This window comes from Python bivittatus, unplaced genomic scaffold (genome assembly GCF_059951505.1).
Source record: "Python bivittatus isolate LINGU-HERP-01145 unplaced genomic scaffold, Pbiv_v1 ctg000850_np1212, whole genome shotgun sequence".
Taxonomy (NCBI): domain Eukaryota; kingdom Metazoa; phylum Chordata; class Lepidosauria; order Squamata; family Pythonidae; genus Python; species Python bivittatus.
The window spans coordinates 17,263,718-17,552,075 of record NW_028277112.1 but is presented as its reverse complement, the minus strand read 5'-3'; the positions used below and the strand labels follow the sequence as shown (position 1 = coordinate 17,552,075).

At 37.8% G+C, this 288,358-nt stretch overlaps 3 protein-coding genes across 29 annotated transcripts; 2 read left to right on the top strand and 1 right to left on the bottom strand.

The window, feature by feature from the left end:
* The first annotated feature begins 140,385 nt into the window (after positions 1–140,385).
* NUDT12 (nudix hydrolase 12) lies at positions 140,386–166,638 on the top strand. 8 transcript variants are annotated; one of them, XM_088130208.1, is made up of 9 exons: positions 140,393–140,601; positions 151,902–152,024; positions 153,028–153,081; positions 153,581–153,815; positions 154,691–155,271; positions 156,285–156,452; positions 160,494–160,607; positions 164,799–164,998; positions 165,901–166,638. In XM_088130208.1, exons 4-9 carry the CDS (start codon positions 153,610–153,612, stop codon positions 166,006–166,008), a joined length of 1,377 nt encoding a protein of 458 aa, XP_087986334.1. In that variant the 5' UTR covers positions 140,393–140,601; positions 151,902–152,024; positions 153,028–153,081; positions 153,581–153,609; the 3' UTR covers positions 166,009–166,638. The 8 variants fall into 8 exon arrangements, with proteins under 8 accessions (XP_087986338.1, XP_087986336.1, XP_087986334.1 ...); XM_088130212.1 differs by lacking the exon at positions 160,494–160,607 and having other exon boundaries at positions 140,386–140,601; XM_088130210.1 differs by lacking the exon at positions 153,028–153,081 and having other exon boundaries at positions 140,391–140,601.
* On the bottom strand, positions 141,224–287,921 carry MACIR (macrophage immunometabolism regulator). Of its 20 annotated transcripts, XR_015793845.1 has the most exons (9): positions 287,813–287,893; positions 284,613–284,738; positions 279,782–279,841; positions 239,744–239,836; positions 199,757–200,507; positions 198,701–198,797; positions 188,021–188,226; positions 182,759–182,861; positions 177,261–177,398 (listed from the first exon to the last, which is right to left on the bottom strand). XR_015793845.1 is itself a non-coding variant. In XM_088130206.1 (4 exons), exons 3-4 carry the CDS (start codon positions 220,683–220,685, stop codon positions 218,076–218,078), a joined length of 2,493 nt encoding a protein of 830 aa, XP_087986332.1. In that variant the 5' UTR covers positions 220,686–223,358; positions 239,744–239,836; positions 287,813–287,895; the 3' UTR covers positions 216,469–218,075. The 20 variants fall into 20 exon arrangements, 5 of the variants coding, with proteins under 5 accessions (XP_087986332.1, XP_087986333.1, XP_025027597.1 ...); XR_015793833.1 differs by having other exon boundaries at positions 198,701–200,507; XR_015793846.1 differs by lacking the exon at positions 188,021–188,226 and having other exon boundaries at positions 198,701–198,809.
* LOC112540842 (uncharacterized) lies at positions 174,367–232,849 on the top strand. Its single transcript, XM_088130205.1, has 11 exons — positions 174,367–177,488; positions 184,434–184,622; positions 188,062–188,229; positions 189,560–189,661; positions 194,162–194,272; positions 200,353–200,531; positions 214,718–214,875; positions 216,351–216,393; positions 224,772–224,958; positions 230,078–230,213; positions 232,393–232,849. Exons 1-11 carry the CDS (start codon positions 175,985–175,987, stop codon positions 232,466–232,468), a joined length of 2,853 nt encoding a protein of 950 aa, XP_087986331.1. The 5' UTR covers positions 174,367–175,984; the 3' UTR covers positions 232,469–232,849.
* Positions 287,922–288,358: the final 437 nt, after the last annotated feature.

Below are 288,358 nucleotides of genomic sequence, written 5' to 3'. Positions count from 1 at the left end.
AACTAGCATTGTACATGCTTGCAGAGATACTCTATGCTTCCTAACAGGAGGTGCAGAATATTCCCTCTGCAGAAGAACAGCTAATTCAGTTGAAGTAGTATACCTTGGTGTGCAATATAACTTTGTACCTTAAAACTAAACCTGACACAGAATTTTTGGATTATAATCCTATGTATGGGCTTCTACCATATCTTAAACTTCAGTTTCTCTTTACATAAAGTCTTAATATTCTAGCTCTAAAGGATCTTTTAAATCAGAATAAATCTTCAGTAGATTGGAAAAAATCTACTGCAACTTTTAATTTAATTATATTATCAACACTGTGCTGACTTCTGCTGTTGCTATTTATCTATTGTTTGAATTCTAACAACCTGTGTTTTCAAAACAATGTAATATATTCAGTCACCTAAAACCAATTAATGAAATATTGCAAATCTAACCTAGTTCTACGATGTTTTGTAAATTCCCTGTTTGTTTCATGTTTAATCTTCCTGTGTTCTTCCTTTTTTCTTTTGTTTGTCTACTTTTTCTTTTTTAAAATTCTTAATAAATTTTTTTTTTTTAAATAAAGAAGTATGCATGCTTGGCTGTTTATTCTTTGACTACATTAAAAAAAATAAGAAAAGAGACTACAATAAGTATCTGATGGTCCCTGGACATCTGTGAGAACCTGACTTGAGTCCTTCTCCCTCCATGACTATAATCATTTGTCTATTGTAGTGATAAGTAAAGTGATCGGGGAAATTCAGAGGTAAAATTTACCATTCAAGGGCACAGTTCCTCATCCTTGGACTACCATATGCTGAAATATTGGGCTCCCACTGTCTATGGACAGTGACATCCATGAACATTTCTACTCCAAGACAATAGGAAATTCAATGAGATTCCTTTCGAGGTCCAGGGAAAAGGAAAAAGAAATTTCCTAGGAAAACAGTGCAGGAGACAAGTCCAGCTCTGGAGACGATCCTGCAAATAATAGCATTAAAGAAAGCTAGGTGGGAATAGAAAGAAAATAGGAATGGGCATTAAAGAGGATTTGATGTGATCTGTTAGATATCAGAGGTAGAAATGCTGCCTACCTTAATTATGTAAGTTACTTCAAGGAAGTTTTTATATGGAAATACTTCTTTATTGCTACTTACTAGTGTTTATGTTTATACATGTTTATAATATGCTGTATATTGTTTACAGGAAGAGAAAGAGAATATTAATAACTTTGATCTCATTTGACCACTGGCATTACATTCAAAAGTCTAGAAAGAGCTTGCAGATCTACTTCTTAGAACCACTTTCTGTGACCTTTGAGACATTTATTTATTTATTTATTTATTTAGAAAATGTATATGGTCACAGGGGATGAGCATGCCAGAAGGTTGAAGAAGACAAAAAGGAGAAAATAGAAGACCTAGAGTAGATAGCTACAGACCAACCAGCTTGATGCTGATACTGGGCAAAACTTATTAAACAATTGATTTCTAAGCACTTAGCAAAAAATGTATTGCTTGGCAGGAGTCAACATGGGTATATCAAGAACAAATCATGCCAAACTAACCTCATCTTCTATTTTGATAGAGTGACAATTTCAGTTAATAATGGGAATGCAGAAGACATACAGTTCCTTCACTTCAGCATAGCATTTAATAAAGTCTCCCAGGAGACTGTAGTACTGATGGCAAAATACAGGCTGGACTATGGCACCATTAATTGGATACAGAGCTGTTATAAAATCATACCCTATAACTATACATCAATGGAGCCACATCAAGGAAGGGAGTATCAAGTAACGTACCATAGGGCTCTGGGCCCTGTGCTATTAATTTATAGCTGTGTTTTATATAATTCTGATATCTACTCTTTAGTCCATAGGTAGCTAATTTTATGAAAAATTGAGGCATTACCAACCATTTATCTTTCCAAGAAGTGTTTCTTTCCAAGAAATTCCAACATTTAGCACAAAAGCAATGATATCTCCATTTCAAATAAATCAGTTATTGCAAATATCATGACAGGAGATCATTGTCAATGACTAAGATTCCTACATGGGCCCTTACAAGCACAAAGGCCCTACAGACATTCTTAGAAAATTTTTAAAAATGTAGAGTGCCTAAACTCTGATAGAATTTTACTAATCCTCTAGAGAAGAAGAAAGGTTTGTTGGGGCTGGCAGGGAAGCTAGAAGGTGTGTTAGGAAGCAATATCTTTTTAGAATTTCAGATGTGCCCATCAGCCTAAACAGGGTGTCTGCTGCTCTGTGATATCTTTTGCCTTACTCCACCAAGGGCTATCTTCAAAACATAGATTTTATCTAAAAACCCTATTACACTTCTTGAATCACTCTTGTTGGAAGTTGGAATTATATATTTAGAATAATATAGAGAATAGGGGTAACAGCCATTCCTTCTCAGCAGTTGCACAACTTGAGATAGCTCAGTCTTTTCTTTAGCAATTTTATTTTTCTGGAAACTATATGTTGCAGCTTTGATCTTGCATGCTGATGAATAGCTGTTCTGCATATATTTATCTTGAAAGAAGCATGTCATTCAATTCCCTGGGCCTTCATAAAAGAACACTATTATCTCTGCTGACTATAAAACATTGGCCTCCCTGGAAGTAACTGTTGGATTCCTCTCAAAAGATTATTTTTGCATGGCCCATAGATAAGATATGAAGAGTTGTGCAACTATAGTCTTCCATTTCCTTTTTGTTATTTTATCTAACACCCTGAAGCTGAGTTCTGCATTTTGAAGATAATCATCTTAACAATGAGATGCAATGTGTCTCCTTGAGTAAAATGAAAAAAGGAAGAGCTAAGATGATGGCTTTTGAAATGTTTACTTGATAAAACTTATTTTGTGTCTTATGAAGAAGGAAAAAGGGCAAGAGGGAAGACCCAGCAGAGAATGATTCAGAAGCCTATAGCACACTCAAAAAAAAAACAACTCTCTTGAATTCTGGAATAGTTAGTCCTCTGATGAACCAGGAGGAAAGTGTATGTGAATCATTCTGATAGTGAACTCCCTGTTGAAAATAATATAGTCAGGAAAAATATCAACAAATTGCAGAATAGAGTGGAAGAGGAGGTTTGCATTCCTCTTTCTGACAGCAGCTGCAAAAGATATTCAGCTGAGTTAGATCTAAACAGAAGGAAGAGTCCCAGATACTAAAGAAATGAGTGGGATTAGTTTGCTTAGCTATATTGAAAACAGAAATGTACCCTTAGAAAAGGTCACTTCTCCTCTGAATTTCTTTGCAGTTTGTAGTTACAAATTCTCTGAAGGGATGCGTGGGTGGAATGAGTTACACAAGTGGAAACACAGTGATACTGGCCTTTTGTAGGCCTTGAAAATGGTTTTTTACATTTTTACTTGATCCTAGCCAATGCTATAATAATAATTAAATATATATATATTTATGGATATATATATATATATCCCCAGGCCAGGTTATTGCATGTACCTGCTTAGGTAAGTGCTTGGAGTTAATTGTCCTCAGAATTTAAGTTTTTAATAGATTTGTTGTTTTGTGCTGTGATGTTTTTAATCCTCTTTTTTCCCTGCTTAGTCATCTGGTATTTTGCCAATTCTCCAGGATTTCTTAAAGATAATATATTCATCTACAGCCAGTATTTCTTTCGCTACCCTAGGATGCAATTCATCGTCCTAGAGATTTAAACTCATTCAAAATAAATCAATAGTTCCTGACCACATTTTTATCATTTTCAAGTTTCACTGCTGTCCCATTATCCTACTCTTCACCTTTGCCTTGTGAAACACATACCCTCTTGTTAGAGAAGACAGAGGCAAAATAGCAGTTGAGTAGATCTGTCTTTTCTTTGCGTATGCCAACTTTATTAAGCAGTCAGTATATTAATGTTTTTATCTTCCTTTTATTCTGGCATATCTAAAAAGCCATTTTTGTTGTTTTTAGCATCTTTCTAAAGCTCATTATAAACTTTCCTGAAATGCTATGTAGAATTTCAGACTTCCTGTTTGTATCCTTCCTTGGTAATCTATCTCTCTTTTCACCTTCTATATGTATCTTTTCTTTTCCTCCCAGATTTTTTCTAGTAGCTACGTTGGCTTCTGCTGTCCTCAATTGTCCCCTCATTGGAACTGTTTGCAACTGCGCTCTTTTTAATGCATCCTTCTTAAAGAATTCCTACGTATCTTGATTTCCTTTCCCCATTAGCTTCTTCTCCAGTAGAATCCTGCTTATTATTGCTCTGATCCCAATAATATTTCTGAACAGCAAAATATGTTTCATGTCATTTCCCATAAAAACAAAAAAACAACAACTCCAGTGTAGTAGAGTCACTTTCTCCCAATGTTCCTGCTGATCCAGTCTTTTCTAATGCTTAGTATCAAGTCAAGGATAGCTGGTCCTCTAATGTGTTTCTCTACATTCTATAAGTTATAAGCAAATTATAAACAAGAAAGTTATAAGCAAGACAAATCAGACATTTCCTGAAAGGACCATCCATAATATTTCCTTGCTCTAAACAGATTAAGGGAAAACCATGACTTTAAAGTGAACAAATATATAAACTAATATATTCTCTATATTTACTGCATATAGATGTCTGGGTGCACTGGATTTTCTTCCCATCCTAGAGTGCGCTCTATCCTTCTTTCAACAGCCACACTGCTTCTGGAAAAAATAAAAAATGAAAGCTAGTCAGCTAGTCAGCTCCTCCCAGGCTATTTAACCTCAAGGGGAAAGTTTGTGCATAAACTTAGCAAAATCTTCCTCCTAGACTTCCTTACTAGCAGTGAAATATGCTAGGTTACAGCCTTTTGTGTGTGCATTCTGATCCAACAGAGATTTCTGGAGGCTTGTCTGGCTAGAATAGTCCGTTTCAGTATCAAAGAAACAGTAGAACACAAAAAAAAAAAAAAAAAGTAGACAATTTTGGCACTAATAAAAAGAAATCCAGCCCAGAATTACTAAGTTATTTCCAACTAAAAAAACACAGCAATTTAAAACAATTTGATGGCTAAAAAAAAAAAAAAAAAAACCAAAACAGAAGTCCTTTTCTCCTTTTTTAAAGAAGGTATATACATAAAGTAAACCTCAGAATTATTTTTTTAAACAATTTCTCCAACGTAAATGTAAAATAAGGATGACACAGAAATAGCAAAATGGGAACAAGATGTCCACTGATCCTTAATATTGTACTATAAATATTTTATGCTATTTTGTAAAGACCCTTTGAATGTGTCTAGTTTTTTTAAAGGAACAAATAAATTAAAGCAACATTATGAAACATTTATCTTTCCTAAGGCCTCCTTAATAAAAGATAGTAGGAAAAGAGTTCTGCCAGGCATTCACCACAGAGAGCTTTCTTTCTGTGAATTGAAGAAGGAATTTAGTTTTAAATATATGGAATAATTATCTTCCCACACACACATATATATATACACTTATGCTCTCATTTTTCTCTGCTTGCTTCATCCCAGTCTTGATTCAGTTTCTCAGTGAAGGTGACTGAAGCATGAAGGCTTGCACTGTGACTACATCAGTCAGTACTGATTCTGTTTCATGGATTCTACCTCTCCATCAGTTTGTAACAGTTAATTAACAGAAAGTTAATAAAATATCACCAAGTCTAATTAGTGAATGTTGTAGTAACTCTTCACACAAGAATAATACTATATCTTAAGAAAAATCCAGTACTGAACAGTTGGCATATTTTATAAACTAAAAACATTTGAATGCAATGAATATCAGTTAGAGGCACGAAATAGCCTTACCTATCTGAACAACCTGAGGATATCCAAAAACATTTTACAGGAACAAAAGTTTCTTTTCAACAAAATTTAAATCTTAAATAGGATGTTTAAACGCATAAAACTGATTTATATTAGGTATAGTGATTTGGAGTACCAGGAATTGAAAGTAGTGAGGGAAAACTCTAACAGGAAGTGTGCATAAGTGTTGAAGATTTTAAATACACCTACAAGCCATGTCTTACAGTTTTCTAGGTATTTGATAACCCTTATGTTTTCAGTCCAGTATAAGCAGCAAAGTCAGTATCCATAACAGGTGGATTTCATTAGTTTGAGCCTAATGGTCAAAGGGGAATAATGTTCAGTAAGTATTTTTGCAAAGGTAAATAATGCTAGGTAACAATGTCCAAACAAAAGAATAAGTTTATTTTACAGACATACAAAAAGCAGGCACATAAACTAGCACACTGTTTGCAATATCCTAATCCAACGTTGCACAGATAAAAGGAAGGACATGGCATTTATGAAATATGGCAAGGAAAAAGGCTATAGGAATATATTATGGCTGCACAGTTTTTGGGGTTAAAAGTAGCTCAGCTGCTGATGAAAATGGGGAACGAGACAAATTTGATAGATTAGGGAAAATATAGAGCAAAAGTAATTTATGACTTCTTTTTGAAAACAATAAAACTGGTGTCTTGAAAAAGCTAAGAAAAGACACTTCTATATCTATAGCTTCCATGCAGCGGACTAAAGATATATTAGCATCACCTTATATTAGTTTCCTTTTAAAAAAATACTAAATGCAAAAAAGAAAAGAAAAAGACGTAAAAGAGATTTTTTTAAAAAGAATATTTAAAGAAGCGATTCCCGATCTTATTTGCAACAAGTACAGGCAAATTAACACTCACTGTGAAATTACATACATGGTTCACTTCTTCCCACAGGCCCGCTTCCTATCCATTCACAAATCCAAAAATCATTGTCATTTCTGACCAAATATTGCCAGAAAGTCCATAAAGGGTTTCCGGAATTTTATAAAAATAAAATTCAAATAAGTCAATTTCACATTCCTTTCTTTCACTTCTGAAAATCTTAATCTTTAATTCATCAAGTTGCTGTCATAGGATTGGATCTCCATTCAAACTTTCTATCTCATATCTCAAAGATTTCTTCAAGATTTTTGAAACCCACTTTTGTAAATCCAAAAATAAATCCTTGTCCAGGACTTATTTTTCATTTTTTGGTTTATCATTTGTATTTCCACTTTGACATCTCTGTTTTATAATCCTCAATTTCTTTATTTTCCAGTATTTCTCCTTCAGATAGGATTTGTATCCCCTCTTCATCCAGTCTATCTATAAATTCTTCCATATTGTTGTCTGTCACATCTTTCACTTCTTCTTTACAATCTTCTTCAAAAAAATACATTTACAGGTACAGAGATTATTGCTGTCAGATTAGTTATAAATTTCTCTTCCAATTCTTCAAAAATCCTTTGAAATGAGCTGATCCAGAAGGATACCATGATCGATGGTATTGAAAGCCACAGAGAGGTTAAGTAGGGCAAGGATGGATGCACAACCCCCATCACCCTGGCCAGAGATCATCTAAAAGAGTTACCAATGCTATTTCCATCCCATACCCAGGCCTGAATCCTGGCTGAAAGGGATCCAGATAATCCGCTTCATCCAAGGTCCTCTGAAGCTGCTGTGAAACTACCTTCTCAATCACCTTCTGCAGAAAGGGGAGGTTAGATACTGGATGGAAGTTGTCCAGTATAGCGGGGTCCAGCAATGGCTTCTTGAGGAGGGGGCAAACCAAAGCCTCCTTAACAGGCAAAGGAACAATCCCCTCATTCAAGGAAGCATTAACCATCGCTAGAACTCACATGACACCCCTGGGCCGCTTTAACCAGCCAGAAGGGGCATGGATCTAAACAGCAGGTGACTGTGCTCACAGCCGTAAGGACCCTGTCCACTTCCTTAGATCCAACAGGTTCAAAACATTCCCAGATAACAGGCAAGACTCCTCTCTAGGTGTCTCCACTGGACCTGCAACAAAGCCAGCATCCAACTGAAAATGAATCTGAGCAACTTTGCCTGACAGATGCTGAGAAAATTCCTCTGTATGCCCATGCAAGAAGTTCTCCAAGCCCTCCTTACCCAGGAGGGCTCATGTCACCTGAAACAGGGCTGTGGGGTGGCTATCTGTGGACTCAATAAGAGCGAAGAAAGAATGATGTTTCACCACCCTTATCACTAGGTAGGCCTTAATAGCAGGTCTAACCTGTGTTCGGTCAAGTTCATCAAGTACCAGTGGCACTCTAGACATCTCTTCTCTCACTTCATCTCCCTCAACTCTTCCATAAACCTCCCTCAACTCTTCCATAAAGGCAAAAAAGGAAAGAATAATACTCAGTTCACAGTGAGAAACCCACAGTAGGAAACCCACAGTCCAACTTCACCATTGAATGGGAGCGGTGGTGTTTCTTCCTCCTCAGGGCTACAGGAGGGAAGGCAGAAGGCCTCTGCAGGGGAGGGGAGTCCACAGTAGTCTGCCACTCTACTGCAGCCCTTCCACCCCACCCAGCCACTGCCTGCACCTCCAAAGCTCTGCAGAATAGGGCCTTTATTAAGGCCAATTCAACTATTGTCTTAGCTGGCAGCAGTACTAGTTAGCTTGTTTGTGTTCTGAAGCTAAGCAGGATAGGGTCTGAATAGTATTTCACTCAAAGATCTTAGGGAAATTCTGGAGCAGTACATTAGATAGGGGAGTTGAAAAACATCCCAGAAAGCCATGGTAAATAAATTCCCTGAATGTGTCCATAAAGTCATGAAGAGACAAGCTCAACATGAAGGACAGTTGGCTTACTTCTAAAATATTACAGAATAATTAGAAGTTATTTTTTTCAGGCTGGATGTTAAGCAATACAAGGGGAAGCAATGAAGAAGCTGAAACTAAAAGCCTGTGTTTTGTCTCACTAGCAAGCAGGAGCACACCAGTGTTTAATGACTGAGAATTCAGTATGTTCTTGCTGAGTACAAAACTAATTTCAGGTTTTATCAAAGATTGGTGGATGGAGAAAAACAAGCATAGCCATGTCTCTTCAGGAAAATAAAGTATGTCATAGTGATTCAGAACTATCTCTAGCACTGTGAAATATTTTTTAAATTATTACATTTTAAGTAACTTGGCAGCCCTTTTTGGTTTGAAAGACACTTCAGAAATCATTTTATAAATAAATAACACCAATAGAGGAGAATATGTGTAGCTCAGGGTTGAACTGTGGAGTCCTTGGGGTTCTCTGAGCTTGGTTTTTTTCTTGCAAATGTTTCATTACCCAGCTAGGTAATATCTTCAGTGCTAAAATGGGATGGGGTTTGCTCTCTATTTATGTGCTGTGGCCTGCCTTGCCAGTGTTGGTGGAGGTGGGGGTGGGGATTTTGTTTTGCTCCTCTGGTAGTTCTTTGATTGGCATGTGTTTGCTGCTTGATTGTGGGCCTGGTGGTAACCTTTGCTTATCTGGGTGATGACTGCTGGTGAGGCAATCTTCTGGTCTTTTGTCTCTTTTGAATAGTATGTAGATGTTGTTAGCCTCTATGTGTCTGTTAATTGCTGCCTTGTCTGAATACCAGGCTTCCAAGAATTCTCTTAAATAATACCATTCTTTATTCTTTAATATGGAGAATTGCCTATCCTTATGCTATAGTGTTACAGTAGCTTCTAAATGCTTGGTTTTCTGATCTATATCATATATGGCTTCTATTTTAATAAAGAATCTGAACTGGTTTTATAATTATTTAATATGAAGTTTTTTTCATATTAATATCATGATTATAATATCAGATTAGGGCTTTAGTATAAAAAATAACTATCAGAAAACACCCATGGACCAAGAGTTCTGTTATCATTTTATTAACACTTCATACATAAGCTGTTTGAATAAGGAGTAACCTTACTTGGATTACATTCATTGAAATCAGAGGGTTCTTAGTTACTATAATTAACTTGTCCCATTTATTTCCCTAGGTCTACCCTAACCATGTCTAAACTGGAATCTACCCCAATGTTTTCAATGAAGATGAGTCAAACATTCAGTCACCACAACATGGTAAGTCTTAATTGATAAATCTGTCCTAATTTGATTTTGCCAAATCTTTATGAAATGAAATAATAGTTTATTAAATTTGATCAGAGTGATATTTGTAATATATCACTGTTAAAAGTAGATGTTTCTTTAATTCTTGGTTTGCAAATACTTTGTGAAAGCTGGAGCTAAATATTTCTTCCCTTTTTTTTTGTGATCTTATCAAAGATTTTGATAAGACTGGTTTGACATCAGTGGTGCAGTGTGGGATATTCCATTCAAATGGTAGCTGCTCTGCGTAAGTCTTTTGAATTGTAACTTTGTACAATACCATAATCCATGAAAGCTGATCCCAAAACCTTAGCATCTGATGGTATATACTACACCAGTAGTTAATCCCATTGTAAACAGTGTCTCACTCTTGTACAGAAAACAGGATTAACATTTCATGTTTCCAAGGTAAGCCTATTTCACTTTGCCTGGCAAAGAGAAGGCTTATGGATATGGGAGGTCACTTCCCTTATGAATTCCAATAGCTAAAAATCTCAGAAAGAATTGAGTTGCTCTGTTGAGTTGCTATGCAGGATGATGGGCAATTTAATATCAGAAGCTCAAAATAGTTTTTAAACAGCCTTTTTCTATTAGGAGATTTGTTTATCTAGCCAGGTGATGCTATTGTTCCAAACTGAGGACCTCAGTACACATTTACATTTGGGATATTTATTTAATTAATATTACCATTTTTGTAACATATCTCCATCTATAGACTTGGGGCAGCATCCGGAAGGGTCAAAAATAACTATTCAAAAGAAATCAACTAAAAACAATAAGCAAAAAACCCCCACACACACACACATACACAAGATGAGCACCATAAAGCTATTCACTTAGATCAAACCTCAGCAGAACAGATTTGCTTTTGTGGCCTTATAGTGTGGGACAGGGGTTCCTAACCTGGCTGCCCATACCCCAGAGGGTACAAGACAGAATTTCAGTGGGTGCAACAAAGAGTGGCTTGTGTCCCTTAGTGATGAGTCATGAGTCATCACTCAGCCAGCTGCCAGTGTGCCTTCAGCACCACATCTTCAAATATGATATTACTTTTGTAGGGGGTGCTAACATTAATCAAATATTTCCTAGAGGTGTGGGGCATAGAAAAGGTTGGGAACCTCCTGGTGTAGGAGGAGAGAGGGTACCTCACAAGCTTCCACAAGTAAAGAACTTCACAGCATGAGTGCTGCAAACAAAAAGGCCCATGTCTCCCTGATCTCATGAGAGGAGAAAAATTCAAGCGGGTCACAGAAATTGCTCTTACTAGGGGGGCACACATTCAACTCTGACAAGGCAGTGCCAGATGTAATCCAGTGCTCTACTATATATGGTTTTAATCAGCCCTCTGAATTGGGCCTATAAACCTATTGGTAACCAGTGCACTGTTTTTAGCAATAGTGGTACTCTGTACTGACAGGGTTGTTCCTCCAACTCTCATACTGCTACATTTCTAACCAGCTGTAGTTTCTGAGTCATCTTGAAAGGCAGGCCCACGTAGAACACATTACAGTAATCCAACCATATGATCAAAGCATGTATTACCATCCCAATGCATCCTGGCCCATTTAGGGTCATAACTGGTAGATCTGCTGGGCAAAGGCTTCCCTAGCCACAGCCTCCATCTACGGTTTAACCAGTAACTGTATTATGTGCTGTACTGGACAGTTTTCTTTTAGAGGTTCACCAAAATGTGTTCTAGTGACTGCCTTATTTCACAGAAACCACTTATTGTAATAATTTCCTCCTTTAGCAGCTGCTTGACCTTCAACAGAAAGTTCTCAGTGCAAAGCATACCTTTGGCTTTGGTGACCTGAGAGAAAGAAAGAAACCACAATTTTGGATTAAAATTCAGTTTGATTTATTCCACAAAGCAAATAATCAAATAATAGATTAATACAGAGCTGAGTATGCTTTTAAATTGAATCATTCACACAAGGTCTTTACCTGATTATGTTGGTTCCGTCAGTTAGATGACCAGTTTAATTAGGGAGCAGGGAGAGCAAGAGGGCAAGAGAAGGCAAGAAAACTGTGATGAAAACACCATTGCCTTGGTCAGCAGTGAAGTTCCTATGGAATGTAGGTCCCCAGGGCTGCCAATGTTGTTCCTTTCTTCAGGTTTATGGTCCTGCTGCTTGCTAATTCCAGTTGGTTCAGAGTTTCAGATACGCTGGATAGGACAAGACCCTCAAGCTACACTTTCTGTTATACTAGCTCTGGATATAATTGGTTGGTCTTGCTCAGGTCATTCAGGATTGGGAGCTATTCCATCCCTATAAGGCTCTTAGGTTTGACTTTTCATCTAGACTCTTGCTGATAGTGGGTTCCAGATCCTCCTCTGCTCCCATCAGCACATCCATCACATTTCTTCTCCCAAGGTCCTGAAAGGCTTTTTACATTATCATTTTATACTTCTCACTGTTTTAAGTAAGCAAATTATATAACCTATAAGCTCATATGCATCTACTGAGGCCTGAACCAATGTTCAAGTGTCTACTTTATCCCATTTATATATTCTTACCCTATAAAGCAATGCCAAACAATAATCAATAAACAGTGCTCAATAGTGCCTTTAAGCAATGTGGTATAAATATGTCCTATTGCATAATGGCTGCAAGTTCAAGGGGATTCCCAAATTACAAACTAACTACTTTTGGAAGAGTGCAAGCCTACCCAGGATGTTTAGTAACTTACAGCAATTTAGTCTTGGGGGATTTAATCTGAGCTTATTTTGTCCCTTCCGGACCCTGGTAGACACCAGTTTAAGCTTTTGAGTGTGTCCCCAGTTGGCCTGGTGAGCAGTAGTACAGCTGACCATCATCAGCACACTCAAACCAGTGATGATCTCTCCCAGCAGGATCTTAAAGATGTTAGCATGGGGAGGAACACTGAACCCTCTGCCATCCCACACTGGAGTTGCCATGGCCTCAAATCCAACCATCCCATGACCAGAACCACCCATTTAAGTAGGAACACTGAAGGGGCCTACTTGGGAGTCAGTAGGGGCCCTGACTCCCAAACCTTGAGGCAATCCAGCAAGATACTGCAGCTGATGGTAACAAAGGCTGCTGAGTGGTCTGGTAAGGCCAAAAGAGACATACTCCCCGCATCAAGGTCCTGGCAAAAACTTCTAACCAAGAGACAAATGCCATTTTCATCCCATGGCCAGGTCTGAATCCTGACTAGAAGAGATCCAAATAACCAATTTCTTCTTTCTATAGCTGAGGTACCATAACCTTCTCAACAATCTTCCCCAAGAAGGGGAGGTTGTAAACTGGGCAAAAGTTGTCAAGAATAATTGGATCCAGGGAGGATGTCCTTAAGAATAGGCTCACAAGTGCCTTCTTTAAGAATGGCAGCACTACACCCTTCCTCAGAGAAGTAGCAATAATTTCCATGATCCAGGTCTTCACACCTAGAGGTATCTGCTCTAGTTAGAAGTAGTATACTTTTAAAAGATATAATAGAAAAATCAGGAATGTTTAAATCATTCCACTGAGTCCTATAGAAAAGTTACATTAAAATCAAGGGAATTTAAAAAGTGCACGTTACGACAAAAATGGCATATTCTCCTTCCTATTTTACAACCATCATGAGAATAGGCTATGAATTTTACTGATAAACTTTGCTGAATTGGATTCACACTAAGACTGCATTCTGTATATACTAACTTAATTAATTTAAATCATTGCAATAAGTTCGTCATGACTTAAGTCATAATGATTTCGTTGGGAACTGTAATTTAGGGCAAATCTGAATCCAATCCATTTTGTATGAACAGGACACAATTACTACCACCATGGCATTAGGTTTGGAATCTGAAGGCTTTAAATCTTGTAACTCTGCAGCATGTCTTAAACTGCTTTAACAACAACAACAATGTGCTAAATAACTTTAGTGCAGAAGAAAAAAGGGATATGTTGTACAAAAACCAAGCAGAATAAACCTTGCAGTTAACTAATACAAGAAAAAGGATTTATCCCTATGTCAAAATAGAGGATTCTATATTTAACTCAATCCTGTTCTAACCTCTGCTTAGCCAGACTGTTAAAAAATAATTAAAATTCCGTGATGCCCAGTGTGTGTCTTCAGGTTATAATGATGTTGTCTGAAAAATTTCATGCTGGAAAGAGCAAGTTCCATAAAAGCCGATGCTAAGATAATTGTTGAAGCTAATGGATTGCATTCTGAAGCAAAAAAGCATCATCAAAAAAGCACTATAGCACATACTCTGAATTTTTTGTTTTGTTCTATTTTCCAAAATGGATGTGTTAGCATCGTAAATCAAACAAGATGGAATAATCAAAGAAAAGACGAGTGGACTAATGGTATGTGAGGATAAGCAATAATATTTTTCCATGGTACTTACTTCCAAAAATGAATTTCTCTTCCTAGTAATGAACTCAGCCCTTCATTACTGCCAATCATTTGGGTGTCCAGTTATTAATTTGAGGTTTCATTATTTATACAGAAAATTGAAATCAAAGGAAATAATTATCCTTTCAAATTAAGAAGGACTTCATGCAAAGTGCACCATATGCGTGAGCTCAAATCAGAAAGCATAATCAGCAGAATATCTTTCAGCATCACTTTTCTGGAAAAAAAAAAAAAAAAGATTTGGATAGTAGTCTCTAATGTACCCTGACAGTTCTTGCATAAGAATTACAAAAATGTGACAAGCTGCAAAAATATTTTTCTTCAGTGCTTTAAATTTAGATAAAATAAATGGGAGACAGCATTTTTAGTACTTTACCATGATTTCTCACAACATTGTGAGACTAAAAAGATAAGATACAGTATAAGGATTGCTAAAGTATAAAAATGGGATTATTCATTGATGGTATAATACTGGTGTTACAACAGACAAAACAGTCCTGTGTATATTTAATCAGAAGTGAGTACCATTGTGTTCCTAGATTTTTAGACTTTGCTCTGATGCCCATAGGATATCAAATTTCCCTCCCATTCCCCTTCTGGATTCCAAAACATTTATTTCTGACTTTTGAAAACACCAACAGATGGTACAATGAGCATGAAGTGTTGTGAAACATTTTTCAGTCTGAAGCATTGGAAAATTCTTCCAACTCTTTCTTCATAATTTACAAACTAATGCAACATTAAACTGGGATGGTTTAAATATCTTGTCTCCCATTTCTGTCTTCTTCCTTATTTCTGCTCTGCCAGCTGTTTCCAATGCTTGTGTATGGCTTGTTAAAATAGGTCATTCCAGGTTGACTTATTCCAAAGTCTTTTGCCCAGCTTTTAGCAATGGCTAAAACAGAGTTAACTGCAAGCCCAAAGGGTGGGCTAAGATGTTCCAAGGTATTTTCATGATGCCATAATTTGCCAAATAGAAGTCCAATCTCAGTCTGCTTATTTTGTTTCAGGTCTATCAAATGCTAAGCATGTTAAACATGCAACAAAAGAGAGCTCAACTGATACATTTCACCCTGTGATGTAATCATCATACAGTAGCATCCATGATTCATTCTTGATAATATGACGAGACAAGCCAGTCTGGGAATATCTGAAATAATATAGTAGAAACAAAGGGAGGGAGTGCACCTCTTTCTTCTTCCCATGTAACGTAATGGGATAAATGCCTAATGCTTTTGGGCAGGAGAAGAACTGGAAGAGTGGCAGCCACCTGTGATTTCTTATAGTAATGTATCTGGCTAGTCTAAACCTGTTTTCCTCTGACCTTGACACATCTAGCCCTCATATGATCCTTTTAATAAAACAATATAGTTTTTTGGAATGTCATGCTCCAAAATTCTTATTTTCTTCATAGAATCATAGCATGTAAGGGTTGGACATGAGTGATGAGATCATCTAGTCCAACTCCCTGCCCAGTGAAGTAATGTACTAGTACACTTCTTGGTTTCTATTACGACCATCCTTGTTTGTGTGTGTACATCTTTGAGCCAGTCTTGACTCTTGGTGACTACTGTGCATGGACAAGCCCCTGCAGTTTTCTTGGCCACATTTTTTAGAAGTGACTTGCTATTTCCTTCTTCCTAGGGCTTAGAGAGAATGACTGGTCCAAAGTTACCCAACTGGCTTTGTCCCTAAGGCAGGACTAGAACTCACAGTCTTCCAGTTTCTAGCCTGGTGCCTTTAACCACTACATCAAGTTGGCTTTCATGTAACCATCCTTACATCAAGCTATACAAGCTACCATTCTGCTAAGCCTGTAGGTGATTAGTTATTGGACATACCAGTACACCATCTAACTTTCCTGGGACATGTGTACCCTTGGGATGTACAATATGTATAAAATTGATTATAAAATCATAATCTTATAAAATTACAAGTCTGTTGCATGTTAGAACAGGCTAAAATAGTATCAAAATATTAGAAAAGTAGTTAGCATAACATAGTATGTACTTAATCAAATCACTAACACATTAAGGCTGTGTTAATATACATATATACACACAAACATACAATTGTAGAGAAAGAGCTTGATATAACACTATCTTCTCAAGAAAGATCTATATAGTCATACTGAGATCTCCGTGCAATGTTTTTGCATTCCTTTTTCATGACTTTTTGTCACTTTTTAAAAAACTGTTATCCAAGAAACACAATGCATTAATGACGCTGACATCTTAGTTTTGATGGTCCTCCCTGTTTCTGAGATCACTGAAACAATACCACACAAAAGATTATATGTTGCTTTCTCTCAAGTTCATTGTCACTCTCTTGCCAGAAACCTTTCCTGCACTTCATTCAGCCTATAAAACTGAATGCTATTTCCCTGGAGAATATATGACTTTGATTCTCCAGTATCCTCTTCCAAATCAGATGATCCTTCCTCTCTCTTGTGTAGATTAGAAAAGTAGCAAAATGCCACTCTAATGATAAAAAGGGTTTTCTGACACTGGATCCTATCATATTTCTTTATGAAAGCTACATGAAACAATTACCATTTTGTGGATGAGTCTAGAGCTAATGTGGTTTATATATACATAAGTGGTAAAATTTCAGATTTAAGTATAAAAGAGAATTATATGCTAGAATATAAATGACAAGTATTACATTTTCTGCATTGGTATAAAAGCCACATCTGTTTGCATCTATACTTCAAGTCATAATATTTTAGAGATTTCACTGATTTTCTATGAAAATTTCTGTCTCATAGAAAAAGAACAGGGAGGGAGCACCCCATTATTGACAGTCAGTTATAGGATAGTACTTTGAACCATTTTAAGGCATACTTTAATATAATATAATATAATATAATATAATATAATATAATATAATATAATATAATATAATATATACACACACACATACTGTACATACATATATAGACACACACACACACACACACACCAGTCACAAATCCAAGCAGTGTGGATTTCAACAGTTACACAGGATTACAAACACAAAACAAGCCTGCATCCATGGTTCATGCAGTACAGTCTGACTTTACTTCAGAAGCGGTGAACATTATTCAGCCAATTTGATGGAACCCACACATGAAAAGAAGGTTGGGAGGACTCCAAAGTTTGGAGAAGTATAAAAATATGTAGAAGTGCATTTAGGCAGGAACACTAAAAATAATACATTCAATAGCCATGTCTGAGTGTGCAAAACAGAAATTGATTAAGGATGAAAAATGGAAGGTATATGGAATAAGCCCTGGCATGATGACCAGAAGAAACACAAGGGTTCCATAATGGAATAGTCTGTTAGGTGGGAAGATGTTTTATTGAAAAGCCTGAACCAAATAAAGGATAAATACCTTAAATTAGCTGATTTGAATGTCTCTGAATGTCTTTGACATTCTAAGAGATTATGCTCTGACTATGACTTACCCATAGTTTTTGCTGAACTGAAACATGTACTGGCTAAATAGTATGGCTCAGATGCTTTAGCCATTTCAGAGGTACCTGCAATTCTAGGTTCCATAAGAGACACAGTACTTGATGTGAAACCAACAATTCATTTATATAGAGAATTAAAAAATAGGATGAAGGTTAGCATTAATTACATACCTGAAATATGAAATGAAGAATTGGAAAATCCAGTCTTGGAAAATCAACAGATCCACACCTTAATAAATGTAAACTATACATTTTATGAGATAATAATGCAGTTATTTCATCATAAAATGTTATTTTGTATTTATTAGATCCCTCAAGGAATGTTTTTAAAAGATTAAATAGCAGATTTTTTTGTGGCACATTGTAAGAAATATGACAATTCTTTAATTCATATGATTTGGTTCTGTCCAGGCATAGTTCCATTTGGGGTTCACATTATAGTATATGTATTTACAGTTCTGAAAACAAATGTAACAGTTAAAGATCTAAATGTGATGTTAAATTATATTCCCAAAATACTGTCATTTGATTAAGATCTTTGACCTTATTGAGCCTGGAGTTGGCAAAGTGGATAATCTTATATAAATGGGAAGAAACTTTTCTGATATTAAGAAATGGATTCAAGGTGAGTGTTTGTTATCTATTTTTGAAATGTCTTCATATTCCATTTTTTAAAAATGGGACAATATGTTTCTGGATTTATAGTCTGGATTTACTGATAAATTTAAGGATTGAGTTAATCATTATAGCAAAAGTAGTGTTTAAAAAAAACTGTATGACACTAATGTTTTAGTTATTGTTGTTAACTGTTATGGCTAATAAATAAATAAACAAACAAACAACCATTTGTTTCAGATCCCACTACTGAATCTAAGATGCATTTATATAAGATAAATGCTCAATTAGCAATAAATCTGGAACTTAATATTTGCAAGGAAAAATCAAATCACACACACACACATATATACATACATATATATATGAGAACATACATAACTTACATATATTACAAAAATATGTAACATCTATTTTCATGCAATTTTTCCAAGCTCACTTCCCACCTACCCGCAAAAATTATGCAGAAATATAACAAAACCAAAATATGATAGAAAATATGCAAAACTGTCATATTTAATCCAGAGCTTTATCCATTCCTGTCTAATATATTTTTTGTTTGTTTTCTTTGTTTACACTATCTCATGTCTTTTTAAAGGCCAAAGTAAAACCTTTTCTAAGATATAAAATTCAGTGAAACACCAAGGATAACTTAGCATTTTTTTTTAAAGGTCTTACCCAAACACTGCAAAAACAATGTAACTACTGGACTGCAAAGAAAGAAAGAAAGATTATTGTAGAGGCAGAGATTATAGGAAGAAGCACTAATGAATTTTCTTACATAAAGCTTTCCATTTGATTTTTTTTCAAAAGTTTTTTTTTGAAACTTTTAATAGGGCAAGGGCAGTTCTATTCTATTTAGAGTTCAAGCAGGAGATAAATCAAATGTTGTTTTCAGCATTGCTCATACAGTTAAACAAGCCATCATTCATTGCTTTAGCTTGTCCAATATATGATGTTGGAAAAGGACATAATTACTGTATCAAACATTTACAGAAGCAGATCTCTGGAAAATTTTGATAGTATCATCAGAACAAGCACATAAAATCTGAAATCTGCACACAACATTTCAGGAAATTACTATGCTGAACTTTTTCACAGCTCTTATAAAATAGAGAAAATGCATTACACTCATTCAAACTACTCCTGGCTCATAGTATTTTGTTCTATATGGACAGTTTTGTTCCATGTGGACAATAACACTACATACTTGCTAACATTTGGGTGTTCAACTGAACTCATATTGGGGAAAGGATATAAAAAGGGGCTGTGCATGCAGTTCTAACCTCTACTTGCATTAATATCCACACATTCAAGAAGAGACTAGAATAGAAGTTGCTATTCTCACATTGCTGGGGATGTGATTTAGAACTCTAATAAAGCAGGGTCCCAGACTGCATAGAGAGCTGTACTTGCATTCAAGCAAATGGACCACCAGGTGAATTCATGAAAGCTGGAGAAAGGAAGAGATGGAGCAAGCATCCATGCACATTCTCTAACTAAATTGATCCCTGTGTTTTTTCCCTCTGAGTGCCTAAAGACACATCAACTCTGGCCTCCAATGCCTAGAAGATAACCTGAGAATGAAGGACGTGGAAACCAACATTCCATTGGCTTTAAAAGGCCATTTGTCTTTGCAGAGAGGTATGAATGAGAAGAGGTTGACTGATCTCAGTTTTTCGTGATATTGGGCCTCTGTTCATACATAAGTGTGAGCCAGATATCTTCTCTGCTCCCATGAGATTCACACACTCTTTTTTTAAAAAAATGCATTTATTATGCTAACTAATAAAACTCTCAACACAAGCTCAAAATTGATAAGCATTGAGAAAAGAAAAGAAAAGAAAAGAAAAGAAAAGAAAAGAAAAGAAAAGAAAAGAAAAGAAAAGAAAAGAAAAGAAAAGAAAAGAAAAGTTGGAGTGGAAAGAAAGCCCTGGAAATTATGTTATAAACAAAACAACTCTGAAAACCATCACTCCAAAGTCGTCGTCTTAGTCCCTTTCTGGGGTGGGAGGGGAAACACTTATCAACAATTGATTGCTAGATATCATGCAGAATTGGTACTTAAAGTAGGACCCAAGAAAAAGATTCAAGCTGGCAGAACAAATTTAGATAGAGATGCCTTCCAGATGTTGGACTTTTTAATCAACAATGGGGCTGGTGAGATGCAATGATTTTATCAAAAATTCACAGAATCTAGTCTATAATTCAAGCAGAAATATTTCATAGATTTTGAATGAATTCCTGTCTGTTACCTTCTATTCACTCCCCCCACCCACTGCACATTCACACCCAAATATCTGATTTAAAAAAAAAAAATGCCTAAGAGCCTGATCAACACATTGATGCCAGAGGGTTTATTATCAGCTTAACAAGTAATATTTGAAAAGCAGCATCTGCTTTGCCTGGTTACCTAGGCAGTACAAACAGGATAAGATGGTTGTCTCTTTGATCTGCCTTTATAACTTTACTAGCACCACCAGCTATTGTTATGGTAAAAAACAACTGTCTTCTTCACTGGATGCTTAAACTATTTATTTATTTATTTATTTATTTATTTATTTATTTATTTATTTATTTAATGCAATTCCTATAGCCGCCCATCTCAATCTAAGTCACTTAAACTATAATCAACAGCTTAAACAACTTATGCCATAATAATTGCATTAACATTGCATTCTATTTCTGCTGCAAGAGACTGACAGGGCTACACCTTTGGAAAATGCTTGTGTTTATTTTTCATACATTCTAGCTATAGTTGGGTTATCACAGGGTTTATTTCATTGTCATCTCTAATCCCCTGTTTTACCTATTAACCCTCTCCCACATTTATTCCACTGTGCCCTTTGAGAATCATATTTCATACATCAAATAAAGTTGTGACTAGAGAATAATTATGTTCCAGGTATCATTTAAGGCTATAAGACCTTTTAGATAATGGAAGAAATTGTTGCAACCAGAAATGGACTATTCTCTTTATGATAATTTTTATTATGTTTACAATTTATCAATTTATATTTGCAATAATCTTACACAGTTGTTACATTTTTAGCCCTTGAATTCTAAAAAGATACTATAGGTATTTTACAAGGACTTTTATTTCCACTGAGCCCCAAAATAGCATGAAATTAGAGAACTGAAACAAGAAGTCCCCAAAATGTTTATTCTGTTTGAAGCACTGAAGCGATAACAGCCCCTCCAATCCAAGAAAACAAAATAAGTGTCACAAGATAAATGAAAGCAGTCTCAGCTGGTATTCTGTATACAAGATTACCCATCCTAAAATTGCTCTAAATTGGCACTAATTTGGAAATCTCAGCTTTGATATGCTCCTAGCTCAAGTGTCTGGAGATTAGAAATGGGAGGGGGGAATACTCACCCTGGGGTTGAACAAAATAGATTTACAACTCAGCAGGAGAAATGTTTTATATTATTCTCTCCCTTGCCAAATGACTAACACCAAGCGGAAAGACCCAGAAGCAAAGATTATTATGCTTTAGCACCTTTGCTTTACGTGATCAACTGTAAAATAGCAATTCCACATTAATGAAAATAACAGCGTCAAAACTTGTACCTGTCTATTTTACACATTATTTTAAAAGAAAGTTATTGGTGGAGATGAAATGATATGCATGTCAGGCTTCCCCATTTTTTTAAAGAAATGTCAGAGTTCATAAATAATAACTATTGCTGTGTTAGGACTAGAGACAATTTGCTTTAGATTCCCCTGAGTTCCCAACACACCCTGACTCTTTTGTTGTATTTAAGTGGATAGAGTATTTTCATCCTGGATAAAACAATGGATTGTGAATTGACATTCTGTAGTCAAAGAGAGATAGTTTGGTGAAATGCTTAAGATGTTGAAATAGAACTGTTGAAATAGAACTGGGGAGGTCCAAATTCAAGTCCACCTTCAGCCATGGAAACTCACTGGGTATCTTTGGGTAGTCACTCCCGCTTGAAGAAGCCACAGGGTTGTTGTTGTGAGGGAAAAAAAAATAGGAAGGAGTGCAATTGTATGTTGCCTTGAGTTCCTGGAGGAAAGGCAGTATATAAATCTAGAAAATAAATAAGCTCTCCCAAAATAATACTTTTTTTTAATACAGAGCAGATCATAAAACTGCTAGAGTACAAGATATCACTGCCTATTTTTATTGATCTGTTTACTAAATTAAAGAGGGTTTTTTTTATGCCACTCTGTATTCAGCTCACAACTGTCATGTCATCATATATAATGGAAGAACAATAAAAGCTAACCAGCAATAATAGTAAAAAGCAAGGCATATAAGAAAGCTTAAATGGCACAAGGATAAACATGAAGTTCTTTGTCTAGTACTGATAGTACATGCAGTACTTGGCATTGAAATGATGCATTGTGACATCATCAGTTGCACTAGTTGCATCATGACATTATGAAACAAATGACATACAATACATAATTTGTGTCATTTTTGCAATGACATGTCACTTGCCTCCCATTGTCTCTCCAGTGCAAGAATAAGTTCTCACAGTGATAAAAGGAGCAGCTATTGTCAAAACAAGGAGCAGATGGAAACTGTTGTGACCTTTGAGTTCTTTGCATGGAAACAGGAGAAGAAAATGGCACAAGAATGGTGTCTTAAATATAAGCATCTCTCATTTGAAGGGAATAGTTGCTGGATTTCTTTTTTTTTTTTTTTTTGAATTGTGGTTACAAAATACTATTGTTCAGATTTGTTCAATTCATGGTTATCAATTTAACTGGTTCCAATCCTGACTTCTTAGGTGGGAGCCTGGCACCTGCAGATGCCATGACTGGTATCCTCTAAGTGAAAAGTAATTGACCAGTCATTAACCATGTCATTTCAAAAATAGGAAGGCTCCGTAAAAGACAATATTTTATGTTTGTCATGAACTCAGATATTCACTTAAGCCTGAAACCACATCTTTTTCCCCTTCCCCTTGAATTCAACAGAACTAGGAAAAAATTATTTATCAGTTTAGGAAAAGATTTATCCTAACAAAAATATCTTGATTGGCTCATTCAGTGTATACCATCATTTGACTTTGCAGTTGGGGCTAGATACACATGTATTGCCCTTAGATCTCACTGACCCTAATGATGCAAGCAAACGTCACTGTGTGAGATGGGCGGCTATACAAATGTGATTACATACATACATACATACATACATACATACATACATACATACATACACACACACACACACAAACAGATCACTGCCTTCAGGCTCACCAGATTTAGAACCAGAATCAGGATTGGAATGGAATGGAAGTATCCTTCTCCTTTGTGGCAGGGCTTGGTCAACCTACTAGACGTGAAAGCCACAATACAGGACAGGCCACAATGATAATATAGATATATACACTAAACAATGAAGCAATATATAAAACACCACAAATAAAATGAGCAGCAAAATTACATTTCCTAAAACATGTCATTTCCTGAAGCTGTTATCCTCAGACTACTCAGTTCCCATGAATTCCCTTAACATTCATGAGAATATGGTTGGGAAGATGTAAATTTAACCACCATTAGGAATGCAATATCTAGAGAGGATTGGGGTAGAGGGTGGGGGAGTGCAGTATGTGGAAAGTGATCCTGTATTACTTTATGGAGTTGTCATTTATTCTGTGTTACGGCAGCTGAAAATAACCTTCAGTCTCATGTGGAAATACCCTGAAGCTAGAAAAATGTATTATTTTAATCATATCATTGGCACTTACTATTTGTTCAGTAGTGTTTATGCAAAACATAGGAACTTATTGGTAGGCTACTGTTTACCTGAAGGACTTCTCTCCTCCAACACCAGTGATCAGATAGACAAACACAGAAGCCTGCCGTGTAATGCAGTCATTTCACATGTTCTTCTTTTACCATTGCTATTGGCATCAGATCAACTCAGAAGCTGCTGAGTTGAGAATAATGCCATTTGAATTTCAAGTCTTATAAAGTAGCAAAACAATATCTATAATAAGGTAACTCTTGAATAATAAATTGCAAGTTGGTTATTTTGAGGGGCGAAGTCACGTTTGAAAATGCAGTCTTTTAATCCCAGCACTGAATATAGAGCATTGCATGGGAAAAGAGATTCATGTTAAAGATTCCTGCAGGTTTTCTGCTTGATGATTTTTGAGGATTGTGTATATTCATCCAAAATCTCATCCCAGTTTTAATTATATGAATTAATTTGATTTTTGGTGTCACTCGTTTTCTGAAGGCAATTGTCCACTTGTAAAAAATGAAAGACCACCATATGTTTGAGGGACTCCTGGAAAAGGCAGTTTTTATGCAATCACCCTACCTCAAATATATCAAGAAATGCAAAGAACCTACCATGCACAGCGAACCTACCAAGTCGTCCAACCTTTATTTTGTCCTCAATTCATCAGCAACAAGTACATACTATATCACATTCATTAATGGTGCAGCAACTTTAAAACTGCTTTATTTAGAGCAGTGTTGTCCAAACTTGGCCACTTTAAGATGAGTGGACTTCAACTCCCAGAATGCTGGCTGGGGAATTCTGGGAGTTGAAGTCCACTCATCTTAAAGTGGCCAAGTTTGGGCAACACTGATTTAGAGTGACCAGTGGAAGAGAGGTTAAGGTTTCTACCCCTGATTGCATAAAAACTTGGCAATTCCACTTTTCCTGAGAAGATAGAAGCAACAGATGGAAAATATTCCATTATTAAAAATAGAAGAGTTCGGTTTTCCTGTGCATCTGCTTGTCATGGATGCCTTACAATGCTTCTTTGTTCCATGTGGGTTTGATAAATCAGACAGTTATCTTAATCTATTTCACATGCCTCTAGGGCATGGTTTAGAAATGGTGAGCTAGAAGCATTTTAGGGCAACTGAACACATGCTATTACAGAAAGAGGGTTATCTGGTATGAGGCTAAATACCAATTAGATTTTTATGCACATAGAAAGTGTGAAATCAAGAAATGGGTATTTTGAAACAAATCATTTAGATTTACTGTTCAGAGACCTGTAATGGCAGCTTATCATAAAACCTCATTTGCTACTTATAGTAATGGCAAAATCCCACTAAGGAAATCTCCTAATGAAGAAAAACAAAACATTCAGAATCTTTAATTTTAAGGCATATCTCTCTTCTCAATTATCATGCTTCATTCAGACTTTTTGCTTGAATGGATTGCAGTTATTTATTTATTTGGGGGGGAGGGTTCTGTATCACTTCCCATGCAGTCACTGGTTTGCAATAAGAACAAAAAAAAAATGTTTAAAATATAAAATAACATACAATAAACTAGCATGATATTTATATTATATTCATTTAAAAGGAAGGAAAAAGGGGGAATAACCATTCTTCCATAACATTACTTATGTACTTTAGAAGGCCAGAGCAAAGAGATTTTCCATAGGCACCTAAGAGATTTAATAGTAAGTCCTTCTCAGATTTCATGAGGAAGACCACACTGAGGGTAGGCAAATCCTCAGAAAATGCACCCCAACAAGTGATCACAAGCTGACATGTCACCCATATCACAGAACACCTTAGTGATCAACCAGATTTGTAATAGCAAAGAGAGCCTTTCAGGTACTCAGGTTGTGCGACAGGCACAATGGCCAGCTGGTGCAGTTGCTTCAACAAGAGTCTAATATACACTCAGCCAGTGGCCCCATTCAGTCAACTGCAGAATTCTGCTTTAGCTGTAGATGCTGAACTATGTGCAAGGATAGCCCCACATAGAGCACATTGCAGTAATGTGTGAGATTAATAATTCACAAACAATATTGTTAAGGAAAGCAGGTAGTGGGCTAAATGTGGATAACAGATAGAAACTGAAACTTGTGATAGACACTCCTGGCCTCCAGCAACAATGATGATTTTATAAACAACTCCAAACTACATACTTATTTTTTCTGAGCATGTGCAACTCTGTTTATAACAGGCAAAGTCCCCAATTCCTGCACCTTGGAGACCACCCACATGAACCTCCATCTTGTCAGTATTCAGACTGTGTATAATTACCTCCATCCTCCTCATCATTATATCCTGGCACTGTTTCAGAACATTCAGAATGTTAAAAATTGGATCTTTGCTTATAGTCACAGACTCATATTGAGGCATATGTGCTTTCTACCTTCCTTGCTTTTTACAGAATCCAAAGATTGGATAGGGTTAGGGTTAGGTGTGGCTGAGGTTCCTTGGTGTACAGATCTGGTCAACAGGTAGAAAATCTGATGAGGAGTACACACATGCTCTTTCAACAGAACTATCATGATCAAAGGGTTAGTTTAGTCTCAGGTACTGTAACAAAGAAACAGCACAATAAATATTGCATTTTTTTTCCCTTCAACAATACATTCCGCAAGCATGCACACTCATATTCATTAACCCTTCTCTATGCCGATCAGGCACTATTAAAAGTAATGGAGAAGACAGAATTCTTATCATGATGAAATTCTTCTAACTAGTCAACACAGATTTCTTTTATTTTACTTGGGCTACCAATGTCTTTTTATAATTTGAAGGGTAAAGATAAAAATGGCCAATTAATTTGAATTGGCCATTTTTTTTCCAGACAGTTGTTTTCTTACAACTTCTGTTTTCCACCAACATGGCTTCCTATGGTTTGACCATTTACCTACTTGCCTAGAGGCTTACCGCTTAGCAGATATTTTCAACCTTATCAACTTCCCATTACGAAATCACAGCCCCATTCTCCTCATACTCTTAGTTCATGCCTGGATCATGATGGGTCCCCTTTTCCCCATAACAAGAATCTCCCCTGAATTCTATGATATGGAGAAATAGTCCAAAGACAAATGGGAAAAAAACTGCATTAAAAGCTGGCATTATGAGCAATTATATAGTCAGCTGGTTAACATACTTGCTTTAATAAGTATAATTATGATGGCCTTAACTTTACTTTTAAGCTTGGAAAAATAAAGACTGGGTGCTTCACTTGAATAAACAGTCTTTTATCTCTATAATATATCCTAGAAACCTATTGCTACTCTTATTTGTGTAAGTTCTATATTAGTCTTTAATTATATACTATATTGCTTTTAATTATACATTGCAGATTGAAAGGAGATGAAAATCTGTAAAAGTGAAATCAATAATTATTATTTTCCAACAATATTTATTTGCTAGTATCACAAATATGACATTGGTCTCCATAAGTGCATCCATTTAATTAATGAGCTACATTTTCAGATAGAGGTATATTAATTACTACATTAATAAAAATTACTGGAATACAAAACAGGAAAAATCTTTTCACCCTTAGAAATCTGGTCTGCATAATGATCCAGTATTTGGAGAAGCATGAAAATAAACAAAGGATTTTTTAGAATGAAATATAATTTTTTTAAAAAAATCACTTATATTAAGAACCGAACACAAGGCAACTGAATCATTTTTACCTAATTTGTCTTAGAGTGCTACGAATCACTGAAGGTCTTCTATTATTTGGCCATGTTGTGCACATCCAGGTTTGCACATGATATCCCTAAGTTGTACAAAGATACCACTGTTGAGTTCTGTTTTTTTTTTTTTTTTTTATGAACCAGCTGGTCCCCTGCAAAGATCTTTGTAATAGAGACTGACCAGATACATCTTAGGGCATAAATCATGCCTACCCCATGGTAATGAAGGCCACAAAAAAGGATTACTTTGCAACCTCCACTGTATCCTTGAGTAGTCATCCAACAGAAAAGTTTAAGGTCATCTTCCCTAGAAAACCCTGTGTTGCAATCTTTGTCCAGCCAAATTGGCTTCTCAGTATGAAAATGCTCTAGAATAACAAGCATGTCAATTTCTTTAGTTGCTTTTCCAAGATACTGAATACTAGCTGCTAAGGAATGATGGAGTATCTACCACCATATTGGACATATTGGAAGACAAGAAGTTAATTATGTGCAAAAGCAGAATTAAACTGGCAGTTTATACAAAATCAGGATACAAACTCTGCTGTGGTCTGCCCTTCACCAAATGCCTGCATAGCATTATTTTCTTTATTCTTTTCCCCCAGTCACATCTTCTAATAAAAAGGTTCAAACTTATCATATCTTGAAAAAGTTTTTGAAGTCATATTATTTCAGGACTTATACATTTGTGAAAGAAAGAAAGAAAGAAAGAAAGAAAGAAAGAAAGAAAGAAAGAAAGAAAGAAAGAAAGAAAGAAAGAAAGAAAGAAAGAAAGAAAGAAAGAAAGAGAAAGAAAATTTATTTCAACATCACAATACATTAAAGTAGTCTCACTTCAGGTAATGTTATATTCATTCAGGTAAATCATGCCTTAAACTGCACCATGTTTACCCATTTTATTACAAGTATCCTCTATTTCCAGTTGTTACGCTAAATAAGGCAATCAAAAAGATTCAAGCCCTTGAAATGCAGAAGGAATATTAGTTTTAGGGATAATATTTTCTGATGTCTGCAAACTAACAAAATATAAATATGATTTATCATTGCCCATGCTGCTCTATGTGCCTCTTGTTTAGGGAAATACTAATATTCTTCCAAGCAACAGTGGTGACAAATCATTATTTTTAAATGGCTTTCCAATACTTTTATTATCCACTGAATCAAAAATACTTCAATTGATTGCATGGAATTACTTGTGAAACATATACAGTGTGTTAAGTAGACACAAATAGATGTACTGCCTGTTATATCAAAAGTGTTGAATAGAACTCACTGAATGTCTTAATAAATGATTCTATCCCAACCTGGTGCTCTTCAGATGTGTTCAAATTCACAATCACATAGAGAGTCGCAGATTAGGAGAGGCTGTGACAAACATTTTGAATGAGAAAAAAAAGTCCTCGGTGTACATTTTATACTAACTGCTTGAATCAACAATTCTAAAATACATAAGTAATGTTTTACCTTGAACCCATATAAATTAAGTAACACATTTGCACAGGTTTTATTTTATAAATTACAAACTGTTGAGCAACTGTGGTATGAATATATAGAACAAAAACTTTTTTTATTATTGCTATTTTGATCAATGTTTTCTCTCACTCTGTCGTCCATGTTACCATGGCAAATCAAGATCAGTTATTGGGTGTTTTCCATCAGCTATTTATTTATTTATTTGTTTGTTTGTTTGTTTGTTTGTTTGTTTATTTATTTATTTATTTATTTGATCTGTACATTAGTTAAGATACAGTATTTTTTTTATTCACTTCCTTTAAATGACACTGAACTGGTTTAAATCCCATTATTTCTATTAAAGTACTAGTGAAGGAACCTTATGCTACTTATTTAAAAAGCAGTGTGCAATGAGCAAGGACACCAAATGTTAGTCAGTGTAATTATCTTCATTAATGGTTAGGTACCTTTGCTTAAAGTGCTGCATCTGTATTCTGTTTTTGAAATGCTACTTGAAATATCTTTTCAAGGATCTCAATAATTATTCCATGAATGTTGAGAAGTTAGAAATTAGCATAGGCTAAGAACCTGATCCCACAAACACAATTGTCTAAGCTAACCCTAACCCTGAGAATATGGGTTGTAGTCAAAAACATCTGCCCATAATTTAACATTGCTGGTGCAATGAAATCCCATCCCATATGCAACCCTCCTAGCCCATTCTGAACCTCTGAGTTATCCCCTTGGAGCACATTAGATTAACATAATGACATACTGTAGGCGCAAAAAAAGATGAAGGGAAAGTCCCATTGCACAAGATGTTAAATATACTCCATAATGTTAACTGATATATTGATATGCTGATTAAAGTTGTTAGGATTATAAAATGTTTACTTCACACTGTAGGTGGAACAACTCCTATTTTAAAATGTTCTCACCTATCCTTCTTTTAAGGATGATCTAGAACATCAGGCAATAAATGTTGGTATAATATTTTTCTTACTGTGCCAAATAATTGTTATTATTGTATATATGGTATAATTGAGTTCCATCACTTCATTCACATACTTAATATTAGCACTCCTTCTATAATCATAAATGTATCACCACTAATGTTCTCAGCTGATACAGGAAGTTCTGGAAGTAGCCCAGTCTGGCTCAGTGTGTACCACGTTAAATGTATATTCTTTCAAAATGTATATGCCTATTCACATTTTGGCATATTTAGACTGGCATATTACAGCACATATCTGATCTGAATCTGATGGATAAGTAAATTCCCCTTCAGGTCATTCACATTTTCAGGCATCTTTCTTTATAATAATCTAATAATCTTCTAATAAAAACGAATATATCAGCAAACAAAATCTTCAAAAGCAGTTCTTAAGCAGTTTTAATCTTTTATTTTGGACAATAATTATAGAAAAATAATAATCTATCCTGATACATCCACACATATTTATTTATTTAAAATCCAGAAAGAATATGTTAACTAGCTTATCATTTGAAAACTTTAAGCAAGCAAAGTCTTTATTGTTCTTTGAAAGTTTAATTGGTTTGCCCTAGAACTAACATGGGGGATTGTTCGAAAGCCCTTTGGGTCTCATATAGTAAGTGAATCTGCATTGCTGTTTTCATTCAGATTTGAAGTTTGTCAAGATTATACACTAATCCTAATATTTTTTTAAAAAAAATTGTCAAAAAGGGGGTGCAAAAATTGTTTTAAGTAAGTAGTTGATCAATGGCTTAAAGTTATATAAATTCAAATATATAGCAGCATTTCCTATCATTACAGTAGTTTTGTTCTGTGAAAAACAAACGTGACAGGCTATTAGTCCTAACTGCATTGCCTATTTTGGCAAAACCACACTGAGGTTTACTTTTGTTCTGAAGCATTATTCAATCCTCAGGCAAAATATATATTTTAACAAAGTAATGAAAACCACCATCTTCTGAAGAAGAACTTTAAAGTATGACCCACAAACCAAAGTAACCAGTCAGAAATCATTCTATATAAATGAGGAATTAGTTTTTGCCTCTACAATTTAGATATTATAATGAATTTACTGCTGGCACTAGCTTAAGGCAGTATACTGAAGATCCTTTAAGAGCAACAGATTATGTTAGAGTGAGGACATTAAAAATTATGACCCTTCATCTGTAATCTGAATTAGCCCCGTCCATCTTTTTAAACTGTATGTAAATTACATACATTACATACAATTACATACATTACATACATTACAATTACATACATTAACCTGTATTGCCATGAAAGCACTGGATGGATGGATCAGGGGATGGGCAGATATAGAGTTAGATTTCCACAAACACAATGTAACATTTAAAACAGTCACTGAATAAAGCCAAGGTAAAGAAAACAGCAATGCTGAAATGAAAAATCATAGCCACATATTAAGTACTAAAAGACTTGAAAGGTGGGGAAGAACAACAAATTCTTCATGTAGCATTGGAAAGGCTTCTTTGGAGCAGCATTTTCTAACAAAGGCACCACTATCGAACATGGAAATTTCCTCTAGTTCTTCCCCTCACCTCTTCTTGTAGCGCTGTAGCCTTCCTCTTACATAATATCTTTCCAGCCCTTTATTGAAATGAATTCTGTCCTGGGGACACAAATACCAATATGAAAAACCTAGCATTCTATAAAGATTTGATTGAAGAAATCTTGAGAGAGAACCTATTAATAACTCTTAAAAAGCAATAGTAATTGCATTGGCCGTGAGAAAGAAAACCCAAATCTACAGAAACAATAACTTCAGTAGGAAAAGTCAAGTTTTTAATAGTTGCAAGATTTTGAATTACAAATATTGATTTTGGTTCTTCCCCCTCCCCCCTTATATACACATAATAAGAAAATGCATGTATTTTTGTAAAAAAAAAAAAAAAAGTGCCATTTTCATGATAAATAATAAACACTTCAGACTAAAACAGTTGCTAAGGTAGCTTAAGGGCAACTGAAATGGTCCATATTTTGTTAAGTGAATTCTTCAGATAACATCTCTTGCTGCATATAAAGATATCACTCATTATTTGTCTCATTGGAAAAACATTAACAGATGAAGCAAGATATCCAGGATCTGATTACAGAATAGTCTGCTTCTTATGTTTAAATACTATCCAGGAAATTCAGGAAAACATTTGTGATCCTTCCTTTCCACCATTATTCTGTTTGAAATACACCACAACCCAAAGATGCATGTTGGGCTGAGGGATAGTGGTTTGGTCCATAGTAAGCTATGCCCATCACATCCTATATAAATTGTACCCATTTTCCTATGGTATGACACTGTAACCCATAATGGAAATTTAATTCAGTCCAAGGATTGCACACAAATAGTCACACTTAGAAGGGTGAGTCATATCAGTGATGGTGCTTTGAGAAAACTTCTTCCAGGAAGCCATACTTACTGAGCTAACCCTGCATCCAAGATTGATTTTCTCCATGCAGGAAGAGACGGGCAACAAGTAGGTAACAAACTCAGGCAGGAGAGGCACGTTAAGGGTCTCATCCATTATGGAATATCATCTGACCAGACCCAGGAGGGAAGCCTTTTCTGCCCTGGCACCTGCCCTTTGGAATATCATTCCCTTGGGGTTAGATTAGACCTGACCCTGCTGGCCTTCCAGAAGGCTCTTAAGACAAGCTTTTGTCATCATGCCTGGGGGTCCAGTGGTGATCTCGAGCCTGCTGGTTGGTTGCATTATTGTACTCGCCTGCAAATTAGTTTTATTGTTTTAATTAACTGTCTTAATCGGTTTTAATGGCTTTTGTTTTATTTCTAATTGTTCTTGTTTTATATTTATGTAAGCCACCCAGTCACTTAGGTGAGATGGGCAGCAATATAAATTGAATAAATAAGTGAAGTACTCCCTATTTATCTATGCAAGAAGAAAGAGAATTCTTTCTTTATGCAGGAAAAAAAACGTGGGGCAGTTGTTTTCTACATCACTCTATAAATGAACGTAGGGATTTCTTCTTTCTTCGTAAAATAAGTGATTCATACTGCTGTAGCTCACTGACTGTCACTCACTGATCTAGGAGCAACTTGTTTGTTGTACATCAGGTTTTGCTTTGTTTTAATTTCCTGTCTGTAATGAAGAAAATAGGAGATGAATACTGCCTTATATGTCTTATGTTTTGCAAAAAAAAAAAATATGTGCAAGGAAAAAAACGTTTAGAACACAAGTTATTATAAATAATACAGGAAATAAGGGAGAGAGGGAAGAAATATGCAACTAAATGTATGCAAGAATAAAAGTCATGTCATGCAAAATTACAAGTTGGATAAATTATTGCTACAATAACTTTTAACCTTTTCCATGCCTTCTACATGTTCTGCTTCAGCAAAGAAAAAGAAAAAGAAAAAGAAAAATGCAGTTATGATGAAGGGAAAACACCAGGCTCCATGCAAATAAGTTTCATTCAGGCCCTATTTATGCCACAGACCCAGAACTGTCAATCTTCCTGAATGTCTAATTCATGGCCAGAATAACAGTAACAGTTAGTGGCACAAATGTTGGATCCTTATCATCTACTTTTCTCCAGCGAGTCCAGGAGAGTGCATCTAGTTTCCCACTGGATCAAAGTCAAGGATCCTTTGCCCTATAATATTGGCTCCCAGTGAGCATCTGGCAGCAGGTAGAAGAGGAAATCCCATACTTGTTCCAGGAAGATATAATTGAGACTTCAAATAATGTGTGATTAAGCCCCTTCTTACTTTTAAACAAAAAAGATGGGGGAGTCTGATTTTGCATAGCTTACAATCCACTTGAATGATGTTGTGGAATTCAATAAATACCTACCCAACTCCCCAAACTAATAATTGTGTTAAAAAATTCAGAGGGACTCAATATATCAACATCGTTGATCTAACTAAGGCAGTGTTGTCCAAACTTGGCCACTTTAAGATGAGTGGACTTCAGCTCCCAGAATTCCCCAGCCAGCCATGCTGGCTGGGGAATTCTGGAGTTGAAGTCCACTCATCTTAAAGTGGCCAAGTTTGGACAACACTGAACTAAGGTACCTTTGGTGGCAGGTACCTTTGGAAAAAATGAGAAATACATTGTGTTCTATATGTGCCATGTCCTCTACAAATTCATAGCGATACCATTAAGACTATATAGAACCTTTGAGAGTTCCCAGAGGCACATGGACCTAATGCTAAAGGGATATTTACTTAAATGATACAGCCATCCTTGGTGATTTGTGGCAGAATTACTACCATATCTGCAACAAATGTTCAAGCAAGATTTAACCTGTTCAAATATCTCTGGGCCCAGCTGGAAGTCAAATACTTAGGTTATATAATAGACCATGGAATCCTCAAATCTTAAGTTAGTAAAGTCTAAGTCATTGTCTCAACCATAGACCAAAAAGGGTGTTTGAAAGCTTTGAGGGATGATAGGATGATATTAGCAGTAGTTGCTCTTCTACCCGATATCATTTAGAAGGGAAAGCCAAGAAATATTATATGGATTGAGAGGGCATTCCAGAGACTGAAGCAAGAATCTGCCAGTCCCAAATCCTTAAGAGTCCAAACATTTCTGTCAACATCAGAGTGAAGTTAGACACATTAGAAGTAGGCATTGGAACATTCCTTGAACAAGAACCTGCAGGCAACAGAAGTCCCGTCACTTTCATTAGTAGGAAGTTATTACCTCAAGAAACATGCTACTCTGTAATAGATTGAGAGTATTCAGCTATTAGATGGACCCTTGATAATCTACATCAGTGTTTCTCAACCTTGGCTGGTTGGGGAATTCTGGGAGTTGAGTCCACACATCTTAAAGTTCCCAATGTTGAGGTACACTGATATACATTATTACCTTTCAAGCTTTTTACCAATCATCCAGTTTTAACATGGTTTAAGAAAAAAGAATGTGAGAGCTGACTACCAAATCTTAACCACCAAATTATTAGCAGCCTATGACACTGGAGAAGGCTTATTCCCCATCAAGACCTGCCAAGAACCCGATTCCAGATGCTCAGGAACCTCTCCCGCAAACCTACAACTTATTATAGTCAAGTGAAGAGGTGATCAAGTTGTTCAAAGAACAAGTACAACTGCTGCCTTCCTGGTTAAGATGAAAACACAGAAGCCCCTTTTAAAAGGCTGTCTGAAATCTAGGGAATAATGGGAAAACTTCAGTTTCCTTGACAGTAAGCTTTATTATCAGGGAACAAGTATTTGACTCATAACCTAAAACTTAAAAGACCACGGGAAGAGAACGAGGAAGGAGGAGTGAGGGAAAGAAAGCAAAAAGTCAGAAGAAATTCTGCTGCAAGGCTTCTGTAAAACACCATAACTCTTCAGAGTCCCTGTGCCATTGAGTGTGCATTTTTTGAACCCTGATCACACAAATTCCTAATGCGGCAGGAGTCTATGTGTTCATTTAGCTTAATGTTTGAAGATTTCTTAATTGGGGGTAACTTCTTTAGGAAACAGTTTATCCAGGGGGCCACTAGCCAATCCCTTATTCAGTACTTAGACAGCTTCTTTTTCAGTTTGGTTCTGACAAATTGTCTTTCAAAATGATGGAAATTAAGTGTGCGTCAGTTTCTTCCCTAGATATGTTTATGGCACTTTAAGACTTAACAGTCTGTCTATTTCTTTTTCATCAGTTGCTCTGGGCTCCTTCAAATGGTCAGACAGTAAAGTGATTGTGGTTATTCATAAAGCATCCATCTATGCTGAAGACAGCTGTCTCCCCTTTCTGCCTGGGAATATTTGTGCTGCTCTTCAGATTTTTCTTGCCATAGATGCACTGTCTTGCCTGTGAGCCCAAAAGAAGGTATTCTGTCAGTATTTACTCCTACTTCTCTCCTCCTCTTTTGAAATGATCTTGTGAGACTTGTACCATAGCCATTGTCCACAAATCCAAAACTAGTGAACAACATCTGGGGCTGTTCCTGCAGCACCTCACCAAATAAATAAATTGCCATTGGTTGCTCTGTCAAGGGATGGGAAATAGTTTATTTAGTCCTCAGTTTTAATTAAATTATTTAACTAAACCTTTAAACTAATTCTCACTTCCCAGAGAAGCCTGCAAATTAGAATAAGTTATTCTACAGAATGTTCATTTGTCTGAATGTTGCAGTTTTCTGCTCAAGAAATATGGGGTAAAATTGTATATATTAGAGAAAGTTGACTATAAAAAGTAAAGGAAGTTGGGTATGAAAATAAATGTAATTCCAAATGCTGTTGGAAACTGAATAAAAGAGATGTATGACTGAATTCATGCAAAATATAAGATATAGTCTAATTGATATATCCATCTCTGAGACTATAAGATACCATGAAGTTTCCGTCTCTTCATAGGTACTTCTTCTACATACATTCACTATCTGATGACATATCTGTAGTAATCCATACATTTTTACTGCTACCTTTCCAATGTAAATTTCTAGATTTCTAATTTATGCCACTAATCATATGTACCAGCATGATACCTTACTTTTATCTTAAGAAAAGTAAAATGAAGTATACAATTGGATTATCTGAGATATGCAAGCCTGGAAAACTGAAACTGACCATTAAAATGGGTCATAAAAATTATCTTTGGAAGAAAAAGAAGTGAAGTGCTTGTTCCTTTTCTCTTACTCTTTTTACATTCGTTTACATCTAAAACCTAACATTAATCATGTGAGCTAAGTATATTTCATCTCTAAAACCGAAATTGCGTTATAAAATTCCAAATTACTGCTTTGCACAGAAAAGGTAATTCTTACTAAAAAAAATTAGGAGACAGAAAGACACAGGGGGCAGTACATTAAAAGCCAGTTTTCAGAAGAAAAATAAAATCTAAAAAGCAGCCACAAGCACAGAAACCTAAGCCACTATTAAGTTAAGGACTATTCATTTAAACAAAACTTTTAAGGTAACACAATGAAATCAGCTTTTAAAAATAAATCAATCCCATATCGCAGATTTGGTAATTGCAGTATCAATATAGCAGCCTCAGAGACAGCAAAGACTCTCTTAGTGCATGAAAAATTCAGTTCTGGTATCAATAGTATCATTTTACTTTGTTCTCTTCCATCAGATTACAGTTACTCCATGAAGGGTTTAACTTAAATCATTTTGGCTTGGGTATAAAATAGTAGGATTTAAAGATGTGTGGATCAATAAAAATCTAGTCCATTCTACTTTCCACAGTAGTATAGCAGTATTTCAGTCCAGCAAATTTTCTTATCCATTCTTTATTCATGGCAGCTGAGTGAAGAGGTCAGATTTGAGGAAGAGAACTTCATCATCCTTAAATTCAAGGATGCCACATTCTCTATCCATATAGAGGAGTAAATATATATCAAAAGTCTTTGCCCAGCATCAAAAATATGAGATGTGATAATATTCTTCAGATATATGAAAAGTTGTCATACAGTAGAGAGATTTCAGCTCAGGGTTGACATGTAGTGGTGATTAGGGAGTTGGGGCCATATGCACTAAGTGATTTAGTCTAGATTTCAAAATAATTTAAAATGGTAGTCAAGTCTTTGAAGTCTTGATGTGAGTGTGAATTTTTTAGGTTTACTTGACTGACTTCAAAGAACTGAAGCATTCTACTATGTATGTTCCTCAGGTCTATTTACGCTGAAACGTAACTAGTAAAATTCTTATAGCAGTGATATAAGCTATTATGAACAAAAATATTTTTTGTATTGTTTTGTTGACCACCGCTCCAGGTCATTGTAATTTAATGAGTAGTATAGTAATCTTATTTAAAATAGGTTACAGGCAGCTGGGAGAAAGCCACTACCCATGAACAGATCAATATGCATTGTGTGCATTCGACTGTTCAATAATCAATTTGGTCTTGTTATGAGAAAATAAATGCTAAAAGTCCTAAAAGTTAATTTCTATAGAAAGCTTTTACAAGGCTATCAAATTATTAAAAGTTTTGTGCTTTCTGCTCCTCTTTTCAAAAATGTGTAGGCTATGTATCTTTTTAGAGAAAATCACACATCTTCATTTTCATTTTAGATCCTGAAGAAATGAAGAACTTTTAATTTAATATTAGTTTGCTATTACCTCCTGTGTAACCAAGCTAGAACTTACAGGTAGACAAGGTCACTTCACCTCCTATACCATTAGGCAGTAACATGTGTCCAGATTTTAAAACTGAAGAATTCACCTGACATAGATTTCAAGCTGAACTCCATAAAAGCCTCTCTAAACTTCTATGAAAAAGATTCTAGATAATGAAAGATCCGCCTTATATGACAAGGGAGAACACAAAAAGAATAAAAGCAGGAGTCATCTAGGAGGTGAAGTTTCCTCTCACCTATAAAAAATACATTAAAGACTATGAGCAATTTATATTTTAATCATTGCAAATAAAGTAAATTACTGTTGTTTAATTTACAATCTTGGGTCATTTTATAAAAAATAAACATGCTATCAGAAATATGAACCACCTTGAGACTTTGCATATCCCTGAGTATAAATAGAAGCCTAGTCCTGCAGTTTTCAAGGCCTAGCGGAGAAGGAGTAGGAGGAGAATTAGCCCGCGGAAGTACTTGGATTTTAGCAGAATTGCTAGATGGTTTGACTGAAATCAGAGGTTCTCCTGCTACAGAACTGTTATGAATCTAAATGCATGATAAAGGAGAAGTCTAAGCATTTCCTTCCCTTTATGCTGTAGATTTCCTATATAACTTGGTATTTATGTGTCCATTGTGAAGTTAATCAGAACATCAAGGAAGTGGCTATAGAGAATGAATCATATCATTCTGCATAGACAATAGCTTTTTCTTTAAGCCATTTTTGTACTGGGTGAATCTTTAAGTTTCCTATGTTGTTTGAGGCTTACTAGGGACTTCTTCAGTAAGTCTACTGTGACAGATGACTTTCAATCCAGAAGATTACTTATCTGATCATGATGCTTGTATACTTTAATATGATATTATCTGACTGTAATTGTTAAAAGATGTGATATGCTGCAGACAAGACAGGCTCCAATAATCTATTATAGTCCTATATCAGTTTAAAGCACATAACATGGCCACTGATTTGCAAAGACACTTCCCGTGTTTTGGCAAAGATATCAGTGCATATAAGTGGTTTCTGTCCCCTGTCCTCAAATGTTGCAATGTTTCCCCCCACTCGAGAGGCAGCTACAAAGTGAAATATGGTCTTAAATTTGTGACATCCACCAGTCTTAGCAGCAAATACTACCTTTTGTGTGTCTTTTCCCACAGGTGATACATCCAGAGCCCTTCAGCTATGTTGATGAAGAATGCCTAGAACATGGACAAAGTTTATCTGGCCTGGTTTTCTGCCAGTCTACAGATTTGGCAGAACCTGTAGAATTTTGCTGGGACCTTTTAATAACCTCTCATAGCTCCATTCAGGGATCTCGTGATCCTTTCAAAGCAGTGCTGTGTGGCTAAATGTTTAAGAATCAGCTCTGCTGGCTTCATCACCACTACCATGCCATTCTGCTAGCCATGGAACAGCTGGTTGGTGCACTACACATTGAGGCTCACCCCTATTGTCCACTGGTTTGCAAAATTCCAAAAAAAATTAACAATTGGCCCTTACAAGCCTGTGCAAGTCAGCTCCAGCACACCATTGGTTCAAAGTTTCTTTTTTGAACAGATCCTTCTAGGTAGCTGCCATTTATAATGTTTGAATAAATCTTTGTCCAAAATGCCACAATCTGTCTCTCATTGTTTCTTCTGTCTCCAAATTCAGAGACAACTGCTTTCTCACACAGACAGACTCTCTCTCTTTTCCCCACAGGTTCCTGAGATGTCTGTTCTTTGGTGAAAGCAAGCCCTCTCCTGGATCAGATAGCTCTTGCACAGAAATTAGTCATCAACTCTTCAAAAAACAAAGGGATAGTCACCCTTATTTGCAGCAGAGGCAAAAGCAAAACATGTTAACAAATTAAAGATTGCAATCTCTCACTCAGTGGTGCTGTTGTTTCTTGTTGCTTGTAAGAATCTGCTATGGATTGGGTGGTTGTGTCAACCAGTGATTGTCACCTACAGCTCACAACTCAAATCACTCCAACATATTATTAATAAGCTACAACCTATACTGGAAAATGACACTGCCCTTTTTCAGGCACTGAGTGGCAGATTCATACTTCCCCACAGAGCTATCCTGAGGCACATTCTCATAAGCAACAGGAAACAACATATCGATGATGCTAACATGGGGACTAGACCCTGCAAGAAAACCAGATGTCTACTTTGCCTCCACATCTGCACCAACAGTATCATCACAGACCCCAACAAATACACACACAAGACTTAGAGGCACCTTCATATGCTCATCCTCTAATGTTATATATACTATTATCTTCCAGCAATTCCCCTTCTGGATTCTACATAGGAGAAGTGTTCTTTGTAACATAAGAATTACAAAAAACACTTCACAAATGTCTCAGTACTAACAGTTTGTGATGTCAAATGCCTTACTGAGGTGTGTGCCACCAGCAACAGATATAGAATAGGTGAAGACTTGCATTGTGATTGTGAAGTACTGAAGAACGTATTTTCCAGAATATTCCCAATTCCAGAATCCAATATGTCCAAAGGGCATGTAAACAAACCTTGAAGTACTTCAATGAACTGTAATCTTTCCACTTATATGCAGGCTAAGCTATTGGTTTCACCTGATAAACTGCAGAGATATGAATTGGATATGAATAAGGTGCCAGAGTCTTCACCTTCAGATGATGAGATCTCTCACACTGAATAGCACCTAAAACACTTTTAACAGCAGATCATTCATCTCAGCGTCTACTAAATCCTCTGAACCAGATGAAATGCAACTTTTAGAAAAAGAGGTGATTGACAAAGTTTTTTTTGTTATTGGTTTCTTCAGTATAAACACCAAATTACTGCTTCTAACCAGAGCTATGTATTGGCACAGATGGCCAGCTAGTAGCTAATAGATATTTTTAGGATTTAGAGACCATAGACTCAGATCAGGGTGAAATGCCAAAAAGGGTTCATTGAATAAATATTGTGAGAATTACAGAGACAAAGATATGTCAAACCATGTCCCTTCAGCTTGTCCCAAACCCCAAAAATAACAGTAGATAGACAACCTGGAGCCAGCCATTGCATACCACCCTCCTAGAACTTTGGGTCTATGCTGAGGTTGAGGATGTCTGGGGGGGGGGGGGGAGTTGCCATCCTTTATACTTTTCTTAAAGGACAGGAAGAATAAACAATATACTGTAACACCAACAACACAACATCTGCATATGTCTTGGTGGCACATTTCATTGGTGATTTGGCCACACCTTCAAACAATTGATCCTCTACCACAGATATTTTAAATAAGGTATCATCTGTGGCAGACATCTGGAAGTAGTCTGTTGACTTATCTTGTCAATGGCTTGGGAACCTAGATATATAATGCTGACCTTGGGGAAGGTATGAGAGAGCTATATAAGAGGGAAAGGAAATAAAGTATTAAGGGTGAACTTGGAGAACAGAAGACACTGTCCAGAGACTGAAGCAGGTATGAGAAAGTAACGCAGAATAATTTTGCCTTCATTTTGCTTAGTATAAGAAGGGACAGAGAAGAACTCTGACAGTTTTTCAGGTTTCTATTATTATTTCCTACCACCCTAACATCATGTTCCTCAAATCCCTGTGGTATCTTTTTATGACATGGCCTACCTTTAAGGGCTGACACCTTTGCTAATGATCTAGCATGCAGCCTCTCAGCCTCCCCCCTTAGCAAGTGTCAGATTAGAGAACTCATGTGGTCCTCTTTATCTTAATTGTTACAAGTAGCAATATAGATAAAAGACTCAAAGGCAAAAGATATTTGCGATATGATGCAATCTACAAACCTTGCTAAGTAAAAGCAGAAAGAGCCTTGATTACTATTCTAATGCAAGACAGACCCTGAAAGAGAATTAAAGCTGATATTTATGAATCTGGATATCATAAGCACTCAGTTGTTATAGACGATTTCCTACACATCTGGAGTCTACAACCATGGTCATTCTTATCAGAGGTACTGTGATAATTGTTTTAAAAATGTATTGGGTAGATGGTTGCTTTTCTGATGATTTCATAACAGTCGATGGCCCATAGTTTTAATTATTTTAATTGTGAGCCGCCCAGAGTCACCCGTTGGGGGAGATGGGTGGTATACAAATTTAATAATAAATAAATAAATAAATAAATAAATAAATAAATAGTTCACAAGAAAAGATGCTGTAACTATTTTCAATGAACTTATTTATGGCCAATGGGGAGGATGTCAAAGCTCTGCTAGTTGTGTTCTTCCCAACTGAAGAGAAGCTGTTTGGGAAGGGGAGAAAGCAGATTGCCAGGCCAGTTGTTTGGACTGAAGAAGTGACATTTCTAAGCAGAAGACAAATTCCAGCTATGGAAATATACCTCTCCCTCTAGCTTTAGGACCTGGAACCAACATTCCAGTGATGTCAACTTGAAAGGGAGTGTGTGTGCAGGGGGAGGAATCCAACTTCCCACATAGTAAGGTCCAACTCAGTGGTGGGAAGAATAGGACATTTGAAAGGCACTGAACAGGGAAGGGGAAGGGGTGGAGGAAAGCTCTAGATACTAGCTTGCAGTGGCAAGGAATCCTAAAGTCAAAAGTAAGCTTTCTCAGGCTGGACTTGGGATAGAAAAAGCCAAAATTTGGTTGCTGCAAGAGAAAGAAAGGGACAAGAAAATCAAGGCCCTGGCAGCTTTTTCTCCTAAGGAATGGTTGGTTCAATTTTCAAAGTAAGTTTTCAAGTGTTTAGCTAGAGAGATAAGCAGGTGCCAGACTGGCACGAAGCCCAGAAGTGCAAAGAGAAGGAGAACGTTATACAGCTATAAAGTAAGACGGAGTATGAAAAACTGAACTATGTATTGAACTGCACCTCTTTATGTTTTTGTATTAAGAAAAACAATTTCACCAGAAAGAATTCTGGGTTTTCCTTCAGCTTTGCACCATCCAAAAAGCTGCCTTGTATAAATGGAAATAACAAGCATTCATTGGAGAATAATAACCTTCAGGTGCCATTAGAGGTGACTGAGTCTTCTCACCACTTCAAGAGTTATGCAATTGAACATTTTAATGTTATTTATTGTGTATTTATAGATTACGCATAGTTTATTATTCAAAGATGGAGAAGTTGTAATGAAATGTGATCCTATTCAGAGCATAGGAAAAGAGAGAGCTTCACAGTGGCTTCCATTAGGAGGTCATAAAAGTCAAGAGGTGGCTGAAACTGTGTGATCAAAGCCCCATCCTCTATTCAGAGTGACAGACATAAAAAGAGGTTAGGGGTTCAGTTACATGGTCACAGCCACCCTCTTGACTTTCATGATACACACATCTCCACAGGGACCACACCTTATTTGGCACGGAGGAATCCAGAAAAAAACACAAATTGGGAGTAGTAACCAGTGAGACTTTTTATTAGGAGAAGCCAATGACTGCAAGCAATTCATATATTTGGCTATCGTAGATAAACGCAATCCATCACTGAAGCTAGAGTCACAAAGATAGCCCACACACATACACACAGTCTAAAATCAAACATATTGTTGCTTCAAAAAACAATATCTGCCTCTTCTTCAGTGAGTACATTTCAGTTCTGAATCCTCAAGCAGGATATGTAAGAAATGCAATATGCCATTTTCAAAGAGCCATATATACATTTGCTTTAGTCCCAGAAAACTGTCCATACAACAAGAATTCTTTTGTATCAAAATTACAATGATAAAGTTGGCCCTGCAATGTACTCTTGCTCAGCTTCTCCACTGTTGCAGTTAATAGTGTTTTTATTGCTGTATTATAAAGACATATTTCATTTGCTGAGCCATAAACACTACTCAAACAGGCTTCCACCAGGGTATCTCATCTTTGCTTCCTGCAATCTGAAAATGAAGCGCTTCCTGTCTCTCATTGCTGGCCTGAGATTTGCTGCTCTCCATTCATCATACAGTTGCAATCTGTTCTGGGAAGCAAAATTAAAGCACTGAAGTGCAAGCAGCAGAATGGTTAGTACTACACAAGAAGTCTGCTGTTCCTTTGATTTAAATTGGAGCATACTGGGGTGCGGGGGAGAAATTCCTCACTTGATAGAAGAAACATAATAGCACCTTGATACTCATATTGATTTCAGGGGACAAAAAAGGGATCTGGGACAGGAAAGTGTGTACCCAAATGCCAGGACTTGGAGAAAGGAGTGTGAACTTACATACAAATGACAAATGATGAAGAAACAAGATGGATCAAATTTAAGACTGGAAAAAAGAAAATGAGAAATTGAATAAAACTGGGAATAACATATTCACCTGGTCTTAATAATCTAATGTTTGATGACCCTTTCTTTATTAGGAATCCCGTTATTCAATCTTTTAGTAAAATTATATACCTGATATGAAGTTCAGATAGTTAATGACTATAACATACACATTTTGTAAATATAATTCCACACACCTTCCAGACAGTTTCATTTCTTTGAAAAGTGAATCTGATTTGGGCTGCCAAGCAGTAGTAAAGAATGTGTTCGATCTCATCAAAGGCAATTTTCCCAGAGATTAGTTGTTTGAAGGACAGCAGTCCCAGTGAGCATGGTGTGAAACTGAGAATAATGGGACCAGTGGAGAGGCCAAGGTTCAGAGACCCAGAAAGGAGAACACATCTGTAGTACTCATGATTCTAAGTGCATTCCGTTTACAAAGCATTTCAGGAAAAAGCAATAAGAAGGAAGCTTGATGGATTATGTTCAGCATTTCTCTTCTATTCATGATAGGAAGATTGAGCATATAGAAGGGGTGCCACAAATGAAAGTGCAGTACTTGATTCACTGACCAAAAATGTTGGATACAGCCCAATGGTCATACCTAAATTTTCTTTTCAGGGATCCTAATAATATTTACTGGAATATCTTTATGGGTGAGAGCTTCACTTTAGTGAAGTGTGCTTTGTTTTGTTTTTGAAGATTAAAAGAAAAATTACAGACATATATCCAAGTGCTGTTCCTCAATTTAATCTCCAAAGATCTTGCAGGCTTTGTGCATTATAAAACTAATTAACCATCAAGGTAGCTCTTCCCTTGAGATTTAAAGGGTAACAAATTCAATCTGCCTGTCTTCCTTTGCATTTCCCTCAAACATCTGTTGCAGAATTCTGGAACAGAACATTTAGCACACTTTAGTATGGAAAATTCCTATGTATTTTAATTTGTGCAGAGAAATGTAGTTGATGATGTTGATTTAAGGACCACATTAAAATTCTCCAGAGGCATTGCTGAATTATTGCTCAGGTTCATGAAATACAATTACTAAATTCTCTTTAGATAAAACCCATGTTGATAGCATGACTTGTAGTTTACACTGTTAAAAAGAAAGAAGGTCAACAAATAGCCAGACCTTCTTTTTTAGTTCTTATTGATGCTCCCAGCTGGAGGACATTATTCCTTGTTTGTCTCCATTCAAGTCAATAGAGCAATAATAGCTAGAATTTAGGTGTTAGACTGTTGGAGTAAGGGGAAAAGGGACAGGGATTTTCCAGACATACCCACACAATTCTTCTCTATTTACAGTGATATTTAACATATATAGTGGCCTCAGCTTAATTAATTATACGTTAACAGTTCTATACAAACAACCTGGCCTTTTATAAAGCCTTAACTGTTTCTCTCTTGCTCTTCCTTCTGCAACTTCTTTATGTGCTTTCATTTCTGAGCTCACTTCTATCCTAGGAAGGAGAACAGGAAGAGGGAAAAATAATTCCTGTTGTGCTTCTTAGCTTTCAGAACCTTTGTCAAGCTGTCCTCATTGACATCTGGTCTGTTTTCCCAAAACTACAATCTTTTCCACCAGCCAGTTCCTTCAGCAGCTCTCAGGGTCTGCTTGCTCCTGCTGGTTTTCCAACTGCAGATTCTTCCTCATTAATATACACATTGTAGATGAGAGCCATGTTAGTCTATGGTAGCCAAAAAGCATAAGGACTCTGCTAACACCTTTTCAGGCTAACACATTTTATTAAAAGTTATGAGCTGTATGCATCTGATGAAGTGAACTGTGGCTCACAAAAGCTTATGTCTTTTAATAAAGTGTGTTAGTCTGAAAAGGTGCTATCAGACTCCTGACTCTTGATTCATACAGTATCACCAGTCCTTGCTGTACAAAAGCAACTCCAGGAATACCCAACAAATTCTTCATCAATACTTCTGCCCTTTTATATGCGAGCTGCGTTGACTGCAAGCCAGCTTCCAAGTGCAATTCAAGGTGCTGGTTATTACCTATAAAGCGTTGTAAGGCATAGGGCCTGGATATCTGAGGGACTGCTTGTTTTTGCCCACCCTGTACCTTCCAGCAGAATGGGTGTGCTCCAGGTCCCCTCCATTAAACGTTGTCATCTTGTGGGACCAAGGCAGCATGCCTTCTCTTTTGCAGCCCCCACCCTCTGGAACAGCATCCCCCCAGAGTTAAGGACTGCACTCTCTCTCCTAGGGTTCCAGAAAGCTTTGAAAACCTGGTTTTGGTCCCAGGCCTGGGACTGATGCATAATTGTTTGTCTAAGGCCCCTGTCATTGGTTTAATGTTTTTATCTGTTTCTTTTTTTAATGTTTTTTTCCCCCTAGTTTTGTATGTTGCCCGGAGTCCATTGGGGCTGGGTGGCTAATAAATTCAAATAAATAAATAAATTTACAGTTACAAGGCAGGCAGGCATGTCTGAATCCTGATGTCTTAATCAGGCACAAAGTTTCTCAGTGCCTACATGATACTGAACGTGAAAAACCTTTTTGGCCTTAGGAAAAAACTTTAACCTTAAGACCGCTTCATCATCCTAAGTCCATTAGGGTAACTCATGCTGTCCCATAAACCAACCAACTCTCCACTAGCTAGTATGATATGGCATTTAAGTGTTTCCAAAATAAATGTTATTCTTACTCAAAACTTTTGTACTCAGAAGTTATCCTATGTCTGACACTTTCATTGTTTTGGAAGCCCTGGTATAAAAGGGTACAAATCCCATTGTGTATGTTCTGCACAAGGTAGAGGAATATTTTTTGTTTCTGAAAATTAAGTATTATACCTTTAATAATAAACCCTCAGATTACACTTTGTGATTTTGTTATATTATTTGCAAATATTAGAAATGTCTTTACTGAACAGATTGACTTAATCAAGGTGCTGATGGTTTCAGATGATTCAGAAAATCTGACTGCTCTATAAAGACTGCAACTTTAAGGTGGTTTTTAGTATAAATCCTTTGTTGAAGATGAAAAAATGCTTGTTGAGTTGTAACATTACATCCTTTCAATTTGAACTTCTTATAGAATGGGAAAAGGTTAAGTATGTGTGCAAAATAGAAACAGATGGCTATCAAGATTTACCTCATTGCTATATGCAAAACTTATTACAATGTCAGATTTTAAAAACCTAATGCCAAATATCACTCTGACATTACCTTTTCAGTATCAACTAAATATATTAATCCTAATTTAATGTTTTCTATATTGGGGTACAAAATGTGCAGCTTTCAGACCCACCATGATCTCTTTAAGTTCCCCAGAATGGGTGGAATATTTTTATTTTTTTTAAAAAGGGGATTAAAGAAATTCTAAAAGGCACCCTGCCTTGTAAAGGATTGAAGCATCATGCCATAGAAACCTTAATCCCTTCCTAATGACGACTAGGTCAGCCCCACCAATTTTTAGGGTGTGACTGTGACTCCAGAAAGCCCAATGTGACCCTTAAGCCAACAGAAGGTTTGCATTCCTACTCTATATTTTAACATTAGGATGCTTGAAAAATCACTTTCAGATCTTCCTATTAAGATCAACAAGAGGGGCATTTTTTAGTATACTTCTATGCAGGTAGTCCTTGTTTAGCAACTGCCTTGAATAGTGACCATTTCCAAATACCACAGTAAAAAACAGTAGTAAAAAAAAAAATTCCGACCAATGCACGCACTTACACACAAATTTCTGCGCCTGACAATGCACACTGGAGCGAGAGTAACATTGCCGTTGCTGTACAAGAGAACTTTATCTGAATGAGATGGCAGCAACCAGTTACCTTAACAATTTTTCTCTCTCTCTCTTTCACTCTGAGTCACATGGTTTGCTTAGTGACTGTGTTTCTTAGCGACCATTTTGCTGGAACCAATTGCAGTTGCTTAATGAGGACCACCTGTACTCAGTTTCATTTGGCCAGGACATGTGACAAAGCCTCCTCTGTAGTTGCCTGGATTCAAGAACAGTATACCCCATGCAGGGATATTTGGGTTGCTTTTTCATCATTGGGATTGTGGGTTTTTTTAAAAAAATTTCAGAAGACCTTTAATCTACTTCATAGTTTCGTTGATCCCATTTTTAGGTTTTTGCATTTGCTGCTTTGCCTTTTATCATGCTGGCTTTTACTGCCCTTTTATTTCCATTTCCATTATTGATTTTATTGTTCTGTCTTATATTTAACAGTGAAATCCTATTCATATCTACTCAAAAGATAGTTCCACTTTTAAGTGAGCATAAGCTACTTCAAGCATTCACTGCTTCATGAAGCACATATTACATATTATTATCAGCCTAACCTATGATCCACGTTTCTCAACTTATTTTAGGCGTATTGTTTGCTACTCTCTCCCTGTCTACATCGATTTTGTTTTAAGTTTGGAACATATTAATCAGATAGAGATTTCAGTGTGTTTTGTAATAATTCCACGGCTTCAGTTTTTTAAAAGCAACTTCTTGAACCAAGGTAGAAGGGGTACTGCTTGACATAACACAACTTATCCATGAAGTTTGGTGCCACATGTTCTGTCCAGGTTAATCATATAACACAACCATTTGAAGCTTATGAATAACTATAGACTCTGCAGTTACACCAGGCAAACGAAAATAAAATTACAAGGACCATCAATCTACATGCTTCAGGGTATCAGATAATCACCAGCTGGTGTGAGAAAGAAATTTACCTCCTTTGTTATGAGGCTCAAACCACAGGAAGCATTATGGACATTATACTGTGTTCTCTAAAAATCCACGTTGGTATCTTGTGGAGAAAGGCTATTAAATTAGATGGACTCTCATGCTTTTTCTAAGAGAAAAATATGTTTCCATTAAATACAAGACATCTCAGGTAGACCATTTTCACTTCAGAAAATGCCAAATCTCTGTGATTACAGATCTTCAGAAGAAGTGGATGATAACACCTTTTCAACGTAAAGCTAGCCAAATAATTATCTTTCTGGGATTAAAAGGGGGGTTGTTTGGTTGTGTGTCTTTTAAAAAATCCTTTAATTCACATCGGGCTACCAAAAGAATTTCTGTTTGTAGCTCATAATAAATAACATTATACTTCACAAACAAATTAAAAGCCTGTATTATCTTCCCCTCTTTTAATCCTTGCACAGTGGTAGCACAAGACACAAGGGGATGGATAGTTCTGTGCACAAGCTTGTTAAAGGAGACCAACAGCCATACCTACACACCAAAAGCAATAAATTTTCAGTTTTAAGTCTGTTGAAGAGCAGAGGTATTTCCCACGCAGCATAACTGCTACTCCAATAATGATACCATAGGACAGTGGCACTGCCCTGGTGCTGCCATCCGATCTCATCATTATGTCTTATCACTATTGCATCTTTAGGGTATTGCAGACCTTCAGAGTCATCTGGATCAGCATAAGTAACGATGCTGTAGCTGACCTGTGTCATACTTACACTTCCTCCTTAGATGGCTCCATTGTGTTGGATCTTTTTACTCTCTCTGTGTGGTTTGCATATTTAAAATTTTTGATAGTACAGTAATACCTCGGTTCACGAATGCTTCTGTTCACGAACAATTCGGTTCGCGAACAGCAGCGTTTGCAAAATTTTGCTTCTGTTTGCGAACTCCGCATTGGGTGACAAACATGACCCACGGCCATCTTTCCTGCTCTGACACGTGGTCGTGGCTTCCCCTAGGCGAGATCATGGTCACAGACAGACACTTGCTGTGAAGCTTTTTGGTGTCACCTCAAGCAAGGTTAGCGTTCTCTCTCTTTGTACTGCACTGTACTGTACTTTGTTTCATATTTTTGTTGTTAAAAAAAAATACATATGGTTCAGAACAGATTAACTGTAATTACATGGAACCTTATGGGAAAATTTGATTCGGTTGGCGACCACTTCGGTTCGCGACCAGAATCATGGAACGAATTAAATTCGTGAACTGAGGTACCACTGTATTTTTATTCTTAATAATGGCTTTTTATATTTTTATAATGTTTTTATGTATTTGCCTTTGCATGTATTTGTTGTTTTAATTGTTATACACTGTCCAGAGTTGTTTTTTGCGAGATGGGTGACCATATAAATGTGATTAATAAATAAGTAAATAAATAAATAAATATTGCATAAATTTACAGTGACTTTTTTCACTTCACAAACTTGCTAACTTATTTCAGTATTCAGAAAAGAAAGAAACTCTTTTCAGGCATTAAAAATGAAGAAGCTTGGAGAGGAGAAAGAGATAGTCCAGACTAGCTATGTCCATGCTGACCCACCCGTGTTGATAAGGAAGTTCTGCAGTGTTACTGTGACTCTCTTTGGCAATCTTTTTTTCTGTTAGGAAATCTGCTCACAGAAATCACTGTACCCATATCCAGCTATTACAATGTCACAATTAACTCCTCCATCAAATTCAGGAGACCAGAAATACAGTACAGCAAGCATGCATTCTCATTTCTCCTCCATATCTGCATTTTTTTTTTAACATCTGAAGGCAGCAAGAAGAGAATTCCCATCTATATACTGTAGTTCCTTGATGCATGAATCTGAGGTTATGTGAATGCCAACAACTGTACTCTTTCATCTGTGCATGTCTAGGTCCAAAATATTTATCTGACTAACCTATCCAACCTACCTTATCTCCAGTCTACTCATCTTAAGTGGACTATGGAGCTTATAATAAATCAAGATCAGTTTAACCCAATTTTGGCTCAGTTAATCAAATCAGATCACTACCAAGAAATGTAACTATTCACACCATAAATTGTATGTCATTAAAGAAAGATTTAGGGTGGTACACAAGAATATTGATTTCTTTCACTGCAGCTGCTTGATAATGTTCTCAGGCACCGCAGAAGCAATAAACTTTGCCTATCTAGATACAGATCTACATATTCTAGCTCGCTGGGGAGGAAAGATGATACCTAGAGCAAAGATTCGGACTCCTAATGAAGAAGTTCTGTTTGCCTGCCAGAAACAACAGATAAATGACAAAGCAATTTTCACACTCCTTAATGAGATCCCAAGATACTTCTGTCAAATTCCACACTGTTGAATAGATGAATTTAAACTCAAGCTGCTTTCTTCCAATCTCAGAAATGACTTTTTTCCCCTAAAGTTAATCAGGGAAGCTGGACAGCAGTGGAATAATGCATGGTTCACACACCTAGGGGCATTAAGATTTGTTAACAGGAATTCTAGCATTGATTAACAAAATCACAGTGAATAAAAAAGGAGCAAAGAATAAAATGCATCTGCAATTGTTTTCCAGAGTATCTTTTTTTTTTTTTTTTAATGCATCATTTTCCATAGGAAAGTCAGGGGGTACCTGATTTAATATAAGCCCGCTGGGCAGCTGAATGGTTAGCAGGACTTAACAGCCATGTCACAAGTGAGCATTGTTCAATTCTCTTCAGACAAAATAGTGCAAATGTGGCCCATGGTCATCACAAACCCACACTTCTCAACAGTAAAAAGAAAACTATTTTATTTTAGAATCCATCTGAAAAGTATTCCGAAGTTTTCATTATTGATTTGACAAGAAGGCTTTAGGTTTTTTGTCATACATATGCTATATGCATGAATATTATATACATCGTTCAGAGCTATATGTACTTCCAGTTTATTTACAGTGATTTGAAATTGGTTACAGTTCAGTTGTCTTATATATCAATTGCTGTGTTAAACATATGCACTGATTCATCCTGGATTTTTAAAATAATTTATTTTAATTCTATTTACATCTCTCTACCTCTTCCATATATATTAAAAAATTCATACTCAGTTGCACTCTGTTTCAGTCATGTACTGAATGCCTGATCTTTGTTTCTGCATACATTGTTTAGTCCATATGAATGCACTGTGTGACTCTTTCTAATAAGAACACCATACAGCTAAAATTCAGCATTCTGGATCAGCTTTTTTGCATAAATAGGAACAAAGCCACCAAAATTCAACATGCATAAATATTATTAAAGAACACATATGAATCCCATTTTCAGACAACAAATTATTTTTTTCAAAAATTAAGTTATGTTACATTTTTTTAAATTCTGTACCTTGCAGTTCATTAAAAGGAAGTGAAAATACTGGTTTGATTACAAGAATTCTTTTACACATTATTTTAATTCTTCAGGTAATAGCATATATAGTTAGTACACTAGTACAAGAATTAATAGATGCATTTTATGCAGGGACATCTGCAGGATGGGGCAAAAAAGTTAAGATGGCAGGCTCAACAGCCCCATTCCTTTTTTTACATGTGGGCAGTGCCTGTTAAAAGGGGATTAGGCTTTGATCATGCAAGCATGTGCACCATCTTGACTTTTTTGACACACAAACACAGAGAAGTTTTTCTACTTTTATGAAACTGAAAAACTTGAAAGGAAATCATAACTTTTCATGCAGAAACATTTTGCATATGCTTATCTTGCATCTCTAGGAGATGCTTAGAGTCATTCATCAATTATAAAGAAAGTTTTACACGCATTCAAAGAAAGATTTACATGGCTTTGGCATAGCTGTGTAACTGCCATTTTAATTTCCCAGGATGCCCTGATAAACAGTATCTCCCATGGTATTGTTTGAAATTAGTGACTGATGCCAATTCTCCCTCCCTTCCTGACTATATCTTCTAAAAGGATAATATCACCATACGAATGATACAAATTATATAATTTACATCAATCTTGCCTTGACTTAACTGATGACAAAATAATAATTTGTGTGATGTATATCATGGCACAATGACAGTACATGATTTGCATGATAGTATCACGATGCCTGGAATGTCACTCTCTCCTCTTTTCCATGAGTAGATGGGCACTTCATGGAAGATCTGCAGCTTCCTTAGTAGATACTGTATTTTAAAAGATGATCTTTTAAGTACACTGTCCATACCTTATTTAAATTTAAATAATTTAAATATTATAGTCAGCACTTTTGATTGGTCTAGAAGTCACAGAATATAAGAAAGACTGGCACAATCCATTCATATCAGCCAATACGTGCTTGGATTAACAGACATTTCCAGGCCATTTCTAAAAGCAGACCTATGTAATAATGCACACAGGATGCTCCCATAGAATGAATAATTGTTGCAAAGCTCTCTCTGTCCATACTGACTATTATGTAATTAGACAGAAAAAAACACACTTAAGCAGAATCTCTGTCATATCCAGGCTGAATCTAAATCTATTGGCAATTAGGGATAATAATTAATTCAGTTTTTATATCTTTGGGACAGCTGAAACTTCTGTTTTTGAATAATTTGATTCTCCAGATCTGTATTGTCTACAAATGCAACGTCCTTTTGCTTCTGCTCTTCTATCTTCTTGATTCCTTCCAGTTCTTCTGTTTTGCAATACTTTTGCCAAAAACTGTCATGGAGATTGGTCTTTATCACAATTTCAATTTTAAAAACCTTATTATAGAAGGTTTCTATATGCTATACATATCTATTTCTGTTCATAGCAACCTCTTTTCCAAATCATCACAGAACAGATGTTGAAAAATACAGAAACTTTGTTTTGAAGATGAAAGGTTGAAACTGAAATCTAAATTATTTCAAGTAAACTGTGTAATTAGAAGATTTGTTTTTTTTAATTATTCCATTCTAATACTTCATTACCACTATTTCCTTGAATAACTATATTTCAGGTAAAGTCAAAGAACATTGCCCCTCCATTCTAAACTTCTTTTCAGTATAACTTTTCTCATTGAAAATTAAATGCTATTGTGCACATACACATATACGCACACACACATTATCTATGATTTCTAAATACCTGCAAAGTGTACCAAGATTTTTTTTAAACTTAAACTTAAACTATCATGATTATGGTTATTGCTTTACTCCAATCAACTGATGTTAAATTATTTTGCATTGTTAACAATAAATGAAGCACTTTCTTGATGATCAGCATAACTGCTTTCTATAACAATAATGCCACTGTCTATTTCTTGTTAAATCGTGTGCTACTGTATTTCTGTTGCTAAGTCCAAAAACTCTGGACCTTCACCTCCATCTTTTTCAAACTACTTTTCTCACGTGTAGGTTGGGTTACAAATGATGAGGCGTGTGGTGAACAAATTGGAATGACATGCTTCATCGACAATAGTTCCTTTGTGAGCCATTATAAACTGAACCAAATTAGAACGACCAGCCAGGTGTCTAAATTTGCTTAGAGAGGTTTGATTCTTCACGAATTAGTTTTCCATTTATTTTAAAGCAAAGGCACCATGTTAATTCTTCATAGATATCCCATTTATATGTACTGGCAATTGCCTCACAAGGGCTAACCTATATTTTAATGTATGATCATCTCTCACCGCATGCTTTTAAGTGGTAATTACAAATAGCCTGGATAACTCTTTCAGGGATAACCGTATTGATAACAAAATGTATACAGTGCCTGTGGCATACAGCTTTGTTCACAGTGACTGTCTCAGAACAAGTTGTGTCAACCATCAGTGCTGAACTGGAAAACAAATATGGGAGACAGCTGCTTATTTACTACAGTGCTCAGATTATTTCACTGCTAGATTCTCTTTGGCCAGTAGCACGTAAGGTAATAATGTGCTTTCAGATGTTGTTTATGACATTTTATGAGACTTTATCTCAGAATGTTGCATCTACAGTATGTGTAGGAGACAATTCCACCTCCCTAGTACATAAATCAAATGAAATTATTTGCTAACTAGGCAATATTTTTTTTTCCTTAAAGCAGAAGTACCACATGTCTATTATTATAGATTAAATAGATCTTTGTACTTTATGAAAAAGTCAAAGCTTGAGGCTTTGTTCACAATCTCAAACAGTATTGATGTAGTAATACAAATTATTATTCTATTACTGATAGCAGAAATTATATCAGTGATGTAACAAATACAAACAGCCTCGTCCAAAGCACCATATATAAGGTAAAGATAGCCTAATACTTTTTCCTAGCAACTTTGTAGTTTTCTAATTGAATACAAAATCAATTAGTGCAATTTTCCATATCAGTAAATTAGATAGTGTTGAATTTTTCACATGTGGTGATCTCAAATGGCCATCATGCAGGTATAACAAATTATTACATATCATTTAGGTTTTATTTAGAATGGATCCTTGGGAATCCAGAGGACTAACATACCACAGTGAATTCAGTAGGTATATTCTAAGCATGGCTAAGCCTATATCCAATCCATGTACTGATTTTATTTATATATAAATAAATAACCGCCCCCCCAAACCCTATCTATCTATCTATCTATCTATCTATCTATCTATCTATCTATCTATCTATCTATCTATCTATCTATCGTTTGGGTTTTTTTTTTTTTTCCGTTTCTATTTTATTCATGGTAAAACAGCTTGTTTTTTTTCAGGACTCCCTTGGTAGATTATGCTAGACCTCACAGAAGGAATTTGTTAAAAGGGGCCTGTCACTGATAAATGGAATGTTGTATAGTGGAAAAGACATGGGAGACTGTTACAGAGGCCAGGCAGTGGGGTTTAAAAATATTTAGATACTGTCATTCAAGATTCCCACAAGCAGGAACGTATGAAAGTTTAATTTGCTTGTGATTTGTAGGAGGAGAATGAAAAAGCTTGGGAGAGTTTTAAGCAGTTCCATTTGCTCTGCATTATATTGGTCAAACACAATACTGTTACTATATAGCCACATGTGATATGATGGGATGTGTGGAACATTTCATGAGTAAAAGCAATGTTTTGACATCAAACTCTCTCAGGCCCTTTTCCTTCAAATGAGATATAATCATCAGTCAGAAAATTGCAAGCAGATATTTCTCCTGAAAAGCAATAGTCTCTCTTACACCAAATTATTACAATGCCATGTTTTAAGTTAATGTCACACGGTACCAGAGAAGAAACTGAAAAATACGTCATGATCAAAATATGAACTCTTTAGAATTGTAGTGTAATTTCCACAATGCTGCAAGGTCATAAGAGGGACATCACAGCCTTTTAATTAACCTACATGATTTTTTTTTCATTTGATTTAAAATGCCCATCACATATTATGTCTGCTGCCTGCTGTAATTTATTTGTAAATCATCCAAAAGTGTGCAACAAGGCTTAAAGCCATCCAGTTGGTAGCTTACAAACTGGGATGGAAATTTTCTACCAGCTTTCTTGTTTAAAAGTCCCCAAGAAGATGCCCTAAATAGGTTGGTACATTCTGGCTCATGCTGCCCAAACTGGAAAAAGTGAAGCAGCTATTATTTTAGTTAGTAGTGTATTAGTGATATGAGATAGACTTTTGTTCATTCGTGATCATTTTTATCTCTTCAAATGGATGTATTTCAGAAGAGAGGGTTAAGTGGATGTCTTGCAAATGGTTTTTAAAAGATTGATTCTGATGTAAAAGTGCAGATTTCATAAAACATCAAAATTTATAAAAAATGAAAGTACAGTCTGATCTGTACAGCATATTAAGAAGAACAGGTGCTGCAGTGCTTGAGGTAATAGCATATCTGGTAGAATATTATAAGCCAGCACAAAGGAGGAGGAAGAGGAGGAGGAAGAAGAGAGGGTAGCTAATTTAATACAATTCCCGCTCATGCTTCAGAAGACAAAGTGGAAAAGATACAAGCACTCACAGTCATAAGCTTTCATAATAATGCTTAATGTACTGGGTGGGTGAGTTAAATTGTAGTTTAAGACATAAGAGAAACAAGAAATGAAATGTGGCTGGTGCATTCAAGAACACAGAAGAGCTACATAACCATAGCATATTTGCTTTTACACAATATATGTATGGAAAATTGCATGTCACAATAAGCACGAGCTAATTTGATTAACAGGATTCCTTCAGATATGCCACAGTTGTTTATTATTCTTATCCAAAGTAAAAATAGTACTACCTATTAATTTCTCAGTTTTAATGATACCCCATTAAAGAAAAAAACCCCACAATCTTTCACTTGTCTTTTAAAGATCTGCACTGGCTTTTAGGTAATACACAGCTGCATCATATGAAGACTATTGCTATTTAGCTGTATAATATTAATGATATGTATTAAGTAGGCATAGATAATCTGTGGTTTAGCATGCTGTGGACATTCAAACATTTTCTGAGTAACTTATATTAACTAGCTGTCATGTTAAGCTATAATATGGGGGAGAAGAAAAACATGTTATGTCACACAGGAATTGTGCTTTGTTAACCCAGTTTAAGGTTTTGTATTTTATTCTTCTAAAATCTTCCTTTCTAAACCTTTTCATTCCAGGCCTTTCTTGCTCTTATTTTGATATCTTAATGAGCACTGTTTCCTCCTACTTTCAGTGCATTGAATTTGTTTGCTCTTCCTTGAGCTTTGGATATTAAAAAGAAAAAGAAAAAAACTAAGCCAAGAGAATTCTATTTGCTTCAGCACTCTGTAACTAGGAAGTCCAGCCAATTACATTGTGTGTGTGCGCGCCTTCAAGTCACTGTCTGGACAAGTCCTTGCAGATTTCTTGGCAAGATTTCAGAAATGGTTTGCCAATGCCTGCTTCCTAGGACTGAGAGAGAGTGACTGGCCCAAGGTCATCCATCTGGATTCATGCCTAAGGCAGGACTACAGCTCACAGACTCCTGGTTTCTAGCCTGGTGCCTTAACCACTACACCAAATATGAGTCTTGAGTACCAGTAAAAATCCACCAGGATGTCTACTATTTATTACTGAAAGATGTGAACATCGTGGTAGATACTATCTAAACTGGACCGTCTCTGTCTCACAGACCTATAATCTACAACAAACAATAAAGCATGATATGTCTGAGGTCAGGTTTTATCAGTGAGGGTGAAGTGAAAGTAGATAGTGACAGATGCAACAAGCTTTCAACACCTTGAATTCTCAGATCCTACTGGGCTACAGGTTTTGTCTTCCCTAGTGGATGTCCTTGGACCATATTTGGGAATGCAAGATGCTGTGTGGACCAAGATGCAGTGTGGACCCCAAGCCAAATAATTGGTCCATAAAAGGTTTCAGAAATGTTTTCATGCTTGTCTGGAGATGTGGAGTCCTTGGGGTTCTCTGAGCTTGGTTGTTTTCTTGCAAAAGTTTCATTACTGACTAGCACTGAAGATGTTATCTAGCCAGGTAACGAAATGTTTGCAAGAAAACAACCAAGCTCAGAGAACCCCAAGTACTCCACAGTTCAACCCTGAGCTACACATATTTGCTTCTATTGTCTGGAGATGCCAGAAATGGAACTAGGCTCTTGTCCATGTGAAACCTATGCTCTGCCATTGAACTAAGCTCTTTGCCTTGAAAAAGGAGACAAAAATATGAAAAAAAAATGTTATTCCAGCAACACAGATATGAATACTGCTGCAAATTCAGATCCAGGAATGAAGACCCAACATGTCCAGACATCCTTTTCTTCTCTTTTTTTAAAAGGACAATGTTTCTTTCATTCTTTGTGCTGTTTGAGCACTGCACACATAAAATCATCTCCCTGTCTCTGGGATAGTTTTAATGATGAAATAATAGGATTGAAATTTTACCAATAAATATAACCTATAAATTAAAATCCTATGCAACCAAATTAATATATTTATTTAATGCATTTTTACCTCATTCTTCAGCCAAAAAAGAGAAACAAGCCAACGAAGTTCTTTACTGACTTTAATTATATAACTTTAAAAAATCATGGGCCATATAAACTTGTGCCTATGAAGAGAGGGTTATGAATGGCAGCAGTCATAGCATGGACTCAGGGCATGATGCAATAGTGGCTCATCCTGATAGCAGACAGGCCCTCTCAAAGCAAAAGCTCATTGTGCTTAGCAAGAAAAGAATGATTGTTTCTCAGAAACTAATTAATGGAAATGAGTGCTTAGAAACCATGATTTATTTTCAACAATGGAAGTGTTTGCTGGAGAGGTGATATCTTGGCAGATCAGTGATGGTTGAGTCATCTATCAGGAAAAGGATAATGCCTGGAAAGGACCTAAGAGGAAGGATTGGACTCAGGGATTTAGATGCTAACCTTATACACACGTAGGATAGATCCCATTTATCATGGTACAATTTACTTCTAGAAGGGCCTGGTTTGCACTGCTTAAAAGTCTGAATTTTGTCTTGTTTTCTGCTTTCTATACTATCAAAACTGTCTACCACACCAGATATGCCAGAAAAAGTTAGTCCCTTTAAACAATACTTTATTCTGACCTCTGAAGGAGAATAGCATTGTGAATGAGCAGGCCTCCTGAGTCCCATTTTCCATCTAATGCATTCACAAATCTATTCAATTTATAACAAAGAGGGAAGAATAAACAATTAGGCCTTACAGTTAGCAGTGCTGTTACACACCTGGCATCAATTAAATGCTTTAATTAAAAGTCATAGTAGAGAGTATGCCTGTATAACCTTTTCAGAAGTCACTCCATAGTATGCATCGCAAAACTTTCTATTAAACTGTTGATCATCAACTTTTACAGCATTTCTTCATAGTCAACAGAACTAATGGTTTGCGAATGAAAGCCAAATAATGCAAAGTTATTTTAACACTCAGCTTTTAATTTTACGCCAAAGAAAAACAAATTAATTACATATTATGAAGTGAGAAGCCAATGTCAGCCAAATTTATAGTAGACTTTATGTGGATTTTGGAGACATTTTGTGCACACTTGTATATTTGGAAGAAAATGCCAATAATCATGTCCTTCTGATATCTGAGGAACAGAACTCATCATTGGAACCATTATTCTGGGATCTTGTTTTCCAAAAGTGTAGGAGCCTTAACATCTCTAAAAAAAGTCTCCTTCAAGTTGAGCTTGATTCCCAGTGACACATGTGTGTAGTTTTCTTAGCAACAACACAGGAATGCCTTGTGAATGTTTCCTTCAGTTAGTTTGTATATCCAATTTTTCATTTTTTCCCCAATTTTTCTTCTTAATATATTATATCGCAATATTATTTTGTTTAAAATCAATGTTTTTCAATGGTATGAATTTTTACTTAATTCTTCACACTTATTCATTTATCTCTTCTGCCAATAAAGGTATTGTCATTTATTTGTTTATTTTATTTTATTTTACTGTGTAAAATTGAAGACAATATACAAGTATATGTCTTCTTGCCTTGTGGCCTTGCAGGCAATATCAGAGTGACTGTATCCCCCTTTGGACCTATAAATAGTCTGTTTGTGTCTGTGTGTCTGTGTGTTTGTGTTAGTGTATTAGTGTTACTGGAGAAATCAAAGATGAGAACAGTTAAGGCTTAGTGAAGTTATTCTGGCAAAAAATTACTGGGAGCTTCAAAATGATTGTTGAAATGATCTGAACAAATGATCTGCAACAGCCACAAAGCTATGTAATTTACAAACCTGTACACTGAGTCTCTGACATTTGAGACATTTCATCTCCACCTAATAATTTATCCCATCTATATGTTTCTTCCCATTCTGGTGCAAAACACACACACATTACACAGGCTTTAATAAATCAAATTTTAAAGGAACTTAATTCAAATAACTCTGAACACATCTTTAAAAAATTTGGCAAGCTGTATTCTATCACAAAGCCTAGCTTTTCTGAAATACTATCTTGTTCCGCTAAAATAAAATGTGTCAGGTACCACACACGACCATTTTTCCTCCACTCTAGGAAATGAGAAGTCAGAGCTCGGGAACAAGTCAGGGTGAGCTCCTTCCTGGATCATCACAAGGCAGCTTTGGCTGTTTTCACAGCTGAAAATCCAACCATGAGCTAAACTGAATGGTCCTTCCGTAGTCTTAGTAATGCAAGGTCCTTAGTAGTCTGGTTTCTGAAAATATTTGTAACCAATCTCATGGATTCTTTGAGAGAACAGATAGAATCAGAAAACACTGATTCTGTACATCCTATTCCCTAAGACTGGGATAGGCAATGGGTTATAATGTATGTGATGGCGTGTGTTTGTGTGTGTGTGTGTGTATGTGTGTGTGTGGAGAGGGAGAGAGATTGTATACGTGGAAGTAGGTATGGGAGGGATACTTAGTTAAATATCATTCATGAATTAGTTGAAATATAAATTTTGAAATTTTATACAAAATGCAGAGGTAGCACATTAATTTATCAATTATATGAATATGTACTTGGGAGAAAGCAATACTGAACAGATTTTATTTCTAGGTAAAAAAGCATAACATTGTACTATAAAACTTTTTTTTTTACTTTAAATATAGATGCTAATTGGGAAAATGTTTACCAATGTGACATTAAGTTGAACTCATCAACATGTACCTAAGAGGCTTATTGAACATATAAGCATTACTTCTGATCAAGCATGGTTGATTAAATCAGGTTGCATAAGTGATTTGGTAATCCCAAATGGGCAATGTGTAAACAATTAAAAGGCTCTCTTTTTTTTTAGACACCATCATGTCTATACATCCATATTGCATTTTATGGATCACTATTTAATAAATGCATTGGAACACTGATTTTGTCAGACAGATCAGCCAAAGCATATCAACAGCTGGCTGTTGTGCTTTGACTTACCATATTTTATCTTCATGTAAGCTCAGCGTTAGTTAGCATGCTTTTGTAGGCCTGACCCCCTTTCTCATTTGTGCGCATATCTTCAATTTCAGTCTGGCTTCCCATGGGAGGACAGGTGTTCCAACACTAAAGCCCTTTGATGTGAACAATAACACAGTGAGATGATTTGATTCATCTGTTTCTTGCCTAGGATGCCTGTACTGTTTCATTTATGAATGAAAATATTTGTTCCAAAGGGAAAGAATAAATGGCTCTATTCTCCCTTTGAAAATACAGTGTTTACCTAAAAGTGAGGAAATATCTACAGCAAAGCTAATGCCATGTAGTTTTTCAATGGCCCCAATTGTTATGATGGCAGTTTGAGCAAGACCTACTCTAGGCTCACTTAACTACAAACTCAGTGAATAGTTGAACAGAAAAGGGGGGAGATGTGCAATACATCAAGCTTCCCTAATATGGGTTCAGCTTCCCCTATTCTGGTGCTATCTACATGAGTTGGACTAAAACTCCCATCATCACCAGCCAGCAGGAAAGCTGCAGTAAGTCCTCTGGAGGACCTTGTTCTGTGGTTTCCCTTTTTGGCTTTTCTCATTGAAACAACTTCTGTGTAAGATTCAGCAGATATCAATTACAATATTATAAATTTATAAATCCTAAGCAAATAGGAGAGTTGCTTTTTGTTCAAAAAGAATGAAAATGTACAACTGCTGCTAAAATGAAGTCTAATTCCAGATTCTGTCTTAACTCCAGCAATGAACAGAATTGAGCTATTAGTAAGCTTTTATCAGGAAAATTAGGTGGGTGCTTAATTCTCTCCCATTCATCTATACAATGATACATTTTTTAAAAAAATGAGATCATCTTAATCAAGGAATTGGAAAATGAGCACAGGTTTATCCTAATTTTATTAGTATTAAGTGACAAAACCTATAACTAGTTCTGTAATTTAAAAGTTTATACTACAGCTTTGCTTTCATTTTCTAATACTGGATTGTACCCATTTGAAGACACACTGCTGACTGAATGCTGCAGTTATGATTTCTATAAATTGTACTGAGAAAAAGTACAGCAGCAGATCTTGCATTTGTCTCCTCTGTTTTGCCCCCCAGCACCTCCAAAGCTGTTAAGAAAGGCACCCAATCTTTCTATTGTCCATGTGAATAAATGCAATTAAATAGTTCTAAAACAGATTCTGTACTTGCTATGGATTTATCACATTTACTTAAAACCAGTGTTGTCCAAACTTGGCCACTTTAAGATGAGTGGACTTCAACTCCCAGAATTCCCATGGCTGGCTGGGGAATTCTGGGAGTTGAAGTCCACTCATCTTAAAGTGGCCAAGTTTGGACAACACTGCTTAAAACCAACCATTCATGCAGAGGATAGGTTTAGGAAATAGTAATTAATATTTCTCTATCTGCCCCATGTGCTATACTTAGAATAATTTTACTAAATAAACTCAAAATCATTGTTTATGACTTGGCTCCAAAAGCTGGAGAGCACCTTGCTAGACAAAGTCATAATCCGAGAAAGATTTATAATTCAATCTGTGAAATGGTGCAATGACACAGAATGAAGAGGAAAAGTCTATTAATAGAACAGTAAATATTACATTACATATATGGCAATTGCACTATTGATGATTCCATGTAAGATAGTTGACTTTTTAAAGGAGCTTTTCATTTGCATGAAGTTTGCAGAAGGGCAGATGCACTGCAGGAGAGGATCAGAATGAGTTTGCTCAGCATTTTTTTTACCTTTTTTAAAAAAGTTGATGTTCAACAGAAAGACATTTTATTTAAAATCATGTTCTTATGGAAGATTAGGAATAGCTATTGGTTACATTGCATTCCTCTGAACAGGTCTCAGCCAGTCTCCATGACAGATAAAGCTGTTAACCTGTGTCTATTCTCCTGTTGATATCACATAGTTTATAACATGAAACAATTTTAATGAAACAGAAGAAACTACTGAAGAAATTATACAAATGAAAAGAGATTTAAAATAGGCTGTTTGCTTTACACAAGGTAGATTTGGCACATCTGTAATTAACATGTTTGTTTGTTTTCTTCCTGTTCAATAAAAGAGTGTAATAATGTGTTGGGAATTAAAATTAATTAAATCCATTACTTATCTGCAAAAACTGATTATATATATATATATATATATATATATATATATATATATATACATACATACATACATACATACACATACACACACACACACACGCACACACACACTGAAACATCTTTTCCTTGAACTGCACATTTGGTTGTCTAGAATCACTCCCTTTTAGTTTTAGAGAAAACTCTTGTCTATCTTCAATGTGGAAAGTGTTGCTCTTTGAATTATGGGGTGATAATTAATAATAGTGATATGTACAGTTTCTGGTTATCTGAATTCATGTTTCCTTAAAGAACAGAGTATAGCAGAGAACTCTTATAAGTCTAAAATTACCTAAGGGAATGGACTTAGGGAATGGGTGGTTTGTGGTAGGAAAACATGTTATGTACAAAACACATAAAAAGTTACAAAAGTTTAAACAAGTAAAATTATCATCTTAAAAAGAAAGTCATTACATTCCTAAGACAGTTGAACAATTTAAAATTGTTAAAGATTGTTGAAGTCAGGTCACTTTCTTGCAAATAAAACTCAATGGATTCCAGCCGCAAAGGAAACGTAAGATTCGCATGGTTGCTATGGCAGATAGCTCTCATTGTTTGCTGAGCTCCAAGGTCTGGTTCACGTGGAACACTTCTTCTCTTTGTTACCTTTTGTTCAGTATGCTTAGGCATGCACAAACCGTCAGGAACACTCTAATATGGATTTTAAAACAGCCTCCAAGCTGACTCTGTATGTCAAACAGAATCTCAAACTGTCTTTCCATCCCTGGCTAATTGGACAACTGCAACAAAAAACTTCATATGGCATCAATAACAGCATGGTCCTCAAATAACTTGTCATACCTCTTTGGAAAATCCACTGTAAGGTACCACTGTCAGCTTTTATTGAAAATTTGCACAACTAAGACATTTTATGGCATGCTTTACATATTTTATAACACAGCAACCATATTAAACCAAAGGCATTAATAAGCACCTGTCACCTATTTTGGGGACCCCATCTTTTATGACCTGATACTACAAAATGTCTACAAGGACAGCATTTTTTCCCAAAGTGCTGTATATTATCAAGAAATAGCTTGAAAACTAGAAGGGGGTTGGGTGGTATCTAAGTTTACCTGGAAGGCATCTTTAAAATATTTCTAGGACATTGTATACGGTCAACTTCAATACTACCTAGGAATTTTATTCAGATGAAAGAAGTATACAGTGCCCAAAATATTGCCACTAAAAATAGCAACTCTATAATGGCATAGTGATACCATGCACACACCTTTAAACATATTTTACTTGCCCTTGCAGTAGTTGGTGAAGTGACCAGTCATCTGGGTTGGGGATAAGTAAATAAGATACAAAAGAGAACTTCACCTGAAAACCTGTGTGCAGCATCAGTCTAATCTATAACGTGTGATATGGTTTTCAGCAGTCAGAAAAGCCTTCTCCAGCTTGATGTCCTTCAGAAGCTTTGGGCCTGCTATTCCAAAATTCTCAGCCAGCTTCTAGGAGGTGCAGTCCACACTATCTGGAGAGTAGAAAGTTGGGAAAATCTGAGATAAAACATAATACATAAGAAGAGCTTTGCTTGATTGAGATTAGCATTCTGTTTTTCACAATGGACAGTTATAGATTGAAGCAACGCTTCTCTGGCACTTCCTGGCAATTCATTGCTTATTCCCCACCTCATCAAGCCCAGTGACCACATCATGAAATATGAGTATGAGAGCAGTAAAGGACTGCATGGCTCCAAGAAATTGAACATCAGCCTAGGCACAAGAAGTCGTAATCCAAACTTACAGTCAGGCATCCTTTGTAGAGCTTGCCTTTGATGAACAAAGTTGCTACAGCAGGTAGCATTATTTATAGTCTAATGTTTTCTAGACATGCATAAACATGGAAAGGCATGCTTAAATAACATTATGCTTAGATGGCCATAGTATAAAGCTGCCTTTAAAGTCTTATCTAGAATCTTTAATTTAGGGTCCTGTCTGAAGACTGTAAAACCAAGTGGGAAGGACAAGAACTGGTATCCATGGTCACAACTCCCACTTTAAATTTAGTCTTCACTCTGAGAAAGGAAGATCTACTATATCCCAAAAACCATAAGACTGCAGCCTTAGTGCCATAGATGTCCATTCCTAACCACAATAATGACAAAATGACAAACTAGCATTGTGACATCAAGTACACAAGGAACAGAGTTTGTGTGGTGATGTTACTGTTAGCAAAATTTGAGAGTTTCTGATTCTCTCCATTTAGGATTCACTCCAGCAGAAGATCAGACACGAAAGTACCAGCTGAGATTTTAAAGTTTTATTGAAAGCTTGCCAATAGAGTCAGCTGGGGTCTCCCCTTAAGACAGAGAAGAGCCCCGGTCACACCCGAAGAAGATTTTATACATGTTCCTTACAAAGAGATACAGCAATTAACAAATGATTGGCTGAAATTGGCATAAGTTTTGGATCCTCCTTATTATTGGGGGAAACTTATCTTCCTGATGACCTATTGGTTGCTAGTCAGAGTTCAGGGGCACCCCCCTCTGATCTTCCGAACTCCACTGCTTCCCAGAATGCAGACCGGGGTCACCTCCTCCCACATCTCCATGGCCTTGACACTGAAGGAGACAGGATGTCTGCCTAAAGCCCTCCAACACAACAGAAATGAGGGAAATGTGTGAAGGTTCATGAACATCAATTTCCTTGTTATCCCTTTGGTTTTCAAATGTAAGGAAATAAAGATGAGAGAAACCCTTTTTCATAAGGTTTCATTACAATGCCCACTTCATCACTTGCCCCTCTACTGTATATTAACATCTATGCTTAATGTATACCCACAGGCAATAAGATTTTTTTTCAAAGATCCTTCATCAACTTTCCCTGACTTTGAAGGCATCAGGTGTGATAATCTGAAAGAAGGAATTTTCAGTGGGTGCATTTCTTTGGAAAACATCCAAAGCACATCCTGGAAGGCCCACCTGATTCTAATATTGTAGGGTTTTTTGTTTTTGTTTTTAAGTTTCAAATGCATATTATCTTATTTATCTATATAAAGAGATTTCAGATGTTGTGAATCCTGATTTTAAATCCCCAAACCATTCTCTTTGGCCTCTTCCTTGCACCCATCATAATTTTGTAATTCTCTGCCATAGCTTATAAACATGAAACAAATACACACACCCCTCATTTTGATCACTTATTGTAACAATTTAATTTTTCTCAACAATTTAGCAAAACTTGTCGGTACCTGATAAACAACTGCATTACAATGTGTATTTATTTTCACTTAGAAAAGTGTCACCTGTCCAAACTGTCAAGACAATATAGGTTTTTTAGAAATCAGTCTTAAAATAAATAAAATTAAATTAGGGAAAACAAATCTAATGTTATTTAGCAAATCTTAGATTCATGTATACATCTCTAATTTTGCCTACAACTTTTAATATGTGTCCAATTGTGTGTTAGCAATTCATGTGACCCTATGGCATGTGTAAAGCTATAAAACAAGATTAATTACATTTTAGGACTTATACAACCATACTTGAAGATATTTCAACCTATGATATTAGAATGTGATCTAATCCACCAAAGAAAGGATTATGCATGAATAATCTATAGCTTACCCCACCCTAGAGCCTACTTCAAATGCCTCAACATTACATGCCAAGGAGTTTACAATGACATTATCACATTATTACTACCTTGGAATTTATGAGAATCACACAAGAGGCCAAACTAAATGCCATGTAAATATCTGCCTGACCTATGAATAATAGTGTCATCTCCACTGAGATGAAATGTTGAAATTCAAATGCCTGGATCAATAATATTAATATATAGTGATAAAAGTAACAAGCCAAGAACTGAAAATTTTAAGGACTTAAGGCTAAAGGTATCATTTCAGCACATTGCTTGCATCAACAACACAGATCCTGAAATCAACATCTTTTAATCTATGGTCCCTGTGGCATTTTTTGCTCTACAAATATGTTTTGTCTTATAGAGGTACAACTATGGCAGTCCTGTGTATGGTTAGCATGGGCTTGATTTTAGGCCTTTTCTTGATTAGCTGAACTAAACTGCCTGCAGACTTTTCAAATTTGTTTTCTTCCCTTATTCACCACCACTTTTTTCTCTTTTCTCTTTTTTATCTCCCTGAATTTTGCTATTCTCACAGCTAATTGGCTCTGGGAATAGCTTTGCATTCTTCTGATAAAGGGAACAACCCCAGATGTGGGACAAATTTCATTGCTGTTCAGAATGGGGGGAAATGGTGATGGTAAGATCATGTGGAATGATCTGTCCTTTAACTTTCATACCAGTTATCACGAATATAGATTCTTATAAGCAAAAAGATCCCAAAGTGGTAGAACAGAAGCTGAGACACTAAAAACTCATAATCTTCTAAATATCCTTTGAACTTATTCTTGGTAGGTATCCATTTACAGTTACATTTGGGCCTCATACTAACTTCCCCAAAGTACTTTCTTTTCCTTTTCTGTTCTAAGGCTGACCAAATAGCTACATACAGAAGGAAATTCTTTGCCTAGAAAAATAGCGGAATTATAATGGTTGCCCATCAGCTTATTAGCACAAGGTTTGGTTATGTCCCATTTAAGAAACTGAATATTAACTAACTATAGCAAACCTAAGAGTGACAGAGGAGCATACTACCTTTACCTTAAGCCAATGCTGTTGGGTTTTTACCTTGGCCAGGTTGAATGCTCTACCCTCTGCACTCCCCTTTTCAGCACTGCTTATGTCCACGTGGAGATGGTTCTGTGGAATCCCTAAGCCATGCGCTCCTTTGTTGCTCTCTCTGTTTTAAAGAACCACCCTGTAGAGAGCACAATGTCACTGCTTTTATCTGACCAGGACCCTGAAATATCTTTCCAGGTTGTCTGATCCTGTGTTGTTTTGTTCCATCCTACCTATGGTTGAAGTTTAGCACAAATTTTGGTCATTGACATTGCTATTTGTACTATAGCTACTATAATAGTAATTGTATTGCATTTTTAAAAGTTTTATTAAAGATTCCAGGTCTATGCACAATCATTGAACCTTATATGATATCTGCTATTCAAAATTATTCATTTTTTTTTTCTGAAAAACTGTTATATAATTTTGTCACAATAAGGGATTTAAACTTTTTTTTTTTTTTTTTTGGTAGAAAAATTTCCTTTAACCTCCACCAGGAGAAGTTATTTCTCTGATTGTTGCTGCATTTCAGTGCCTATTTTTCTTTACTCAAGAGTCTTTTTAACTATCAAACTGAAAAGCAAGTTTGTAACATTTCCTTTACTCTGATATGGCTTATCCCTACAGCCAAATCAGAGGAGAAAGAATTACTTTCTGCCCTTACTCTGAAGGCAATGCTTCATGCCCTTATTCCAGACAACAGTTGGCAATTCATTAATGACTATTGGGATTTTTCCTAGAATGGTGAATTTGGAAGAGCTATTTTCAGCTCAGTAGAATATAGCAAACAGAAAGCATATTTCATTTATACTTTTCATCTAGTAGGGCTGATTGAAGTTGTAACTCTTCCCATCGTAGCTGGTGAAACACTTCTGAATATCAGATTCACAATAGATCTTTAGTTTATTTATTTTGTTAGCTCCTTTTTTTATATGTGTCACAAAGTCACAAGAAGGCAAAGTAGCAACAGAATGAAAACAGTTGCTTTGGACATTCCATTTAAAATTAAAAAGATAAAGGTACTTTCACTCCGTATAGCCCTATTTCTCCAAAATGTCTTGAGACCTTTATTTCTCCCCCCCCCCCCCCGCTTTCAAGTCAATCTTGATTTCTGGCAACAACCTGGACAGGTCCATGCAGTTTTCTTGGCAATGTTTTTGGAAGTTTCTAACCTGATGCCTTTAACTAAACTGGCCCTCTGTTTTAAGTCTAACAATGCCAAAATTAGAAATAAAGAGACTTTTAGAGTATGATTGATCCTTAGCCTATGAATTAAATAAAGAACAAGCCCTCTCCTGGAAATATATTCTAACTATTCACATGAGACATCTTTTAAATGTCTACAGTACTAAAATCAGATACATCTGTATCAAGGAAATGAAAAATGCCTTCACATACCCACACAGCAGATACTGCATCTTCATGTCTGGTCTGTTTCAAAGCCAGCATATTGTTTTACTGCTGCTCCCAAAAAGAGTTTGTTTGCCTCTTCTGTGTTGAATGCTGGATCTTATTGGTGGAAAGTGCTGCTGCTGTTGCTCATTGTTATCATGTTCTTCATTATGTTCAATTAATAAATGAATACAATTAATTAATTATGGGAAAAATGCATAAGCTAACAGAACATCAGCAGCAGCAATCCAATAAGCTACTGTTGGGACTATCATATCTGGGTTACAAAAATACAGATGACCCTAAGATGGTATCCAATAACTCTTTGTTACCATCCAGGATCATCCAGTTACAACAACCCAGAGAACCTCCACTAGTGTCCTCAGAGCAGTGATTCAGCTAGAGGCCTCTGGTGAGAGAAGAGAAGGGCTTCTTAGTTGTTGAATTTGCTCTCTAGGAAAATTGCCCCCAAACCATTGCCATTTTTGAGGCACTAGGCTCGTTTGTATTCCCAAGCATTTTTAACTGATCCTCTTGGATTTATTTTACTTTATCTTGCTGAATTACTATTTCTAAACTTAGGATACTTCTATTGTAACGTTACTGTGCAATTTTCAACTGCCTTGAATATGTAAGAATTGAAAATGTTTAAATACACAGATAATATACAATATAACCAAGCTACACAAATTACAAAAGAGGACAGAAGGAAACTGGCAGACGCGGTTTTAAAAAATGATTCCAATACATGGTCAAACATACACTGAGATAAATGCCTTCTCTTTAAAAAAGTCATATTTGTTTGTTGCATTTTATATCATCCTTTCTACCAGGAACTCATCGTGACTGTTCAAAACCGAGATTTCTTTGGACAAAAGAGGCTTTTCGTCTTCTTGCTTTAATTGGGATAGATGAAAATTCTTTAAGTTCTCACTGCCAACATCCAAAGAGGTCATGTTTCGAGCTTTAATGTTGATGTCAATTTTTTATCTGTTTGTTTTTTCTTGATAGTGTGTTGTAGTGTAGCCTAGGAATATATTCTGTCTCCTGCTTATGTAGAGGATAAGCTGACCATGAAAAATTAAAACTTGAAGATTGTTTGAACAGACAGTATAGATTATAAAAAGTAATTTATCTTCAAAGAAGTACATCAATAGACCTAGTCTTCCATGCTTAATTACAGACTGACTTTCCAGAGTAACTCCTTTCTTTTGTTCTGTATATATTTATTACCTCCTTTCCCTTTCTTTCCAGTCTTTTTGCTCTAATAATCAATTGCTCCTCTTTTCTATTATCTCAGTCTCTAACTTATCTTACTTTCACAGCTTCCTTCTTAACAAGACAGTGGCTAGTTAACCTCTTCCTTGCATTCTAATAGCCCCCACCCCCACCAATACCCATTTATCACAGGGGCATTCATAATATCTTCCCCACCATCACCATCTTCCAACTACACCAAGTGGATTAAATTTAGATGCATGAATCATGATTACTCCCCCCACCCCAAAAATAGGAACTTCATTTAGAAAGTATCCTATCCATTGAGAGTATAATTATACATCCCATTGAAATTAAACAAATCCACAGGAATGAAAAAGGAGGGGCTGAGATGGACATGTAATTATTTTATTGTTCTATTTGTTTGCTCTCTTTTAAGTTCTCTCCTGCCTTTTTTCTTAATTAAAATAGTAAACACTTTAAACTCATTCTAGGATTGGGGCATGCACAGGGTGCCATGATTATTAATTCAATAGTATACTGAAAAGTATACTGTTCTGGTTGCATATGCATATGCAGAGGACTTAAGATTAGAAAGAGATGTATTTAGTTATTTTTCATCAAATAGTGAGAATCAAAGGATAGACCAGGTCTTATAAATCCATGTTTAAATTCGGAGAAAGCACTTGTTTCTCTAGGAATAAATGAGGTTATTTTCTTAAATTTTGGCAATTTAAAAATACTCTATAGAAACATATGGATTTTTTTTTCTGTTTTCTATTTCCTTTTTAGTTGCTTCCAGTCTATGCAATATAAGATATAAGATTCATCATGCAGATTAGGAATGGTACAAATACAACATTGTTTGGGTATATTTGTTTTACACTTAACAGCTCAGTCATCTGGAAGTTCAGAAATAATATGAGTTCAATTTGGCCCCAGAAAAATAATTACATGATTTTAAACAGGTTTTCTTTTCTTTTCTTTTTTTTCCACTCTGAATAATATATCTTATGCATAAGTTCTTGGAGTAAAATCTACCAACTTGAGTGCCATGAATCACAGGATGTTACCTTATAATTTTTGTGTCATTTCTACTAAAAAGCTTTTTATACCTGTTCAAGAACGGTTTTTAAACTTTTTAACTGCAATTATTAGACACAGATTAAATATACTTTTTCAGCTCTTGTTTCCCTTTACATGAATGAAAGAATTTACGTTAAGTCATCTTGGTTGTAACTTTAATCACTCTGGTATTTAAATTATACTTTTGGTAGTTAGGGCAAAATGATTCTCTTGCTGCCTGAAAATGGTGATTGCCGTTTTCCCTTAGATGGCTGAAATTATTCAGCTGTGTAGGTTTTCAAATGGTATTAAAATCCCTCTTTTCATCAGAAATTGGTTTTATAAGAGCCATTTTCTCTGGTTTCAGGAGAACCATATCTCATTCTGATGAACTTATTCTAGAAAGCTGACTTTCAATAATTAGATGAACTGAAAGAGCTTCCATGCTCAAGCAAGGGAAGTGGGACCAGGCCATACAGCTATTTTAGACTGTCTCTAGGAGATTCAATTCCACTGCTGTCCTCTCCACTCTCGAATAGTGCCTTTATACTCACAAAGATTGTTCAAGGACATCAAGGTGAAATAAGTATGACAATGATGGTGCAAAATTCAATGCTGGGTTGTAACTGTTGTGGTTTTTAGTATACACATTTCCAAAGTAAATTCCACACCTTCTTCACTAGTGGGCTCAAACATAGGGGGAGGATGCAGAATGGAGGGTTGGGTTTTTTTGTGTTTTTGTTTTCAGTCTTTGAAAATCTATTATCAATAAAATGGGCAGTATTTATATCTATTCTTCAACAACTGTAAAACCAAAATGGTTTTGGAGACTACTTTGTATCTTATTGTAGGAACTATTAGAAGGCCATGATTCAATTAAAGTAGGTTTAATACATATTCCTGTCATCTCAGGAACTAAAGAGATCTGGATGGTTGCAAAGGGTATTGAAGACCTGGTTCTTCAAGTCAATGGGCCCTTTCAAGTCATCAGGAGTCAGGCAGCATATTAATAAGGAGGAGGAGGAGGAGGAAAAGAAAAAGAAAGAGGAGGAGGAGGAACAGGAGGAAGAGGAGGAGGAAGAAGTTCTGATTTGTACAATTCCTTTGCTATGTAGTTTGCCATGATATTATCCAACTTACTAGAAGCGAGAGCCTTATATATAAGAGATTTGTCCACTTTTCAGCTTTTTTGTACAGCACTATACATACCTCTAATCCAGTATAGCATTTCATATAATTGAATTATTTCAATTTAATAAGAATGAGTGTGTAGATTATTAGTAGCCCTTCCCTGATCTTACAGATTGGGGAAAACTAGTTGCTTACCTAAACTGAAGCTAGGTTATATGTTCTGAATTTCCACCAATATTTTGGACGCTGCAACTGTTAGGTTTCTGCATATGGACCCCGGTACAACCGGGCACAAGGCATTACAGGGAGATATTTTGCATGCACCAACAAATGTAACTGGACTGTCATGGATATTTGTGGCAATTCAGTCACAAACATGATACATTCAAATCTTTTCCAGTTTGCTGTTAGATTGCTTAGCCATAACTCTTGTCATGATGAATCAAAATTGGCTAAAGCTGTTATATAAATGCACCATATATGCTACTTTTCCTATGTATGATTAATGCTCCTAAGTGACACAGATTTGCATGAATGAATGTCAGTGTGTTTTCTGCCCTGAACATTTCCTCCTGGCTTCAACTCAGCCCACTTGACATTTATTACAAATAATAGCTAAATATCCTTGATATAATGGCTGCAGTGGCTCTACATCTGTACGTGATGTTTGTAATAAAAATAGACAAGCCTAGCTTGTTAAAAAACACTAATCAGATTGTATTTATGGTCATAATGGACAGATACACAGCTACAACAGCAAAATGGAATGACATGTTTTAAAATGCAGCTGTTAAAAAGTCCAAGTTCAAGAATACATTGACTACTTTGTTTCCTTTTTATTGTGACGATAGATGATAGATAGATAGATAGATAGATAGATAGATAGATAGATAGATAGATAGATAGATAGATAGATAGATAGTTTGTGTATGATACAATCATGGATGATTTTTTTTACTCTTTTCTTTATTTATCAGTTTATATCCCCTCATATACCAAAGTAACGTGAGAGCTCCCCTAAATGGTTAAAATTAGATCACTGTCATTATCTTCCCTTATGAACAGGGTAACTATCCAAACTCCTGATTTACCATTTCAGAGATGTCCTGAGGACAAAAACTAACTATTGCAAAACAAAAAAACAAGAAAGTTTTTCTGAGTTTCTTTACGTCATTTCCTTCTAAACCGCCTTAGGTTGGGAGAATATGAAGAACAATCCTTCCAAATGCTGAATAAAAGCTTCAGTCTGGATCATGTAATCAAGAGGGAGGGAGGTTTAGAATGAAGCAGCCCGAAGCGCTGCGAGCTGCTGCCAATTGCTTCTCCTCTAGAGCTGCAGTGGGATATTTTTCTCCCCAGCCCTGAGTCAGATCAGGCCCACTTTTGAAATCAGTCTTCATTTTGCTGGCTATTTAGTTAGTTAGTTAGTTAGAACAGTGACTCTGGGTGGTGTATAAAGTGAAAACAACAACCATCTAACCAATGATGCCCAGGGTTAAGGCAATCAATCCAAATCATAAAAACCACATTACCAGCAGAAATCACCTAATCTCCTGGTCCAGGCAGTCAGGTCCTCAGAGCCTTACAAAAGGACCAGGGCCATCTGGATTTCTGGAGGGAAGCTGTTCCAGGGGGCAGTGCTGGCCTAGAGAAGGAATAACGCTTGAGCCCAGCAAGTTGGCACTATTTGATGGAAGGCACGCCTTCCTTGCTAAATCTGGTGGGCCAAACAAACAATTGCAGATGCTCCCCCTATACCACATAGGGCTTTATAGCTGATAACCAGCCCTTTCAATTGCACCCAGAAGCCTACTAGCAGCCAGTGTAGCTCACAGGGCATCAGTGTTATAGGAGTGTAACGGGAAATGCCAAATACTGCCAATGGAGCTTCATTCTGGACCAGCAGCAGCTTCTGGATGCTCTTCAAGGGCAGCCCTATGTACAGCACATTACAGTAATCCAGTGTTTACTATTTTAATTAAGAAAGGAGTATAATCACTGTAAAACTATGCTTCCCATTCCCAATCTCTTGTGCTAGTCCAGAAGGATACCATGATCAATAATATTGAAGGCTGAAGGGCCTGAATGGATGCACTTACTGTCATCAATAAGTGTGATCAATGTCAACTCAGTATTATAACCAGACCTGAAACCTGGCTGAAAGAGTCCAGATAATCTGCTTCTTCCAGGACCCTCTGAAGCTGTAAGCCAACCACTTTTCAAAAAACTTCCTCAAGAAGGGAAATCTGGAAACTGGATGAAAATTATCCAGATCCACTGGGTCCAATGAGGGCCTCTTAAGGAGGGGGCAGACAACTGCCTCTTTCAAGATGGATGGAACTGCCCCTTCCTGCAGAGAGGCATTCTCCACCGCATGAACACAACCACCTGTCCCCTCCTGGAGGACTTTAATCAACTAGAAGGGAGAGGGACCTAAAATATAGGTGGCTAAATATACAGCCCCAAGGACATTGGCCATTTCATTGGGGGTATCAGGCTTCAACTCTTCCAGATAATGGGACAAGACTGCCCCTCAGGCAATTTCACAGGGCAGCCACATTCTAATTCCAAGAGAATCTGAGCAACTTTATCTGACAAATGCCTAGAATAGTCCACACAGTGGCCTGCAAGTATTCCCAGAGCCCCTCCTTATCTGCTTTCCCCTCCCACACCAAATTTATCAGTTCTGGGCCCCTTTATATATAGGCCTTTATGTAATTCCTTTCCAGCACTCCATTAGATTGGAAAGATTACAAAATACAGGGGAAAAAAAAAAGGAACAGAATTGCCATATAATCTGCCAAGCGCTGCAACTCATTATGAATAATGCCATATATAACATCAGAGAAAGGATACTAGAGGTGGACATATGGAGATCTAACAGTATGAACAGTAAAGTATGAACAGTATGAACAGTAAAGGTCAGAGCTCCTCCAAATATGTACTGACATGCCCTGCCCTGCAGATAGTAGTTCTGCAATTCTGAACAGCAGACTTCAGATGTGTGGTACATTGTCCAAATAGCTTTCAACACTATTATGTTTTACTTAGGTTTATACATTTTGCAATATCACTAATAATAGTAAAAATAATTAATATTGTAAAATCAAGCTTCAATATTTATTTATTTGATTTATATCCCACCTTTATTTTTCACTACTCAAAGTAGTATACATAATGCTCCAACCTCATATTTTCCCCACAACAACAACCTTGTGAGATGGGTTAGGCTGAGAAATGGTGAATGGCCCAAAGTCAATCAGGTGGTTTCCATACTTAAGGGAGAACTGGAATTCAAAGTCTCCCAGTTTTTTGTGAACCCAAGTTCATATGTAGTTGAACCCAGCCACATAGTACTCAAAGCCAAGTTACTCTGGCCCTGAGACATAGGATCCAATAAGTGCTGCCTCTCACAACACCCTACATCAGTTGCCCAAGGCAGCAACCTGAATCATCTCAATAGTTTCCAAACTATCCCAAACCAGACATTGATTTAAAACACACAAACATAAAAATGGCTGATGGACATGATAAACACACAACCCAATCCTGTGCGAGTCTATTAAGAAGTCCCATAAAGTTAAATTAAATTTTATCTCAGTGAATGCACATAACATTGCAGCGTTCAAGTCATGCCTGTTTTTACCTATGACAAGAAAAATACATTATGAGTCTTTGTTTTACACAAAGCATGGGAAGTCATTATCCTACATAATAATATTTTTCAGAGTTCATTTATAACCTGATCCGGAGAGTTCATCAGCACCCAGGCTAAACTTGTAAATAATAAGTTCTCTTAGGAGCAGACCTGTTTTATCTATATTTATTGCATGTGTCTGGATACTTATTTATATTTTCCCTAATAGGCACCAGCAAAGAACTATTCACATCAGAGGTTTTAATTACTTGAAATATTTTTTTTATTAATCACAGATAGCAAAGCTGTTTTTCTGTTAACCTTTCAAAATATCAATTTTTAGCTCTCTCCCTATGGATGATTCATACTGTGTTCAACCACTGTTATAAAAAAGCTTTGATTATATAGCAGAAATATGCTTGAAACAGAAAATTGATATCATCCATAAGTTGTGTGAAGCCCAATGGTGGGTATGTCTTTCTCAGAGTTGGAAAAACTGGTTGTTTCAGATTGTTGTTGTTGATGTTTTCTTGAAATGGGATACGCTTAACGGCTGTCAATTTATTATTTTAATTAAATAATAGGGAACAGAGTTCTGAATCCCAGATCTGCCACTGGGTAAATGTCAGGAAGTTTCTAATAGCTCAGCATTTGTTACCCATCTGTGTGCAAATAAAAAGGTCCATTCTCAGAGTATTAATAAAGCTGTAAACAAGAAATAATTCCTATATAAATTTCCTACTCTTGTAATTATCAACAATGATTATATGCAGCTCAGCATAGCCTCTCCTGTTCCTTGCCTCCTCCCAAACAAGCTGTGGTCAGAACCAGCTACACACAGGAGCACTAGAGAGAGGGAGGAAAGGAAGGGATTAAGTATCTGTCTCTCTTCCCTGCCACTTTGTTGCCATTACCCTGCACTGTTTGCTCCTCTTCATCAGAGTGGTGGCCTAGTCTAGCTCAGCCTGGTGTGGTCAATTTGCACTTGATAAGAAAGCAGAAGAGTTGTCCTGAGAGTGCCTCGAACTCTTACTGAGTAACAAACCACTGCCAGTATTTTCTTGCAGGGTGTCAGGCATCTGTGTGTGTAAGTGGCAGCATGAAAGACAGGGATTGCCACAAATAGCTCAGCTGGTAATGTCAATAGGAAGAAAAGTCCTCACAGGTTAGATCAGTCTCATGCCTTCACAGGATAAAGACTTTTCTAAAGTTATACTTGAGGTGTGCCAGTTTCAAAGCTCTTCTATGTGGGCATAAACAAGCATCAAGACAGAATGATCTTAGTAATGCAGTACATTCAGTCAGAGAACACCAGTTTGACAAAACACATACAGTGTGGCTGAGATACCCCACTGTTTCATTCAGGTGCTAAGTCCTCCAGCTCTACACAGAGCACTAAAAAAATTCAGCTGGTGTGTAAAGGTTTTTGGAATACCTTATTCACTGCTGCCTTTCCCTATCCCTATTAGCAGGAAATTGACAAGTGTACATCCAGGATTGGTCTGTCATATTCTACATGATTTCCTGCATGACTGGTAGCATCAACCCAGACTCTTAACAAAAGTGGGGTTTTTTTTCCTTTGCTTCTTGATTCTTTTAATTGATTCTACTAAAAACATAAACTGGACCTGCAACATTGCAAATCACATACTATACAGCTGAATCTGTCTCCTGAAATCCTTCCCACTCTACCATCCTGCTGTTTGCTCACATGCATGTTTTTCAGAACATATAAAGTACATCCTATCCTAATGATTTCACTGAAAATGTGAGGATTTTACCTAGAAAATATTCATGTGTTGCCTAGGCTTAATTTCTGTAGTATGCTAGGGCTGGTTTTTTGAGCCATTCCACTAAGTTGGGACAAAGAGAAAATCGCCTAAGACAAGAGTCTTTAGAATTGCAGAATGGTGAGATGAGAAGTTGGTTTATGACAGTGGCATAATTTGGAAAGTTTTGTTTTCTAAGTGTTCGCCTGTACACACAGAGACATATGGAGTATGTTGGTTTGCAAAATTAGATGTCCCAGCTTGCATAGAATGCCAAAAGAATGATGGGGGTAGACCTGGGTTTTGGTTGTGCTGTACTAATTGGTATTGTCCTTGCTAACAGCACAGGAATGCTGCCTGTACCATGGATTGACTAAAGCTGGTAATGCAGTCTACATGTTCTCTATTTTATTAAAAAGCGTTACAGGTAGTCCCCAGTTTAAGAACGAATGCCACTCCCAAGGTCTGTCCTTAAGTCAAATGTGTATGTAAGCTGGAACAGTATTATTATATAATACTGTATAAGTAGTATTGTGTAATTAACTTGAACCATTGTGTATTTAACTCGAATCATTGTGTATTTAACTCAAATTTTGCTACAATAGGCTCTGTTCTTAACTATGGGTCATCCTTAAACCAGGCATTCTTAACCCAGGGACTACCTGATTATGAAAGTCTTGATTGACCAAAGCCTTGATGGAAGGTAGAGGTCAAATATCTGGACTCAGGGATTACAAACCAGGCAGAACAATAATGAACTCAGGCAAAGAGTTAGAAAGCAAATGATGGTTATAAACAATCTAGTACACACTCTAAGAAAACCTGCTATTCTCAGATAAAGCAGAAGATGCTGCCCCATTACCATTTATGTCTGGCAATGTTTATGTGTTGCATGGAAGATGGTTCTCTTGTAATTTTGACTCTGGCAGCGAAACACTTTGAGTGCCGTATTTTCCCTCTTTGTTGCCCTCATCTCAAAGCCATGGAACAAGCAAAGCCATGCCAGCAGTTGCTTTGCCTCAAGGTCCAATTCTTTATCTATAGAAACAGCTTGCATACCTTTCTTTTCTGACTTGATATCTATCATGTTAGCCCTATACAAAAATCATTAGAAGCCCCAAACTGGGAAGAAGAATTAAGTAAGCAGTCCATCTCTAGATGGGTGGTGTATATGTGCAAGAATGCAGAAAAGTAATGTGCATAAATCTATACAAGGAAGAGGCTATGAAACAAGAAAATGCTTTGTTTTAAAACTTCAGGGTCACAGTGCAAAAGCCACCTCACTATCAGTATGTTTACCTGCACATTTATTTAGTCATGGATTTTTTATTTTTTTTTTTCAGTATAACACATAGCAGCAGCAGTACATTCATTCCCTTGATGGGAGAAAAATGCTTCTATAAAAGTCCTATAATGGGGGTGAGAAGGGGATTGTGCAAATCAAAAAAAGAGGGGGGGGGACCAAATGCTTGCATGAGGCAAAAATGTTTCTTTTAACATTTCAACTCATATTTTAAAAATAAGCATATATGTATATACTGCATGTCTGAGATTGATGTACAGTATCAGGAGCTTAAAATCCCCATTCTTCTTTCTGCAGATTGCCAAAGGAAATCAGTTCTCAAAAAAGGAGACGCTTTCTTAAATAGCTTCCACCATGCCTTATGTTGCATTCGGGCAGGGTGTGTGTGTGCATAATGCCAGTGTGTTCATTCCAAATGTCTACAAGCCAGTTGGAGGAAGTCAGTAGCATTTCTGCAGACTTCCAACTTCGTCCTTAGCATAGCTGGATGTTGTATAGAACACAGAATTAGCAGGGCAGATCTCAAGAGTGAAATACAGCTTTACAGACTATGAAATGGACACTGACAGAATCATTTCTTTTGAAAAAAATGTTTATATATGCTATGTGATAGTGCCTTTAATACGAGAGAAAGAGAAAGAGATATATATATACTATAGTAAATGCCTATAGATGACATATGTGTGACTTCTGTTAACTCAAGAGCCATGTCTGAACTTGGCTGGCATGTTGAACTCTGTCAAAGTGAGCAGGACTGGAGAATTAAGGGTAAGTGTTATAGAATGAGTTAATGACCAGACAATGAAAGGTTAACCAGTTGTGCAGGAGATGAAAGGAATACATGTGCAAAGCTGTATCAAGATACAACATTTTCCAAGGCAAGTTAGGAAGGGTTAAAGAATTTGAGGAAATATTTCTCTGATAAGATTCTCATCATCCTTATGTTCATGCAATGTTCATATAAATTTTGATCAGATGGATGACTATTGACCTTGATCTGAGATGTTGAGGTAGCCCAGCAATCAAGCTGAGTTAATCCAGCATTGCTTACAAAAGATAATTGGAGGGAACAGAAAATCCAAGTCTCCATTAAGGTTCCCCTCCAAAAGCATTCTCCAGGACTTCCAACCCCTTTGTGTTGTTTACCCGACAGCAAGCAGGCTTTCTTGGTATGTATGAATGGTTGAGAAAGTGAATATGAAATGCTTATATTGCTAAAAGAATGCTTTAAAATATGCCAGCAGTCTCCTCGTATTACTGGGTGGTGTTCGTTGACTTTGCTCTGGTGCTACATAAGACATTCCTAGATCAGCCTCTTATTACATAAGCCTTGCAAATCCCCCACACACTCCAAAAGACCCACACCTTTATTCTCATACATTCTGGGAAGGTATCTGAGGGTCCAAAAAAGAGATGCTGGTGGGCACATGAGGGCATAGATGACTGGCAATGTAACTGAACATTACAACATTACAAACTTCTTAATTTGCCTTAAAGAAAGGTGAGGAAGCCATAGTCTGCCAAATGTTGCTGGACTACAGTTCCTCAGATCTATCGCCTTCCTCCATGCTGGCTGGATCCTGGTAATTCTGATCCCAATTCATCTAAAAGGTTTTCCAAAATTTTAAAAAAATAAATAAATGATGCTTTGGACCCACATGTTTCAGTGACTACCCATGGGCTAGCAGCCTAATCCAAGTCATTTTGTCTTCTAGGAAATGCTGAGGCTTTTCAAAATGTTACTGAAACATGAGCCTATGAAACAAGAGCATAGGATCCTTTAAGCAAGCCCCAAAGGAAAGATTGTGTCAAGAAGCTTTTTAGACCTCTCCTGACCCAAAGCACTACTGATAACTAACACTATAGATAGAGCTTTTTATCACACCCTGCAGCTGATGTATGGTTAAAAAAAATCTTTTCCACTTGCTTGGAAGATACAAATGATCAAATCATCCTTACATAAATAGCAAAGTCAAGGCAATTTCACTATCTATATCAGCCTTTCCTTCCTTTCCACATATATCAATGGGAAGATACAGAGCCTTCCCCATCCTGAGTACTCTCCAGCACAAGGAATAACTCCCAGGATTCCCCAGCTAGCTCAGCCATTGTTGAAAATTCTAGTAATTGAAGTCTATATATCTTGATATTGTCCAGGACGGAGGAAGGGATAACTGTTCCCTGATAATGAAGGCAGGAAGTATAAAGCACAGTTAAATATGTATTAATCTTGAATGACTATATCAGAACTGCTCTTTATGTAAATTTTCCCAATGTAAGCTCATATAAACCACTTTTTACCTAACTTTCAAAAGCATACATTCTCTTTTTATACATCTGACTCACAAATAAATGGATTTTTATGCAGATATCTAAACGATAAAAGAGAAATGCGAGCAGATTCTGGTGCAGCCTTCCACTGCAGCAGAATCTATTTTGGTGGATCTTGCAAGTCTGTCTCTCAGCAATGTGGACTGAGATTTCTTTTACATCCCTGTTGGAGCATTCTAGATGTGTTATACTTTAGCTCCTAGAGTGTCTAGCCCATTTAGGAAATGGCCATTTTGATTTGGGCATGGTGTGGCTGGAACTTTAATCCAACACATTTGAAAGGCTCCAGGTTGATCTTAATTATACATTAAAAGATTTTTTTTATAAAATGATGTACTGTTGGTATTTAATACCAGATAAATTGTCAAAGATGTATAAAGGAACTTCAGATGTTTGTTGGAAATGTAATCAGTGTGAAGGTACATTCTATAATCTATGGTGGACTTGAGAAAAAGCTAAGAAATATTGGAATTTGATATGTATTCTGATTCAAAAGATTCTGAAAATGGATTTGCAGTTGAAACCAGAGACCTTCCTTTTAGATATGATGGATAAACAAATGGAAAGACAACATGGAAATTTATCTCTCCATATGATAACTGAAGTGAGACTTTTATATGTGCTAAAATGGAAGGATTTACAAATACCTATAGTCGAAGAATGGATATTGAAATTAATGGAGCCGGCAGAGATGGTGAAACTGACTACTTTGCTTAAAGAGAGAACATTGTCTAGCTTTGTTTCTAATTGGAAACCACTCTTGGACTTTTTGCTTGACAATAAAAAAAATGCAATGTTGATTTTGGGATTTGATGATTGATGTTATACCTATAGAAATATCTTGTACGAATCGTATGTATTATTCAAATAGATTGATTCTATGAATTTTTTTGAATGTTAGACTAAAACATATTTTCTACTATGTAAATGTTTAGATACTAGAGTAAGAGGTGAATATATTTTACATTTATACCTGTACTAAGAAAAGTCGGAAGCTACTTTTCTTATTCTATGCTTTTTTTTTTACTTATCTTTTCTTTCTTTCTTTCTTTCTTTCTTTCTTTCTTTCTTTCTTTCTCTCTCTCTTTCTTTCTTTCTCTCTCTCTCTCTCTCTCTCTCTCTTCCTCTTCCTCCTCCTCCTCCTCCTCCTCCTCCTCCTTCTTCTTCTTCTTGACCTTCTTGTATTTTAACCTTTTGGAATTTAATAAAATTTATAAGAAAGAAAGAAAGAAAGAAAGAAAGAAAGAAAGAAAGAAAGAAAGAAAGAAAGAAAGAAAGAAAGAAAGAAAGAAAGAAAGAAAGAAAGGCTCCAGGCTCCAGAGAAAGACTGTCATTTTGCCAAACAAAAAAAATCTGATTGTGAATTATGTGCAGACATATGCAAAAATAACCACACTTACAAAAAGGAGCTGTAATGTGTGGTGAAAGCATGAGCCAGGTTCCCACAGCATCTTGAACCACTGTTAAGTCTGATTAAATCAATCAATCAATCAATCAATCAATCAATAAAGTGTCAAAACAGCCTGTGCATGAAACAATGACCTCCATATTGTAGATTCCAAAAAAGATAGTTTCCTTGTCTCCTTTCCTTGTCTCTTTCCATGTCTCCACTTGACTGTCATTTTGACTTCTCACTTCAGATGCAAAAATATTTACAGCTGTATTGACAATATCCCTCAGTGTCCCCCAGTGTAAGAAGCCTCTGGTGAAAAGCATGGTGTGAACAAATCCTGTTGTTTTCATTTTCATTTCAAAATAGAAGAGGCTTGGAATGCCCCAAAATCAAAACGCTCTAAAGTGACTGAGATTCTAATGAATTTAAAATAGTGCTGAATTGTCTTTAAAAGATATATGCCAGTAGATCAGGTGTCATACTTTATTATAGATACAAGTATTTTCTTAGTGGATTTCTAGAAGACAAACATTGGAAAAAGCTCTATTCTTCATTTGACATCTGCCTTTCCACAAATCTGAAAATATTATCAAGGAGGTCTGATTAAGTTAAGGATGGAAAGGACAAAAGCAAGTCATAGCAAAAATTTACTCTGTCATTATTTCTACACACAAAAACTGCTGAAGAAGGAAACAGCAAAAAGTACTCTGGCTACAAAAAGCTATTTGGATACATAAAATCTATAGCTTCTGAACCTGCATTTACATTGTAAGGAGATGATGTAAAGCCATTGTGTGTTACATGTTTATATTTTATACTGCATAAAATATGGTGGAAATTCCAAAGGGTATAGTATAGAACTACATTCATCATCCTGAGAGGAGTATGTGTTTTTTCCCAAGAAAGCCTGAAGGGAATATATGGTAAATATAGTGTAATGACTTTTGTAGTACTGGTCTACTAGTGACCCCTACTGGGCAGAAAGAAAAATATTCCATTATATACAATCATCTGGAACCGAACTCAGCTCAAGTGAGACTTTACTTATCAGGGCACACCTGAAATCTTTGTAACGAATTTAAACAAAATGAGTTCACGTGATCCTGAGCTTCAACATGAATCTTTATGGAATGTAGGAAAGTAAAACCCCTTGGTACAGCATCATTTCCATTGTGTAATTCTGTGGCCAAGGTTTACTTAGTTTGACGACTGCAGCTCCACCAGCTCTTGCTGAGAAAGAAAGAAGGAATACACACACAGACATATACACACACATAAAACTCTCTATCTCACTCACTTCACCTTATAAATAATAATATATGCACAACTTACAAATGATCCATATGCATTCTTACTTCAATAGGGGACAAATGACCTTATGAAACTGGTGGAGCAGACTCAGCACTGCCTAAAATGTTTAATCAGGCAGCATAGCTTAGATCTGAACCCTCACAGCTATTCAAATAGCTTAACCCTGGAAAGTAAGCCAGAACAGGGTGAGAGGTGTTGCAACTCATATACGAGATATCCAGACACCAACTGAAAGAATGTCTGTCAGTTATGGGATGGTTATTAACAAAGTCTACATGCCAAATTATTCTACAGAAGTTTCCTACTAAGATTTACGGCAATCTTACAAAACACAAATCTGTGAAGATATTTTTCATGCAATGAATCAGTCTTTATTTTTCTATGTTAAAGTAATATTGTTGGGTGTCAAACTAACGCCTCTATCCCTATATCTCAATACCACTGCCAAGATAATGTGTCTTCTGTTTTGTTTTTGATCTCCTAACAAGTGTTACAGGATACATGAACAAAAGCTACAGAGCAAGATAGGGTTGTGAGTGCTCAACTAAGTGTGAGATCTTGCTTCTGCCAATTCCAGAAGAATACCTCACCGCCCTCTTCCACTTTCTCATTATAAGATCTTTGAGCTAGGAGGACAGGCTTTTCCCTTTCTTTGTTATTGCTGTTCTGAAGCTACTGTCTTATTATTCTGGGGAAAACCAGCTCTTTAAGCCACATTTCATCTTGCTGTCAATAAGAATGAGAAATATATCTTTTCTACCATACGCAGAAACAATGATAGAGTATGAGGAAGGAAGGAAGGAAGGAAGGAAGGAAGGAAGGAAGGAAGGAAGGAAGGAAGGAAGGAAGGAAGGAAGGAAGGAAGGAAGGAAGGAAGGGAGGGAGGGAGGGAGGGAGGGAGGGAGGCAGGCTCCTGAACTTTTGATATCCCGATGATAATTTTCATGCATTATTGTATTTGTGCACCTCTAAACTTAAAAAAAAAACTCCTAAGAGGTGAAGTACATTTAGGATGGGCCTTGGATACTGATGAATCACAATATATTCTGGAATGTTTTCAGGCATCTCGAGCAAATGGTAATTTTTACAGAGTTCTCATTTTACAAATAGACTGGAGAGAAAGTGCCACTTCTCTAATGTATAGAAGACATGAAGGTCATAAAATGGACGGAGAAAGAGAGAGGCAAAGAGCTTAAACAGAGTGGTTGAAGATGCATGACACATGACTAGCGTGACCCAGAACCCATTTCCATGGCTTTATCTAGAGTATGAACAACAGTGAACCTGCATATAATTCGTTATCTGTCAATTCATCTATCATCACAAGTTTATAAACTCAAGTGCAGTGCAGTACTGCAATACATTCTATATGAAGCAGTTCTTAGAAACAATTCAGATACATCAGCTGGCACAGAAGGCTACTCTTGTGGATTGTTGGAAAGAAAAGAGAATCAGCATCTAATTTTGTAGCATATATCTAGCTAACTTTTTAAAAAGTTTATCACATCTTGAGAATTAAATCCATTATGATTTCTCCCAATATAATCCCCTCTGCCAATAAAAAGCTAAGTTCCATCATTATTTTACAGACAGGGACAGGACATTTTTCTGGTACAGGTAGTCCTTGCTTAATGACAGTAATTGAGACTGGAATTTCCATCACTAAGTGATGGGTCATGCAGGGTGACCACACATGAATGCACTGCTTAGCAACAGCAGTTCCAGCAGTCCCTGGTTACAGTCATTAAGTGAATCACCGTGAGTCATTGAGCAAGGACCTCACATGACCACGACTTCTTGCAAGTTTCCCCATTGACTTTGCTAGTGAGAAACCAGCAGGGAAGGCCACAAATCATGATCTGATGACCAAGGGAAACTGCAACGGCTAGAAATCCAGGCCAGTTGCCAAGAACCCAGATTGTGTTCATGTGACCATAGGGGTGCTGTGATGGCCAGAACTTCAAGGACCAGTTGTAAGTACTACTCATTCAGTGCCATAAGTTTGAATGGTAACTGAACAAGTGGTTGTTAAACAAGGACCATCTGTACTCTATTCATGTAAAACAGTCTTCTGAAAGTATGATGACCAGTCTTTGGACTATAACTGTGAAATTATGGTGCAGTCTCTGGAGCCATTTCCTCATTTGCTGATAAAGTTTTAGCAGTTACAAATCGAAACATACTTAACTGCAAATATTAATGCTATCTCTACAATGCCACATGTATTTGATGGGATGTAAAGTTTTAAATGCAATAAGTTCCACTCACACAACACACATGGTATACATTCTTTTACACATCTAGGTAATACATTATTGAAGGAAAGTGGTTATTTACTTATTATTTATTTATTTATCTTTGGCAGTGCAGTGTCTACTCAAAAGTATTTTTTGTTCAGTTTTGAGGGATTTATTCTCAGGTTGAGTATAGGAGACTAAGACATTAATGTGCTTTCAAAAAGTATATACAGTAAAAGTATATCAGTCATTGTACAGATGATTTCTGGCTAAAGCACATACAGGATTATAAATGTTTATATCATCACATTTCGATGGCCCGATGTATGTCTTAAAGCTAATCAGTTGAGATAAAATGGAAGCTGATAATGTAGCAAAGGCTCAGGGTACTGACGATCCCAAAGGGAAGCTTCTTTGTAAATTTGCTTCTCTATTTTAATAGTCAACCCTAGAGATTTTTTTCATCCTGAGAGAAATGCATGTTCATTCACAACAGTTCTCAGTTGATGTTTTGATCATTTCTCTACAAGTAGTTTAGCATACAGTAGAGGGAATTATAACCTAAGCTGCAAGTTTTCTAAGAAATTTCAACAAATATATCAAATATTTATCCAGTTTCAAAATGCAAGCTTTATCAATGTACATGGATAGGTTTTCAAAAAGCTTTTTTATTCTTCAATATCTATAGCTTGATATGATTTAGGGCTATGCAAAGATTTTACTTGAAGCTTCAGTTCAAAAGCCTGTTTTGACTACATCACCCTCTCAAATCAAATCTTTTGAACTGATTTACAGTTCAAAAAAACAGTTAATTGGAACAAATTTAATCAGATATCTTCAAACTAATTTGGCCATTTAATGGGCTTTGGTTCCAAGGGAGTTATAGCAACCTGAAGATGGCTCTATGAAAGCAAAGCCAACAACCGCGGCAAAGACCAAGGAACTAGTGAGTAGACTGGTTCCTCGGAACCTCTCTGGATAAAGAGAAGACAGGATAACACCTACGTGTGCTTCAGACCACTGCTTCTTGTAAGGAGACCACAGGATAGCAGTTTTTCATGGGTTTAAGCATCAGGAGACAAAGGTATCAGCCATCTTGCTCACAACCATGGCAGAGCCTTTTAAAGAACACTAAGTTTCCAAACCTCACTCTCTAATCACTTTCAGAAATTACCTATTAACCATCTTAAAGCTATTAGAAACCTTCAGAATGTCAACTTTCAAAAGTCATTGGGTAATTTTTATCTTCAACTCTGAGCAAAAGAAAAATTAATTATAAGATCAAGAAATTAAATAATTTTAAATAAACAGCAAAATGCTAGATAAGATTTTGATCTAAGAAAGTTATAAACAGATTAAGGGTCCAGATAAATTTGGAATATTGACTTTTACTATAAGATTTTGGAATTAACTATAAAAAATAAATAGCTTCACATGGAAAACACATTTATTTTGGCTATCCTGGCTATTGTAAGCCATAACAAAGATAAATCACTTTATGATTTTAGAAAGTAGACATGAGAGGAGACTAAAGATACAAAATACAAGCATGTTTTTGATGTCAGTTAATACTGGGACTTACAAAATGACATAAAATGTTATAACATCAGAAATATTAAAGGAGATCTTTGAAGAATAGAGCCAGAAGTTAGTAACTACAATATCAACACTGTCAGTAATGATGTCTGTTTCTATGGATAGTCTATGTCCAAAAGATGTTAATGAGGAAATGATAGAGGTAGAACAAATTTTATCTAATAAGATAAACAAAGTACAGAATGTGGAACTACAAATGACAGGCCAAGAGAATGATTTGGAAAAGGACACTTTACTGGCTATACAAAAGAAACTGGCTGAACTTTAAAAATTAAAAGGGAAATACAAATGATAAATCAAGAGAATGACCTGGAAAATGTTTTCTTATTGGATTTAAAAAAGAGGATTGTTAAAGCCTTGAACAAATCTGTGCAATGGGATAAAGAAGAATTGAAGAGAAATCAAATCCCAGGACAATACTTGATTGAATTAAAGATGAAGACTGTTAAAAGTAAAAGGAAGGAATATAAAGTTAGTTTATTTGATCAAAGTTAAAATAAGACTTTTTTTTTTTTTTTGCAATGTTCTGGCAACCCTTTATGGACTTGCTAATACCAGGATTGAAAAGTTGATGGTTTGTGGATTTGCTTATAGAAAAGGGATGGGATATGGGATGAAGAAATATCTATTTGTAACCTTATAGTCGATGAAGAATTGCTAAATTTGTTTATACTTGTGATGAAGGTTGGAAGTCACTTCTTTATATATTTATTTTCTTTTTCTTTATTATATTCATTCTTTCCTTTTTCTTCTTTCTTTTTCTTTTTTCCTGCACTTTTTATTCTTTTTCTATTCTATTCTCTAAGTTTTGTTTGTATTAGTTTTTATTACTGTAATTAAATTCTTAATAAAAATAAGATTAAAAAGAGAAGTTAATGGACTTTTGAACATCAGCTGTGCATATATAGTTTTATTGAACTGAATCTTGAAACCTCAACTTCAGTTTGAAAAATTGATATAACTGTACTCAGTTCAAATTCTCAAACCGAATTACAAATTGAAGCTGAATTATAAATGCAGATTGGATCTCGGATGAGTCAATATCTGTACATTGAAAAAGTTTATAGCTCTCAGATGCCACAACTTTTTTCGACTTGGCATTTTCACCATATTCTGAGTCAGCATGCTTGAAAGTTTGAGAGCTGCATTCCTAATAAACTTGGAAGTTGCTAATTTGGGGAAAACTATGAGCTAGGGTCAAAACAAGTATTTAATATCTACAAAGTGAGGAATTATCTTTGTCTCCATCTGCTAGAATGAGGCAGTGCATAGCTTAAATGAAATGATGCAACTTATTACTATGTAACTTACATAGGGACATACTACTACTACTACTACTACTACAGAAGAAGAAGAAGAAGAAGAAGAAGAAGAAGAAGAAGAAGAAGAAGAAGAAGAAGAAGAAGAAGAAGAAGAAGAAGAAGAAGAAGAAGAGGAGGAGGAGGAGGAGGAGGAGGAGGAGGAGGAGGAGGAGGAGGAGGAGGAGGAGGAGGAGGAGGAGGAGGAGGAGGAGGAGGACACCACTGGTATTGACAAAATCATCATTAATCAACTGCAGAAGGCAGCTTTACTTGGAACAGCTTACATCCTGCGACAATACCTTTAACACCATCAAACAGCAACATCTGCCTATCCCAGGTCCTTGGGAAGGACTCGATAGGTGGATAAAAATGTCAAATCTAGCCTAAACACCTGGCTGACTGTGCAACCAACAATAATAATAATTTATTAACTATTTTAGAATAAGCAATAATTCTATTGCTACCTCAAATATACAAAATCCTTGACTTTGGGACATCTTCTTTTCTCTTTTACAATGCCCCAAGAATTGAGCTGATGGCATCATGAGGCATAATTTCCAGAGACATTTGAGCATCAATTTCAAAGTGTATGGCAGCTTAGCTGTTGCATGTTAAAATAAAACTACTTGTTTGCCTCATTGAATAATAAATGCACTGCTTACAAACCACCTAGATAATTCTTGACCAAAGAATTGTAAATACAAAATATGTATTTATGCACACACACACACACAATTACACTAAATACAGCCCTAGTGCCAATTAAAAAAAAAAAAAGGTGATGGCAGTGAAATGCAAGGCTTTGATGATAAAGACCATAGATTCTGGTGAGTCACTTGATGTCTTACCGTGGATTAGAGCAACTGGAGCTGACTGTTTTGGTGGAATTATGTTTTCTTCCCTTTTACCATCTTCCTTACTTTTGTATACATCTTTCTTTCTTTTTTCCTGGGAACAGTGTGTCACTGTTTCATTGTATGCTGGCTATACGTTAAGCTCATAAGCTATTTTGGTTGTGCAAGATCCTTTATAGAACATCTTAGTACCATTTGTGTGAAAACCTTCTCACGTGTCACAGGACCAAAAAAAAAAAAAAAGATAAAGGACTCCATTAATATTGTCCCTTCATTTTCTATATTTTTACCTGTGTCTTCAGTCCTCACTATCTCCAGCTAGTCAGCCAACTGATGTAGTCAACCAATTTGATGTAGTTATTAAGATGATGGACTAAGATTGGGGTTTATCTCATTCTCTCTACCATTATCTACCTCACAGAATTGCTATTGAGAAGATAAAAGGGAGTTCCCCATGTAAGCCTCATTAAGGTCCTTGAGGAAAGGGAGGACATAAATCTAAATCTAAATCAATCAATAACTTTTTCAATAATCTAGATAGTACAATATATTACTCCACTCCTTCACTGTTTCCACACTTGTTCAGCTATGGATGAACACAATGTTTCACAGATTCAGCATTTCCAATAAGCTTTCAAAGATGTGCCAAGGATTTGCCTGATTGCTGTCTGCCACCCACAACATCGGCTAGTTAGCCTCCCTTCACCATCAAGACACTTTAGGATATCCACTAGTACAGCCTGTGCTTAATGTTTTCCCAACCTACACTGATGCTGGCTAGTGTGGCCAAAATGTACGTAAGCTAAAAATTTGAATCAAAGTGTGCACCTTGAGAGTTCGGCCAGGATGGAGTAGTTGGTAAGAGGATTCCTTTAAAACTACAGCAAAGCTATATATATATATAGCCAAATAACCCTACTCAGCCATAGATTGATCAAGGTTTAATTTTTTAAAGAAAACTTGCTTGGCATCATATTTTTTCCATTGCAGACTACTTTGGGAAATAAGAAAAAAGAAAGTCTGTTTATCTGGTTTACCATGTTACTGCTGCACTAGAATACATGAATATATGGCACTTTGTTAGATGTTGGATATTTCTTCCTTTTCCCTCTCCTTGTTGCCTTCTGTTTCCTTATTAATTAGATGCGTGCATTGTCAGTTAGGCCTGTTGGAAACCAGGGTGGCTTTTGGTGAGCTTTTCTGGGACAACAATTTTGCCATAGCTGTTTGAGGTATAAAATTGTCTGTTAATAAACAACAGTGATGGGGTGCCCCAAGGGAAAAAAAAAATCACAAATTTTGCACTGCGGAAAAGTGAAAGCTGACAATGCTTACTTTAACCAGCTCAAAGGTCTCTGCCTTGAAAAGAAAGGAAATCTGAGGATCCTAGGAATGGGCCGTTGAGTCTTGTTGTCCACTGATTAGTATGCCTTTTTACATTATATTTTTCAACAATGTATGATATCCAAGATAATTGGGACTATATACTTGAGCTGATTGGGAGAGGAAAAAAAAATACAATTTGCTCTAGCTTTCAAACCATTTTTCATGTTAACAAGAAGACACAAAGATTGTGATTACATTACTGATAGGCACAATTCAATAAATATTGATAGTTCTCAGACTTTACCAGTACCATCCAATTACCATGACAAGAGATGTTAATATAATCTTATATTATTGGCAACCCAACCAAAAAGATCTATGTAGTTATATATGATTTTCCAGTTATGACATTAATCCATGTCAGAAAAACTTCAGATTGGAACCTCAAGCAACAGTTCAATCGGCACCTATGCAAGGTTTTAATCCAGCCAAATTGACAAATCCTGTATTCTCAAAGGAAGTGGACTGCAAATTACTTTGTTTTTTGAAAAGCTAAATAGTCTGAAGCATCACCACAGTTCAGCTATTCAGTGTTACAATTTCACTCCCACAGCAGTGATAGATTAAGTTAAGATGTTATTAAAATAAAAATAAATTATTGAAGGTCATACCAATAGAGGAAAACAAATCATCTAAGCAAAATAAGACAGAAGGTTTGGTAGGAACTCATGGATGCATACTTGCATATGTACCCATCACACTATTACCTTGTGAGGTAAATAGTAATGGAGTGCAGAAAGGTAATAAGAAATAGAAAACCAAAGAAATTAAAGATGTGATATAAAGGAAATAAAAATAAATAGAATTAAATTTGGTTTACACCAACACAATTCACTTCACTTCTCCATATCTTTCTATCCCTGCTTCCACCATATCCATATAACTCTTCAAACTTTGCATTTTTCCTTTGACCTTCTCATGCCTCTTCTTCTGAGTAACTTATCGTAGTTTTCTGGGTCTTCCCTTCCAATCGAGAAGCAATAGGTTTTCAATAATTACTCAAGCTCAAGAATCAATTGAGTGCTAATATATCATTCCTTATTAATAGAGTATCCAGCAGTGTCCACAAGAAGGGTAAAAACAAAGTCAATATGGCAGTCACGACCATTCAATTACACAATTGCAACCACCATCTTGACTTAGTAGAATCACGCTAGGAGGAAGTGATTCCTGTTGGTGTCTGTGTGTGTTTTAAGGGGGCCAATGTCTTCCATCTGATAATGCTTCTCACAGATTGACAAGATTTTATTTCTTTAGAGAGGTTCTTGGCCTTTAATACAGCAGTGTGCAATAGTTCAACAACTACAGATCTTTAAATACGGGGACTGGATTTGTTCTTTCTTCCTACATACAAACCCACTGTTAATAAAATAGAGAGGTGTCTGGAGATATAGAAAGGTTATTATACCTCCACACAAAGACTTTGGACTCACTCCCATAGTTATGCCTTTTGCCTTTTTTGTCTGTGCCATTTCTTTATCTCCTCTCCATCACTTGGAAACTTTTGTGATTGCCCAACAAGGGTGATAGCTAAGTGTAACAGAAAGAAAGGTATGTATGTATGTATGTTTGTATGTAGGTGGGTGGGTATACATATGCATATGTATAAAATTGTTTTTATTAGAAAAGCCACTACAGCCATTTTTCAAGCTTAAGACATGACTGAATTAATCCTGGGGAGAAATTCCTACTTTACCCATTGACAAAAATAATGTGCGTTGTAATGGCAGATGGCCTTTTTCTTTGTTATGGTAAAAACCTTCAAAGAGTCTTCCTGCCTGGGGGTGCCATAGATCAATTTTTGCATTTTTGTAATTGTAATGCCTTATTCTTAACATTTGTTCTTCTGTGCACATTCTGCCTGGCTTTTGTTTATGGCAGAGGAGGAAAAAAAAAATCCAGAAGCCGAGTAATGTAATACTGTATATGCTTCCCTGTGTGATATGCTCCTAACTATTACCTTATGTACTCTGTTAGATATTAAAGGTTATGGTAATGAGAGCATGTTGAGATTGTTAAACATTGTTAAGGAGCAAGGGGAACCAATTGGCTCCTGATTCAGAAGCTTCAGGAGTGAACTTTATTCTAATAAGCAGTGGGAAGATACCAGTGAGAAGATTCATCTGACATGCCCAGCAGAAGTGTTCTTTGAATTAATTTCCTATTGAATGACTTCTCTTATACCAACAGTAGCCAACAATTTGTATGTGCATTTTCAAGAATTATTATATTTATTAATTTCCTTAGTAGATTATAAATCAGTTATAGTGCCTTAATTCATAATGTACCAGCCTTCTGAAATGTATTCTTACAAAGAAGAAGGTAAGGGAGAGGAAAAACAAGAGACATTAGCACAGGAACTAAGGTATAAAATACAGCAATCTGACTCTGCAAATATATTCCGAAGGTCTATTAACAGCTTGTTATGATCCTGGATTTTTTTTTTTTTTTCCTTTTCTGAAATTCCCAAGGACTCTTTTAGAAGGCAAAAAATGTCCCTGCGAAGTTTAAAGTGCTTCTTTTGTACATGCAAAATAAGAAGTGGGAACAAGAGAAAGCTCAACAGAAAGACAATATGGATGACACAGTTAGAAGTGCCTCCAGGGGACCAGATCATAAGTTGCAACAGGAAACAAAATGCCTGCAAGGGGCTGACAAGTCATGTTGCAAGGAGGTGGGGTGAAAGGTTCCATACACTGAACAGAAGATATCCATTTTCATGATGGCAGTGAGAAATTCTCTGCATCTGTTGCCTTAGCCTAGAGCAACCCTTTCCCACTGCCATCAATAACCATGCAAACATTAAAAAAGAAAAAAGAAAACCCCAAAGCGAAGATCATTTTGACTCATCTGGCACAAGTCATTCTAAGAAAACTGAACCAGAGAATGAGCTATAAACGGGCTGTTTGTTTCTTCCTAATGTGAGAACACATGCTCTCTGTGAGATCCTGTGAAGAAAATTTGCAACTAAAATCATTGCGCTTACATGCATTTCACATCAGGAATTATTCATCAGTTCATTCAGTTATTCCTTGCTTCTTTTCAGGGATGCTATGTCTAAAGGCACCATCTCCAGTCCATACAGTGCTGTCCAGAAAATATTTTCTTGCATTTTTTTCCTACTAATTCTTGAAGGTAGAGACTTTGCTTTTAAAATTTCTTTCAAAGGAGAAGTTTGATGAAATTCTCATAGGTGAAGTGTGGTGGTTGTATACTTATTTAATTATAAGGTGTGAACAGCCTTTCATTGCACAATCACCTATCCAGCTCTGGCTTCACACTCATTAATTAAATCCCAAGGGTTTTCTCATAAAGGAATTTCTCCTATGGGGCTTTTTTAGAGTGGGAAGTGTGGGCCTATGAAGACTTCAGAGTGATGGAATAAGATATACAAAATACCAACATCAGCATAGTATCTTCACCACATCCGTCAGGAATCTATATTCAGAAACACCATCAAAAGGAATTCAAAAGAAATCCTGAAAATAAGGTATTAAAACTGAAGCCTCTTCCACAAAAGAAGAATTTTTCTAAGAATTGCAAGGCAGATTTTTACTAAAGCATTAAGTAAAGCATTATCCTTATTTTACCTCCACTTCATCTTCTGGGGAGAACTTAAGATTACTTTAGAAATGGAAGCATGCTTCATCTGGAATATTCTTCCTGCTTAATTCTTTGGGGAATCTTCCTACAATGCATTTCAGCTAATGAGCTCAGAATGTGTGGAGAAAACAGGACCTCAAAAAGAAGGAAAAAGCCCTCTGATGGTAAAAGAGTCTCATCTGACTGAATGAAATACATACAATGGTCCAAAGGCTGGCATATGAGTTAAACATACCCATCTAAAGCCAACTGGCAGCCTACAAATTTAAAAGTAGGACCACTGCTGATGTGAGGTGAGGAATAGAACCATACTTGTTGTAGGCAAATGTATATGTTGTACCCACCACTTTAATCCATTATTTTGTATGTACTCTGTGAGAACAAGACATAGGCAGCTCTTTTGACCTTATGCTCTTCATGGAGTAATTCAGGGATTACATACATACATAAGAGCTGTACATCCTTGAAAGTTTATTCAGAAGAAACATGTCAGATCTTGCATGAATATAGGCACAGCAGTTTTCTGCTATGCTTTAAAGCTGCCCATTTTTTCACACAACAAGTGAGACTAAAAAAAAAATCAGTGCCTACTTTAGTAGATGCATTAACTTGATAAATCAACTATTTCAACCACCTGCATTGTTTTTCAGGCTAATAGGGAAGCTTTAATGAGTGACAGAGAGGTGTTATGCTCATATAAGATCCAAAGCACTTCTTCTGATTTTTTTTTTTTTTGAAACATACTACATGTGCAGTCAGAACCATTCACACCCATAAGCAAAAAAGCTCCCTGAGTTTCTCCTTTCACTTCATCAGAAAAGAAAAGGTAAGATCCATTTGGGAATGATATTGGGTTCTCCTGCTGGGGAGAGAAGGGTAGAACCATGTTCTCCTGCTGGGGAGAGAAGGGTAGAACCAGAGAGAGTATGCAATAGTCCTAGCTCACCTAACAGCTATTGGACAAGTAGAAGAATTTGGGTGAAACTGAAGATGGATTGTTAGAAGGTGACATTAAAAACTAAAGACAATGATTGGGGTTTCCTTCTTATTTTTCAGACACCAACACCTGATCTCACCAAACTATCTGGAAGTCCTAGATGGACACAAAAAACTCAGTGTATACCTTAAACTGTACTCAGAAGTCTGAACTAATGGTTTAATGGGAGAAAAAGCTCCTAGTAATTCAACCACCTTGAATTAAAAAAAAAAAAAAAAATTCCCCAAACCCCAAGATGAATATCTGCAAATCTCCAGATGAATATCTGCAAACTGGCTCCAATTTTGAACATCAGAATCAATTAATGATTTCCAGGAACATCAAACACACCAGAAAGCCCACCCAACCATTGTTTCCTCTTTTTCTATCATTCATATAAGACAAAGATCTTAGAAATAAATATGATATTGCAAATAAAGTCCTAGTGCAAGACAGCAAGTATGATATTGTAGGAATTACTGAAACTTGGTGGGATGGATCTCTTGAATACTCAAAGGATATAATTTGTTCAAAAGAAACTGACCCGACAAAAGGGGAGGTGGAATCACATAACATGTAAAGAATTATTATACCTGTACAGAAATTCATCACCCAAGGATGAAAACCCTGCTAAAAGTATGTGGGAGATTATTAAGGGGGAAAGAAACAAATTGACTTTGTGTGGAAGTGTATGACGAGCCACCTAACCAAGCAGGTGATATAGATGAAATATTTGCAGATTAGATTACCAGGTTATCTAGGAAATGTGCCACTGTATTAATGGGGAATTTCAACTATCCTGACATCAACTGGGAATCAAACTGCTGCAAGCAGGAGATCCAACAAATTCTTGATGTGCCTTGCAGACAACTTCTTCATCCAAAAGGTTGAGAAGGAGAACAGAAGATCTGCTATATTGGATTTAATGTTTTTTAACAGGGAAGAAGTGATTTTAAAAAATGGAAGTGGTAGAAACCTTGGGGGACAGTATCTATGTAATACTAGCATTCACTAGCCTGAAGGCAGAAAGAACTGAAGATAGCCAAGTTAGTCTTCTAGATTTCAAGAGAGGTGACTTCAACAAGCTAAAGGAGAAAGTAGTAAGTAATTTTCCACGGATGGAAATCCTGAAGGGAAAAACAGTTAAAGAGAATTTGGAAATCTGAAAAATAAAATAATTAAAACACAAACAATAAAAAACAGGGGGGAAAGATGAGACAAAAGTGGTTGCACCAAGATCTCTCTGATAAACTGAGAAACAAGAACAAGTTTTAAAAAATGGAAAAAGAGGCATATAACAAAGACAGAATACTAGGAAATAGCTTTAATCTGTAAGGATGGAGTCAAGAAGGCTAAGGCTCAACCTAAGTTAAGCCTTGCTATGAATTCCAAAAATAACATAAAGGGAAAAAAAGGTTCTTTAGGTGTGTGTGGAACAAGAGGAAATCAAGGAAACAGTTGGCCCACTGGCTGGAGAAGATGGCAAGATGGTGACAGGCAACAGGGAGAAGGTTGACCTGCTTAATTCTACTTTGGATCTTGGAAATGCAAAAGTAACCCATAATTCAGATAGATAGATAGATAGATAGATAGATAGATAGATAGATAGATAGATAGATAGATAGATAGATAGATAGATAAGACTCAAGTAAACTCAGGTTGGATCTTAGACATAATATTCCAAACATTGCAGAAAGCAAATCCCAAAATTCGCCTTTGTGCACTATTCCTTTTATCTGCTCATGACCCTGCTGCCATCTGTTTGGCAGAGCTGCAGTGTTGCAGTTGCCACTAGCTTCTTGCAACTAAAATTGATTTATCTGAATGTTTCCTTAGGCATTTGAAGTTTAAGATGCATTAAAATGCATTGTACATTTCAGAAATAGGATTATTTTTTCAAGATGCATATAAGCTGCCTTTAGATCCAAAGATTTATCATTGTGGCCTATGATAAAAAGGAGAGAAAAATCTAATGTAGACTGATTTTGTTTTGGTTTTATTGATAGGCGTCTTCATTTCATGCCTGAATAATTTAGGTTCTTAATTCTTAAAATAAGGAGACTTTAAAAGTGACCAAATGTTTTACTTTTTTTTTTTCAGGTTAGCAAATAAAAAAATTGATGCAGGTTAGAGATTAATTAGTATACTACACTGTATAAAAATAGGAGTGCCATGATAAAAGTGAAGAAAGCAGTCACCTGCTTCAGAGAGTTGTTAGGAGGCAGCAGATGATACATATACCAAATCCCTTTGCATATACAAGGAGTAAGCAGTTGATAATACTATGAATTAACTTTCAGCATTTTAAAAGTGAAAAAAGGAACATTCCTAGGATATTAGGTAAGTTTAGCCATCATTCTCTTCTTTCTAGAATTCATATACAATTGCTCCACTCTTCAAAATACTTTTTCAAATGTATATTTTAACAATATAACTATCAAACTTCTGAAAACTGCATTACAAAGTGCAAACACTGGTGTATACATTCCAGTCAGCAGATTTGTTCAAGAAATGTGGATCAGGTGATTTTTTTTTTTTAACATTGGTATTGTTCCACTAAGATCTGACTATCTTGCTCAAATAATATTATATATTGTCAAAGACTCTCCATCCCCTGCTGTGCCCTGTGCTCATTTACAGTAAAACTACCAGTTCTTCTCTGATTATTGAAACAGTGTGATTTTTTTTCTTTGTTAACATTCCTCCTAAATTTAATTCTACAATTTATTTAAGCAGTCTTATCTGTCCTGTATCTTCTACCATTGTGTTTCACTGGATGCTGTTAGGATATAGAATAAAGCTCCTTGGCAGACTTCACCTATCAAGGTTTCAGTAGTTCAGTCAGTAGGGGCTAGTGGGATTTCTTTATCTTATCAACCATTTACCAATGTTCTCTTCTCAAAGGTATTGCAATTCTACAACAGGAATGTGCAACCTGAGTCCCTGTGCCAAATTCCAACAGCATTTTAATACTAATAACAGCCTATGCTAGTGTTTCTCAACCTTGGCAACTTTATGATGTGTGGACTTGCTGGCAGGGGAATTCTGGGAGTTGAAGTCCACATATCTTAAAGTTGCCAAAGTTGAGAAACACTGGTCTATGCCATTATCTGGCAGTCACCCCTATGAGGAGCGGAAAGAAAAAAGATGTCAGAAACATGCAGAGGAAGATGAACAGAAAGAGGGTTCTTGGGAAAAGAAAAATGGAGACAACTCCCACTTTTGCCTCTGACCACTCCTCGTTATTTGCTTTAGCCATGCCAGGGGCATCCACAGAGTTGGGGGGGGAGTCAAAAGAGTCAAGATGGCAGATGTGGTTGTGCAAGAGTGGCTTTTCCCTGATCTCTATAAATCACTTGACTTGCTTTTGTCTAATTTGGCATTTCAGGTGGATTTGATGATTTTTGGTAGAAAAACTCTCTGAAAAATTCAGGATCCAGCCAAGAGAAAACTGTATGTGGCTCCTATGCTACAATGAAGCTCTACAGAGTCAGAGGATTTGCAGTGTTGGAAGAATGTTCTTACTTCTGTGTAGAAGCTAAAGTATATCAAAAGAACTGGTAACCTTTTGCCCACATAAATGTTATCTTTGCCTTTATATATCAGCCAGTGTAATAGTAAGCAATCACTAGAGTAGGGCAACTATAAATCTAAATAAATATGCAGCAGGGGACAGATTATAGCCATTGCCTACCATGGAGTAATGCTGCAAAAATGTAATTAAATTGGAAACACGAAAGGTAGGTGATTTTTGCTTTTGCTTCAACATGCTGGCAGCCATTGACTTGAACGGGGCGGCTAGAAATTTATCTGGGAAGAAAGATTGCTATGTAATAAGGAAAATGATCAGATCTTTTCATGCTGTAAATCTGCATGTATTTCTCTTGAAGGCCTTTCTTGAATCTCTAGTTTTACAAGAAATGCAGATAAAGCTTAGCATAAGAATAAACAAATGTTAACACTAGAACCTGGTTTGCTACATTTACAAATAAGCACTCAGATTTACAACTAACTGGTTGAATTATTACCTGAGGACAAACTTGAATTAATATAAACAGGCTAGGCAATACTTCTGGATCTCTGCCTGGGAAGATTAATACCCCATTCCTGACTGACCCACATTAAAAATGCTACAAAACAAATTCCATCACTCTAATCTCATTCCATGTATTCCAGATTGTATGCCATTATGCTTCGTTAATGAGGTAAACATATCCACTCAGTTGTTGGAAATTATTTACATTCCAAATTTTATTATCATTTATAAACAGTTGTGGTACCTGTGAAGCACAGGCATTGATCATTAAGGGAGTTTAGGCAGATGCTCTTCTTGGGGTATTCATTGCTTTGTTTAAACTGTGGCACTTAACAATGAACTTAAAGATGATTAGTGATCCCTAATCAAGGTTAATTTATTAAACAGAATGGTTTTAATTAGCTTGTCACATAAACTTCAGAAACAAAAATAAGTGCATTGCACATCTAACTTTCAAGGTTACAGGTCTGAAAATCAGGATGAATTATAGTGGAGTTTATCACCTCTAGCATTGAATTCACCATCTGCAACAGTAAATGAAATGTAATACTAAGAAGGCAACACATTCCATCTATTGACTTAAAACTGGCTAAGAATAAATTCTATGCATGCCTTTGAGATGTTATACAGACCATCACTACAGACCATGCTGCTATAAAACTTCTACCTTCATCCCATGTACATATGCCTGCATACACACATCTATTTTTCTGTGGGTACAAATGGGAATTTAACTAATACATGAGTTACATATGTGTAGAATGCAGAGAGAACCCAATTATGTTGATCCTGCTTAATCTCTCAACCACAATATCATGTGATCGTCACCATAAATTAGCAGTCAGAAGCTCTGTGACAGTGTGAGAATAGTCTCCCAGGGACAGACTCGGGAAATAGTACTGGCTAACTATGCCTCTGCACCTTGGTAGTTATGCTGTAGAGTGTCACAAGCATTCCAGTGTTATTTCACGTCCATTGGAAGCTACTGAGAATGGTAATTGGGAGTGATCAATATGCTAATGACATTCATCTCTACTTCTCTGTCTCCTGAATCAGGAGAACTGTGTATCAAATCAAATCTTTATTACTGTCATAGACCAGCATAAGGAAGATGGGGTACAGTCATTAAAAAAGCATAAAGAATACATCAAGAGTAAAAATAAAAATCTAAAAAAATATGAAAATCATATAAAATATGAATTAAAAACTAAAAGTATATATAAAAAGCAAAAATATAAAAGAAGGGTGGGAGATGGGTGTAGGGGAACATAAAATGTTAGTATGTGGAAGACTATATCAAGTCACAAAGCAATACTGTATGTTGTAGCAGAGTTGGTATCTGAAAGCCACAGTGTGGTGTAAAATTGTCCTGTGCACCCCAGGTATTTATGGAGTAATGGTCAGATGAGGCTAGTATAAAAGTCTCTATAGTACAGGCACCGGAGAAGCAGATACTCTGTTGTTTCTGCGTGTCCAGAGTCACAGGCGAGAGAACTGTATATGTTTTGAATCCATGTCAAAACACAGTGATGGGGCTGATCAGTGTCAGTTAAAAAAGCAATGAATCCTAAAAAAGTGGAGACCTTGTGGGTGGTTACAGAGTATAGGAAGTGGAGAGTTTGCCTGTTCTGGATTGGTTTTCACTCCCTTAGAAAGGACAGGTATGCCGTTTGGGAATGTTCCTAGAGAGAGCATTGTTACTGGAGGCTCACACAACCTCTGTGACTATGAGTCCCTATTATCAGCATAAGTAGCTATGTCAATAATATTCATTCCTAGACAGGGACAACCTAGATGAAGTGATTCGTACACTGATATCTCACACTTCAACTACTATAATGCTTGCTTTGTGGGGCTTCCCTTGCACTTGGTCTCAAAGGAGCTGAGCAGGCACTGATTATACATGTGTCACGCTATTGCTTAAGCTTGACATACAAGGCCCGGGGAGGTCCTCCTGTACATGCAGACACTGCAGAGTACCATTTTGAGTTGCTCACCTTCACTGTAGAATACTTTCTCTCCTGAAATGGGATGCACCTCTATTTCCATCTTTTAGGCACTTCTTAAAACACCTAGACCTTTACTATATGAATGCAGTATGTATGACTTTGGTTTTATTTTTGTTCTCCTTCCTCCCCTCATTTTAAATTGAATATATTATTTTATACTTTTTTAAACAGACCTGGCCTGTTTAAAAAAGAATGAGTCCATCAAGTATCCAGACCAAATTATTAAAGTGTGTGTGCTCAAGATCTGGGAGACACAGAACTGCCACAACTGGAACCAGAATTTGTAAATTCACTTACAGCTTTGAATAAAACTCTATTCCCAACAGCATGTAAGCATCATCAGGAGAGTTATGGACCCTCAGACATGCATGGTAGAACACTGCACAGACTCAACATAGACACCCCACTCCCCAATGATTTACTTTATGATTTTGTGATGAAATATTGAGTTCAGAAATCTGTATTTTCTGGTACTCTCCGTAACCTTCTCATTTATTTATGCTAAAAAGTTCATAAGATGACACAGAGCTAAATAGAAATAGGCACAGTTCAGAAGTATTACTGAGGATTCCTCTAATGATATATAAACTCCATGTGTTCATTCAAAATCTTCTTTTTCTGTTGATGGAAAGGAATTATGAATTCATTAAGAAAAATGGTGAGTATATACCTATATAAGCACAGTTCAAGAAAATTGTTCAAATGTCCTGGAAGAAGAATTGCCAAGGGGAGAAGTGGGAGGGTGTACATGAAAACAGTGTTCCATAAAATGTGGAATACTTGCAGAGCATAACTTTGTGTATATTGGTGTTATGATCAAAAAGTTTTAGTAAATATTCATAAGGAAATATGAACTGTTCTGTTGGATCAACAAATATCTGTTAAATCTAGCTTTCTGTTTTGAATAGCAATATTCAAGATGTCTCTTGGAAGCTAACAAGCATATCATAACAATAAACTATAAACAATAAATCTTTATTCCGGAATATGATTTAGAAATGTATTGCCTCTTACTATGAAGGATTCCTTTGCCTGAAACTATCCTTCATAAGTTTATTGAAGCTTTTTAAAGGACATCGAAGCTAAGGACTAAATAATTAACTGTCTTAAGTGTTGCGACCCACAGGAATCTAGCAACACTGATAACTAACCAGGGTTGAAATTAGCTGATGAATTCACTGTTGAGATCTTAAATAAAATCTTAGTCCAATCCAAGTTTGAGATGAACAAAGTTCCTTACTGGCAGCTAAGTTTCAAGGAACAGAGCAAAAAGCATTGTCTGGTGAAGGATCAAGATCTTCAGATAAGCAGAGATGACATGGAGTCAAGACATGAAAGTATACAACATTAGGTTATTTGAGTCTGACTGCTTTCAGATAGAGCATTTTATGCTGGAAGTTTAATAACTGTTCTGTGTTTAAAAGAAAGTCTGTTTCAGGGCAACAGCTTTCTTTCCATAACAAGTCAGCTATAAAAACGAAATTCAAAGCACTTTCAGACATATATTTTCATCATGTTTCTTCCCTCATTGCCATTTATTGTTTTAAAATGGTAATCCCCTACAAATCACTTGCCATTTTGTGATTATGATTACAAGGTCAGGAGAAAAATGTCTACCTGAAAATAGAGGGCAAGATTTATTGTGCTGACTGGCAATAGCTTGTTCAGCATATAAGTTATAGAATGAACATGAAAAATAAACTAGATACATAATCCACTTTTATGTAAAATAACAGCACTTAGCATTTTGAAATGCATCTGTGCAAAGTTTATGATGAATACTCAACACAGTGAAACCAACACATTTATCTTGTGATTTCACTGTTAAGTGTTTCAGTGTGTCATTTTACTATTTAGGCCATTAATTATATATTTTTCTTTCACAAAAACTGTATGAATGGCCACCCTAGCCTTCAGTATTCTTGGTTATCTATAGTATTAAATTTCTGTAAGGAAAATGGATCTCATTATGATGAGAAAGACTCTAGGAAGATTGCTGTCCTATCAACTCTAATAGGAAGCCCTAATAGGGTTCCTCGGTCATTTCCTTTCCTTCAAATTCACATTGCTGGCTCTTTTGAAAAGCCAGCATTTATCTTTCCAGGTATCTATGGTAACTGCTGTAGCTTCTATAGCTGAAGAAGGTTCCATGGTTACCATAATTACCACAGACCAATAGCTTGTTTAGTGGCACAGGACTAATTTGGTAGCCATATGAAGATAGACATCCACTTGCAACTCTTAGCCAGCACTTTTTTGACATAAAGACATTCTGACTGATTCTCATGAATACAACATAATGCTGTCAGTGCAAAACTGCTGAAACTAATAGACAAAGTCTAGGCCTTGGGAAGAGAAGAAAACCAGGCTTGGAAATAGCACCTGAACTATCTTCTTCCTCTAAATTATGACTAAGGGCTTATATCTATCTGGGTCTGTCTAGATCTGACCATACAACCAGGCTAAGAATTAAAAAAAAACTGACTAGAAAACTTAGATCAGGAAAAAATAAGAAACACAAGTAGTTTACCTTTCCTATTCTCTACCAGTTGTAATGTCTGAAAGTACATTTATCACCACCATCCTTTTCTATGAATTTTCAGGCAGCCTGTTACATTAGGATTATGTACATTTACTTTCAGTGGAGAAATTATTTTAGATGTTATAAATATGAAATAGAAAGCCAATGCCATTCACGTAACCAGCATTATTTCTTGTAAATCCAATAGCCTTAAATTCCATATGCAGCTCCCAAGCTTTTCCTTGAAATGTTTGATTTTTGTCTTTCTTATATAGCTATTTTTAAAATTATACCCATTAATCATATTTTTAAAAAATGAGTATTTAGAATGAAGGCAAACATGGGAGCATTTTTTCTATTGTTTGAGTATGAAATGAAAATAATCTGTTCTAGAAAATATTTATGCACATGGGCAAGATGTTTTGTTGCTGTGGGCGTTGGACAGTGTCAAGCCCACAGAGCTGGCAAACCAAGGAAGCAGGAACTACCTGGATTTCAAGAAGGCGTCTTTCATGAATCTTGGAAACTGTAAGAGTGAATTCCAAGCCAGTGAGTTAATTAACCTGGAGCCTGCTTGAAATGCCTTTTTACCATGTCTCTCACATCTGGATTGTATTGCCTCTTCTCACATAAACAGAATCTTCATCCTCCTCCACTTTCTTCATGCAGTCTCTCACAGATGGTGCTGATGTCTACTGTATGTTACAGAATCAAAACTTTGTGCCAACTTAATGAGGTCATATCCACACTTACTGTTTAAGCTATTCCTACCCTGTACTCATGCCAGTTTGAATCTGAGCTAGTTTTTTTAAAAAAAATCTGTCTGGACTAAGGCACTTTGACAACAGCATACAAGGTATTCGGTCTGGACTGCATGTCCTCCCATTAGTAATTTCCCTGCTGTTCTGCCCTCCCTCCTTTGTGTTCCAGGAAAACAACTGCCAATGGCTTTCCTTCCTATGGGCAGTTCTTCCTGGACATATATACTTTTATAGGCTATTTAGGCTATTTGGAAACTGAGGGTGACCCTCTTCTATGTCAGGTGAGTGGAAAATGGTGAAAAGGTGCACTACTTTTAAGTGCAAGGAAAATAGGAAGTGCAAGGAAAGAAAAATAGCATTAAAAAAAACTCTTCTGTTGGTTTAGAATCAGCAACCTTCTATTTGCAAGGCAAGAATTGTAGCCATTCTGCTGTTACAATGTTAAAAGGCAGCTTTTAAATGTATTAGGAAACATGGTAAACAGTCTCAGTTGGAGGGGTTTCCTTCCTCTGCAACGGAGCCAACAAACTGCTGGAGTTAGCCTGACGCAAACTTAAACTTAAACACTCTCTCCAAAATGGACAGAAGACAACATAAAATGAAAAGGTGCACTTCATAAATGGACCATAAAAACAAACCCTGAGTTTGTTTTAATGGTGAGTTGTTGTCATCTGTTTCTGCCATCCAGAAATGGATGCCTACCATTCTAGTCAAGGAAAAATCAAGCACTGTAGATAAGTCATAATGGTGATCTTTCATTCAATAATTGGTTTTGCTGAGAAAGCAGCTGCTGAAAATGAAGCTTTTGAAGCAGAAGGGTTACTTCTTAATCTTTTTCATTTTTCACTGACAGTCACTATTCCAGCTTTTTTCTCAGTTGGAAAAAAAAAACAGATATATTTTTCAATAGGGAAAAATAACATGGGGACATACAGGAAAAGCCCTGGTCCCAAAGCTGTTCTTCTGATTCAAATTATATCGCATTAGCTGCACTTATATGTGGAGGACAAGAAAAAAGAAAAAAATTGAGAAAAGAAAAGAATTGAAAACTATGTATAAAAAGCATTTCCATCCCAAAGCTCTATTTTAATTAAAGAGGTGGGGGGATTTTGTCTTTGTAAAATCTATTGGCTTCTCCTAGTCATGTTGAAAAGAGCTAGGTGATACATTGGGTACTTTTTTTCCCCTCCTACTAGCTAGAACCTTATTCAGTCACAGTCTAATTCTAGATAGCCCTTACATACTTTCAAACATATTGCCACAGTCTTGATGAACAGAAAGTTGCTTGAAAGGAAGAAATAAACATGGAATTCTGCATTAATTATTACAATATCCATTTTTCTTCTAAAGTTATGGTAGAAACCATTCCAAATACAAACTTTTTGTAGTTACCAAATTAAACCTTACCAACTCATACGAATTCTCTCCAGTCTCTCCCACCTTCTCCCCAACACATCAGTGGCAAAGGGTTTATATTTAAATACCCATCCACATTATTAACACTCTATGATTTTCATGTATGTTAGAAACAATCAAGAACTGTTTATTGGAAAGTAAGATTTATCATAGTCAGCCATCTTCACCTGGGGTTCCTCCAGTCTTTTGGGACTAAAACTCCCAGAGGTCCCAGCTTATCTCTTGCTATCACAAGACAAATAGGAAAAGCTAAATTTGGAAGGCTGGCATAGATACTGACACCTCATCCTCTTGTGGCATCTGTCAGGTTCAGCCGGCACTGCATGCCTAGGAACTTGCCCAGCCGCGCTTTAGTCAATTTCACCGCTCGAGCGCTAGCGCAGAAAGAGGAAGTGCGAAACCGCAAGCTAATGAATGGGCCACCTGGCGCCACTTCACTAATCTGGAGCGGATGCGTTGTGTTAACGCCAGAGGGCCGCGGGCGCTATAGACAAAGGAGAGAGCCGCGGAATTGAGGAAGAGATCAGCACGCGAGGGGATGCCCCCAGCTGTGCCCGCGACAGAAGCCCCAGACAGAAGCCCCAACGAAGGCAAGGACCACGCCACAGGCAACAACAATCAAAGAAACAAGAGAACTGGGCTGAACCTGCCATTCCAGTAGAAAGGGGGGGGGATTACAGGGGGCAATCTGCAATCTAATTTGTAATAAGTAACCTAGCAACGGGGCCTACGGGGGGACTGAGACAACTATAAAGGAGTAATGTAAATGTACCAAGCCAGTCCTGGCTTTGCTTGTAACCGCTACGTTACGCATGAGTAAACCTCTTTTGTGAACCACATGTGTCACAGGAGTTTCTCTGTCGAACGGGGCAAACCTTACAGCATCCACCCTATATGCTGTTGCAAGCTATCAATTTTCTTACGGCTCAAAAGCATTTGTTGAAATAGAGCTGGATGGGTGGGAAAGCCAGTATAAGCTGATCTTACTAAATGTTAAATATGTGCTTTGCATTAGCAGAACCAGATTAGATTGGCCTGAGAATCTTTTTCTGTGCTTCTTGTTTAATCAGTTATCAACAGCAGTAAGTCTTCTTCTAACAGACTAATGTCTATAAAAATTGGTTGTTTGAATGATTTGGCTTAGCCCATTTGATTTCACACAAGCTGTATAACTGGCATATATGCAAGTCTGTTCTAAACCATTTTTTCTGCTCCAAATGGCAATATTTTATCAATATTTTTTTTTTTAACTGTGGAAGTGACTTCCTTTAAATGTTACATTTTCCTCCAGTATAAAAAACTGTTGAGCAGTGAAATCTCTTTTTATTCCTATTTCAGAGTTTGAAAGTGCTGCCCATAGGTGATTATTATCTGTACTTTCATTTTTAGAAGTGAATTCTCTGTAAACCACAGATCATACAGTGGAATTAAATTTGAAAGCTTTTAGTTGTCTGACTTCCTTAATTTAAGTTCATGTGCTCTTTTTCTGAGCTTCTCTACAAAGACAAGCAGCCTATTGCATTTTCAAACATTATCTCTTCATCTTCCTGAACATAGTATTGTATGTATATTTTAAGGATCAATAAGAATAACAATATACCCCCAAGTTCTTGTATTAATTGAGTTGGCCCTGTGATTTACTCATTTAAAAAAAAACACAGTATATTTATGATATTAAAGTAAAAACAAAACTAATAATAATCCTAACTCCCAATAGACAAAGAAATTCCCTCACCATGTTAAATTGGGTGTTTCTATTTGGCCAAAGAATCAATATTCACTTTACCTCAGTCTGCCCTTAACCACCTAACTATTCCTTACAAATTCTCTCATTTCACTGAATAATCCTTTTATCTGCTCATGTTCTAAACTGCCTTCAGTTATGTTGCTGTTCTTCACTGCACTGAGTTCCCAAAGCAGCTTTGTATTATATTTTTTCTTCATATCAGATATAGAGTTCTATGTTGGAAAGTGCTCTGGTGGTTGCTTTGGCACCACTCTGAAATTTGATTACTTTCTATTAAAGGGTCCACTTATAAGTTAAAATAATATAGTAACACACACACCCAAAATATGTCTGCAATAAATACAATGTTTCAGCAAACTCCAAAGATTTACTCTGATCCATCATCCTGATTATTGTCCTTTTACCCTATCAATCAACACCATTTTAATTTTTTTCTTTCCCTAATTACAGTTATGAGTAATTGAAGTTAACCACTTCTAACCACCCTTGTTCTTCACAGAACCATTTTGCAGTATACTAAACTGATCAAAGAACAAATGTTTTGGTCATATAAACTGTTTCCCCAAAACAAATCATTTTAACCTGATGGTTTGTGATTCAGCCAAAAAATTAAGAAAATGCCTGGCTTCTCAAAATATACTTAATCATATACTGCCCAAAATGCAGTTTAGTATGTTGTGTGAATCCAACCAAAAAGTGATAAACTCCATAATAAAAAATGAGTTTCCAGGAGATAAATTTGTGATCTTCTTCAGATCATCTACTGTGAAATCTGTAGATATAATCTACAATATAATTCCCACGTGAACCATAATTAGAATTTCACAGGATGAGTGTCCCCTCATCTAAGCAATGCCAAAACATGCCTTCTTTGTTGCAGTACCTGCCTTCTGTAATAACATCCCCCCAGAACACTACACATTTTTAGATCTTTAAAGAGTGGTCTTTCCTCCAAGCCCTGAAAGAAAGAGACTGTTATGTCCATTTGGTGTGTAGTTTGCATTGTTATAGAATGTTATAGAATGTTCCTCCTGCTATGGCCAGTTCTATGCCATTCCCCCCCCCCCCCCCGTTTTTTAGGTGTCATGCTGGTTTTAATTGTACACTGCCCAGAGTTGTCCATGCTGAATGAAGCAGATTTTATAAATCTAAATAATAAATAAATAAGCAAGCAAGCAAATAAGCTAATCTGGAAAGTTCCATGATTATAAGTAAATACTGTCTATCTGACAACACCACTGACTAAAAAAAACCAAAAACTAAAATGCATGTTGTTGATATGGTCCACCATCCCCAGATGCTTGCCTACTACTGATGATAAAATAATAGAAATAGTAGATAGTTTTGTTTTCTTAAGCTCAATAATAAATATAGATGGATAGGGTACAGGATAAGTAAAAGGGATATTAATCCTAGGGAGGAAAGCATTGACAAACTTGGGTTAGTTCATGTAGAATAAAGACATTTCAGTGAAAAGAAAGCTCAGGTTGGTTAAAGCTATGGTCTTTCTACAGTTAACATACAGCTATGATGTGCAGACTAAGAAAGAGTGACATAAAGGCACCTTCAGATTCTGGATTTGGAGATGCTTACTAAGAGTATCATGGATCGCAAGAAGAACAAGCCAATCAATTCAGGACCAAATCAATACTGTTTATTCCCTTATGCAAGTGATGCAAATGTATGACAGACTAGCAAAAATAGTTTTACTTGGGAAAATTAAGGGAACTAGAAGAAGGGGAAGGCAATGAATAAGTGGATGGCCAGGATTAAATTAATTATAGGCATTTCCTTGAAAAAGCTTGAAAAAGCTATATGATATTTCTGGGATCAGGATGGGATCATAAGCATTTGTCCGTGCAATCATCAAGAGTCAAGCCCCAATCAACAGCTTCTTCATTGGCTTCCTGCATTCTTGCTTTAAATGAAAATATAAAGTGTGAGTATGTTTGTAGAATAGCAGCAAGAGACAATTTTTGCAATATGGAGTGGTATCCTCTTCTATTTACTGAAATAAGAACACAGTTGAAAGGTTTAATTAAAGATAGCAGCCCAAGTGATAACAGTTGCTGCAAAAACTTCCCCACTGGTGTATCTTAGCCAGATACCACTGTTGTTCTAAATTTGGACTTCTGCCTCTATAACGTGGACAGATATTCACTACCGATGATGCAGACTCAGTTCAGCTTGCAGATTGAGCCAGCCTTGTGCCCAGAACATTGCTTTTTAAAAGGTTGTTGCATTAACAAGCACCATCACCTTTTGACTATAATGAGTTATGGAATGTGAAATAACCCTAAAGCCTTTATCCGTATTCCAGAAATAGCATGAAAAAAATTTACATTAAACACTATTCACTGTTAAAAATAATGTTCTGAATAATGAAAGAGAAAAAAAAGTTTATCTAGCCTTAAAAACAAAGGGCAAATAATTAATCTTTGGAAAAGATACAGGTTGCATACAGAATTGTTAAAAGTTCCTTTCCCTATACCCCTACCTGCCCACCTCCCACCCTCTGGATAGAAGGCTTGCTGGATGGACAGAGAGAAATATAACTTTCCAGAAATTGTATTTCTAACCAGGGTGAGCAAACCAAAGTCTGTGAGCTACCTGTTGGAGTGCAACTGCTTTCACATCACTCAAAGGTTAATTTTGCCCCAGGTCCACAAAAGATTGCTTGATCCTAGCCTAAATGTATCTATGACAAAAAAAGTGTATTGAATTTAGTGAGTCTTGCTCCAGATAAAACATTTCTGAAACTGGGCTGTACTTCTTGTGTGCAATTATGTTTGCCACAATCTTATGTTTTCCTGTTATTATAATTTATTATTTTACAAATACAATAAAGAGGATAAAAGGAAGATAAAGGGAAGGAGAGAAAAAAAAGCAAAAACGTAGGAGATTGACCAGCATCATAACTTTGCTATAAAGTTTGAAAATAGCCATGGTTTAAACCTGCATATTAAAATGTCTTAAATCAATTTGAAGGTTTAACTGCAGCCAATATTACTCAAATTATAAGTTATAAGCAAAATAACTTATAAGAGGAAATAAGAGTCGCAATAATTTCTGCCTAATATTCAAAACTTGTCAAGTTTAACAAATCATGTAAAATTTAATATTATAATTGTATGTTAGGAAAAGCCAGGATTGCTGCAATCTTAAATACACTTAACCTCAGTTTGACAGAACTGAAGTTTTTTTCTCATAGACCTTTGTACTATTGGAATCTGTTTATCCACTTTTTAGCTTGGCTTTAACAACTGGCTTCTTTCAGCTTCTCATTTGATTACAGGTTCTATAATGGCACTGGCTCCCAGTAGGCCCTTGAGTGCAATCCAAGGTGCTGGTTGTCACCTCTAAAGCCCTATATGGCATGGGGCCAGGTTACTTGCAGGAACTCCTGTCCCAGTAGCTTCTGCCCACCTCACCAGGTCCAGCAGGAGGGACAAGGACCAGATCCCCCCAGTGAAGCAGTCTTACCTGGCAGGACCTAGAAAGCGTGCCTTCTCAGTCACGGTGTCTGCTTTGTGGAATAACTTCCCCCCAAGATTCAGATGGCCCCAACCCGGCTGACCTTCCAGAAGGCCTTGAAGACTTGGTATTTCCCCAGGCATTGAGATTGGGATGCTAGCAGAGGCCAGAATGTGCTTGTTTATGTTGTTTGAGAGATTTTTATGGTTTCTGTACTTCCAGAAGAAGAAATGGCAGACTGAAGATGGCTCCATGAAAAGTAACGCTGATGACCGCAGCAAAGAATGAAGAACCAGCGAGTAGATTGGCTCTTTGATAATTCCTGTTTGGACAAGGAGAGGGCTTGAGCCACCATTGCTCCAGACAGCTATTCCTCACCAGGAGACCACAAGACAGCAGTCTTGGGTGGGTTTAGAGTTCTGGGAGACAAGGGAATAGCCATCCTGCTCAAACACAGGTTGGTGCCTTTGAAAGGACACTAAGTTGGCATACTTCCTTTTCTAATCACTTTTAGAAATTGCTTGTTAACTGCTTTTCAGCTATTAGAAACCTTTATATTAACAAGTTTAACAGCACCAGGTGAGTCTCCCTTCAACCCTTAGCGAAAAAAGTTTTAACTACCAATTTAAGAACTTAAAAGTGTTTTTTTGTGGAGTCCTTGATGCTCTCTGAGCTTGGTTGTTTGGTTGCAGATGTTTCATGATCCAGTTAGGTAACATCATCATTTTAAGACTTTTGTTCAGTGCCCAGAGTTCCACTGGTTAAGATGGACAGCCATATAAATGTGTTAAATAAATACATAAAGGAATAAATTCTAATGAACCAGTTAATGCATATCTGGGCTACTCCTTTCAGCTGCATCTGTTCTATTCTGATGCTGGCTGGATTCTAAGCCATCACAACCAAATTCTATTCAGGTTGGGATGCTTCAGCAGCAACATACCAGGTGTTCAGTCAAGATGGATAGGTATTGCAGCCTCCATTGAACAACTCCTCTGCTACTGCGCTTTCCCAATTTTCTGTGCCAGGAAAGGAATTGCCAATAACTTTCCTTTCTGTGGACAGGTCTAACAGGACACTATTACTAATAGTAGCTGCAGCAAAAATTAGAGACCTGCATGGTAGCAACCATTGCCCCAGCTACCACTATTCACAATAGCCAGCCAAAGTACAAGAGATTGTCTAGAAGAAAGTAAAGCACAGCAGTTGAACTGGACAGTTACACTTGAGCTGGCAGAAGCTGAAAACCAGTACTTTTAATGCAGAGCAGGAAAACATAGGCAGAGGATGTGTTCATGGTGGGCTGGAAGCAAGTAGAGGATGTCATCTTTTCCTGTGGTTGTTCTTAGCATTTGTCCCACATAGTTACAGTTTCTGTTTCTTTTTATACCACATTCACCTAGGTTTTTACAGAAAACTTATCAATTCATGATACAAGAAGGGGTTTTGTTTATTAGCCAGTTTGTTGCAGAGACTGACTTATTTGGGCTAAGAGGAAATGACTAGCCCAAGGTCACCCAGCTGGCTTTTCTGCCTAAGGGAGGGCTAGAATTTTAACCACTACAGCACATCTCATGGATAAATCTGTTCTTGTGTATTTACAAAAGGGCAACCCAGCAGGGTGGATATTCCCATACCTTGTGCAATGTTCTGTTTGAATGTGTGAATGCATGTGTGTACGTGTGGAAAAACTTCCACTTTAGAAATTGGGCTTTTTAACATTTTTGTCTTAAAGCGCTATCCATTTTTCCTGGCAATTTTATTTCAGAGTTCTGTTCTGAGATAGTTATAGAGAGCTGTCAATTGGGTGGCATTCATTTCCTTTGGCTGTGATCTTTTCATTCATTTCTTCTACTTGTCATTGATAGTCTTGTCGTTGCACTTCCTTATGCTAGCAGTCAGGCCAGGTGCCCTGCATTTGTTTGCAATGTCCAAATCTGACTGTAAATTACATAAAATAATTGGTTTTCTCCATCTGGTCCAGAACTCAATTTCCAGAAATAACCAGCTGAGTGTCCCTGTGGGGCAAGGCATGAGGATGATCACTTCCACAAATTCAGCATTTGGGGAGAAAGGGAAAACCAAGCTATGCAAGGTTGAAACAAAGGTAATACTGGTTTATGCTGTTTTATATTATTTTCATATTATTTTAATTATGTATACGTTTGAACTGATTGCATACTGCCCAAAGAATTTCTATTGTTGACTGGAATGAAAAGACCATAAAAAAACAGAACAGAGAAAAAGACTGAAGTTACACATCATTCTCTGCCCAGATTTTAACTATGGTTTCCTCAACAAGCCATAGTATCCCTTTTAAACCTAATACATAAAATATTAAGCTATAATGAGTGAGTTTGCTTATCATGCCAACCAAAAAAATTTTTTTATGATTATTTATGAACTAGAATTGTACAAGTACACGAGCTGCTATTTTTGCAATGAAGGAAAAAAATACTTTCACATTTTGCAATGTATATGAAGATTTTTGCTGGCTGGAGAATTCTGGGAGTTGAAGTCCACACATCTTAAATTTGCCAAGGTAGAGAAATACTGCTGTACACTATGGCTTTGTAAAGGATTCCAAAAGTGTGGTTTGCAAAGTATATTAGTAGTAATCAAATACGTTGCAGAAATGTGATTCATAGTTCTTAGTAGTAAAGAAGTATTTTTCTTTGAGTAAAGAATATAATTATTGATTTATAAAGTCTTCAGTCTTGAAGTGTGTGTGTTTGTGTGCATGATCCTGCCTCACATCATGTATTAGGTTAAGGAAGAATCATCATTTTGGCTGTTTTTAATTTAACTAATTTAACTGGCTGTAAAAACATTTTTGAAAAATAAGGGGAAAGAGGAAATACATTGTTTTCAGAATTCCTTAGTGCTAGGTTTCCATCTTCCACTACTAATTTATAAACTTTGAAGAAAAAAAACCCACTAAAGTACTAGGAACTTTTAATTTATTTCCATTACAAAAAAAAAAAAAAAAAACCACTAGTTTGCATTTACTGCTTTCAGGAGGGTTTAGAAAGAAATGTGTTAATTGCTTAAAGCAATGCATCTCTGCATACAAAAATAGTTTAGACCTAATTCAGTAGACAAGAGGTTTAATTTGAATTTAAACACTGGATAAAGCTATTTCCTCAACTATTGATTTGGGTTAATGTGAAAGCAAATTCAGATTTCCACAATTCAATACCTTCCCAACCAGTTTAAGCCAAAAGTTTTGGCGCAAATGCTAAAAGTTCCAATATATTACTATATTTGTGTATATGGGTATGTGCAATACACAAGTATATTGTAATCATATATGATTACTCACCAATTGCAGTCAGTGTATTACTAGTACATGATGGAAAATATGCAATGGACTATTGGGCAATTTCAGTTAGTTCTTTTGTATCAACTGTTTACTGATCAGATTAAAAAGATTCCTGGATTAGATAGAATCCAGTTTGAATCAGAAACATTTTTAGATATGATTTGAAATATTTTTATACTACTTCTCACTTTAAAAATACTACCTGCATCCCTTCAGAGAAAAAGAAAGTGAGAATGAAAAACTGTCCTGTTAATCCAGATACATCACACACATGTGAATCTCACAGAGGGCAGATGATATTGCAGACCAGAATGAAGTTCAAGGTAACATGGATGACTCACAGTTAATTGAAGAGGATCTGAGTGCTCAGTGTTAGTTAATTGTAAAAATCATCCTTTGTACAATTGTTCTTGGCTCACTGTAATAAATACCCAGTAGAAAGAGAATCATAATTGCTTGTGGTCTTCTTCTGTTGAGTGTCTGCATTAAAACTTTATTTCAGAAACTATTGTTATCCAATCTACTGTTGGATTCTTTTGGGATTGTTCAAGTTTGGATCCCAGTGAATTCATGGCACAAGTAGTCTGGTTAAGGGTTCAACTTCCTTCTCTCTAAAAATTGGTGGGGCAAAAAGAGTGGACTTTATTCACTGTACAAGATGGCTACAGAAGTGTCTTCCATTTTCTTTTCTGTAGAATTGAAATTACTCTGATAGCCAGAAATGGATTTGCAAGCTCTAATAATAAAAGTCAATGATCACAGTCAAAAAACAAGACTAAAATTAAACGTAAAGAAGACCAAACTAATGACAACAGGTAAAACAACCAGCCTTAGAAATCACAATGAAGATACTGAACGGTAGATAGCTTCTACCGTTTAGGATCAACAGTAAAGAACAAGTAGTCAAGAAATACACTGCAGCCATGCTTGGCAAAGCAGCCATGAAGGCCTTGGAAAAGATATTCAAATGCCTTGATGTATCTATACTCACAAAAATCAGAGTAATGCAAGTAATGGTATTCTCTGTGACACTCCATGGACACAAAAGTTGGACTTTAAAGAAGTAGGATAGGAAGAGTATTGATGTTTTTGAACTTTGTTGTCAGAGAAGAATACGTGGACAGCCCAGAAAACAAACTGATGGATCATTGAACAAATCAACTCAGAGCTCTCACTTGAGGCGCCAATGACCAGTCTCAGATTATCCTACTTTGAACACATTATGCAAAGACCTAGCTCTCTGGAGAAGGCTCTAGTTCTGGGAAATGTGGAAGGAAAGAGAAGAGGATGACCAGCAGCAATTTGGATGAACTTATTTCCAGCAGAGATGGATGCACCATTGAAAGACCTGAGGGACAAGGTCAGGGACAGATCATAATGGAGAAAATCTATCTATATGGTTGCTAAGAATCGACATCAACTTTATGGCACATAATCAATCAAGAATTGAAATGTTGTCCTTCAGTATTTCTAACGTTTTTTGCAAACTTGGACCACTGAATATTCATAACATGTGCAAATCACCCAATTAAACAAACATCTCCTCCTTGCTTATTTGTGTTTAAGGCCACATAAGCATTTTTGGTGAATAGAATAATGATTGCTGCATTTATGTATATCTTCCTATCTCCTCCATTGTTAAAGGCTTTTTAAAATAAACTTTATACCAAAATGAAGTATTCATTTACCATTCAAAATATTTGTTATTTCCCATGCCATGTAATTACAACTCTTACCACAAATTTGCTGGTCAGGATTCAGGTATGATCCTTAATAGAAATCCTTGGACACTAAGTCTTTCATATCAGGAAGACTTGCCAGCTGACTGATGTGAATAAAGATACAGCAGGTGAGGCAGCAAGCAGAGACTAGCTGGTGAATGTGGAGAGGCTGTAATGGACCACCTGTTTTATTGCTCTACATGTTCCCAGTTCCAGAGGGGTCCTCATGTCTGGTGTTCCCTGGGATGACCATATGCTGTGAATCTTGTCTTCCCTATACAAAAGCAACTATATTGAGCATGAAGAGGAAAATAAATCCAAAAGTGGTGTTAAAGCAATATGTGAATCAAACCAAATAAAAGTTAACAAAATACTGTGCACATTTTTAAACTCATGCCAACCTTTATTTTCTCCCATAGGATTGTTCACATTTTGTTTAAAGACAGATAATGTTTGGTTACTAAAGCTAAGTTTTGCCTAACCAAAGACTAGATTCACAGAGATATCATCTAAATTTAAATAAATGGATGCATCTAAGTTCCAGGCCTCCCAAAAATAGGAAGTCTCAAAGTTTATACTTTTTGGTGGCCATGATGACAGAAATCTTATTTATTCATTCACACTGTTTATTGAATCTGTATTGTTGTATCTCTTGATACCATTACTGTTGATATCATTTTACAGTTGTATTATTTTAACCCTGTTTTGTGCCCCCACTATGGATTTTTTATTATCTGAGTAAAATGGTATTGAACTGTGCTGAAATTGTCAGAATTAATAAATTGTACCAATTAATTAATTTGGGGCTCTGTGAGTTGCTGTGGTAGTTTTGGAATGATGCAATGGTCTCAAGGTTAAAGTTTTTTTCTAAGGGCCAAAATCAGGCTCAGTGTCACATAGACATTGAGAAGCTCCATGCTCAATCAAAACACTTGTCACATAACTGAAAAATATAAAAGGGCAGAAGCATTGAGTATTGGAGAAAGAGGTTGCCAGGCACTCTCATAGTTGTTTTTGTACAATGCACACTGGCAATACTGTGCACAGGTAGTCCCTGCTTTAAGAACAAGTTCTGCTCCCAAAGTCTGACCTTAAGTCAAATTTGTATGTGAGCAGGAACAGTATTATTGTATAATACTGTGTAAGTAGTATTGTGTAATGAATTTGAACCATTGTGTATTTAACTTGAATATTGTGTATTTAACTCAAATTTTGCTACAAAATTTACATTTACGTTCTTAACTATGGGACATCCGTAAACCAGGGGTTCTTAACCTGGGGACTACCTGTATATCAAGAAGGAGGAATCAGCTGGAGCAAGCAGAATGCAAGTGAATGATCTGTTAAGCAAAGTGGCTAGTGAAAAAGACTGTAGTTTTTGAAAAATAGACAGGATATCAGCAAGGGCAGCTTGTCAAAAGTTCTGGAAGCCAAGAAGCTCAGAAAATAAATCATACCCATTCTCCTTCCCATTCTCCCTAGGGAAAGTAAGCCCAGAAGTGAAAGAAGAGAGAAGCTGCAAAAAGGAGGGAGGGAAGGGAAAAATGAAATAAATAAGACATTGTAAAAAGCTTAGTTTGAAACTGCCTTTATAGAACTGTAAATATATCACTTATATTAAGGTAAGTCCGCCATATATATTAAATATCAGTGTAAACAGAAAAGAACTGCATGTTCCTGTTCTTTCTTCCCACCCTCTGATAGACTCAAAACCCATTTAGCTCTTAAAATAACTTCTCTATTTGACCTTGAAAATGAACTTGTACTTTTTCCTCATGCCTTTGTTTGTTACTTCCAGTTTAACTTTAATCCTTTTTGTATCTCTTACTTCATCTTTGCAATCTGTAAAGCAGCGGCTTCAGTTGGTTTGCGCACATTACTGTCTCCAAGCTTCCTATTTATAAACATAGATAAAATATTTGGACTGGAAACACAGTTCAGTTAAAATTATAATTAGACCATCAACACTTTATCAGTTCAGGGGATTCTGTTTTTCTTTTCTTTTCATTTCATTCCTTTTTTAAAGCACATTCAAGGAAGACATTGCATAGTAAATAGCTACCTTATAACTACTTCCCACAGGATATTCTAGGAGGGAGGGAGGAAGGAAATCAGGCAGGCTTATGTTTCTGGTAACTTACATGCCAACTCTCAAATGAGACCATTTTGCCATCAGACCATTATTAGCTAGCCTGTATGGATATGTATGAAAAGATTGTGGGCTCCTTAGTTTTAACAAGCGCTTCATAAGATAACACTCCCTTGTTGTTACTTCTCTATCATCTGGAATGAATATGCGATTGTCTTTCTTGAGCTACATTAACTGACCAACCTCACCTGGAAACTGATTTCTTTTACTGAAATGGTGAGTTAACTTCTTATATTTCTGTAGCAATCTTTCATAATCAACTCTACCTCATTCAAGAAGGATGTTTTATATTCCTTACAAAAATCCCCTCCCATTGGACTAACTCCACAAACAATCTATCTGAAAGTTGGCACTAGAGTTCTCTAGAACAGGCATGACTGCTGATCAAACTGAATTATAGTCTATCCCTTAAAAACAAAACAAAAATCACTTTAAAAACAAACAAATGTTAAGAATCACTGCTTGAAAAATCTCTGCACTAATTTCTGTGAAAGCTGACATATGTCAGTTCCTCAAAATGCTGAAATTTATCCCATTCTGATGAAAAGAAAGATATTTATGTTTTTCCCACATTAAGTATAGGAAGATGGAGCTTTGCTTTTCTGAGTCTTGTTCTGGATCTGCACAGCAAAACTGAGCTATCTCTGGAGCAACCTGAGCTACACTGGATTCTTTCTGGAACTGCAGATGGGGCTCCTAAATTTGATATCCCTGTATGTCTTTACTTTAAAACAAATAATTAGCTAAGAAATTGCCACATGACCTTCTAATAATCGTTGACAGAGACAACTTTAAAAATCACCTAACTTTGTGGTAGAAAAGTCCACTGATAACAATTACTGTGAAAGACAGAAATGCATCTTCCATGTTCTGGGGAAAGTCCTTCCTATAATTGGATGCTTGGAGACAGACAAAGGAGGTGATTATTGTCTCACCCTGCTTGTGAGTTCCCAGCGGAATGTGAGTGATGGCTATAGAGTCCTAAGAAGACCTCGGGTTTGATCCAGCGTCATCTTCCTTGTGTTTTTATCATTCTTTATCCAAATGCAATGGAGCTTAACATTATGGTATAGCCTGCGATTTTATACATTTTGACTGTTTAAAGAGCATGATGTTCTTTATTTTGCTAATTTTTATTAAAATTCAAGTTAACTGATACTCTGGTTAACAGCATGGGAATAACACTTAAATACTGCTGCCCCTTTCCCAAGAAAGCATAAGTTACGGTACAGTAGTAGGTATATGTTGGCATTTCCTTGATATAATCTATATGCTGGTGGAACATTAACAGTTAAAGAAGAAAATCTGGGCTGACTCGCAGTATAGTTATGCAAGAATAGGCTTCACACAGACCTTATGTTTGAGTCATAATCATAACCACTTGTTTTAGTCTTCAACCTTACTAGGTACTTATCAAGAAACCCTCAATCCACTGCTTCATGTGCTATTCTGGTACCTGTCTTGCAGCTTTCAGAAACTGGGTTAAAAATACTTTGGGTGCTCTTTCTGTGACACTGTTGGCCCTCACTGACATATTAACAGTTTTAGACTTTCTTGATCAGTAATTCTAACAGCTTTGTCTCTACTTAGCAAGGAAATGGATCCAATTATTATTCACCAGGATGTATTTTTAATTGAGAAAATAGGTTATCAGACATCATGCCATACTATAAACCATCTCACTAAAGTGAGAAATATTCAGCTAATAGCTTTGATGCCAAAGAAGAAGAAAATCACTGTTGGGTTACTGCTAATGCTTTAGATTGTTATCTCTCTGCGCCATTTCTGATGTAGCTACCTTTTTGTGGCATGTTCTTCTGGGAATCTATACCCAAGGATCAAATCTGGAGCATAACATTGCTGTGTCTGCACTATTTCATTATGCTGTAGTTCCATATAGAGCTGTATGGCTATAGGGTCACCAGAAGTGAGGAAAAGGGAGGCATCATGAGCCAGAAATCTTCTGTCTGCTATGTGATTATACAGTTGCTTCCTAGAATGGAAGGTGTGTGTTCGAATCCCCCGAAAGTGCCTTTGAAAGCCACTTTTAGCCCAAGGTGGTTCCAAGCAAGTATTTTATTTTTTAACGTGTAACAAATGTTTTGTCATTTGGGGAAAATTATGGAAGATCCAGTTGTCATCATCTTTTATTTACCTTTTGTGGTAGATGATAGATAGACAGACAGACCTCAATCAGAAAGGAAAAAGAAGAAAAGAAGAAAAAGAATGTCTTCTAACTCTTTGCACTAGAAGTCACATATCTGGATTGCATCCTGAATATGGGAATTCCCATTAGCCCTTTGCTCATTGCATCATTCTTTTCCATAGAGTGACTATGCAGCTCACAATGCTCCTTTTGGGAAGCTTATTAGTGGTGTTCACTTTCCCTTTTTCTAATCACTTTTCCAGTGTTTTGTACTGAACAAAGTTTTTGAGGAACCCATGGTACTATTGATAGAACTTAAGTCTTTTCATGGAGAAAAGAACCATGGCTTATTGAAACCCAATGCAGCTCTTCTCTCTATCCATTTCTAAAATGGACTGGCTTTGGGACAGGAATACCAGGCCACTCCTTCCCCCTTGGCTCTGACTCACTGTCTGCAGGTTGCTTCTCGTTGGGTTTGGAATGACAGGAATTTGGACTCATTGGGACTTGTAACTGAAGATGTCAACTCCTAACATTCAAACTATTAAATTGCTAAGATCCAGGAACTCTGTCTAAATGTGCCATCAATTGTATAATGTTGTCAGATATCCCTGCTTTGAGGTAGTACCATGAAGCAAAATTTTATGAAGCCAATTTCAGGGTTTTAATTGGTGGTGGTGAAGGTGTAGGTATCATTACCTTATCCCTTCTACCTGTGTGCATTCCCCCCATCCCTCCAAGCTGGAATCCATAAGCCTGAAGCTACCCTATATATAATGCCTATAAAGCCTAGAAAAATCTATGGTGTCAGCAATTAGATCCCTAGAATATTGTTTCTTCTATTTACTAGTTTAGCTTGTCTGTGCAAGGAGTAATCTGACACATGAAAAGTACAAATATCACTTTGAAATGGTAGATAAAAAGAACCCAAGAGGAAAAGGGGGCAACCTGTTTATTACAGTCAGAAGACAGAACAAAGCTCTTGTTAAAGTCACTGAACAGAGCCAGAGAAAAGTTTATTCCTAAAGTGCCTTTGTGCCCTATAAATAGTAGGTGCAGTGACAGTCTTGGAAATCTATGCCATATATTTCTTTCCAGAACAAATATGGCATAAACGAGGAGCAGTGGCAGTATGCATTTCTTTATGGATTCATAGGTTCATGTGAGATAAATTAGTTCCTCTCTGGAAAACTGCTTTATTATTATCGTTTATCTGAGTGTCTATTCCTTGAGTTCACCAACAGCAGTATATTGGCATGGTAAATTAAGCAAGTAAGATTACATGACAGAATTAGGCAACCTGACATCTCCAAGCATTTGGACTGCAACTCCAATAATAACTGGCCATTGATTCAAAAATAATAGGTACTATAGTCTAAAACACAGGGTGAATCCCAGTCTGCCTACATCTCTCACAGAAGATATACCTTCTTTACACTGTAGTGTGTTACAAAGTGAGGTTTCCCACAGTACCAGTTTTATTGGGATCTTAGCACTGTAACTTTTTAAACTGGCTTACAAGACTAATACAAGCGAGTCATAAAAGAACAAAAATGACAGGGGAGGGGGAAGGCTGGGCCTGGTGACTGGGCTTGGTTAATGGCTTTCCTCCTGTCCTGAAAAAAAGGGTTGGCCAAAAAAGTTGATCTTTATTTATTTAGATTTAAAAGGCTGCCCCAACCCAAAGGTAACTCTCAGTGGTATATAATTAAAAACAGTACAATACTAAAAGCAAACAAATAAAAAGCAAAAGACCACCGTGTGATAGGGGGAAACATTTATCACAACCAAAATCAACCAAAAACTTCAAATTGGCGCACTATCAACCTATCCTGGAGCTTGGGAGACAAATGTCTAAAGGCTTGCAGGGACAGGTTAGCCTAGAAACCCAATTGCAACAGGTCCAGATAATCCATTTCTTCCAGGGTTCTGAGCTATAGTCTGACCACCTTATAAAAAGAAAAAGCTGGATTCTGAACAAAAATTGTTCAGAACTGTTGGGTCTGGTAATAGCTTTCTGGGGTAGCACACCAGTACATACTTCAGAGCAAGCAGAATCACCCCTCTCTCAAGCATTAATTTACCACTGGATATATCCAACCACACATTACCTCCCAGGAGGTCATCACCAACTAAGAGGAACATGGATCTAAAAGACAGGTGACCAAGCTTACAGACCCAAATATTCTGTATACTCCAGGATCAAACTTCAGGCTTCACAGGACCAAAAACTTTCCAGGGCCATGCCTTGGCCAACTCAACAGGACCTGCTCAGTTGGAGTCTAACTCAGAATGCATCTGAGCAACTTTGTATCCTCTAGGTCTGTTAGCTGCCTAGGATGAACTAATTGAATGGAGGAAAGAAGCAAACTGAAAAGCAGCCAGAGAGTGATCTGACCATGGCAAAGGAGTGGTGGTAATGTCCTCTGCCTGTGGTACCTCATATTACAATTGTCTGGACACAAAAATCAGATCAAGCATGCACCACTTGTGTTGGGCTATCAATACCTCAGGTCAGATCGATGGTTGCCATGATGGTCATGAATTCCTCAGCTGCACCAGACTTTACACTGAGTTACAGAAAGTTAAAGTCTTCCAGAACTATCAGTCTTGGTAACTTCAGTACCAACTCAGTGATGGATTCAAGCAACTCAGGCAGGGATGTCATTATACAACAAGGATGCTGATATAGCAATAATAAAACCAATTGCTCCCTAGACCCCAACTTTAGCTACAGGGTCTCACACCTGGTTATCTGTAGCACAGAGTTTCTGAAAGTTTTTAAAGCTTCCTAGATGACAACTGCTACCCCATTCCCCACCATGTGGGGTCAGAGCGATGCCAAACTCACGATCCAGGTGTCATAACTCCACCTGGTTCTCAGTTATATATGCCAGGTTAGCCACCTCATCCACTATAAGGTCATGGATATGAGGAGTCTTATTATACAGTCACCTGGGCATTTAACAGCATTAGCTAGAGACTAAGGCTACTGGGGACCCAGTGACCTGGCAATGGGATTAATACTGGGAGCCAAAGACAAGATTGGTATTAAGTATTGACCCTGTGTGTGTTCTGCTCCCAGATTTCCACTATCTTACTCTCTACCCATCACCAATCACCTGACCATGTAAAGCATTTTCCATGCACTTTCTTGTCCATCAAACGAGGTTCCTAGGAATAGCAAATGAGTCATCACAAAGCATATACTTTTTGTTTTGACTAACAAATTAGCTGATGGCTCTGGCAACATTATTTTGTGTTTTACTAAGAGCTAACAATCAATGCAAATGGGAAGGGTTGAGGGGGGTGCCTGCCTGATCTTAGATTGGAAAGGTCATCCTTAGGTTCTTTTAATGCCATTTTTATTCAGTGTTGCTACTAGAGGTGCTGTATGCAAGCCCATGGAATGAACTATTGAAGGGACCCTGCTTTTCTTCAGACTGGGCTCCTTTGCCATCCTGACATACTTGCCAGTTTCCTCCTAACGCAAAACATTATCTGCTTTCTTATAGATGGGGACTATTTCTGGCAATCATCATTTTTGCTTGTTGGTTTTTATTTCTTAAGGCTGAACAATTCTTGAGCCAAATCAGGAGTACAGTTTACAGAGGGAGGGAGCAAATCAGATAAAACACAAGTAATCCAGGATCCCCCAATGGTGATGAGCTTACAGCTAATAGTGGCTTTTCTTAGATGGACATAACTGCACATGTAAAAAAAAAAAAATAATCATAGAAAAATATAAACTGATCCAAACCTTGAGATACTCAGAACATAGAGTAACTCAGATAAATAGCTAAATTCGCATGTCACATATAGTTTGGTGAGTTTAGACCAAGCTACAATGGAATTTAAATAAGGGTTATTTTATCATGGTTAAGCAGCTGACGACTTAACCTGAAAAGTCTACCAGGTAAGTATACCATATCTGGTATGCAAAAATCCAGATGGCCTCTAGATGGTGTTAAAGGGTTAGAGTTCCTATAAACACTCCTGTGAGAGTGTGTATATCCCATTTTGTCTCCGAGACTGTCTGCATAATTTTAAAGCAAACGAGACCAGTCCAAATTTATTCACAAGATACATGATATGATACAGTGCTGATTTTAGACCTAGATGATACAACACAATTGACTGTGAGTTCTTCACACATAACAGTTGTGAAAGTCAAATTTCCTTGTGGCATGTTCCAATCAAGGGCAAATTGCATCTCAGGAATTTTTCTCACGTGAGTAGCACCTACTGCCTGATTAAATACCAATCAGATAGGAAATACACTGATAATTGGATAGCATCATTCACATTCAGCCAACACCCTCATGGGATGCACCATTGAAAAACTACTACTACTTTGCTGTCTGTCAAAGAGGCCATTGGAAGGAGATTAACAGCAACTGAAATCAGCTAAAAATGCACAATTTCAACGAGTGCCAATTTCACACACTTTAAGCAAATTGCCGATGAGCGTTCTTTGTTACAGACTTTGTCTCCCCCAGTACATATATTTTCAATTATAGATGACACCAGTATGGACTACTTTAGTTAAATGTATAGTTTACAAAACAAAATGCAGGTAACAGAGCAAGTAAATGTATCTTGCAGGATATATACCAAATACTATAATACTGGTTCCATTTGAGGCATGATTTGTTTTAAATCTTTTTTCACTCTCAGGTTGCTAGTACAGCTAGAAACTTAGACGAAATATTAACTCAGAACCTCCAGACACATCTATTCAAAACCTACTTTATCTTCAATGGAAATTAATAGGAAACTAATTAATAACCTGAAGGACTCCATACATAGCAAACATCTCTTATTGATACTTTAAGGCGATAATCTTATAAATACTTACATGAGAATAAGTACCAATGAAATCAGTGAGGCTTACCTCTGAGTAACAATTGTACAATAAGATGAAATGACATGTACCAATGTGTCAATGATTAGAACAATTAGGGAAAAATTAATGCTAGGTCTAAGCTGGAAAAAATGTATAATGGAGAATTCAAACACTTAGTAAATAGCTGCTGTTTCAGAAAATAAATATTTTAAAAATTACAGCTTTTCTACATGCAACAATACTGTAATGAAAAACTCACCCCAAACAGTTTCCCCACCCCCCATGATATTACTAATAATCCCAATGCACATTTTGAGGTAATAGCTCTAAGATTCCGGAAAGCATAATAAAACTAATATAATATAATATAATATAATATAATATAATATAATATAATATAATATAATATAATATAATATAATATAATATAATATATATATATAGTATGTGTATGTGTATATATATATATATATATATATATATATATATCAGATATACATATTTGTATTATGGCTCTAAGGCCATAATAAAGATTAAGATTAAGGAACTAGAACAATTTTTGAGTCAGCAAGCTAACAACGTTGCCCATTTATGGCAACCATCTTGTTTTTAAAATCCTGGGCAGAAAGAAAAAATCACTAATACAGCATGTAAGCTGTCTTCAGCTTGGTGGGTTAAAAACAGACTCCTTGATACATGCTTTCTCAAATTAAAAGTATTTTGAAATGCTTGCAAGAGCTTCATGTGGAATTAATACAGGCCAATAACAGTGCAGCACCTTAACCTAGTGTCATCCAGAGTGGTTGAAAAATACTGCAATTTGGAAGATGGAGAAATGGAAATCCACCCTAAGGGCAACATTTGGAGGAGAGTTACTGATAATTTAACAAGGCATGAATAGGAGAAGGGACCTGCTGGATCAGACCAAGGGCCCATCTAGTTCAACATGCTATGTTGCCCAGCAGCCAACCAGATGCATTCAGGAAATGCACAAGCATGGAAAGAAGAGCAATAACTCCTTTCCATTGTTGCTGTCCAGCAGATCACAAGATGTATCAGGAGATGTACAGTGGGTGAATTGTGTTCACATATTTAGTTTTAACTAAACAACCCTGTGACCCGTTGGGTCATCCTTTGGAGAAAGGTAGTGCAACCTGATGTGACCAGAATGAACATTAAATTTTAGGCTGACCATATATTTTTTTTACCCCAGTGCTGGACAGTCCCATGATCATTTAGAAGGGTATTATCATAAATAGAAAAATAATTGTAGTGGCAAACAAACTTCAATAATAAGTCAATATTTACTTACCTAAACAGATAAACAGAATGACCACAGGCAGGCAAAAAAGCAGTGGGAGCAGGACCAACTTCCGATTTCCTGCTGGCTTCCCCACTGACCTTGCTTGTGGGAAGCTGGCAGGGAGCATTGGAAATCATGATCACATGACCACGGGAATGCTGCACCAGCCACAACTTTGTGAATGAAACTGTTGTGAACATTGTGGAAATTTCAATTCCACAGGAGTAACAGGTCCCGGATTTTTTACACATTCTTTAAGTTAGTAAGCGGATTTTAGGTACCTTGATTCAAAAATTGTTGCAGTATAATGCCCCCTTTGGGATAACTTGCAATACAGAAAGATAAACAGATAAACATGATGAGAGTTTTAATAGTATATGAATATAAACTTGTTTAGTTCATTTCTACTGTCACATTTAAGTAGCAAGTTGTGCTGCCTGTATTAGCCATTTCAATGAAATCATTTTAATATCAAATAGGAGGGTGTGCAGAACTTCCTGGATCACATGAACCACTTCCAGTTCAGAGGATTAACTTCTAGAAAACTGCCAGATTGCTACCAGAAGGTCCATAACTGGCATGATCCAGAAGTGGAATGGAACACTCCTGAGTTTTCAAATGTTCTATTCCTGGAACAGTAAGTTTTACACACACCTTCAAAGACACACACCTTCTTGTCATTATTCATTGCATAGTTCAACTATTTGTTTCCATCTGCAAGGGAAATTGAGATCTTTTTTTTTTCTGTTTCAATATTTTCTGTTATTTTGTATGCAAAGAGAAAAACAGCAAAAGCTTACAGCATTAGTGCATCAAAACTGGTCTTATGTGTTTATATCATGTTATATAATTTAAGTATCTACATTTCAGTTAGTTAACAACAAGAGGAAGCTTTTGGATAGTAAATCTTAGTTACACTTGGATCATAGAGAATATTTAATTTTATTTAAAATAATATATAGTATATATATATAGTATATAAAGATACTGGATCACTAAAAAAAGACAAAAGACAATTATGGTTATGAAGACCCTTTGAAAGAAATAAGTCAGAATGTGTGGAAGCATATATGAAGCATCTCTTCAATCATCAAAGTTGTCCGGTTTTTTTCCAGACTCGTGCAGCTATTTCAAAAACTACTTCCAGCCATCTTCTCATGTGTATTCAGTACATGCACACTTTGTTTCTATTTTTCCCAGCCTGGGGCAGCTTCCAAAACAGCCACTCTAGTCTTGAAAAAAATTTAGCTGCCTACACAGTTCAGAGCAAAATCCTTTGCATGCACCTCTGTGCATTCCAAAGTACCATTTTTTCAAAGGTTTTAAACAATCCTGAAAGCTGCCATGTTGGTTAATGGGAGGAAAAAATCAGAACTGTGGATAGATGAATGCTTTTATTAGGAACATCCAAAATGTCACAAAAGAGAGTGTTAGCTTCTGAATTATCCAGTGTAATATCACACTAGATCAGGGGTCTCTAATTCACAGCCCATGGGCCTATAGCAATACTGAGGCAGTAATAGCAGGAGTGTTAGCTAGCCAGTTTTATCTAGTTTGTATAGATATATTAATGCCTTCAAGTCATTCTTGGCTTCTGGAGACTGTCTGAACTAGTCCCTGCAGTTTTCCTGGCAAGATTTTCAGATGTGGTTTGCCATTGCCTTCTTCCCAGGACTGAGAGAAAGTGACTGGCCCAAAGTCACCCAGTTGGCTTCATGTGTAAGGTGGAACTAGAACTCACAACCTTCTAATTTCTAGCCTGGTTCCTTAAACCACTACACCAAACTGGTTCTTAGTTTATTCATTCTGTTAATTAAGTATTGTTTGCAAAAGGAGAAAATAGAAGACTAGATCTCACGCATGTTCTTTTTCTTTCACATACCTATGTAACTTTTTTCCCATTTATTAGTGGTCACTCAACTAGTCTTTCCCTTTCTTACTCTTAAAAGCACAAATTACTTGGCATGATAGCCTGGGTTTATTGTACATACTTTTATTTAGGGTTCTCCAGGCTTAGGAAGTTTAATACTGGAGTGAAGATCACATTTTTTTCAGACGTTTCGGCTTCCAGGAAGGCTTCAGCACAGTGGTTCAGAAGTAAGGATTGCCCGCAGCATTTATAGTCTATGTGGAATTTGTGTTCTGTGAGATTGGTTGGTGAATTGATATCCCTAAGCCTGGAGAACCCCAACTAAGTATGTAATACATATTACTGTCATATTTCGCTGTTCTTTGACCTATCACAACACAAAGGAGCCCTTGAGGAAAGTGAGCTGGTGTTTCCAAGCCTTCACACATATCTGAATGACTGAAATACTGCCCATTTGTATCATGAGGCCTTTTCTACTACCAATGCACTGCTGGCAAAGATAGTACAAAAGGAGCTGGACATTCAAAAGAAGAAGATACGTTTCTTATTTGGAATGCAATTTATTCCTTCTTCAGATTTTCCATGGATCCTATTTATTTTTCAGGAAGAACAGGTAAAAATGCTCCTGTGGCTGTTAGTGTGTGCAAAAAGCATTGTTTGGAAATGGGGTACACCTTCCTTAAAACTGCTGATGAAAAATAGAGTGATGAAAAATCACACTGGAAGGTCAGAAAGGTATAGCAAAATTCATCACTGTTTAATATAGTTTAACTTCCCTAATCTCATATCTGCTCATTCATCCAGTCAGAAAATATGCATTATTTGGTACATTTAAATTTACTATTTCTCAGTTTAAGCATTTAGTCAAAATTTAAATTTAAATGAATGTGGGAAATCCCCATCTGGTTCAGATCTGGATTTCATACATACAATACGTAGCTAACTTAGGGCAGGGTTAAGGGTTTTTTATTTAACAGATTTAGATGTAATGGCATACTCTGGTGCTTTTCATTTTCTTCATGTTTGGCTCACTAGTGACTTTAATATCATTGTACGAAAAGACTTCAGGGTTGCAGCCTTCAGACTTAGGGTCTAAGCCTTGAGACTAATGCAGCACTTGGGACAATTTTTGTTTGAGGTTCCTACCCTGGAACAAGCATAGTTAATGATTGAAGAATAACAAAAGTTCAGAAATGTGACTGTCTTCCTAAAGAATTAGTTCTGAGATGGAGAATTCCTAACCATCTTCTCATATATTTTATCATGCAAATTTTTCAAATAAATAATTTTTTAGAATAGGAGAAACTAATGTTATTTTGATCTTATCCACAGCCAAAAGCCAAATTAATCCATCATTACATTTCACTCAACTACTCTGCCAGTTCGGGACCACCAAAAAGTTGTTCCAGATTTCTTAGGTAAAATTGCCATACTACACTCTCCAAGGGATTCAACAGTTGCTCCTAACAAATTAATTTTTAGGGGCCAGGAATCTATGAGCTAAATCTGATTTTCTTTCTATCCAGAAGGGGCAACATCCTCCCTACTCCAGCAAGTACAAGTCAAGAAGCAATGATGAAGTAGTGCCTCTGTTATCCAAAGTAAGATGTTGGCAGACTATATCCTATTGTTTTTACATCTACTATTTTCAAAATAATAGTTAGAAAGTTGAATTTTGCTTTAGTATTCCCTTCAGTTCAAATTGCTATGCAATGACTAACCTATGCACACAATTGTAGGCAATGCACACCTCTTTTTCTGGCAATACATAAGTAGCCACTCAACTCTAGAGTGAAGTCCATTGTTCTTGTCACTTAAGACTAATAACAGGATCAGTATTCTGCTGCTTGCACATACCTTCTCTTATATAGGCATATAACTGTTTCACAGGTTTGCAGCCCCAGTATACAGCTAAATGACTGACAACATTCACAATCATGTCCTGCAAGATTCTACCAAATGAAAAACAAGTTCTTAAATAATTTAAAAATAATCAACAAATTAATCTTAACAACTTCTCTGTGCATCAGACAAAGGATATTTAGAAACTAACACACTAACCAGAGCTAACAAGCTGCTTTTCGGAGGAGCCCTGCAGCAGGTGTTGAACAATACATACTAGAACAATACAGCAAGCTAGCAAACAACCAAGCAAGAACCTAAAACTGCCCTTTTTTTTTTAAGATAAAAAGGTTTTAGTGCACTTTAAATGTAAATGAATTCATGCAAAATCTGTAATAGTATAGTGTAATAATAATCTGATCTGTAAACAGACCAGAAAGCAGAAATTGAGAAACAAAAAGGCATTGCTAAGTGCTATTCAAAACGTTATAAGGCAAAAAATATAATTGGGAAAATAAAATTTATCACTATATAAAACTTCAGTTTCATCTAGTATGAGAATGACAACAAGGCAGTGCTAGGGAAACAATGCCACAAGAATTGCCCTACTGAAAAGCCTCTAAAAGAAGACATCAGTGATCTCAAGCTTGGGAGATGTGTTCTTGTGGTCCAAAGTAATGAAGGCTTGTGAAGATCCAAATTAGCATCTTAGGCAGGTAGACATGGATTAAGACAGTGAAGATGGAGAATAAGAGCTAATATTATACACTCCCAGCTATTAGTCTTACAGCTATATTCTGAACTGCCTAATGTCTCTGGACTAGACACTGAAGGAGGCCACAGGGCATAAAGTAGTCCATTCTTTAAAGCAGCCACAGGGACCTCAAATTTCATTTTCACAGCCCTCAGAGACTTCTTTGGTCAGAAAAAGTGATAGCGCAGTTGCTTGCATTCTGAGGTAAGGAACAGATGAAAACTATTATATAAACTAAATCTACAAAATTTGGGATCCAAAGATCTATATAACCACTGGATGGTGGCAAAGAGATACAGAAATTTACCTTTCTGCTGCCTTCTAGTGTTCATCTGATTTTTGCAGCCCAAATTTGGTAGGCCAAATATAAGCCCTAAAATAGGCTTATCACAGGTTTGTTTGTTTTACTTTAAGAAAAAACTCACCTCAAACTTCCTCCAAAAATCCACTCTCATTCTCATGTGTGATACATTCCCATCCATTTTGTGGCTCTCTGTCACCCAAAAATGTTAAGCATGGTTCTTTGGCCTCAAAAGCTTTCCTGTTCCTTCTAAGGAGCCTTGAACTACTTAGAGCACAGATTGTTTTATTGAGCCTGTCCAGAAAATAACATAAAATAGATTCCTAGTGTACAAGCATGAAACTTACAAACACTCTACTTTCACCTGGCACTCCATCTATGGCCAGTAGCAAACTAAATGTGCCTGCTAATCAGATAAGAGACCAAAGATATCAGATATAAACCTTAGTGAATTTTCTCCCTGTATTCAAGTGGCTTGAAAATTCAGGTAAAAATGAGAAAAGAGAATATTTAAGTAGCTTCTCTGAGTAGTATTTGATTATCGAAAGGATGTGAGGCCGTCAAGTGATCTAATATTCTAACGTATGCACTTCTCTGCTCACTTCACAGCATGAACAAAGGAATGGACTGAATATACTTCCACTTGCTACTATAAATAAAACATCACTTAAGGTATAAATGCTTGACTTTGCCACCAACAAAATGCTGTCCTTTTAAAATGGTTATGTATGTAAATAGGGCAGGTTTTTAAAAAGCAATGTTTTTATTAATAATTCAGACAGAGAAGCCCACATTATTCCTTCTACTTCATGGCTGCCTGTGTATATTTTATCCGACTTGCAATGAACCAGCAAACGTTTATCTTATATCTTACATTCAGAGTAAGCATTGGAGATAATTCACAACTATTTATATAGGAGTTAGGTTTTGAAGATTTCATGGGAATTTTCATGTGGCATACTTGAAATGCTGGGAGACTTTTTCCCTGTCCAATTCAGTCTTTCTAACCAATCACAGACCAATTCCTAAACTACAATTCCTATCATCCATAGCAGGCTGTAAGATCTGGACAGCACCAAGATGGAGAAGATTGGTGTACCGAATCTTAGTTTCCCTCAGGACCAAATCAAATATGCTTCTTTGGCAAAATAAGCAATTGTGTGAATGCCTTTTAGCCTCTAAATGGCAAGGACCTGATACAGATGAGATCTTCATGAGAGATTGATGAAGCTAAAAGGCTTTTCCCATTCTATTTGAAGTGAAATAGGAACTTTGTTCTAGTGGAAATAGCAAGCATGGGAGGGAAGAACTATGGGAAAATGAAGCCTTAAGGTCCAGGTTCCCTCCCATTACCTACTATTTAAACTTGGATATACATTCACTTACAGAGATCTAAAAAAGAGGAGGAGCATATTTACCCTCATTCCTGTGAAGCAGCCTTCACAAATCTGTACCTTCCAGTTGTGTTAGGATTACAATTAACAGAAGTCCACATCACAGATGTAAAGAATATACTGCCTGGAGTTGTGGAAGGTGCAATTCAATACAACTGGAGGGTATCAGATTGAAAAAGTTGTTGTACGATAAGAGGCCAGCTATGACTATCAACATATTCCTTGCAATGACCTATTCTAATGTCTGCACCACTCTGAATTCTGCTGTGGTTCCCACTTGTAACTGCTCAAGAGCCATAGTGGCTTGCAGGGACTAAGATTCCCTTTGTAGACCTCAGCATCTGGCTACAATAAACTCACTGAGAGGTAGAAGAGAGAGACTAATTATGAAGAGCAGACATGACTCACTGAAAGAAGACCATTCAAAAAAGGTCTTTCCTGGGTTGTCCTGTAATTTTTCCTAAATTGTTCAGTCTGCAGTCTATTTTGAGCTATTTGGTGTGATCCAAAATCCTTCAACACAAATCATGACCATAAGATAAACTGTATAAGGGAAGGGAAGGGGAGGGGAGGGGAGGGGAGGGGAGGGTGCCCTGCTACCCTTTAAATACTTCATCCCTTTCAACCGACATTTGCAAGAGGAAAAGAAATAAATGGTATCACAGTAGAGAGAAATTTCTTTTAGTCATTTTTTTGTTTAATGTTGAAAGTATTCATCCTGCTTTGATCATCCTACGCAGTCTATCCCAACTTTATTCTTCCTCCCCCAAATTCCTGCTTTGTACTCTTGATAAAATGATAGATATTATTCACTGCATATATATATCAAACTCCTTGCACATGTTCAAGCTGGAATTAATAGAAAGGAATGATTTATTAAACAACATCTGTATAAATTATTTAGGATCAATCAGACCAAAACAGTTAAGGTTGTGTCTTGCATACCATGGTTTGGGGTGGAAGGGAACCCTTCTTTTTATACTTAAACTTCTGTGACAGGCCTTTATGAAGAACAGTTTTGCATTAGCTCCTGATAGTTTGCCCGTTTTTTACATAGTTATGGAACTAGATCGGGACTGCAAAAGTCTGAATGACCACTAGATGGCAGTAAAAAGATATAACATCTTGAAATTATCTATATCAGTGTTTCTCAACCTTGGCTGCTTGAAGATGGGTGGACTGCAACTCCCAGAATTACCCAGCCAGCCATGCTGGCTGGGGAATTCTGGGAGTTGAAGTCCACCCATCTTCAAGTTGCCAAGGTTGAGAAACACTGATCTATATCTTTGCAGCCCAGAACTGGTAATTTTCTGCACATTCCCAGTAGCAGCTTTCTATCTGAAAATCCACAAGAAAGTCAAGAATCACTGAGCTTCAGTATAAACTATTCTGACAATAATAATCACATGGCAATACAGAGTCAACAACAAATTATCAAAATACCAAGAATAACCAACAGCAGCAAGTAAGTACAGATCACAGAACATAACAGGAAATAAATTATAGAAACTACAGGTACGCACACATCAGAACTGGTTTTGAAGAAGAGTTTTGGGACTCACATAAACATAGCACCTGTTTACACACACTTCTTGACTTAAAAGGCTTTAAATGTTGCATTGTCTTTGCTGTGTCAATTCCTTTAAGCAGCTTTCAATTGCTTCCTTCCATCTACTCTGCTTACAGAGTAAGACAAGGCAGCCACCTACTACTGTTAGACAGCATAACTGAAGTTGAGAAATAAAAGACCCAGGGCTCCAGGAAAATGCAGCTCCAGTCAATGCCATGGACTTCAGGTAGAGCCCGCAGGGCACCGGAGGCCAAGAGAATGCACTCACCTGGATCATCTCAACAACATTTTCACTAGTCCTCTCTGTAAGGTTTACCCCGTTCAGCTCCAAGGAAACTCTCATGACAGGCAAGTTCAGCAAAGAAGTTTACTAGAGTGTAACATAGGTAGGTACAGACAAAGCCAGGGTTGGCTTGTCATAGCTTACATGGTATTTTATAGTTTCCTTGTTCCCACGTTTTGCCCTGTTGCTTAGTTACAGATTACTCGCAGTAATCCCCCCTCGCCCAAATGGGAGATTCAGTCCGGTTCTTTTGTCTTCTTGATTGCCATCTATTGGTTGTGTGGTTGTTGCCTTTGTTGGGTTTTCCTGTTGTGCATAAAGCCGGGAGTTCTTAATCACGCACTGATCGCTACGCTTCCCTTTGTCTGCAGCGCTCGAGGGAAGCTGGTGGTGATACAATGTATCCACTCTCGGGGAGTTAACTGCCACCACCTGTTGCCCATTAACTTGCAGATTTCTATACAAATCATGTGATCAGATTTGACTTTTGGAGAAGGAATCAAAGAGGCAGGCAAGAAGACTATGCTAGTCAATTTCAGCCTTAATTGCTTTGGATTAAGCAGCAGTTGGTTAGTCAATTTCAAACTGCCAGAGCTCTTGACTATCCTGCTGCTTTGGGTCCCTTCATGGCTTGGCAAAGAGAAAAACAAAAGGGTGAAATCCCTAGAGGATGAGGGGACCCATGCCCCAACCACAACCCCACAATCTTTGTGTATTTATGGGGATAGCTGCCTCATGAAAGACCCACAATTAGTCTTCTACAAGATAAATATACCAGTGACCAATATTCCATGCACACAAAAAAGCCTGCACCAGTGAGGTAGCCAGTCCCTCTGGCAGACACATAAAAATGGCTATGTAAGTACAGAATGCTCCAGGTAGACAGGATAGGGCAGTCCTGCAGAAGGCCAGTTGGAACATGGCAGATCACTGACCTTCAAAAGCTCCTTCTCTGTGTGCACTGGAATGTCCTTATGGGCATTTTCTATCAATTTTCTATCAAAACAGCAAGGAAAACATAAACTGCAACAGTTTAGACTGGGTTTAGTCTGCCTCAACAATGGGATGGCAACAAGATGGATGCTCCAGTGTGAGAACTTACCTTGAGTACACAGTTAGTGGGTCATCTTCATGCTGCAGCAATCAGGACATATGGATGAAACTAAAGAAGGGACACAGAGTAAATCTCTAATTTCTATCTATACCCCGCTGTCCTTTTTGGTCAATACGTTTTGAGGTAATGAAAAGTCAGTGGTTCTTAAATCATATTTCCAGCAAAACAGACCTAGCTAATGGTCCAGCTGAAAGCAGCTCTGATAGTTCTCCCTATTTCTTTGGGGATTTTTCCACCTGAAGGACCAGTTGTTAACCTTCACAATAGGCGGGAGAGAGAGAGAGAGAGAGAGGATGGACTATTCTCTGTAGCTTCTTACGCTATTTAAGAAGCAGGTAAACCAAGAAATGAAATAGAAATTAATGAATGGAATAGACACATTTTATATTTCCCTGCCTACTTAGTGAAGAAAAAAATCCATGTACTGGTTATGATGCATGAGTGTAACTATAAACTCATATGATGCAAGCCATAATGAACAAAATTACTCTTTTATGAATGAACATTCTTCCTCCAGTGGCTTTTCTTTTTGGTCAATACATTGTCAAAAGCTGCAGTTTTAACCTGCACTTTTAGTCTAGGTTAAACAGAGTTGAGGTACTATGGATACGCATTGAGAAGTGGATTCAGAGAGCCACCTGGCTCTGAGTGAAGCATTTTATTGAATGACTTGCACAGGTGTACTATTAGAGCTTAATTCCAAACGCTATCAATGTGACCTTGGTAGAATTGGTTCTCTCTGGCCTTTTAACATGTCATTAAGGAATGGAAGGAAAAAGTGTTTAGCTGTTGGCACAATACTTGGGTCTTCATGGAGTTAATTTCCCTTGCACACATGCCAACTTCCACCTGAATACCTACAGTTATCAACCATCCTTAGATGGATTCAGCTTTGTCCAGGGAATCCAATAATCAATTTACCATTAGTAGACCCATGTGCCAGACTTTTTTCTATGAATCCAGGAGCAATGAACAAATATTGAATGCGGACATATGAGGGTACATTTCAGATATTGTATCTGTTGGTAAGTTTTAAAAGTACAGGGTCTAGTGATCTACATACATCTATTTTCCTATGGACTACTACAGCCATTTAAGTTTCATCAGAACTAAGTCTAGCTGAATTCAGTGGATCTTGATCCCTTTGAAATTTTCCTCTCTACCAGTTGTAAGCATTAATCCATTTAATATTTTTTAACTGAATTGGTGTTAGACTATGTGCTGATATTGTTTAATTTGTACAAGAGGAAAATAACTTATTATTTAAGCATAGTGGTGTATGAGGGGTACTTCTGGGATTTAAGATGTTTATTATGTCAGATCAAGGTTGCAGGCAGCTAGTCACATGAACCCCCTCCAAACACTCCACATGCACCCCAAAGTACCCCAGGATCAAACTGCCTTCATTGCTGGATTTTGGTGCCATCCTTTTTATCTTTTAAAGCTAACATAATGGTTTCTGGGAGGTCAGTTGCTCCTATTCTCATCTTCAAACTCTCTCCCAAATTCCTCAAATGATGAAAAAATGGTCTAAAAAATTTCAGGCCTGGGTCAAGAGATTCAGTTACAACCCCATTCTGGAAAGCATTTCCCATTTCTGCTTAAAATTTAGGGAGGAATTAGTCAAGACTTTAATTTCTGCTTGGTTCACAGGAAGGCTAATCCATTTCTATTACCCAGACTGTGAACTCATAAACTAGTTGCATCTTTCAGAAGGCTTGTGCAGCTGTTTCTAAGGTTGTGCCCAAGGGTTTATGCATCAGGGCACATACACTACATAAACCACTTCCACTGGGATTGTTACTGGAGAAATAGCCTTCAAAGCAGCCTGAAGGGTCTTCTGAAGGACATAAATGTTTGAACATTTCAGGGAGAACTGTTTCATTCATGCTAACAGGTTTTACATAGTGCCTATATTAATAATCCCACTGCAAACGACTAATTCAATCAGTTTGGCCCACTGAACTGTTTTGAAGAACATCTTATGAAATCTGTCTGCCATATATTTATCCACTTATTCATTCATAGCCCACATTTCTGCCTATCCCAAGCAAATGCTGTCCATCTGACTCAGGTGTTCCTTATTTGCCCATGGAAGTGGGCATTTTCTGTGGCTGCTCCCCTCCTTTGAAACAGCTTATAGCATGAGATAAAAAAGGCCTCTACTCTTACAGGCTTCCAGAGAACAGATAAAACCTGGCTTTTCCAAAATATCTTTGTGATAAGCAGCTAGAGAAGATCCACACCATTATTGATTCTTATTGTGTGTGTATCTGTTGCTTGTGCTGTGTTTTGATTTTCTCCAGTGTTAAACAATCCAATACTAAATGCAAGCCATCTTTCAGTCATATGTAGATGCTCTTATGTAACTATTCCAGCAACCAACATAATAGGCATGTGAACACATTGTTAAAGGAGATAAGGCCTTTCTAGAGCCAACAGAAATATGAGAGGTGGCAAAAAGTCTAGCAGCTTTGAGAGAAAATGCTGGCTCTCCTTCAGAAGCTCCACATTAAGTAATTTGAGATGACTGCTAAAGATCATTTTAACTACTGGAATTATTTTTGCAACTACTTGCAACCAATGTGTCATATGGGGAACAGTTTGCCACCTATTGGATAAGGGGACTCTCCAGAATTAGCTTTTTTCCTTCACACTCTAAAGGACTGCAAAGAACAAGTTGCAAAAACATCAAAGCATGTATTGAACTTTCTGCTGCCTCTGTGCTAGAGGGCTCGACATCTCTCAAAACTGCAAGAGTGAACATGGTGACAATTTTTCCAAAGGCAATGTTGAAAGAGGGAAGAAAGATAATCTAAGGTGAGAGTTACCCTTATGCTATAGCAAGAGAAAGAAAACTGGAAACATGTATATCCCTAGAAATATCTGACTTTCTCAGACAAACATATCTTGGTTCTTTATGCAATAATTGAAGCAGGAGAAATCTTTTTCATTTTACTTCTTCTATCAATGTACAGGTACTGTGCGCACTCTAGTGGCACACTGGTGCACTTCGAGCCATTTCAATCCACCATGGTGATTACAGCTATATAGTCATAATGGGATTCTTTTGCCTATATTTTATGCACGGATCTAATTAGGCTTTAACTAAATACAATAGGTGAGCTTATTAATAATCAGGTAGTTGCTGAGTGGATACATTAACAGTTGAATTAGCTGGCTGTGATAGCAGTGACTTGCATGTGCAACCATGCTTTGGTAAGAATGCAGTTTTAATGAAGGTCACCAGCTCCATCTTTATGCAATATGTTTATTCATTTGTAAGAAAGGGAGGCTTACGGGGGCTCTGGGGACTGAGCATTAGCTCACCTGCTCCATCGCATGGAATGACACTGGCATCAGTTCAAGGCCAGCAGCTGCCATTGTTGCTGGCACATCTGTGATGTCCCTGGGAGCGCACCTGAGGAAGAGATGGTGTCACACTACAAGTAATGTTTGTGCCATTCCAGCTAAAAGCCAAAACCATAGGGCTCAACTGCCTGTCAGTTTTCATTTCTAAATCGAGTGCCTTCCCCCCCCACACACACTTTTTTGCTATAATACACACTTGGATGTTTTTATTTGTGCTGTTTTCACTGGTACTATTTGCTTAGTAGAAGAGGGAACCAAACAGCCTGTAAAGGCTTGGGAAGAGGCCATTGGTGCTACCTGAATTTTATTTTGTTCAAGCCAAACCCCAAAGTTGCGGTTTTAAAAGAGAGGCAGAAGAGGATGTGGTGAGAAAGGGTCTGATGAGGCAGAGCACATCAAATAAAAGATGCCTGGACCACTAGCATCTGACAGGAGAAAGGGGTTTTAGCTTGTGTCACAAAAGAAAAGGCAACTACATTCAGCTGAACTGAGATCAGGGTAATAAACAATATAGGGAGCCCTCGAAAGAACAGTTGCCTATTGGCTGTTTAATATTTGGCAACTGCTGCTGATGTTTAAATCACTACTTGTGTTTTAAAAGTAAGTAACAATGACAAATGATAATCACTCTTCATCACAGTAGATAAGTGTAATATTGCCAAGATATGACTGGAGCCAAAAGGGATCCAGCTACATAAATGGCTGGTTTAATTATTATTATTAGTAGTAATAGTAATCTAGTTAGTTAGATTCACAGTCTAAGACTGGTAAAAACTATTGTTTTTGTAGTTGTTCACACAGTCAGCCAGTTGTTTAGACTGGATTTGGCATTTTTATCCACTTATCGAGTCCAAGGACCTGGGATAGGCAGATGTTGTTTGACGGTGTTAAAGGTATAGTCGCAGGATATAAGCTGTTCCATGTAAAGCTGCCTTTTGCAATTGACTGGTGGTGATTTTGTCAATGCCAATGGTCTTCAAGTGGTGCTCCAGATGTTTTGGGATGATGATGATGATGATGATGATGATATATTTTCTTACACTATGAGTACATTTCCAAGGAAAATGCTGCCTTTAGGATGCAGATTAAAGGAAACAGGGATTCTGTGAATGATTGTGTCCTTAAGATTCTTTTCTATCAGCACTTACAATACATTAAGGCAAATAAATACCCATAAAGATACCATACAGGAAAAAAGGAAATTTTGATCTGTCTCCTAGAGTTTTCTAAGAAAAAAAAAATCTTTTTGGTGACAAACACTGAGCTCAAACTTTATCATACACATTTAGATAGATGTCTGCAAGAGAAACAATGTTGTTCATATCATTATGGCATTTCACATGATGCAAATTAATGCATGCACATAACACAACTGATGCAAATTACATAATTTTCTCATTTGCAAGATGTTATATATTCTGACCCTGAGTGATATATAGCTTTACAGTTCTCCAGTATCTGTAGCAGAATTATTTTAATCATTAATTGGAAAGATGGTAAAGTAAAATGTATGTAATGCTTTATTAATATGTTCCATTCTTGCTGAATCCCATCTTTCTTGCTATGCACAACACTAGACCCAGAAGTCACCCAATGAAATTGAATCCTGGAAGAATCAGGACAGTCAAAAGGATTTTTTTTTTTTTTTTACAGAACACATAATTAAACTTTGGAATTCACTACCATGAGATGTGGTGCTAGCTGGTGGCTTGGCTGACCTCAAAAAAGAGCTGGACCAATTCATGAAAGTCATGGTGATCACTGGCTACTAGTCTTGATGGCAGTGTGACTAACTCTGAAGGCCATCTGTTGGAAGATCAGTGGACTTCCTTGTGCAGTTGGTTGGCCATGTCAAAACAGACTGCTGGACTACATGAGTCAGAGGTCAGATCCAGCAGGACACTTCTTATGTTCTCTCTCTCAGTATGAAATGTAGGAATTAGATATCCATTTGACCATGTTTTTAGTCTTAATCCCCTTTCCCCATCACTGCAATTGAAAGTTCTTTTAAAAAATACACAATGCCAGTCTCAAAACTATATGATTGATAATAGATAGACAGATAGAAAGACCATCCTTGAGACCAAAAGGCAAATTGCTTACAAAGCTAACTCATCCCCTTAGCTATTCCAGGGCCTTCCAAGCAGCCTGAATCTCTGATGATGCAAGACATTTTATTGAGTCTGATATTCTCAAGGCATAGAATCATAGTTTTGGAAGGGAGCTTGGAGGTCTTCTAGTCCAACCCCTGCCCAAAGAAGAAATTCTCAAACCATGTTGGAGTCCAGTTCCCATCATCCCCATCAAGCATAGCCAACAATTATGCTGGCTGGGGAAGGATTGAAGTTGGTTTAAGACACCTGGAGAACATCAGATCAGCTAGAAATGACCTGTGATTAGCATTTTTTAAAAGCATTTAAAGCAATGATATATAATTTTGGGGAATCACACTTCATCTTTGAACACCTGTCTATAGCTATAGTCCTAAAATCGTCAGGGCCAGAACAAAGGTGTAAGCATGATTAGGGCAAAAATTAAACTTGATTCAATTTAAATCAGTTTTAAGGTAATAAAAGATAGCTAATATCATCGCTGCCTATTCTTCCTTTCATCACATAAAAAATTACAAGTTGGCTTTCGAAAGTACTGTCATAAGCTGCACACAGACATCAGTGTATACCAGTCTTTTACTAGGATGATGGAATCAATTTCCATTCTACTTGTCTAATACTTTAAAGCATGTGTGTGTATATGTGGTCTAGACATACAGTATGATCCTCTGTTCCTCATCTGAAGGCAGCAACAAGGAGCAGGGCCCACTACTTCAGCTGTCCTACTCCTTGGTACTGCCTTCAGATGGCTTAGAATACCTTTCTGGGTGAGGACTGATCAGCTCTGATAGGTGCTGCTTAAAAGCATGTTTTATCTGGTCAGGAGGGGAGTGACTTCTATGAATATGGTTAGGCTATTTCTGCTTATTTCAGCCCAAATTTGGGGTAGTAGACTCCTGCTTTTGCTACTTCCTAAAATTCACAAAATTCTATTACTTATTCTAATAGTATTATCATACATTTTTTGTGGCTTAGTTTTTTATTGGCACAGCTCATCCTAATATACCAGCACAGATATTGACTGCTTTTCAAAGATCTCATCAATATTTTGTCACTTCACTGCCCTCTCAAATAACTAATTCACAGCAAAATTTGTGACTGTGTCTCATTAAAAAAAAATCCTAAACTCTCGAGAAAATATGGCACTAATATATATTTTTTTAATTTAGAAAACAAAACAAGGAAAGTAATGATCAGACATTACACTCAGCTACAATTAAGAATTTTTAAATTCCACTGATATAAATGGAAAGATATAGTAGTTGGTATAGAGTCATAATCATATACATGTCACCTCTAAAATTAATTTCATGCTTATTAATCATTATTACTTCCTAAGTGGTTACAGGATGTTATCGTAGGGCTACAAATTCCATGCACATTTACTTGGGGAGTAACTATTATCCAACTTAATAGGATTTACTTTTCAGTAGAAATAGAGAGCTTTGTGCATATATCTTGCACTGAAATCAACTTTGGTATATCATGCTCATTTTCCCTAAGATAATAGTTTTAAAACAGTCTATGTTTCAAGAAAAAGTTGAAATTATCTGCATGATGATGAATCTGTTTCAGAAAGCTAGACTTTATCAAGTTTGATAAAGTAAGCTTTAGAAAGCTAAGTTTTAAATTAAAGTACAACTCACTTCAGATCAATGAATTGATTTGTATGCATTTCAAGCAGGACTGCTCTCTTTGGATTTTGAGTACTCAGTGGCACTGCAATTAAAGCATCTACATAATTAAATCTATATTTGCTAGTTTTACCTATGTGTTGAAACATGAGTTTTAAAAGGCAGAAACTATCCACTTATACAATAGTTAATACAATATTTTGCAAGAGTATTTCTTGTTTGAGTTTGGAAACTATCTATTAGTGCAGAATGCTGCTCTGGAACTGCTTAGTATAGCAGGGATAAAGTAATTTTTAGCCATATATTTTCTTTTACCATTCAGATCTACATAATCTAAATTGTATACAATGATACCTTTTTGAAACACTCTTCAGCATACATGTTAGCAATCATCTAACATATTTTGGAAATGCAGCATATTTTTATTAAATTATGTACTTGCAACTTTTTTTAAAATTATTAGTATTCAGACAAAAACATCTAAGGGGCTGTCATATCAGTATTCATAAAATGAAGAATTGCAAAAGAAACCCATAAAATTAAATGTGAGACTCAGGAACAGTATTTTCTCTGAATGAGGTGGAGGCATTATAAATTCAAACACTGGTTATGGCAGAACAAAAGATTCTTCTCCACTTTCAAAGAAAGATAAAGGCAGGAATTATTAATGTTCAAGCAACACAATAAAGGAGATTCTTAGAAAGTGGTAAGTAGCAAGTCTCACCAGTTGATCATGGAAAAATCATATGGGAGGAGATAGGACTTCATGCGTCCTAGATCCAAGCTTAGTCGAAATGAATGATTAAATATTTTTATTATGGTCAATGACCAGAGTTGCAAACAAAAACACATTAAAAATAAAAAAAATACAGTTAAAACAAAACAAGATAAAATATTGCAATTGGTGGTGGGTTCATCAGTGGATAATCTAAGTCTGCCTAATTTTACAGGCAGTATAAATAACAAAATTTATCTATGTTCAAGGACACTGAATCATACTGATCTGAGAGCAACAACTGTACATAAAAAAGATCAGAATTTCCCAGGTGTTTTACCAAGTGAGGAGTTATAAGGTGGGTTCTTGAGTCCTTACAGAGGGTGCAGTATAGCAGGACATGAGCTGTAGTTTCAACAGCCCCTTGTCCACAGGGACACAGTCTCAGCCCATAGTATTGGCCGTCCAAAATTGCTGTGGGGAGAGCACTGAAGTGTGCTAAAGTTAATACTCTATATTTTGGACCAGTTGAAAACTCATGAACATTTTTCAAAAGCAGCTCCATATTCAGTTCTTTGTTGCAAACAAACATACATGTTGTAAACTTATGTGTTGTAAACACTGAGGCATATGCAAGTATGTCCAAGACCATTTTCTCTAGAAATAGGAATAGTTGAGGCACCAAGCTAAGCTGGGCAAAAACTCTGCTGGCAGCAACTTCCATCTCAAAATCTGGGAGCAAAGCCAGGCCCAGGAACACTTCCAAATTGCAAACTTCTTTCTTCAAGAGAATTGCAACCTTGTCCATAAAGGTAAATAATTAAATTTTATGAACACATAAGCAAACAACAAACTGAGATTTCAGACATTCCAAAAAATATTACTTCACTGAAACCTATGGGGGAAGAGCAAAATGACAAATAATATGTCTAACTTTATGCTTCTGGTATTCAGTTCCCTTTACAGTACCTACTTAGCAAAGCCAGAAGACATCTCACTGCTTTTGCTTAATTTGAAACAATTGATTTAGAATTTAACACACTTCTTTATCAGATTAATTTTGCACATTAATATATGCTAGATGACGGTAACGGAGTTGTAGTCCCACACATTTAGAGGGCACTAAATTGGGAAAAGTTGTTATAAGAAATAATATCATTAACACACATTGATTTAGAAAGTCATTTTCAACAGAAGTTCTTGTCACACATTCCCTCAACAACCGATCATCTCTGCTTTGAAATACTTTTACAACAGATTTTTTTTTTAAATGTGGTAGTGATGATTTCTCGTTTGGATTAATTTGTGTGCACTTAGGGGGGGAAACAGCCACAGAGATTTATAATGTGAACATCTTCTATATAGTGTGCCCCATCCCAGGGACTCTAGAATCCATGAATGGTATGATTCCCAGAAATGTTCTTATCTCAGGTTTCATAGAAATTCTTCCAGACCTAAGTAAACAGAATTTGATTCTGTAGAGAATTACACACATCATTTATATTAAAAGAGAATGCAGCTTCCCCCAGCTTGATGACTCCCAAATATACTGAGATTTCAACTCCCAAAATTCCAATACTAGTTGGTAATTCTTGGTAGTCATAAAACCAACACATCTGGATAGGAGCAGGTTGGGGAAGCTGGTATAATGGCACACATTAATAAGCATTCAAGAGCATTTCTTACTTGATAGTTTCAACTCACAGAACACTGCTCACCAAGTTTCATATCCCCTAAGTTTCGTGGAAAAGAAACTTGCCTGGCAGTGAAATACATATTTATATAAGCCTTTAAAAAGTGGGGGAAAGAGGCTGAACAATAAAAAGGACATTTGTAGCAAATTCAGTGTCTTTACTGAATGATAGATTTATTGACTCATATTTTTTTTTCTGTCCAAAATCATTCTCAGCTCATCTCACAAGAGCTTACTGTCAATTCTCCCTCAAACAATTTCTACATTAGTAAAAGAGATTAAAAACATTATTCCAGTGGATAGAGCCACTTCACCCCAGACCAAACATCCCTTCATCAAAAGGAGACATGCCTGCCACCATCCTGCCTCACTCCTTCAGCTCTCCCACTTAGTTAGGTCCAGGGAAAAATCATCAACCTGCCTCTCACCTTCTCCTGCCCAACTGGATCCTTTTCAAGTAGAGCAGGTGCACATTGACCAAAGATCAATATTTGCCATCTTCACTTTTCTTGTGAGTATGGAGGAAAAAACAAATAAACTACTTCAAGGGGCAAGTCATCACACTTGTTCTTCAGCTGCAATTCTTTATGTTCACAATCACATCCTGTACATTGTTCACCCTTGTGTGAATAGACTGGTCTATAGAAGGTTTGTGTCTTCTCCTCTAGCACAAATCACCTCATCAGCTGATAATAGATTCTCCCAGAGCATGACTATTATTGTCTTTAATTCATAACTTCCACAGCTCTCTAAATCAAATTTTCTTAAAGTCAATAAGTAGTTCTAATGATGCAAATCTTCATTTTAGAAAGAGAGAGTGTTCATGTATTCCAAACTTCTAAAATGTGATGCAGATATAACACAAAGTAATGCACATCATGTGGCAGGTTTGGATATATTGACCGTATTTGCTAGCATTTTTAAAGATTGAAAGTGACTTAACAGTTCAAACTTATCCAGTTTCACATGTTATTGTGACCTCTATATACACCAATCACTGGACAGAACTGCCATCTTCCTAAGTTGATAATGCTTATTAGTCCATTAAGATTTCATGGTAGTTTTTAATATATTCACTTGAATGCTATGGCAATCAACATTACTGTCTCAATAATGACTTGGAAAGCAGTTGAAATCATATTCGAGGTTTAAAGATCAGAGGCTTAGGACAGCTGACACAATACCATCACCAGCACTTTTTCTTCAAAAAATTGAGACAAAGAGAACCTTCAGCAAACATGAAGGACTTCCTCTTTCAAAATACATGATTTACAAAGCAAGATAAAAGATATTTCGTTCCTGCTTGTAGTCACCAATCTAAAAAAGGAATAACAATATTTTTAAAATAAAACATGTATTTGTAATTATTAAATAAAGTAGCTCAAGATGTAAAACAGTTACTTGCCTGAAGAATACAAAACTGTCTGGAGTATGGTTGGTGAACCGATTTTAGGAGTAAAGATACAGAAAAATCAAAGAAAAATCTTTTGACTCCTGCATTTAATTTTCAGTTTTATCATTTGGATTATGCTTTACTGGTTTATATTAATTTTTGGAATCTTATTAATTGCAATATATTTTGCAGATTTAAATGTTCTCAGTACATGAGTGTGGTTTGAAGAACATATTTGTTTTTTTTACCAAATTAGCCGCAGAGTCCAAGTAGATTTCTATATACAGTAATGAAACAGTTTGTGATCAGAAACAGAGTGAAGATGGAATCCATTGCCCATCACTTGGCCTCTGGGCCCAACTATTTGTCTTCCATGCTGCTGTTGATTGTGCTTTGAATGAATAGATAGTAAGAAATGAGGAAAAAGTGCAGCAGCCTGTTCTCTCTCCCTTGGAGTAATGGGCAGTAAGAGAAGAAGAGGGAGCAACATTACCTGCAAGGAGAAGGGAAGACCACATGGAACTCCACAGCCAAATTTCACATATTACAGCATAATCTTTGTAGCACAAATAAAGATATATTAATTGTCCAGTGTGTAGAGATGTATAGGAACGATAATGCAAACTGTATATCTAAGGACCACATGTCTGAGTGAATCCCACTAGCCACACAGGGCATCTCCTTTAAGAATTCCTGAATTTTGTCCCTTCTTAAGACTTTAAAACATGTCAGGTTCTTGGCAAACTACATTACAAGACTGGTAGGAAGCATTTTGGTTGGAGGTTCTGTTAGCCTGCTGTAGAATGCCCATAATTCAACTAAATCAGTACATTAATTGGAACTGTTACAGTTTGCATCTTACTTTTGCCAGTGGCAAGGCATTGTCGCTGGATGTGACCTTGAAAAATGTAACAATTTACAAAACTGACTGAATAATCATTTTTGTCCTTATTTATATGTGGCCTTAAGATTAGAAGAAAACTAATATTCAATAGATTCCCATAAAGAAAATGCAACTATATGAATTTTTAAAAATCATAAGAAACTGGTGTTAATGTGTGAAAGATCATTGGGTGTGATATCAAATGATTTTTCAAAAACCCTTTTAAGATCAAGAATCTCATAAGTTCACTGAATATTTTTGGTAAGAAATGTATTATCAAAGGGACCATTATCATGGTCTAAGCCTAATAAATTATTTTTTCTATTCTATACTCTAGAATCTAGTATGAATAGGGTTACCCGACATCTGGCAAAAGGAGGACATGTCCTCCATCTGGCAGGCATAGCCTTAAAATCAAATATTGTCCAGCTCTTTGAGTATCTACAAGCTATCTCTTCCTAAGCAGCCCCACATGGTGCTTCCCTAATAAGTGCTAACTAGCAAGTTAACAAGCTAAGCTCAGTGAGCTTAATTAGTTGATTGGGACCCACTGCAGAAGTCCAGCTGCCTGAAATTGACAAGACCTTAATCAGTTACATGCTAAAGGCTTTTGCCTCCTAACAGGTTGTAGCACATTCCTGCAATTGAAAAACCAGTCTTTCTCATACTGGAAAATGTAATTTCATACACATGTACACCTGACTACTTCTGTTTTTGTTTTTTGTTTGTTCTTTGCAGTTTTTCACTGTATTTGTTTTTGTCATGGATGCCAAAAAAGTTAAACAGTATGTCTTCCTTTCCTATTGTCCATGTCCTCCTTTGCCTGTTCAGGTATCTGATAACCTTAAGTATGAATGATTTGGTTATGTAACTTCAAAAGTTGTTTTTAAAAGATGTTGATTTTACAATAACACCTTATAATTACTAAAATGCATTCTTATTTGGTACATAAAATCAGACTGAATGGCCTCCAGGCTGGCATATTTCCATATAGGATAGTTGCAGAAAAGGTACTTAGTGTGCAATCCTAAGTATGCCTCATTCACCAGAATTTTACCTAGAGAATTGTTTTCCACCATTTCTTCTGTCCTATTATTTTCATAAGCATTGTTATGTGCAATGAATTTTGATTATGGGCATTCACATATTTGAAGGGAAAAAACCCACTGTTCATTGGCAATCAGCATATCAGCATCCACTTTTCTCCAGTGTTACAGCCTTAAATAAATCAGCCCAGTCTGAAAATAATAAAAATAATGTGAAGATCTCTAATTTGGCTGCAGTTAAATCCTTTTCATTTTGTCCCAGGTATAAGATCAGAAGCCAAGCTGTCCAGAATGATCAGATTTAAAATAGCCTTATTAAAACTTAATAAGGTAAAAAAGAGAGCCAGTTTGGTCTAGTGGTTAAGGCTCCAGGCTAGAAACCAGGAGACTGAATTCTAGTCCCACCTTAGGCATGAAAGCTGGCTGGGTGACTTTCGGCCAGTCACACTCTCTCAGCCACAACATCAGGCTTGGGCAACAAGCCAGTTGGTCAATTCCTGTCCCAACCAATGGATCAAAGTTCAGTTGAACTGGGGGGAAAAAAAAAGTGGACCCTACACCTGTGGGAAAAACACTAGGAAGAAAAAAAAAGTTAATAAGGTAACCTAAATTAAGACTCATTTAAATCAGTCACAATCCACACATGGCAAACAGGAAAGATGTGGTTTGCACTTTAAATTAATGGATGTTTCATCTAGTCAAGAGTCCTGCTGCCTCTGGGAAGCAAATACACAATGAAAGATTTCGTGCAAAACCTAAAGGCCACTGTACATCTTTGTCTATTTTTTGTTTGTTTGTTTCTATTGTTTTCAATAAGCTTCTGAGCCATTTCTTTCTGAAAATATGCAAACTGTTATGAAGTCAACATGCTACATCAATTCTGTTCAATCACGCTGTGCAGTCCTATGTTTATCTTCCTAGTAATAAACCTTAGTGAATTCATTAGGAGAGCATTTCAGCCTCAGCATCTCTTTCCTTAAACCACCCAAAACAAATACAACAGTTTGCAGCCAATTATGTGGATGTTTCCATGGAAATAAAGCCTACCACGATACCTGAGGCTGCTAGGTAAAGGTGCCTAAATTTACAGCCTTAAAATCATAAGGAGTTTGCAAAGCAACGAGCCGAGTAACTGCTGCTCTTTGGGGACAAATCTTTAAATAAAGCCCACATTTTTTTTTGTTAATGCGAGGACGATCACACTAAAAGAATCTGCCTATGTCCACATGTGAACGAGTTTGAAAGGAAACTATTTAAAATACTGTCTCTACAGCTGCCGCACTGTTTTCTGTGCCTGCGGAAGAAACTACAATTCCCAAGATGCCGTTTTGCAACACTTGGCGCTGGAGGCACCTCCGGGAAGAAGTCGTGTAGGTAACCGCTCCGCAGAGCTGAGGTAACGGAAGGTCTCGAAGGGATTCTGACTGCCTTGGGCTGGTCTTTCCTTTCCTGGACCTAACGCAGCCCCTTCCCTCTGGCCCTAGAGACCCTCCTCACTGTCCGTTGAAACGAACCCAAGTCTACGGTTTGGGCGCCCGTGGGCCTTTCCTCTTCCAGGCCTAAGTCTGCGGGCAGAAGCCTCTGTTAGGCGTGCATTTCCGATTTTCTTGCGGTGCGTGAAAGAACGAAGGGGGAGCTTCTTAAGGTTAGCGAAGGATAAACGGAACAGGGAGGAATCCACTGTATTGCTTCGGACCCGAGAGGTGTAAATGTCGGGCCGATCTGTAAGCTTCACTTTCTGAATTGGAGGTGGGCTGTAGAACCTGGACTGACCTGGAAAAATTAAGCAGGGTCGGACTTAATCATACTGGGAGACCACGAGGAAATTCCAAGGATGTAGGCTGGAAAGCAGCAGCAAACCTCTGCCTTATTGTAGCCAAGAACATTAGACACTGAGTTTCAATACATTTTTTTTTTATCCCAATCTGGCTCCCTGTCTGGCAAATAAACTCACTAGAGGCCTGGTGCATGTGAAATAAGACCCTCATTTGTTTGAGAACTGAGCCATTGTACAGTATGTTTTCAGGCACACCATGCAAGGTTGGTGGTGGGGGGTGGGGGCTGGTGCCTTTGAGTCAGTTTTGTCTCCTGGTGACTTAGCAACATTTTTGGAAGTGATTTGCCACTGCCTTGTTTTTAGGACTGAAAGTGTGTGACTGGTGCAAAGCCACCTGTTTGGCTTCTATGCCCAAGGCAGGATTCAAATTCAAGTCTCCCTGTTCCCAATCTTGCACCTGAATCACTAGACCAAACTGGCTGTCTTAGTAACACTTCGCTGGAAGCAGATCCTACAAAATCATGTGCTGCTGAATTTATTCCAATACTAAATGTGTTAACATTCTGTAGAATTTTAAAAAGAATACATCCCGATTTCAATAGTACATCTTCTATCCCTACAGAACAGAATAAAGCATTTTGAAGTTTGAATGTGCTGAGGAAGAAAAGCTTTCAATGTGAGTCCCATAAAAGTAGCAATAATGATCTTTATTACACCTGATTAAGCTTTGTGAGTTACTAGTATGTTACTTCTGTATCAGTAAGCAATAGGTAGAACAGCCATCATGGCTACGAGAGCTAACATTGCAAAGCTAATAGCTGGCAAGAAAAGGGAGTTATCTTTGATAGAAGTACTGTAGCAACCAAGAATTAATCAGCATTTCTTTGGATGCTGTGATCCAAATTAAATAGCCTACATGAGAAAGATAAGTGATAACTAAAAAAAAAAATAGAAACCGCAAATGGTGCTTTTCAAGTCTGCTTTTGTTAGAGAGACTTGTTTACCACTTATTAACTGGAAAGCTTCATTGCAGAAGAATCACTTTGAATTACTTTTCTTCTGGCTTCTTCTTTTGCTGAATTATTTGAAGGATAGGTGTATTGTCTTTTGTATTTAGTTACCCTATAAGATGTGAAATCAGATCAATATAATGTATCTTGATCCATGTTTTTCAGCCTGTGCTACATTTTTAATCAAACACGTTATGGAGGATAGTGAAGGAAATCCAAAAAAGCAACTGATTTCCGAGCTTCACCATTTTGCTGCAGATGGAAACAAAGCCAGGCTTACAGCACTGCTAGATCATTCTCCATCCCTTATCAATGAAGCTGCTATGAACGGTTGGACAGCCCTCATGTATGCAACTAGAAATGGTCACTTTGAAATTGTGCAGGTTCTTCTTGAAAAGGGGTAAGAAAAAATGAAAAATGGCATTGTTCAACTTGTCTACATTCAGTGCCTTGTTGAAAGTTACTTACTGCTCTGTGGAGGTGATTCTGTTTCCAAGAGCAATATGTTCTCTTAAATTCACAGTTAAAATGAAGAAAGAAAGAAAAAAATTCACTTAAATTCAGTTAAAATGAAAAAATATGTATATTTTGCCTTTTCACTGGGAACTCAAGGCAGTACACATGGAGTTTCATCTCATTTTATTATTTTCTTAGAAATGGTGTGAGGTAGGTTGAGTTAAGATAGTGACTAGTTCAAGATCATGACTGAATGAGGTGTAAACCTGGTTTCACAGGAAACTGAGTCCTGGGAAAGTCGAAAGCATGAGTAAGAAACCAAAATTAACCCCATCTTGATTCTCTTTGGTATAAAATGAGGCAGAGAACTCTGACAGACTTTCAAGATTCTGTTATCATACTCTATAACAATAAAGTAGAATTCCTGGAATCCTTGTGATGTCTAAGTGTTGACTTGGCCTACTTCAGAGGACTAACATCAGTCTTGAAAGACTGTCAGGGTTATTTTGAGCTTCTTTGTCATCCTTCCACTTTCACAGGACTGAGTTGCCTTTTCACCTTCTTTAATAGTTCATCAATTCCTTTTTGCTGTCCATGGTTCATCACTGTTCAAAAATACATCTTCCTATTCCTTCTGTTCTGCAAAGAAAACTTGCAGTAGTTCAAAATCCTACCTGGGTCATGGTGTACTTCTTTATTGTACTCAGTTTTGATATATCACCTGTGAGATTAGGATATTTTTATGGTACCTGATATAATATGACATTCTCTCTGAAAATATTACCCCAAAGTAACCTTTTAAAATTTGCTGTTTTAAAGGTGTGACAGGTCCAGAACCAATACTTCAAACCAGACTGCATTGGATATTGCTAGATTTTGGGGCTATAAAAACATAGCTAATTTATTAGCTAATGTGGAAGATGGATTGGAGCCATTTTTCTTGACTTGTCAAGTCAAAGAACATGAACATTACTTTTGCAGGACATTTTTGGATAGAAAGAGTGAGAAGAGAGTAGATTCAAAGTGGCTGAGCATGAAACAGAAGGAACCAACCACCATATATATAATTTTTTCAAATTTAAATCCATTAGTTACATCAGATGATGGTGAACATAGTTTCCAGTATCCAAAGGTTAAGCTTTGTAAATTTCGCTATAAGGATATAAAGAGATATCTGGAGCAGACTGAAACTATCACTACAATTTTTCTGGGAGTAGAATTTCATGGTCTAAGTGTGAAAGATTCAAATGTAGGCAAAGAAGATGAGGATGGCCTAGTTACCTGGTTTGCTCTTAGTATAGATTCTACAGCTGCTGATAGATTTCTACAAGAGCATCAAGGTTGCTATTTCCTTCATCCACCAATGCCTGCAATGCTGCAGTTATCTGAAAATGAAGCTGGTAAGGTTCTGCTTACGTGCTGGGGCAAAAGTTGGGAAGGTCTTTTTGTAACATTCCTAATTCAGGTTGGAGCACTTTGTAGGTACAGGTAGTCCCCAGTTTAAGAACAAGTTTTTAATGAATTTGTATTTTATTTATTTATCCATACATGCATGCATGCATGCAATTTCTATAACCGCCCATCTCATTCCAAGTGATTCTGGGTGGCAAACAATTTCAATCATTGTAATTCGGAACAGTATTGTGTAATGAACTCGAATCATTATGTATTTAACTTGAATCATTGTGTATTTAACTCGAATTTTGCTACAATAGGCTCCGTTCTTAACTATAGGTCATCTATAACCCGGGCATTCTTAACCCAGGAACTTCCAGTATCTCACCTTACTTTGTGCAAAATCACTCTAAACAATCCCTGCTTTGATTTAGGATTCAAGTGGTTTTGATGCACATCCTTAGTTGTTTCTAACTGAACTACTTGTAACAAGTATTAGCTTATGTTATCTCTATGTGTATTAGGGGAATAGTGCTATCACTATGCTAAACCTTACTGATTTGAGTAAACAACAGATTGTCTTAATTTCTAATTTTACTTGCAGGTCCACAAATTAGACATTGATAATATATTTTATGGAAATTTTTTGCCCTTCTTGTCTTATTTTCTCTGGTTCATTAAATTCCCTTCTTAATTTTTCTTATTATAGGATTACATTTTTGTTGATAGCTGAATGTCAGAAAAATGTTCTGATTACACTTCTAATGATAACTTTAACATGCTAATATTTAAGATCTAGAACATTTCAGTGTTCTGAAATGTCACAAATATAAAGGCAGTGACCAAAAAACCTCCCCAACAGTGTACAAACAAATGCTTAAATATTAGACCAGTATTAATAGCAAGACATAAAAGCTATTTTTGTGTCAATTTTAATGATAAATTGGAAAGTTGAAGTTGCAGTATCTGCAGAAAAGAGGCTGGGTATTGACTGAATGTTTTGTGTGTCCTTTTTTAGGAGTCATTGCCCAAGCTAGACCTGTTCTAGCATGGGATAATCGGTATCAATTTTGCCCAACATGTGGCAGTGCAACTAAATTAGAAGACGGAGGCTACAGGAAATCATGCTTAAAAAAAGACTGTCCCAGCCATAAGGGAATTCATAATACATGCTTCCCAAGAGTTGGTAAGAGAATATTTGCTAATATCAGAGTATTAAGTAGCAGTATGGAATCTGAAATTATGTCTCTGAACTTATGCGTTAACTTGAAAATTACACCTATATGTATGGCATAACAAAATTGCATCTTAGTAATGGGAGAAAAATGGATAGTCACCAGGTAGAATAACCACGTGAAAGCCTGGCTTTTGTTGTTTTAATATTAAAACACTTCACTGTATACGCTGGTATACATTTTCTGTACATTTTCTTTATTTTATTTATTAAAATAAAAAATTTTAAATTAAATTAAAATTAAAATTTAAAAATTTTTCTTAAAATTTTTCTCCATAGAATAAAAGACAAATTGAAAAAAAGAAAAAAAGAAAGCAAAAAATGAATGAATGAAAGAAAGAAATGAAAAAGAAAGAAACTAAATTTGAAGAATATATGTGACTTCCAACCTTCTTTTCAACAAATAATAACAATCTTAGATGCTATGAGTCCCTTGGCCCCTCATTTAATCCACATCTTTCTTAATCTTCAAATCCATAAATCATGTCATTTCCTTCTTCTTTGAGCAAAAAGTCCACACAGGGTTTCCAGTCTTTCAAAAAAGTTTTGCTGTTATTTTCTCTGACCAAACAGGTCAGTTTTGCCATTTCTGCCTATTCTGACATTTTCACAATCCATTCCTCCGTGGTGGGGATTTCATTATTCTTCCATTGTTGTGCATACAATAATCTTGCTGCAGTTACCATATACAAAAACAATCTACCGTGTGTCTTTTCTAATTCAGTGTCCATAAATCCCAGTAAAAAGAGTTCTGGTTTCTTTGCAGTACAGTATTAATCTTTAAAATCCTTTGCATCATTGTGTTAATTTGTATCCAAAATTTCTTAGCTTTCTCACAAGTGCACCATGCACAATAAAATGTCCCCTCATGTTTTTCACATTTCCAACACTGATTTGAAATACCTTTATACATTTTTGATAATTTCTCTCATGTCATGTACCAATGATGCATCATTTTATATTTGCTTTCTTAAATTATGACGCTATATAACCAGTTACGTTCTCTCCCAAGTGTCCAACCCTATAAAATACCCAAAATTAATAGCCCATTTTGTCATGCAATCTTTAACCTATTCTTCTTCTGTTTCAAATCCTAACAAAAGTTTATACATTTTTGCTATTATATGTTCATCATTTGTGCATAATTCAATTTCAAATTCTGTTTTGTGTTTTTCAATTCCAATTGTCTTTTTATCCATATTAAACATTTCTTTTAACTGTGCATATGAGAACCACTGAAAACTATGTCCTTCTACAGTCAATTGCTCTCTTGACTTTATCTTAATTTCTCCATCTTCCTATATTAATAAGTCTTGATATGTTAACTATTTCTCCCTATCGGCTGTTTCTCTTCTATAGAATGCTTCTTGCGCTGAGGTCAATTAAAGTATATTCAGGCATAACCTGGGTTTATATTTGTTTCATACTCTCAATATGGCAGTTCTTACATAATGATTTTTAAATCCACATTAACTTTATCATACCATAAAAAGCCATGCCAACCAAACCTCAGATTATGGTCTTCCAATTCTAACATTCTTTTATTTCTCAGCAAGACCATTCCTTCATCCAAACTAAACAGTAGCTACAAAATACACATTTTCTGTACATTTTCCATAAATATTGGCAAAGATCAAAATAAGGCAATAGACATTATTAAAATTAGTCAGGTTCTCTCTTTTTATTAGTATTGTATGCTCATATGGATAAACTAAGATTGTTGGCTGATGCAGCTTGTTGTTAGCAAATTGTATACTGATAGTCATACAACATTTCAATCCTCCTGCCATCAGAAAAATATTCTGCAGTACTTTCCCTTTCTAAAGTTGAAAAACAAGATCTGTTTTGGTGCTTCCAAACATCTCAGGATTACAAGGTTGTCTCATGAGTTACGGGTTATGGACGGACTAAATGTAAGATCAGGCATAAAATGTGTTTAGCCAGCTAATTGTAGAAGGAGGAGTAACTTGAGAGCACAAGGCACAATGGTGTCTGCAGGTGGGGGTGGGTGTCAAAAAAGGCAAGCTATAGAAATGGGCATGTATATGTGTGATGCACATACATAAAGGGCCAGTTTACATTCCAATACAGCTTCCACCATCTTGCCTTTTTTTTATCCTCACTCCACCCCCTGTGAATGCTGCTAGCAAGGCAATACATCTGATTTACTGTTCTCTATGAGCATAACCTCTGTATTCTCTCTAGAGAACATGAATTCTCTTTCCTTCTCTCTTTTGTTTATAAAGCACAAGAGGTAAACATTCAACAGGTATAATCAAGTTTAAAGAATTTAAATAATTATTCCACTATATATGTCCTTGCCTTGTTTCCATCCTTGTATATTTATTTGCAATTCATTTTAAAAGGTACATTTATATCTTAACAGTTTTACATAGCTGTTTACTATTAATTTATTTCTTATTGGTTCTTTGTTAACTTACTTTGCACCTTCTCCTCATGGTATATTACAGGTTTTTTCTTTATATTTCCCTTTTTATTTTCCTTTATGATCTTGATTGATGAAAGTTCTTTACATTTCACAGACAACTTAATTGAAGCTAGGAATAAATAGCTATTACATCTGAAGATATAATACCTAAGAAAAGGGGGGGAAATGTGATCAGGATGAGATATGCAAGTTCGCTGAGCCAACAGTTGGTATTTCCAGTGAAATTTCTTTAACAAATGAAGTAGTCAGCAAGATTTGAAACTCCTGCTCAGTACTTTGCAGCACATACATTTGCTACAGGTCATCACTTTGAAACATATTTACCTAATGGGATTGTCATATCTGTCATTTTGAGAGGATAAGATGAGAAGCCAACAAAAAGGAAAAAGGGAATAAGAATATTGAATATCAAAATATGAAGGAACTGGGTTGTGAATCTATACTTAACAAAATTATTAAAATGTAAGCTCAGAGACAGTAACCATCGCATCTTACATCACATTTTTTTACTCATTCCTTTGTCTACCTCCTTTTATCCCACCTGCAAATCCTACAGAAGAAAGAGTGGACAAAAGGAATGGTCTGTATAAGGATCACTAGTTGAAACCTCTTGCAATATCTTTTTTTTTTTTTCCATTTCCTGAGTGGAAATGTCAAAACCTGACAATAGAGACAGAGCAGTGTAGCAAATACATATATCAAGATTGTGAAAAGAGATTGTTAGGGTAGGAGAGAAAAAGTGGGGACGATACAGAATAAGAAGAAGCAAGTAGAAAAAATGTTCATACAGTGCAGAGCTGTTACATTTAGCATGTTTTAGAAAATAATATAGTTGAAAGGGCTGCAGTAATAGAGGTGCAGCAGCTCTGATTTCAGCTGTGTGTTTCCAGCCAGTTTTTCTCGGGTTCTACCAACTCTCTTATGGCTATGCCTATAGAAACAAGCAGATTGTCATGTTTTTCCATTTTTTTCCTCATTTTATTATTAACAGACCACTTACATGTTGCCTTTTTGCTTCAACATTTAATTTCCAAAGACTGGACTGATTAAAATTACCATTAATGTAAAGTTATGAAAGTTGATAGAACTACAAACTACAATATAGTAACTAAATCTTCTTGTCCTTTAGACATAGCATTTGGAAATCAATACATATCACTAAACCATTAATCAATAACTGGAAGTTGCTGAAAGTAAAAATTCCTGCTGATTAAGTCACTGTTGTATATAACTAGTCACTTACAGTGTTTTTATCAAAATCATGCAGCTATTCAGGCAATTTATCTCCTGACTCTTGCTTTTGGTCTATATACGTACATTCCCAGAAGGCGTCAGTGTTACAAAAACACATGAATAAGGGTTTTTTTTTTCTTTTTTTAAATCCTGCAGTAAGTTTGCTTAGCTATAGGGCTTCTTCTGAGAGTTGGGTTTCAAGCATTGAAAGGAGATAGCAATGCTAAGTGAGAACAGTTAGGTTTGTACTTCTTGCTGCTTTTTTTAAAAGAGATTTAAATATTTATGCCTCTTCTTAACCTCTATTTTAGATCCTGTAGTGATAATGCAAGTCATTCATCCAGAAGGTAGCCATTGCCTTTTGGGAAGAAAAAAAACATTTCCCCCAGGCATGTTTACTTGCCTTGCTGGATTTGTAGAGCCTGGTGAGTTTTCTTTGTGTATATAATGTCAGTTTTTAAACTTTTTTACTTTTTGGGGGGATGGGGAAGCAAAGTATTGAATTGATTTCTAAGTATCACCTTCAGTGACAGAAGCATGTTACCACTTCTGCTTTTGAAGCATGACTAAAGCTCAAGTCACATTCTAACATGCATGCATGTGTTTATGTGTGTGTGTGTGTGTGTATATAGAGAGAGAGAGGAAGGAAAGGAAGGAAGGAAGGAAGGAAGGAAGGAAGGAAGGAAGGAAGGAAGGAAGGAAGGAAGGAAGGAAGGAAGGAAGGAAGGAAGGAAGGAAGGAAGAAGGAAGAACCTGGGTCGCTCTCCAATACTCCATTCACTCTCTTGTTAACACAGAGACACACATAGAAGCACAGAACTCAAGTATTCAAAAGAACCTGGGTTTAGTCAATTTGTGAGCTAAGACAATCAGAACGTACAGGAAAATGAAGATTCTAAGAAAGATTACCATCTGTTGGTAGGTTGTACCTTGCCTGAAAGATAATAAAGTAGCAATTGTGAAGAGGACAGGAAAGAGATTGACCAAAAGGAGATGAATTAAAGGAGGAATTTTGAGGAAGATCTATTTTCACAAGCATCTAAAGATTTGTCTGCTTAGGAATATAAAAACTTCTCAAATAGGAGGCACAAAATCACAGAAGCTACACAACAGCAAAGAGCATCAAAACACAGCTCCTTCAGCTGGATTACTGTTTTGAGCCTATTGTAAGAACAAGTTAAATAACTTGTGTGGAGTATTTGTCCAGATATCTAAAAAGAATTCTGGAGAAGGGAACCACTGAAGCAGTACCAGAATTTTTTTTAAAAAAGCTCAAGTACAAAACTCACAGCAGATTAACAGTTTGAAACAGAGACTTCCCACTGTTCAAGGTTAAAGATAGGCAAGAGGATATCCTTTTTCATTCATTTAAGAATAAATTAGAGGGGGAAATGGAGGGGGATCTCCATGTTCCAGCAAAATAATAGCTGATAGGTTTGAAGATAGCTTTCTAGGGTCATCTGCTACATAGCTGGTGAATCCCAATTCAACATAGAATGAAGGCAGCAATCCACCTGAATTGCTATCATTTGGCAATTCAGGTGGATTGATTAAGGAACTTGTACAGTAGAGTACTGTACCCTCTTGGATACTGAAACCTCAAAATTTAGGGTACACATTGTATTTGAGAGACCTTTCCAAAATGTTCTTAAGCTGATATTTCACCACATTATTTAAGTCTAGCCACTGAACAACTTCATAATGGCTTTCTTGGCAGTTTTTCTCTTTTCTCTGTAGAGGAATAAATGGGAAATATTTCTCTGCATGGACAATATCTGGTTCTAATTGGGCAGCAAGATTTGGATCTCTTGGGGATAATATAGGAACAATGTGGCAGAGATTTGTCATATGCAGATTCAAATGAAGATGAACAAAAACTGGTTTGCAGGGAAGGTAATTACATTCTTTCATGCAGAAACCACAAAAACAGAAATCATTCTTAATTGTGCCTTGAATGGATTCATCAAAGGAGTCAAAAGAGCATCCTGTTCACTGAATAGGAGTTGAGGATGGTTAAGAGCTAGAAGCAATTTGGAATTATATGACCCTTCTATGACTTTAGCAGCTTTGTAAGTCTGAATAAGACCAAAGTAAGTTTGGTGGAAATACTTTATTTATTTGGGCAGTTCATCACAGAACATGGGTCAGTGACATCCTTTAGTGCAATGTTTTTCAAACTTGGCAATGTTAAGATGTAATTCTGGGAGTTAAAGTCCATACATCTTAAAGTTGCCAACTTTGAAAAACACTGCTTTAGTGGATGGGACTGTGGGACTGGGATTTCAGGGAGGTTGTTTTTTCCATGCTATGAATCTGGTATTAGTGGGGACAGAAGTCCATCTAAATAGCCCAGTATTCCTATTTCAGAGATTTACTGATGAAAAATGTCAGGAAATAATTTTAGTTGTAGATTGTTGCCAGAATATGCGGTGAGATTTCTGGGATATGAGGAATTTCAGAAATAACGCATATCTTGATTTTATATGGCTTTTTATTGTCACTTTGTTTTGCTCTGGAAAGAACAAATGTACAGATAGATGTTCTGCTGAACTGTTTCAGATTTGCTGCAGTTTGGCAGTAACAAAACCCAGAATATTTCATTTGTTCTGGATTTCAGCTGAAACAACATATGGAAGGATATCAAAGTAATTTTGCAAGGAGAGGGCTCTTCAATTTTCCCAGCCTTACCTCATTGGCCATCCCACCCTTAGTCTTCCCAACACCTTCCCTAATGTATTCCCTCACCTCTCCTCAGTCCCTACTAATATACTGGCCTCGGTGCTGTTTTCATACTGATAACAGTAAGGAACAGGATCCCAAAGCAGCATATCCCACTGGCCTGCCAGTGATTTTCTCTTTCTCCTTCCCCACCTCCCCTTAGCTGCTGCTGTTCATGCAGTGTATCCTACTGGCCTCCCTACCCCAATCTTCTCAGGCCTTTTCCTTCCCTGCTTCTGATTTCCACATATGACATGGGCAGGGAAACTCCTTTGCCATGCCCTTTTCCTCATCTTATCTCCCCCCTGCCCTAACCTTGAACTACTATGCTTTGATCCATGCCTGGAACAAAACATCCCTGTTTCATTCCAAATATGAACCAGAACAGCTGAAACACAGATATTTTTGTTTGGGCATAGACCATCCAAAACTGGCTATTCCATGCACAGGGGAGTTCATACATAGAGATTTTTGCACTTCCATAAAATGTATATTATTTGGTTGAAGAACAGGGCACAAATGCATAGAAGAGAGAGAGAGGGCATATATGATAAGTTCCTATTACTTGGGTCCATTGAGAGATGGGTATGAAACAGTCCATCCACTGCTCTTGAGGGACATGAGAGTAGCCAGCAGTATTGCTTTAAAGGTTGCTGGACTGGGATTATCGGCTATGGGAGGAAGTGTGTAGGAAACAGCAACCTCTAGAATAATCATGTAACTACTAGATTGTTTTTCCTATATAGCGGTACATGCAGCCTCCAGAGTCTTCCCCATATGATGTTATTAAACTTCAACAGCATGCTGTTGGAATTCAGTTGCAAACTGCCATTTGAAGTACTCTACTGCTTTTGTTATTGCTTTTATTTATTTTTGCTTTTATTTAAATACAGTTGTATGTGCTGATTTTTTAGATTTAAAGGATTCCCCACTCTTCCTCCAGCTGTCTACTCTTTGACTGCCCAACACGTCCATCACTTAGTAGCCCAGTTCGGCTCTCAGTATGAAAAAGGTTGTTCAGTTCTGCTATATATTAAAAGTGCCATTAGTGAAGGACCATGAACATCTAAAAGGATTTCCATTAGTCTGAACTTAATAGATGCACTGAGCTAAAAATTAAAGAAATATTAAAATATTTGCATAATTACAGTCTGTAGCTGTTATTCTCAAAACAGTTTGCAAGCCCTCTTTTCTTTATTGGAACTGGAGCTGTCAACATGCTTTGAAATGCAAAGATCCTGAGTGTCAACTTTTGAAAAGTGATGTTAAGATAATTAAAGATGAGGTTTGAAATCTATAAAGCCAAACAAGTAATTGAAAGCTCACTGCAGTCTTTAATTAAGATTAGCATAAAAATCTATTACAATTTCCATTAATACAGTTTTTGCACATCTTTTTCCAATGGGTCTGTTCCTTAGAAATGTAAATTACTAAAACTTATTCCAAACCTTAAGATGTTGCAAGACATCTGCTGCTCCAAGTATCCCCCCCACCCTTCATAGGTACATCCTGTTACTCTCATTTTCAAAGGATCCCATGAGCTGTGTTGATTCATTTTCTTTATCTTGCCTGGATATGAGTTATCCATGTACAATAAAACTGGGGCAAAATGTATGAAAATAATTTAACTTGAAAATACATTCGTTGATAAAAGCAGTTGCAGGGGACCAGAAAACTACTGCAAAGATATGCAATCAATTTACATCCTTTGAAATTATTACATTGCTTTGACATTATTTTGCTTTTTGTGGATGCATTTTCCTGTTGGAAATACTTTATTCTCTGTTCTTTGAATGATTGCTCAAGAAAGGTTCATATCTTTTGAGATATTTAAAGCACAGGATATAATCCTTGCATTAAGCTTTGTCAATTAACTGTTCTACTTTTTCTTTGATTAGGTGAGACAATTGAAAATGCTGTTCGAAGGGAAGTAGAAGAGGAAAGCGGAGTTAAAGTGGGCCAAGTTCGGTATGTCTCTTGTCAACCATGGCCAATGCCCTCCTCCCTAATGATTGGATGCATAGCAGCTGCAGTGTCTACAGAAATTAAGGTTGACAACATTGAAATAGAAGATGCCCGCTGGTTCAGTAGAGAACAGGTAAAGTTCAATTTAATTTCCTTTTCTTATTGATTGTCCTCAGAATGCATTGGTTAGGACATACAATATGGATGTGCTTTTTTCAGTCAGACAAATTAGACTTCTTACTCTCCTTATTGTACAGTGATTACCCTGAAATGGAAAATTATATGTTTGTAAAAGAATTGATACAAGCAATTGTTTCTCTGTTGAGCCCATAGATCTTGCCAGTAAGTTGTGTTGGTACATTTCAGAGAAGGCTTAAAAATACATGGTTTTCTCTCCAAGTGTAATGATCATCCTGATTCAGTTTTACAATATTTTCTCCTTGGAGATGTCAGATAAATGAGGTGACCATTTTTATTAGAACAATTTCTATTTCCATAAAATATTTCAGGTTGTTGCTATTGAGGTAAACACCACTAAAGCAATTATTTCATAAAATGATTAGTCTCCCATGTTTCCCACTCATGTTTCTTTTTAGATGTTTTCATTACCAACTTTGATGACCTGGCAGAGTGATCAAGTTAGATTCTCTGGTTTAAATTGATGCTTTCCATCTGTTCATTTTCAGATTGAAGTATTATTAGCAGACATACTGTAAATTGTTAGCTTATTGCAACCCAGTTTCTGAAATAGATAAAACTGTGAAATAATATAATTATATTGATCTTTCAAGAAAAGGGAACTGATGCTTTTAGTCTGTGGCTTTCCCTTCACCAATTTTAGAAATGAAAAAGGGAGTAGATCATTCCAGAAATAGTAAACACTACCAATATGAGAAGTAATGGAATAAATATGAGATTTGCTCAATGTTTTCTATCAAAAGCTATTGGGTATTGATTTTAGCTACTGCCTTTCAATTCCTGTGTAGGGTGAACTTCTTGTTCTGATTTCTTTCTTTTTTTTTTTTCCCCTTCCAGGTAATAGAGATCCTCAACAAAAAGAACCAGAATATTTTTGTGCCACCACATCAAGCCATTGCCCATCAGTTGATAAAGCACTGGGTTGGAATGAATGCTAATCTTTAAATTCAGCAAACTATATATTTACCTTGCATCATAGCTGCATCTTTTAAGATAAAATTAAACTTAATGAAATTATTATCATAATTTTAGAATTCTAATTCTTTTAGCCCCACTCCTCTGTATAATATTTATACTTAGTTCTTTTAACAAATTTTGCATTGTGAAATATTGCCTAGTTTCTTGATAAATAAGCTTCTGATAAAAGCTTATTTTATTAGGAAATAACTTAGGTGTTTTGCCAGCAAGCACTGTATATATTATGGGAATCAGTACCTATGACAGGCCTTGATTACATCCACTAACCTTCAAACATTTTTTTATGTAATTAATATTTTAAGTGAAAAATGCCAAAAATTTCATAAGAGAAGCCAAATCTTACAAAATCTCTATATTATTACCCAAGCTCATATGAAATTTTGGTAATTTTTTTAGTGCTCACAAATCACACAAGGGTAACACACTTAAAATTTCTGATGCCTGATATAGAATGTTAAGTAATATCTTACCCACTAGTTCATTACATGTAACAGAATTGTCAGTATAATACAGGATAATATTCTCACCAATTTATTATGCAATTCTTAAAATGAAATTGTGGTAAAAATCCTAATAAAATGAATAGAATTTACATTATGAATGCGAGCTAAGATCTCATTCTTGTAAGAAGCTTGCTATGTGTTTTTCATTACACTATCTGTTAGTATTGCTAAATCATAAAATTATACTTTGGGATTTCTGGATACATTTGCACTAAGCAGGCTCCTGAGTTTCTCCAATACACTAGATTAAGAATTATTCTAAATATGTCATCAATATTACATTAATTGTATTAAGAGTTTAAATTGGGAGAGGTTTGGAATTAGCAAGTTGACTTTTGGCTTTTTTGTCCCCTGGAGCTCTTTAACAAAGTCTTCCTAAATCCTTCAGCTGTGTGACATCTATTAAAAAGAAGATTTTGCCTCCATAGAGAGTTCACTAACGAAGTTGTTCCCTGCATTTTCCTCGCTCAATACTTCTAGTCCAATTATATCAAATTGAAGTGAAATGTATTGCAGACTAACACTGAAACAAGAAAAGTGCAGGAGGTAGAACAAATGGCACATTCCAAGCTTTAACCAGCAGCTATGAACTTGGTTTCCTTTGTAGTACTGCAAGATGAAGAAGGCCCTCTGTGGAACTCAGGAAAAAAATGGAAATTTGGCTTACTATGATGGCTGCAAGTATCATTACCTTTTGTCACTGAGTAAGAGAGACATGGTCTTTTTGAGAAACTGGAGAGTGTAGCCTGCAGTTATTTCTATTTCTGTTTCTATTTTGATTGCCAATTTAGGACTTTTCTACCTAATCGCATGGGAGAGCTGAACATTCTTTTTAAAGTAATCTGGATACAAATTCTAATCAAACTACCTCCAAAGTTAGAATGGGTCAGACCATTTCCAGAAGTTCCATTTAAAACCCCATAACTAATCACATGGTTTCTCCATACCCATAACAAGTAGTTACAATCCCTTCCAATTTAGTTAGGCTCTTTGCAGTTTACGTTTATTACCCAAAATGTTCACTTTGTGGTATTATGTGTATTCTTTCTAAAACGCTGATATGCCATTCTTTTTTCTGACTTTCAACATTGGTCGCACCAGCCCATCTAGGACTGAGAAAATGTTACTGAAACTTGTCCCACCTGCCACTCTTCCGTCATTTTATTCTCGACCCTTTAAAGCAACAAGTGTATTTTGGCCTATGGCCCTTTAATTAGTTGTACTAATTCCATGGTCACAACCTCACAAAAGCAATCCTTTGCAGTGAAAGTTTATACTTGGTTGCTGGAAAGGAAGTCCTGTTAAGTTCAGTGAAACTTGTTTCCAGCCTTAACTACTTCCTTGGTTTGGTTTTTGGTGGTGGTGGTGGTGGGTTGTTGTTGTTTTTCCTTGTTATACCAAGGCAGGAATGTCCACCAGGGGTTAAAACCGACAAGATGGCAGATGGCCATGACCATCTTTTTTAGGGGCAGGGTTAGACCATGCCAGCTGGGGACTCCATCTTGACTTTTTTGATCGCTCCATGGATGCCCCAGTATTAAAAGCAAAAATCTACACAGTAGTAGTTAAGTATGAATTGGCTGCTTCTTAATATGCAGTCTGTTTAAATGTTTCTGGAAAAAAATCCTTTTGATCTAATTTTCAAACATTGCAAGAAAAACTATTTTTCTTTTCTTCTGAATCTGCTTATACTTGTGAAGGACAAAGAAAGTAGGTATTAGTAGGCTGATTGAAGATAGGCCATTCTTGATAATCTCTGGAATTAAATGAATTAATCCGATTTTGAGTTTAAGGAACAGGAATAGAAATATAAAGAAGTAGAGCAAGCCAATCAGGCTTAATATGATTTGACTAGTCTTTTCTCTGTTTGAATGTAAAGTCTTCTTTTAACCTTTTCAGAAAAATAGGAAGATGATAGAATTTGCATAGGTGAGTTGCTTGCCCATTGCTTATTTTTGGGGGGAGGGGGTATAATTTAGACCAATAATAATAATAGCAATTATAATAATATACACCTTTACTCCTTTATCAATCAAAAAGCTACATAGTTGCCTGTATGTGTTGCTATTAATATTATGAACTGATAATACCGAAAAGAAAATAATAAATGAAAAAATAAGAGAAATGAGAGAGGTGAGGGTTTTGAACTGTATGTCCTGTTTTGTATTTTTTATGGTAGCCCAGGCAGTTATTTTGTTATTTCAAGTATGGTGATCAGAACACAGCTGTACTGTATATTCCAAATTAAATTGATGTTTAATGTTTACCCTTTATAAATACTTACATGAATCTATTCATTTTGTATGTTATTAACAAAATGCCAGCTACGTCTGCTATAATAGAATTTCAAAAGGTTTGTTCTGACAAAAAAAGAAATATTTCCCTCAAAATAGGCAAGATTCTTTATCTTAGCATTATTTGGGGTGATATGATTCTAAAGTTGGAATCTGTAAGACTCTACCTTATTGTAGATTAGGGGTATGGGCCTTTATTTTTTTACTTATGGGAGTATTATTTATGGGAGATCACTTATGGGAGAAATTACTTACAGGAGATTACATATCTCCCATACTACTCGACACTACTACTACTTCCCCCTACTACTACTCCCATATTACGTATGGGAGTATTACTTATGGAAGTAATTCGGTGGAATTGATTTCTGAATAGAGACAAAGTTTTATGCTATAGATCAAGTGAGTTGCTTAGAGTTTTTTTCAGATGGATGGATGGATGGATGGATGGATGGATGGATGGATGGATGGATGGATGGATGGATGGATAGATAGATAGATAGATAGATAGATAGATAGATAGGAATGTAATAAAAGGAATAGATAATTGGTAAAATTATGTGCAGCTTCCAAGCTTAAGGTGATTCCCTCTCCATTTTGGAATAGCAAGAAATCTTTGACCATTGAGCCATGACTGAGCTTATGTTGTATAATGAAGGAAAAATGCTTTACTAGCTTGATTTGTCCTGCTTAGCAAGGTCTCTGCATCACAACCCAGTCAACATGACATCAATAAAGAGACATATCAAATGGCTATGGATTTTTAGTGATACAGTTTGCAGCCAGTTATAGGCTTCTCTTCCTTGGGTGGCCTTTACTAAACTGAATATAACTCACAGTTCATCAGCTCATTTAGTTTCCTATTTCTCCCTCAAGGAGATTTTGTTTTTTGTTTGTTTTATTTGTTAAGCGATGTCAATATAAACTGATTATGCTATATTTCATTTTCATCTGACCTTGATGGCGTATGCATTTTTCTTGATGTACGTTAACAGTTCATTTAACATCAACAAAATCTCTAAAAACAAATGTTGAAAAGATAAAACCAGAAAATGCACATTGTTTCCGCTTTCATTTAACTTTTTTGATACATCCATGTGTTCACTCAATTTGATATACTTTGAACCTATAAAAATGCAGTGATAAATTCCACCAACTGGTTTTTGATTAAAGATCTTTTGCAACTGTAAGATTTTTATAGTTAACCTTCTTTGGTATGCTATATACCCCAATTAAAAAGTTATTTCCAGTGAAGTAAAGTAAAAGACATTTGGGGAAAGGGGTTAAAGTATTAGTGTGGCTCTTCAGTCTATAAGAATGATGAATTGCATTGTTATTTATATGGAGCTTTCAGAGTTGCCAATTTAAGTTGGTCTTTTTAAGATAGCTGTACATTCAGGACATATATATAGTCGTATGCTGTGAAACTGCTATTAAGATTTGTGGTGGTGTGTGGGGAAGCAGCAAACTGTCTTTTCATTATCTGACAGTTTAAAGTGTTCCATTTTTAAAAATAGAGATTTTCTAAGTGTCATGTCAACACACGACAGAACTAAAAACTTCCCATCAACACCTTTCAAAAAAAGATATCTTGTCTCCTCCATTGCTGTGATACACACACATTATTAAATATTTTCCCTAGCAGTACTATCAATTAACGTCTTTTCTATCTCAGATTTTAAAATTGCACTGCCAGCACATGACCCTAATAATCTCAAGCAATAGCCAGAACTGCAGTTGGCAAGCTCCTAAGCTTTGTATGATTTTAATCAGTAATTTTAAACACCATATTCAGCACTGTACAAACAGAAAGGTCAAAAAAGACAGTAAGAGCCCTGCTGGAATTATCAAGATTAGAAAAAAAAAGTAGGTTGTTCATGTGAGAGTAGTATTCATAAGCTCTCAAGGCCAGAGATGCCTGATCTGTGATCATTGCTGTCTAAAAATATCCTGAACAAAAGACTGAAGCACTGTGATTTTTTTCCTCGAGCTTTAACAGCTTCAGCTCAAATCCTGGCTTTGTTGTTAGAGTTCAACAACTTTCCAGTGACAAAGTTCGGAAATCAGACTTTTCCATTCTAGAGTTCAGGTACGCTCCATCACTCCCAGCCGTGGACATCTAGGCACCGTTCGTGTCTTGACTGTGAATGCAGGTCATTGATCCTTATGGAACAAATTGTATATTGCATCACTCTGATCTCATTCAGAAATGTGCTTTTATGTGTTTGTAGAATGTGGGAGCAGGATTAAATCTATTAAGTCCATTGCCAGGTCCTTTCCATATGGGGTACAAAGGACCTGGCACTCCTCTTACCAATTATACAGAGGTGTGATTTTGTATTTTATTATGTTTTTAAATCTGATTTCAACTGATTATAATCAGAATATCTAACTTTATTGGGAAAGAAGCATAGAGGAATTTAAATCAATAAATGAACTTGACTTTTTCCTGACCCAAATTAAAGCAACATGATTTCCCAACTTGATGATCTCCCAAAGTTCCAAGTTAGTTGTTAACTATGCTAATTGGGAATGCGGGCAGTTGTACTCCCAATGCATCTGGGATCTGCTGCTTTTCCAAGTAAGGTTTGATATAAATATATTGGGAATAAACTTAGGAAAACAATTGGTATGCATGGACATCAGTCACAGTTGTTCCATACAAAATAGTTAAGTAAGAAAGATGTTAAAAACAGCAACAGAAAACATTTACATGGAGTAATACACTCATTCCAGAACATAAAATCTAAGGTACCAGTTGCATTATTCATTGTTGAAACACTGGGGAAAAATGCTGCTACTTAAGGCAATTTATTGGGTCATGGACTGAATGATTTACACAACACTAAATGTTTTGCTAAAAATGTTATCTAACAGGGTTGTCCACAATGTGGGGGTGAAAGATGGTGGCCATGGTCATCTGATCAATGCCATACCCCTTTCTTACAGGCATTGCAATGACACAGATAAAAAGGTTGCATGGCTTTGATCATGTGATCATGGCCACCATCTTAATTTTTTTTTTTTAACTCCCTGTGGACACCTCTATAATTCAATCAATTTTTCAAGGGTATAATTGCTTCAGTTTGCACATGAGAATATTCCAGGGCTTAGATTTAATAAATATAAACTTATCAAAGAATACCCAAGAGTCAAGACAGGTTTCTTTGTAATGTCTCTTCTTCCTGGGCTTAATTCATGTTTTGCCAGTCATTGCGGTATTCCTTCTCCAAGGTCATCTCTGTGGTTCTCAACAAAATCTGGCTGATAGTTTCAGGCCTTACTGCAATTAAAATAAATCCAACCACAAAGTTTTAATAACAATGTTATGAACCAGTTTTGTTAGTGTGGGAAAGAGATCCAGCTCTAGACTCCTACTGTCCAGGATTCCACAAGGATTTCCACACTCTCCACTCTATTTAACATCTACATGAAACCACTGGGTGAGGTCATCTATCAGCACAGGGTTAAGTATCATGCATAGCTGATGATACGTAGCTATAAATTGCTACCCCAAGCAGACCAAGCAATCCCATCAAGGTTCTTTCCCAATGTTTGGAGGATGTGGGGTTGTCTCAATCCAAACAACACCAAGTGGCTGTGAGTTTTAGGACATTCTGGATCTGGGGATTTTCCAACTTTGATTTTGGATGGGATTGCACTTTCCCAGACAGAACCGATGCACAATTTGGGGTTCTTCTTGGACTGATGGCTCCTGCTTAAAGAGCAGGTGATAGTCATGTCCAGAAAGGCCTTTGCACAACCATCTTGTGTATCAATGGTGCCTGTTCCTGGATTGGGAGGCCCTGATCACAGTCACTCATGCCTTGGTCAGCTCCTTGGACTATTGCAGTGTGCTGTACATGGGCTGCCCTTGAATATGATCCAAAAGCTACAGTTGGTCTAGAAAGCAGCAGTGCGAGTAGTTATGAGCATAGCATTTCATTCCACAGAGCTGGGTTATTTGCAGGACTGCTTATCTCCAATTGTGTCTGCCCACCCCATGAAATCTGATAAGAGTGGGCAGACACTCTTTGGCTTCCCTCTATGAACAATGTCATCTAAGGGGACCCAAGAGGGATGCCTTCTCTGCCATGGTGCCTTCCCTTTGGAACGGTGTTCCCCTGAGAATCAGATGGCTTTGACCCTGTTGGCCTTCCATAAAGGGTCAAAGCCTTTCTTTAAAAACTGGCTTTTCCCCTGACACTGGGCCAGGAGATTGGATGAACCATCTGGTAAACAGGTTGGGAAATAAGGAATATACTGTGTTTTGGCCATGTTTTGTGTTGTTTTACATTGAGCCGTGCACTTTTTATGTTTGCTATCTACCTTTTATTGTAAATTAATATTTTGTTAACTGCCCAGAGTCACAATTTATTAGTGGGGTGGCCATATTAATTAATTGATTACATAAATACACCAAAAAAAATTGAACTACTTCTGCTAATGAGGCTCCAGGCTTAAACAGCAAATGTGTGCAGATCTGTGAATCAAAGGTAACAAAATTTGATTTGAATTTTAGATTCAAGATTTAAAGACAGCAATCCTGCATTTAAACTGATTTGAGACTCAGGAGTCTGTTAACTATAATGGAGAAGCATCAAAAGCCTGCAACTATTGCTTCTTTTCTCCTCTTTTTTGCTAAATGGGATAAAAATGGCAGCAATAGTGGCAAAAATGGCAATCCTTTAGAAGATATGAACCCTGCAAAATATTGCAGAATATAAGGCAGAGATATTGGGGGGAGGAAAAAAGAACATAGCACCCTTCAAATTGTCCAACCAAGAGTTTATTGAGACGGTGCATGGACCGAATCCTCTTTATTAAACTTTTGAAGGGCCATTCCCATCTTGCTGTTTCAGAAGGCATTTGGGGTCCAAAGGAAGCTCATTCTACCCCAAAATGTAGGCACAGTAGACTGGATGCTGTTAGTTGTTCTGAAATTTATTTTTACTGATTAAATCCACACTCTGTACAACTTGGTTTGTTGTAAGCCTCTCCGAGTTTCCAGTTTATATATAAGCAAGAGTTAACTAACTAACTACTTAATTAATTAATTCAATTATCCACTCCATTGTATTTTTTAAAAAAACTGTTTAAACTGTTTTAAAAGTAGGCTCTTCCATCTTATTAAAGAGTATTAATGTCATTAAAGGTTGAAGAGTCTGCTGCTTTCTGAACATCTGCTTTTCTGGAGTGGCAGACTTGTAGGTATGACTCAATGGCAAGGCTACCCTGTTCTGGGACTGATGCCTTCCGTGCTGCTTGTGTATGCGTGATTGTGTTATCGCTATTGCATAAATAGCACGCAGTGATGAAAAAAAATAGACTAATGTATATAATAAAGACTACAAGCAAATACGAATCATGCAATGAAGATCCGTTCATTTTATATGAGGCAATACAGGAGCAGAGAAACCATGAAAAGAAAACCAGCGTTATAAAATATATCTACTGGGGAAAATGAAACTGTCTATTGGGCAGACTGGACCCAGAGATAACATACTCTAATAAAGGTAAGACAAACTGAGTTAATGAATAAGGATAGAAGAGTGTAAATTTAGAGAAGGTGAAGAATCACATAGGAATATGCACTTCTCTCTCTCTCTTTCTCCTTCCAAGCGAATCTGCTTAAAGAAGGTCTAGCAGAAGAATGCACCCCCCCCCCCAAGTGCTCTGACAAGCATGGCCTGCAACTGGCTGGCTATTTATGTCAATATCACAGCCACTCACAGCACTCAACCTCTCCTACTTCTGCAAAGCCAGAAAATTGACTGAATCTGCAAATTGCTTTTGAATTGCAAAGTGATCTGAAGGTGTTTGGTTTGATTTGGTGCTTGAATCAGTTCATCCAAGTTTCAATTTGAACATTTGGTTTGAAGGAGAGATATGATCAAATGTCATTGGAATTGAATGACCTCAGTTTTACACCACTGTAATCTACAAGTGGTGGCATCCTAATGAAGGGTGGGGAACCGTACAAACGGTGACTGTGCTGTACAGGCTGTCTGCTTCGGTCAGGGATGGTTCCTAGATCTTTTGAAAAGAAAGCAAACATCAACAAGTTGTAATTGTCAGAGTTGCAGTGGAATCAGGATACGCTACAAGCACTGTGTCCTTTTGTACCCCACTTAAAATTATCACTGACCAGCCTAAAATGTTAAAGCACTCTTACTTTCAGAATAGTAACAGAATTCTTCCTTTGTGTTTACTCTACAGATGAGTATTTGCCAATCATCTGCTGATGCCAACAGAACATTGAAGCTGTTGAAAACAGGACAGGGGAGGATCCAAGAAAAACTAGTACTCACAAAGCAACCGATTGGCAACACCTAGCCAAAATATAAGCCCTCATTCTTATACAGAGCAGAAAAGAGAATAACACTGTTTTCAAAGTGTGTGTGTGTATGTGTGTGTAAAAAAGGAAAACAAGGATAACATTGTCCTGCTTGGCTCTTTCTGTTCAGCAAAATGATATAGTAGCAGTGTAAACACTGATGACTCAGAAAGTGCATTGAAAGAACATATTACAAGGAATATAACTCTGTAGACTCCCTTCCATCAGAAAATGGATGTACAGAGAAGTGAAATGTGATTCCTTGAATATGGAAATGAGAAAAGTTGTTTTCTTTTTCTGATTATAGAAATTGTGTGGCTTGAAAATCAAAAAACTTTTTGAAAAAGATGTCATCACAAAGGACACTATTACAGATAGCATAAAACCATGAGTTTCTGACCTTTCTGAAAAAATCTGAAACATCCAAATACACAATCCAAATTTCAAGTTCACCAGTAAAAATAAGTATTGGAGGGAATGAAAATATACTGATAGAAAGGAGTTGTCACTTTTGAGTTTGGTGACAAAGGAAATATGGTCGGGCTCGCAGTTCATATAGTTATGAAACTATATGAAAATACTGTGTTTCACATTACTTTGTCATTAACATATCTTGCCATTCAAATTATGAGTCAAATTTTGGCTTGAGTCTAATTTTGGCTTTGAGTTAAATTTTGGGAAAAACATTTTTAGGTTGTGTAAGTCCAGAATAATACATTCTTACATCTCCTCCAACTTCATTTGCTGACTGAGGAAGCCACTTAGATATTACAACTGAGATTATTATATTCTTAGGAAGAACAAGCAGTATGAATGTACCAGATACATACTCAGTTACCTTAAACTGGGAAAAAGAAAATGCTTCCTGTGAAGAGAAAATGAAGGACTGCACAAAGGGAAACGATTTTTATAAAGAAATAACTTTTTCAGAATTTAGCTATTCTGGAAAAACTCCACAAGAAAATTACAGTTCCAAAGAAATCCAGTTTAAAAAGAAACATAATGGAGAGATGAATAATCTGCTACAAATAAGGAACAACAGCTTTCTTGAAACAGGGACTCCTATGCTAATTTCATCCAAGGAATCAAAAAGCATAAGAAGATATTCTTTCCCAGTCACTTCTATCGATGCATTGTCATTGCCTCAGCTTAGAAGAGACTCGGGTTTTTATTCCATGCCATCTTTATCCTTAAAACTCCTGTCCAGACCTGTCAAAGCAGTAACTACTTATAGAATGAGTACAAATACACCTATCAGCTGCACAAAACCTTGTTCAAGTTTCACATCATTGTTTGGTAATCTCAGAGGTCTTAAATCTTCATGCTGTTCTGCTTTTGCTTCATATGATCATGATGTGATTGTGTGTCATGCTAAACAAGAGGGAAAACTGAGCAATGCTTTTTTAATGGACAATTATTTAGAATACATGAAGAACAGTAAAGAAATGGGGCAGGTGACAGTGGAAGACTTGCATTCTATTGTGAATTCTTGTCAAGCTCAAAAGGAGAAATATAGACCCACTGAGACTCCAACAACCCAAAAAGGAGGTGAGGAATACATTACCTTTGAAAAAGATGGCTTTGGTTGTGAGGTTCTAAGAAGCAAAGACCAACAAGTTCAAGAACATGAAAAATTACCAATCAAAGTAACTCTTCATCAAGATTCTTTGCTTTCCAAAAGGCTATCAAGTGGCTATAGCAATAATAACATTTCTGCTAAGGTTTCCATAGAAGACATTCAAGGTCAACAATCAGTAATACAGTCAAACAAAAATCTTCCACTAAGTATTTCAGAGTCTAAAGGAATGAAAAAGAAACAGACAAAATCAGTCATGACACTAATAGCTGGAGAACTGGAACAGAAGCTCATCATTCCAGGTGACATTAAATCTATGGCAAATTCATTTGGCTTTGCGATAAAAAAGGAGCCCTTATTGTCCAGCAGCAAAGGGGGAAAAGTATTTCTGTTGCCTCTTTTGGATACTGAAGAATTAGATCAAGTTAATGATTTTCAAAGTTGTGCTGATGTTCAGAAAATGTCTGAAAATATTCAGGAAGATTCTGATTGCCAAGATTATTCTACTCAGACTGAACATCTTTTAGCTGGAGATTCTTTCACAGATGCTCCAGAGATGCTCTCTAGTGAACAACACAGAAGTCTCTCTTATCATTCTGGAACTCATTTAGCAGCAGTTCAGGCAGAGAAGTCATTCAAACCCAGCTCTGAAAATCAAGAAGAAGAAAGAGAAACAAATAGGAATGTCGTCCTGACCCCAGCCACTTTGTCACCAGTAAATCATGCTGAACAGAAAGGCAAGTAATTTTAACCTTCTCTGAAACAATAAAGGCAACCTTTACAAAGGTTGACACTGACATGAGATGTGCTGATCTTGAAGTGGTCGTCAAATTTGTTATTCACATGCAGAATCTCTTTAAATGTAACCTGTGCAGTTTTCTATGCTATTCCTGATATGGTGACCTATATATTTGCTCTCCCAATTATTAATTCATGCTAAATATAACCCCAAAAAAGTAAGACAACAGTACAATAAAAAGTACACATAGACATTCAGAAATTAATAACAAACATGTCTCCTGGACCAATTTTTAACAACAGGATTAGACATTTCTTTCCATTTCTTTGCCAAACCCCAGATTCAGTTGAACCACCAGAATATTTTGGTGTGTATGTATATATGTATATGTATGCATGTGTATATACATACATACATGTATGTATATGTATATACATATACATACATACATATACACGTACATACATATACACATACATACATACATACATACATACATACATACATATATATATTCCCCTCTCACCCCTATGGGTGGTGTCTTCCTCAATCTCAGGTCCTCTGCCAGAGTCCTGGGAGCGTGAGGGTTCTGCGCAGTATCTTAGCTGTTCCTAGCACTACACTCTTCTGTACAGAGAGCTCTGATATTGTTCCTGGGATCTGTGGAGCCACTGTCACTGTGGAGCCACTGTCACTGCCCGAGTGCTCCTACCACTGCTGGGACCACTTTGGCCTTTACTTTCCACATTCTCTCTAGTTCCTCCTTCAGGCCTTGGTACTTCTCCAGCTTCTCATGCTCCTTCTTCCTGATGTTGCTGTCACTTGGCACATCTAAGACATCTATCACCACTGCTGTCTTCTGGTCTTTGTCTACTACCACGATGTCTGGTTGATTTGCCAGTACCTGCCTGTCCATCTGGATCTGGAAGTCCCACAGGATCTTAGCCCTGTTATTCTCCACAACCTTCTGTGGAATCTCCCATCTGGACTTGAGATGGTCTAGCCCATACACTGTGCAGATGTTCCTGTACACAATGCTAGCTACTTGGTTGTGCCATTAGGTATATGCTGTTCCTGCCTGCATCTTACACCCTGCCACTATGTGTTGGACTTCTCTGAGGCTTCTTTGCACAAGCTGCACCTTGGGTCCTGTCTAGTGTGGTAGACCCCTGCTTCTATGGATCTGGTGCTTAGTGCCTGTTCTTGTGCTGCTATGATCAGTGCCTCAATGCTGTTTCTTAATCCAGCCCTTTCCAGCCACTGATAGGATTTCCCAGTGTCAGCCACCTCAGCTATCTGTCAGTGGTACATCCCAAGCAGGGGTTTGTCTTGCCATGGTACTTCCTCCACTTGAATTCCCTCCCATATCTGTTGCTGCCTCAGGCATTCTCTCAGCAGCTCATCTTTGAGTGCCATCTTACTGATGTACTCCTGGATGCTCCGGGTTTCATCCAGGACAGTGGCTTTGACACTCATCAGACCCTGCCCACCCTCTTTGCAGCTGATGTACAATCTCTGGGTGTTGGACTTGGGGTGGAAACCTCCATACATTGTGAGGCACTTCCAAGTCTTCACATCGGCAGCCTCCATGTCCTCCTTTGGCCAGCTCACTATACCGGCAGTACATGTTGATGGCATGGATCTTGTTCTTCCCATTGAGCTGGTTCTTCAGCACTTGTCTTATCCTTTGGTGGTACTTGGATGTTGCTCCTCATGGTTCCCATGTGACTGTTGGGTACCAAGATATTTATAGCTGGTCTGTATGTCTGCTATGTGGCCCACCAGTAGTTCCACTCCATCGGTCTTAACTGCCTTCCCTCTCTTTACTATCATCCTGCCACACTTCTCCAGTCCGAATGACATTCCAGTGTCCTCACTGTAGATCCATTTCAGGTGGATCAATGAGTCGATGTCTCATTCACTCTTAGCATACAACTTGAAGTCATCCATGTAGACAAGGTGGCTGATAGTAATTGCACTCTTGAACTTGTACCCATATCCAGTCCTTGTGATTATTTAGCTGAGAGGGTTTAAGCCTATTCAGAACAGCAGTGGGGACAGTACATCACCTTGGAATATGCCACACTTGATGGCCACTTGTGTGAGCTGTCTTGAGTTGACTTCCAGTGTTGTCTTCCATGGTCCCATTGAGTTCTTGAGGATGGTCCTTAGTGTCCTGTTGACTTTGTATAGTGCCAGGCATTCACAGATCCATGTGTGTGGCATTGAGTCATAGACTTTCCTGTAGTCAATCCAGGCTGTGCTCAGATTGGTCTGCCTAGACCTTGAGTCTCGGGCGACTGCTCTATCTATGAGCAACTGGTGTTTTGAGCCTCTGGTGTTGTTCCCAGTGCCCTTCTCAGCTGTGCTCATGTACTGGCCCATATGGTCTTGTAGCTTAGTAGCTAGGATTCCTGATAGAACTTTCCATGTTGTGGGGAGGCAGGTTATTGGCCAGTAGTTGGATGGTGCTGTTCCCTTGTGAGGGTCTTTCAAGGGTCTTTTAGCCTGGCACCCAGTGCTGTGAGCCTTTGTTTAGCTGTCTCTAGGGCTTCAGATGGAGTCAGGCTCATGTATTTTTTCAGTAGCCGAGTCTTATCCTTAATCTCCACACATCCTTCTGTAGTTTCACCAGCTGACTGACTTCTCTCCAAGTTGCCTTGATCTTAGCCTCCAATCTCATTTTCCAAGGGGGGGTATGTACTGCTGTTCTTGATCATGTAGCCAAGCATTTCCAGGATTGCAGTGGCTGTAGCGTATACCAGTTCATTGGTTTGAGTTATGGTGGTAGTAGGGATTGTATGGAGGGCTCTATTGGCATCTTCTATCATACTATCCAATGGTACTTCTCCACTAAGCCTTGGTAATTGGACTTGAGGGTTGGCTGTAGCTAGTTTATCCATGATCTTATGCCTCATATCAGCTGCTGTGCTCTGTAATGGAGGGGGTGGCAGTGATGTTCCAGCTTCAGGTGTTGGCTGCAAATCCAGTTATTCTTCCAAGTCTGCTTGAATCCGGGTTGTAATGTGGAGTTGGTCTATCTCAAGTTGTGAGAGAAGCTTCCTCTTCACTATTTTGAAGCGCTGGGTAACTAGTTGTTTCTCAGTTAGTGTGGATGTAGGTTTTGTGTCTGTCCATAGTTCCCTCATATGTTTCATATATCCCCTCTCATTAGATCTACTGTTGTAGTAGCATTCCATCAATTCCAAGTTCTCTTGTCTCGTCCATGTATGGTTTGTTCCAGTAGCCCACTTATCAGATTGTCCTGGTTCCCCAACACCTGACGTGGACCTTGTAAACTGGGTGACGTCCGAGCCGACATGACTCTCTTAGTTAATGTCACTGTCATATTTGAGGCAGGCAGGTGAAGCGTTAGGAGGTCTTTGCCCAAGGGTCCCTACTGATAAGGTAAGTACCAGCCGGGATTTGAATCCTGGCCTCCTGCATCAAAGGTGGTGTTCTAACCACTACGCTACCCAGCCGCTCCATATATATAAAGTGCATTTGGAAAGTATTCAGACCCCCTTCACTTTTTTCAGTTTTGTTATGTTGCAGCCTGATACTACAATCGTTCAAATTCATTTTTTTTTCTCACTTAGTACCCCATAATGACAAAGTGAAAACTGAATTTTAGAAATGTCTGTAAATTTATTAAAAAGGAAAAACTGAAATATCACACTGGCAAAAGTATTCAGACCCTTTGCAACAATACTTGAAATTTAGCTCAGGTGCCTCCCATTTCTCTTGATTGTTGCTGAGCTGTTTCTACACCTTGATTGGAGTCCACCTGTGGTAAATTAAATTGATTGGACATGATTTCAAAAGGCAGACACCTCTCTATAGAAGGCCTCACAGCTGACAATGCATACTGTACCAGAGCAAAAGCCATGAGGTCAAAGGAGTATTGCAAGGCACAGATCTGGGGAAGGCTACAAAAAAATGTCTGCTGCACTAAAGGTTCCCAAGAGCACAGTTGCCTCCATAATTCTCAAATGGAAGAAGTTTGGCACAACTAGGACTTTTCCAAGAGCTGGTCACCTGGCCAAACTGAGCAATTGGGGGAGAAGAGCCATAGTAAGAGAGGTGACCAAGAACCCAATGACTGAGCTCCAGAGATCTTGTGTGGAGATGGGACAAAGTTCCAGAAGGACAATCATCACTGCAGCCCTCCACCAGTCTGGGCTTTATGGCAAAGTGGCTAGACGGAAGCCTCTCCTCAGTGCAAAACACATTACAGCCTGCTTGGAGTTTGCAAAAAAGCACCTGAAGAACTCTCAGACTGTGAGGAACAAGATTCTCTGGTCTGATGGAACCAAGATTGAACTATTCAGCCTCAATTCTAAATGTTATGTCTGGAGGAAACCATGCACCACTCATCACCTGCCCAATACCATCCCAACAGGGAAGCATTGTGGTGGCAGCATCATGCTGTGGGGGTGTTTTTCAGCAACAGAGACTGGAAGACTGGTCAGGGTTGAGGGAAAGCTGAATGGAGCAGAGATATCCTCAATGAAATCCTGTTCCACAGCGCTTAGGACCTCAGACTGAGCTGAAGGTTCACCTTCCAACATGACAATGATCCTAAGCACACAGCCAAGACAACACAGGAATAGCTTAGAGACAGCTGTGTGAATGCCCAGCCAGAGCCCTGACTAGAACCCTATTGAACATCTCTGGAGAGATCTGAAAATGGCTGTCCACTGACGGTCCCCCTCCAACCTGATTGAGCTTGAGAGAATGGCAGAAAATCCCCCAATCCAGGTATGCAAAGTTTGTTGCATCACACTGAAAAAGACTCAAGGCTGTAATTGCTGCCAAAGGTGCTTCAACAAAGTACTGAGTAAAGGGTCTGAATACTTATGCCAATGTGATATTTCAGTTTTTCCTTTTTAATAAATTTACAGACATTTCTAAAATTCTGTTTTCACTTTGTCATTATGGGGTACTAAGTGTACACACACACACACACATATGTGTGTGTGTGTGTGTATCTGGGATTTCCCAAACCATTCCTACTTACTGGGTCATTGACTTTGATGGACAAAAAACAATGAAGAAAAGAAAACATTGGCATACAATGCCATGAGAATAAAGGGGAGATATGTTTGGAGGCGGGTGTTTAATGCTTTAAAGTTTTATATATATGCTTTCTTTTCTTCATTGTTTTTTGTCCATCAAAGTCAATGACCCAGTAAGTAGGAATGGTTTGGGAAATCCCAGATACTCAAATGATTGTTGGGTTGATATTTTAATTGATTTGTTTACTACCTTGAAAAGTCGATTCATTCTATTCATTTCAAAAACTGGCCATTCTCTGGATGAGGTCCCTACAGTGCGGGTCTCAGGGCAATTGCTCCTCGTTACCCCTCTCCTAAAACAGAATCCAAAGTAGACTTAGTCTGTATCAATGAAAATAGAATAAAACTGTTGTATTTAAAAATATGCATTGGTGAAGGGATTAGGGGGAAGACTAAGACATAAATTGAGTTCATCTTATTTCTGATCATCTGTCAGCCCCAACAGGTAGACCAAACCACAAATCAACCCCACAGAAAGTCTAATTCACTCAATGTGAATTAGAGAGGTGTCTGTCTGAGCCTCTTCTACACAGTTTCTGTTTGTGGTGGGCATAAGTTTTTTCCTTCATTGTTTTGGTAACGGAGGTTACATATCTCTGTCAAGGTAATCTTCCTTACTCTAGTATACCCCTGGTATCCTAATAGAATATATAGTTGTATTTATCCAGTGGAGCACAACTTCATACCTTCCATATACATTTCTATCTTAGTTCCAAACCTGGAAGAGAGCAAGATTAAAATACAGGCAGTAACATAATCTATAGGAAGATTCACATGCTTTACGTATGGGAGAGAAGTTCCTTTTAGCATGCTGTGATTCCTAATACATCTGTATTTTTCCTCTTGATTTGACATACTTTCCTAAGCATAACGGGGAAAAAAATGAAGCTATAATTTAAGGGTATAATCTAAAGATTCGATCATTAGTTTACATATTGTAATTGAAAATGATTACTTGATAGGAAGTAGTGAATTCAACTTAATATCTTTAGTTAAGAGGGATAACCTAAAGGCAATCTAAGATTTCTTTTGTGGGTGAAAAGAAATTTGTAGTTTCTGGAAAGTGCATGCCACACTGAAACTACTCCTCAAAGCATTGTTTCACCATAAAAGATAAAGCAAAGCAAATAATTTGTGAGCACATAATGTACAGGGACAATTTCGATCATCACAGCTATCACTTTTCCACACACTTTGGATACCCCTGACCAGAAGGGAACTTAAATCTTTTAAAGCTTTCTCTTACATAAATTATGCATTTATCTTATGTTAGGAACCATAATTTTATTTTATGATATTTACAGAATGTCTTTTAAAATATTCCAAGAATTATTCTTTATATTACAACATTTGGAGAAGGAAGAAAGAAAGAATCAGGAACATGCGTAGGGAGAATATGAATCTAAAGACTCTAAAATGTTCTAACAAACTAGCTTAAAAGATTTCCTTCCCATTATTTGCAATGGTGGGGGGGGGGTTAATTTAAAAAAAATGACAGGTAAAGCAGTGAATGTTATATCCTCTTGACCTCTGGTTTGGTGGTCTGTTCCTGGTAGAATGTTGGAAACAGCTTGTTGTGTTGCTCTGCACATCTCAAATATTGAATAAATGGAACCATTGTTCCAAAGGGCCATCACTTGTAACTTTCACTGAGGTTGAAAAAGTAATATTTGGCACACTGGTGCTCTATACAAGATGTTACTTTCCCATTCTTATAAAAATGTTCCTTTAGTTTGTATTTTCAATAACTAACATTAAGCTAACATATCTGCAAACTGTGTTCGGTAGAATATTTTAAAAGGTAATTTGGCTTTAAATGTTGTTCGGTGTATAGAGTGTTTCTTTTTTCCTCCCACAAAACATAGCTAAATCACTAAGAGACATGAACACAGTATTATCTAGTGAACAAGTGCCGAAAGATGCAAGAACAAACAATAGTTTTCAAGAAGAAGAAGCAGACCGTTGGGCTAGACGAAGGAAATGGTTCAAAAACAGCAAAAGGTACCAATCAGCTGGAGAGAGCTCTATGAATAGTAGCTTCACCGAAGGATCTGGTAAGTACTACATTTAGCTGAGTGATAAGGAGAAACATTTTGCCAAAGATTTGTAGATAAATTATTCCAGTTGAAAGAGGTGTGATTACAGGATATAATGTTTTCTTATTCAAATTTTTTCAGGTCTAGCGGGAAAGCCATGAAAAGCAACATGTTCAAACTGAGGTCAAGGACCACTTTAGCCCTGCCCCCTAAAAAGCTTACTATGACCCCAGATTCCTCCAAAATATGGTTCCTAGATTATAATTTTTTAAAAGAAAATGACATAAGGAGAAGATGATTGAACACAAGACAGGAGAGCAATCATATTAACTACAGTATTTGAAAATTCTAGCTAAATTTAAATGTTAATTAAATCAATTTTAGCTTTAGTCCCAACATCCCAGCCATGACTCACTGGGGTGGGGCCTTTGGCACATCACCCAGAGCCCAGGACACTTCTTGACTGGAAAAAACTTCATGCCCCAGTTTAGGTAAACCATCACAGAAATCCATAAGCCATATGTGGGAAGAGGTATGATCAGAGGAAGAAACTATGGACATGACACTATTTCTCACTGTGATAAAACATAATTTCGTACACGGCAATAATTGCACATGAACAGTCCATAATGTCTTTCAACATAGCCCATCTGTTTAGTGTGTGTGAAATTAATCAGGGAAATTTAAACTGGCCCTTCTCTTAAGCAGAATGAAGACACTGTCTCAAATAGCTGATGCTCAGGAATATAAGGAAAGGCAGCAAATGTTACTGATTTAAAATATTATTATTTTTACTATCACAGAAAAAAAACTTGTGAGATTTTCTGTCATAGATTAGGAAAACAATAAGCCTGTGTGCTCCTCCCAGCCCTCTATTTCTAACTATAATAAAATAAAATACAATTAATAAAATCTATAATAACATACTCTAGTACTTTTCCAGGATGTCTACTGAATAGACTAAACTTTCTGTAGCTGTTGGCTAAATGTTTCACATTTTTCTCATTATTATTCCAGCTTGCCTTTCACATTTTAAAAGTATGCAAATATACCAGCTAAAAGTCTTAAAGGATAACCTTCAATTACAATGTTTAATGAATTTATAGTGCATGCTAATGAACACCCCAAGATGGAATATTAATGTCCAAGGCAGAAGAAATGGTTCACATAAATCTACCTCCTGATTTGTCACCATAGTACATAAACAGTCAGTCTAAATGAGGGGGAAAAAAGAATTGGGTGTTTTTAAAATGTATCTATCAGTAAGATAAATATTTTACTTTTATTCTTTTCACCAAAATCTAAAGTTCATAAGTGTCTTTGAAAGGTATAATTTCTCCCAAAGAGTATATTGCTGAGGCTTTCTGTTTATTTGCAGTCTTTGCTTAAATTTGGCTAGTCTCGACCAAGTCATACACTGTCATACACATGGTGCTGTGACATGAACAATAACTTGTTACTTGGAAGTGCTATATCATGAATGCTGTTGTCCCTTATGTAACTCTGTGTTGATGAGTCTTTTCTGGAGTGATTGAATTAACTGTGAATCACTGTCCATATGATCAAAGCTGCTCCTTGAAAACTCCTCCTCTCTTTAACTGTGGAACTATAAACAATATTCACTGAGCCTTAAAAACAGTGGATTTTGATAAAGATCAATGTGTAACATATGGACCTTCAGTGGTCAAAAGGACAACAGAAAGGTAAGTTCACCTGGGCTTTTTCTGAAAGTCTGTTTGTCATTTTCTTTTCGGTGATCCAGCAATGGTAATGTTGAGTTACTCATCTGAAGGGAGTTCATGGGAAGAAAAATCTGAGCTATGCAAAAAAAATTCCTTTCTGTTTCTCTCTAACATTCTGTACTAAATAAGGGAAATTATCAGATATTTTATATTGTATTGATCAATAATGAAAATAATACTGTGTTCAGTATTAAAAAATATACATTTGTAAGGTAACGATGTTGAGACAAAGAAATTCATATCTATTTCTAAACATGTTATAACAGGAAATGGGTTAATACAGAAGGAATATTAATCTGAAATCAGAGATTTTGATAAATTGGTTTTTAATCTACATATAAAAATCAAAGTTAATATGCATGTTCAAATCTCAGGAGCATCACTTGTGATATTACTTATTTTAGACTCCCCTTTTTTCTTCCCACACAAAACGCACAGCTTGGCAGTTTCTATTCTTAACATTAAGAAGCATTCAGAATATTGGCTCATAAAACTAAACCTTCAGAAACTCATCTGCTTTCCTAAGCGATAGGAAGGTATCTGAGCAAAAACATTCCTTACAAAATTAATAGAAGTTCAGTAAGTTGAAGAAACTTGGAAAATGTGTTTGTGATCAACTTTATATGTCTTTATACAGTCATGGAATTTAGTATGTCCTAAAATTCTGAGTCCAGAAAAGAGCAAGCTTTATTGTGTGATACTTAGGTAGCTATCTTAAATGAATGACATGGATTGACAGATGCCTTCTGATTAGCCAGGATGGATGAACCTGTTGGTCAAGTTCACTAGAATCTTGCTAAGCCTCCTGTTTTGGCTGCTTACCTGGGACTGCAAAAGCAACAGGTACCACCCAAGATACATCTGACTCAGAAATTAAAGGCTTCATTAGGGAACAGAGACTGAATTATCAAAGCAAATCTCTCTCTCCAGTGGATAGAACAGTCAGCATTTCTGGACACTCCTGAGGCCTATCTTTCTGTGTAGGCCCACTGCCACTGCTTTAAGCCTCCCAATCACGTTCACATATCATTTCTAAGCAGGGAAGCACTGACATAGCACAAAGTGGGATCAGCATCATGCCTTCCATTCCCTTCTGGGAGCTTTGCTGGTCAAATCTAAAGAGAGGAGGGGAAGCAAGTAGCTGTAGTGATAAGGAAAGGAAGATTCACTTATGAAGGGGACCAATGAAATCCTCTTGCCTGGAGCTGACACTAGTCCTCAAAGTAATAAAATATTTAAAATATTTTACAAAGTAATAAAAGAAGATGGCATAAGAACAGGATGGGGGTTGAGCTGCAAAAATGTTTGGTTTGATGCCTGGAGGGGAAGGGTACCTTTGTTTTTAACCATGTTTTATGGATTGCTGTGAGCCGCCTAGAGTCCTTGTATGAGATAGGCAGCTATAGAAGTCCTGTAAATAAATAACATAAATAAACAGAACTAAAATATAATTGCATATAGAGGGAAAGAAGAAAGCATTAAACATTCAAATCAAATAGTTTATTGTTCAGAGAAATGAGTAGAAAAATCATGATCAGGCCATGAATGGAGGTGGGCGAGCTTATTTCTTTTTAAGCATCTTTTTCATTTCTTACCAGTAGATTCTAACTTTCCCTCATCTTTGTTTTTATACCTTTGACATTTTCTTGACAACAACAACAACAAAAATCTGACCTTTCCAAATCTGACCTTTCCTAATTCTTGTCTCTTCCCAGTGAATTCAGAAGATGGTTGTTCCTTGGATCTGGGACTGCACAGGCAAAGTCAAGAGCAAGGCTTCTACAGAGAAATCTTCCACTCAGCTTCTTGGGTGTTCCGAGAGGATGATGCTAATGCAGATAATAATCTCAGCTGTCTTGGCAAAAGGCCTAGGCCAGTCACTAGTAAGTATAAAGGAGTGTGATATGGTAAGGCAAGTTGTACATTTTTTGTCATTATCAACTGCAAGATAATATTGCTTATAAAAACAACAGCAGTTGATTGATTGATTGATTGATTGATTGATTGATTGATTTTGTGCCATCAAGTCGTTTTCAACTCCCAGCAACCACACAGATAGAATTTCTCCATAAAGGCCTATCCTTAACCTTTTCTTTCAAGTCTCCCAAGGGTGTACTCATCACTACTGTAACTGAGCCCATCTACCTTGCTGCTGGTCATCCTCTTCTTGTCTTTCCTTCCACTTTTCCCAAAATTACAGCCTTTTCCAGAGAGCTGAATCTTTGCATAATATGTCCAAAGTAGGATAATCTGAGAATGGTCATTTGTGCCTCAAGTGAGAACTCTTGGTTGATTTGTTCAATGATCCATCAGTTTGTTTTCTTGGCTATCCACAATATTTTCAGGTGTCTTCTCCAACACCAGATGTGTCAATACTCTTCCTATCCTGCTTCTTTAAAGTCCAGCTTTTGCTTCCATAGTGATTCACAAGGAATACTATGGCTTGCATGATTCTGATCTTTATAGCTATAGACAGCAGTTAAGCTAATGTGAATCTACTCAAATGGGCAAAGGTTTGATTGCACGGTCACGGCTATCACCTTGACTATTTTTATAAGACATTTATTAGACATTTTATAAGACACCTCACAGACATCCCTATGGGGTGTATATGTGTATCCAATCATTTGCTTGAAAATTGTACCTAAAAATAGTTAAGCGTGCAACCTCCAATGAAATCATGACTGTCATTCTGTAACCTGTTGGTTATACCATTTGTCTCATAAGAACGCAGATTTAATTACATGGAGGTTTGGTAGGATTCCCATGCCAGGAATGATAAATGTCCTTTTCCAAGGAGGAAGAAAAAGGATCAAAATACTTGCAAATATAAGAACCCTGTAAGGCCAAAGTTAAGCTGAAGCAAGTTTCACACAAACAGGAAACTGGAAACAAAGGGTGACCCCTTAATAAACATGATACACAATCAATATGAAACTAAAACAGAAAACATCACTCAGATCCTTTTCTGCCCTGCTGGGTTGCAGCCAATGTACTGTTAGAATTATCAGAGCACCCTTATGATGGCTATTTTATGTTCTTGATTCCTCAGATCTATTAAGACAGGATTTATTAATTGTTTAAAAAACTACCAGTTTAAATGTAGCTCCACAACATGAAGTACTACATTCAGAATTATTTCTGGTAGTCAACAAATGACCCATAAAAATATGAACTTGGGCATTCTACTTCTCTTTTCTTTGTTCTTTTTAGTTCGGGAACGAACCGTAAGGATTCCTAAAGGAACTGGTGACTATCCTTGGGGATTCCGAATCCAGTTCTCAAAGCCCATCTTGGTGACCGAAGTGGATTCCAGTAAGTGACATGATCATCCCCAAAGATCACTTCCCTCACTGAAAGATTCAAAGGAGTTTTGAATGGTACAGTGTTTAAAATAGGCGGCAAAGAGGTAGCAGGTAGCTGGTGTGGGTCTTCCGGGCTGTGTGGCCGTGGTCTTGAAGTCTTGTTTCCTAACGTTTCGCCAGCACCTGTGACCAGCATCTTCAGAGTGCAGGAGCACAGACAGGAGCAGTTCTCTCTGTGCCCAGGGTGATGTGACCCTTCTGTGGGTATTTATAGAGATCTGGGGGAGGGGGAAAGGGGGATTGGGTGTGTGGGGGGTTGAGTTACTGAGTGGCTGCTTGTTTTGGTGTCAGCATCTGTGTGTATCTTCCTGGGGATTAGGCAGGGTTTTTTCTTCTACTGAATTGTTAACGAGGGGCTGCTGGGGGTGATTAGCAAGTTCATTGTGTGAACTGTTCACATGTCCTGGTGGTTGAGCTGGGTTCGTTGACCTTTTGCAGGCTGTATTTTTCAGGATTGGTAGCCAGGTTTTGTTGATTTTTAGACTCTCCTCTTTTTTATTGAAACTGTGCTGGTGTTTGTGAATCTCAATGGCTTCCCGGTATAGCCTGGTATAGTGGCTGTTGGTGTTGTCCAGTATTTCTGTGTTTTCAAATAGGATTTTGTGTCCAGTGTGCTTGAGAGCATGTTCAGCTACTGCAGATTTTTCTGGTTGCTGTAGTCTGCAGTGTCTTTCGTGTTCAACCACCAGGACATGTGAACAGTTCACACAATGAACTTGCTAATCACCCCCAGCAGCCCCTCGTTAACAATTCAGTAGAAGAAAAAAACCCTGCCTAATCCCCAGGAAAATACACACAGATGCTGACTCCAAAACAAGCAGCCACTCAGTAACCCAACCCCCCCCACGCCCCCCCCCCCAGATCTCTATAAATACCCACAGAAGGGTCACTTCACCCTGGGCACAGAGAGAACTGCTCCTGTCTCTGCTCCTGCACTCTGAAGATGCCGGTCACAGGTGCTGGCGAAACGTTAGGAAACAAGACTTCAAGACCACGGCCACACAGCCCGGAAGACCCACACCAGCCATCGTATGCCAGCCGTGAAAGCCTTCGACAATACACAGGTAGCAGGTAGTTCAACAATTCTCTTGACTTCTTTTTATTGTGATGACAGTGAAGTATATTTTTCCGAATTCTATTATATTTCTATAATATGGAAGAAAATTCTGGGGTTACTCTTGCAACTAGACCTACCATTGTAATAAAAATGCTTACGGAAACAGATTTCTTCTCTTTTGCCATTCACTTATGGATGAAGAATCTTCCTTGATTCCGAGTTTCATTTAATCAAACTAAAAGGGTCAGCTGTTGCCTGAAGCAATTACTTCCCCTCTGCTCTGCTTTATACTCTGCTAAGAAGAGATGATGATAATGACAAAAAAGGTCAGTGCGCCTTGGCAGTTAGAAAAGAAAAAGTGGATTGCTTGTATTTTTGTCTCTCTGTTTTTTGAATAAGATCATTTTTTAACACCTGTTCTTGTGATAATTTAATTTGACAGAGCAAATGATTAGTTGAATACCTGCCACCCTGACATGTATTTCTTTTGGAAATATTTAATATTGGGCATATATGTTTCAGAGTCATGTGTGCTTTCTTCCCCTATCCTTCCCCACATGCTTTTAAAAACTTCCATTTCTGACTTACTGAAAGCGGAACCTCAATTAACCATCTTAAGTCCATTAAATGCAGGTTGTGTGCACTGTAGTTTGCCCACCAATCCTGATTTCAAGCCACCAGTCGCCCTTGTTTGCATTTATATGATGTGTGGAAATTACCTTTGTAGAAATCATTGCTTCTAGAGGTTCAGCTGAATTAAGTTTGATTTGCTGCTAAACCAAGAATAGATATTTTTAATTGCTATGCATGAAGGGAAGGGAGCATGCTAGAGACTCATGTTTTACAGCACAGATAAGCAATCTAGTACTTTCCAGATGTTTTGAGATGGTTCTACATGGGTTGTAGTCCAGGTATCTCATTTTTGCTTTAGCATTGCATTTGAGTGCACCTACAATTCTCTAGAATACTATATCTGAGCTTGCTATCTGAAATCCAGTTCCTGATTATGGTATTGGTATTTACCTTGAATTATCCACACACACATCTGAAATGTGTTGCGTAAAGAATTTTCTGTGGGCTATAAGAGTTTTAGGGTCGAGGAGTTTCAAAAGTCTTTCACGTGTAAAACCCAGAGAAGTTCAGAAGTATAACATACTTCCTTTGAAATTCCTTTTGGCATTTTTTAAACTTTCTAAATGGCAGGAAAATGAATAAACCATGAGCCAGTTCCATCAAATCGGCTTCTTTTCTCCAAACTGCAGCAAATGGAGATGGTAATAATAATAAAAGTTACAAAACACACACACACACACACACACACACACACAACCTTAAAAATATTGAAATGGCTTTGGAAATGTAATGTCACATTTCTGGATGTATCAGTCAGATGTAAGATATATTATTTGATGAGCTTTTATGAAAAGAGCAGAAGCTCCCAGAACTCCTGTGCCTGTCATTTCCTTGCTAGCATCTGCTTTTCCTTCAGAAAAGAGCTTTATACTGTTCAGATGCACTTTCTACATCATGGAGTACCCAAAAAATTAAATTATTTGTATTAATCAAGGAACTGGGTGTATGTTTGATAGTACTTCAGAATACATTATGACATGTAATTGTATGCTGCAAAGAGATACAGTGGAAGAACATTATTCCAAGATGTATAGAGGAAGGATTCAAATCACTGTGAATTAACGGACCTTAACTGAACATATTTTCTGCTTATGGACGTTGTTTTCTGTTCCTAACCTGTCTTTACGTAAAAGCAGGTTACATACATCTATACCTTAGATATACATATACATGCAGTTTTTAGCTGCTGATAATAGTCCAGAGGAGGATAACGTAGCACTTTGGGATCAGCCATACTTCTTTATGATTTCAAATCCCACTAACAAGTGCTTTCCCTAATCATTATTTTCAGGCTCTCCATTCTTCTGATATTTGTTTAGCTCTCTGAGAATGCATACTAGACCCGGGGTGGTATAGGGGTTAAGGTATTGGACTAAGACTGGAGAAACCCAGGTTCAAATCCACCCTCAGCCATTGAAGCTCACTTGGTGACTTGGTGACTCTCAGTCCGGCTTACCTCATAGCACTGTTATTGTAGGGACAACAACAGTTCTATTAGGGTCTTAGTCCAGTTTATTATAGGGAATACTTGGAGAAGGGAGAGCTATGTATGCTGCCTTGAGCTCCTGAAGACATATCTGGGCCCTTCCACAGAGCCATCAGGTCCCCCTGGCCTCTGTGTCCTCAGAAATGTGTATTCTAGCCACTCTGTGCGTATCTGCCCTCTCATGAGCTATCCAGCTCCCTCAGTCTGACCAGTACAGGAAACTACAAAAACATGCAGTCAGAGCTTCACCTTTCTATCCTCATCATTATTTCTTGTGTTCAATTTCACAGCAAGTGAAAAAACAAAAACAAAAAATGCTGCCACTCTAGGGAGGGCTATAAGGGTATTGTGGCCCCAAGACAGTTTGCAAAGCTGACTGTCCCATCTCCAAGATCTGTGGCGTTCCAGCCTGAAAACCAAGGTTTTTATTCTGTGTTGTATTGTTGCCATTCGTGCTGGTCCATGAAATGACTGCCATCCAAAAGACAGCAGAGTCACCAGGAGGCTTTTTATTAATTCAGGTCACCTGGTATTTCTGGGCAGGTGGGCACATTTCCTAACGAAGCACTGTGCCACAGCCATTCATCACTTTGTGCTCTAAGTATGTCTATGGGATGCAGAGGGATTTCTGTAAATAGAGATGATGCTAGAGCTTGGGGCTTTGCTTTGTGGCTTGCCATAGGTTGGGATTTGGAGTTTGGTGAGGAGAGAAACTGAGGAATACTAGGGAAATTCAAGAATTACCCCCAGAAAAAGTAAACCCCTCTCTACCCAGTCTTTTTCTTCTACTATTGCTTGTACATGAATAATTGTCCATTATGGCATAATATGAAAACAGAATTGTCCTATGGAGCCAGAGGTCCATTGTCCATATTCCAGGCATCTGCCTTGCCAGATATTCCATGATGTCATCGTGTAATGATTTCATGCACTTAAAAATCAAGTGGATTCTGTTCAGGTTAAATTGCCTGTGAGTTTAACCTAATAGAAAAGAGTGGGGAGAATCTGAATCCCCTCCACCTTTTCATTTAGTCTATTTTAATCTGCCTTAAGCAGAGAACAACAGACAGCAGTCTGCATAAACTGGATGCCTAGAAAAGCTCAACTTGGATGATCTCTGCTATATCCTGCAAAGCAAGGGAAAATCTTGGAAATCTGTAGGGAAAATGACTTTTCCAACTTCTGAGGAAGTGGATTGCATTGATGCATATAAAGTGGATGAAGCTGTCTCCTTTGTGCAGATATTATCCAAATATTTTTCCATTCTGTGGCAGACAGCGCAGCAGAAGAGGCAGGCCTCCAGATTGGAGACATTGTGATGGCTGTCAATGGCACAGATGTCACCAGCATGCCTCATTCAGAGGCAGCAAATCTAGTAAGAAAAGGTAACTCTCCTCAAAGATATGAGCTTTTAACAGATGATTTGTAAATGGTGTTTTGTTTTGTTTTGTTTTGTTTTGTTTTTATCCATTCAATCATGTTTGATTCTTGGAGACTGCCTGGACAAGTCCTTGCAGTTTTCTTGGCAAGGTTTTTCGGAAGTGGTTTGACATTGCCTCCTTCCTAGAGCTAAGAGAGACTGACTGGCCCAAGGTCACCCAGCTGGCTTTGTGCCTAGGCAGGACTAGAACTCACAGTCTCCCAGTTTCTAGGCTAATGCCTTAACCACTACACCAAATTGGGTGTCTAAATGGTGTTAATTTTCTTTTCTCTTTATTCCATTTCATTTCATTTCATTTTAGCAGTGTCAGTTTAAGAAAAAAATTGTGTTAGACTTTTCTTAATCTGACACTGCTAAAATAAAGCAGGCATGCCACAGCATAAATGTGGACACCCACAACAATAAAAGATGTTGGGTTTATGCAAATTTAAACAAGGAACAGTACCTGCAGCCAGAGTTAAAAAGTCTCATTCATTTTAAACAGCCTTGCCCAACATTAAACCTTTCATGCCATATTTCAGGAGACCACAATCCTGAGGAAGTTTTTTCTTTTCTTTTTTTTTAAGTTTAAGACATAGCCTGATGAATGCTATTTTGATAGTGAAAAGTAGAAATGCAAAGCCAAATCAAGGGCTGAAATGATGGGGCATTAGCAGGTGGACCCTGTGCTACCCATTACATACCCAGTGAAGGGATCACAGTCAAGAAGAAAAGTCCCTGGTTTAGCTCTGACTGTGCTTACTCCAATTTGGTGCATAATCTTCTCATCAATGAAAAAAAATGCACACTTTGCAAACACAGGAAAAAGGGAGAAAAGGAAGAAGGAATTTTACTTTGCAGCTAATTCAGCCACAAATACCAGCACAAATAATAAATATTGGGCAGGCATCTCCTCAGCAAGATCAAAGTACAGTAAATATTAAGTTACATCCTAAGACACTTTTTTCTTACTATGTACAATATGACTAATCACATCTGATATAGGCAGCCGCCTTCAATTCAACACAAAATTCTTTCCTTAACCCTTTTATATCCTCAATGAAATACCATGAAGAAATTGCATTCATGCCTCTTTCCACTCTGTGCCTTCAAGCTCTAATTCTTACAATAGTGAATAAAGTCCCATCGCGTCATTTTTGGTTTGCTACTTTTCTAAGATTTCTGTCCTATCCGCATTCTCCGACCACACACTTTCTAGCAATTCCTTATTCGTGGATCAGTTCCATGCTTGCCAAAAATATGGTTCCTCTAGTGGTTCTTTCGCACAGCACATAGCAGCATCCTGCTCTTAGTTCTCAGCCAAAAGTCACAAATAGCCAATCAAATTATTACAGCAGCATGTGTTTCTGCATTTTTAAATAGTGCTTAGGAGACCATTTTCAGAGTTCTTACCATTTTAGGATACAGTAAAAATAGGAAGTGTCCGTAGACAAGCCAAGTTGCTCTGTTCAACAGAGAATGCAGTTAATGACGCAAGCAGCTTTCTTAGGCTTCTAGCTAAGAGAGATATGGTGGTATTCATAATGGAAAGGTATATTTTCCATAGAAACACAGGAAGATCAGGGATATGTAGATTGGCTCTTATCCTATTCAACAATCTTATCCTCCTCAACAATCCTTGGTTGAACTGTTAATTCAGTGCTATTCAATACAGTTATTTTCAAATAAAGGGAAAAATCAGTTTCAATGCATCTGAATCAAATCCCCAAACTTCGGATAGCCCTACCAAACATATTTTTGACATATATCATTGCCTTAAGTATTTAAACACATGTAACTTTACTCAGCAGTCCATTAACCTTTCCTTCTTTGGTTCCCCCCCCCCGCCCCCCAAAATTGCAACAGAGGAAGAACATACGAAAGAGAGTTTAGAGAAGATCAATTGCCATTTCTATTGTCAGGGAAGTTGAAACTGATATATATATATATATATATATATATACACACACACACACACACATACATACATACATACAGACACATACATACAGACACACAGACACTGTAGATATATATATATCTTGAGAGAACAAAATTATCTTTGAATGTTATCATTCTGCCACACTGAAAAAGTTGACTTTGACAATTAGGACAGGTATAGATACATGGAGACTGTTGTGATAATATGGTGGTAGTGATCCAAGAGGAAAACTTGAATTAGATTTTTTAAAAACCCAACAACCTATTTTTCTGTATGTGCCAGTGATGGCTATTGTTACCTTCCTAGAGTATCACTTAAATCTAGGCCAAATGTCAGACAGAAAGAGCACATTTAGCAATATTGCTCTTGAGGCCCATGACTCAAAGATTGATGAGTCTTGACAAGGGTGTCCAAGACATCAATCCAATGTTTATGTCTAGTATTTTGTCAGGAGGAAAATTCATTGTTGGCTGAATTAATGCATTAGCTCTTGGTATAAGAAACTTTTTATGATATTAAGAAAAAAGGGCTCTTTTCACCAGTAGAAGCACAATAACATTCATATTAATATGGATTTTCTTTTAGGAGGTATATTTAAATGTCAAATTGTATTCTTGAGTAAGGGCTAATTATACCCATGGGGTATTAACTTCTCAGTAACACTGTTTTGACAGAGATAAAAAATGTTTAACAAATACAACTGATTTCTCATGATACTGACAAATTTATTTTAGTATATACCAATTTTTTAAATTGTAGAGATGGAATTCACACCATTTCATTAGAAAAACTAAAATTCCTTCTCTATTTATTAAGAGAAGGTTTGAGAATTCCCTGCTCTTGTTCCCCAAACCTGAAAGATAAAGAAATCTTAGGAGTTTTTTTCAATAAAAGAATACATTTTTATTCAGAAATCATTTTAAATAAAAACTCTGAGATTCTGTTAAGGCCGTCCTCAGGGTTCTGCTCCTTTTATCAGAATGACGAAAGCAGCATTTGGCCGGAAGCTCTGTGTGTGCATTGTGACAGCGCAATGCTGTTTTGGTTAGGCCACACACACACACACACACAAACTGTGGACATGGTGGGATTCTGTTTAAAAGAATAATTTCCACATGACAATCACAGAACACCCAAAGTATATTTAGAGAAGCTCTTAGAAATATTCAAACATGTACAGCAATTACCATTTTTTTAATTGGGGCATTAATGTTTTGTATTAAAAATATCTATTAGGCTGTGCAAAATATTCAAGGGGGCCCTTCATAAAATGTGTGAAGTACTAAAGCAGCTGTGTGTCACACATCCAACAGCTGGATCTTCTGGAAGGTTCCGCATAGCTAGTTTGAAGATTCTTCCCAGGCTGTCAGCACACACTTGTACTTGGGCAGACAACTCTTCTACTGAAAATGCTGGCAAAATGAAATATCTAGCTGTGCAGATATTTCTAGGAGTTGACATGGAAAACCCCTCAAAGCAGCCACATACAAGATGAAACTACCTCAATTTTGGGGGAGGGGGGCTTCAGTCATGCCAACTCACTTTGTGAAGCACTCCTTCAAATGCTTGGCCCACTGTCCAATATTTTTCACTTTCTGCCACATGCTGTTGGACAAGTCCAGCAAAATAATGTTCCATATAAATAATTGAATATAAAAGTAAATATTTCTGTTTGCAGTAACATTAGATTACTAGCTCCATTATCCACTAAAGGTCCTTTCCTAACCAAAGCCAACCTTTAACCAAACATGCCATTCAGTCAGGCAACAATACACTGCATTTTCCTCCTTTCTGATCTTGTAAATAAATTTATTAGAGATACCAACTCAAATAAAGCACTTAGGGAATATAGCAGATAACATCAATCAAAAAGAGGAGGAAGAGAGGTATATTTGGAATAAAAAAAGCAAAGGACACAAATCTGAGAGGGGAAATGTAAATGTTAACACATACTGTATATGGGCACTTTTAATTGTAGTAATTATAATTTATATTGAATGGGTGCCTAATTCTACCTGGCTTAACAACATAATTTCAAAAGCACTATGCAAGAAGTCAGTTTTGATATCTGGGAAGAACTGACTGCCCTGTCCTTTCAGCCTTGGGAGGGAAAGCAAAGAGTGTGTCCACCAGATGAAAAAAATAAAGATGGTGGCTTCAGTTACAAGTATGGTTACCATCTTGATTTCTTTGATCTCCCCCCATGGATACCTTTATGTCAGAAAGGGAAAGGGGATGTCAAATACCTGCTGCTAGCTCTTATTTGTCTCCACTCCTTGCCTCCTCTCCAACCACCTGATAGTCTCCAGTTGTCAGCCCTTCATGTTAGACAAGGTTGCAGGAGTCTTTCATGCAGTCAAGGTACTGTTCCAGAATTTTGAAATCCTGTCAAAGCCCCTCTCTACCTCAACATGTACCTAACACAGTCTCTACCTCTCTACTTTAACATACCTGAGCCAGTCAAGGCAGAGTTGTTTTGAGCTTCTTTGTCACAATTTCCCAGGATTCAGCAGCTTTTCTGTAATGGTTCAGCATTCTCCTCCCCTTTCTGTAAGTCAAACTCACACCAAAAAATTATCTCAGAGGGAATGTAGCCTGAACAACAATTACTAAGTAAGAGAATATCTGTAGCTCAGGGTTCAACTGTAAAGTCCTTGGTGGTCTCTGAGCTTGGTTGTTTGCTTACAGATGTTTCATTACCCAACTAGGTAACAACATCAGTGCTAGTGAGTGTGGGGTTTACTCCTTGTTTATATACAGTAGCTTGTCATGTTTATACTGTATACAGTAGCTTGCAAGGAGAAAACCAGACCCCCACCAACTCTGGCAGAGCAACCTAGTTACGTAGTCAGCTAATGAAATGTCTGCAAGCAAACAGCCAAGCTCAGAGAACACCAAGGACTCCACAACTACTAGTGATGCTCATTTATTGATTCCTTCCATGCATGAGGAATCCTTCATTGTACAAGAGTTCTGTACACACACTGTACTTCAATACAGTGGCACCTTCATACGGGGGCCAGATTATCAGTTAGTAGAGACTATGAATGGTATGTGAATCAATGAGGACTCTATGCCACATAAGCCCTCAATCTGTTCATGTTTTTTCCCTACCTTAGTAAGGACTTTCTAAATGTATTCTATAATACTTTCAATAGCATTTTGTTGTTTGCAGTTTCATTTGGTTTTTTACCTTTTTCACAAGTCAGTGATTTAGATGGAGGAAAGAGTACATGCATGAAAAGTCTGACTGGAGATATTTCAACATTTCCAGTTGAAATTTTCTTGCATTCAGGGTAGGGGTTTTTGTTTGTTTGTTTGTTTTTTCATTTTATGAAAGAAAATATATATAAATGAGTCACTGGGGGGGGGGAAATCAGAGGTAGGTAATTGAGATTTGTTGTAATTTTTATTTCTTAAATCTGTGTTAAATGTGAATGTTTTCTTTCTTTATTGTTCAATGAATGTACATTCATATTTAGTATCATCTTGCATAATTTCTATTACCCAGAGTTCAGGGTTGCTGCCGTCATTAGAGAAGAACCATACAGAATGATTCCAACTGTGGAGTCCTTGCGGTTCTCTGAGCTTGGTTGTTTTCTTGCAAATGTTTCATTGCCCAGCTAGGAATGCTTCGAGGCACAATATTTAGATTGGATCTATAGGAAACATTAATATAAATAATGCAACAACAGCAATAAAAGGTTGAAGGACAAGAACAGAGAAATATGAAGTTTTCTAGTAACAGTCTTGGTCTGTTGTCTCATTATAGTGAATGTTATAGGTGTTACTAGCTAAGCTAGTTTCAATTGTTTCATATTGTGTGGTTCTCTATACATTTTCAGTGACTAGTGGCTTGCCATGTATAAGATATCAGCGCCAGTAGGTTCGCAGGTAGCCATTTTTCTTATAAATATAAGATTTTTCAAAAGCAATTATAATTTTTATAGGAATAGACTTCAGTACGTCTGTTTTGACAAGATATTTCCTCAACATCAAGGAGAAAACATTTAGAACACATCTTCTGTTTTATTACTTCTATTATGTGGAGTAGAAGAGTTAGCTTGGTTTTGATCTGCTATTATATAATAAAATATTTTTAGGTCCTGATATTTTGAACTTATTGGTGGGCTCTGATATTAGTCGTTGCCCCAACATCCCTCGTCCAACGTGTCGAGGATACCTCCACAAACGGACCCGCTCTGGAATCCTGAAGGGCTGGAGAAAGAGGTGGTTTGTATTAAAGCATGACGGTTGCCTGTATTATTACAGAAACAAAAAGGTAAGACGTGCAAAATTATTGTCTGTAATGCAAGAGTTTTATGAGATTTAATGTAGAGATACATTAATAACTGTATCAAATAGAACCTTAGAATATATAAGACTGTACAAAAAGCATAAACATTTCTTTAGAACAGGCGCTCCTAAAGATCAAGTTTTGTTTAATACAGATGAAATTTTAGCATGCGCTCAGTGTTTACATGTACAGAAACTTCCCATAATACTCATTAAAATTATATAGGGCATTTCAGTACAAAATGAGATTATCTCAAGCTCAGAATGCCCCACTTTCATTGTCTATCATATCCAACTTAAACAGTATTGGGGGGGGGACTCTAATATCTAAAAAAAAAAATCTGTTTGTAAGAGTAGGCAATACTATGTTAGATCAAAGATCACTGTTAAGCAATTTCCTATATTTATGCTGAGATACTGCTGGGATAAATGTATTTACTGAAGTTTCACTTAAAAGCCTAGGTTGCTTATTAAATGAATTAACCTACCACAGACTCCATCATACAGCTGAGGATTTCAATATATCTACCCGCTGTTTTAAAAACTATATTGCTTTAATAAAACCAATGTTATACCAAATCAGTGTTGTTCTTTTTGTTGTTGCACTCAACAGCAAATACAATGTTACAAACTTAATTCAGATTGGCTTGAATATATGTACAAGTTGTTAGTTTTCAAGGTTAGAAGAAAGCTTTCTTTCTTATATACATGCATACATATTAATTATGCTATTCCCTTTGGGGATAGGCAATGTTATGCAAAGTGCAGAAAAAGAGTAAGAGTTAGCAAAAGAAATGGAGGGAGGTGATCAAAGGAAAAGAAATTTAACTAAATTTAGTTTACACCAACACTATTAACTATACCTCTCCATAACTTTCTGTCTGCAAACTATTTTCACTGTGTCCATACACCAGTTCGTATATTGTCTTTTGTTCTTAAAATCTCACCTTTTAATTTTTGACAACCACATGAACTCCACCCAATCCTGGCTTTCTCCACTTTCCCTTTCTCTCCACTTATTCTTTCTTCATACGTTTCTTTGTGACTCAGTCTTCATTCATTCTGTCAGTACGACCAAACTGCCACAACATGTATCTTCCAGTATGCAATCCACATTCATTCATCATTCATTCAGTCTTAACCATAGGGCTTCTTGTTTTACAAAATGTACTTCTTTGGTAATCCATTCCCTCTACATTCAACGCAGTTTTGCGTATCTTCTGACAGATCTAATTCTTGCTTCCAGAGAACAAAGTAGGCAGAAGCCTTGTACTCTTGGACCTTGACACAGAGATGTTAAAGAGCATGGGGACACAATTAAACTCTGTGGCATTTTGCAATCCAAAGTCTCCATCATAGAGCAGTAATCCTCCAAGATTATCATCTGGGACCTGCCATTACATTAGGAGCAGAACCATAACAAAGCTTCGGCCCCAACTTCCTAATGTGACCCAGAAAGATACCGTAGTTGACATTATCAAAAGCCACACAAGAATGTATTCCAAACATATAAATGACTCTGTATCTTTTTCACTGCTGCATCTTTCACATTCCATCATTCGGGGTGTTTTCTTTTCATTGTGAGTAATGAATAGAGAAACTAGGTCTTGTATTTCCTTGAAGATGAGATCCCACTGATCCAATGAGAAAGTTACATCTTAGAAAGAATATAGTATTGTCTACTTACAGTGACATGAATTATAGTGGTGGGATTCAAACCTCATGTCCTATTCCTATTCCTTTTTGGACTTCAGTTTGGTGGATCAAGGAAAGGGGGAAAAAATCTTATTTTTATTTTAATATTTGATTGTCTATTTATTTATTTGATTTATTCTAAATTTCAATCCATAAAAATCTGTTTAAAAAGAATCATATCTAAGCTATGTAGCTAGTGAATATGGAGTTCTGGAACAACACGTCTAGAGGGCACTCTAATTCACTTTTAGCAATGTATGGACATCTTACATATAATTTCTTAAAGATACAATGTTAATTACAAACAATATCCAGCAGGTGGAGCACTTTGATAAGAAATATTTCTCAAAGCACTGGAAACAAAATACATACACTATCCAAAGTGAGATAATACAAGATTAATGAAATTGGGAGCTAATAAATTGAATCAACGTTCTTTAAGTACATCAGGAATATTGCATCTGTTTAGTTCAAGGATAATATCTTCAAATTGGAAACAATATGTGCACAATTACTAATTGTGCAAACAGCTTCTTCTCCTTTTCTTCCTTCTCCTTCTCCTTCGCTCCCCTTTTCCCTTCTCCTTTTCCTTGCAGGTATGGTTCTACTCTAGACAAAGATCATGGCATGGGGAGAAGACATATTTAGTCTTTTGCACCACCCACTATAGTTTCAGTCTGAATCTTCAGTATTTGCTGATTCCATTGAAAATAGAGTTCCCATTTGCTCCAGTGGAAGTTCCCTCATAACACCACACACACCAAATTGCAACAGTGGGAACCCCGATCTGAATTAGAAGCACTGTATCAACAAGAGATTAAAGCCCCTTCTACTCTAACCCAAGATTATCAATCTACATTTGCAATTTACTTTTCAAAAGCCATTTACACAACGTTAATTTTAGTCATTGATATAAACCAGCTACAACTCCTATAATTCTAACCCAGGGTGTAGAGGAAGACACTGGGAAAGACTGGTATAGAGCAGTGTTTCAGAAATTTTAAGATGTTGGACTTCAACTCCCAGAATTCCCCAGCCAGAATTCTGGGAGTTGAAGTTCACACATCTTAAAATTGCTGAGGTGGAGAAACACCGCTCTAGAATATCTAAATAAATGTTCTTTTAACGTACAACACACATCCTGTGTTAAGGATGCATGAGTTTCCATAAGGAAAACCCCTCTTCCTTGTTTTGGTCCGTGAAATTCATTTCTGGAAAGGATAGTAAAAAGAAGTATGGAATTTAAAGCTCTCAGAGAAGTATCTATCTATCCTGCCAATAAATGAATTGAAGCTACAATTTCCAGAACTCAGTTGGACAATGATGCTATTATACCTATTTTTTTCCTTACTTTTTATTGTAACAGAGATTTAACAGCACAATCAAAAAGAAATAAAAAGATATTTACATACAGTGTAAAACTGAACAAGAATTTTCAAAATAGCATTAGATTGATTGATTGATTAATTACATGCCATCAAGTCAACTCTTAGCAACCACATAGATAGATTTTCTCCATGATGACCTGTCCCTAACCTGGTCTTTCAGGTCTTTCAATAGTGCACACATTGCTACTGTAAGTGAGTCTATCCATCTTGTTGCTGGTCATCTTCTTCCTCTTTTTCCTTCCATCTTTCCAAGCATTACAGCCTTCTCCAGAGAGCTAGGTCTTCACATAATGTGTTCGAAATAGGATAATTTGAGCCTAGTCATTTGTGCTTCAAGTGAGAATTATGGGTTGATTTGTTCAATGATCCATTTGTTTGTTTTCTTGCCTGTCCACAATATTCTCAGGAGTTTTCTCCAACACCAAAGTTCAAAAGTATTAATACTCTTCCTATCCTGCTTCTTCAAACTTCAACTTTTGCTTCCATAGAGTGTCACAGGGAATGCCATGGCTTGCACTATTCTGATCTTTGTAGGTGTAGACACATTACACCATTTGAATATCTTTTCCAAGGCCTTCATGGTTGCTCTGCCAAGTTCTAGTCTGCAGCATATTTCTTGACTCCTTGTTCCTTTACTGCTGATAGTTGATCTGAAAGGCTGGAGCCATCCACTACTTTGATATCTTCACTGTCAACGTTAGATTAATATTACATAAAAAGTAATTTTAACTGTTACTGAAATTGGGTCAATGGTTGATAATTAACAAAAGTACCCAATATAGTAAGAATCCTCAATTAGAAAACATTAATAAAATGTTCTATTAAATTTGCAAGATCTAGACTTATTTTGACAAAACAGTTCTAAAGGTTTAAAAATATGTTTCACTGTGCTGGGAAGACTTTCCATTGATGAAAATACAATCATTTCCCACTATAAGTATTAGAATTTATAATCCCAGACAACCATCAACTCCTAGGGGAAAAGGTTGCAGCAGCAGAAAATTGGTGGGTCTGCTATCTGTTCCTATCTGGAGAAAGTAGGAGGAACTCATAATCAGGATACTGATTACCTTGTAGTCGGACCTTGCTATTTAAGCAAGATTGCTTGTTCTTGCAAATATCCTCTTGAAAACAAAATGGTTAAAACTACAATTATATCATAGAATATAGGGGTTGAAAGGAATGTTAGATATCTATTCCCAGGACAGGAATTCGCTACTCCAGTATGGTTCCTCCCTACTCCAATCCTGTCACTGACATTTTTCTATCCAAATGTAGGCCTTTGCATTTGTTCACATTGCAAGTCACCTTGCTGGTTCCTCCCATTGTACTGGGTTGCCACAATCCTCCTTAATCTTGATATAATCCTCTAGGGTGTTTGCTATCCTTACTATCTTTATATCATCTGCAAATTTAATAATCACATTTTCGAATTCATCATCCAGGTCATTTATAAATATGCCAAATAGCACTGGCCCTCCAATGGAACTCTGCAATACATTGAACACTTCCATCTAGGTGCTCATGGAGCTATTGCTGTACCATTATTATTATTGGTTGCACAGTCAGCCAGATGTTTAGACTGGATTTGGCATTTTTATCCACCTATTGAGTCCTTCCCAAGGACCTGGGATAGGCAGATGTTGTTGTTTGATGAGGTTAAAGGTATCATTGCAGGATGTAAGCTGTTCCAAAAAAGCTTACATTTTTGCAATTGACTGATGGTGATTTTGTCAATGCTGATGGTCTTCAAGTGGTACTCCAGATGTTTTGGGATTGTACCCAAGGTGCCTATTACTAGTGGAACTTTCTTTGCTTTCTTGTGCCATAGTTGTTCTATTTCTATTTGCAGGTCTTTATATTTTGTGATTTTCTCCAGTGCTTTGTCTTCTATTCTGCTGTCCCCAGGTATTGCAATGTCCACTATCCAGGCTTTTTTGTCTTTCTTATCAACAATTGTTAAGTCTGGGGTGTTGTGTGGCAGGTGCTTGTCTGTTTGAATTCTAAAGTCCAAGAGCACTTTACCTTCTTCGTTTTCTATTACTTTGTCTGTTTTGTGGTCCCACCAGTTCTTGCTTTCAGGCAAACGGTATTTCTTGCAGGTATTCCAAGGCACCATTGTTGCTACATTGTATTGCCATTGCTTGTAGTCAGTATGTGTGATCTTCTTGCAGCAGCTAATTAAGTGGTCCACTGTTTCTTCAGCTTCAGCTTGCAGAGGTAGCATTTGCTGTCTGTTGCTGTCTTCTCAATTCTGGCTTTGTATGCATTTGTTCTTAAGGCTTGGTCAAGTGCAACCAGAATTAGCTCTTCTGTCTCTTTTTTCAACTTTCTTGCTCTTAGCCATTGCCAGGTCTTGTTGCAATCTGCTTTGCCTGCTAGTTTGTGTGTGTGTACTGGCCATGTAATACTTTGTATTACCGTGTCTCTTTTCTATTCTTCATTTGGTCTTTCTTATAGGCCAGTTTGGTCTCTTTGGTGTTCAGTAAGCCTTCATGGTGTACTAGCTTCAGTGCATCTTCTTCACTGTCCTGCAGATATTCTTCCAATGCCCTTTTTCTTTTTTCAACTGTCTGGTTTATTTGTAACATTCCATGCCTACCTATGTTCTTTGGTAAATAGAGTCGGTCAACGTTGCTGCGTGGATGAAGGGCATGGTTCATTGTCATTATTTTTCTGGTCTTCCTATCCAGGACTTTTAGTTCAGCTTGAGTCCAGTCCACTATTCCAGCTGTACATCTAATGACTGGAATTGCTCAGGTGTTAATCACCTTGGTGGTATTTCTGCCACTGAGTTTGGACTTTAAGAACTTTTTCATTCTTCTGATGTATTCGCTACTAATCTTCTTCTTGACTTCAGTGTGCTTAATGTTGTCAGCGTGAAGGATGCCCAGGTATTTCTTGATGTTATTTCCATTGGGCATCTTGATTCCTTCAGTTTTCACTATTTTTCCCTTGTTGATGGTAAGGATGGCACATTTGTCCAGTCCAAACTCTATTGTAATATCTTGGCTGTATATTTGGACAGTGTCGAGCAGTGATTCCATTTCAGATGGTGTTTTTCCATACAGCTTCAGATCGTCCATGTAAAAGAGGTGGGATAACCTGGCAGGTGTTTTTAATGTTTGATAGCCATGTCCTGACTTGTTCTTGTTGGGTATGATTATTCAGCTGGCTAATGATAGTATAATCCACCCCATATTTTGTCATTTTCTCTGCAGGAGAATTCCCTGAATGCTTTGGTGAAGTCTAGGTATAGTACAGCCATACATTCAACTAAATTGGTCAGTCTGTTGAAAAAAAGATCAGGTTGGTTTCATATGATTTTTTTTCTTGATAAACCTATTCTGGCTCCTTTCAAGCATTGCAGTCTCTTCTGAAGGCTCACTGACTTAATGCTTGATCATCTGTCCAGAATTAAGGCAAGTGTCTGCATCAAGCTGACCAGACTGTAGTTACCCAGTTCCTCTCTCCCCCGACCCCGTGTTTTTGTTTTTGTTTTTTAAGATAGCAACAACATTTGTCTTTCTCCAGTCCTCTGGCACTATGCCTATCCTCCATAATTTCTCAAAGGTCATGGAAAGGCACTCCAAGATGACATCTGCAGGTTCCTTCAAGACTCTTGGATGTAACTGTTCTGATTGTGAACATTTAACCTCATTCATAGTAACCAAGCCATCTCTAACCATCCCTTTACATTCCTTTGGTTAGTCAACTGTTCTGCTGAAATCCATTTGTACACAGTTCCCATTTGGGAGAAGACCAAAGTAAACTAGGCAGTATAGAGTTCTGCCTGCTCCCTGTCACCTGGTACTATCCTGTCATCTTCTCCTAGGACCAGATCCATGCCTTCTTTTTTCCTTCCTTGCAATACTAACAGTGCCAAAAAAGCTTTCTGTTGCTTTTAGCTTTTCCTGAAAGTATACATTCCTTTTGTACTTTAGCCTTTATAACCTCAGCTATTTAGCTGTCAGATGAAATATGAATAAGGAGAAAAAATAGTTTCTTTGGCTCAAAATTGTAATATATGTTTTCTATTCTGCTTTCCATCTGAGATTACCTCCTAAAGGTAAATACATAAATCTTTACTATTTTTAAGAGAAGTTTGCATTTCTGCTTTATTGCAAAATATTGCACAAACAAGTCACAGCAAGCAGACCATGATCTTCTCACTATCCCTCCTCAGTAGAGATCTAGTGATCCTAAACAGGGTCTCTGGATGGAAACTCACTGGCGTGGTTAAGACAAAAAAAAAGTATGAATACTTTATCATTCTTATCATCACAGTGATAGGCTTGATCATGAGTTCTTATCCTTGCTCAGTCAAAGTCACTTTTATTCCTTGGCATCCTTTTTGTATTGTAGTGATCAGAACTGGACACAATGTTTCAGATGCGGTCTGATCAGCACAACATAAAGCAGAATTATCACTTCCCATAATCTTGACACTATACCTTTATTGATGCAGCCCAAAACTGCTGGCTCTTTTGGCAGTTGCGCACATTAGTAGCTCATGCTTAATCTGTTGTTTACCAAGACACCCAGATCCTTCTTGTAAGTACTACTGCTTCTATCTTGTACTTGCACATCTGGTTTTTCTTGCCTAAATACAGAACCTTACATTTCTCACCATTACATACATAATCTTATTTCAGTCTATTGTGCTGTTCATACTTTAGCAGGAGTTGGCTGCTTCTAGAAGTTTCTCTAGCCTTCTCTTCCACATATACATAAACCCATCACTTTTAGATTAGTATCCACATATCCAAGTAGATGAGAGAGAAGTGAATCCCTTGGCTGCTTACTTTCATCAAGCAATTGTTTTGTTGACTTGATTCATGCTTAACTGAATGAGGAGAGAAACTGAGGGATTGGTCTATCAGACTTGAAAGCTGCCAGTCATTTTTTGTTGAGCAAGCATGGAAAAAACATTTACAAAGCATTAACAAAACATTTCAACCATTCAAACAAGTTTTAGGCCAGTGTTCCAAAATCTTTTATGTATATAACATTTAGTATCAAGCATCCGCAGCCAACATGGTGTCTCTGCTGGTGAGAATTGTCAGTGAAAACATCTGGAGAGTAAATTACAGGGGAATCAGGGAACATTGGCCAATTCTAATATATTTCATGTGCTATTTCAGTATCTTGCGGAATAAATTAGCAATGCAATGCAAACCTTTTTTTATTATTTTTCATGTTCATTGGAAACCAGAAGAGATAATACTGCTTTATTGTGTATAATCCTTTCACATTATTCCATTCAAGCTCTTCTTCCTTCAAGCCTCTATATTCATTGCTAAGTGCTTTTCCTAAAAAAGGCTTAACTATAAATAGATTTTGGTCCACGCTGTTGCTCCAAGAGGTACAATGTAAATTTGCATTACAGTCTGACAAAGAGCTTTATCCACCACAGGCAGAGAGACATCCATTCTTTACAAGCATCCTACAATCTATTTCATCTGCAGAGCTTCTGAAATGGTCACAGCTTGTCAATAGATTTGCTAATTAACCTCTCAGGGCCTATCTAGGCTCTCATCCCCAAAACTGTAAGTCACAATGCAGTCTCCAGGTGCCATGATCCACCCACCCACCCTTCCTTCCTTCCTTCCTTCCTTCCTTCCTTCCTTTCTTTTTTCTGCATCCTTTGTCTTTCTCTTATTATAAAATTATTTGTTTTCTTTATTGGTATAAACCACAATGTCAATTTTGAATGTTTGACTCAGAAAGCAAACAAATTGATTGGAATGCCACTTCTTTCCCACAGGGCGTAGGCCCCAACCATTTCAAGTCCTGAGCACTAGAAGCTCAGAAGCATTACAAGTATTAAATAAACTATCTTCTATCCCAAAGGAGTGGGCACTGTTATGTCATGATGCACATTTCATGTTTTAATCATTGTAGTTTATAATAGATGCCTATGTCTGCATATATAGCTTATTCATGAGGGCTAAGCAAAAGGCCACTTTCTCTCGCCTCACACAGATTTTCTGAACATTTAGACATGTTTAGAAATATGGAAAAGGAACACCAAGAATTCCACCATGAATCACCTGCATTTCTGCATTCTTCACTTCTTGAGGCAAACAAATTCTGCTGAGATCACTTCACACCGCATGTAGTAATAATTGTTACAAGATGAATCACAGCATACAGATGACATATGGAGAAATTATCTCTATATAGCAAATGTTATGTTGGAAGCAGAGTTTTTAGTTTAGTTTAGTTTAGTTTAGTTTAGTTTAGTTTAGTTTAGTTTAGTTTAGTTTAGTTTAGTTTAGTTTAGTTTAGATAAATTAAACTGAAACAGTCTTTGATTTTTCCCTGCTGAATTAAAATCTGGCCCAAGTAGTCTGGCAAAGTGTTCTTTTAACACTTTGTTTCCCAATAACAGGATCCCCAAGTGAACTTTCATGGAAAAGCTAGATCAAATCACACTTCCTGATCTCTGCACAAAGATGTTTTCATCCAGACTGGATAGATATTAGAAATGGAACCTGCTGCTGTAATCCTTCCTCCTCTATTTTGCCATTTGATCTGGCTTTCTCATCTTGGGGATCTACCAGATCTAAGGCCTTCAACTCCCAGAATAACTCAGCTAATGTAGCCATTACTGAGAATTCTGAGAACTAGAGTCTAAACTTCCAGAGAGCATCCAGGTTGGGGAGGCTGCATCTGACTGCCTCACAATCAGCAATCCCCCTTCATATACTTTGTTTCTAAGCAATTGTACTTTCAGTCAGCACTTTGAATTTCCTTTACAGTCATTTACAGTGCAATCCTGAGAATGTTTACTCAAATGTAACTCATACTAATCTCAGGGGATTCTATTCTCTAACAAGGTGATGCTTAGGGACATTTTAGTGTCTTCATCTCCCTTGATTTTGTCATCTCACAGAAAATACAAAACTGCTTTAATATCACAATTAAATAATTGGCTCCTTTAACTTTCAATTGCCTAGAAGTTGACCAGCAGAATCTCTGTTCCAATGTTATAAAAAAAAGGGATGACTCCCTGTATAAGTGGTCTGATAAAGCACTTCCCCAACTCTTGTTGGCATCATTCAGATCAAACTGACTTCTGTTCATAGGAAATAAGACATGGTGTTTGGGTTGCAAGTTTGGATGGTTTCCATATGAATCAGGACCCTACATTATAAGATGGCAAATACTCCAGTTTTGTAAATAGGACTTGTTATTCTTCAGGATTTCAGACAAGTGTCTTTTCATCCTACCTGGAGATGTAAAGGATTAAACTGGAGACCACTGGCATTTAAAATAGAAGCTTTGCTGCTGCTTTCATCCCTCTTCTAAGTTATTGGCCATTACTCTTATTTCATGGTTGATTTACATTTTGGTTTCAGCAAATAGAATAAAACATCTTTTGCTACTTTTCTTTTTTTAAAAGAACCAGCTTCATTGGGATTGTAAATGCAGTTCTATGCAAATAAAATCCTTTGTTCATAGCAATATACTAAAAATGTGCTACTTTTGGAATCTTAGAAAAAGGGGAAACATATTGTGCAAGCATAAAACAAAACTGTTCATATTGATGAAATCACAGCTGTCCAGTTTTATTCTTTATTTTAGATAAATACAGTAACAGACAAGTAAAATGCCTCCAGAAACCACAGTAATCTGGCTAGAATTAACCATAAGAGTTGTTTGTATGTCTGTGTGTCTGTGTGTATAAACACCTAAAAGTTAACTGAACTGCTTTCTGAGAAACTCTGTAGCAACTTCAATGTTTTTAACAAAAGATTAGCTCTTTAGTTCTTACATAGGGAAGATGTACATCAAATTCAATAACTTATAAGAAACTTCATCAAAATCTGAAAGTGTGCATTTTACAACTGGACACTTTTTGCACATGTTATATGTATGTATACACATACATATATGTATATAAGTATATATATGTGTGTGTGTGTGTGTGTATACACACACACACACAAGTAACCTACCATATTTGCCATGAGTAATAAGTAAGATTAAACCAGAGTAAACCAGAGTAAAAGCCCTTCTAAAGGGTATATTTGCATTGTTCCAGCAGCATCTCTAAATCTATGTATTTATGCAATGTCACCAGTTTAAAATAGCAATGTCAACATATTTTTGTTAAGAGCTGGAGTAGCTTGAGGGTGGGGCATTAATTGAATGATGATTTCTCATCCTTCTATCAGTCAGCCGAAAGAAACACTGATTGGCTTATGGTGATGAGCACGCACTGAGCATTCAAAAAGTACAGTATTGAACATGACCATATGGCCAATTTTCAAATGGTTTGAAGGAATTGTGGACTGAAAATTGAGTGGGAACAATGCAATAAAGTAACGTTCAATAAAATAAAGCATACACATTGTACTGAAATTTTATTCTGTATTAATAAAATGTGAAATATTATGACTATCATTACCATTTTCACAGTATTTGTTAAATATATATTATATTGTTTGATCAATGAATCTTGATCTGCAGTTTAGTCTTACAGAACCCCTAGAGGAGAATGTTACTAAAAAAAAATACATAAAATTCTAATGCTTTGCTGCCATTAAATAGTTGTCTTGATTTATACAACCCAGATACAATATTTTCAAAAAAGAAATATTATTTTCTTACAACTAAAAAAAAGCCCAAAACATATAAATATTCTGGCTTCATGCCATGTAGAGCTTTATAAGTAATAACCAGCATCTTGAATTGTACCTGGAAGCAAACTGGGAGCCAGGGCAGTTCATGGAGCAGAACATGGGCATAATGAGACACACCCAGAATTGCCCATGAAGCTGCATTCTGGACCAACTGAAGCTTCTGAATGTTTTTCAAGGTCAGAACTATATACAGTGCATTGCAGTAATCCACTTAGAAGGTGACCACAGCATGAGTGACCATGTGCAGAGCTTTCTGATCCAGGAAGGGGCACAACTGGTACACAACACAGAGCTGTGCAAAAGCTCTCCTGGCTAGAGCTGTCACCTGCTCTTCAAGGACCCACAAATTGTGCACTGGTACTGCCTGAAGTAGAATTAAGGCAGGAAATCACCAGATCCATGAGGCCCTAAAATCCAAAGCCGCTTCATCCTGCTGTGGTTGAACTGAATCCTTTTCTTCCCCATCCAGATCCCACAGCCTCCATGCACTGAGAAAGAACCTGCACAGCATCACTTGATTGGCCAGGGACAGAGATATAGAGCTGCGTATCATCAGTGTATTGATGATACTGCACCCCATGCTGTTGAATGACCTCACCCAAGTGGCTTCATGTAGATGTTAAACAGGAGTAGGAAGACAGTTGAGCTCTGAGGCACCCCACACAAGAGGAGCTGTGAGGCAGATCTCTCCCCACACCCCCACCATTAACACTGACTGGGACCAAATCCAGAGGAAGGAGGAGAAGCCGCATAACACAGTACCCCCAATTCCTAATTCCTGAAGCTGATCCAGAAGGATACCATGGTTGATGGTATCAAAGACTGCTGCGATATCAAACAGAGCTAGGATGGACACACTATCCCCATCCTGCTCCCTGCAGGGATCATCCACAAGTGCAACCAATGCTGTTTCAATCCCATACCCTGTCCTGAAACCTAATTGGAAGGGGTCCAGCTAATTTGTTTCATACAGGACTCTCTGAAGCTGCGAGGCAATCACCTTCTCAACAACCTTCCCTAAAATTTTGTCCAAAACAATTGGGTCTAGGAATGCTTCTCAAGGAGAGAGCAAGCCACTGTCTCCTTAAAGGATGGCAGAACTGCCTCTCTCTTAAGGATGCACTCACTGCTACCTGGACCCACCAGTCAGCATTTGCTAGCTTGAAGAGACAAGGATATAACACTGAGATGGCCAAACTTACAGCTCCAAGAACTCTGTCCACTTCTTTGAGATCAACAGCATCAAACTCTGCCCAAATAACTGAGCTAGGATGTGTCTCAGTCTACTCCAAATGCCCTGCACCAAGGCTATGGTCTAATTTATGCTAACCATAGTCAGGAACCCATCCTATAGTTTTAGTTTCAGATGTACACCTCTATTTTGTATCAGATCAAAGCTCAGCTTCATAAGGTTAAATTCATTTTCATTATACTGATGCAACAGGTTCTTGAGACAGTGGCTTCTTTTTCAATCCTAAATAAAAGACGGTTTGCTGGCATGCAACCAAGTCATAATTTTAAGTTATCTTAACCCAAATAGTGAGACTGTTTATAGAAAATGTTATGAACACTGACTATAACATTATTCAGTTTGAGATTCCTCTCTTTCTCTCCATGGTAAAAACTATACTTGATACAAAGATTTTTACTTATGTTAGTTCCTGCTATTTCTATGGTTAAAATATTTATAGCTTAATATTGATTAACAAACAAGAAAAATGACCAGGTTGAGAAAGAAATATTGATTGTTCATCCAAACAGAACGTGTGTAACTTTTTGAAGGGATTTTTTTTCCTAATCAGTCTTGTTGAATTCAATTGTAACAAATTGGTTTGCTTAATGGGGGTGGGGAAGGCAGGATCTGATATCACTATCAGATTTAAATCCTATGTCTCTCAAATTCAATTTGAACTCCATATTGGACTAGTTTCTCATTTAAACTCTACTTTTCTGACTTTAATTGGGAAGCATGATTGGTAATTTTATCATTTACAAATAAATTTACAAGATTTTATTGCAAAATCTTGCAATAACCTGCCAGTTAGAAAATCAAATTAATATTATCCAACTAGGCTGAAAATATTAATAAGATTTTTGGATACAAGGCAACATTATATAGTCCACTGTCATCCACCATATTCAGTAAACTTTACAAATACTATCATGGTGCTGATGATGGAAGTGGAGAAATGTGGGCAGAAAAATTGGTCATTCTATGCCTCCTCTTTCCAAGCTGTGCTATCAGAAAATATCAAATATTGAGATATCCAAGGAGGTGTAAGAACATTAGACAGAATCATAAGAGTTCCACAATTTGTCTAAATTAGGGTTAGATAAACAAGTCTTGCTACATAATAAAGACTTTGCCTTTCATCCTATGGCAATTAAACTTGGGTCATAAGCACTCTTTAAGTTTGAACTTGTTAATTTTGTTGTAGGATGAAGGAAAAGGCAGGCCACTGGAAGTAACAAAGGTCCAAGGTGCTGAAATTGGCCTGGATAATAGCCTGGGCAAGCCTTTTGCATTTAAATGTGTTCCTCAGACTGGAAACAGAGTTTTCTATTTCTGTGCTACATCAGTCCAAGAGATGAAGAGGTACATCCTCCACTCACTACATTTGTTTCTTTTTCTGTGGGTTTTTGGTTTTTGGCTTGTTTTTTGTTTTTGTATTGCATTTATTAAGCTCAGTGGCAGGAATATGCATCAGCCTTTTATGGAAAGGAGGGAGAACAAACATATGGTACTAAGATTTAATTACAGTTCTCTCTCTCTCTCTCTCTCTCTCTCTCAAGAATATGTCTGTTAGCATTCTGTTATTACCAGTAGTTTTTTTCTTTTGTCTGGAGTCATTTCTCTTTTTTCAGTTCTATTGGATCAGATCAGAGTTATATCTGGTCCAGGATTCTGTTTTTCACATGACCAACAAGATATATATGAAAAGTTCAGAAGCAGAAGAGGGAAAAGATAACACTTTCCTCTATTCTATTCCATGTCTATTCATAGACAAGCTGTACGCCAGAACTCCCTTTAATGTGTTTCCTCTGTGTCTGTTATATATATGCAACTCCAGAACCATCATCTCTGTTACTGGCCTCTAGTGGCATTAGCAATCAAGATAATAGCAAGGGATGGGTGTTCCTTTCATTTCTCTCTGTTTCTACAGGTAGTCCTCATTTAGCAACCATAATTGGGACCAGCAACTTGGTCATTAAGTGAAGTTGCCACTAAGTGAAATCGCACCTGTGCTTATGATCTTACTTCAGCTTTCTTTTGCTTTACAGACCTGCAAAGGTTGTAAATGTGAGGATTAGTCATGAAGTTGCTTTTTCATCACTGCCATAACTGCAAACAGTCGCTAAATGAGGCAGTTGCTAAATGAGGACTGCCTATATTCTGCTTTTCTCTGATTGAAGACTGATACTTTATACTTTTAGGCACTTTCTTCAGCCTACTTCCTAGTGGGAGAACAAAATACCTCCTCCTCCTCCTCCCCCTCCCTCACAATAAGGATTCAAGCTTTACCTCAAAGCAAGTTTCTTAATAAAACATATTTGTCCTTTCACATCTGGAGCTACCAGTCTACTTGCACACATTGGGTTCTTTTCTTTTCTTTTTTAATGTCTTTGAGTCAGTGTTGACCCCTGGTGACTTCTTGGACTAGTCCCTGCAGTTTTCTAGGCAACATTTTTAGAAGTGGTTTGCTATTGCCTGCTTCCTAGGGTTGAGAGAGAGTGACTGGCCCAAGGTCACTCAGCTGGCTTTGTGCCTAAGGGGGAGCTAGAACTCATGGTCTCCCTATTTTTAGCTTGATGCCTTTAACAACTATGCCAAACTGGCTCACTTGCACACATACATTCTGCTAAACACACAGCTCAGAGAATGAACTAGGGATTCCAGTCAGTTATCAACACATTCTTTGGACTAGACAAGTAGAAGAAGAAATATTGAATGTATGCAGCTCACGAGGCTACAATACTTTTCTTGCATAGGTCTTGCAATTGCTGCTAGTCAATGCATAATTCTTTTCTTCCAGGCAAAACTATACTTTTCTGTATTTTTTTTTCCCAAAGGTGGGTAGATGCCATGGAGAAAGCTGCACATCCCATTCATCAGGTAATATGTTTTTTTTTTAAGTAATATTAAAAGTAAATGTATTGTTTGATATAGAGGTTACAAAAGATCTCTGAAACATCAGGGCCATGATAGGCAGAGGGAGATATGGAAGGATCCTGGGTGTGGACCACTTTTGGAGATGCCAGGCTTACCGTCTGAGAGCAATACCAATGTCGCACAGGATCTCCCTTGGGGCCAGTTTATCAATTCCTTGGTGGCCCTGGGCTACAGCTGTGGCTATTGAATGGATGGGGCAACTGACCTGGCTTGTATCATTGAAACCTGAGTGGGCCAACAGAAGACTTTCTGCAGATAACCAGGTGAGAGGCTCTCTGGCTGAAGTTGGATTCTAGGGAACAGAAGAGACTGTTGCTATTGTACCATTCTCCCGTTGCACAGTATCTTCTCTCCCTGAGCTGATGATTCCTGTTGCTGGATTAGTGATTGAGATGCTGAGCCTTGCAGTTCTTAGAAATTTCAATTTACCACCCAGTGACATTGAGTCTGTGGTGGCTCAGAAGTTCATGGCCTTCAGGCCAACATGGGCCTACCCAAGTGTACTGAGGGTTGCACACTAGACCTGGCTTTTGTTTTGGGGCCATTGAAATGTGATTTGGTTTTGGAGAACATAATCATCAGTCCATTTTCAAGGTCAGATCACTTTCTGATTGCCTTTTTGCTCACTGGTGCCACCCACTCTGCAAGGGGAAAAGGCCTATTAGAATGGCCCATCCCAGGCAACTGATACAGTAGGGTTCCAGAGGGAGTTTGGGCTTTTTCCTGAGGTTCTGGTTGTGAGGTTTGCCCCGTTCGACAGAGAAACTCTCGTGACACGTGTGGTTCACAAAGAAGGTTTACTCATGCGTAACGTAGTAGTCACAAGCAAAGCCAGGACTGGCTTGGTACAATTGCATCACTTGTTATATTCCCCCCTTCCCGCACTTTTTTCCCGCCCCGCGATCACGTTGCTGCTGCGGATTATTGGCCCCCCCAATAATCCCCCTTGATTGTCCATGATGGCAGGTTCGGTCAGGGTCCATTGTCCTTGATGGGCAGTCCCCCCCGGCTTGGGTTGGTCCCTCCCCGTTACGTGCAAGCCCGCGGGTTCTGTGCTGCGCGCGATCTTGTTTCGCTGCCTGCGGCCCCGTTCATTGTTGGCTCGCGCCGTTATCAGTTTATAGTTAAAAGCTTCCGCTGCGGTTTTCCTGTTTGGCTGGGCGCAGGTGGCCCATTAATTAGCGGCACTTTCAGTTCCTCTTTCCCTCGCTAGCTGCCGCCGGTGGAGTTCGCTGGCTACGAGCTTCCCCGAAGCCCCGTGCTGACCGAACCTGACATACCGCCCCCCTGAAGACAAGTCCCCCTCTTAATTGGGCTACTAGGGTGTTGCCCCCCCATCTGCCATAACGGTGTGCCTTTCCTTGGCTAAGTCACTTATAGGATGGGTCCCGAAGGTTCTCCTTCCCCTCCTTCCCTTCCTTCGCCGTTGCGCACGTCGAGCAGCTGGCCACGTACTCCCTCGTATCCCTCCGGAGAGACGGCCACCAGAACTGTTCACGCAGGAGGTGGAAAGTCCTAACAAACCCACAGTGTCCCGTAGTGTCCTCGGTGTGCCCTCTCCGGAGCACATCCACCTGGCAAGCTTCTGGAACGTAGAGCCTCCCCTTGTGCTCCCAGCAGGTCCCTTATTTCTTCAGGGAGTCCTTGTTGTTTACCAACCAGGGGTCTCCCTCGCTCGCCTCTGCACAGCGCCGCCTCAGCTCCGGCTCGGCTCCCTTCCCCTGCTTCTCCCTTGGGGGTTGGGCTCCGCCTTTCGCCTCCAGCTGGGTCGTCCTTGTTGGGTCCCTGGATTCGAGCGGCGGCTCCCTCAGTGTCCTACAACCTTCCAGGTTCCCCTGGCCGCGGCCAGGTCCCGGTCTATCGCCGGTTGCTTCACTCACGCTTGGCGCGGACCAGTCGGCTCCCGGCGCCGCTCCTGCCCCCGCTCTTGATGCCAGTGTGATCGCCGCCTGCTTTGCCACGGGGCCCTCGGGTCCCGCTGCCACTGTCTCTGCTGTAGCCGACCCCTGCGTTGCTGCGGGGCCCTTCGTCGTTGATGCCACCGCCACCTCGGCGGTCTCCGACCCCTCTCGTTTGTTGGTCGCCCTCGGCGCCGTCCTCGTATTCGCCTGACGTGCGGTTGGTCGCCCGGGCCCCACTGCTGTCGCTGCTGCGGCTTGCCGGCCCTCGGCTCTCCATCGCGCAGTCGCCACCTCGCCTAGCTCCGTGGGGTCCTCAGCTCCTGCGCCGCCTCCGCGGCTCGACCTGGCTTCCCCGGTGGTGCCGTCGAATCGCACCGTCTCTGCTGCCACGCTCTCTCGTGCGCTTGCCGCCTCGGCTCCTCTGCCGGTCTCCCTCGGCGCCGCCCTCGCCGCGTGTGCAGTTGGTTTCCCGGGCTCTATTGCCGCCGCTGCCGCAGCTCGCCGGCCCTCGGCTCGCCGTCGCCCAGCCGCCACCTCGCCGGGTTCTGTGGGGCCCCCTGTTCTCGTGCCACCTCCGCAGCTCGACCCCGTCTGCTCGGTGGTGCCGCCGAACCGCACCGTCTTGGCCACCCAATCGATGTGCGGGTTCTGGCGCGTAAGCCATGCCAGCCCCAGCACTAGTGCATGGCCGGCCCCCGGGGCAACTACTAAGCCTAGCTCCTCCCGGCTTGTCCCCACTGTCAAACCGACTGGCTCAGTGCGATACTGCGCCGGTTCCCCCCCTGCCGTCGATCCATCCAACTGGCTGAGTGCGAGGGGCTTCCTGAGTCTCCTCACGCTGAGCCCCAGCGCGGATGCCAGTACCGGGTGGATCAGGCAGTGGGTGCATCCCGAATCCAGCAAGGCATCGACTTTCGCCTCTGCTTCTGATCTCACCCCCTTGAGGTGGACCCTGATCCTCATGGGCGAGTAGCTTCTTCTGTCCCGCCCTTCCTCATGCTGCCACTCCGTTGGCTGCTCTGGGGTGCGCCTCAGCGTCGCCGGCCATCGCCTCCCGCTGGCTCGCTCTCCCCTCCTCGCAGAGCCGGGCTTCCTCGTGAGCCAGCCGGCTCCGCTGCACACCGCTCCACTAGCTGCTGTCTCCTCCCAGGATCGGTCGGGGTCCCTTATAGCCGGGAATCGCCGGCCCCCGTCCTTTGTGCAGCTCGCCAAGACCCCCTGCCTCGAGGGGCACTGCACCATCCGATGCCCCTTGCCTCCACACCGGTAGCAGGTCCCTGCAGTCTGCCGGGCGTTTCCAACCTCGATCCTCTGCCGTCGGCTCCTGCGCCTCGCCTCCGGTGCCGCCTCACTTTGGTCCGCTGTGGCTGGTATCGGGGCTCGCGCCTCTCGCTTCCCCGGGTCTCCGGCATCCCCCGCCGTCTCCATCAGCCAGCTCCACTTCACTAGAGCCTCCAGGTCGTCCCTACTGGGTGCTCCCCCCTGGATCTCTGAGTGGAGCCTGTCCTGCACAGGGAGATAGGTTAGTGGCTTGGGGCGCCCCGAGAGCTCGCTCCTTGAGCTCCTGAATCGGGGCGCTTCTGCTGGCCGCCGACCCCCCTTCACGCTCCCCGTCAGGCTGACCACTTCTGCTAGCCTGGTCTCCACGCCGCCCTCTGCGGCTGCCCCAGCCGGGGCCCTGGGTCCGCCACTCCATGCCTCCCGCATGCCCGGTACAGCTGTCGTCTGCTGCTGGAGGTCGCCCTCCAGCCCGTCCAGCCTCTCCTCCGGCTCCTGGCTCCTGGACCCTGCGCCGCTGCTCCCGGGAACCGCACGTCCCGTCAAGCCCTCTGGCTCCGTCCCGCTGCTGAGCGCCCGCTTGGCGCCCCGCGAACTGGCCGTGGTTGTGGGTCCCCTCTTCCTCACGCTAGGGACTGGAGTCATCTGCGCAACCTCTGGTCTAGGCTCCGTGCAGTTTCTTGAGGTCGTATCCTCACTGCTGCCGGTATCGCCCGATTCCTTCTTCGCCTGCGACTCTGCCCCTGGGGCCTTGCCCCGCCGGAAGATGGCCTGCAACATCACTTGGACAGCATCCATCCGCTGCTCGATCTTGGCCTCCAGTCGGGTGAATCGTTCCTCACGCTCTCGGGCCTCGGGTTCCGAGTCACTACTCGTCGCGACCCCCCATGCTGGCGACCCGTTGGGGCTCCTGCCCCCGCCGAACGACCACCCGTCCTCTGGCGCCCTCTTGGCTGTGTCCGTGCGCCATTCGCCCCGGACTGGTCCCGCCATCACGCCTTCGGATCTGGGCTCCTGGTAGCCCAGCTGGCACACGGTTTCCCCATCGCTTGCCATCTCCTGGTGCCGTTAATCAATTCCTCTCCGGTCTTGGCTGCAGGGAAAGAAAGGTGAGCGCTCCTCGGTGTGTACCGGGTAGCACTCAATGTGAGTCCTGGCTTTATGTGAGGTTTGCCCCGTTCGACAGAGAAACTCTCGTGACACGTGTGGTTCACAAAGAAGGTTTACTCATGCGTAACGTAGTAGTCACAAGCAAAGCCAGGACTGGCTTGGTACAATTGCATCACTTGTTATATTCCCCCCTTCCCGCACTTTTTTCCCGCCCCGCGATCACGTTGCTGCTGCGGATTATTGGCCCCCCCAATAATCCCCCTTGATTGTCCATGATGGCAGGTTCGGTCAGGGTCCATTGTCCTTGATGGGCAGTCCCCCCCGGCTTGGGTTGGTCCCTCCCCGTTACGTGCAAGCCCGCGGGTTCTGTGCTGCGCGCGATCTTGTTTCGCTGCCTGCGGCCCCGTTCATTGTTGGCTCGCGCCGTTATCAGTTTATAGTTAAAAGCTTCCGCTGCGGTTTTCCTGTTTGGCTGGGCGCAGGTGGCCCATTAATTAGCGGCACTTTCAGTTCCTCTTTCCCTCGCTAGCTGCCGCCGGTGGAGTTCGCTGGCTACGAGCTTCCCCGAAGCCCCGTGCTGACCGAACCTGACACTGGTGGGCTGTTTCACTGAGGCCCTGGTTGGAGCCTGGAATGAGTGTGTTGCTGGGGCCTTAGATCAGATTGTCCCTATGCAGCCTCTTTCCCTGTGCCAATCCCGGGATGCCTTTTGCTTTTCTGAGAGCTCCAGGAAATGAAGCATATGAAGAGACACCTCACCTGTTGGAGGAAGATGAAGAGTGGATCCAACCAAGCATGAGTAGGGACCCACATTAGGGGTTACATCATGGTGATAGGGTGTTAAAATGTTCTTACTTCTCCACCCATATTGTGTTTGCTGGTAGCTGCCTGTCAGCACTCTTTAGGGCAACCCACTTGCCACTGGGGAGGGAGAGGCCACAGGATCATCTGCAGGATTGCTGTGAGGAATATTCTTGCTATTTTGACAGATAAAGTTGCTCAAATCCACTCAGAAGTGGAATCCAACTGGTCAATTCCAGTTGAGCTGCCTAGGCAAAGCCTTGTGTGGTTATCTGAAGTGAGTTTTATTTTGTGCTCCTGGGGAAATTGTTCTTCAGGAAAGAGTTCTCCAGTGTCTTATCTCAGCACACCTGCTTGTTAGATCCAGGTCCCTCCTGTAGTTAAAGTCATCTGGGAAGTGATCTATGACTGAGTCTATGTGATGGTGTCAACTTCTTTGAATGAGGGGGTTGTTCCATTTGTCTTGAAGAAGTTGTGGTGCACACTTTCCTCAAGAAGTCATCCCTGGACCCAATAGTCCTGGACAACTATTGTCCAGTCTCCAAACTTCTCTTATTAGGACCCTGGAGGATGTAGCTTATTTGGACCCATTTCAGTTGGGTTTCAGGCCAGGGTTTAGTACTTGTTGATGACCTGTGTTGGAGGTGGGATGGCGATGGTACATCCATCCTTATGTTTCTTGATTTCTCTGCAACTTTCAGTACTATCAATAACTATATTCTTTTGGACCAGCATCAGGAGTTAGGGGTGGAAGACATCTTTTTACAGTGATTCTTTTCCTTTCTCTGTGTCTGGTTTCAATTAATGTTGATTGGTGGGGAGAGATCCTGCTCATGCCTCCTCACCTGTGGGGTGCCTCAGGGTTTGACACTCTCACCAATTCTGTTTAACATCTGCATGCAACTGCTGGGTGAGTCATCTGCTTGGGTCAGATGATATCCAGTTGTAAATCTCAACCCCTGGCTGGCCAAGCAATGGAGTCAGAGTCCTTATCCAGGGCCTGGAGGCTATGCACGTGTGGATTGGGAGGAGCAGACTCAGACTCAGTATTGACAAGACTATAGAGTGGCTATATCTATTTGGTCCCTGGATGCAGAGATATTCCATTGCTGACTTTCAATGGGGTTTCACTTCCCCATCTGAGACTTGTGTGCAATCTGGGGGGTCTTCTCAAATTCTTAGCTCCTGCTCAACGAGCAGATGGAAGGTATGGCCAAGAGTGCCTTTGCATAGCTATACCTAGTGCACCAGTTGTGTCCTTTCCTGGACTGAGAGGCCTTTTAGTCACTCAATGCCCTTGTCACCTCACAATTGGATTACTGTAATGCATTCTACTTGGGACTGTCCTTGAAGATCATCCAAAACCTACAGCTGGTCCAGAATAGGGCAGTACAGGCAATGATGGGAGTGACCCTTACCAGCTGGCTTCTGGGTGCAATTCAAGTTGCTGGTTATCACCTTTAAAGCCCTTTAAATCATAGGTAATGGCTTTCTGAAGGACTACCTATCTTCAGTCATCTCTGCCCATCTTTTGCAGTCCAGCAGGGTAGGCACATTCCAGTCCCACCAATTAAAGAATGCCATCTCATGGGACCCAGAAAACACATTGATGTTGTTGCAACTCCTGTCTTCTGGAATGATCTCCTTCCAGACATTAGTATGCTCCCACCCTTATGTCATTCAAGAAACTATTGAAGACCTGGTTGTTCTCCCAGGCCTAACGCACAGGGTGATTATAGAGCCTCTTTTTGCCTTTTGCCTTATTTTGCTTTGCTTTGTTTTGTTTTTGGTTTGAATACTTTATTCTTCAGGTTGTTTCTGTCAGATAATAGATAGATAGATAGATAGATAGATAGATAGATAGATAGATAGATAGATAGATAGATAGATAGATATTCATATTCATAAGCTGCCCAGAGATGTTTGGAAGTTGGATGGCCTATAAATTGAATAAATAAATAAATTTCTGAAATTAATTCATTGCCTCATTGCAGGCTCATCAAATTCCCAGGAGAAAGAAATTAACCTAAAAGAAAAAGACTATCTAGGGTCCATTCAGTATTGAAGGTTTCTAAAGTTTTCAGATGAGCAAAGAAATCTGTTTCTACACTGCTTAGCATTTTGTAGAGCAACAACCACATTAACATTAGACTGTAAATTCCAAATTTCTTTTAGGAGAGGAAGATGGATAGAAATGGTTTGCTGTTTAGTCATCAAGGCAAACTACCTTTGCCCCATGACCTTTTATTCGTTTTTATTTAAGATAGCAACCAGTATACATCTGGGTGTGGTTTCAAGGGTTTGGGACTAGTTTTTAAGCCTTTTATGCATTCTTATTTCATATAGTAATCAGTGAGAGCTTAAGTATGCCAGTAAAAGCTATGCTTTTTCTGAGAAGTGTTGAGATCATGTGTTTGCCCATTCTTCTCAGATTCAGACAATAAAGCAAGTGGCCTACAACTTATATTCTGCCTGGAATAATAATAATAATAATAATAATAATAATAATAATAATAATAATAAGGAGGAGGAGGAGGAGGAGGAGGAGTCAGTGTGACACAGCTCACTCCTGACAACTAGAAATATCTGCAACTGGATGCTCAATCATCTAATTGTGCCCATGATAGAGCTGCCCCTTAGAAACTTCTCAAACTCTTATGACATTTTAAAGACTAGAAAACTTATTGTACAATAAAATGTCATGGATTAGAGTCTGCTTTATCAGCTGAGGTCTACAGGAGCTTATGATATCCATTTTGTTTTCAAGAGACTTAGATGTCATGAAATTGATTTATAAGCAAACTCCAGAGTGAATGTTGATGCCTAAAAAATAACTTCTGGTGTTACATTTCAGTTGCCTCACTTAAGGGCCATATTTAGGAAGCATACCAAATAATTATCAGTTGAATCAAAAAGTAGCTTCATTTCACTGCTTAAGCAAAATTTCCACTATCATTAGGTATATTTCTCAAGAAGTGTTTCTTGATGTCATGAAATGGTCATTTGTAGCAAATGTAATGATGTTTAAGAGTTAAATGTAGTAGAAGTTCTTCTAATAGAAGGAAATCAAATTGGATATGAGAGTATGAGCCCTAGAAAATGAGAGGTATTTGTTGCATACTGAACAAATAATTAAATACTCTATTTTGAAACACATTTAGAGATGTTTGTGTGACATTAGTTTCTGTACCAGTGGGAAAAAGTGATTTCTTTTCCAATGTTAACATACAGAACCATGTGTGGGAAGATGTCACCATGCACAACACAAGCCTTCCACCACTTGCTATCAAACACCCCGAGTGCCTGGGGCTCCTTCACCAGCTAGACAAAGCCAAGAATATGTGGGTTCAGCACTACTGCATTTTGAAAGATGGCTGTTTATATTTTTATACCAGCATACGCTCTACACATGCTGTTGGTAGGTGGCTCTGTCTGTCTGTCTTGCATCCTTTTTTCTTTTTAGAGAAATAGTTTTTTTCTTACAAAAAAGAGCTTATAATATCTTATAATATTATATAAAATATTAATATTATAATTATAATGTTATACAAATTTCCATAGCTGTTAGAATTATGATGGAAAAACCACTGATCTTCTCCCCCTCACTTCATTTTGTATCCTTCTAAAAATATGTAAAGTAGTTCCATAATGTACACATTTAGGTACCATCACAATAGCAAATGGGACAGCTGATTGCATTTTCCATACTCTAAATGTGTGAGGACAGCCTTCTATTTAGTATCCCTCTATAACACTAAATTAGAGCCCAAAAAGATTCTGGTGAAATGTAGATGATGGCCATAACCACATGACTCAGCACTTGTCTTTTCAATTCCAGCTGCTCTATTCAGTGTTGTGTGTGTGTGTATTTAAAATTTTAACAGCAATAATAACTAATACAAACTAAAATAGAATAACAAAAAACAAAGAGAAAAATAACAGAAAAAGCTAAAAGTGCAATGAGAAAAAAAGTAGAAGAAAGTAAAAAAAAGAGAAAGATATAAAGAAAGATACAATGTATAAAGAAGTGGCTTCTGATATTCTTCAAAGCATTATAAGTACAATTATATTTTAACTTCTCTCTCTAAAGTTACATCATGACTCTCTTCTTTCTATAATCTATCCTGTCTAATCATCAACATCTTAAATCACAAGTTCATTTTTTTCATCTTTATGCGAACAGTCCATAAGGGGTTTCCAGTCACCAATAAATGTAGATATTGTCCTTTCTCTAATCAAAAAAGTCAGTTTGTCCATCTCAGCACGTTTATTCAGTGTTACCTATCCTTTTGCTCCAGGCATTCCCACCTATCCTCACCGTTTTGCTTGCTGTCAACCTGCCATTGTTGTGCACTGTATGTTGCACAATTGCTCTAAAATTGTAAGTTCATTTGGAGGGACAGTTACCTTGCCCTGCCCACTCAAACATGATGCTGTGTTTATTCCGTGATTGAACCCCTGAGATCTGGAGAGTAGAAACAGAACTACAACAAGAAGTGGAAACAGACCTTTGAAAATTAAATCAGATTTGCAGGCAAATAAAAGGGACACTGGGTGCACAGAAATGAAGTAAGCATAAATCATGTGCTTTACTGTGAATCTTCAGTGCATCAGTGAACATTGTACATGAAATATGTACAGACAAAACAATCACAGAGTTGGAGAAGAAATGAATGAACAGCTGAAAGGGGAAGGTGTTCATTGTCCATTAGTTTCTGGGCTGGGCAAACAAGCAGTCTCGCCTTACAGATTTGGGAGAGGAATTGTGATGTCCTCTGTGAGGTCTCTGTTTTTTTAATGGTGCTGAGCTTATTTTAGAGTTTATTTTACATAGGTGTTATGTCTTTCCTACCTTAAAATGGCAGAAAATAGCACCCCTGACCTTTAGCAATTATGCCACAAAATTTGGTGTCATGGCAAGAGAGCAATCAGAGCTCCAAAAAAAATCAATAAAGTAGGAGGAAGATTGCGGCCATATGTGATCACGTGCAGAGTGTCCATCTTTATTCCCAAATTAGAATATAACCAACAAATGGCTGTCTTCAACTTGTACATGAAGCCCTTTACCTGCTTTCTAGGGTGATTTTATTCTCCTTAGTCCTACACATAAATAATTGGGGACCATTGCAGGACAATTTTTAGAATGCTTGCAAATCAACCATAGTAGCTTGATCTGTTAGGTTTTTGTGTCTGGCTGAAACATTTAGCTGGGGCTACCATGCCTGCACTGCAAAGCATCTGTTTGCCTCCACCTAAAAGCTAACCATTCCCACTATCTAGTGGTTGTCCAGATTTTTGCAGCCCAAATATGATAGATCTATTTAATCCTTGTACTAACTACTAGCATCAAACTCAATATTAAATACATGGTGGTTAACTTCTGATATAATGCAAAACCATTTATCTGTTATCTGGGATAAGTCTGAACCTGTGATTCTCTTTTTTTTTTTTTCAAGTAATTTTATTAAAGATTATAATTACAATAATAAAACTAATACAAACTAAAAGATAGATAAAAAATAGAAGGAAGGAGTGAAGAGTATAAGGGAAAAAATATGAAAGAAAAGAAAGAAAGAAAGAAAGAAAGAAAGAAAGAAAGAAAGAAAGAAAGAAAGAAAGAAAGAATATAGTAAAGAAAAAGAAAAGACATATATAAAGAAGTGACTCCCAACCTCCATCACAAGTATAAACAATTTTAGTAACTTTTCATCTCTCCTTAAATTACAACAAATGATCTCTTCTTCCCATATCCCATCTCTTATCTATAAGCAAATCCATAAAGCATTGTCATTTCAGTCCTGATGTCAGGAAAAGTCCATTAAGGGTTACCAGAAATAACAACATAGCTATTTAAACTTGATCAAATAAACCAACTTTATATTCCTTCCTTTTACTTCTAACTATCTTACTCTTTAGTCCATTCAAATAATGTTGTGGAATTTGATTTCTTTTCATTTCTTTTTTGTCCCATCTCACAAGATTCTTCAAAGCTTTAACAAGTCTTTTTTGTAAATCCAATATAGAATAATTATCCAGGTCACTATCATGGTGTATTGTTTGTATGTCCCTTTTAATGATTAAAACATCTGTCAGGCCTAGCCCAAGGAACTCCAAGAGACCATGTAAATTCAGTCCAGCAATGTTTATTAGCTACAACCTCTAGCAAGAATCTTCCCAGACTGAAACCTCAGTTCCCAAGTAATGCCAGCCACAACATTGTGAATTCCTCAGGGAGGTGCCAGTCTCATCCTCTTATCTCTCCCTCTCACCTCAGGTGATGAAAGAACATGTTTTTCTCCCTGAGTCTGGCCTCCATAATTCCATTCCATCACACCTGGTTTCTTATGTATGGCCAGTGTAACATCTTTTTCCATGTCATTCTTGTAGCCTGTCATTTGTAAATCCACTTTCAACTCAGCCTTGATCTTGTCAGGCAAAACCTGTTCCTATTCCATAACATCTGTTAGACACAGTCTATCCATAGAGGCAGACATTATTACTATTAATTTCTGAGTTCATTTTTGGAACATATCCTTCAATATTTCCAGTGTTAGAATATTTCACACCATTCTATAACTGTTAGTCAAGTTTATGTGTTCTTCTCCTTTAATTGAAATCTTCAGTTCCCTCTATTGTCCAATTTTTTAAATCTTATCTTAGTATGTTTTGGTTTTTTTCTAAATTCAAAACAAAGGCATTTTCCTATGGGAAGGATTCTTTATAATTAATTCCAAAATATTATTTCAAATTTAGTCCATTTATAGCTTTCTAAAATCAAAGTTTTAATTAACCTTTTGCTGTTTATTTAAAAAAAAAATTAAGTTCTTAAGCTTGTAGTTAACATTTTCTTTCATTAAGGAATGAAGGCAAGACTCACCTAGTGTTTTCAGACTTGTCGCTCCAAAGGTTTTTAATAGCTAAAAAGTAGTTAATAAGCAATTTCCAAATGTGATTTTAAAAGGATGTGAACATTGTGTCCTTCTAAAGGCACTGACTGCAGTTTGAGCAAGATGTTTATTCCCTCATCTCCCAGTGCTCAAAACCCACCAGAGACCTGGGTCTTGCGGTCTCCTTACAAGGAGCAACATTCTGGAGCACTTGTGGGTAATCTCTAGTCTTCTTTTTTATTCAGAGAGGTTCAAAGAGCCTGTCTACTCACCAACTCCTCATTCTTCACCGCAGTTGTTGGCTCTGCTTTTCGCAGAGCTATCCTCAATCTACCATTCTTCCTCCAGAAGTCCCAAACCTGTGATTCTCAAGAAGATGTTCATGACTGTAAACCTACACACCAAGTTTAGATCCTTCACCCTCCTGGCATGGTCCAGGCATGATATTAGATCCATGACCCTTCTGGCTGGTCAAGCCCTTCCAATAGGTGGCATATGGTTGGATCCATGTGGTAGTGAATTCATACTTGAGTGAAGGGTATTCCCACTGGCTCTGAAGGAGGCAGTTTTATGCCTCCTCCTCAAGAAGCCATTGCTGAACTCACCAATGTTGGATATTTTCTGTCCAGTCTCCAACTTTTCCTTTGTAGGAAAAATGATAGAGAAGGTGGTCAGGTTGCAGCTCTAGAGGGCCCTGGAAGATTATCTAGATTCTTTACAGTGTGGTTTTGGGCAGGATATAGCACAGAAGCTGCATTGATCACACATGTGATCTCTATCAGAGTTGGGATGGGGGTGGTGCAACTATCCTGGTTCTCCTTGATCTCTCAGTACCATTTGATACCATCAGTCATGGTATTCTTCTGAACCAATTGTGGGGACACAGATTGGGGGCATAGTGTTGTGGTGCTTTTCCTTCCTTTGTGGTCAGTTTCAGTCAGTTTTGGCAGAGGGGAAGTCAGAGCCAAGGGCCCTGGTTTGTGGGATCCTTCAGAAATCAACACTGTGGCATGCTTTGGGACCAATCCATTAAACAATATCATCTTATGGGACCCAAGAAGTCGACTGTCTCTGCTGTCATGATTGTTACTCTGTTGCTTTAACCTTTATAAGCTGCCTAGAGAGTCATGCCTGAGTGAGTGGCCGGAGAAACTTAATTTTAAAATAATTAAAAATAATTAAATTAAACCACAGTTAATCATGTTTATGAACCCATTTTATAATTTTTAGTTTCCCGATTTTGTTTCATATCTGCTTAAGGCCCAGTTTCATAGGCTCATTTTCCTCACACTGGTGAAACGGTGTCTTGTGATAGACGAACTCCTATCTCCATGGTACAGCAATCTTTTGAGAAAAAGTAATGGCATTATATGCTTTAAAATACTTTAAATTACTAAAATTCAGAAATGCTGAATTTTGCAGCTATTTGTATTTTATGAAGCAGTTGATTGCAAGATAGCATGAAACTCTAATTCAAAAGCAATTTTCCCACTTGGTTTTCAGGTTTTTTACAAGCCAAACATAGTAGTCCAAATTAACCAGTAGTCTTAATGGCCTTTTAAAGTCTGAACAGGAATCTATCCCTTCACATCTTTTTGAGATCTTTTCAGTGTTCTTTGCCACTTATCACAACCTTATTTCTTTTTCTAGGGGGCATTTACTTGCAGGGCTACACTGTGAGTGAACAAGGCCTTGGTTCCAGAAGATCTGTGATTGAAGTAAAGCCACCTTCAGAAGAGTTTACTACTTTCTACTTATGTGCTGAAAGTGTCAATGAAAACCAACGGTAAATAATTTCATCTTGTTTCCAAGTATTCTCAGCTTATTTTTCCCCCTGGTATATTTCTACCTGCCTATACTTTACTGCCTATACTTTACTGTAGCTATAGATAAAATCACATTGAAGTACAAAATAAGATCTTAGAGTCAATTAAAAATCTTCTAATATAAATCAAATATGCTGTAATATAAAATCAAATCATAAGTAAGATAGGATTTTGTCTGTGTGTGTGCACCTTCAAGGCAGTTTTTGACTCCAGGTGACTCCATGAGCAATCCCTGCAGTTTTCTTACCAAGGTTTCAGAAGGGGTTTGCCATTGCCTCCTTCCTACGGCTGAGAGAGAGGGACTGGCCCAAGGTCACCCAGCTGGTTTTGTGCCTAAGGCAGGACTAGAACTCATGGTCTCCTGGTTTCGAGTCTGGTGCCTTAACCACTACACCAAACTGGCTCTCAAGGTAGGAATACTGTTACTATATCTCTCTTACAGATATGGAGGTGGAGAGCATTAAGGAAAAGCTAGCTATTTAAAAATTCTTTAAAGAAAGCTCTAATTGTTTTTAAATAAAAAACATGAAAATAAGTAATTTTGGTCTTTAAAGAGAGATACTTTTTGTAGATGTCATGGGCTGCACCTCACTTCATTGAATAGAAGCATTATCCACAATTCGCAAATTTTATGTATTTATATAAAAATGGATTTTAAAGATCTTTCTATAAACTTGCATATGTATAAAAAATATTAGAAGAACTCTAAATGCTGTACAATGCAAAGAAGAGGTATCTTCTGTGATATCCAAGTGCAAATAAATTAAGCAAGTGACCATATACAATAGCAATAATTGACAGTTAGCATTATCTGTGTACATTGTAATCTAACACTTACAATGAAAAATCAAGTAAGAGTGCTAAAAGAGGGCAGTCAAACTTGCTGATAAAATGTAATTTAACAGTTCCACACTACAGTCTTCCTTTAAAGTTCTGCATTGGTAAGTGGTGACTTTGGGTCAAGTCCAAAAACAGATGAAGAAATGTAAGCTGTTTGTCAAAAAACTAAAAGGTGCCTTTCAAATATTACATAGACCAGGATGCATTCATAGAAATGCTAGGAGAGTTGCAAATGGCTAGATCAATTCCTAAAACAAAGATCCTACAAGGTATTAAAGATTATCAGACTGACTATGACCTAAGTTTTCCTGGAGAAATTCTTAAGCCAGGGTGGGCAACCTAAGATCTAAGTGGCAATGTGACCCCTAATTTCTTTTTCTCCGGTATGTATCCACAAATGACTAAAGGCCACTGGCACACTAGTCAGCCCTATATGAGTCAGAGTCATGAAAATTAAGCCACATGTATAACAAAACCAAGCCCACTTTGCAGTATTCCTCTGCTCATTGCACCCCAAAACATGATATTGCCCCTTTATGCTATCCTAGAATCTCTGACCTTGTATCCTCCAGAAGTGTTAGACTTCAGTTCCCATAAACCAACACTAGCAGTTTTTGGCTTCAGTGGCCAGGGATTTGGGAGTTATTATGATAGTGAAGGCTGGCATAATAAAGTTGTTGTTAGTCTTTAAGAAGCTAAGAAGAGATCTGTGTCTCATAACATAGTCAGCGATACCCTTGGGAACTGTCCCACACAGTAGACTGAATCCAGCCTTAGCCATATTTAGTTAGAATAGACCCAATTAAAATAATTTACGTATTGTGGGTTTAAATGAGTTTATACTAAGCTTAACTAAATCTGGATTCATCCCATCAACTCAGATGATTTTTTAAAAATTGTTTAGCCAGGTGAATAATCAGTTAAACATGCTAATATACTGCCAATTCAGTGAAAGAGCAGGAGGATTTATTCTCTCTTGACTTGAATGTATTAGCACTTATATATTTTCCAGGTAAGGCAGATGTCTGTAGTAAGTAAAAACATTCCAACCTGCACAATCTTTGCAGAGGTTAGCTACTCTCTGTAAACTGATTCAAAGAATAATGTGAGATGGTGGCAGTGAAAGTAACAGTGATGATGAATATGGCACATTCTGAAAACCTAGGTGAGACAGCTTTTTTTTAAAAGAAAGACATATTTGATATCTCACTCACTATGCTATGATTATTTGTGTTTTATTTTGCAGGTAGATAAATGCCATTCAGTTAGTGATCAGCTTTGGCTTCTCCTTTCTTCCAGGTGGATCAGTGCCTTGCGAGCCTCAGTCAGTAAATGGCTCCCTTGGAACAAGGCAACACAAGACTTCATGCATTGATTGCTAGAAGAGACTAGAATGTGAAAATAAACTGGGAGTTCTGTACGAGTATACTGGTGTAGGCTTTCGGTGCGAGTCTTCAGAACATGAAAGCAGCTGTGGGCATAAATTCTTGTTCATTGTGTCATCATGGTATCCCATGAGTAACAAGCCCTGTTTTTTGTTTTTTGTTTAAGTACAATAAACAAAAGACTATACACTCAGATATTCTTTTTTATTTATTTATTTTAGCATCTTCTGTTTCATTGTTTGAGACAGCCCACATGAGTATCTGTATCATTTGTACACAACGTGTTATGCTCTTATTTTCATTGTTGAGAACTTACTCTCTGAGGAGGCTTGCCTGTTTCTCCTTGGAGGATGTGTCATCTCCTTTTATGGAGATTAAAATGAAATCTTCCTGTATAATATTGCTTATTTCCACTTCCCCCTAGAGTTTTTAGTGCATTTATGGGACAATAGTAGTTATAAATAGCAGCATGTAATTTTGTGCTCCTGCAGTGCTGCTGACTTAATTATAGGTATCTCTTGTTACTGTAACATATGATGTTTCTCTGATGTTTCTCACAGTGGTGGGCTGGTACGTTTTCTTCAGAGTTTCCCCCAAATTCTTGATGAAATCATAAAGGATAGTTTTAATGTTTGGGGCTGTATCCAAGGGCTGTTTGAGTAGAAGACAGCTCACCCATCTGTTCTTTCTTTTAATCACCAGGCTTAAATGTGAAGAGAAGAAAAAGAGATCTTCTGTCACTTTCCTCTTCCTTCTGGATAGAGTTTTTAGGGAAATAAGAACTCTAGTCGGATGAGGGGGACAGAAATATCAATCATATGAGTTGTCTTCTCTCACTGCAACTTTTGGCTGATGTCAGCCATACAAGGTAGATCAGAGTAAGAAACCAATGCCATATACAGTAGGTCAGGACTACCTTTATTATAACAGCTAAAGTAACAGAATCTTGTAAGTTTGAATGTGCTCCCCCCCCCTTACTTTATTTTAATGTGAGCCAGGGAGGAGCTTGTCTGAGATGTTTTTTCAAGTTATTTCCTTAGCTCAGGATTTGTTAGCCCTTCAAGATAGTCCAGACAAGAAGCACAACTATGAGTACTAACTCTAACTTTATTGTAAGGTCACATTAACAGAATCTTGCAAGCCTGAAAGTATTTCTCCCTTTCTCTCCTTTTACTCTCTGGAAAACTAGGGAGGGTCCCTCCTGAAATTCTTCCCATGCCCCCCCCCCCTTTCTGTAGACTGAGATATCTTTTTACATGACAGCTGTTCAGTCTGCAGCTCTTCCTCCTATCTCCCAACGTCATTCCCACATATCATTACAGGAACAAGCCCCACTTATCTGACTGTTGCCTTGATAGTGGCTCTTCTCGCCTGTCCTTCAAGGCCATTCCCTGTGCCCTCTACAACTACATATGTAATTATTTTTCTGCTGGGGAATTTAAAAATAAAAACAGATATTTAAAGAAAAAAGAATTGTGATTCATATTTAATATTTTGATCATGGATGTACTCATACAATGGGTTAGGCTTTACTGACATTAGGCTGCAAACTAGCATTAAATTGGGGACTTAAGATGTTTCAAGGCAAAACAGAGATTTCCTTGTCAACCTCAACAGAACAAAAATATCAATGCATGACAAGAAACCCCTCATTGCAAACAAAACAATTACATCTGGCAATATATTTCTAGACTGTATATTACGAATAGGCACAAACATTATTAGTCTAACAAGAAATAAGCAGTTTCTCTGAAATACTTTCCACTAGCCATTGTATTACCTTATGAAAGTAATCAGGTGGAGAAGGGATCTTAAAAAGGATATAGAAGTGTGTACTTTGCATTGGAGAATGTCTCTTCAAGTTTTATGACTTGCTTATATTCATTTGTTGTTTATTTGTTGCATGTATATCTTCTTGGCTCTGAGAGCTCAAGGTAGCTTTCATGGAGATTATTCCTAATTTTATCCCACACAGTAATAGCCCGTGATGTACAATGAGCTGAGTGAGAATGATCAGAAAGAAACTCCATGGTTGAATGGAACAACCTCAGTCATCTTGATCTGAGTCCAGTCCTTTAATCGCTGCATTGCACTGTCTTGGCACACTACATCTGCTGTATATCAAGAGTTACCTTGTAAAACAAGTGGAATGGGCACTTTTCAATTGATTTGGTATAGAGCATGGGCAAACTACCCATCAGGCTTTATTGAATTAAATAAAAGTACTAAACAAGTATGTGGTCTATCCATACTGGATCCCAAATCTCATAAGATTTTGCATCAGAAAAGATACTCTGTCAAAACCTGATACCAAAAGAGCTAATCCGTGGAGTGGGTGGGGACCTCCTAGTAAAGCAAAAGAGGGTATCCAGGCTGCCAGAACTGGTAGGGAGTGACAAGAGAAATGGGAGCAGAGAACTGACTGATTAGCCACTAGGTTTCCAATTTCACTGAGCTGTTCAGTGTAGTCAGAGAATGTAATGGGAAAACAGCCCAGTTTGATTCTTTCAACCCTCACTGCTAAAAGCAGCTCTGGAAAACAGTGTCCAGAGAGAGGAGGGGAGTGGAGAGACATGCCCATAGCAGTCCAAAAGTGGCCATCTATCCAGCTCCTGACCACCTCAGCCACCATATCCTCATTAAGGAAGTCTCATAGATCAGGTCCACGCAAAAATTATGCCAGAAGAGGGAAAATATTAATTAAACCTGGAAAGGTGACATCAAGCTGCCTCAGCTATGGATTATGGATAGCTCCCTCAGCTATGGATTATGGATGAGACAAAGGCGACATCATGAAGATATGCCCTTCAAAATGATTAGAGGGGCATTACCATGCTCTGGTTACAGAAATGTGAGGATGAGTCCTTAAGCAACACTTTTAAACACAGTTACCAGGGAGAAAGAATACTGATGACATAATAGCTTATCACCAATAAACACCTTTAGGATAGTGTTGTAATGGAGCATATTTGCATGTGTGAATGGAATATGGTTGATGGGGGCTTGCTGATTCCCATGAGAGGGTCCCTAAACTCTCCATCCATAACCGTACCACACTTTTCTCATACCTCATTGGAAAAGCCAACTCAGTAATGCTGCCACCTCTTGCTTTTCTCCAGAGAGAGCCCCCTACTCAGGAGGATTCAAGTGATAATCCTCCTTCCTTCAGTAGCTTGACCAGACAGGAAGATCTAAAGGCTGCCCCCTTTTCTAAAAATGAGCATCACTGGTTCAACAAGAATTCAGAATCTTTATTATGTAAGACAAATCCCAACACCAGGCTAGAAAGCAGGAGACTGGGAGTTCTAGTCCTGCCTTAGGCATGACAGCGGCCGGGTGACTTTGGACCAGTCACTCTCTCTCAGCCCAACTCACCTCACAGGGTTGTTGTGCAGGGAAAATAGGAGGAGGTATGTCTATCAGGTATGTCTGCTGCCTTGAGTTATTTATAAAAATAATAAAGGTGGGATAAAACAATCTAAAAAAAACCCCTAGGAAAATATTGGAAGGAATAAGAAAAGAAAATGGGGAGAAAAGAGTGGGGAAAAAGAAGAAGGATGACTTCTGAGGTTGATCTCAATCAGCTGTTCCCTCAGCAAGGATTTCCCATAACACAGAGAGGAAAAACAAAGTCTCCAGTTTGTATCATAGTCCATAAAATAAAGTTGAATCTATTCTGTATATATCCATTACTGGTACCTAAATTCCTGAACATTATTTCCTTATCTCCAATCCAGATTTCTATGGGTTAGGGCTACTTTTCTGATGTGGCTTTCAGCCAGCCCTGAAGAAGAGCTCTAACTGGAATAAAGATAAAAGGCAGAAGCAAAATGGGGATGATCCCAAAGTCCACCTGAGAAGGGGAAATCCCACTCTTGATTGGCTTCTCAGCACCTGATTTTGCATGCTTCAGGTGCCCATGTACCCAGGCTTTCTTTTACCTTGATATTCCATATCTGAATATCTAGGAATTTTATCTGATAAGATAAAGTACAGGATGTGGAACTACAAATGACAGGCCAAGAGAATGATTTGGAAAAGGATACTTTACTGGATATACAAAAGAAACTGACTGAAGTTTTAAAAATTAAAAGGAAAATACAGGTAGTCCCTGGGTTAAGAACGCCCAGTTTACGGACAGCCCATAGTTAGGAACAGAGCCTATTGTAGTAAAATTCGAATTAAATATAGAATGATTCAACTTAAATACACAATGGTTCAAGTTCATTACACAATACTACTTATACAGCATTATACAATAATACTGTTCTGGCTTACATACAAATTTGACTTAAGGACAGACCTTGGGAATGGAATTCATTCTTAAACTGGGGGCTACCTGTAGTTGTAAATATTCATTCTTCCCCTCTAAGTAATAAAAGGCATGATAAAAAAAAAATGTATACTCCTCTTTCCTACTCCCTCAGCTCCCCTGTACTTTTATTTTATTGAACAGGATGACCATTTTAAAAGGACAGCTGTAGAAACTAAGCTATCCCAAGGCCTAAATTAGCATTTTTGGTGGATTCTTAGATAATAATCCAGTTGTTTTAAATGAGACTTCAACAGTATATCTATATGACTATTTGCTCTACTGGCATAATGCTCACTTGGAAGATGGCATGAAATTTTTCACTGAATAAAGAAAATGGATAGCTTTCTAGAAAGTAAAATGTGGGCAAATTATGTTTAATATACACATAGAAGTGACAATATTAAATAAGCTGAATATTATGTAGAGGCGATCTAAGGTACAACATTCAAAAAATAAATATTAAAATATATCTTTTTATTTATTTTTAATTTTTCTGGCCATGAGCAATGTTAATGCAAGCTTCAAATCACTTGTTGCTTCTTGTAAATTCTCACTCTTAATTTGGCTAACTGCTTAAAGTTTCGTACCATTGCATCAGCTGGTTGCAGCTACTGACAAGCTCTTGCTGTTGTTATTACAGAAATTTAGAAATGTATTGAGGGAGCTTACATTAATGTTAGGACACATTGTACAGAACATAAATATGAGATTTTCAGTTTCATGCTTTAAACATGAATCTAATAATTCTATGAGCAGTGGGATGATTGCACGTAGGAGATGTTTTCATTTGATTTAGAAATTCCTGAAGATATATTGTGCTAGCAAAAGTCGTACCATTCAGGCTGGTTGAAAGTCGTACCATTCAGGCTGGTTGAAAGTATCTTAGAGGTTTAGCCCCATCTTTTACTCCCTTCAACTGAATTATTTTATGTTAAACAAATAACTTAAGATATCAAACAAAATATTATTTATATTTATTTGTAATTTTTACCCCTATTTTTGCTTTTCCAGTTCTATAGAAGGAAGGAAGGAAGGAAGGAAGGAAGGAAGGAAGGAAGGAAGGAAGGAAGGAAGGAAGGAAGGAAGGAAGGAAGGAAGGAAGGAAGGAAGGAAGGAAGGAAGGAAGGAAGGAAGGAAGATGATATAGCATGGAGGTCAATACTTTGTGATAAGATGCTCTATACTGTTGTCAGCACATTGGCTGGAACAACAGGAGATAATTTAAAGTGAACAATTTGCCATCTGCTACTAAGACACAACAAAAATACGGCCAAGGTCTGATCCATCAGAGCATGGCTGAAGAACAAAACAAAGACACATAACATTATCATTGCATGTTCATTGGCTTCCTGCTAATGTTTATCTTTTAATTTCTATTTGATACCTGAACATATGTTTGAATAAGCTACCATTTCCTCTAGTTGAGACATGAGGACTTAATTATCACTTGGTCAAGAATATTAATTCCAAATATTAATTCCGAGTCTGCCAGTCCTCAGGATTGGGGCTGATGATTGAATTTTTCCCCCTTTTAGCTATACTATAAGGTTGGACTATTATCATTATCATCATCATTATTAATATATTAAAATTGTATGCCACCTGACTTTAAATTACTCTGGGCAGCTCACAATAATCAAACAAACAAGTTACAATAAAATCAAAAAAAGATTAAAAAAATAAAGATAAAAGAAAACATGCTCAAAAGGAAGCCTGCACAACTTGCTGAGGAGAAAGAGCCACACTGATAAATTAAAAATCATCATGGGCCACAAAGGAACACCTGGGGTGCCGATCAGCTGTTTGGTGGTTAGTGGAGTGATGGCAGCACTGGAGCTGGTGGCAGTGGTGAGGCTTGGAGGAGCTTGGCGGCACATGATTTGGGGCAGTGGTGGTGAATGTACTACTTCTTTAAAATCCAAGCGGGCTGCACAAAGCTGCTTGGTGGGCTGCATGTGGTCCACAGGACATATGTTCTGCCTACTCACAGGGAAGGAAGAGAGCCCTACAACAATGCAGAAGGAAACAACAGTGTTAAAAATGGATGGGAAGGTGCATGATTTAAGAATGTCTTCCTATTCATCAGTCATCTTCAGGTCAGGGGCCCTTGATTCCCAAAATTCCCATCCAAAATTATTTTCAGCTAAACTTGACAGGGAACTCTTCAAGATGCAATCACAATATAACTGGTATGCGTTTGGTTTGACTAATTCTTCTCTCAATTAATCTGTCATATTTCCAGGCAGAGAAACTTACCAACACCCTATCATTCTCATAAAAGTGCTGGATCCTATAGATACCTCTGCTACTTCAGGAGGTGGTGGACTTACCTTCTCTGCCTGCATTTAAACAAAGACTCCATGGCCATTGTTCAGAGTTGCGTAGCTGTGGATTCCTGTGCTGGGCAGGAGGTTACACTAATTGGTATCCAAGTCCCTTCCAACTCTCCCATTCTAAGGCTATAGGGTATAAAAGCATACTTTTCTTATATGTGAACAACTTAAATATTCTTATTGCCTCCTCCTATTAGAAACTTCTGTAAAGGATAAAAGAACAAGGTTTTCCTGGAAGTGTCCTGGGTTTCAATAGCTACACTGTTGAATGAAAGAGATCTAAACCATGTGGATCACAGTGGTGTTTTATTATTGTTTTGGAACCAATTTAGTCACATAGTCTAAAATCAGAAGAATACCCACATGACTGCCATGTTCCTCCATCAAACCTGTAAGTTGATCACATTTTTAAAGACTTATTTGAGCCATAAAATAATGTTATGAAATTCATAGTGAGGTTTAGTTTGGCAGCTTACTACTTAAAGGAGTCGCCATGTACCCACAAATATGGAAGTTGCCAAGCATGCAAGTTACATCAAAGATATTAAATTGCAAAATTCATAGCATATATCAAGAACTGTGAAAGTAAAATAAGTGGAAAGTAAGCATTCACTGACCTTGCTGCCTCTCAAAAAACTGGGGGGGGGGGGGGGTTGACCTGGTTAATACTTGGTTGACAGCCCATCAGGAAATCCCAGGGTTAGGCTATACTGCAGAAGAAAAAAGAAAAAAAAATCCCAGAAGACATTACCAAATCAATTCAGTATTGTTTCTGAGAAATTTACCTACATAGGTCCATGGAGTGACTGGGAGTTAAGCTGGGAGACTTTATATTTCCACTAAAAATTGTGCTCAGAACATGAATAACATAGAGATGCACAATACAGTGGTACCTCGAGTTACAAACGCCCCTCCTTACAAATTTTTCGAGATATGACCAGCTCCGGCCCCAAAAATTTACCTCGACTTGCGACTCTGCCTCGAGTTACAAACCGGATCCGTGGCCATTTTCCCTGCTGCCACGCGGTCGCAGCTTCCTGTGGGCGAGATCGCGGTAGCAAGGAGACGTTCGGTGAGGCTTGTGGTGTGTTTTGTGGCATTTGGAAGGTGTTTGGTGTGCTTGTCAGCATGGCTCCAAAGAAAATGCAGAGCAGGCTTGGCAAGAATAACGCTTTGAAGAAAAAAGTGACGATCGAACTTAAGAAGGACATTATAGAAAAGCACGATTGTGGTATTCGTGTGACTGATCTGGCCTTGGAGTACAAGATGGCGAAGTCGACCATCTCGACTATTTTCATGTTTTTGTGGTTTAAAAATAAAATGCATATGTTTCAGAACTGTTTAACCGTATGTATTTATATTGAACCTTATGGGTGAAATTTGCCTCATAGTACGACCAAATTCGGAGGGCGGATTAGCCGTATTTACATTGAACCTTATGGGGAAATTTGCCTCATGGTGCGACCAAATTCGGAGGGCGGAACGGATTAACCATATTTACATTGAACCTTATGGGAAAATTTAACTCGAGTTGCAACCAACTCGAGTTGCAACCAGAGTCACGGAACGGATTAAGTTCGTAACTAGAGGTACCACTGTACCAAAGTATATTTTAAAAACATAAAAACCATCACTATATAAATCCATTAGAAATAAAGAGCACCCACCAGGTTAAAATCTACTCCAGCAAATAAGTCAGTTTAAAAATATAAAAACTATGGAGTAAAAATGTCTGTGCCTAATGGTAAAAGGATAATAATTACAGCTACTTTCTCCTTCCTTAACTGGAATTTCCCAAGCTTATGATCAGCCACAAAACAGGCTCTTTCTTGATTTCTTTCCAAATGTAAGAAAGAAAAAGAAGTGGATCTGAAAGGTCTTAATGCTCGAAGAGACTCATAAGTGACTTTATGATCTTAGAAGGTCCCAAGATTTGTACAGCTCTATGAGTTGTATGCCAGAAATAATATAACATGCCCTAGTCAATGGTCTGGTTTCAGCTAGACTAAACAAATGTAATTAAGACAGGCTTCCCACATAGACTCAAAAAGCTACTCAGGAAAGTGGGTGTTATCTGGATTTGCTGAGGCCATGATGATATCGACAGGGAATTCAGATCAACTGCCAGGCACATCCAGGGAGTCAAACAGTCTATACAGTGGCTACAACCATGCAGTTGAAGCCCTTCCCTCTTTTACATTTGCCATGTAATGTTTTTAGTCCTGTGCTTATGCGTTTGATTTATCCTACCTGGAAGCAGAACCTTACAGTGAGGACCGAAGCTGGCTGAACCTTTCCCATGCAACAGGCTAACAGCCTCTTGACTTTCCCTGTTTTTAGATCTACATTCCAAACTCATTTTGCATTCCTCACCAGCCTTGTCTCATTCTGAACTTTAAGAGCTACCAGCTTAGTTATTAGCCCCTCTTTTCATTTCTTATATATCACCTTTTTATTTCTCAACTTGTCAGTGAGCTCTTGCAATGGAAAAAATGGAATAACCTTAAGGAACAGGAGAAAGAGCCGCAACCAAGACAATAGTCTGATTCAAGGAATTTGAGTCTGGGGCAGAAATGTAATTTGAGAAAGTGCCTCAGGCAGGACACTCCTTAGTTCTCATGAAGATAAGTGGCGGGGGGGGGCGCGAGCACATTCAGACTTGCAATGTTCTGTTACTATAACATATATATTATATATATATATATATATATATATATATATATATATATTATAATATATAATAATATATATACAAAAGTAGTATTGGCTTGCATGTCTTCAGTTTCCAAGTTTGGTCTATCTTGGAGAGCTGATAGCTCTCTATTTATCCTTATCAGCCTCTTAACACTTCTTCCATTTTTCCTTCTCATGGGGATCATTTGTGCCTGCACTTTCAGGAACTCATTTTTCAGGATCTCTCAACTATCTTCAACTTGTTTATCCTTCAAGATTTCAAGTTATCACATGCTGCCCCCCATCCCCAACCCCTGCTTTACCTGAGTGATTAAAATCTGTCTGCCTGAAGTCCAAAGGTCATGACTGACTTCTCAGCTTTTCCTACCCTAGTCTGGCATGTTAAATTTGCTTTCCTTCATGGTGTCTGACAACTTTAGTCCATCAATCAGTTCCTTCCAGATGGTCAGGATTAGGTCTAGGATAGCTGACCTCTTGTTCTACCTTCTGAAAAATTAAATTGTCAGCAAGAGAGATCAGATGTCTGTTAGTTCTAATCCTCTTAGCTGAGTTCATTTTCCAGCAGATCTCAAGGTAGTTGAAGTCTCCCATTACTACTATAGCCTCCTTCCTTAAAAATATGGAGAGTGGTAAGGCACAGTTCACATCCTTTGCTTGTCAATATTGCTTACAGTAAACTCTCACAACCGTAGTATTTTGTTTTTTATTCCTTTTCATCTTCTCCAAATGCTTTGAACTTCCATATTTCAAGATATGAATTACTTAATGGGCATATGGCATATTTAGATAGAAACCCACATGCCTTCCTTTTTATTGAGTCTATTTCTTTTGAATGAATACTGTAATATCTGAGTTCTACATTCCAGTCATGATTCTCATCCCACCATGTTTCAATGATACCTAGCAGGTCATATGCACTTTTCCTATTAAGATTTTCATTTCCTCCTGTTACTGCCTGGAGACTGGGGATATCACTGCTTACTGGCCTCCCTACTGCTGTGTGTTGAGGATTCATGAGTACCCTTTCTGCCTCTTGCCTTGTCCATTCTTGAGTGAAGCCATATCCTTAAGGTCTAGCACTTTTCTATTTGTATCTATGGACCTCTGCCCCTCTCCCTCCCACTTTAGTGTAAAATAATTCTGATTAAGATTAGCAAGAGGTTTTTTTTTTTTCCCCCAAGTATGCATTTCATTTATATTATGGGGTGCAGCCAGTCTCTGCTTAGGAAACACTTTTATTAGTATTGTATATCATAGTCTAGGAATCAAAATCTTTCTTGACAAACTTTCTTCTTAGTTAATTATTTACTTCCAGAATCCTGCCTTCCTTTCTTGTCTCTTGATCATCAGTCAGGAGGATGAGACTACTATTTACAACTGTCACCTTCCTACCCAGGACTTTAGAGTCATTTGTGATCCTCTGAAGCGTTTCTCCTCTTCTAGCAGTGTCATTTGTCCCCACATGGATAAGCAGCAATGGATAGCTATCAGTTAGTGTGATGAGCCTTGCTATACTTGAGGTACAGTAGATTGTCTGAAAGTAACATAGTGGAAGTTAACAAAGCTAAGTGCCGAGTTCTTCACTTAGGAAAGAAAAAAAAATCATATGTACAATTACAGGTTGGAGATACTTGTCTTGGTAACAGTACATACTGTATGAAAAAGATGGAACAGTTGTTGACTTCACACTAGTATCAATTATAGGCTGCATCAACAGAAATACAATTTACAAACAATGGGAAATATTTGTTCCCAATTGCTTTGGCCAGACTCCATCTCAAGGGCTATGGCCAGTTCTAAGCATTGTACTTTAAGAAAGATTCAGACAAGCTGGAACAAGTCAGAGAAGGGCAATGAGGATCATCAGTGGACTAGAAGCTAAGTGCTATGAAGAGAGATGGAAAGAACTAGGAATATTTAGTCTTGAGAAAAGAATACTGCAAAAGAAATACTAATACTATTCAAATGTCTGAGCAGAAGAAGATGAAGACCAGTTCTTCATTGTTCCCAGGGTGCTGGACATGGAATAATGGATTTAAATTACTAGAAGGCAGATTCCAATTGAATGTTACAAAAACTTTGCTAACAGTAAGGACAGTTACTGTTTGATAGTGACACAAATTATTCAGAGAGGCAGCGAGCTCCCCTTTACTGGATATGTTCTAGCACCTAAATGGCCCTCATTCAACCATATGATTTTATGATTCTAGATATAGAGAATCTGTAGCCTTCAGATGTTGGATTATAATTCCACCTTCTACAGGGGTTGGCACTAAATCTGGTCATTCATCTGTTTTCTTTCCCCCCTTCCACATATTGTTTTTGAGTCAATAGAAAACCAAATTGAAACCCTTTAGATATAATGATAGTTGCCAGTATACCAAAATTGCTCATGCAGTGTAAATGAGCCTTTTAAGTAATGGAATATTTATTAGTAGGTTTTCCTACTGTTCCATTAACTATTTTTCCTTTGAAACTGAATTCTTTTAGTATCAGTTCTCTGGCTGCCAGATTTTTAATTGTCTTTTGTCTGCCAGATTGCAAAGACAATTAGATAGTATCAGAAAACTCTTACTCATTTTGGTATTAATAGAATGGAACATCACCAAAAACCAGAAGAGAAATAAAAGATCTCTGTATAGGAAATCATAAAAAAGCATTGTGAGGGAAACATGGCAATTTGCATGATACTAGCAAGCTACCCAGAGTAAATAGTTTATTGGACTACCAAAACTATAATCTTTCCATAGATCTTGCATTTTGGCTTTCTGATAATTAGTAGTCTTTGTGCTCAAGATGAAGACCAGTCCCCTGAAGCAGGGGTATTGGCTATGTTCATGTATCAGCCCGAGACATGGTTTACTGAATAAGCCAAAGACAAGTCTTGCATATAAGCAAAAGTAAACTTGGCTTGCCTGGCTAATTCCTGTTTTGTTTTTGTTTTTATTGTTCTTGACTTCAACCTTTGTAGATTGATTAATGTATTGGGCAAGGCCCTAAGAGTGTCCACAAAAAGGAGACCCCAAAGAGTCAACCTGGCAGTCCCAACCAAGAGCCCTGCCCTCCTTTACGTGTATCACAACACATATAAAAAGAGATAGGGCTTCAATCACAAACTAAGAGTAACTAGTCCTCACTTAACGATCTTAATTGGGACTGGAATTTCCACAGTTAAGTGAAGCAGTCATTAGGTGAAATATCACATGACTGCATTTGTGGTTGTGGTCATTAGGCCAGATCCTTGTGGTACCCCTGCCCTGCCACACTTGACTCTACTTCAACTCCCCCTACCTGCCTTTCTCCCCCCATCTCTGCCCTTTTGGCTGTCCTGCACTCTACTGCCCTTGCCTATCTCTGCTGCCCCAGCTGACCTTCACTGTCTTCTTCCTCCCACTGCTGACGAGGCACACCTGGCCAAGGCAGCTGCTGGTGCTTCACAAGGCCTTTGTGAAGGGCCAACAACTGCCTCAGCCAGGTGCACCAGAAGAAAGAAGCCAGAGAAGGTCATCTCGGGCAGCAGGGGTGACAGAGGTGGTAGAATGCAAGGTGGCCAAAAAGGCAGAGAAGGGGAGAGATAGGTGGGCCGGAGGAACTGAAGTGCACACTGTGGTCATAAATGCGGGCAGACTGCTAAACATCCAAATGTTGATCATGTGACCACAGGGGTGCCGCAACAGCCATAACTTCAAAGACCAGTCGTAACTACTATTTGTTCAGCACTGTTATCACTTTGAATGGTCACTGAACAAATGGTTGTTAAGCAACGACTACCTGGTAAAATGTCATAAATAAGGCATGTTTCCCTGTTCTCATATCATGCTAAACCAAAGTTGCAAACAGTAAGTTTGACTCCATCTGGTGCATATCCCTAAAACTATCCATGGTTTATTTTCCAATCCTATCTGCCTATCACACTAAGGTCCCTCCAAAAACAAATAATAGTTTAGCAAGATGCATGAACCCTGCCGCTATGTCCCAATATACTGAGAGCTTGAAAATAGGAAAGATTGTGGCTTGAATCCAGAGTAATATTCTCCAGGTGAATGTGTCACCAAATCAGATTTATTCAGAATTCCCTCATGGCTGAAAGTTTGTCATTTGATTGTTTGTTCTTCCTGGAGCTCTTAATAACTATTCCCTAACTGTGGAAGAGAGTCCCCCAACTTGCTGAAGCAGATTTTCAGGTGATGTAGGATGCTGTCAGGAGGGGGAGAAATCAGCATAAATCATCAGCAATTGTGGATCTTTTTATATAATGCTGTTTATTTTAACTTTGTGAAGCTGCCCAGAGTTGTTCTGGAGTTGGTCTAGAAATTCAATAAATAAATGAATAATTCTCCTCCATTATGTTGGTAGGATTTCTGTACTGGATCAAAAGCTTCCACAGATTATGATAGCCCCTTCCATCCTCAGTTAAGTCTATGGTTTGAAACACAAAAAGCTAGAAATGTCTGCAGATTCTATCTATCTATCTATCTATCTATCTATCTATCTATCTATCTATCTATCTATCTATCTATCTATCTATCCATCCATCCATCCATCCATCCATCCATCCATCCATCCATCCATCCATCCAATTTATATACCGCCCATCTCACTGTATAACTGACTTTAGGCAGCTTACAAGTAAAAAGCAATAAAAAGTGATAAAAATCTTTACAAAATATACAGAGTTAAAAGACGGAGAGAGCGTCCTCAGGCCACCAACCACCCACAGTGCTGTGAGCCCCCATTGGATCTCCATGCTCGTTGGCAGAGCCAGGTCTTAACGCTCTTCCAGAACGCCAGAAGAGTGGAGGCCAATCTCACCTCGGGGGCAAGATGTTCCACAGGGCAGGGTCATCAGCAGAAAAGGCTCTCCTCCTAGACCCCGCCAGTCGAAATTCTTTAGCTGACAGGGTCCGTAACATGCCCTTCCTGCCGGACCAGGCAGGACAGGTCGATGTAATTGGGACAAGACAGTTCCTCAGGTAACCTGGGCCCATGCCATGAAGGGCTTTAAAATCATAACCAACACCTTGAATTGGACCCAGAAGCAAACCAGCAACCACTGCAACTCATGCAGCAGAGATGTTACACGTGCAGCCCTAGAGACACCCATAATTGCCTGCATCACCACATCTGTACCAGCTGCAGCTTCTGGATACTTTTCAAGGGTAGCCCCATGTACAGCGCATTGCAGTAGTCCATACTGGGGATGGCCAGGGCATGAATGAGAGAAGGGCTTCCCAATTCAGGAATGGGCACAACTGGCGCACAAGATGGAGTGAGCAAAGGCCCTTCAAGCCACCGCTGCCATCTGTTCCTCAAGCAGGAGTTGTGAGTCCAGGAGGACTCCCAGATTATCCACCAGGTCAGTCTGGGGCAATGCAACCCCATCCAGGACCAAAGATGGTAAGCCCCCAGATGCAGAAGAGCCCCAAACCCCAGCCACTCTGTCTTACCAGGGTTCAGTCAAAGCCTGTTGTTCCCCATCCAGAACCCCAAGTCTCCAAGCACCGCAAAAGAACATTCACAGCATCACTTAGTTCACCCGGGATGGAGATGTACAATTGAGTATCATCTGTATGCTGATGATACTTCACCCCATGGTGACGAATGATCTCACCCTGTGGCTTCATATAGATATTAAAAAGGAGTGGAGAGAGCACCAAGCCCTGAGGCACCCCACAAAGCAGGGGCCATGGGCTGGACCTCTCACTCCCTACCAACACCAATTGGGACTGGCCTCAGAGGAAGAAGGTAACCCAGCACAAAACTGTGCCCCCCACCTCCAACTCCTGGAGCTGACCCAAAAGGATACCATGGTCAATGTTATCAAAAGCCACTGAGAGTTCAAGAAAAGCCAGGATGGATGCACTATCCCCATCCCGCTCCTGCCAGATATCATTTAAAAGCGCAACCAATGTTGTTTTTGTCCCATATCTGGGCCTGAAACCCAACTGGTAGGGGTCCAGATAATCCATTTTATCCAGGATCTCTCTGTATGTGTGTGTGTGTGTGTGTGTGTGTGTGTGTGTACAATTTTTATTGAAGAATTTTTTAACAAAATAAAAACCATAATAGAAAGTAAAGATAATAAAGAAAAATAGTAAATAGTGGAAAAAGAAAAAAGAAAAAGAAAAAGTTATAAAGAAGTGGCTTAAAATCTTTTTGACAGTAGTTATAGATACACTTATATTTTGCCCTCTTTCTCTAAAGTTACATCATAATTTCCTTCTTTCTATAAGCCACCCTTTCTAATCTTCAAACCCATAAATTATAAGCTCATTTTTCTCTTTTTTCAGCAAGAAGTCCATAAAGTATTTCCAGTCACTGATACATGTAGTTGTTGATCTTTCTGTAATCAAACAAGTTAACTTTGCCATCTCTGCTGGTTCTGTCATCTTCACCAATTGTGAATACTATAGGTTGTATTTCAGTCTTTCCATTTTTGCACATATAATAGTACCATAGCAGTAATCATGCATAAAAATAATCTCCCAGGGCTATTTTCTAATCGGCTGTCCATTAATCCTAGCAAGAAAAGTTCTGGTTTCAGCAGAATGTTGATCTTTAAAATTCTTTGTATCATTAAATGTATTTGAACCCAGAAATTTCTGGCTTTTTTACAAGTCTAACTACCCAAATTATTCTCAATTTCTAGTTATTTAGACCCTTCTACCTAAGGTCTGGTAGAGAACACTAAGTTACTAGCCTGTGATTGTTACAAATAAAGGAACTCTTAATAGGTACAAGCAAGAATCATAAATAGCCTCTTCTTTAAAAACAGGGTTTGTGTTTTTTTCTTCTTCAGAAAGACACTTAGCCTACTCTCTCTCAGCCTGCATCTCAGTCAAGACTCTAGCACAGATTGAGCCATGTAAGTATGGCTGTAACCAATCGATATCACATCCTCTTAGGTCTTTATCCTCTGATGATTAGTCAGGTTTTGGAGCCACCTGATTTTAGAATATTCCAGAGTATTCCACTTGTACCAGACATCCTGGTGATCCTCCATTATTGAGATGTGATCATCAAGACCAGCAGCTGTCTGGGCCAGCTTGGCTGCAAACTTTGTTTTTAAACCTATTCATTCTCTGTGTGTATGTATTGTGTGTGTGTGTGTGTGTGTGTGTGTATGTATCCATCATTTCATCTTCTCATCTGATTTCTGCTGCATGTGGCAGGACCTGCATCTGCATTTCCTATATGTTGAAAGCCTTCAGACTGAACTTGCTATAAACAAAAATATTTATTTGGACTATAAGAAAATATCATGGAAGGAAATGAGTTAATACTGTCTGAATAGTGAGAGTTCAGAAGTCAGATCTAAAGTCTCATGAGGGCAGAACAGATTCAGTGAGCTGAAAACAATAAATCGTCACACCTGCCCCCTCCCCATAAGGATAATGTACAGAATAACTCAATGAAAAATCTTCTATACAACTGGGACCTGCATACTTTATTTAGAGAAGCATAGCTGGTGAAACCTGACAGATTAAGTGTTTGTCTCCATGTTTCTGCCTTGAGATGACCTTGGGCTAATGTTGACACTGCGTAATATGAACACATCAATTACCCACAGCAGAAGGAAAAGTCTGCTGAAATCAGCCACTTGTAAAAGGCACTGGCAAAGGCAAAGGGGGGGGGGGGGAGAGAGAGAATGTGTTCACCAGAATAGAAATATCCACTGTCATTCACATCACTAAATCTCTCTATACACACCATTTGCTTGGTTTGCCAGCAGTGACTCATTGGAAGGGCTACGCAGTGAGAGGGCCGAGATTCACAGATTATTTGTCGCATTATATCATTCCCTTGAAGTCCTGTTCTAAACAAAACCTTGGTATATAAGGCATCATTTCAGAATCCAACCTCTCAATCACAAACTATAAGATCTGCTGGTGTCAATAGAAGAACTGAAAGAGGACATTTCCTTATTAGCTGATGTAGATACAATATCATGCACTTCACTTGACTTCCTATTCCAGATACCCTGTACAGTAATTGTTGGTCATTTTGAATAAGAAGTAATTTGGAGGTGAGGGGGGAGGAAAACAATTTAAATACAAAATAGATTAAAAACTGAAAGAGAGGGGCATTCTAAGATGTTGTTTTTTTAAAATGGTGGATGCTCTGTGCGCATCTGTCCAGAAAAAGTCAGAGGTAAGCTGTGGTACCAGATGTAGAACAGCCCCACCAGTTGTCTTCTTATAAATGACAATTTTGTTACTGGCCATGCCCATGACGGAAACCATTTTGTACAGACAAAGTCTCTTCTTGTAAGTAGCCATTTTATAAGACACACTTTGAAAATTCCATATATGCCACAAGTCCACTTTTTAAAATCTCTATTATAATATGTATGCTTAAAGACTTTCTCCCATATCAACACACCAAAGGACTAAGGCTGAGAATCCATGCGATCCTGGAAATGGATTCATCAGCTTTAAGGAACCACAGACACTACTCCCTTCATGCTTTGACACTTTCCAAAACACATCTTTCAAACTTAATCTGAAGTATTGCACAGCCCAGGGCCAGAGTACACATGATTTAAGTGATATGGTTTGTTTTGAGTTTAGTTGTTTTCTTTTTAAAATGGACAGCACGGGCATAGTGTGTAAAATTGGGATCAGGTAAATACAAGGGGGCCATAAACTTTTCCTCCCCACACGCACATACTCTGATCCCTAAAAATTGGCTTGCATCCTCTGCACTTGCTATTTGTATCATGGAAAGTTCTCAGTGAATTGAAGCTACCAGAAGCTTTTTCTTCCTGCAAATGACAGATAACTTCTTTAGAGGGAACCTTCTGAAGGAACATAGGCTCTCTGAATGATTTAAAACTTTAGAAGATCAAGGCTTTAAATTATACACAGAAGCCTTCATGGCTAGAAAAAGCTCCTCACTGCAGAAAGTATCCTCAGCAAATAGCCACATTGAATTCCTATTGCATCTTTTTGCCAGTTAATATCCAAATAGAAGATAATAATAACAAGAGTAACAACAACAATCAATAATACCCTTAGAGAAGAAAGATATGCAGAATATGCAAAAACAGATCAGTACTTGTAATAGGCAAAAACGTAAAAATATTTATTGGCTACAAAATATTCAGCTATCTTGAGATATTCTCATGTAGTACATTTCTTTCAAAGGGAATGAAGTGAAATATAACAGCATATGTTGTCTCTGAACTGTCCTTTTATCACAAAATATTAGTCTGAATCTGAAGCACAAAGAAATCAGTGAAGAAACACCACCACAGTTGTAAAACGTAATTATGCAGACACAGATTTTAGCAGTGTATTAGCAATGTCACGTCATGTCTCCTCAGAAACATACACATTTCTTTCATATATGACCAAAAAAGTTCATTTGGAAAGGTTTTTGTTCCTGCGGAAATTGAATACCAGCTTTTTGGAGGAAGAACCACTGTTTGGTGGGAAAGGACATAGTTTGTATACAAATGGGCCCCAGATTGAAAAGCCACACATTCCAGTCCCTGCTCGGCCCTTTTCTGAATTCCTGGAGAGCACCAAGTAAGACTGACAAATAGTTTATTCCCATATAAGGCAGCTTCCTCTGTTTTGTATTTTAAAATTTCAGAAATCAGTTATGTATCTTAATAAAGCACAACAAATCATGCTATGCATGAAAGTATAAAGACCTTTTAAAAAGGGATGTGAGCAAAGCATAGCTGGGTAAACCACTGTCTTCTAGGCTACTTCCTCCAGGAATCCTCAAAGTTCATTAAATTGAACTTTGCCCCCGCCCCCCTGCTTGGGAGGATTTTATTAGAGAATACTGTAAGGTATTACATTTATGAATTTAATATATTTAAATGCTGTCTTCTGTTAAGCAGCTTTTGTCACAAATAGCATTCAAACTAAGTCATAACTAAATACCTTTGAAGTGAATAGGACCTAACATAGCAATTATTACTAATTTTTCCATTAATTTTAGAAGTACTTCTTATGCATAACATAACACTACCTCATAATACACATCAATGAAATGTTCAGGTTACATCATTAAAAGATACTAGCAGTGCTGGGCAGCAATAAACTCTGAAAAAAAATTAAGCAGGCAACATGTTAAAGCTTCCTTCTGCAGTTATGATGTATTTCCTCAAGGCCAAGATAGCACTAACAAAAAAGAAGAAACTTTATTACTTATTGGCAGAAGATGAATATTTCATTATATAGGTAGTCCTTGTTTAGCGACTGCCTCAGACAGTGACTGTTCGCAGTTACAATAGTGATGAAAAAGTAACTTTGCAATCAATGCCTGCAGTTATGTCCTTCACAGAGTCTCTCAGTCATATGTGTTCACCACTGCAGTCAGTTAGCACAGGCTGTCCTGTGCCTGACCCATTTTTTTTCTTTTTTTTCCAGAGAGATTGCCTAAAGAAGCTATCTCTTCCTGAACTGCTTCTCTCCTCAGTGCAGCACATCCCTAAAAAGTTCTAAGTGCTTAGAAACTCTGCTGGCTGGCAGCTGCTGCTTGAAATTGACCAGACCCTAATCAATTTCACATTAAAGGCTTTTGTTTGTTTCCTAAGCAACTGGGGACTCAGAGCTGAGAATGCGCTAGGCAAACAGCCAGCACTAAGGGCATTTCTTTTTATGTATATTCCTCATTGTGTGCCTGCTTACTCTCTTGTAATCCCTTCCTCTCCAATGAATATAAATACAAACATTAATTCCCTTCTTGCTAATTATCCCAGCTCTGGGTGAGCATTCCCAAGGGTCAGGGAGTGGGAAAAAGGGTTATAAGCTTTGTCCTTTTACCCAGCTTCCTTGTGAATCAAGTTCTGGAAACCTTCCTCACTATTTGGGCTCACTTGGCTGTTTGGAGTCATACCTTTCTGTCGCTGTAAAGGAAAGGAAAGGAAAGCCGAAGTAAAATTGTAAGCACAGCCTCAATCACATGATTTCTCACTCAGCAACCACTTTACTTAATGACTGTGTTGCTGGTCTTAATTGTGGTCACTAAATGAGGACTACCTGTATTGCCAAATTAGAACCATTCCTTAAACTAAAAGACAGGTGGAGACCATGCCATCCTCACAGGGGTGCAAAAAAGGCAAGATAGTAGTCATGACAGCATGATTGAAGCCTTGTCTCCTTTGTATAGGCATGCAAAAGGAGTGGAACTTCGATCATCCTGCTGTGACTGCCATCTTGCCTTTATTGACCCTCCCCCCCCCCCCCCCGGCACTGCTGGGTACGAAGCCTAACTTGTATTGAGTTATTACTATTAGTTTACCTCGGGATAGTTCTAAACAGCATAAGCTAAGAAAACACTTGTTAATTCAAGCTATTTTGAAAAAAACATACGAAGAGTTGTAAACTTCTGGCAGTTCTGATATTTGCCAATTCCAAAATAACACATACATTTGAGATTTCATAACAATGCCCTATATTTAGCTGGCTTTCTTCTTCCGGCATCAATCAGAGGCGTTTCAAGATAAAATGAATGACAAGGTCAGGATTTGGCAGATTGTTTTACATCTTGCAAAAAAGAAAAAAGAAAAAAAAATCTGGATCACAAATCTCTGCTTGATGTAGTCATTTGTTGTTAAGCAGCTGAAATAGGTCATAGTGCCTAGAGCAGTCAGCAAACTTTTAAAGCTGCATTAGCTTTTACATCAGCCACATTACATGCTGGGGTAAACAAAAAGCCTTTACACACACTTCCACTATGTACACACAATATGCTGAACTTATATATTCAAAGTATAATAAAAAATAGTTTAAATAAATTATAAATATTAAAGGAAATGTTAACACATACCATTTAAAATATGTTTGTAACATTCAAAGTTTGGAGAATTGAGGGATGGAATACCTTTATTTTTACTTATTTGTTTAGGCAGTTGGGCAAGTTGTTTCAGTATAGATTAATGCAGTGTTTCTCAACCTTAGCAACTTTAAGATGTGTGGACTTCAACTCCCAGAGCTCACTGACAAGTTGCGAAGTAAAAAGGTGATGCCTAAGGAATGGAAAGAGGGTCTAATAACTAAGCTAGTAGCTCTTAAAGTTCAGAATGAGACAAGGCTGGTGAGGAATGCAAAATGGGTTTGGGATGTATATCTAAAAACAGGAAACATCAAGAGGCTGTTGGCCTGTTGTATGGGAAAGGTTCAGCCAGCTTCGGTCCTCACTGTAAGGTTCTGCTTCTGGGTAGGATAAATGAAATGCATAGACACAGGACTAAAAACACTACATGGCAAATGTAAAAGAGGGGAAGGGCTTCACCTTCATGGTTGTGGCGACTGTCTAGGCCAGTGTTTGGCTGGCTGGGGAATTCTGGGAGTTGAAGTCCACACATCTTAAAGTCGCCAGGGTTGACAAACACTAGAATATTGGAATGCTAACATAAAAGTAAATCAGCAATAATTTCTGAACACCGTGTTTCGACTAATAATGTTATACTCCAGACCATATGTGCAGTTAGACATGCGTGTTCACATATTGCGTCATTTTAACAAATACCTCCTCCTCTTAGTTTGTTTAAATCAATTTCCTTTGAAACTGTTTGCTTTCCAAATTGTTTTCCAAAATTTTCTGTCTTCTGTGATTTAGAAAGAAAGCAAAACAGGATGACATGTTCTGGTTCTGCTGTCATATATACTCCGAGACTGAGCATTTTGAATTCAGTAAAAATATGTGTGCAAATACTGAATTTCTTTTTCATAAACAAGATAATGTCTTCAACAATAGTAACTGTATTGTAGGGATGTTGTATGCAGAAGTGCTGCTTAGCAACCAGTTGTAGCTGGGATTGTCTGTCTTACTGTATTAAGAAAATAACGCTTTTTAAAACAACAACAACTGTAATTATGTTTTTATTCTAGCATCATGAAAGCAAGTAACCTTCATATGACTGATTTTTGAATGCCACCCATTCTAATTAACAGTGGGCAGAATTTCTTTTCTGTATGGATAACAATCAGTAGTTAATCTCATTTCTCTCCATGCTTCTTATATAGGAGTTTCTAGTGCACTGAGACAGGATCAGACTAATCTCCTACAGAGGAGATTCAATATAACTGATTAGATTGCACTAAACTGTTAGGAAAAGCTGATACGGAGGATGACCTATATTTTAAGGAGTGTTTTTATGTGTGAGTGCTTTCTATTTGAAATATCTCATTAAGCACCATCAGTACCATAAATCTCAGCTCATATTTTACAGTTAAGAAGAAAGCAATGAAATAGGTGTTTTTAATATTCTCTTGTTGTTGACAAATTATTTATTTCTTGGCTATGTAAAAGCTTTCTTTTAAAATATAGGAGACTTTTATTGAATTCACTGTATTCATCAACTAAAAATAAACCAGATTCCAATGGTTTCTGACATTTCTATAAGCTTGTTTAGCTTCTCTTGTGTGTCAAATAGACTAAAATGTATGTAAATTAAGAGCTGGCATATTTAACTGTTTTTAGGCTGCATGTTATAAAATTTTTACTTTTCATCTTCATCTCAACTGCTACTAAAAATACATTACCAGAATGGTACTGACTATCTGTCAGGTAAAAGCTAATCGTTCAGGACAACTTTAATAAAATAAATATTCTCAGAAATCATAGAGTCAAGAATTCTAAAAACAAGCGTACTATGAAGTAATACTGACCAGCTGCCAAGTTCATAGCACTATTTATAAGGATGACTTAGCTTAAATATATGGGAGGCTTTGCTTCCTAATGCTTCATTGTTTTGTGTTGTTTTGACTGGTCCCAATAAAGGGATGGATCCACTGTGGATTTTGAATTTTTTTTAAACACCAGGGCTATCACTGAATTCTTTTCCCATTTATTTCTCCCTAAATTAAATGTCTTGGCTCTTATAATAGGTTTCTCTTCATGTGTATTGATAAGTTTGGGCTAAGTGTTTTCGTATACAGTTACAGTGCTATAATTGAAGTGGCTGCATTCAGATTAACATATTTTAGCTTAATAATACAAGAGATGAATAAGCCTAATGCCCACACATGTTGCCCCTTCCCTTCTTTGTTTTCAGGGCACTGGATGCAGTTCACCCCAGAAGTTATCAGTTGTTATTTCTCATACGGCCAGTATCTTAAACCAGATTGAAACCATTTAAGTTCCTGGCTTATTCAGAGCCTGGTACCATGCTTTATCATCAAATACAACAGGAAACAATGGTTAATTGATGACTTTCTGGCTTATTGGAGTATACTGAAAAGGAAAAAGGTAAGGAGCAGCACAAAGACAAAGAACAGAGCAAAGCTTATAATAATTTAAAGTTGGTCTTTATTACATGAACTTTATAATCGTTAATTGACAGACAGGGTAGCACGAGCATTTACAAATGCTAAGTTGGCATGGAGTCATCGCATTCCTTATCCTACAGTCAGCCATGAAATGAACTGAACAATCATCAGCAGATTGTCATCATGGCTCTTCCTAATAATAATATAAAGAATACACGCATGTTATAAAACAGTACACCTACAGTAGATTACAGGAGTTAGTAGTATTTTTGGAATATAAGATTATTGCCTTTTGGCTTTAATATTTAGCTGTACTTGTCACGTTTGGATTAATATAAAAGATCTTAAAGAGCCACTATGAGCTAGAGTAGGAAACATTGGCCTCAATGAACCAATAAGGCAGTTAAATATGATCAATATATATATAGTTTGCTCCCTATAATATTTCTAATTATTTCAGGTTCCAAGGGGATATCAGGCACTGAAGGCAAAGGCAGAGCATAAGTCCCCAGTGAAGGAAAATGCACAAAACCCAGCTAGGAGAGCATAGGCCCACTGGCTGAGGTTTTCCCCTATTACAGTAATAAAATACTATGAGCAACCATCTAAAGCAGAGGTGGACAACAAGGGGCTATCTCCAAAACCATGGTGTGCCCCCATAGTCCTTCAAAAGTTTCTGCTGTACTATAATTGTTAATAGAACATAAGGGAGAAATAATAAAATATACGAGGGTGTGATTATTAGATATATTACCTATGCTTTCCTTAACTTAATTGAGCCAAATTGGGAAATTTTGAGGGAGGAAATGCTATGTTAAGACAGTCAAATGCAGGAATGGATACAAATAATAAACCCAGCAGCTACTGAAATAAGGAAGAGTTGTATTTCAGAATTAAAAGGCAGTTACTACAGAGCAATCATAACAGGTAGTACTGATTCAATCCAATATAAGCATTTCTGAATTAAAATTTAGGCAATTCATGAAAACAGTACAGCATAACCAGACTTGATTGTGATTAACATCTTTACTTGCAAAAGTTGTTGTGAATTGCAGTTGGCTTCATCAGACACAATGAATAGAATTTTGGGGGAGAAATATTCATTGAACTGTTGTTGGGAAATGGAGAGAAAAGAACAAGGGAAATTTTGAAGGACAACCAGAGAGATAGCATTGCTTTAGAAGCGGGCAAAGATAAGGGACTTGAAATATTCTATGACCCCATCCTCTCTGTCTATTAAAGAAAGATTGCATAGATCCGGAATAGCTAGCAAGGAACCCAACCCACTTCTCTGCAGCAAAGGAAGAAAAAGGAAATTAGGCCATTCCACTGACTTGCTGGACACCAGTTGCCTTTGGTTCTCCCTTGCCTTTCATGTCGTCCAGCAGCAGCAGCAGAGAGAAACAAAACCAGCACAGTCCAGTTCAAGCCGAGACTCTGCTGAAACATTTGCTATCTTTAGCTCTTCATTTTCCTCAGTCTCAGCTCACATTCAAGATGTAGAGTGAGGCGGCATGGCAGCTAAACTTAATTACTGTAGTAAGTGAGTTAGTTAATTCTGACATAAACACAGAAAGAGAGAATGTGACTTTCAGGAATCCTGACACGTGCACTCTGTCAATGAGGCTTTATTCCTAAATCCAGAAAATCAGCCACATATTCTGACCATGAAAGCAATGACCAGCTAGATTTCAAATAAAGCTGCAACAATAACCTTTCCCCCCGCCCCCCCATAGCTCTACTGGAAAGGCTTTCTTTCAAGCTGAGACAAAAGGGTATTTAACCTCCTCTTGCAAGTTTAATTTAAAATATAACTTTAAACATTGTGAGTCACCAGGATTGCATGGATTTAAGTTAACTTAGAGTTGTTTTCATCACTGTAGGTTTTCTGATCTTCCCCCAAATTACTGAACTCAGATGCCAGGGTTTTGACTACTCCTATATATAAATAATTAGTCAGCTGTCACTAAGTGCCAATGAACTTAGCTGTATCTGGGCACAGTTGAGAGTTTCCTGCTGCTCTGTTGTTGATAGAAGACTATAGAATTCAAGCCTAGCTTCCTGACTGGTACCATCCATGGCATACCCCCAAAGGAGAAAGTATAACAACGGTGGGAAAATGCATTCAGGCAACTGGAGCTGTTATAAAAACCAAAGAAAGTTGAATTATCTCTTTCTATTAATTCCATTTTTGTAGCCATTCTATCATGTCCAATTTCTCTTCCAGAGCATTTCTAAAACTTAAATCTCAGCTGCTTCCTCTTGACAAGGGCCTGTATAGAAAAATAGCACTCAGCCACAGATGTAGATGTTCTTTTACTTTAATGAGCTTAACAACTGTTTCACATTCTTTTTGACAAAGAAAGAAAGGAATCATAACAATACATTTTAACCAATATTATTTCAAACAATTTTAAATTTGTGATGTTTTTCAGTGAATTCAATTTTCTACCATTGAGGCAGAGTAGAAAGATGTAGCGGAAACAAGCAAAAAAATCCCATTAATGATATATAAATGCCTTCTCAAATTCTGCTATCTTGTGCTTCATTATCAGCATCTTTGAAAAGGCTTGCTCTCTTATCCCAATTAACATTCAAACCACTCTAAGATCTTGAATTTCTCTGCAACTAAGAATACACAGAAAAAGATGTTGATTTAGTCATCACCTGCTTGTTATGAATAAGTTCATTACACTTAGACAAAATACAAATGGAAGCTGTAAAGATATTAGGTAGCACTGAGTTTATCATACATTCAAAATAATATATGTGTGCTACATTTTCATACCGTTCACTTGTTTTGAAATATGAAAATGTGTCAGAAGGTTCTTTTCTTAAATCTGTAATTCAGGAAGGGAAGCAATTTACTCTGCCCTTTAAAGGGCCCTAACACATGCAAACTACTTTAGGAGATCTTCTCTGAAACATACTGTAGAATACACATATCAGTATGCAAACTGTAAATTAAGGGTGGCTAACCTACCTCTGCAGAACTAAATTTTATGTAGATAATGGAAGAGGAAGACAGGTGGTTGAAAACTAGACAAAACTATGGAAATGGTGGAAAGGAGGAAAAAAAGGGGAAGCTGAAATGAATGGAACAATGGAAGAAGAGAAAGCCCTAATTACCAGTTTCACCCCAAACCTTTATCCTTCACTTGGCAGCCTGTTGGGTAGAAAAGGAAAAGAGGAAGAGAAATGTCTCTCTGAAAATATAAAATGATAATTTAGAACCAAGTACAACTGATTTTTTAAAAAGGAAATGTAATGTGTTGTATCGATGTCAAAGAAAAACATGAGAGGGCTAGGTTAAATTATTTGTTCACTTAGAGGTAAGTGGATGATCCAATCACCAACTCTACCCTGTTTTTTATTTAAAAATGAGTAAAATGGGGAGAACCATGCATGCTGTCTTAAACTCTTTGGAAGAAAGGCAAACAGTCAAATGTAATACATAGATAGCCAAATTTGATGGTGCTTTATTAAACAACACACATACTATTCATTTGTGTGATGGAAAATGGGGAAAGCCAAAAAGCAATAAACACACAGAGAAGCAATGGAGTCATGTTGTGACCTCAGATGTGTTAGATTATTCAAACTTGGCAACTTTAAGATATGTGGACACGCTGGCTGGGGAATTCTGGAAGCTGAAATTCACATATCTTAAAGTTACCAAGTGTGAAAAACACCGTGTTAGATCATTTGGCAGTCTAGGTAATTGGTTAACATGCGAGCTGCAGCTGACCTCTCAGTAGCTGTTCATGAGAGAGACTGTTAGAAAAATACATAGGTAGCCATCCAACCCCCATTCTTATCTGCACATTTCCATTAGGACAGACCCCTGGAGCACCATTATGTAGAGCAGAATTAATCACCTATTTTGGCTGTACTTACCACAAAGAAGAGCTGAGATAGGTAGGGTCATAGTTCAAAGTGCAGAGGGTGAGCTCACCCCTCCCCCTAGAAACATTTATATATACATATACATTCCTATCCTTCCGCACAACTTAGTTTACGGAATTCGTTCTTCACAACTTGAAATAGCAATTCCCCAGTGGACCAGCTTCCTTTCTGGAGAAAAGAAACTCATTCTCCCCCCGTAAGGCTGCTGCTAAAAAAAGGTTTATTTCTGTTTTGTATCAGACCATACTTGGCATTGTTCAAGCTGGAATATATCCAATTACAACTGATTTAATAGGATTTGATGGCTCATATTACATAAGAGATGTACAACCTAATATTCTATAATTTGTCAAATCCTATTAGATCACTTGTAACTGGATATATTCCAGGTAAAACAATATCAAGTGTGGTCTGATACAAAAAGCTGAAAGGTGCCTTCTAATGGGATAGATGGAGAAACACATTAAACATGGTGAATAATTAAAATTTTAATTTGAAAAACTATTTGGTTTTAGCCCTGGCTCTTCTCACTTGTTAGAATGCAGCTGCTGATTCTAAGATTGGTCCCTTAGCTCAAAAAAAGTTGTGCATCCCTATGATAAATACAATTGTCCTGATTTTGAATATGATTCAGAACAAGTGCTCCAGCCCTTGGGCAAGCACAGGACCTCTCTACTATTCATTAAAAAGCCCTCATTTTTCAGATGTCTGCAAAAACCTGAAAAAAAGGTGTGGCTGCTTTAAGGAGTCAGTTCATTAACATTACTGGGATTTTTAAAGCAGCCACACCTTTTTTTTCAGGGTAACTGGGAAGTTGTGAGGAAGAAATTCCAAATCATTCTTCCTCTGTATAGACCATTAATTATTTCTGAGTGTTCTCTGTCTTTGCTTGCCTGTATAATATAAAGGCCAGTATAGCTACCTGAAATGAGCTGAATCACTTGCGGTCATCCCTGTAAAAAATGCCACAACAGCTTGCTCATAATATGTATCCCTTGTGACCATTGTTTCATAAACTGTATCTCTTCATAAGCTGCAGCATTCTGAAAGATGCTGATAATTCCCTGCATTGGTACAGGTAGTTCTTGGTTAATGCTGGCAATTGGGACCAGAATTTCCATCTCTAAGCAACGTGGTCGTAAAGCATGACATCATGTGACAGCATTACTTTGTGATAGAAATTCTAGCACTTCCAGTTGCCATCATGAAGCAAATTAATGCGGGTCATTAAGTGAAGATGCCACATGATCACCATTTGTGACCTCCTGCCAGCTTCCCCATTGACTTTGCTTGTAGAAAGCTCACAAAGGAGGTAGCAAATGGTGATTACATGACTGTGGGATGCTGCAGTAGTCAGAACTTTGAGGACCGGTCATAAGTACCACTCATTCAGCACCGTCACATGTTAGAATAACAATCAGCACAAAAGCTTTCAGACTTTTAATGGTTAACTATCCTATATTATTTTTAGGATAAAGTATTTTTGTTCCAAACACAGAAGAGCCAGTTGCCTGTCTACTCCTATTTCTGTTCCTTATCAGTTGTAAAACAGCCCTTGGCCAATGATCAAATGTAGGCATAAGCTCATGCATACTTCTGTGTAAGTCTGTATATGAACTCTGTTACTGAGCTGCTGACACTCTTCACTTTTGACAGCAAGAGACCAATGACTCACTGTAATCTATTAACTTTAATAGAACAAATTCTGGATCTTCTCCAATTGTTAGTGTGTTCTTGGGTGAGATTTACTACCACTCTTGAAAAAAGAGGAGTTCCTTCAATGAACAGAGAGAGGTGTTATACTCATTCAAGGTCCACAGCACTTCTTCCAAATCATTTTTGAAGCACATATAGCTCTTCTAGATAATATAATGAAACAAGATGCTTGGATCATATTTCACGCATACACAAGTGTTCTCTTTAAACTTTTTGTTGTTGTTCAATTTTTTTTTTTTCAAATTCTTGTTCATTTTGTTTAGGGGACAAATTTCTTTCTAGCTTCTAGGAACATTTCAGTGTCTAAATGTTTGGAATGCAAATAAAATAATCTCTCATCTGCAAACAGTTCCTAGAAAGCAGCACTGGTTTTCTGTTAATTTCTGTAAAACACAACTCTGTATTGCAGTTATAAATTGTTGAATGCTGTTTTTCCCCATAAGCAATTTTCTCTTTTGGTACATGATTCCAGACAAAGTGGGGCTTCTGATCTAACTGAGCAATCATGAGAATGAAATCAGATGGAGTACTTCTGATTAAAAATGATTACCATCTGATTGGCTACCTATAAATCGATTTAATTCTTGTTTTTCTTGCTGAATTCTCCTGGCATAGTGGTAGGTAGTGGAGAAATGGATAGATGGACTTTAAAGTACAGTACTTTATCTTCCTAGTGAACAGAAAAACTATTTCAGCTTTACATTGTGATGTTCTTCTGCTGATAGTAGAAAACTGATAACATTCTGGAGGGCCTTAAAGCCCTGGCTGTGGGCTAAGGTGGTTGGAGCCCCTTGGGGTTCTGTTTTTGGCCATTTTGTTCTTTGTTTTTTACTGTACCTGTTTTTGTTTTTTGTTTTTTTGAATAGTGTTCTTTATTGTTTTAACACTGTGAGCCATCCCGAGTCATTTGGAGTTGAGAAGCACCTACATCAATTAAATTAAAATTAAATTGAAATGTGTCCATGAATCTGCTTTACTGAGAAGCTACTGACAGGCATGTTAGCCAGAGTCCTGAAAGGGTCAGGCAAGGACCCTATGCTGGGTAAGCCTGGGTGGTTTTATTTTCTTGTAGTATCCCTCCTTTCATTTTAGTGTGTGTGTGTGTGTGTGTGTGCATGTGTGCACATATATGTGCATCTTTTACATTTCATATAGCACATGATGGGTATACATTGCAGTTACCTATTTCATCTAAATGAAAGGAAAAACTTCCTGATGATAAAATCTGTACGACAGTGGAATAGTCTCCCTACAGAAGTTGTGGGTACTCCACCTCTGGGGATTTAAAAAGAGGCTAGACAGCTACCTCTCATAGATAGTTTAAATGGTTTTCTTGCACAATACAGAGGATTGGATTAGATCACCCTTGTGGTCCCTTCCAACTCTACAATTCTATGAAATAACGCACACAGCTGATTTTAAATATACCTGATTTTCTTTTCTTTTTTTTAATATAATTTTTATTAAGAATTTTAATTACAACAGTAAAAACTTAGTACAAACTAAACTTAAAGAAAGAGAAGAGAATGGAAAACATGTTTTATTTTCATCTATATTTTATTTAATTGCTATTCTGGGGTTTTAAAATGCTTTTACTTTAATGCCATTATCAGGAGTCAAGCTCAACTTGAAGGTGTTTTTATAAAATAGGATACAATTAATATATCTGAACTCCATTTAAATTTATAATCAGGTACAGAAATGAATTAAACTTGTGGCACACTTTTTTTTTCCTCCCCTTCCTTTTTCCTGGATTTTTAACAACTTTATCCTAAGTATTAAGAATTCTTGGAAACACAAAAGCTTGCATGCTGTTTTGAACCTTCAGTTGGTCTAACAGATGAATTGCCATCATAATGAATGTTGGAATTATTTACAATTGTTATTATTACTATTATCACCATTACTATTATTACAGTTCAGAATAGCAGAATATTATGATTATATCATTATTTCATTATTATTGTCCAACATAGAAAAATACAGCTATTCAACTCCAAATTAGATGTAATTTGTACACAGTATTCTACATTGTCAAGACTGTACATTAATCATTAACTGCATTTAAAGTTAATGTTTTTTTCTTCTGCCCATGTTCTTTCAACAAAAACATCTACCAACCTAGAACTTATTATTTTCTCTGTTAGACAAGATCCAAATAAGCATGCTTTCAAAGTCAGTATAAATTGCTTCCAAATTTCCCCTCTAGAAATTGCTCACTAAATTGATTCACATTTTTTCTACTAACTCAAGTTTGGCTCATTTAATCAAGGAAGTCTATCCACTGGACTGGACAAGGAAACCCACAGCTGTTTGCAAAATAGTTCAGTGCTTAGAGAAAGAGAAAGGGAAGATGGAAGAAATTCAGACGCCTGCTTTCTCACTTCCTCTCCCCTCAGCCACCCATACCATCTTCTTTCTTATGGGATCAACACGCATTACCAGTAGTATAGCAGCTTCCCTCTGCTGAAGGTCACCTAGTTCTAAATAGGCTTCTATTTGAATAAATTGATTTGAAATTGTGATGCAGTTCAACAGGCTGTATTGTTCAAGATATTTCAGTGCTATGCCTTTGATAACAAAGACAAGATTCAGGAATGGAATATGCAGGAAAGGAACAGGAAATTGAGAATTTAGTGTAACAAATGTAAGCAGGCAGGATAATATGGTTAGACTATAGCAAGACCAAAACAGTCACTCAGAAAATTTGTAAATCAGACATCTAACTGTCTGCCCCATTTAAAGTAAGAGCCACACCAAGCTTTTTGAAGAAAAAAGGAATATTATTTAACCTGGTAGAAGCAGTTTAGGAGCTGTTGAAAAGCATAATTCTAATTAATGATTTTCCACGGTGGAGCAAAATGCTTGAGAGACGTTATACGGTCACAGACTGGGCAGGAAAGTCTGGGCCATTTTTATGGAAAACATACACACCTTTTCATCTAAAGATATAAGAGGAAATAAACAGGGCAACATTCTGGTTGGTTGTCCAGTAAGATTAAATTTTCAACATGTGTGGCCAATATTCTGACCAGTAATTAAAAAGTCAGCAAGAGAATTTTGTAAGCCACTTGGACTTTTTCCTGTGTGATAAAATTCAAAATAATAATGTTATTGAGCACGTTACGTTGCCTTTTTCTTCTGCACTGGTTTTGACAGTTCATTAGCATGACGTTTCTGGCAACTGGTCCGTGCCCCAAAGATTTACAAAAAATTAACAGATTGTTAATATTCTGTGGTGTCCTAGAGATCTTTGCAATGATTTATTTGGTCTTAGGGTTGTAGTCTTTGCCTTGATTTGTTGGGCTTTGTTGTGCTGGGGGGGGTGGGTGTCAAAAAAGTTGGTGGCTGCAACCATGAAGCCGAAGCCCTCCCCTTTTTGGGTGTGTCAATGCATGTAAAAAAAAGTGGGGGGGGGGGTTGAAAGCACAGTTGCCATCTTGGCTTTTTCTTACTTCCCCTGCAGGCGGCTCTGATTAGAAAGACAAAAATAGTCTGTTTCCTTTACTGTGTTCTCAGTGAATCTAAAATGGCTGTTTGACTTTAAAGGCAAATTATTTGCAAACAACTACTTTTCCTTTCAGGTACATACGATAATAAGATAAAGTATTGGCAAGGAAGGCATTATTAATCCCAATAGAAACACAGTCTTGCTAATCCTAGGTCAATAAGCTGAGACTGGTTCCTGAGATGGAGACTTTGTGGGCGTTTAGTTCCTAAAAACAGGAACTGAACCCTCATCCAGAACTGGAAGGTTCTTTGAGAATCCTTCTGAAATCATAATCATCATCTGAGTCCCAACAGATCTCTGTTGCCTGTTGACCCTTTGACTGAGAAGTCCATTTTTTTCTAGGTTTCTGCAAAGCAGGCTTGATCTGCTTTCCTTCAAGCAATGGGGGTGGGGAGTGCGCTTTGCCTTGCAAAGTGTTAAGCAGAACCGACCTGCCTTGACTAGCTGCTTGGCTACAAAGTAAGTGTCTTCTGTGCATGCACTGTGTCCCTATAAAAGACCCTGAAGCAGCAAAAGGGAACTATTGCTGTAGCTCCCCTATCGCTGCTTTTTAAATTGTTTGTCCCAAATACCCGCTTTCCCAGTCTCCAATAATGTCATTATCCACCCCCCCCCAAAACCCCCCAGACTCTGTTGTTTTATACAAGCGCCTCAGCGGCAGCACTCCCAAACTAGATCCTTGACTCACAAACAAGCAATTACAAATTGCTCCATTACCCCCAGGATATGCCCAAATTACTCCGTTGGGTAATTACCCCCAGTTTAAGAACCACTGTCCAAATGCTATGTAAAAGTACTGCACAACTTGGCTTTGCGAAACTGCTTCAGCAGGATTAGTCAACTGAATCACCTTCTAATTCAACCATCCTATTGAAGCTTTTCACCGCCCTCCTTATTACACCCTTTCCTAGATAGTGTAGGAAAATAGAAACGTTTGTGGACTTGGTACACCCTAGCACGAAGCACAGTAGAGATAAGAAATTGATAGTGCTTATTTTTTCTAATACGCATGCTTATCTTACTATGATTTCATCTGTATCCAAGTACAGAGTTGCCTGACACCTACCCTGCAAACCAATAATGTGTTTGTAATTTGAGTCTCTTTTTTTCCTATAAAGTGGGAGTGGGAGGGGGGTCTTTCACCTTGAGGGTCTTGCTAACATTCCTTTGTGTGACTGATCAGGCTCTGCAGCCCCTTACAAATAAACTATTTTGGAGACTGAGGATTGGGTTTGTGGTCTTGACTGAGTAGATGAATAAACCGGGATGAGCTTCACTGTAAAAACAGCTGAGGAGCGAGGGGGAGCTGTGGTACTCATGAGTTTTCTCTCCAACAACTGGTATAGCTGACCTCCTGTTTTCACACACCTGCAACCTTCTGTTTAACTTCTCAGAACGTGTTCTATGTGGGGCTACCATTCTGTTTGGTCTGGAAGCTGCAGCTGGTGCAGAAGGTGGTGAGATGTGTTGCCTGGTGTCCATGACTGTACACAAGTTTCACTTCCATGGAAAGAACTGCCTGGCTACCAATCAGTTACTCTGCCAGGGGCACTTTTTTCTTAGGACATGTAAGGCTCTAAACAACTTAGGATCTGAAGATCTGACAGATCTGACTGATCACCAAAGTAATCAGGGAGGCTTTGCTGCATGTGGGAGATTGGTGAAAGGCCACTTCTGTGGTTTCTTAGAGGAAGACCTTCTCTGAGTAGCACCTAGCCTTTCCACAACTCTCCAAGTTCATGAAACATCTACTATTGTGTCTTTTTGGTGCCTGTTGAAGGCCCCTCACTTAGGCCTTCCCTGTAACAATGTTGGGTATTTATTTTCATTCATTGTCACCATTTTATAACGTATGTTGTTTTATTACCTTTATTATTATATTTTTTTTAGCAAGATGCAATTGAAATGGTATACAGGATAAGAACATTTAATATTTTCTCCTCCTCAACCCAGTATTTACTCTTCACCAAGGATTAGTATGTCATAGTACATTCAATCCCATTTTTATTGTAAAGCTTAATCCATTTATTTTGAAAATCTATTATAATAATTTACTCCTAAAAAGAGTGGTAAAAACACTCACTGTAATTTATTTGTTGAAAATGCATTGTGAGAGGGAAGGAAGGAAGGAAGGAAGGAAGGAAGGAAGGAAGGAAGGAAGGAAGGAAGGAAGGAAGGAAGGAAGGAAGGAAGGAAGGAAGGAAGGAAGGAAAATAAATTGCAGAAATCTATAGTTTTACCCAGTCTGCCACAATATCCTGGCTTCAAATATCTTGAAATACAAAGACAGCACAGTCCAACACATCTAGATGGCACCAGCTGAAGAACGCTGTGTTAGTTGTTCAAATTTTGAGTATCCAAACTCAAAATCCATATCCATAAGCCTTGGGTTATGGGCCCCAGTACCCATGAAAAGTTGCTATCAAACTGCATATTTTAATGTGACAAATGGGGAAAAGTATTAATTGTCTTTTATTTATATAAGGTAATCCTCGATTTACAACCATTCATTTAGTGAGTATTTGAAGTTACGATAGAGCCGAAAAAGTGACTTATGACCAGTCCTCGCACTACAACTGTTGCAGCATCCCTGCAGTCACATGATTAAAATTTGGGCACTTGGCAACTAGCATGTATTTATGATGGTTGCAGCATCCTGGGCTCAAGTGATCGCTATTTGTGACCTTCCCAGCTGACTCCCAACAAGCAAAATCAATGGGGAACCTCGTGATTCACTTAATGACCATGTGATTCACTTAATGACCATGGTGATTCACTTAACAGCTGCAAAAAATGTCATAAAATCAGGTACGGTCATGTGATGCCTTGCTTAACAACCGCACTGCTTAACGATGAATTTTCCCATCCCTGTAGTGGTTGTAAGTCAAGGACTACCTGTATACATTAAATCAATTTTAGGTTTTGCCCTAGCTGAGCCCACTTCTTGGGCACACCAAGAAACCCCTAGCTTATTACTCGAAACCTAAGTGCAGCCCTTGTCCTGAAAAAAAAAAGTCATGTACTCCAGCTGTAGGTTCATGCTTAATATTTTTCAAAACAATGAATTAACTTAATAAAGAATCACATATGTCTACCCAAAGGACCCAATGAATTCCATACAGTTCAAGACATGCTTTGAGTCTGAATTTAGTAATAAAAGTTTCAAGGCACAGCTTAGAAGCAAAACACAAGGCATGACAAACTGATACTTATTCTTGGCATAAGTGTTCAAGACACTATATGGCTTAGAACTGAAACTGCCTTCCCCAGATAGATTCTGCCTGTCCAATTCAGACAGCCAAGGAGCACCCACTAAGGTCCCTACCTGCAAACTGTGGAAACTCCTCTCCTTATGGGACAGCTTCCTTCCAAAGGGAACACACCCCCTGCACTTGTGGCCTTCCAGAAGCTGGTGAGAACCTGGCACTTCTGGAGGGCCTTTGGGGCTTAGCTGTGTAGCCATCAGCACCTACATTAGTCTAATGCCGTATTTCTCAACCTCAGCAACTTTAAGATGTTTGGACTTCAACTCCCAGAATTCCCCTTGGGAATTTTGGGAGTTGAAGTCCAAACATCTTGAAGTTGCTGAGGTGTTAGGAAACATTCTGCTATTCTTATTGTTTTAATTGGTTTTTTTATATATTTTTTAAAAATATCTAGAGATTGCCTAGATTCCTCCAGACTGAGGCAAGGATAAATTGCATAAATATATTACTGAGTTTTACTTTTATGATGAACTAAGGAAAATGCAAAGTGTTAGTTTCTTTGGCTAATTTGGTAGCACTTCTTCATATTATATAGATTGTTTTGTCATACCATTTAATTTTTATTAATATTCCTTCTCTGGACTTCCACACTTTACCGTACTCATCACTGTTCACCCATGTCAGCAAATCTTGTATTATTGCTATAGTTGCATTTCTTGTTTATGAGTACAGCAAAAAGCATTGCAATAAATATGTTTATCATTTCAGACTTTGCAAAAAGTGTAGAAAAGCTGAGATTTAGCCAATTACTCTACCAGCAGAAATCTTGTTATTTATTTTTTTTAAAGACCAGGGAAATGATGTAAAGAAACCTCAAGAGGAATAACCATGGAGCAGCATTTTTATCTCTGACTGTGGTGAATAAAAGAGAGCATTTGAAAGACTGGGGTAAGCACTTTTTCTTATACTCTCCCTTATTTAAGAGGGTATTAGTCCTTTAAAGTTTTTTAAAATCGTGTCACAAGTTCTGAAAAAGAGAGAGCATATACTGAGGTTTAATAGTTGTTGACAATGGGCAGCAAAGAAGTCAGAAGGGAGTGAACAGTCTCAGGAGGTTGCAGGCTTCCTCTGTGAACAGGTTTCCACCCTTAGTCTAACAAGGGCTTACCCTTGTTACCCTTCTGTGGTTGAGGGCTGCTGCTGGCAGTGCTTCAGCTGCTGAGAGGCACAGGGGTATAAGGGAGTGAGATCATCAGAGAGCGCAGGGGTTTCTACTCCTTTGTGAGCTTTTGGAATTCCCCCTCCTCACCCTCCTGCAAATAGAATAGGTAACTTAATTCTACTGGAGGCTTAACTTATTTTTATCAAAATCCCCAAATTGTACTTGCCATTGTGGTTCAGTAGCACGTTCTTAGGAGAATTCTAGGGCTGCTGTATTGAATGTCATAAGTGCTCCAGTACAAACTGCAGTTTGGTGCTCTGGGTATCCTCAGGAGGCCAGACCGCTTGCGTTTATTGCTAGTTTAGTGTGTATACAACTGTAGCACAGTAAACTTCATGCTGAATGTATTAGAACAAACTTTCTCTGCCCTGCTAGGTCAATAAACATAACTACTGAAATAGCAGCACATTTTGCTAGGGTTCAATTATATTAATTACTATTAAAACTATTTTAAGAGTACCATAACAGTATGGTATGCAGAAGAATTCTTAGCGTAAGACTCAACTGCATTTCCTAACTGGACTGCTGTAAAGAATGACAACAATTCAGATTACAAAGCTTTGTTAAACCTTGATAGCATTTCTACTCTTATCAGTGGCCCACTGCAAATATATGTATATATGTATGTATACACACACACACACACCACCCTGAGACCTGCTAAAAGAATATATAGCCTGGGGTGGTTGTGTAGTTTTGGCCATGAGGAATGACTTTATTGCAGGTTTTTACTTTGTGGGTTACCAGGCAATTGGGAGTACATAGGAAAGAGAGTGTGCTAGTGAACACAAGGAAAAAAAGAATGTCAAGTGAGAGAAAAGTAGAGGATACGGACAAGGTTTGGTGGAGAAAGACGTAATGGAATCTGCTGGTTGGTGAATGAAGGTGGAGGGATGGAGAGAAGGTGAACATTTGAAATGGAAGGAACTGCCTGCATTGGTACCAGTTTTGCTTTGGGACATAATGTGAGGCTGCCCTGTGGATTCTTCTCCCCTCAGAATTTATCAGAGGTGAGCAGAGTGGCACTGCTGACAGGAGGAGTGGCTGGAGGGCAAGGAACACAAACTGTGACCACCATTATCTACAAAGGGGCAGCAAAAGGACATCTGGAATGGGAGTGGTAAGAGAGGAATCCCAGATCTCCTAGAATAGTCCTGGCCCAATATTGGGCATTGAGAGAGCCCTTGTCAGTTCCAGGAATATGAGATTCACTGATGGGATTAAAGATTTGGTGCCTGCAGGTGCCAGAGTTGAGAAGTGCTGCCAGTGTGGGTAATTGCAGCCACAATTAAACTCAGTCTGGGAAGCTTCTGAAGATTTATTATAAAACCTATCAGATTACCTGGATTGGATTATAAAAGTACATTCTCTGGGTAAGAATTAGGCAGCGCTGAAGTCAGCTTCCATCCCCTTCCAGGCAAGAGAACAGGAGTGAAATGGAGGGATTCTATGAGGGTTTTTTTTTTTTTTTTAAGTTCTCCACAAAGCTGAAGGCTTTAGGATGTAAGTGATGGGAATTAGAAGACTGGTGATAGAATGGAGTCACTGGGGGCCTCTGGAGATGAAGCAGTAGGGGCTGAAATTGGGTTCATAATAGGAAAAAGGAAGTATGGTGGGGAGTACTGGGTGTATTGTTGGAGAAGGGGGACACATACATTAGTTCAGGCCCCTTCTAAGCCAGTGGTTCCTCTCCTAGAGTCAGATTGGCAAGTTGAAGGGTCTTCAGGGTGTTGTTAGTAAATGAAATGCCAGGTCTCTTTACAACAAAACTACATTTGTACATGACATGGTGGTGGACAAGTGACTGGATCTGGCATACATGGGGGTCAGGGGAAGGGGGAAGAGTAAAAATCTGCAGGATGGTGGGCACATTGTCATAACTGAAGCCCTGCCCTTTTTGTACATGTGTGCTGTGATCATTCCTGTGACTCTGAGACAGGGAGCACTGCCTCAGACATGACCAGATGCAAGCGCCTATGCATGAAATTGGGTCACACTGACAAAGTATGGCTGTTGCTGGTTTCCTAACTGCCTGGCAGCTGGCCTCCACAAGCTGCCGGATCTCATCTTAGTACTGGTGCTGGAGTTCCTGAGACTGTTACTTGAGCAACTTCATTCTCCATGCCCTGGGAAAGGAGTCTGGTGTAGCTTGTAAGTTCATGGGCTTGTCACAAGAAACTGCATACCCAACACACATGGGAAGACATTCTTGGTCATCACACTGGAACAGATGACATTAACACCTGTCCTTTGCCCTGATCAAAACACTTCGTCAAACTACAGATCATGGATAACTTAGACTCCTGCAAGAAGAGTGGACCCATTACAACATTGTAGAGAAAAATAAGAGAAGGGAGTGCTATATATGCACACCTTGAGCTGCTGGAGGAAAGTGGGATACAAATCAAACAAGTACATAAATAAGCCAGCTAGCTAGCTTCTGACACCCAGTTATATATTGCTACTCCAGACTGAGCTAGAGATGCTATGGAAGTTTTGAATTAGTGCCTTTGGCCCAAGCTACTTATGAGAACCATCATTATTGGTGAGCATTACTGTTATGTTAATGAATTGTTTTTAATGAATTTTTTATGTATTTTTCCTGTTGTTCACTGCTGAGTCTGTCTGGATTGGGGCAGGGTAGAAATTTTGTTAAAATAGAAAAAAATAGCAAGTGACTTGGAGTAAATTTTAAAAATAATTTAGACATTAACAATGTTTCAGAGATCTCCAGCATTTGCTCCCCCATCCCAAGTCTGATATTCTAGTATTGGAGTATGAGACAGGAGTGCTCACATTCTGAGAAGGATGTTTTTTGCCTGTGCCATAAATATGACCATATTTGATTAAGGCCACCACTCCAGTCTCCTTTAACTTGGCAACGTATAAAGGAGACCAACCAAGCTACACAAAAGCTCCTCTCTGTGATGGAGAGCACCTTCAGACCTTCACCACATATGGGATTGGAAAGCATTCCCTTATCATTCCACCTCTGTGTTATGTGAATGAGACATCTTTTACTAAGGTAAAAAGATGACATTTTTCATAAAGACATGTTGCCATAAAGGGGAAAAATCCACATTTCTAGTGGAGTGCAATAATTTGTTTACATTATTTTCTTGCTTTAAAAAAATTCTGAGATGAGGGGTTCCAATTATAGAAATGAGAGAGAAACAAAGTTAGGAAATTAACTGTAGTCTATTATTATTACATTGCGGGAAAGATACTGCGATCCAAACTCTACCACTTTTGTACATATGTTGACATCACATGTACATACAAAAGGAGTGAAGCTTGGATTGTGACAGTGCGCCTGCCCTTCTGGAGATTGTAATTCTCCCCACAGACATGCCTGATGTCTTGACTGAAAAATGCTACCTCAGATGTTTTGTGGGAATCAGGTGAGGAGAAGGAGCTATAGGAATTTAGGGCACATGAATGGGGTAACCAAATATGGAAGCATGCTCTCTATGTAGCTAGGATATGGCTTTTAATATCCTGGCCCAGGATCAACCCTATGTTAGGCCAGTAAAAATCCACATATAGAAAATACTGAACTCGATGAATGATTACTTGGTAAAAAGACTTCAGGTCGTAATTTTTCATTAAAGTTTTACTTTCTTGGTAGGTCATCATTCAATATGCATTTCAAAGTAAGTTATCCTAATAAAATTAATTTATTAATGTATTATTTAACATGTATGCCGCCCAACTCTCAACAACTCTTCAAAACCAATTAATAATAGAAGAGCGAACTCCAGGCGATGAATTCAATCACTGAAATAAATGTTCATACAAGACAAGAAGCTGATGCACTATAGTTTAAGTGACTTTCAGAACAGTTTTTAAAAATAGCGGGGAAAACATGTCACATTTATATTTTCCCACTTTTACACCATAGGTTGTCAGCAATGGGCTGATTATCTTGCCAGAGAACTGACTTAGGAGTTGCAGAGAACTTTAGAAATCAAAAACAAATTTTTTAAAAAAATAATTTAAATTTTTTTTCAAGAAAATAGTTCAAAAGCCACATAAAATGAGGCCAACCATTTACTTTATAAGCAAACTTTATAACAACAAATCTGAGGCTTCTCTTATAATTAGTCATTGCACATCATAACAAGAACAGATTCATGCGTACACCATGGCTATTTGTTTCCAATGGGCAATCCTTTCCCAGATAAAAAAATCACAGAGAAACCTCATTATAAAGTGAGCTGTAGGCAAATGCAGCTGGTTCCGCTATTATAATGGCAAGGAAAAAGTGATTAAATTATACCAGTTCTCTGAATATTAAATATGTAGTAGATTCCATGTCATAGTTTCTGAAAAGTATCAGATCCAAGGAAACTAAATTCCTTTTGCTGTGTCAGGATCTACAATATATATGAAAATATATAAAATGCATACATTTATAATACACATAAATCTTTAGGAAAGAACAGAAAATGATATATAGTCAGGCAGATTATCTTTCCCATGTTTCAAAAGAGCAACACATAACAAGGGCCATAGAAAAGTATGGATATTACCCTTTTATTTTATAGTCAATGTTGCTTCATAGGATAAAATCAATAATTAATATTGATTAATTATCTTTAATCAATAAATGTAAAAATCCTTTCTTTGGCATTGGACAGTACTCTTCTGTTTACACTAGAAGGCCATGCAGAGTAGTTCCTTAAGAAATCATTTTTCGCTATAATATAGCAGTGCAACTTGTAAAAATTACAAGCAGCTTCTCAAGTTAAAAGTGATCCATAGTTTATGCACTGCAAGTTGGGCATAATTGTTGTACAAGATGTCAAAGAAGAGACAACCCTTATGCTTTCAAAGCATATGCTCTCTGTATTCTTTAAGAGATAAGTCTTTTCCAAGTAAATCAAAACTGTGCAAGGAATGGTTTTAAAAAGGCTCTGTTTCATAAACAATTTAAGCATTCCTTACTGTATCCACAAAAATTAAGGTTTCACTCCTAAATAACTTACAGACCAAGAACATAACATGATTGCACACTCTTTCAGTAATAAGCAGCATATCTTAAAAGAGAATAACAATAATAAATATTAAAATGTAAAATATGATTTGTTTGGAGATGATTTACACCAGTGCATTTGGAATAATTAATAACCTAGTGGCAACCTGAACGTTTTTTTCAAAAGAAAAACAAAACAAAACTAAGTTGTAATTATCAGTGCTGTAAATAAACTGGAATGTTCAAATGCAGTGCTAAAATGTCATAACAACCTCCTATCACACCTATGTAGTACTGTAATTGTAAAATCTAAATGTTGAATATCACAGATGCAGTTTTTCAGTATTGGTGTGTGTATGTATATATATGTATATATATTCATACATACTCATACCACACATCATAAAGGTTTCCTGTGTTAAGATAATTATTTAAAAAAACATACAAAATTAAAGTCAGTGGTTTTCTTTTGATTTTTTTTCTTCAAAACACATTTTAGGATTTTTTAAAAAAAATTACACTGAAATTAGTTTGAAATGCAAATAGTAATTCAATTATACATTAAAAAAAAGTCAGCTGTAGTAATGTAAGTACTGAGGCTTAATTTCATTAGCAATTTTTCTTTTCTTTTGTTCCCAGTGCAAAACCAGCTACAGTGAGTGTAAACTGGGTTATTTTAAAGAACATATGGTTTTAGTGAAACATTTTGTCCTATAATGCAAAACTCATTGCATATGCACATATGATTAATATTAAGTAATGTATTTCAGTGCTTATCCATGAGTAATTTCTTACAGCAAGCTCAGTCAGAAACACAATTCACATTACATCAATTTTTGAGTGTTAAATTGCCATAAATTTCAGGTATCCATGTGCAAAACTTTTTGTTTTGTTACAGTATTCCAAAGAAATTTGTCAGAATTTTTCAATAACTCCTTCCATGTTGTTTCTGCACACACGCACGTGCATACACACACACACACACACACACATACACATGCACCTCATCTTCCTATGTTATGGTCTAATAACACTTTTCTGATCCAACCAGGTACCAAGTGCATGGCTGTCTACATTGTATAGACAATCTTGATGCAGTGAAGAATTAAGGATGATTTATGTTCATGTGTTGTTCCTAGCAAACATACGGTCCCCTCTCAGGGTGAGGTGCTGGAGCTGATACTGAAGCACTTCTGTATCAGCTGGTTCCTTGATGTTCATTCTGTCTAAATTGAGGTAGTCTAGGGATTTTGAGTGAGCTCTTTTACCTTTGAAAAGGCAGAGAGGCAAAGGACCATGAAATGCCTTGTATGGTTCATAAGGTAGTGGCTTGCTGCATTTATCCCCTGAGCTGGGCATCCGTCGCCTTCTACGGCCATTGATCGCTGGGATCTCATAAGGCTGGTAATACCTGCTTCTAGCTTTGCACACTCGGGAAGAACGGGAAAGTCCTGAATCAAGCTGTTTGGGGCGCAAAGTAGGCCCTACCGCTTCAACTTTATTCTCTTCTTCTACAGTGCACTTTTGGGCTAATTTCAGGAGCTCCTCCCCAGTTGTGAAGCCAACCAAGTAGTTAGAATCCATGTGGAGGATCTGGTAACCTGAAACAGTCTGGCGCATTGGTGAGCATGGGGTGCTGGAGCAGCGAGGTTTCTCAGTGTCTGTTTTGCCTGTAGCACTCACTTCAGCGATAGGCAACGGGAGAGTGGCTAGCATAGATCTGGCCTCTCCATTAATGTCAACTTCCATTTTAAGTAAGAATCCAATAGCCTAAAAATACAAAAACAGTTTTATTAGCATGATACAGAGAAATACAGATGGAACTGGTGTCAGCTGAGAAATGGTAGTCATTTCTGTCTTTAGGTCTTGCTTTGCAGAGACTTCCAAAATAAAGGAAGACTGAGGACTGGAGGTGGATTCGCATTCCACTTTTGGCATAAAACTGTTTTGTGTCTTTGCATATCTATCATTCCTTTCTTCCTTCCTACCAAGTTCAGCTCCCAATCTTTATCCACAAACTGAAAATAATATCCTCTTACTCTAGTACTAACTGTGGAGAGTAACAACAAATGATCCTTCTGAGTATATTTCCATCACCAGATCTTATCCTAGTAGTAGAGCCACAAATTAGAATCATACAGCTGAAAGAAGTAGAAACAAGGATTATCTGCAAGATAAAATTTAAGATGTCTCTTTTTATTTTGACCTGCTGCAATCAGTTAGAGGCCAAGTCAGTGTTCAGTTCTCTTGATTACATGCAGGCTAAATCCTTAAAAGAGGAGGAACAGCCACATTTTCAGAAGATGACTTGAACTCCTTTCTCTACAGAATTCAATGAAAATAGTTTTCCTTGAAGCAACTCTGCCCTTGCTTATCTCTTTTCATGCTACACTGAAATGAATCTGATATTCCAAGTGCGCAGCCAAGCAACATTTCTCATTACTTTCAGTGGGAGCTCTTGTTTGTGAAAAAAATAAAAACCTCAATTTCTACTTTCTACCAGACCACTGCACATGACCCTTGGCTCTTTCAGTATTTAGCTCAGATTGAAAACAAAGTGATTATGTCCTCATATAAACCCCTTAATAAAAACTGCAGTGATCCAGAGATTAGGTTGATGCCCTTTTGCCAGTAGGTTAAGCCATTCTTATTTAGAAAGGGATGTTCTTAGTTGCTGTTATCTGCCACCTTTTATAATATAACTCTTATTTGCAATTATTTGTTTTTATGGTATGATGTTGTCATGTACTGACTGTAGTAGATGTTGTGGATTTTAGATGCTCTCAGTGATGCTTGAGCTAGAGAAGGGAGGACTGTATTTTCAAAACAAACAAACAAACAATTGTGTTCACTCATGCAACTCTTTGCCCACAAGCAAATTAGCCATCTACTTTCTGATATGCCAAAAGGGTAAAATGAATGGATAGAGAAGACTCTTGTCCATACAAAACATTCAGCCATACACAGAGATCAGCACAAATATGCTACCATTACCTAACCCCGATCACACTTTTTGTCAGGACTGGGAGCTTTCCAGTGTCTGTCAAAACTTTGATTTCAAACTCCATTTCTGATCATTAGAAATGGTAGCAATTCTGATTGCAGACAATGTGAGTAACCTTGAAAAGTCTTTGACTATGATTAAAGAACCATGCATCTTCTCACTATCTATCTTACATCTTATAATGATACATGTACTACATGTACTGACAGTTACCTGCACTAAATATACTACAGTGACCACAAAATAAAAAAGTAAAGACATGAGTGTATCCATGCCATTTTATTGGCACTGATATGGAAATGGTTCACTCTCATTTCAACTTCCCAGTTCATACTACAATTCTAAGGATTCCCTGGTGGTCTCCCATCCATGTATTAATCAGGCCCAATGCTGCCAAGCCTCCAAACCCAGAGAAAGCTAGTCAAGTGTTGCCACCTACTGGGATTTGCCAACCTCAAACCAAACAAAAAAGACCAGCATTTTAGCAGCTTCCCTCCCTCCCTCCCATATACACACAGGAGACATAGAACAAAACATCTGCAATTATTATTGTTCTCAATCTGGCCTATTATTATTTGGATAAATACTGGCTAGCTTCACACCTCTTTCTAAACTATGGGTTGCTTCACTAAGGTTTACTGAATAAATCATAATTGAATGTATTTCTACACCTTCTAAATCACAAACTATGGTTTAACAAACCTCAGCACAAACAAAACCAGCAACAAAAAGTCATTGTTTTTAATTGCATATTTACAATTTCAACTATGTTCTAGTAACAAATGCTGTTTTGAACCTATCAAACACTACACAGTGAAGTTTGCGTCCTACAGTACTGAACAGTCCTAAACCTCTTTCCTCTCTTGTGCTGCAACCCCTGATCTCAGCAGAACATCCTCCCTTAGTTATAACCCCCACATCTGCAAATGGGCCTGTATGTGACCATTTGCTGGAATCACTTGATGAGTCTGTTTGAACTGATTTTGAATGAACAGGACTAGGAATAGGAAGCAGGTTTTCTTTTTCATCACAATCATAGGGGAATAATGTACTGATTTTTATAGGAGTTACTTTCAACCTGCAGCTTGTTTTACAAAATGCACACCTAATAAACACTTTACTGAAGGAAACAATATACAGTACAGACTGCCGTATGTCCTGAACACACAAAAAGGCTACATTCTATTTCTCATGCAGAAATGCTTTCTATGAAAAAATGATCAACTTGTGAAGTCATCTTCACCATACATAGAATTGAATTTTTAAAAACAAATTCTTCATCTGCAACCTCAGAGAAAAAGTGCATTAGAAAGAGATTTACATTTCTAAAATGTAATAGCATCCTGCAGGAAGAAAGATCCAAGCTGTAATTCTATTAGTGCATTAACGTAGGGGTAAGCTCTAATAAATGTAGTTGTAGTTGCTCCTCATCCAAATACATGTTTCTTATGCACACCTTATAAACTAAAATAGTGGTAATCTCCACAGAAAACAACTTTGATGGTTCAGCCTTCACAACACTGCACCCAGAGCCTGAGGATCACATGCTGTCTGGGAATTATGAGGCTGCAGTAGCAATATATCTTGAAGGCACCAGATTGGAAAGGCTGTGAGAGTCTGTAATCCAGCCTTCTTTTTATGAACATAATAGCTCACCAATATCTTAAAGAAGGTGGGATCCTTGAAGTGTTTTGTGTAAAACAATCCAAAAGAAAGCTAACTGAACATATAATCTTCAAATTCAGATATTAATGGTGAAAATTGGTACATTCATAGTTTGAGATATACATATTTATACAGAGTGTACTCTCAAAGCATATGCTTTTATATGGGTACGGTTTATTAGGAATATGATTTATAGAGTCTATATTCTGTCTTTCTACCCAGAGGTTTATGATTTATATAGTAGGTATAAATGAAGATCAATGAATTTTAAATCACAACTGAGCATTGTACTGATTTGATAGCCAAAGCCCTGGATGTGATTTTAGCTGATTCTGGTTTTTATTTTTGGTAAGTGATTTGATTAATTATTTTGAGTATAATCCAAAATCACGCAACAGACCTTTTCCTCATTCTTCTCTGCCCCCAGCTGCTCTGGATAGTTGGGGGGAACACTCTGGAATAAATTTTGAGGGTATTCCAGAGGGGTTTAATCATCCTTACCTAGTTTTACAAACAGAAACTTACCACTGGAATCTGCCTTTTCTTTTAATGCTGTTATTGTAAGCCTCTTTCTCAAGACTTGATCTAAAAAATGAAATTAGTACAAATAAAATGGAGCATTCTTCACAAAATCTGCTGCCCTGTCTTTTACCATTACCATTCAGAACAGTTGTTCTTCAGATTCTTTAATTCTAGTTCTGATTTATAGGTAGCACCAAACAGGAAAATATGTATAGGTTGTCCTTGACTAATGACCAAAATTAGGACTGGAAACTTGGTCACTGAGTGAAGCGGTCATTAAGCGACATGCTCATGTGACTCCTCTGCTTAACAACTGCAATCCAGGCACTCCCAGTTGAAGTCGTTAAGTGATCTCCCAGGTCATTAAGTGGACAGAGCAAAAGAGCTGTCTGTTGAAGGATTTCAGCACCACATGGAGCTGAAATCCTTCATCAGACAGCTCTTTCGCTCCGTCCTCTTTCCCCTCCCTTCTCTCAACAGCGAATGGATCACCTGAAGATTTCAGGCCCATGCCTTCACACCGCTGAAAAAGGAGGGGAAGCCTCACAGCAGTGCGAAGGCAGGGACTTCAAATCCTGATGATCTGAGCTCTGAAACTGCCCACCACCGTGTCCCCTCCACTTGCAACCTTCCCTGCCGGCTTCCCCATTGGAAGCCGGCAGGGAAGGTTGCAAATGGTGATCACATGGTCGCAGGGTGCCTGGAACTGGTTGTAAATGCGAGCCAGTTGCCAAGTGCCTGAAATGAGGCCACATGACCACGGGGGGGGGGACATTTTGTGACATCCGGAAGTGCTTTACAGGCCGTAAAGATCCTTTCGAAGGCCGTTGTAACTTTGAGCCATCATTAAACAAACAGTCATTAAGCAAGGACTACTGACATAAGCATGGCACATTGACCTGCAGTTACTGTGGATGTATATTAGCAGGCCTGCACAACCTAAAGCCTGCCAAGCACCCTTGTGTGGCCCGCTGGTGTTTTTTGAAAAATATCCAATCCACTGGTGCCAAGTATCGCTGCCACCAGGAAGGATCCACCACTGCAGCCACTTCCACCCCAAAAAACATGCCCCTGAGCACCTCCAGGCCTCACAGACACAGCCAGCTCCATTGGTCTGAACCGCTGATCTGCCCATCAGCTATTCCTTTGTGGTTCATGCTTATTTTTAAGGTAGTTATGGTGCTTTCCCCTCTATGAGTTGTGCAGGCCTGACATTAGCACGGTAATTATATATCTGTCCATACAATAAATCATAGTCATACTAATATTACTCTTAATATGGCCAATGAACTTGGAAAGTACATTTGTTTGTCACATGAAGCCTGAGTAACGCTTGCATTTTCCTTGTAGACTGCTGAATATTGCACAGGACAGCTGGCTGATCCTTTCTTTGTTGTTTTGTACAAATAATTTTGAATGGTAACAAACTTTTGCTTTCAGTGTAAGGGATATATCTATATACTACTAACTCTGTCTGCAACCTTTAACTGGGCAAAACGGTGCACAGGAGGGCAACAATTTCCTAACAAATTTATCTCAAATGGGCTAACTTACAGAATGTAAGGACCCATGACTCCCGCAGGATTGAAATTTGGGAAAATTGTGGTTACTTCAGCACTGCGCTACAGCAGTCAGTCCATGTCACGTGATTGTCATGGGCATGTTCCTGACCTCTTTCCCGCCCCCCTCTGTCCCCTGCGCCCAATAGGCTAGCAGCAAGCCTGACAGGCAAGCGGCAATTGCATGCTTTGGAACTGAGGCAGAAATTTGAAATCTCTTAACAGCAGTTGGCAGTGAGAGAAGGACAAGGGAGTGACTTGGATGCCTGTTGGCAAGGTAGGGCTGGCTGGGGGGTGCTGGTGGTCGATGGGTGAGCCCTCTTCCTCCTTCGAGGGAGGGGGCCCTTGGGGACATGCCGGAATATGGAGGGGGTACAGTTTTCCTCACAGACTGTGGCTCCCTTGGTTCCACCTCCCTTCAGCAAGACCAAGGAGAAGGAGGAGGGGGGAGGGGGCAGCTTCACTGGGGCTATCTTGAGGGTCATGAGGGGAGGGCAAATGGCACAAGCCGATATTGCATGTGGAAATGAAGGGAGGGAGGGAGGGAGTTTCCCACTAGGAAAGTCAATGGGAAAGCCAGCAGCAAGTCACAAGTCACTTGCGCTCCTGCTGCTGTTTTGCCCTTGATCATTCTGTTTCTCTGTTTAGGTAAGAAATATCTCTGAAACGATGACCCAACGGGTTACTGGTTGTCTAGTTTTTATATAAAGATCTCTGTCATTTAGCATGATGGCTGAGAAGTACAGAAGAATAGGTAACTCAGCATTAGATGTATCTGAAATTTAGTGTTTACATCAGTTACTGTTTCATAAAGGCAACAAATCTCACACAAATTTATGACTAAAAGTGTCTAAACAGTGTTTGCGTGTTTTTACAACTGCCTTACCCAACCTAATCGTCTCCAGTTATGCTGAGGCTAGAGTTTCCAGAATTCCCATTAAACACAGCCAAATTAGTCAGGAATTGTGGATACTGTAGTTACAATTTATCTGGATGGAATCTTTCAGGTAAAGGATGTTTTATAGTATTAATGAAATAGCATATGAAGGTTATGAACATATAGATTATTTATTTACTGACTAAAACTTATATGTCGTTCAATCCAAACAAAACATGGCTGTCAGACTTAGACTTACCCATGGTTCAAAAAAACCCATGAAATTAGTGAGACATTATTCAGTTTCATTAATTTTATTCTACAGGATGTGTATGGGTGAGACAAGGCTGAAAAAGAATATTCTGGGGAGCATCAACAGTTTCTTTTTGCTTTCTTCTAGACTATACAACTGAAAATTATTCCCCTGATTAAAGGAGAATTTCTAAGGAACTGTTAACCAGAAACAGAAACTGCTGGAATTTTACAAATTATGAACTGTTCCAGAAGACCCCACAAGAGATGCAGACACACGATTTCTCTAAGCCTTGAGTGGTCAGCCAGCTGCATGTAGGCTCATCTTTAATAGAAATACAGTACTAGCCCTTTAAGGGTTCAAGAAACTGCAGCTTAGGTATAACATTATTAATCATAATATTTTTAGGGGGAAATTTCTCCTAATGTACAATTCCATGGAACGTAAACAAAGTTAATAATATACAGCAGTTTTTCCAACTTGTCTCTCTCCAGTTGCAACTGCCAACATTTCCAGAGAGCAAGGACCTGCTCAGAGATCATATCCAGGAATTCTGTGTGTTTAATTTCATATGTCTAGACAGTGACAGGCTAGGAAAAGCAGGTGGTAAAAAAAAAGTAGGACTGTCACCATCACTAGTGAGTTGTTCTACAGAGAAACAGTGATCAGAGTATGACTCAAGACAATCATAAAATTACAGAGCTGGAAGGAGTCATTTAGGCAATCGTGTCTGTTCTTGGTACAGAAATCCAAATTAAAATATTCATGGAAGGTTACCTCTTCTTTAGGTAAATGCTGTTAAACTCTTAGTGTCAAGAAGTGCTTTCTAATATTCACTCATTTCTTCCTGCAACTAAAATAAATTACTTCTATCATGTACTCTGAAATGACAAAGAACAGGTTTGACTTTCTGGGTGACATCCTTTCTGGGGCTCAAAGACTGCCATCGTATTTCCTTCCCCCATGAGTCTAAAGGCTAAACATTTCTAATTCCTTCCATCTCTTCTTGTAGAATTTACTTTTTACTGCTCTGATCATCCTTGTGATCTTCTCCAGACCTGTCCAGTTGATCTCAATCTTTCTTAAAATGTATTTCCTTAAATTGACATATTGCTGAGGTCAGGATTTGACCAATGCAGAATAAAATGACATTTGCCTTGTTCTGTAGCTATATCACACTGCTGACTCATGTTCAATTTGCAGTAAACTGCTATTCTAAAATCATTTTCACATGTGATGTTACTCAGGCAGGTAACCTGAATTCAGTATGTATGCATTTGATTTCTATTTCCTAAGTGAAAAAAAAAATGGATTTGTCTAATATTTAATTTCGTTCTATAACTTTCAGCTCATTTCTCTTAGGATTATTTTAAATTTTGTTTGTATTCTAGAGAATTAGCTATCCCACTCATTTTTGCATCAAATCTGATCAGCATTCCCTCCCCTTCTTCATCCAAGTCATTAACAAACATGTTGAAGAATATCAATAACAAAAATGTTGAAAGATCTCATTTGATACTTCAGTTTGATGAGAAACCACTGAAGAGCACACATTTCCTGCAATTTCAAGCCAGCTATGTCCATCAAGCAAGGAGGATATAGCTGAAACATTCTAGAATTTTTGTCCACTCAGCTATGCCAGAAAAATACTGATACATGTCTGCATTTTCCCCAAGAGAATAATAGTAAGAGAAAAACATAAGAGGTATTTTTTCTCCTTATTCCCCATGTAAAATATCACACTCAAATAATTTTTGTAATGGGTGATAATTAAGCCTGGTTCATTGTGAAAATGAGATCACATCAACCAGTCTTAGTCCCTAGCCATTACTCTCTCCCTAGCAACAGATGTTTCCTAGTTATGTTTTCAGTGTACAGATGTCTGAAAGCATTTATATACTGCATACATATTATCTTTTGTTGGATTTATTCTCCAGAACCTCTTGCCTATGTGTAATTCAACAGTTCCTTACACATTCATATATGAAGATCTCCAACATTCTCAGCCAGCGGGCATTTTCAGAATACATAGAGCTTATGACAAACAGTTACATAGTGGATTTGGCCATTCATGAAATGGCTATGATTGTAATTATAGCCAGTTAGAAAACAATTCCAAATTATGCTAATAGGGATATAACTTACCCAAGAAAAAGACACAAGTGAGGGGCTGAGCTTCAAAATAATGCTCTTTTGAACCCACAGTGTTCTATTTTGTAAGAAAAAAAAAATCCAAAATCAAACTGATGAGGTTCAAAGACAAGCAACATCCTACACAAAGAGAGAAAGAAGACAGACACATAAGGAACAAATATACATTTCATCATGAATAAGAACAAGCAGACAAAAGATAGACTACGCCAAAACAAAACCAACCGAAACAGCCAAAAAATAAAACATAAAAGAGGCAAAACAGACATGAAAAAAAACAGTGTCTCCATCCTACATCCTCACCCTTTATTTTCCAAAATTCATCTGGGGTCCATGCAAGTCCCAGAGACATTGCTGGATATAAATATGGTACTGGAGGCTGGCAGATCCCCCATACATATCCATCTCCTAGATTACAAATAAATGCATAAATAATATAAATTCATAAAGGACTGGGAGCCTGATGGGCACCAATGGATATATCTTTGCATCTAAATACTTCTAGCATATAATTCTGTACCATACAATGTTATATTAGTGTTTAATAAGGATCCCCCCCCCCCAAACTGGAGCCTGGCATGTCTCTGATAATATGCAGGCTTACATGCACATGGGCTTGTATAAGACTTACTCTATTGGGCCAGGAATCAGCTTAATCGTTAATTTTATCCCTATGGATGGATGCCCTTTTCTTTCTTTCTTTCTTTCTTTCTTTCTTTCTTTCTTTCTTTCTTTCTTTCTTTCTTTCTTTCTTTCTTTTTCTTTCTTTCTCTCTGTGTGTGTGTGTGTTTGTGTGTGTGTGTGTGTCACACACACAGACACGGGGTTCCCTTCAGCCATAGCCTGATTATATAAGAAACGCCTGACACCTTCTGAGAAGTTCTTCATGGATTCATTATTAAATATCAAAAGGGAGGCAATATACAAAATTATTATGTTTTAGACAATAGTATACCTTCACCCTCTGCCATTGAAAAGGACATAGCATGCATGGTATACCTCAGTTCTCCTAAACCTGTGAAGTATAATGCTAGAAACAGGCCCCAGGTTTTCCTTGTTAGAAAGTTACCTATGCAAATAGCAACAGCAGATCAAAAGAGAGCTTAGATTTTGCATCAAAGGAGAAAATAATAATTTTACTAGATTGCTGAATATGGTTTTGGGGTACAATTTTTTTTACATTTAGTGTTATTGTTCAGCTGAATATTTTAATGTTAGTGTTGCCATTAGTTTTTATCTTGTTAATAATGGTTTTAAAATATATTATTATTGTAACTATTCATATGCTGAAAGAGTTTTTCTTTCTTTCTTTTTTTTACTCTAAAGGCCATCCTCAAAAATGCAAGGAAATTTGAAGTGAAGCTGTAGAACTAAAAGTCCTGGGACTGTTAAAAAGTATCAGGTGGAAAATAAAGGCAGTGCAGGAAAGTAGTATTTATTTATAGTATGCTGTCATTGCTGAAAATATCCAGCAGTCATCTTATCTGGGGGGGGGGAAATTAGCATTTGGGTGATTTTTAACTATTTTGCTGTTGGATGAAAACATTAACTTTTTCAAATCTATATGATAAATTCATTTTATTTGCAGTCACTCTGCTGAGATTCCCTTCATTATCTAGACCTCATTTAGAGGATCAGATCTAGGGAAGATATATTTGAATGCAAGCCAGATGAAAGAGATCTCTCTCTGTTATGCAGGGAATCTGTAGCTGCCAAGAGCTCTCCATAGTGCTACCTCCTTTTATGGACAATGAGCCAAGGCAGCAGTATCAAGGAGAGTCCTTGAAGCACGTGGGCACACACACACACACACACACACACACACGCCTAGAAACTATGCTTCAGAATCAGCTCTATACATTAATGCAGCTTTAGCACTCATACTGGGATGACAGGTGCACTGAAGTATATGCTGCAAACAACAGACAACTAGCAGAACTTCAGAGCTCTACTACCTTCTTTTCATGAACCTGCAAACAAAAGAAAAACACACATACACCAAGCATGAAAAGCTGTACAATGTCTGAGGCTTGCTTGGATTTGTGACTTTGCTACTTGGCTTCTGAAAAGTCTTCTAAAATCAAAGAGTTTAATACAGTCAAATTACTTAATTTCAAGAGCCAGACCCCATATAAAGGAATCACACTGCTTTCACATTTTTTTCACTGTATGAATACCGGCATATCCTGCAAGATATATCCTACATATCCAAAAGATAGCAAGGATATGTAGGATACAGCAAGGATGAAAGATCTATAAATGCCACTGAAACTAGCATGTTTAAATATAGATGGAACTACTTATGTGAATGTGATTATTTAATGTTATTTAATTTAATAAATTTAATTTTGAACACTTCATAAAATATCCAATAAGCCAAAGGCTTTTAGTCTAAGAACTAACATCATACATGCTAAACTACATAAAAGCTTAAATAAGTGTATCTTAAAGTCAAGTACGTGCATGAAAATATGAATTTACACCCTGTACAAAAGTATGCCGACAACATACACTCTGCATAAAGTATGCCAAGGCAGTTTGCAGTTATTTTATACATACCGCACGCACGAATTCGACCTACACACATCTCTGAACGAAATCCAATACATCTCTTTACTGATCCAGATACACGCAGACACAATGAACACACTGCGTCACAGATGCTTGAGAATGTGCGCGCGCACACAGATTTGTACATTCACATGTATTTCATGGGCACACGTAAGCCCAACTAGCGCTGGAGTGTTTACCTACATCCGCGCATAGGTGACCTTTAAAGAACCGGCGATCTCATCTTCGCCGTCGTGAATCTAAGAGCAAACCTCCGGTTTCCAAGAGGCAAGGCGCGCCCGTTATGTTTACAATCATTTACTTCTCGAGGGTGGCGCCCGCCCACCCATCTGCAAGCACGCAAGCACACACAGGCTGTGCCCAAGGGACGCCGCACCGCAGTCAGCGGGTGGGCGCGCGTCTGCCTGCCTGCCCGCTCACCCTTGCGCCGTCGCTCCTTGTCCGCCTGGCTGGCGCTGCCGTCTCGCTCCCCTGCTCTGCAGCTTGCAGCTGCCGGTGCCCATCCCGCCTGCAGGCTGCAAGGGCGCGCCGCAACCCCTCCACCGGCCCAGCCGCCGTTGGCGTCGCAGGCGCCCCACTCCCTCCCAATCCTGTAGCACCATCCCGCTCCCGGGCTTTCCTACCTGCGGTCCAGGATGTCGGGCCTGCGGGCCGCGCTCCCGCCGCCCGCGACACTGAGCAGGCGAAAGAGCAAGAGAGAAACGACCAGCGGCCCCTCCCCGCTCTCTTATTTCGCCGGCCTGGGGCGGGGATTGGAGTTGGCGTGGCAAGGCAGAGAGCCGCTCCTCCTGCCGTTGCTGCTGTCCCGCCCACCGGTACCTCCGTTAGGGCCTTCCTTATTTCCTGGCCTGGCTCAAAGCATGGGAAACGTGGAGCGTTTAGGCTTGTTTTTGCCTTCTCCTAATGGCGCCTTTCTCCCCCATCCGACCCGCTCCCTTGGCAGCCGCTGTTGCCTTTCGCGCGTTTTTGTTCAATCAGACCTGATGGAACTTGTGAGGTCATAAAGGAGGAAAAGAAGGTTCCGGGCATTTGAAAGACGAACCTTTTTTTCTTCCTATCGCAATCCAAGACCTGTTTAGTGGGAAATAAACCCCGTGGTTCTTTTTCGTTGTACACGTATAGGCCTTCGCGAGGGTATAAGCTTTGTTTCTTTAGTTCATGAAATCTGG

Coding starts and splice junctions, on each gene's coding strand:
- NUDT12 (XM_088130210.1), top strand. CDS start 153,610: ATGGAGGATAGTGAAGGAAATCCAAAAAAGCAACTGATTTCCGAGCTT. Junction 155,272..156,284: donor GTTATCTGAAAATGAAGCTG/GTAAGGTTCTGC, acceptor GTCCTTTTTTAG/GAGTCATTGCCCAAGCTAGA. Junction 164,999..165,900: donor GCTGGTTCAGTAGAGAACAG/GTAAAGTTCAAT, acceptor TTCCCCTTCCAG/GTAATAGAGATCCTCAACAA.
- LOC112540842 (XM_088130205.1), top strand. CDS start 175,985: ATGAATGTACCAGATACATACTCAGTTACCTTAAACTGGGAAAAAGAA. Junction 200,532..214,717: donor ATTATTACAGAAACAAAAAG/GTAAGACGTGCA, acceptor ATTTTGTTGTAG/GATGAAGGAAAAGGCAGGCC. Junction 214,876..216,350: donor TCAGTCCAAGAGATGAAGAG/GTACATCCTCCA, acceptor TTTTTCCCAAAG/GTGGGTAGATGCCATGGAGA.
- MACIR (XM_088130206.1), bottom strand. CDS start 220,685: ATGGCAAGCGATGGGGAAACCGTGTGCCAGCTGGGCTACCAGGAGCCC. Junction 219,858..219,974: donor AGACCAGGCTAGCAGAAGTG/GTCAGCCTGACG, acceptor CTCCCTGTGCAG/GACAGGCTCCACTCAGAGAT.